Genomic DNA, 288,358 nt, shown 5'->3' on the forward strand with positions numbered 1-288,358 from the left:
AACTGCAGCTCTGTGAGGGCCAGGGTGAGTGTCCCTGTCCCCCTGCCTGTGAACAATTGGTTCATGAGAAACAGTGTTGTTTGAAAAGATGGTGGATGAAGAAACGAAGTACAGTGCCTGGCTTATCTAAGATGTCAAGGCATGATACATATTTCCCAAACTACAAGTACTTAACTGGAATTTCCTCACCCGGTTGCCCCTTAGGTAACAACCCATCCAAGAAAGCTAACAGAGATTTACCTATGTCTGATAAATGCTGAAACAAGTCTGTAGATCCTCCTTCACTGCCCCAATCCTAATGCTAGTTTTGAGGTACAGGGTGCTGAGTGCAAGGGCATTCCAGCCTCATCAGAAAGTCATCTCAGAATCAAGCAACGCTTCAGAGTGGGGCAAAAGGGCTCTCGGGGACAACAGTGGAAGGATGCTGGGCAATTAGAAAAGTTACGGATTGTGGGATAAGGGTGTCTTTACAGTTTAGAGAATTCCTAGTAAGCAAACAATTTTAAGGAGATAACAGAAGATGTTAAAGGTCTCAGTTAGCTGCCCCTAGGGTCAGGCAGGACATCTCAAAGCACCAAGCGTCCACACTCCGGGGAGTCAAGTTCCGGTGGGATGCCTAGGGCTCCTGCCGCCCTACACGCTCCGTGGGAAGCGCTGGGTCTGAGGGAGGAGCTAGGCTTCGAAGGTCTTCCAAGAGCATAGAGCCCGCTCCGGCTCTAGTGTTCGCGCAGCAAAGTGTCTGCAGTGGCTCTGCCAGCGAGGACACGCATCGCACAGACGCTCCGGGTCACCAGAGCCAAACTGAGTTTGGGATTTTGCCTGTCCCGCAACCCGTGATGGTATGGCCGCACCCCGCGCCTCCTACTCACCTACTTCTCTGAGCCACGTCCAATTTCCCCTTTGCTTCTGGCTCCCGAAGGCTTCTGCGTAGCGAACGGGTTCCACGACTCACCAGGAGAGGAGACAAGGTGGTATGGTAGTGGGAGGTGCACTCGCCAGAATCCCCGTCCTGCTTTGGGGGTAGGGTGGAGGTGGAGGGGTGCAGAAGAGCCGATCTGGTCCCCACTAAGCCCCCGGGATCTCTCGGGAACACCGCACGATGGGTGACTGGGAGCAAGGGACATGCAACGTGCAAAACTTTGGGTCCTCCAGCGGCGGCTGCGGGAGAGGCCACCTATACTTCTGCCGGGGGTCGCTCCAGTTGCGGGGTTGCTGGCTGTGCAGGGCGGCGTTGCGCAGCATCCCGGCTCGAGGCGACCCTGCCAGGAGGAACTCGCGCGACTGCTCTTGGCCTCCTCACCGCTCTGCGCTCCGCCAGCCCGACTGCGCGCTCTGCGCCTGGTCCCGCGCACTCTGCGCCTCTCTGGCGCCCCCAGCGGCCGCGCGCCGCACAGCAGGGCCGGGCAGGGCCGAGCGCGCCCCGCCTCCTGCCTCCTCCGCCGCCCTCCTCCCCTTCGCAGAGCACTCAATGTCGGAACGTTCCGAAGATGACGTCGGAGCGTTCTCGAATCCCGTGTCTCTCGGCTGCTGCTGCCGAAGGAACAGGGAAAAAGCAACAAGAAGGAACAGCAATGGCGACACTGCACCGCAAAGTGCCCAGTCCGGAGGCGTTTCTGGGCAAACCCTGGTCCTCCTGGATCGACGCCGCCAAATTACACTGCTCCGACAGTAAGAACCCCACGGCCTGTTCCTCCTTTTATTATCCTGTAACCTTTCCATTCACCTAGAGCCACTGGGAAAAAGTGTGTGTGTGAGAGAGAGTGGCCCCCGGCGTCCTCCATGCTTCTCCCTCTCTCTCTAAATAAATACACACAGACACAGACCATCAGAGCACAGAGAGGCCCAGCTGCCAGCAAGGCTGTCTGTCTGTCTGTGTCCGGCTCCCTGGGGCAGGCAGCCCGCGGGGTGGGCTTTAGCAGCCTCACAGTGGTATCTGTTTAAAAGGCGACTCTGTTGCTGCTTGCTTAGTTTTTTTGGTACCTATCTGGGCCAGGTAGATGGAAACCCGGACTCGGGAGAAAATGTTGCATTGTCAATGTTTGCAAGATTTTCAGATACAGTATTTATATCGATCTGTTTGCCAATAAACATTCTCCCTCCCCCCTTGACTTTGGCTTTCCCCCCCTTTTTTCCTCATTTTCTTTTTTCCTTTTCTTTTTCATCTGCAGATGTAGATTTAGAAGAGGCTGGAAAAGAGGGTGGCAAAAGCAGGGAGGTTATGAGGCTTAATAAAGAAGGTAAGTGGAGCTCTTGGCATTTTAGTGTTAGCTTGTGTGGCAGTCTTCACAGGCTTTGGAATATAATGTGAATTGTTCTGCTGGGTACAGAGTGACTAAGGCTTGTCAAAAACTGAGCACGCCCCGGTGACTACTGCTTCACTGTTAACTTCCTTCGAAGTATAAATACAACTGGGGTGGGGGATGCAGGCTGGGAGGGGGGGTGGAAGGCAGAAGTTTACCGCACTCCTGCTGGAGTCCATGTCTGAGCCCCCTGATGGTATCTGCCATTCTCCTTGGAGCACCATTGGCCAATGGTGGTGGTAGGGTTTGAAATCCCCAAGTGGGGCATGGGGCAACCTTCACTAGCATTCCATCCTCCCTTGTGTGTAAATTCACAAGTTTTGAAGAACCCCACATGGTCAGTCATTCCAGCAACTACTTGCCCACTCTCACTGAAAACCACCCGTGTGGTAAGCCTTGGCTTCAAGTGACATTTTGTGTCTGGTCGCAGATTTTAGGGGCATCAATTATGTGCAGACCCATAGCCTGCACTTTTCCCCCAATCTGTGCTTCCCCAGCATGCAGATATGGCACCTGAAAGGGAACACCGTGAATAGACAGATGATCTGGGACCTGGGCCTGTGAGTGAAGCCCATATTGCCATACCTGGGCATCACATACCCGTGGTTTTACTGGTCAGTTTTGCTGTTCACAAGCCCACCATTTGGCTCTCTGGCCTTTGGCTTCAAATGGAGCTACTCTGGAGGCTGCTTTCTGCTTAAAGAAAGGATAGGTTCGTTTGAATTGTGAAGCCTTCACTTAGGGTCTCATATTCACAACCAGCTGGAGTTGGTGGTGGGAGAAAGGTGCAGGGCCCAGAGGAGATCAGTGAGAGGTGTCAAAAAAGTTCAGACATAACTTGGCTGTAGGAGCATTTGCTCATCCAGGATGAATAGAGAAAATGTCTTTTGACTCTACAGATTAATTCAATGGCGACAGGGGACGTTGCCTGCTTGGAAAGGTGGACCTCACTTTGTGTACTGACACCCAAGATTGTTGGTTTTCAGTGTCCACATCAATTCTTGACTGTCCAGTGAGGGAAATTTGTTCTTCTGGAAAGAGTAAAGCGGAGGTTAGGCTTCAAAGGCAGGCTTCTAGCACCATCCGTGTGTGCTAACTAATTAAGTACATTGGGAACAAGACATTATTCTAAAGATGTTTGTCTCTAAATATCCTAGTGTGGTTTTGACATGTGTGTAAGTGGGCTCCTAACCCTTGTGTAAATGTCCATGTGTGTTGGCATTGGGAAGAGATGATCCCTAATGGTTGTTGCTCTTCAAAGAAAGCTCTTGAGGTCTTGAATACTTACTTAGAAGGTCGAGCTCTCAGACCACTAGCCTTGTTGCCACGGTGAAGGTGCAAAAGCCTGTATGTTAAAGTTGACGAAAGGCTGTGGCATGCATGGGACTGGCACTTGGCAGGCCTGGGTGATGAATTGGGACCACAACTGGAAAAGCTCAGATTCTCCGGCCACTGCCATCTGTTTCAGAATACTCTTGTTCTCTTTGCTGCATGAGAAGCAGATTCTTTTAAGGGGAAATGAAAAGCTCTTCTTCCCTCAGAAGTCACAGATGTTACATCTTGCTTATTATGTCCTCTGTCCTGTAAAGGTACAAAGATTTTGCTTCTAATTGAAGGCACCTTCATGGGGGACACCCACTGTTCAGTGTGCCTTGCAGCTGGCTTATGTAGCCACACATGGACTTCATCTCTTTGTTGTGGACCTGGTGGAGTGGTCTTGGATGAGAAGTTGAGATGTTCTTGAGGTTGTCCTGTTTTAGGAGCACAGCTTTCCTTAGAGAGAGAAAAAGAAAAGGAAAGAATATGTGCAACACATATGTGTTCCATGGTAAGAACTTCCAAAGGTTGGGCTGGGCCTCTGTGTCAGAGTGTTTGGTCACACTGGGCCTTCTTGTTAGCGTCATCAGGTGGGAGGCCTTAGGGTGGGTAGATATTTAGTGTCATTTGCAGGGCATGAAGTGGCCCTTGTGACTCTGGGAATATACATGACTGGAGTGGTTGGCTAGAAGCAGGTCTTGAGATAAAACACAATAATAAAAGAATAAAAGTTTTAGGGTTGAAATTAAAAAAATGGCAGGAATGACTGTTTTGGTGCCAAATATGTAACATAAAATTTACCGTTTAAGCTCCTTTGAGTATATAGCCCAGTGGTATTTACACTACCACCACTCCCCATTTACTCTGTACTAACACATATATACCGGCTTCCCATGTTCCCCTTGCCCTCAGTCCTGGCATCTTCCATTCTCATCCTGTCTCTGTGAAGGTTCCTGCTCTAGATTCCTCGTGTAAGCTGAATCACATGATACTTAACGTTTTGCGTTATCTTTTTTCTCCTGTGTTTTCAGAATTCGTCCATGTTGTATGATATATTAGTACATCCCTTTTCAAGGTAGACTCATTCATGTTCCATTCTATATGTGCCACTCATCCAGTGGCTATGTGGGTCATTTCCACCTTTTGACTATTGTGAATACTGCTTTTCTGAGCACTGGTGTGATGCAGTCGTTTTTAGATTAAAGTCAGAGAGGGGAGTCGGACTGGAAATATGAAATAAGAATCATTTTGCCTTCTGAGCTTTCTCAGCACTGCTGTAGGCACTAGCAGACTTTTTGAATAATCTAGTAGTTGCAGCATCGTCCCTTGTGCATCCCTTGTCCCACTCACCTTCCTCTGCTTCCGTCTGTCACCTGTGTTGAGTAGGAACTGCTAGCTGGATGCTCTGAAGGTTCCATAGCGTTTTTTCATCAGCTTTCTTATTCCCTCTAAAAGTATAGTTACAAAGCATTCAGCAAAGGCATTTGGATTGTACACTGTTGCTAATTCCTTCTTGGCCTGGGCTTTGTGAGGCTGCCTTAGAGCAGCATCCCTGTAAGATGAACCAAGGAGATGTGGGAGCCAGCTTCCCACTTAGGCCCTGGGAGAGCCTCACTCCTCTGGGCTCTAAGATTCTCCAGCTGTAATGTAAGGGGTTTGGTACTAACTGCCCAACACAATCCCTCTGAGACTTCTGTACCCAGGTTTCACTAGTCAATGTCCCTAACTTTAATCATGCTGAACAACCTGCCTCTAAAGAAAAGTTAAAACCAAAAAACCCCAAACACCAACAACAATGGAATACATAAAAAATCCTCACATTAAAAACAAACAAACAAACAAAACAAAAAAAATAACCTTAAATGACTTCAGAAATATTGCAAGTAACTACGTATATTTTCTCAGTTTTTAAAAGTTTATGTCAATGCTGACAAAGAAAAAAAATCACTGTATAGTCTGCTTCCTAGAGACAGTTGTGAATGTTTTGGGGTCTTCAGTGGTTGAGGTAGGACCCCATAGAAGAGAGGCACTGAGTGCAGAACCCAACAGAAGAGAGGGGCTGAGTGCCATAAGCTTTCCTCAGAGGAGGGTCCCAGGAACCTTGCTGACACAATCTTCATGAGAATTGGATTACTGATAGAAGATTCTAAGGAAGGCTGGTTTTCTATGATAACTCTGTATTTCACACCGTTCTCTCCTCCAGCTTGGTAGGTGTCATCTGAAGACTTTGCCCAAGAGAAAATCTCCCTCAGGTTGGGAAGATGTTCTTGTCTTAGCTAGAAGCTCCTCCTCAGCTTCCACTCCTCCAGTTCAGACCCTGTCCCTCAGAAAGCCCACAAAGGGTCAGCTCCACTCCAGGAACTGATCAAGACCCTGCCTACCGGCTGTTTAAGACCTGGTCGTCACCAGACCTGCCAGGTGATCTCTCTCCGGCCTTCCCCAGAGTTACCCAGGAGTGCTTTGCTCTGTTTATTAAACCTGGATTTATTAATTTGTTTTGATTTGACTTATTGCATTGCAGAGGATACATAGTAACCAGGTATCCAATACTGATCAGTTCTCAATACTAAGGGCCTTACCCAACTTTTAAAAAATACCAATTCATAGATGAAGAACAGGGTCCCTGTGTCTCATAAGTGCCCTTAACTATAAAACAGATGTTAGCAGGGAACATGAATGAGATAATAGGAGAGAGTTCAGCATATAGTAGGTGCTGAATACATGTATGCTTTTATTCCTGTTTATCATTACAACCATTGCCATCATTTATTACTGAAGCTAGTTCGGCAAGATGATACTATTTTAATTACTATGAATTTTTAAGTCATCTATGGTAGAACATACTGTGTGAAGAACTTCAATTTTAGAGCAAAGCGCGTTATAATTTTATGAAATGTACTGATTTAAAAACAATTTACTGAGCATAGCAGTTTTCATGGAAGTAGGTTTGGTCAAAAGCAAAAGAAAAATACTTAGGCAGTTCATGGCTTCAGAACATGAGGAGTTGGTTTATTTATTTATTTCTCCTTTCTGGTGGCTTCTGAGGTCTACAAAAAATGCATTTAAAGTGATAAGTAGTTTCATTTATAATGGAGAAAATTAAGTCCGAGTAGAGGACATTTGGAACCCTGTACTTGGGCAGGAGTCTGTGTTTAAGGTGTCCAGCAGTTCATTTGGTGACAGTAAATGTGAAATGCTTCCAGTCGCAAAGTGAGCTGGAACAGAGAAAGTTTCCCGGGGAAAGGCCCTAGTGCTCCTGAGATACAGGAAGGGCAAGGAATGTGGGCCTGGACCCTGACTGGGCTCAGAGGTTAGGGCTGGAAGGGAGCAGCTGAGAGGGGAGAATGACAGCCAGCCTGGGAAGACCCAAGCCAGGGAAGCTAGAGACAAGCCATGGAGATTTATGGGAAACTATCTTCCACTTCTTTATCACTATGCAGACCAGACAGCTCCGTTATCTATGCTAATGGGAGATGGGAAGGCCCAAGTCTGCAGATTACACAGATAAACCTCATTTTCACTATTAATTTCAACTTTGTTCTCTGTTAAACCTGGGAGCAGCAAGGTTTGTTTATGTGTTGGTCATTCATTGGCATCTCTTGCCTTGGGCTTGCACGGAAGGACAGGAGGAAGGGAGAGGCAGGCAGGGCAGCTAAGGTGGTAGAGAGTAGACAAGAAGTGAGGTGTTGGAAGAAACAAGGTTTACCTGGTACCGACCTGACAGAAGGCAGCTAAGCTGAGAAAGGGCATCCACTTGGGGAAATGCAAAGCTTTGGAAATGAGTGTCTCTCCTCTCTTCGTAGTTACAAGATTTTCCATGTGTCCAGATCCCACGTGGAAAATGTGCCTTGGATTTCCTTTCTTTCAGAACAGGAAGTTGGCTCGGAAACTATACAAAATATTACCTTCAAGGCTTAAGTTAGATTGGGCCTTCATTTTCTATAAGAATAATTTTTTTTTTTTTGGTTTATTCTTTAACTCTGAAGATGTCGACCTCAAATTCATCTAAAAGCTACTTAAAAATAATCTCCGAATTACAGAATTCGAAAGTATACACTATGCTGGAAGGTCTCTCACACACCCATTTGTTTCTATATCTTCCCAAAGAGATCCTGGGTGCATGGAAATAATACATAAGTACTTCCATAGCCTCTCCGCTCTGAGTGATAGCTCCCAGCTGTGGCCTAGCAACTTGCCATTTCTCTCTGTCTTGGAGGACTTTAGTATAAGGGTGTAAGGACAGTGTAAGGCCTGGGACTTCTGCTATACCAGTGCATAGGGAGATGCTGTGCCTTTTTAGCTTCCTTCATACATGGAATCCACCCCCAACACCCACCCCCACCATCCACCCATCCCCCACCCTTTGTGCCAGCTCTGGGCTGACTCTGGGACACGGTAGTGGTAGATGAAATGCCCTTCCCTGGGAGTGCTTCCTCCTGGCAGCAACTACAGGCACAAGAAAAAGAAAAAAAAAAAAGCCACAGTGATTGTGAAGGCTGTCTTGACAGAAAGCAGGGGTGCTGTTGGAGAGCATGTTGGAGGGGAGGGTCGGATCTTGGTTAGTCCCGCCAGAAGAAATTACTTCAGCTAAAACCCAAAGGATAAGTGGAAGTTCTCATTGTGTGGACCTGGGAAGATGGAGTTGGAGGATACAGTGTATGTGAAGGCCCAGAGTACAAGAGAATATGGGATGTTCTAGAAAGCAAAAGGTTTTGTTGCTGGAGTTGAAGCTAGCAGAACATTTCCCTACCAGTGACACTGCTGACATTTTGAGCGACAGGGACCATCGGGTGTGTGCTATAAAATGTGTAGCAGTGCCCTCTTCTCACTGGTTTCCGGTAATGGCCCTTCACCCCTCCTAATGTAGACAACCAGAATGTCTCCACATGTGCCAGGGAGGCAGAGCGGCCTGGTAGAGAGTCCCTAGAATAAGGTGGAGCAGGAGAGGTAAGAATACAGGAAAAGAGTGAGAGGGGAATCCGGGTGTTTTTCCTGCATTCCATGTCTTGGGCCCACTGCCCATATATGAGTCAGTTTATCAACCTTCCAACCGGTCTGTGGCTGTCAGAGGTGCTGTGGCCAGCTTGAAGACTCAGAGAGAGAGAGAGAGCTGGGTCTCTCCACGAGCTCCTCCAAAGTCTCCCAGCCCGTGGCTACATCTGAAGTCAGCAGTGGCAACAACGGGGTGCAGGTCCTTGTTTGGACTGGCCTGGCCCTCCCTCACTGTGGGGGCCGAGGGATTCTAGTAATGGTGGTGTTTGGTAGTCAGTGGTCCCTGGTGTCAGAAGCACCCTGGCAAAGCATTCCGATTTCAGTTTATATTGTAGTCAGGCTGGAAGTGTAACTGGCGTTCTCTGCAGTTTGATTACCCATGGGATATGCCTGAAATGGGGATGAGCGTGAAGAGAGCAGAGCAGCTGGCTTCAGGATCTCCGCGCTAAGGATTGGGAAGCGTGGAGGGCAGGGCCAGGCCTGGCTCTTGATGGCTTCTGATGTGCATGTCATGTGCCTGACAGCATCATCTAGGGCTGTGGGGCCATGTTGACCCCTTCAGTTGCCAGCTGGCAGGGGCTTGTTGTCTCTACCGTGGAGCTGATGTGGGAAGGTTAGATAGGCTAGTTTCTCCATGCTTCTCTGTAGGTCACGTTCCTATGCAATGGGCTGACTTTGGTTTGGGATGTTTGGCTTCATCCCTGACATCCTTCTGAGTGGACATGCAATGGTAGCAGCCAACATGGTAAGACCTGGTCCTAACCAAATCCTTTGTATCGGAGGACCCCACACCCCAAGCAATCCAGTGTTCACATCTGGGACAAGTGATCATTCAGCAACTTCGGCAGTCAATGTAGCTGTCATAGAAACAGAGCATCAGCCAATGGCTTGCATCTTTGCTAGATATTGTAGAAAGTGAATGGCAAGGGTGGATTGTATCTCTTTTAAAACTCAGTCTAGGCTCCTGCAATAATTGGTTCCCTGCTGTGTCCTATGTCAGAGCTAAGATTGGCTGCCTCTGTCAAATGGACCTGACTTTGAACCCTAAGACACTGGACCTGATGGGGAGAACTTTGGAAGGCCCTTCTTGCAAGTGGGCTTAGGCTTAGGATCCTAAGCAGTGGAGGCTTAGCTTGGTTCACCAAGTTCCTGCAAAAAAAGCTGGAATATATGTGTGGATTGAGGATTTGTTTTAGTATAGATGCCTTGTCCTTGCCTTCCTGCCCCCGCCCCCCCAATTCCATCTGCTAATTTTAAGGGATTGCGTGCTTGATGAAAAGAAGGAAACTAGGTGCTTGGTAGGGCAGGGCAAACTGGTGCCAGGTCACTGTAATCAGAAGATACATGTGAGTCAGAGACTCTTCGAACATACAAATGGTTATACTGACAGTATGCTGCAAAACAGTTTGTGGATGTTGATGGTACAAGGACACACTCAGCAGGGAGCAGTATGGCCTGGCCCAGTACTTAGGTAGGTCATGGAGTCTGGGCTAGGCAAACAGGTGATGGTGTTGAAGGGGTAGGTGGTTGGGACACCTTCTCTTACCAAGGTGATGTCCAGTTCTTCTAAAAAGTCTGTTGACCAAGATTGGGACTACAGCTCAGTGGTAGAGAATCTGCCTAGCATGCACAGGTTTTAATTCCCAGTCCTTCCCACTGCCTGAAGGAGCTGGCCCCATAAGGACAATGCTGCCCGAGCCCACTTCTGTGAGGTTCCTCGAGAAGTCATGTTTGTGGAGATAGAATGGAATGGTGCATCATGGGGGCTGGGGTTGGAAATGTAGTTTGGACTTAGTGGGTCCAGACTTTAAGGTATAGAGGCTAAAAGGGTTGGAGATGCCTGGTAGTGAGGGTTCTGTGACAGTATGAATGTATTTAAAGCCACCAAACTGTGCACTTAAAAATAGCTACAGTGGTTAATGCTATGCTGTGTATATTTCACTACACACAGAGAGTTCATTGGCATGGCAGCCTTGGGAGTTTCATGCAGCATTATTTAAATTTTGACTCAACCATTTCCCAGCTGTGTGTTAATTTCAGATTTAATTTCCTCATTTTCAGAACGGAATAATAGTTCCTCTCAGAGTTGCTGTAAAAATAAATGAGATACTATCTGGCATCCTATAGGTGCTCAATAATGTAAGCTGTGCCTCTGGTCATTTTTACTGAATACTCAGGTCCTCTTCTTTGTCTTATCCGGGCTGCCATTTACAGGGGACAGATTGTATCAAGGTTGCTTCAGGAGTGGGCCAGGACACTGACTGAGTACGTGACACTGGGTCAGATATGCGTGTGCGTGTTGTCACTGGGTCCTCTCGATCACCTTGTGAAGGAAATCCTGTTCTTAGCAGAATTTTAGAAACTGGGGAGCTGGGATTCAAACCCTGAAGCTGTCTGGTCCCAGAGTCTTTGTTCGGATCAGTGCTACTTTGTCCCACATTCTTGGAACATTGTGAGACTGAGGCCAGGCCAAAGGCCTGAAGACACACTGAAGACACATTTACGAGGTGGTCACATGGGCTTCTGTGGGCACAGAGCAAGGACCTTAAGTGTTGCTCCTGGACACCTGGCTTGTTTCACCCAGCCCAGCCCTATCACGGGGCGGGGGTGGAGGGTGAGGGGGGATTGTGTCCTGTCAGCAGAACAATGCAGAGACTGGCTGTCTATCCCCTTGCTTCTGTGAGATCCATGGCAACCCATCAGGGATGGGCTTTCTCATCCCAAGGCCTCAGCTTTGGGCTTGTGTGGTCAGAGCACTGGCCCCAGGGAAGCACAGGAACAGATGCAAACTGTTCCTTTTTAGAAGAAGGTGTTAGCAAAGGCGGTTGCCAAGCAACTCTAGGGGCATCTATCTACAGTGATGATGTCTCTCTTTTCCCCCCCTTTTGAACATCTTCTAGGCTGCTGTTCAGTTTGCTCTTGGCGTTTGGAATTGTTAGTATTCTCATGAAGGGTGTGCTCCTTTGGATGACTGAGTGCAGATAGCTTTTCAATACCTGCCACATTCAAGGTGTCCTTCTGATGGTGATATGCCTGCTAAGTGGGTGTGAAAGTCCTTTGCCTCCTGCAGCCACAGCATGCCCTAGTGTTGCTAGCTCTGAGGGCTGCGATGAAGGACATTCTTTAGACTGGAGTGGTTGAGAGAGAAACAGAATGTATCTCCCACAGGAGGACAAGGTGAGGTAGCCATGTTCAGCCCTTGTCACTTTGGATTTTAGCAAGGCCACTTGAACATTGTGTATGTGATGCTCTTCCTGGCTCCAGAGATGCTGTCTTCCCCCGACCTGCATTTCAGAAACCAGAGAATCTCTAGCTCGTGATTTTTTTTCTTTAGCACTATTGCCATTCCTGCAGTCCCTCCTCTGTGTGGGACTTCAGTGCCCTGGCCTGCTGCTTGGTGACCTTATTGCTTGTTTTATTTTCCTGATAAAGGCCACAGTATCATGTCTCAGACTACTAGGAGGAAGGGAGTGAGCCATTGGTTACCTCAGGGTAAGGAAAGCCCTGTGTGGCCTGCTTATGAATAAGAGCCCTATAGACCATGTTTCCATCCTTCATCCCTTCCCTGGATGCTTCCCAGATCCCCTGTGTTCTTCCTTACCATCCTCTGCAGAAGCAGGGAGAGATCCCAACAGGACATGTGTGCAGATGAATGCTGCCGCTTCCTGTGGCTGACACAAAAGACTAAGTGGCAAAGACAGACCTGTAATATAAAAAATCAGGCCTGAACAGATTAAGGCTCTCCCCTGTCTCCAAATGGAGTTCCTGGGAACATCTGTAAATCAGATGTGTCTAACCTGTGGCCCATGGCCCGAGTGCCCACGTTAGCAAGGAATCGCTGAACTCATTTGCAGGTGGCAGTGTCACATCACAGTGTTAGAAGGCTGGGTATTGCTGCTGCTTCAAACAGTAGACAGCCCGAGAGCCATGAGAAGCCCGTGTTTCCTTTAGAGGGATTGGCAGCAAGCATGTTTTCTCCTCTTATGTCCATTCCTCATGTGGCTCCTTGCTGTACGTATACCCTGTTGCCTGTTCAACCCTTATCATTCCCTCTGTGGAGGCTTACTTGTGTGTCTGTCACAACCCCAGCTTCTCAGCAGAGGGTTCATTCTCTGTCCATGGAGGGCTGCATCCTCTAGCCCCTCTCAAGTGTTTCTGTTAACCCCTATACTCACATCACTCAACAGCTACAGCAGACGTGTGCTCACTCTGACCCACCATCTTTAGAGAAGCCTCCTGTCTGGTGTTTGCCTCTTATACTGAGAGCAATTCTGGCTGCCACTCCCTCCCTGGTCCTCATCCTGGGCTAACCTGTCCTTTATGAACCAGACTGTTAGACTACCTTAGTGTTCAGTTTTCCTGTCTCCTGCTTCCCTGCAAATCACTTAAAAAAAAATTAATCTCCCCCAAAGTTACATTTATCAGGTGTTCAATCAGTGAATACTCTTTACTTCACTGTTGATGGCCTCGGGTACCTTAGTCCTCCAGGTCCTGTACTGAGTCCCCTGCTATCCCAGCAGGAAGACTGCCCTCACAGGCGTCTTGGATCAGTGTTTCTCCTCTGCCTCTAGAATCTCCCCTTGTGCTCACACCCACCCTCTTGCTGCTGGAACCAGCCTGTGCCTGGAGATATTTTCCCAGCCTCCCAGGCTATAAGGCCTATATATCCCCCTGAACACTGTGCTGCAGGCTGTATCCATCATGCATTTGGGCCCTCAACTCTTATAATTCCTTCCACTTTAACATGGGTGCCAGAAATCAAACTGAGGTCACCAGGCTTATATGGCAAGTGCCTTACCTCCTCATCATCTTCCTAGTGCTGGGAAGTTCCTCTTTAAATACTCAAAGGTAAACCCTACCTTGCATCTTCCAGTTCAATATGAACATTAACATTTCTTATACAGAAAAAGACAGGGTACACACCATGTAGAATAAAACTGGTCTGCATTGTGTCTTGTTTCACTTTAAATTTATTTACATATACATAAAATGTATACATAAGTTTATTTATACATAAAATATATCCATCCACTTCTTGGTAAGGAATATATAAATATTTCTGTAACATTTTAAAATAAGTTGCATACCAAATGACACTTCACCTCTAAGTGTCTGTAACTTTTGCCACATCTTGACTATGTTTTCTTGAGCCAACAAATGTGAGTTTTTCTGAGTTTCTTCTTAGACAAAATAGGCTGTACATTGCAAAGATGGGTTTTCTTTCTGCAGTAAGAATATCATTGTGTGGGGACTGTTCTCACTCTCAGCAAAATCTCTGCTCCATAGCAGGGAATTTTCTGGAACTCCCTTGGCATCTGTCAGTGGTCCTTGCCTGGATTCACTGTCTCTTTACAGAGGAGTAGGATGATCATTGACAGACTGTCTTTCTGACCTACTTTTTCTGGCCAGCATCCTCTATAAAGAAGACCTCATTCTGACAAGCAGGAAGGAACCACTCCTTTAAATTCCCCTTGAAAGACAGAGTAAGGGCTTTCCCTTTAATTACCAACTTTCTGAGGCTGGGGTTGAAGACCATGATTCTTCAGCTGGTGGGGAGGGCAAGGTCAAGGATTGGTGTGTTGGCATTTCATGATGTGTGTTGTAAAGACATAATCACTGCGTGGAAGCTCAGAGACAGGAAGCTCCAGGATGAACAGTTCAAACCAGTCCTGGTTGGTAGAACCTGAGTTTTAAACCATCTAGAAGCATTATCCCCCACACTGAAGGGACTCTCTAATTTGGGGAAGGAAGAAGATAATTACACTTAAAATAATCTGGTTCTCACATTTCAGCTGGAGTGTTTCGCCTGGGTTGGGAAAAGAAGAGACTTCAGTCTGTGCTCAGCAAGACCCTTGACTTAAGGGCAGAGGCTGTTTGGTATGGTTCTGCCTGAAGCACAGTAAAGGGTGTGTTGTAGAGGCCAAGTTGAAGTTGGAAGGAAGGAAGAGAGGGAGGGAGGGAAGAAAAGGAGAGGGGAAGAGAAGGAAAGGAGGGAGGGAGAGAAGGAGAGGAGTGAGGAGGAAGGAAGGGAGGGAGAGAAGGAAGGGAGGGAGGAGGGAAAGAAGGAAGGGAGGAAGGGTAATCACTCCAGATAGACAGCAAACATGGCTAGACCATGAAAATTCTGAGTGTTCCAGGGAAGGGTTGCAAAGGCCTTTGGAGAACTTTGGTTCCCCAGAAAGCAACTCTTGGAAAGGAGGTTATGGTGAAATTCCATCAGGACCAAATGGAAACCACAGCTGAACCACTCCAGACTTCCATAAGTCCGTTATATTTCAAGGAAGTGCTGGGCGGTGGTGTCACACACCTTTAATCCCAGCACTCAGGAGGCAGAGGCAGGAGGATCTCTGTGAGACCAGCCTGGTCTGCAAGAACTAGTTCCAGGACAGCCTCCAAAGCCACAGAGAAACCCTGTCAAAAAACAAAAACAAAACAAAACAAACAAAAAAGATTTCAAGGAAGCAATCTCTCTCTTCCCCTTCCCTCCCTCTCTGTCACACACAAGTACTTTAAAGTTTTTACAATTAACCCACTACTATCAGTGTTATTCTAATGAATATTTAGCAACCTACTCTAAAAAAGTTGCTAGTTACAAATTTTATTGGTAAAATGCTGCTTAGCATACAATTGATCAATATTGAAATATTCTAAACTGTTACAAATTTCACAAATTTCACCCCATCCAGGGCTCTTTTTTGTTTTTGTTTTCTTTTAATTCTGAACCCTGCACCTGCATCTCATGCTCTCAGTGTGGACTCAGGGCTGAGGCTTTTTAACAGGTTCGGGCCTGTTAAAAAGTCCACGGTACCAATACAGTGTGAATAACTTCTTGGGCAATAGTTAGCAATGCAGACCTGCTGGCACTATCCAACTAGCCTCTTTTATAATTTGAATTTTATTGCAGCTCTTTGGATGTACACTGTTGGTAGATTGCTTGCCTAGCATGCTTACAGGCCTAGGTCGAGTCACCTGAAGGGAATAAAACCAGGCATGGTGGTACATGCCTGAGATTGTTGCCCTTAGGAGGCAGAGGCAGGAGGATCATAATTTTAAGGCCAGCCTGGACTACATTATCAAGTTTGAGACCAGCCTGGGCTGCTACATGAGACCATGTGAAGAGAAGAGAGGGGTTACTGGAGTAGACCCACACTTGTTCATTTAGGTACTGTCTGGGGTTGCTTTTGGCTACTATGATTGAGCAAAGTAGTGCTGGCAGGACCTTATAGCCTCAAAGCTGAAACAAGTTAGTGTTAACACTGCCTGTTTCTACAAAGTTACTAAACCCTGCTTAACACATTCATAGTAGTACAGTATACCGGGGTAACGGAGAAATAATAACTTGTGATTTTTTTTTTAAAAAATATATCAAAATGTAAGCTTATATCAGATACCTGTTTAATGTATCAAGTTGTAAGCTTATGTCATTTAACTTTTAATTACTTAGAACGCCACTGCAGTGGGCTGAGGGCCTGAGCTGCGGGCGCCAAAGCTGTCACTACTAGGCAGCTGACAGTACCAGATTGAAGGGAGTGCCACAATAAGAAAGATTTTCATTACTTCAAATTGTGGTCTAATTGTCCATAGAAATCAGAAGAAAGCAATTTTGAGGTTAGTTTTCATAGGATTCGTTTTCCCTCTTAGGGTCTGGGGTTTGCTTTTTCCAAAGGAGTTTTACCCAGAACTAATTTAGAAGCTCAATACAGCACGCTTTTCTTACCTAATTTTGTGAGCATCTGTCTCCAGCCCATTTAGTCCCTGACAGACGCCCAGCCTCTCTCAGAGTTCCCACAGATGTTCTGTGTCCTGAGAAAGGCTCACTTCCTGGGGCTGGCCCAGAGCTGGAGGAGAGGTGGGCCCACCAGTTGCGTTTCTCTGGGGTTTTCCTTGCCGCCATTTCCTGTCGGTTGCCTCTGAATGGATTACAGATGGTCAGAAAAAGACTTCTTGGCACACAGAGAGAGGACCAGTATCCAGCGCTTTGTGGGAGAGGATTTATAACAGGATGGCAGTTTATGCCTACAGAGAATGAGCCTGGCTGCCGCAGGCTTGTGGGAGAATCTGGCTGCCTGGGGTGCTGTGGCTGTGGGCAGAGGATGGCAGGAGGAAGGCCATGGTGACAAGTTCATGTCACCCTTCTTCAGTGGACCCCAGCTCCCTCTGCTTCAGAAGAGATAAGCCTGGGGAATGGCAGTCTGAGGGAACGTTTCCTTGGTGTGGAAATTCAACCCTCCCCCCCCCCACAAGAGAGACTCAGATAATGTTTCAATTTCTCTTTGTTCCACCTCTCTCTCTCTCTCTCTCTCTCTCTCTCTCTCTCTCTCTCTCTCTCTCTCACCACAGTAAGACAGAATTCTCTTACCTTTTAAACTTAAAAAATATACATAGTGAAAAATTTAGCATTCTAGCCATTTTTAAGCATACTGAATACATGTATAGGGTTGTGTGACCCTCACCTCCATCCCTCTCTAGGACTTCTGAGAAGTCCAAAAGAGAAACTGTGACCATGAACCAGCAAACCCCTCCCCCTCCCTCTCCCTCTCTGCACTGCTTTTTGTGTCTGTGAGTTGGTCTGTTCCAGGCCCCTCATGGAAAGGGAATTGTTTGACATTTCTCCTTTTGACTGGCTCATTTCACTTAGCAGACTGTTTTCAAGGTTCACCTGTGTTGAGGAGAATGTTGGAGCTTGAGCACGATTCTGTTGCATATATGTAGTACATTTTGTTCATCCATACATTTGTCTTACTGAAATTTGTGTTTGCCTCCCTGTTTTTAAATTTTACTTTTTGGCTATTGTGCGTGCTGCTCCTTCATGCCCATGCGGTTTATGGGGAGTGATCACATTAGCCCTTTCCAGGCAGCACAGGAACACACTTCCCCCATCAAAGCTGTCAGGAATGGAATGCAGGCCCATGGAAACATTGCATTCGGGCAGGTCTGCTGGGCGTTCAGATAAAGCTCACATTGCACTTGCCAGGCTGTGCAGTCTTGGGTGACAGTGCCTGCCTTCTAATGTGCATGGAGGTCTTTATTGTCCCTCGGAGTCCAGATAGCACGGAGCTCTGAGAGACCATTGGTGCTTTTGCTTTCCGAGGAGGAAAGGTTAGAACCCTGAAATAACTGGGTGAGGATCTTAGACTGGGGTGGTGAGGTAGCTCAGCCCGTGGAGGAGCTTGGCATGCAGGCGTGATGACTTCCAGAACCCATAATCAGGAAGGAATCAACTCCTGAAAGTTGTCTTCTGATCACCACATGTGTGTCATGGAACACACACACACACACACACACACACACACACCATATACATACCCCATGTAATAAAACTCTAAAAGATTCCCAAAGTGGGGTTCCCTCTGCCAGAAAGCATGGTATTAAGATGGCCACGAATCACTTGAGAGGGGCCAGAGGATCTCTATCTCTGGGTTGCATTGAAAGGTCTGCTATAGGAGAGGCTGTTGTGAAGATGCCAGGATCCAGCAAAATTCCTTGAGAGGAGATGGAGACACGGCCAGGCCTCTGGGGACAGGTGTGGATAGTTTGAAGGTGGTAGGACTTCCAGGGAATAAGGTTGGAGATGGCAAATGAAAAGAACTGTGGAAGGGCTTCATGAAATGTGTGATAAAGTGCCTGGCACTGTCCTTTCTGGCCAAAGGTGGTGACAGAAGGAACAGGAGAAAGAAAGTGGTAGTGTTTTATTAATAAAAGTATTAGCGCTTACAGTGTGTTGAGTCCCGCCGTGTACTAAGTGTCAGGGATAGAACAGCCATTCTTGATGAAGTAATTTGTAGAGGTGAGAAGGTGCATGCTGCGTGTACACTATTTCCCAGTGACAGGAGCAGGGCCTTTGCTGGTTACTCCTCTATGGCAAATGACTTCTTTGCACTAAAAAATGTGTGTGTGTGTGTGTGTGTGTGTGTGTGTGTGTGTGTGTGTATGTGTATGTATATGTTTGTCTTTAAAGGAACTTATAGCTTATATACAGGCATGACAAGAGAGGAGAGCCATGTGGAAAAGGGGTTGACAAGCAAGGGTGTATGCTGCTTTAAAAGATGAATTTGAGGGTGGAGTGTAGCTCAGTAGCAGGGTGCTTATAGTTGGTCTTTGTGTCTAGGGTTTGTGATACCTGTGTCATTTAAAGAGGGGTGCGCTGTGGTTTGCGGTGGGAGGCTCTACTAACATGATTAGTGATCAGGTTGCTTGCTTGTTTTAAATTTGTATTTTGTGAGTATGAGGATGTGGGCAGAGACTATAATGCATATGTGAGGTCAGAGGACAGCTTGCACTCTTTTGTCACGTGACATGGACCCAAGGATCGAACTCAAGTTGTCAAGTTAGGCAGGGAGTGCCCTCGCCTCATGAGCCATTTTGCCAGCCGTCATCAGGTTGTTTTTATTTTTATTTTTTTAATTTTCAGACAGACGGATGACACAGGGACAGACAGATAATTCAGCACTCTGCGTGAGGAGTGCCCTTTGAATTTCATTTGTGTGGTTGGTTGGCAGGGGAACAGTATGGCAGTAAAGAAGGCAGGATATAGGCTTTGCTAACATGGCGCTGAGTTCCCTCTGCTGCCTCTGCCCTCTGGGTGACTTGAGGCGAGCATTTTAGTCCGAGGGCAGGTTAAGAAGTCCTGGGGGCTGTGAACACTCACTTTAGTTAAGGGATAAGCAAAGAGTGGGTCAGACTCTGAAACAGGGAGCAGCTGGGACAGTTGCATTGAAATGGGCAACAGAAAGGCTTAAGAGCTGCAGTGAGGGCTGTTGTGGTGGGAGAGGCCTTCTCCTTTGACAGGGACTTTCATCCTTTCTGGGCTGGTCTTTTTCTTGGCGTCAGTTCACCCGGTGCGGTGTCCCTGGTGAGGGCGTCTGTGAATCCGGGGTGCCAGAGGAAGTGGGGTGCCTGAGAGGGACGCTTCTGCAGGAAAATGCATTTCAAACAGTCAGCCTGGTGAGTCTGGAGGTCCCCGTGCGCACAGAAGATGTTGCCTTCTGACAGCAGGCATGAGCCTGCTATGTGCTCATCCTTCACGAGGCACAGGGGTTAGGGCAGGTGGGCACCCTCCAGCCTCTCAGAGCCTCGCTTTTCCCATCTGTAAAATGGAGTCACCACAGGCACCTAACAGTGTTGGTGTGGAGAAGTCGTGCAGGGATTAGTTTCACACAGGCTCCTGGTGCATGCTGGGAAAGCAGTTCTGCCCATTACCATTGAGTCTCCTTCTAGCTGGAGGACACTGGAGAACAAGGCTTCCTGCCTGTCACTGCTGCACAGGCGCACAAAGGCTGGATTGCCTGATGATGACACTGCTTTTCAGGAAGCAATTTAGAAATGGTCTGAGCTTAGAGTTTTGAAGCCTGGCCCAGCTCTGTCAGCATTGGTTCTGGTTCTAGGGAAAAGGTTTATTTCATGTCTTTTATGTTTCATCATTCCTGGTGCCCTAGTCATTATAATAAAACGAAAAAAAAAAAAAAAACAATACTTCCAATTAGTCCATGCTAAGAGTCAGCCCAATTTTTAACAATGTTACATGTGTGAGATGGGAGAGAGTGTAGCTTAGAAATGATCTAGTACAATAAGGTAAAAAAAAAAACAAAAAAACCCAGAGTGGGCCGTAAAGTTGGCAATCATTTTTTTAGAATAAAGCACACAATTTTAGGAAACACCAAAAGCCCTTGGTACGGTGCAGGCTGTGAAGGCTGTGAGCTTGCATCTTCATTGTGGACCTCTCCTTCTTGCACTCTGTTTAAAGAGTGAGGGGGGGGGGGGTGGTGACAGCAGCTGGCCTCCCTGCAAAGCCAGATGGGAAACAAGAGGGAGGAAATAGCTCAGACTTTGGCAGTCCCATTGTCGTCTGGGGCCAGCATGTCCTTGGGAGCCCCATGATCTCAAGGCCACTGGTAGATCCTTAGTGAATTGCATTCTTTTTGCCTTGGAGGCAGGAGGCAGCTGGAAACCAGCCAGCTATACCTTCTAAGGGCAGGAAACCTGAGACTCTGCCCAGTCATGTGATCAGGTCATCGGCAGGTGTGAACCACTCCTAACATGAGGTCTAGAGATTTGAGGGTACAGGTGGCTGGTGTCCTGCCCTGCTCTCAGTGCACCCTCTCTTTGCCATCTGTCTATCACCATGCAGGGATCCTCTGGCAGGTGTGGTGCTGTCAGGAGCTGTCATCATTTATCCTAGTCCATTGAGCTGTACAGTTCCTTCCAGAGGCCCATGTTGCCCCCTAGGCCTCAGTGAGAGAGGGCCTGAGGTGGAGGATGGCCTCCTGGGTGTAGGGCTGCAGCCCTGGAGAGCTGTGATTTATTGGAGCAGTGTTTCTGGGAATGGAAGGAAGGTTGTCACATGGTAGAAGTGTTACCCAGGAGGGGATGGGATGAGGAGATAGCATGTGACCCTGAGAGCTGCAGAAGGCAGGAACCTGGCTGAGGGGACATACTCGGGGCTTCAGGGCAAGGGCTAAGACAGATAGATGGTCATGAGGAAAAATGTGCTCTGCACTGGGCCAACTGAGCCCTAAAGGAAGGTTCCTGCTTCCATGGGTAAAATTTCTCTTTCTCTCTTTCTTTCTTTCTTTCTTTCTTTCTTTCTTTCTTTCTTTCTTTTTTCTTAAGTTAAGTTCATCTTTATTTATGTGTCTGTGTGTGTGCACCTACCGGTACATCTGTATGTGTACCACATGAGTGCAGGGGCTGTGGAGACCACAAGGGCATGTCAGATCTCCTGGGCCTGGAGCTGCAGGTGGTTGTGTGCTTTCTGAAATGGGTACTGATACTATATGAACTGAACCTTCATCATCTCTCAAGGCAGCATGTGCTGCCCCTCATTTCTTTTCTTAATACAAAATAACAGGTAATCATGGTAGAGAACACATTATCAACAAAAGAAATAAAAAGTTAGCATATAGTGCTGCTAGCTTTGGATTCAGCCGGTCACTAGTTACTCTTCTCATCACTGAGAACAAATACCTGACAGAAACAGCTTAATAGAGGAATTATTTTTGTCTCATGATTTGATCCCCGGGCTCTTGAGTAGATTGTGTAATTGTAGGGACATGTGATAGACAGGAAGCAGAGAAAGAGGCAAATAGGTAAGATCATCTTCCTCACTACATACCTCTTCCAACTAGAGCCCACCCCCTGCCTTTCTCCACTTCCTAATGTCACCACCATGTTATGAATCCTCCCAGGGATCGATCTGTTCCTTAGTTTAGAGCCCTCAGGAACTTACCGTCTCTGGGGTCTCCTCGAAGACACATCCAGAAGCTTGTTGCTTTAGTGTCTGGTGATTCTAATGCTGATAATCATGATTACCTGCCACAAACTAGTACTGATCTCTTATAAATGGCTTATAAATGGGATGATTCTATATTGTTTTGTTATGGTGAATACCTTTCCTTTCAAGTTATTAAGTATTTATCAGTTATGCGTTCTGTAATTTAACTAATTCCCTGTTGTTGGATATATTGATTTTCAGTTTTGCATTATTAAAAATAATGTTGGAGTCAAATGAATATTCCTCTAAGTTTTTTTTTCCCTGCACATTCATGTTTCTAGAAGGTATAATCATAGAAGGGAAATACCAAGTCCAGACATGTTATTTTTTGTTTTGCTCATTGCTAAATTGCCTTCTAGAAATATTGTTTGAACTAATACACCCACCAGTAGCTGAGACCAGCAGCTAACCAAAGGTTTTTCAGATATCCTGTGACTCGGTAAGTTCAAACGTTACTTCGTTTTAATCTGCCCTTGTGGTCACTAAGCGGTTTGGCAAGCTCACACACATTCTCTTGTGAATCGTCTTCCCATAGCTTTAGCTTGGTTGTGAATTGGTTCATACAGTCTTTCTTCTTTGACGGCTTTACAAATGTTCTGCAGGGTAATTTACCACAGCTATCACATTCCAATCTTAGTTTTTAAAAATCTTTAACTCTCCAACTAATTTATAGCTACCTGGTCTTGATGGAAGGACCTAAGTAACTAAAAAAAAAAAAAAAGTAGAACTCTGAGTCCTAGGCCAGGCAGGAATCAGTGGATGATAGCAACTGCTCTTGTGCTAATAATTATGCTGTCGAGACAGTGCCAGTGATAAAAGCTGTCATTTACTGAACAGCTATTTTCTCCCAGGTACCTCATATGTATCAGCCTTTTGATCTTCCCACTGTGAACAGCTGCCTAGACAGGGGCAGACAAAACTAATTTGCTAAGATTTCATAGCTGATCTATGGCTCAGCCAAGGTGGAACTTGGGCCTTTCTACTTTGTCAGATTCTATACTCTCCCTTGTTCTCAGGGTTAACAATCGTTGTACAAGTGGGGTCTTCCCCAGTACTCTCCATTTTAGTTCTGTGATCAGCTCTAAGAATGTTACCCTGTCCCTAGTTTTATCTGTCTGTACTGCTTCTCATTGGTTCTTGTCTGGACCTCTTTGTTGCCTAGCATCTCATCTGGAATCACACTTAGATCTCTTCTCTAGACAGCTCATCTAGATCTCTTCTCTCAGTATTGTAACTCACATGGTTTTTCTGTGATCCTAAGTACCTTGTTGGACCATTCTTCTGTGAGAAATCCAGGGAATAATCAGAATGCAGTTTCTCTCTCATATGTGAGAATAAGAAGGCAAAACTCAGACCCATACAATCAGTGATCTAGGGACTATCTCCTGATTCTGTAACCTGTTAAGACAAGTGAAGAGCATGAGATTAGTGGGCCTCAAAGATGCCCTTACAAGAAACATGCCTCCCAGATGGCCCAACCCCACACCATGGGTGTGGGAGAACTGGTCCCTATGGCATGGGCCTAGGAGAGCTGGCTCCATACCTCACCTGGCGGGGGTAGAGGGGGTGAGGGAGGTGGGCGGTCCCAGTGACCAGGTCTGACCAGTTCAGTTACCACCCAGGCCCACACCCTGGGCCTTTGATTGCCCCATCTTAACATGTACCACATCTAGGATCTGCTTTAGTTCTTGAAGGTACTGGTCTTGCAGGATCCCCAACACCTGGGACAAGAGCAGGATATCTGAGAGGAGTTTCAATGAGGGTTTAGTGAAGGTGGTATGTCAGAGGGGTTGAGCAATTTGTGGGTGGGGCTGATTGGACAAAAGGGTATAAACACTCAATGCCACTAACATGAATGAAAGGGTATTGGAAAGATGGAGGAGTGAGTCTTGCTTGTGTGTGTGTGTGTGTGTTTTGCTTTGTTATTAATTGATATTTTGGGGGGGATGTTGCAGGGGTGAGGGGAGGATAGGGAGGGACTGGGATGTGAGTGGGATTGGGGTACATGATGTGAAATTCCCAAGAATCAATAAAGAATTGTGGTTAACAAAACAACAACAACAACAACAAAAAATATGCCTCCCAGTGGCATCTTTCTCCATGACACTTGGCTAATCTTGGGACTCCCTTTTATGTATGTGTGCATTTTAATATTAGCTTTATTGAGATATAATTCATTCACCATAAAATGACCCCTTTAAAGTACTTAATTATGTGTGGGAGCTTTTTTTTTCTTTTTGTATAAACACCAAAATATTCAACTAACACTATTAACTAAGTATAAAACATTTTTATTTTTATTGCCCCCAAAAGAAATCTGGTACCTCTAACCAGAATCTTACCAGTATCTCACTAGGCTCTGGTAGTAGATTGTTTCTGGGCATTGCACAGAAATAGACCTGTATAATTGATGGCCTTTTATGTATGGTTTCTTTCACTTAATAGTTTCAAGGCTCCTCTATGTAATAGTATGGATCAGTACTTTGTTCCTGTTTGTGAGTAAATAGTATTCCTTTGTAGGATATATCATATCCCATTTAGCCACATGCCAGGTGATGAACATTTGACTTATGTCTACCTTTGAATTGTGGTATAAACACATATTGTCTTTAGGGAGGTGTGGACACTATCCAGTGTTTTTCCAAAGCAACTGTCCCACTCTCCATTCCCACTGATGATGAGTTTCCCACACCTTGCCAGCATTTGTTATTGAGCATCTTTTTGTCAGTCATCCTGGTGGTCAATGGGTGGAGTCTTGCTGTGATGTCAGCCTTTCACTGATAACCGTGTTCACCATCTCTCATTGTGCTCACTGGTATGCATTAGCAGCTTTCTTTGAACTTCTTTTTTAAGTTCTTTGTCAGGATAGGCTGGTCCTTTTTATTCATGATTTACTTTATCCCACTCTTGGAGGCACACTGAGGTACATGAGCTTTTCATTCTCATGCCATTTGGTGATCAAACATTTCTCTTGTTGCTGGTGATTTGGGTGTTGTGTTGAATTAACGCCTGTACTTTCCTCTAAAGACTTTATGTCTTCAGCACACACATTTCTGTCTCTGATTCACTTTGAGTTTCTACTGTTTTCGTATGTGGTGTGAGGCTCAGGCCTGAATCTGTTCCTTTTCATGTGTCTGTCCAGTTGTCCAACACTGCTGTCAAAGGTTATTACTTTTCGTCAGTGGCAAGCTTTGCTTCTGTTCTGCTGATCTGTTTGTTGAACTGTCTTGCTACCATGGCTTCACAAAAAGTTTTGAAATTAGGAAATCTATGCTTTACAATATTGTGATCCTTCCAGGTTGCTTTGACTTGAGACAATGCAAGACCCTTGAATCTCCATGTGGATTTCAGGGTCATTTTATAAGTTTCTGAAAAAAAAAAAAAAAAAAAAAAAAAAAAGCATTTCTGAGATTCTCAGAAATGACATGTTGTACCTATGTCAGCTGAGGGACTTATGCCACTATTTTACTGGTCGTTTGTTGCTGTGTTAAAACTACCTGCAGTAGCCAACTTATAAGATGGGTTGATGGCTTCAGAGGGCTCAACTCCTGCTCAGTGCTCAGTTGACCCTGTCTCTTTTGGGTCTGTGAAGAGGCAGTTCATCATGGGGCTTAAGGGGTGATGACTAACCACCTATGGCACTAGAAGAAGGACCTGGGTCCCAATATTTTCTGGTAGGGCATGCCTCTGATAGGGCATCACCTCCCAGGAGTGCCTCATTACACACTGGGCCCTCTGCTGCACATTTGGTATTCAGACTGTAGCCCCTGTCCTGATACTAGAACCTTCTATGCATGTATGAATGAATGCCAGAGGGTTATGTTTCTTCCTTTATTTCTGCCAACTGTGTTTGCAGTTTCCACAGACAAGTCCATACACTGTTGGGGTCAGACTTATTTCTTATTTGTAAGTGTCCTATGTTTACATTGCTATGGTCAATGGAATCTTAATTTCATTTTTTGCTTGCTTATGACCAGGGCATAGAAATGCAGCTGCTTGTGCCATTACTTACTAGACTCAAGAGTTTTCTGTCTGTCCATTTTGTTAGCTGTTCTGCATATAAGATCATTTGTTTACAAATAGAGGTGTTTTAACTTTTCCTTTGCAGTTGTCTTGGTGAGACTCTCTAGCACAACACTATACAGAAGTGGTGAGAACGGGCAGGACAAAGCCTGCCGTCTTTCTCTCGGAAGTCTGATTTGCACTTGTCATAAACACCTTTTCTCATGTGGACATAGCCCATTCTGCTCCCAGTTTGTAGGCGTTTTTATCGGGAAGGTTGCTGGAGTTTTGTCCTGTGCACTTCTGCTTCCATTCATACATTGTGTGGTTTTGTTCTTCATACCATTAATAATTGGATTGATTTTCGTAGCTTGAACCACTCTTGCATTGCCAGGATAGATTCCATTTGTTGGTGGCGTCTGATCTTGACTGAATTTGGTGTGACAGAATTTGGTTGAGGATCTGTATACCTGCATTTTCTTGGCTTATGATGTCTTTGGACCCAGAGTTGGAAAGTGTTCTGTGTAACTTACTCTTGATGAATGGAACAAGACAAAGTGACACCATGTGACATCCGAGGCTGGATCATAGGGGCTCGTTCAACTTCTATATTTCCTGGAACACTTGCTGTTTGATTTCTTTCCTGGAATCTGGCTGCCAGGCTGTAAGAAGCCTAAACCACTTGGGGTGTAGGCATTCTGGTAACAGTTCTAACTGATCCTCTAGTGACAGGCAGTCATACTTGCCAGCTATGTGGATCTCATGTGACCTAAAGGAAAACTGACCAGTGGAGTCTCCTTGGTCCACATGAGAGATCACAAGGAGTTATGGTTCTAAGCCATACACAAAGCATGGGGATATTTATTAACTGTGATAGAGCAAGAATCCAAGTGTGTCAGCCACCCCTTAACCACACCTTCCTTTGAGAACTCTGGGAGTAGGTGGAGGGTTATTTTCCTTCCCTCCTGTCTCCAGCAAAGGTCTAGAACAATTACCAAGTGGCCAGAAGGCAGCAATGCAAAGCGAGAGGAACCTGAGGCCTGGGACACCACACCTGGGTGACCACCTGGGTAGTCATCATTCCATGGCTGTGACCAAATCTCCCAAGGGACCAAGTGAACTTCAGTGGCGGAGTAATTTGTTTGGGGTTTCAGTCCTGAATCTCTGGGCCATTGATCCTAGCATTGTGATGATGCAGAGAAGCAGTGGGGGCTTGGGGCAGGAGCAGTCCACCTTGTGGCAGAGAGAAAGAGCAGAAGCCCCTGGGTTCAGGCATAACGTTCAAAGTGACCTACTTCCTCTAGCTAGGCCCTGCCTCCTAGGATTTACAGCAAGTTCCCAGATGGTACCACCAGCTGGGGACCAAGCATTCAGACATTGCCCTTCACAGTAGTAGCCAGGGTTTGGGATTTTATCTCATGTGTTCCCTGGCTGGACTGGAACTTTCTGTGTAGTGAAAATGACCAGGGGCTTCTGGTCCTCTTGCTTGCACCTCTCAGATTGTAGGTTCCTGCCTCCATGCTCAGTTGATAAGGTGCTGGGGATCAGAGCTTGATGCATGCTTGGCAAGCACTCTACCCACTGAGCCACATCTCCTGCCCTTCCCTGTTTTTAGTTTTTCCTCTTGAGATAGGGTCCCAGGTAGCCCCAGCTGACCTCAGACTAACTGTGCAGCTGGGGATGGCTTTGACAATGGTGGGAAGGTATCTCCTTGAACTGCACCATCGTCCTCTGTATGACTTCAGATGGATTGGCTTCAGCTTGTGTCCAACCATAACACTGGCTGACGCCTGAGTCACCTGCTCCTTCACCCTCCTAGGTGCCTCTGTGGCGGGACAGATATCTGCAGCTCCATCTTCTTAAGCCTATAGTGTTTTATCAGCAGAGCCCCCCTTCACCCCAGTTTCCTGCTGATTCTGTCATATGGGCAAGAGTGGACCACAGAAGGCAGCTGAAAGGCCCTAGAAGAGATAGGGATAACCTGACAGCCAGCATCAGGAGCAGAGTAGGGAGGGGCCTAGACACACGGGAGAGTTTAAAAGGTCTGTGCAGCCTTCCCAAACCCATGCCAACCCAACAGACCACCATTCAAACAAATGTGTCTTTTGAATGTTAGCTTTCCCAGTTGTGATCTATGCATGGGTCAACTTGCTCCTTTAAAGAAAAAAGGGCATGATTCATATGCTGTTATCTCAGTTTCCATAATATTGGGAATATATGTCAAAACTACAATAGCTGTCACTCCATACCTACTAGGATGGATAGATATGAATTTTGTTTTTAAAAGCAAAAGGAAAATCATGTGTTGTAATGCGTGTTCATAGTAGCTCAAGAACAGAAGCTGCCACACGCCCATAAACTAATGCACAGATGAAGAGAAGGTAGTTTGTCCTACAGTGGGATACTAGTCATCCATAGGAGGAAATGAAGTGCTGACATGTGCTATATTGTGGACACACCTTGAAAATATTGTGCCATGATGGGCTTGGTATTGCATGCCTACATTCCAGCACTTGGAAAGCAGAGGCAGGCAGATCTCTGAGTTTAAGGCCAGCCTGGTCTACAGAATGAGTTCCAGGACAGCCAGGTTGTTACGCGGGGGAACCTTGTCTCTAAACAAAACAAAACAAACAAACAAACAAAAACAAAACAAAACAAAAGAACAAAAACCACTGTGCCAAGTAAAAGAAAGAAGCAGCCCACTTACTTTGGATTCTGTTTTTGTTATAAGCTGCCCAGAATAGGGCAGCTTATAGAGACAGAAAAAAGATTCAAGGTTGTCAGGGCCTGGGCAAAGAGAGGAGCTGGGAAGGATGGGACTTGTGTATAGAATGGTGAAAATATCTGGGAGTTGGATAGTGGAGATGCTGGGTAGGATGGGACTTGTGTAGAATGGTGAAAATATCCGGGAGTTAGATAGTGGAGATGCTGGGTAGGATGGGACTTGTGTAGAATGGTGAAAATATGAAAATATCCAGGAGTTAGATAGTGGAGATGCTGGGTAGGATGGGACTTGTGTAGAATGGTGAAAATATCCAGGAGTTAGATAGTGGAGATGCTGGGATGGATGGGCCTTGTGTAGAATGGTGAAAATATCCAGGAGTTAGATAGTGGAGATGTTTGTACACATTGTGAATTGTGTACTTCTGCATGGTTTGAATGATGACTTCTGGCTGTGTGGATCTTACTTCAAAAATTTCCAAGACAAAGTTGCTGTAGGTGACACCCAGCACTGTTTCCCCAGAGAGGTGCTTTCCCAAGGCATGGGGAAGGACTAATGGGAGAGTGGAGAATACTGACATGGCATGAGAAGTCCAGTCTTGAAGTAAAATATTCTGATGCCTCTTGCATTCCAACCGGGCAACCCCAGGCAAGCTCAACCTGTCTGTACTGTTTAAACCCTCTGGAAACTGGGAAGTGTTCTTTAATAAACACTGTAGACTTATTATGTGCTAGGTATCAGTGTTGGTCCCATTTTGAAGCTGGGATGCCAGGGAAACCTGAGGGGTAGGAATACTTGTTCGAGGCCAGTGAGCCAGCCAGCCAGTGGCTGGGCATGGGCCTTGCTCCTGGGCATTCTGGCTTAGCATCTGGGTCCCTGTGCTCTATGCCATGCACACACACACACACCCCTCCCATTTTATTGTGGGGATCCAGTATAGATACCGTGAAGCTTATGAACATGAATGAGATACTGCAATACAAGGCCCAGAGTTCCCCTGCCTCAGATATTAGCAATTAGATTTAGAGCAAAAATACCTGGGATTCTTCTGCCTGAATGAGTCATTTCACCCCATGTTAAATGCCTCCCTTCTGGAGTTCACCAAGGAAATTAGGGTTGAAGAATTCCCGTCCAGACTTTCTATGCAGAAAGATGTCCTCAGGAGGCTCCTGTGGAAGTTCATTCTGGAGTTGTCATCACTCTGTGGGGCCAGGACATGGCAGCAGAAGGGATGGCCTGTGGGGTGCTTGCTATCACTAGGTCAGGTAAGCCTAGAAGGGTGGTCCTATATCTAGGCAGGAAGGCACACACTTTGTGTGTGAAAATGGGCTTATGGATAAGGTTCCATAGCAAATGCATGCTGCTTCCCTTCTGGGGCATCTGCCTTGGAGCTAGAGTAAGCATTAGACAGTGTGTGGAAGCCGTGTAGGGTAAAAATTTTTATCCTGGAGAAGATAGAAAAGGTAGAGCTGAAAGCAGGGCGTTTAGATTTGGAAAAGCTCACTAGAGAGTTAGCGGCTGAACTCCAAAATGGTCAGATCTCATGCCTCTAACCCTGGCAGTTCACAAGCGGACATGCTTCCTGCCACCTGGGTAGTCTGCAGCTCCACCCAAGCTCTTCTGTCTGCAATGATAGCTGTCCACATCTGTCCTATTCTCTGGGACCTTCTCAGCGGCCTTCTGGTTGGTCTCCCTTCTTCGGGGTTCTGCCTCTCTGTTCTGACCTTACTGTCATCAGGGGGCTTTTTTTCCTGTCTTAGGTTGCTCATCACTCTGCCCTACAGATTGTCTTCACAGCTCCCCAGGGTATACTGAATGATATGCCTTCCTGCCACGAAGTGTCTAGCCTCAGCCATGTCACCACCACCCCCCCTTTGTGTGCCCCTGTTCTCTGCACAGACATCTTTATGCTCTTTGCATACTCCTCCATTTCTTCTTGCTTCAACTGTCCCCTTCCTACTCATCCACAAGGGCCCAGTTCAAATGAGGTTTCCCTGGCGCCACCTCCCCCGCAACCCTGTGCTGAGTTCATGGAGTCTCGAGCACATTTCAGGTACTGTTCCTTGTCTTTCCTGTGGGCTCTGGGTTCCTTGGCACAGAACCTGGCACATTTCTACTCCTATTGCCAGACTGGTACATAGTAGGGACTTAGTGGGTGCATTTTCCTGGGGCTGTGCATAGATGCTCACAGTCAAGGAAGTGTGTGCCCCCTAAGGAGCTGAGGCCGCCATCTCCTGTGGAGTATGCCAGTTCTTCCCTGTCCCCTGGAAAGTCTGAGCAGAGATTGGAGGAGAAGGGAAGAGTCTTCTCAGTTTCTTCTATGACTGCTAATAGCTACCATTCTGTTGCCCTGGGTCAACAATGCAGGGTAGATGATGGGACCCTCCAGGCCTACTTGTGCTAATCGGTACCATCTGAAACCCAGTTCAAAGCAGGAGACTTGCTGGCATTTACATTCTTGTGCCTGGGTCGTTGGGAATGAGGGCTGGCAGTGTTCTGGGCTGAGGTATGGAAGTTCCTTGCTAGATTTAAAATGCTTGGGAGGGAAGTCAGACCATCAGGCAATCATCTTCCACCTTCAGGTTTTGATTGTCACGTGCATGAAATCCACAAGGTGCTCCCCACCCCCTTCCGTGCAGCAGCTTCCTAAAAGCTTTCTCTCAGCTGAGCCATTGCCCCTAACAGCCTGTCCTTTGGCCTTTGTAAAAGGAAGCCTCTGTATTTGTATCTAGAACACCCACGTCTGCCTTACATCATGGCGTTGGCTGGCTTTGCATGGGTGGCTTCCCTGAAGTGGAGTGGGCAATTTTGAAAATCTCTGCAGTGCCTTCAAGAGGGATGCTTGCTTTCATCAGAGATGTCCCTTCATGGAGGAACATATTCTTCTGCCTCCCCTTAGGAGTGGCTGAGGTTCCTAAGGGTGCACATATAAGGAACAAAGAAGCAGCGGCTCACTCCAGCCAGCTCTACAGTTGGACAAGTGATTTGACATTGCCTTATACCTGGGTTCTCAGAGACCTGGTTGGGGAGTTGCCCAGGGACCCTGAAGTTCAGGTCAATTCCACATTGCCCCAGGGCCTTGCTTCAGTGCCAGACTGAGAGAGTGGTTACCGAGCAATGGAACGATGGTGGCGAATGCGGCTTGCCAGCCATCCGCCCTTGTTACTGTCTCAGTGTGTTGGGCACAGAGTTCATTCTGGAAGGACTCATCCTGGTAGGACAGAGAGCAGTTTAAGCCCCTGGTTTCCAGACCCTTCTCTCTGCTAGGATTTCACAGGCCTACAGATCTCTCTGTACCATGGGTGATACCCCTTGAGTGCAAATGCCGAATCCTGGGGGCATGGCCTTGTTGCCTCAGTTCCTCTTCAGAACTCCAAGGATAATGTCAAGTGCTCCCAGTGTGTGGCTGAAAGTGATTGAGATGCTTTTTTCCCACAGAACCTCTTCCTTCTGGTATAGGTGTTTTCCTAACAACCCTTCTGCAGAGAAAAGTAGTAAGTGGTAAAATGTCCAGAGTATTGTCTTTTCCTGCAGCAGGCTCTGCTGAAACCTTTTGATTTTCCATCAAAAAGAAAGGAAAGAAAAAAAGAAAAGAAAAGAAACGAAAAGAAAACGGAAGGAAGGCAGACAGACAGCGGCTGCCCTCACTGTGGCACAGCAGACACAGCCAGAAGGCCTGTGCTGGTTTTCATCTGCTTGGAGGGTAGGATTATGTTGCAAACCGGAACCATTTAATGGGCCTTTGGTCACATATTGTTCTTTACTGTCTACCCTGCTAGAAGACGTTATTGATTTGCAAATGGCAGCATTCCTTTGCATCTCTTTTGCTGGAGGCTGGAGGGGAACTATTTTCCAAGGGAGAAGACTTGCTTCAGTCTTTGCAAGACACTGTGTAGCCACAACTCCTGTTTTTAGGAGACTCCCGCAAGAGCAGTCACCCGTGTGTGGTGCCATTCTCTATGGAGGCAGATGACTGGCAAAGGTCCTCAGGGCCTAGTGTCCCTCCCTCTCTCTCCCCTCCCTCTCTTGCTCCTTCTTTCTTTCCCTCTTTTGCTCCTTCCCTCCTTCCTGCAAACCCATGACACCATATTTGATCTAAAGCTATCTGCCAGGTGACCTAAAGTCCTCCCAGATCACAGTCCGTTTTCATATTTCCAACCCCTTCTCAGTGTTCTCCATCATCAAATGCAGACCCTTGGTGTGTGTGTGGGGGGGGGTGTGCCTTTGCCAAGTAACTCTTTTCTCTTCCCTTTTCTTTGGGGATTGGGGTCTGAAGTAGTGTCATTGGCTTAGACATCCATCTGTGATATCCAGTAATAGATAAGTAGCATCATTTTTATACCAGGGTTCAGTGGGCACCTCCAAAGGAGTTCCAGATTACTGTGTCTCAGGACAAGGAAATGGACAGAGACATGTGGCTAGTCCCTGACTTTTAGCTCCTGTCTCAGTAGGTCTTCCTGAATTTCTGAACTTCCATTTCCATTTTGTTTTTGAGGCTAGGAAACATTTGCCTCCTCCATACTCTGCCCAAAGGGTACATTCCTTCCTTCACTCCAGCTCCCCAGGCCCAGAGCACCGGCCTTGGAGTGTCATATCCCTCCTTTTATCTGACTTGGGGCTGAACTGTTAACCAGCTCATTCCCTGGTTCCCCTCTTCTCTCACCAAGGATGAGCAGGTCACCTCCCCTCAGAATGACCTTTTTCTCAACACATTTCCCTAAGACCCTTACCTGTTGCTTTCAGTCAGCCCAAGGGCTTTGTTATTATTCTACTCTCTTAAGGGTTTTTGCTTGTTTTTTTTTTTTTTGTTTTTTTTTTTGTTTTGTTTTTTTAAAGAAATCAGGGTGCTACTTGGTAAATCTTGTGGTGGCTTGAATAAGATTGGTCCCCATAGGCTTGTATATTTGAATACTGTCACCAGGGAATAGATCTGTTTGAAAGAATTAGAAGGATTAGGAAGTGTAGCTTTATTGGAAGAAGTGTCACTGAGGATAGGCTTTGAAGTTTCAGAAGAACATATCAGACCCAGTCTCTCTGTCTAGAGATCAGGTTCTAGCTCTCAGCTACTGCTCAATGCCACACCTGCCCCCATGCTCCCCACCAGGGTAATAATGAATTAAAGCCTGTGAAACTGTAAGCCAGCCTCCAGTTCAATGCTTTCTTTTCTAAGAGTTGCCATGGTCATGGCGCCTCTTCACAGCAATAGAACAATGACTAAGACAGATCTCTAGATTTCTATTTTATTTTTAGAAAAATTATGTCTATTACCAGTTATGTGAATGTCCCCTCAGTACGTATGTCTATTAATGGGTTTTTTGTTCTTTATGAGTATTGGCTTTAATGTGGTTTCATGAAGGATAAGCAAGTTCTTGGTGACCAGAAGAGATACTGCTTCCATTGTGTAAGGAAGTAGATTCCAAGTCCCTCATGGGAACTGGACATATAAGACAGTAGCTTATAGGACCACAGGTGAAGTGGGGACTATTTCTCCCAGTGAATTCTAGAACTGAGATACAGATAAAATGGGATCTAAGTTGTATTAACACATTCAGAATTGACCCATCTACCCAAAGGCCCATGCCTTTGATCACTTTAGGAACTTGTACTGTTTTGTTTGCTTGTTTTATTTATTTATTTATTTATTTATTTATTTATTTATGAGACATAGTCTAACACTATAGCTCAACCCAGTCTTCAATTTAAGATTACTCTGTCTCAGTGATGGAAGTACAAATGTGAGCCTCCATGCTTGCTTCAAATTATAACAGATTGACAAGCACACCCATAGGGTCCAGAGGGGCATGGGGCAGGGAAAGAGAAGCTCCCACTTGGCCTGCATGGGCCTCAGGATGCTTTGTCCCTCATCTGTATCTTGTTCAGCACCTCAGCATCCCCCCTAAGCCTCCTTCTACAAACACTAACTGAATTTGACCTGACCCTTTTCAAGGTCACAAACATGCTCCTTTGTTTCGGAAATCCCTAGAGTCCACTCTGACCCCTAGGAAAACTGTCCCTAGGTTCTCAGTGGCATGGTTGGTAACTGGACGACTTCTGGCTTGTCACCAACCCTTTTCTCCTTACTGTAGCCTCTCTGCATGGCTCCATTATGAAGGGGCAGCCTCAGATTTCCCAAGAGGAAGAGTGCCTGTCACCATTTTCCTCAGTGATATAGCAAGGGTTATTCTTCGTTCCCTCAATATAATTCAGAATGCTGTTCTGAGAACCTGTAGTGTGCTCAGCACTATGGCACTCAGTATCAGGGAAGAAGAAAGCAGTTGTTCTCCTAGAAGAAATGTACAGACTGGCCCCATAATAGGAAAACTTTTAGTGGCTACCATCCAAGAAAGCAGTTGGCCATTTGTACCTATCCCGGTGTTTGTTAGGATATTTGGCTGTAATTGTCCCTCTGGGAATGCAAACTATGGAAATGAATATATGTATGCACACAGACTTGTAGACAAGGATTTTCAGTATTCTACTGTTGATAAAAGTGGAAAAGCTGGGGCTAGAGAGATGGCTCAGCAGTTAAGAACACTGGGAGCTCTTCAAGAGGACACAGGTTCAATTCCTAGCACCTACATGCTGGCTCACAACCATCCATGACTCCAGTTCCAGGGAATCCGATACAGTCTTCTGGTCTCCAAGGGTACCAGACATACACATAGTACACAAATATATATTTGAGCAAAATACCCACACACATAAAATACAAATAAATCCCGTCTCTTCCCTCTCCCAGATAGGAAAAGCCTGCAGACCCAAAGACAGGAGGCTAGTTAAACTAATGTGATACACATATTCAGTGGTATCCTGGCCAGCTGTTTGGAACTTTGTGTTTAAAATGAAATCTGTGGTGGTTGAGCTGTGCCTCTTCCTGTGGAACTGAAGGTGGGTGTATGAAATAGTCAAGTGGAGATGGCTTACGTTTCTTGGTCCAGTTAACAGGGTGGCCTAAATGAGGCAGGGGAACCTGTGTAAACAGCAGGTTACAGGGAGGGAAGAACTTGGGAGGTTTCCTGGAAACGAATTGAGTTGAGCACAAGTAACAAACTTTACCTTCAACCCTAGGCGGTGAAGTCAAGCTGACATCGAGAACAGGAAGGACACAGCTGCTTCAGGGAGATGTACACAGCTTGGGACCAGTTGTGTTTTTAATTCAGTGGGATGTGTCCAGTGTCTGGGTGTTACCTCTACACCATGGCAGAATGTTATGTTTCCAGCTCTGTAGAATTGGGAAGTAACCTCCATTGCTCTGGGTCAGCTGCTATCACACGCTGTGATGTTAAATTAGGCTAAACGCAGGTGTAGAGCTTTACTTTTCTGATCTGTAGGTAATTAGCCATCTCCTTGACGATCTCAGTTTCTTTCCCCAGGTACAAATGCTTTCAAAATACTTGGGATTATTTTTCTGTTTATTTCTATAATTTAAGATAACCATTTCCTACTATTTGTAGGCCTTTTAAAACGTGCATTTTGTAATAAATAACATTCTGTTTCAAAAAATGAAGGGCCCTTTTACTGCCAGCACCTGGCCTTCAGGTAGAGTTCAGTGGTAGTCTCTCCAGCACATTGATCCTGGGACTTGGGGGCTCAGATCAGCCTGTGTCTCTTACCCCCTCCTTCTCTTTTCCCAATGGCATTTATTATGTGTCCACCTATTCTCCAGAAGCATTCAGAATGTGACAACATCAGTTGGGCCTGTTACACTGTTCTGGTAGTTTATGGCTTTTTAACATAGCTTGGATGGTAGTGGTGTATTAGGAGAGACTATGTCATCCTGCCATATTTATTCTCGAATGCCTCCAACATTTTCCATGCTTCCTAGGCCACAGCCCTTGCCACATGAGTGTCAAGAATGATTTTGTTCACTTGTTGCTCAGCTCAGCCCAGAGAATTGGAAATTGGAAATTTGGAAGCAACATTCCACAACAGATTGCTTTCCAGGCATTTATAATCACCCAAGAGTTTTGCAGATCAATTTAGGAGACCTGTAGCTCTTCCTGATGTTTCCCCAGCCTCTCTCCCTAGTGATGAAACCATACAGCACTCCCATTTCTCAGATAGGGTGAAGCAAAATCCTTTATGCAACCAGGGTGGGAAGGGGCAGGCTGGGCTGGATCACAAGAAGCTAAGTGACAAGGCACAGTTTATTCTCTCCCCCTGGGCTGCCACCTCCTTCTTCTTTGAAGGGCAGGGGATAGAGGATTGAGATAAGTCTTACTCTGTTGCTCACGCTAGCCTTGAACTCGATCCTCCTATCTCAGCCTCCCAAGTGCTGGGATTTCAGGCATGAGTCACCGTGCCCATCTTTACTTCATTCTTTACTCAAGTTGTACACAAAGTCCTCAGGACACAGGAGGAAGAACTTCCAAGTGAGTGAAGAGGGTCAGGCAGCCCTCAAGTGGCCACCGAAATTCTTTTGAGGTACCACAGAGCTCCCAAGAGCCCAGCTTTGAGAGGCCTAGGACTGGAAGATGTGTAGGGACTGTCAACAGGACAGCTCTGACCCTTGCCTGTTAACATGTTTACTTCCCTGCAAAGACAAAGCTCAGGTCTCAGTTGTGGCCATGGCATATGAATCCCTTCTGTTTCCAGAGATGCTGGATAAGGTCCTGTCATGACATAAAGGGCACTTGCCACCATGCCATGCTTGGCTTCTCTGTGTGGAGATAGGAATGTGGCCTCCATGCAGCTTAGTGAAGATGGACCTGCTGGTTCATGGCCAAAAGTCTTTGCGTGGGAATCCCCCACAGGCCTGTGAGAATGAAGGAATTTGTTCCCCCAAATTGCTTGCTGTTGACTCACTGTGTTGATCAGGGCTCAGATCTTATTCTTATTGCCAAACCTCACAAATCATGCCAGAGGTATGTCTGCCATTTCCCACACAGTGGCATCTATCCTGTTCCAGCCATTGCTGGCCATACTCCACACTGGGGTGAGGGCAAGGAAGGGGAGCAAGCAGGAGGGAAAACTAAAACTCTCTCTAGAACAAATCAAGACATGCCATAGGTGGGAGGCAGCAGTTTTCAAAGGCGTCATCTTTGTTGTTGATGTTGTTGTCTTCAGTGTAGGACAGCTTTCCAAAGAATAATTTAAGCAAAGGCCCAATTGATAATTGATCAAATGGGTAAACATGGAGCCCCAGTTGAAGGTGAAGAGTACAGCGAGGTGAGCCACAGTTCCTTCTTCCATCTCTGCCAGAGGAGCTCCAGTGAGGGGGTCAGATGTCTGTGTCACTCTGGCCCTACCTCTGATGCTTGGCATCATTTTGGTCAGGGACTGAACCTGCGGTGTTGGGAAAGTTGGGGTAATGCCCACAGCTGCTGGCTTTGGGTAAGACACCATGCCCTTGGTGACAAGGACTTTTTGTGTCTTATGTAGACTGCTCATACTAGAGGAGTCTTGTGGGGTGTGTTTCTCTCCTCACACGACTGAAATAGTGGTCTTGTTTCCATTTATCCCTTACTTTCCAGAGAGGGGCCTTAGGCCACTATACCATCCGGTTTATTAAGTGCATGTTCTTTTGCTTGGAATGCAAACAATGAAATGTGTCTGGCCAGTTCTTAGGGGAAGTTGCTTTGCAATGAAAGATAGTTTTATTTCAATAGAATTGGTTTGATAACTCACTGAGGTCTATGATTTGGGTTAATGTTGAAGATGGGGAAGCTGGCAGAAGTGTGGGTCTTCTCAATGGGTGTGTATTTATGGGTGTTTGTAGCTGTTAATTAAATTAATTAAATTACCATAAAATTACCATCATTTCTTCTCTCTCTTCCATGTTGTGCATAGCTGTCTCTCTGCCTTGCTCTTGCTGTTTGAGGACTAAGCAGGTCAAAGGTATTGATCGCCTTCTCTGAGTCACAGATTGGGGGCTACATATTTATTCACCTTCCCCAGAGAAAAAGCAAATAAGAGAACTTAGCTGATATTTAATTTCGCTTTTCATTTACTCTTGTCAAAGGCATTAACCCCACAAAGGGTTATTATTATTATCATCATCATCATCATCATCATCATTATTATTATTATTATTATTATTATTATTATTATTATTGCCTTATTATTGGCAGTGGCTGTCTGTGTTAAAGCTAGGAACTGCCTTTTGTGTGAAGTGGTTCTCTTGGTGAGCTCTCTAGCTTCTGCACTTCATTCTCTGTCTCCTGCAGCTCTTCATTCCCACTGGGTTCTGCTTCTGATGAGCTCTGATCCCAGAGTTTTGCTTCTGGCTATACATAATAATAGTTCATCCCTTGTCAGAGCTTCATCTGTCACCTGGACACAGTGCAGTCACCTCAGTTGAGGAACTGCCTCCATCAGATGGACCTGTGAGTATTTTCTTGGTTGCTGTCCCAGCCCACTGTTAATAGTGCCATACCTGTGCAGGTGAGCCTGGGGCTGCATAGAAAGGATAGGAAGTAAGCATACCGTAAATACCTGTACAAGTGAGCCTGGGACTGCATAGAAAGGATAGGAAGTAAGCATACCATAAATACTTGTGCAGGTGGGCCTGGGACTGCATAGAAAGGGTAGGAAGTAAGCCTATCACTATACACAGATTTCCTCCACAGTCTTTGCTTTAGTCTAGTGGTCCTCAACCTGTGGGTCGTGACTGTTTGGGTCACATATCAGATACCCTGCATCTCAGATATTTACATTATGATTCCTAACAGTAGCAAAATTACAATGAAGTAGCAATAAAACAATTTTATGGTTGAAGGCCACCACAAAATGAAAGGGTCACCATAACATTAAAGGTTGCAGTATTAGAAGGTTGCGAACCACTGTTTTAGTTCCTGGCACCAGGTGCTTGCCTTGGCTTCCCTCATTGATGGACTGCTAAGCCAAATTAACCCTTTCCTGTCCCAGTTGGTTCTAGTCAGTGATTTATTATAGCAGCAGAAAGCAAACTCAGATAGTTCTTGGAAATACTGGGAATGTGTGTGGGGGGGAGGAATGGTAAGAAAGGAGGGAGGAGAAGCTGTGGTTGGTATGTAAAATATATGAAAAAAATGTTAATTAAATAAGAAAACAAAATATGAGTGTACTATTCAGTATATAACATATAAACAATTATTGTTATTATTACCCATTGATTGGTTGACAGAATCAGACAGGGTCTTGTATAACACAATTTGGCCTTGAATCCACTGTATAGTTAGCCCAGAATAGTTTTAAACTCACTATGTGGTCCAGGCCAGCTTGGATCTGGACATTCTGCCAGCCTCCTGAATGCTGGGATTACAGGCGTGAGCCACCATATTCAACTCATTGTTTTCTTTTATTGGTTCTTCAGTCCATACCTTTGTATTCATCAGCCTCACTGGCCATACTTACCTGGTGCTATGTTCTCTTCATCCCTGCCCTTTCTTTCACACAGCCACCTCCCGAGTGCTCTGGGTGCCCAGCTGTCTGGCTGAGGCTGCCGTAGGTAGCTATAAGCCAGTCTTCTTCCTCCATCTCTTCTTTTGGGGTGGGAAACATTGCTGTCACGTGGCTCTCTGATGTACCAACAGGAGTCGGTTGAGATCAGTACTCAGGTTCTTAGTGATTTGTGCAGTGAAGATGTAATGTGTGGCCAGCACCAAGATGAGACCTCAAACACAAGTCAAACACAAAGAAGGCAGCATGGCGCTACAGTAAGGAACCCAGACTGCCCAGGGTCAGCTCTGGACCCCACCACTGGTAGTTCTGTCTTCTTGGGCAAGTCACATAATTTTGGTGCCTCTAATTCCTTGCGTGTCAAATCAGGATGGCCATTTGGAGCTGTGTTTAAAAAATCCACCCCCCTGCAGTGTTTCCCGGTAGAAATATTGATGTTTTTGGTTATAGAATGCAGTTCTAGACTGCTGGGTTTGATGTACTGTATACTATACACGACACCTCACTGAAATCTGATAAATTTGATTTGGGAAGCCCAGTGGGCCCCAGAGCTTTGGCCAAAGAACGGTAGATCCTTAGAAACTACTTCATAGGGTTGTTGGGAGGATTAAACAAGGTATTTTACAGAAAGCTTTTGGCACAATTGCCAGACTATAAAGCACTCCATAAACACTGCTATTATTATCTTAAAGACATGAAAAAGTGCTGTGTTTAAAAGAACAGTGGCTATTTTACCATAATAAAGATATATATATATATATATATACACACACACATATATATATATATATATATACACATTAATGAATAGCTTAAATGTTTAATGAATGATATAATAATGAATTTTACTATGGGCATGAAGATAGTATGCTGTTTATTTTGGAATGAAGTTCAGAAGCCAACAGAAGGAGTCAAATGTGAGTGCCACTGTGACTTTTGTCCTGTTTCTGTTCTGCACGTAGTAGATGCTGGCTGGAACAAAGACCAAGCTTAGCTTGTGGTTATGCAGTGTGTTTCTGGACCTTCTTTGTGCTGCTGTTCCCTCCTGTCTCTCTATTTCACTCCTTTGTCCTCTCTGGCTCTTTTAGGGCCCATTGTTCCTTCTGTACCCCATACAGGTCAAGTGTTTGTAAATCTCTCTGTAAAAAAATAAGCTTTTATCTTCTCATTTCTCTTCCTCTCCAGACATACCACCTACCATTCAGCTGTGTCGGTGTCATCCAATTTGTCATATGTCTGCTTGATTGTTGCTGCTGAGGCTTACCAGTTGTAGCCAAGCCATCCTTCCACATAGCATTATTGTACAGAGCAGCCACGGCTCACATTCCTATTTGCCTGGCAAACCACAACCTTCTCTCATTGCATGTTTACTTCAAATGCCTCTCTTTGGGGGATATATGCACACTCGACAAGCTGTTACTTTCTTAACACAAGATTAGTTACAGCTCAAACTTCTGAGTTTGGGTGACATTAGCAGCGTTGACAGAGAACTCGGGTGTGCACATTAGAACTTGTAGAGTTGGGAAAGACCCCCAACTCCCAGTTTGGTAGACACAGCAGCTGAGGTGTGGAGATGCATATTGCTCGATAAAAGGCCATTAGGGAGTGATAGGCATTAAAGTTAAATGAGTATTCTTAAGAAAATATTTAGTGAATATGTGTGTGCGCACACATACACACATGTGTACTGAGCACATGTGTGCACATTGCTGTCTTTTGAAAGCATGTCATGCAGTTTACTTACTTATTTGCTGAAAAGTTTTTTTAAAGACCTGGTCTCACTCTGTAACCCTGGCTAGCCTAGAACTCATTGTGTTGCCCAAGTTGGCCTTGGATTTTGATAGTCTCTCTGTTTCAGTGTACCAACTGATGGAATTACTAGTATGTTCCCTACAACCAACAGTACATGCCGTTTAAAACGACACCATGTCCCTTGTCCCTGTCCACACATTTCTACTCCTATCCCCCGAGAACCACCTCTTTTTTGTTACACACACATACACACACACATTGTAGCATTTACCTCTTGTTTCATCCAAATTAATCAATCAGTGGTAGGTAAGAAATGATCTAGAGACCTTGAGCCACAGCTGGAGAGGTTTGTCCTCATCCCAAGCCCACTTTCCTTTCTCTGGCTCTTGCCCAGTGCTGGGTCTCAGTTCTCTATAGGATGTGGTTAACATTAAGCTTTGGTAAGTAGATATCCAAATCAGAAAGTTAAGAGGCTGCACACAACCAATCTTACCTGGTTTTGGGTTTTGAATATGACATGTGAAAAGCACCCACAGTGTCACCTGGCAAAGGATATGGTGGCATGTGGATGGTGTAGACCTGGACCTGCAGCGCTGTCCCGTTTCCTTAAACTAAGTGTATTTACTGCCTTTGTCAGCTCTAGACATTGACTTCACACTTCCTCTTGCATGTATTTTTGCTTATCCTAAAATAGTTGTCTCTTGCTTTTTATTTGCACTGATCTCTATAGACTTACTCTGCAGACTGGGCAGAGGCCAACAGTGTTTCTCTGCAGCTGATCAGACACACCAGGCCACCCATTGCCCAGAGTTAGCTCACAGGTGCACTCAGCCCCGCCCCTACCCATTGCCCAGGGTTAGCTTACAGGTGCATTCAGCCCCACCCTCCCCCATGGAGCCCCTTTCCAGCCTGCTGTGAAGTCTACCTCTGAAGGCCTATCCTTCTACTTCATTCACTGCCTCCTTTGGTGGCACATCTCTTCCATATGCATCTTCTAGAAACCACACAATGTTTGAGCAATTAAAATATGGAAGGTTCTTGGTAGCTATACAATTCTCTTGAGAATTTCAAAGCCATTTGTGTGTTGTCTTTCATCTCTTGTGTTCCCCATCATAGGAGATGCCAGGCCTTGTGTGACCCTTCTCATTCCCTGCAAGCTCTCAGGATGGTCTCTTTATCCATGTGAAATTTCCCAAGAGTCTCTGTGAGGGACTTCTTTCTTTGGGGTTTGAGCATTCTGGTTGTGGGCCCTTTGATTTGGAAATGCAAATTCTCCAATTTTGGGTAACACCCTTTTTATTTTTTAAGTAATTTTTTCCTTCCTGTTTCTATTTCTTGTTTGTCAGTTTTTCTTAAGAATTCTATATTTATTGACACTTTTATTTTTGCCTGCCATAATTCAAAATTTTTAAGAGCTCTTAATCATCCTCAGCCCCATTTCTCACCACACCTTGTTTTTCGGCTTACAGAGGTGAGCAATAGCGTTTCTGTGACTTTTTTCTTTTCATTAGATAGCTTGTGTGATCCTCTATTCATGCCCCCCCCCCTTGCCCTCTTTCTACCTCCCACCTCCCTACTTGAGTTGCTGGGGCTTGAACCCAAGGTCTCACATATACTAGGTAAACACTACTGTCAGATTCAAGTGTCTCTCTTGGCTTCCAGGTTTGGATTTCAAATGTTTTGGGGCTCTTCGGCCATGTGTATTCAGGAATGTTTCGTGGTTCTGAGCTTCCAGGGGATGGCCCAGGGTCGGTCTTTGGGGGAGTGTGTATGTGGGCATATGTGGAGGGGTGCCTGTTCATATGTAGGCAAAAAGGCTGAAATTGGGAATCTCCTTCCTTATTCAATGAGGCAGGGTCTCTCAATCAAACCCAGAGTCACCTGTATTGCTAGTCGTTCTAGCCAGCTTGTTTTGGGAATCCCATCTCTACCTACCCAGGCTGGAATTACAAAAGGACAGACCACCATTCCTAACCTTGTTTTTACATAGGTCCCACAAATCTAAACTCCTAAATTCACATTCCTGAAAGAAACCCTAAGCAATGAGTGATCCCCCAGTCTACTACCATATCTTTTATCCCTTATATGTAAAAATTATCTGGCGCAGGCACCCCAAAGTTGTGCATTTATTTATGAATGATACACATGTACTATTCTACCAATATAATTAAGGATACGATGAAACAGTCTATAGTACTGGAGAGTGGATACCAATTTTAAAAATTAAAAGCTAAATTGAACTAACTAGAATTAGAAGTTGGGAGGCTAGAGGTGTGGCTTGGTGGTAAAATGCTATGCTTGCCCAGCATGTGTGAAGCCCAGGTTTAGTGTTTAGCACTACACAGACATAAAAGTGTTACACCATATTGGGCAAAAACAGTCATTTAGAAACAATTTGTTCACTAAAAGAACATAAAATGGTTTTGGTCCCATGTTACCAGTGGGAAATTGTAGAAGTCACCTGATTGGAAGACTGAGTTTTCTCGTCATCTCTTAAATGATGGTAAAAACAGTAGCTTACCCTGCCTTCTTCTCTAGCTGGTTGTGAAAATGCAATGGGCTAATTTACCTGAGGATCTTATATATTTTTTATTATAATTATTTTATTAACTTTAATGACATTTACTAACTTCATTTGGCTTGTTAACTTTTTTTATTGAAAGTGGTATTTTTTCATACAGTATATTCAGATTACTGTTTCTCCTCCAAGTTCTCCTACACTCTCCCATCTTATCTACATCCTTTCTTTTTCTCTTTCATTAGAAAACAAGCAGACACCTAAAAAATAGTGATAACGGGGGATGGAAAGATGGCCCAAGGGTTCAGAGCACTGGTTATTTCTCTGGAGGATCCAGTTCAATTCCCAGCATCCATATGGCAGCTCACAGCTGTCTGTAACTCCAGTTTGAGTGGATCTGACTCTGTCATACAGGCATACATGAAGGCAAAACACTGACATGGATAAAGGGAATAAATAAACAAATCCTAAAAAAAAATGAAAAAGATAAAACAAAGAAATAGAAATAGGACAAAGCAAATAAACAAAAGAAAAAGGCCAAAGAAAGGGCACAGAGACACACACATTTACTTACAGGAATTCATAAAACAATATAGGCACACACATTCACATGCACACAGGAGTCACATAAAAAACAACACGGAGGCTGGGCAATTAATCCCAGCACCCTGGAGACAGAGGCAGGTAGATCTCTGTGAGTTCAAGGCCAGCCTGGTGTACAGAGTGAGTTCCAGGCCAGGTTCCAAAGCTACACCAAACCAAACCAAACAAATAAACAAAAGACAAAACAAAAAACAACACAGAGACACAGATATGTATACACACACACACACACAGAGAGAGAGAGAGAGAGAGAGAGAGAGAGATCGCATTAGAAAACAACAACAACAACAAGCCCAGAAACATATGTTACAGGAGATCATACATATATACTACACATATACATATCCTCTAAGGTTTATGGGGGAAAATAAAAAGCCCAGACAAAGCATGTGAGACAAAGACTTCCAAAAATGCCATTGAGTTCATTTGTGTTGGCTGTCTGCGGGGCATGCAGCTTACCCTTGTGGGTCTGTATACCCAGTGACACTGTTGGGAAGAAATGTGGAGGAATGTTTTTTTTTTTTTTTTTTTTTTTTTTTTTTGCTAGAAGTTATCAACTGGAGATAGCTTCTGGGTTGGGGATGGGGGCTTGTATCCACTTCCCCTGTCAGCACTAGGACCGCATCTGGCTCAGACCTCTGCATGCTGCCTCAGCCTCTGTGAGGTGTGTTGGCCCTGCTGTATGTAGAGGGCCTTGTTTCCTCCATGCCCTCCAACTCTTCTGGCTCTTACACTCTTTCAGCCTTCCATTCCACAGGTTCCCTGAGCCCTGAGGGGAAGAGTCTGATGGACACATTAATCATTTAGGACTGGTCCAAGGTCTCTCACTCTTTGCCCACTGTCCAGCTGAATTACTTACTGCAGGAGCAAGCTTCTCTGGTGATGGCTGAGCAAGGATCGATCTAAGAGTATAGCAGACTGTCATTAGGAGTCATTTTATTATTACACTCCTTTAGCAGGACAGTAGTATTGGTTTTCTTCTAGCTTAGTCTTACCTTTATCCTCTGGTATTGTACAGAGTCCCTTCTGGTACCGTGAACACTAGTTGGTGGGGGTGAGGGCTCTAGGCACCAGCTTCACTTCTCCAGGTTCAATACATTGTGTAAGTGTTGTCTGGAACAATAGGACCTTATCATCAGTTTGTGGAGAGTAACCAATAGCTGTGGCAAGACCCCGTTAGCCAATAACTCAAATATATGTAAGCCATTTCTGGAACTAGAGGGTTCATTTGGTGATGAGCGATGTCCAGTGGTGCCTCCATCTCTCCCCTATTTGGGCAATTCCATTTAGAGTCCCTAATAGTTATGTATTTTAGGGAGTTTCTCCTGTATTAGGTTTCCATTCCACCCCTGTACTCATTTTTTAAAAAATGCATTGAGTCCAATATGTGTTGCCCATGTACTCCTGTGTGTGTGCTCATCCACTGGACCTTAAAAAAACCGACTCCCTCTCCCATCGAAAAAACCCCCGTCTGGGTGTGGGGTGTGCGCCTTTAATTCCAGCACTGGGGAGGCAGTGGCAGGTGTGTCTCAGGGAGTTCTGGGCCAGCCTGGTCTACAAGTAAGTTCCAGGACAAGCAGGTCTATCTCACAAAACAACCCTGTCTTGAAAATCAACCAACCAACCAACCAAACAAACAAACAAAAACTCAAAACTGACTGCAACACTAACTCAGCCACAAAATTTACAAGATGTGCTGGGGTAAAGGTGATAACAGAAGTTGTGGGAGTGGCCAACCAACAGCTTGGGAGACCATGCCTGACTGCCTGGAGGGCCAGGAACCAGAGGCTGGATAGCTCAGAGACCTGGGATAGAGCCAAACATGACAGGCAAAAAAAAAAAAAGGCAATGATGATTCCTAAAGATACGCTGCTATACTTATAGACTGGAGTCTAGCATAGTCGTTAGCAGAGAGACTTCATCCAGCAACTGATGGAAACAGTTGCAGAGACCCACAGCCAAACATTAGGCAGAGCTAGGGGAATTCTACAGAAGTGCGGTGGGGGGGTGGGTGTAGGAGCCAGAGGGGTCAAGGACACCACAAGAAAACCCACAGAATCAACAAACCTGGTTCATAGGGGCTCACAGAGACTGAAGGGATAATCAGGGAGCCTGCATGGGAACGACCTAGGTCCTCTGCATATATTTGACAGTTGTGTAGCTTGGTGTTCTTGTGAGACTCTAACAGTGGGAGTGGGAGTTGTCTCTCTTGTGACTGTTTTGCGGACCCCTTTTCTCCCACTGGGTTGCCTTGTGCAGCCTTACTATGAGGTGGAGGTGACTACTCTTATTGCAACTTCATATGCCATGTTTGGTTGATATCCCTGGGAAACCTGCTCTTTTCTGAAGGGAAATGGAGGAGGAGTATGTCTGGAGGAGAGGGGAAGTTGGGGGGAGGGACTGGGAGGAGAGGAGGGAGGGAAAACCACAGTTGGAACGTAATATATGATAGCAGAATAAAATTCTAAAAAATGAGTATGGAATATTGTATACAAATTCTATAAAGTAAAAAAATTGTAGGTAAAATTTGGTTTAAAAACAAAATAACAACAAAATAAACAGACTCTATTTCCCAGCGGCTATCAATTGCTGATGGCTTCTCAGCTAGAAAAACCTAGGTGGGACTTTGTGCCATTTCTCCTCTGCCTGATGGGATTTTGTCTGACTTGATATGCAGTGGTGGTGTGTGTGCTCTTAGAGTCCATGTGAGTTTGTATGTGCAACAATCCTGCTGTGTCTGGAAAACGCTCTTACTGTAGTCACCTACAACCTCCAGCTCTTCTGGTTTTTCTACCCTCTCTTGTACAGTGATCTGAGCCTTGGGAGGAAGGGGTGTGATTTAGATGTTTAGGGTTTAATTGTCCAGTCTCTTATTCTCTGCACCTTGACTAGTTGTGCATTTCTGTGTTAATACCCATCTACTGCAAAAAGAAACTCTGATGAGTGTTGAGATGCATTAATTATTAGATACACGGATTCATCATTAGAGTTAGTTTAATACTGCACCTGTTTAAAGAATTATAGTAGTAGGTTCTCCTCTAGGGTCTAGCCAAAGGCTCTTGGCCCTGATATTGGTGCTAAACATAAGTTTAATCCTGTGGGCCAGGCCTTAGATCCAAACAAAAAGTGGCTGGTTATAACAATAACATCGACGCCACTCTTGTACCAGTGGGCATGTCTTGTTCAGACAGTCATTATTATAGCTTGCAGGGTTCACAGCTGAGTAAGATTGGGGATTACATAGCACCTCCCTGTGCTGTGAAAGCTAGCTGGCAGGGATGAAGCTACTACATCGGTACTAGCTTGATTCCTCCATGTTCTAAGACTCTCAGGTATGTAGTGTCTTCAGCCTTAGCATTTCCTATCTAGTTCTGGAGGGTACCCATAGATGAAAATAACTTGTAATGTTAGGAGGCCTATGGGACCTTGATGGCCAACAACTTCAAAAGATGTCACACATTCCACTGGGTTTTTCTTTGAAAGCTTGTGGTGTCTAGTAGAGGTATTGTCAACTTCTTTTAACTGGGAGTTTTTATAAACTGCAGAGCTTGCCACTCTCAACACCAAACCCTACAGCGTGGCCAGTCTACAGCCTCTACGCCCGTCACAGGCTTCTTGGGTTCATCCACCTCCCCAGACACCTTTTCGTATGCTGTTGAGAAGTGATGCTAAAAGAAAGAAAGGAAGAGAAAGAAAGAAAGCCAGAATGTGAAATAGAAAGCCAAAAAAAATCTTGGTTTTGTGCCGGGTGGTGGCACGAGCCTATAATCCCAGACTCAGGAGGCAAAGGTAGGTAGATCTCTGAAGCCAGAGTGAGTCACGGTTAAATAAGGATCAGGAGAAACAAATAGGCCGAATAGATGTTTATTCAGGGAGAAATAACTTATAACCTAGACAGATGAACACCAGGAAATTCAACCCGATCCTCTCCTGTCCGAGTCATGCCAGCAAGAGAGCTTTTCCCGGCTCTCCCTCTGACTTCCTTCCACAGGTCACTTCCGCCCATGGTTCCACCCCCCAATGGGCGTGGTCAGTGCTACAGAAGGACTATCTCACTACAATTCCCCTTTTAGTCTAAAGAAAAGATTTAGGCTTGATACAAAACTATATACAAAACAGTGAATAACAAGTGTGCTCTAAGAAAAGGAAAACCGAGAACAAAATGACCTACAAATCTAGTCCTAGGGTGAAGGTATAATGGAGTTTACAATAGAGTTGTCCTAAGCTGGAAAACGTAAGTCTAGTACCTAATATATCTAACTAGGAAGAGAGAATAATAGTTGTGATAGTTTGATCTTTAACCTCATCAAGACCTGAGAAGGAAAATAACAATACTAGAGTAGACAGGAAGTGCGGATGGACAACTTCCAAAAGGTGCAGCAAGGACAGAAACAGCAAGCCACCTGAACAGTCACCCTAGGTCTCACAGCAACGTTGGTACACCCAGTTTTGGCTAAGGCCAAGAAAACTTGACAGACCACAACAACAGCAGGGAGGTAGAATGGCTGTCTTACCCTTACTTGGCAAGGTCAAGCAGTCTTCTATATTTGTCTCTTGCAAGCACATAGGACTGCATGTCCAAATCAGTGGTCAAGGTGGGGGCAATTCTTTGCCCAACAGGCCATTAGCTGAGGCGAGAATGAACTCCAGCAGGAGCAACAACAGTGTCCAACATATTTTCGGGAAAGTGCACGGTGCTTTCAGGAGCAACAGTGTCTCATGTCAATGGAGTACTAATATTAAAACATTTAAATGACATGTTCTGCATATCTATGAAGTGATTGAAGATTAAGCATCTATATCTGACTAATCTCATAGGTACAGGAAATATGAGTGAAGATAATCTGTAATACTCAGAATTTCAGGACAGCCAGAAACCTTGTCTTGAAACAAAACAAAACAAAAACAAAAAAGAAAGAAAGAGAAGTAATAACGGTGGACAAATAAAACAGGAGCACACAGCGCCACTACCATTCAGACAGGGAAAAATAAAAACCTAAAGGTAGCCAACCCAAATCTACAGCGAGTAGACTGGTAGATAGTGCCTCTCCCTTCCTAGAGAGACATGCTCTCTTAGGGACCCAGTGCTACCATACACTTTTTGCTCTAGAACAGTAGTTCTCAACATTCCTAATGCTGCTACCTGACAGCGAGGATTTTATTATTTCACTAGACTCAAGATAAATGATAAATGGGTGTTTATTGGGGAATAATTACACCGAAGAATACAAAGAACTGCAGGAGCACTTCTCTGCCCTTCCTACCGGATTTTTAAAAATTTATTGTAATATGTTAGAGTTGAAACCCTTCTTTTATTTAGACAGAGAAGAGGAGATGATGGAGGCGATGTCCTTCTGTATATGTTTCTCTTATTGGTTGATTAATAAAACGCTGTTTTTTCCAGTGAGGCAGGAAGATAGACATGTCTAGGAGATGAGGAGAATTCTGGGAAATGTAGGCAGAGTCAGACACCATGTGAGACTGCAAAGGGGTAAGAGATCCGGACCCTTCTCCGGTAATATAACACCATGTGGAAATACATAGATTAATAGAAATGGGTTAATAATTAAGACAGAACTAGCCAAATAAGAAGCCCTAGTCATCGGCCAACAGTATTATAATTAATATAGCATCTGTGTGTTTATTTGGGGCAAGGTGGCTCCAGAACTGGGGAGGAAATTCTGTAACAGCTACCCTTAGTACAGTTCCTCATGTTGTGGTGATCCCCAGCCATAAAATTATTTTGCTGATGCTTCGTAACTGTTATTTTGCTACTGTTGTGAGTCATAATGTGAATGTGTGATGTTCAGGATATCTGATATGGGACCCCTGTGGAAGGGTCGTTTGACCCCCAACGGGGTCGCAACCCACAGGTTGAGAACACAGGCTCTAGGTGTTATGGGTTTTGAAAGAGGGAATGTGCTCAACTGTACTGAGTACTTTAGCCAGCTTGCCCTAGGTATGCCAAGAACAAGCTCATTTAATGCTTGCAGTTTTCTGTCCCCTTTCATGATTAAGGAAAAGGAAACTGAAGACACTGGGTTGAACCATTTGAACACAGATCCTCTGTCTCTCGGAACTCTGGTTGTAAATTCTCTGTTCTTCTGCCTGTAACCTGAGTTCTAACAAGGTCAATAAGGCAGAAGCAGGGAGTATATTATGTTGTTCACTTGTGGCCAAATCTTCCAAGCCCTCCCACTTACTGGTAAGAGAGCGGGAAAGTCTTAGTCTATAATGTCTGCAGCCAGCAAAAGGGAGCTGCAGGGAGGGAGCTGTGTGTCTGATGCTTTTAGTGCTGGGAATGTTCTGTCTCTTCCTCTATAGCTTGGCTTCTTTAAGGAGCCCTGTCCAACATTTGTACCTTCTCCCACTCATAGGGCCCAAAGGGTCTCATGGCCCGCCTCCTGTAGTGTCCTTTGTTTCCTCTAGCAGCTCTGCTCACTGAAGACAATAAACTGTCACTCACTTGTCTCCCTGCATCTGACATTGTACACTTGGTGAGAATTTTCTTAAATACCAATTTGAAAAGCTTCAGTTTCCGTGACCTGCAGTCATCAGATTTGCATGAATAGAGGACATTTGGCTGGGGCATACATTTTTCTTATTGAATGCAAGAGCATTTTGCTTTTCTCTAATTTCAAATCATTTATTTATTTATTTATTTATTTATTTATTTATTTATTTATGTTTAACAGCCAACATATGGCTGGGCAGTGGTGTTGCAGACCTTTAATCCCAGCACTCGGAGACAGAGGCAGGTAGATCTCTGAGTTCAAGGCCAGCCTGGTCTACAGAGCAAGTTCCAGGATGGGCTCCAAAGCTACAGAGAAACTCTGTCTCGAAAAACCACAAAACAAAAACCCTAACATATATAGCCTTTTATTTTATTTTATTAAGTTTACCCAGGGATGAGAGAGATACCTCAGTAGTTAAGAGTACTGCTCTCCCAGGGGATCCCGGTTTGCTCCCAGCCGCCATTTGGTGGCTCATAGCTGTTTGTAGCTTCAGGTCCAGTGGATTGGACACCAGGTTCTGGCTCCCACAGGCACAGGCACAGGCACACATGTAGACAAAACACTCAATGCGCTCAAATAAGATTAGAATAAAAAGTTTAGCTAAATACAGAAAACTTCTTAAAACCAGTGTACACATTCACAAGGCAGGGTTGCCTACAAACTACTTTGAACTTTGCTGGTGATCAGTCTTCTTTCCCCAAAAATAAGGCATCATGAAAATAAAACCCAGTTAAACTCAGTGTAAAGGTGTGAATATTTAGCCCGGCCCCTAAAAAGCATTCCCCAATAAGGGGTGCACCCTTGCAGCCTTTCCTGGCTGCAGTGTTTTGGAGTCCAGATGGTTCGGGCACCCACTTTTTAGTTGGAGTGTTTCCACTCTCTACAATTGCAGTGTTTCTCTGCAGCTTTGTCCCGAGCCTTTGCTGGCCTCCGCACACTGCTCAATGCTAGTGTTTGAAACTTAGTACGATTGGCCCAGTCTTTAAAGACCCCTTTCCTCAGCAGCTGTCAAGTTGGTAAATGGCTAGAAGGTTCATTTATTGTAAACTAATGCTGTTATGTGAACTGGACATTCAGCCTCGAATTTGGACCATGGAGAGTCAAAAAAAAAAAAAAAAAAAAAAAAACCCAAAGAAGTTTTCTTTCACACTGACTGTTGTGAGGCAGTTTTACTGATCCTGAAGTCTGGTTTCCAGCACAAATGCAGGATGTTTGGGAAACGTTTGGGAAATGTCAGACATTTCCTACTAGCTTTATTTGAGGTACCAAGCATTCATACTTTTTTTTAAAACCATTTTTAACGTTTTCTTTAACTAAGAACAGTACATAGAATACCCCATCACCTTTACCCAAATCCATCTGTTATTGGCAAGTTCCATTAGCTTTATTATTTAGTCATAGGAAGGGGAGAGACAGAGGGACAGGAAAATCCAGATCTGGATCTTCAGTAGTCATCAATACTGTTTTTCTGGACCACGTGAGGGCAGGTTACATTCTTCATGGTTCTTTACCGGTTACTTCAGGGTGTTTGTCCTAAGAATAGCCTGTGCTCTTGTATAACCCGGTGTGATTTTCAACCTCCAGAAATATAACACCCAAGCATTTATTTATGCAGTCAGAAAAAGCCTACCAGCAACCATCAGTTTCTTTTCTCTGCATTCTGAGTGATACTCCTGTTTTCATGTCGATTACATAGAGCAATTGAAAGTCCAATTGTTTCAGTATTTTTTTTTTTTTTTTTTTTTTTTTTTTGGTGGTTTTTCAAGACAGGGTTTCTCTGTATAACCTTCCTGGCTGTCCTGGCATCTACTGTGTAGGCCAGGTTGGCCTCAAACTCACAGAGATCCACCTGCCTCTGCCTCCGAAGTTCTCAGACTAAAGATGGATGACACCATGCCTGGCTCAATATTAAACATTTTAATTGCATTTATTTAGCATGTCTATCTCTCTGTGTGTATTTGTATGTGGTGTGTGTGTGTGTGTGTGTGTGTGCGCGCGCACGCACATGCATGGTAGAGGTCAGAGGATAATGTATAGGGATCAGTTGTCCCCTTCTACGATTTGGTTCCTAGGGATCAAACTCAGACCACAAGTGCCTGAGCATTTCATGATTTTTTTTTTTTTTTTTTTTTTTTTTTTTTTTTTCAAGACAGGGTTTCTCTGTGTAGCCCTATCTGTCCTGGAACTCACTCTGTAGACCAAGCTGGCCTGGAATTCAGAGATCCACTTACTTTAGCTTCCCCAGTGCTAGGATTAAAGGCATCTGCCACCATGCCGTTTGTTTGTTTGTTTGTTTGTTTTTTCTACAATGTAATTCTATCTGGCCTCTGGAACTCACTTTGTAGACCAGCTGATCTCTAACTCATAGTGATCTGATGCCTCTGCCTCCCTAAGCTTATCTGAGTTTTGGAATTAAAGATATGCACTACCAAGTCTCTCTTGAGATTATTCTAATTCTTTTTATTATCCACATCTTTGTGAAATTATCTTTTATTGTATCAACAGTAACTACCAGTAGTGAGTGTTTTCAATCAAATGATGCTTATTTTCTGTTCTCATTAGGGTCTCTAAATATATCAGGGAGCTGATCAAAATTAAGAGGCACTCAGGTTCTGGAAATCAAAGTGTTAACATGGGAACCATTTCATGATTTCCCAGGAGGAAGGGACAGTGCCCCTTTATGACTATGGACCTTAAAGGGAAGCTCTTTGCACACTCCTCCAGGGCCCCTCCCCTGCTGACTCTCACTGTGAACTCCCTCACCAGTGTCTCAGGCCCCAACTTGGCAGTGCTTCCTATTTGTGACACCTGTCCTCAGTGCATCTCACCCTGATCTCCAGCATTCCACTCTGCTCCCCCCACACTGTGGTTTTCCTAAAATTCTTGACTTCCCCTCTCCTCATTACGTAGGAATCAAACATTCCAAAACATTACTGCTGGAAGTGGACCAAGTCTCAACACATACTTCCCATTTGAGGCCTCAGCTTGTGCTCGGTTTGAGGGCGACAGTGATGGAAAGTTCTCAGAGGCAAACTGGCCCCCTGAAGGAAGTGATTAGATCAGGCCTCCTCCAAGTGGAGGGCGGGGCTTTGCCAGAGTTCTATGGCAGTGTGTGTGTGTGTGTGTGTGTGTGTGTGTGTTAATTCTTGGTGCTAAAGATTTCATTGGTTTCTTCTTTCCACTTTTGCCTTGATTCCCCCATTTCCCCACTGGAATATCTTTATATTAAAATTTCAAGACAATGCTTTCATTTTTAAACTGCGTTTTATTTTTTATCTGTTTTGTAAGAGCATAGATTAAAAGTCAAATAGCAGTACCTCAGCCCCACTTCCCAGAGGAACCTCTTTGAAGTTTTTTTTTTTTTTTTTTTATCACTGCCCTTGGTCAGATGTCTTGAGTGCTGTCCTGGCCAAACCCTCCCCTCCCCTCCCCTCCCCTCCCCTCCCCTCTCCAGTCTCCCGACAGCTATACCACATGGGGCAGACACTGTGGTTGTGTTTCCAGTCTGAAGATGATTTGAACCTTGTTCACTAGAGAATCAGCTATTGGCCTGAGATGGTGGTTTTTTTTTTTTTTTTTTTTTTTTTGCTTGTACAACTGCTCAATTGTTTTTCTCTGAGTTAATAATTATCTTTAAAAGGCTATTTAGTTTTACTGTCTACCCTTGTTGAGTTCTTCCCCAGTGCTCCAGGAGACCTATGGGGTGCCTGCTGCTGCCACTTACTCATTGTTCTTAGCCTGGCAGTATCTATCCGTTCAGACGGCCCCTCCTCCTGCATCATCCAGCTTCCTCTTCTGGCCTAGATTTGTTCCTCGGGCTTGCTGCTTAGAACTACCTAGGCCTTCCCTATGCTGGCCTATGCCTTAGATCCTTCTTTTCTTGGATCCCAAGTCTTGGTTCTTTGTTATTGGTTGGTTGGTTGGTTTTGTTGTATTGTTTGTTGGTTTATGCCTTTGCTTTGTGTGTATATGGGGGTGGGATCAGCAGGGTGCCTATCTTCTAGTAGCTTCTGGGGAAAGTGCACAGAAGGTGAATTTTCAGAGGCCACATGAAACTAAAAGTGTCTTGGGGGTGGTGATGGTCACAGAATTGTCATTTGAAAAACATAACACCTAAAATTGGGAGGTAGGGCTGGGGAGATGCTTCTGTGATTACACACAGTGATGACTGGAGTTTGGGTCCCATAGAACCCATGGAAATGGCAGCTGGGCATATACATATACACACCTCACCAACATACAAAATGGAAAACCCAATTAAAATAAAATCAAGTCACCACTCTTGCCGTTTTGAGTCCTTAATATGACCTAATTTCTTTCTGGAGATTTATATCACTTATCACTTTTTTTTTTTTTTAAAGCAAAACAACCTCAACATAGAACATTCCAGGAGATCACATGCCTCTGAAATGGGGCAGAAAGTCACCTTGTTGGCCTCATACCTGTTCCTAAGCAGCTAGGGGAAAGGATCCTGGGTCTCTATTTGCTAATTCTCAACTAGTACCTGCTACTTTTCTTCTCTTCACTCCGTAATAACTGGTTTTCCAGACATAAGGAGGCAGCTTGCAGAAAGTGAGAGACACATCTTGATCTGTTAAAAAAAAAAAAAAAAAAAAAAAAAAAAAAAGATGGTTTTCCCCTGAGGAGACAAAAGCTAGTTGGGGACAGAGCACAGGGGGAACATTGTGATTCCCTCCCCTGGAGAGGACCACCCCCATCCACAACCCCCTACCTCCTTTTAGCAGCCACCCTGTTCCTTACATTCCCCAGTAAATGATCTTTTGTAACAGGCCTGTGAACTGATTGTTCCCGATTGGCAATTTCTCTGAAACAGAGTAATAAATTCGAAACCCTAGGAAGAGGCTGTTCAGAACATTTGCTTCTTATTTAAAGAATTTATTTTTTGCATCAAACTTTCTGTATCTTTTCTGACTGTCTAGCCATGAGAAGGTGAGGCAAATTAAAATGTTATCTTTTAAACTATTCAAGGAAGCTGGGTGTAATGCTACACATCTTTAATCCCAGCCCCAGAGGCAGGCAGATCCCCAAGAATTCCAGGCCGATTTGGTCTACATAAATAAATCTGGATTAAATAAATAAAGGAATCTACAGCTCTGCCAACGTCTCTGGCCCTCTCCTTTTCGGTCTTCCATTCTTTTATTGTCCTTTGGAATCTTTCATGTATGTATTTTAAAGAATTTCTCACCTTTGGAGTTAATGAATCACTGAAATACAGGAGGTAAGAAACAGAGAGAAAAAGTAAAGCAAATAAACAACAATAAAAACTGATCTTAAGGTCAAGTCAGAAGGAAGTACCATTAAAAACCTAAAAGCATATGTAGTTATAACTGACTTTATTCTAATGGAACTGGGCAGCTTAGTGTTAATGCCACCAATCAAGAATAAAATCATTACCACAATTCAAAGCCAAATTTGAAGCAAGCTTTAGCTAAATACTGGCCAGGTGGATGGGATCTGGCCAGATCCATCTCTGGCTTTCCAGAAAATGGCTCTGAGTCAAGGTTTGCAGGGGAATAAGAAGGAAAACACATAATTTACTGCATTTCCCATCAGGTCCAGTCAGGGACAAGCACACACCCTGATGTATTTCCTGCCTGTGAACCTGCTGCCCACAGATGATGGAGTACATCTGGTGCTGATGGGTCAAGCAAACTTGTTTAGGGGAGTGAAAACATGTGGCTTGTTAGCTCCCATAAACAACCGCCTCCAGCATTTCTGTCTGTCCTTGGGCAAGGGACTTGTAGATCATCGGCCTTTTACTTCGTGGATCTTTAAGGCAAAGTAATTAAACTTAAAATGTAACTTTTCACTCTCACACTGGTTTTCAGATTTCTCAACTATAGACCCTGAGAGGTGGTGGGGAATCAACCCTAATAGATGGTTTCTCCTCCTTCCAACCCTTTCTTCTTCATTACTCCATTTTCTATTCTTATCACAAAAGGTCTAACATCTTAGTTTCAGGATTTAGAGGTGAAGAGAATGTTTAGACTACACGACTGAAATGACTAGGCAAAAAGTTGGTGCCTAGGAGCCTACTGGGTTTTACCATGAGCTTTTTACACCAGAGAGAGGCTGTTTCCTCTCCTAGAGTCTCTCCTAGCCAGAAACTCAGGGCATGGGATGCAGTCTCTGTTTTAAGCAAGGTATTTTAGCAAAAGCTCATGAAGTCATTGGAAAAAAGGGGCTCCCCGTGCAATCATGCAGGCGGGTGGGTGCGTCATAGGCTGGAAGGTTGCCCCTGGTTCTAGTTTAGGTAGGGCTGTGTGCTTACTAAAAGAAAGGTTTACTTTGACTAGTGGTTTCTGCCCATCGTCACTTGGTTCCTGGAGTGAGGCAGAACATCCTGGTTAGGAAGGGGTAGTAGAACAAATAATGTGTCCTCCTGGTGACAGAGAAGCAGACAGGAAAAAGGAGAGGAAAAGGAGAGCTCCTGGAGACGATCTGCCCTTCAACATAGTGCTCCACCTTCTCATACCGGGCTGTACCTCCTAACGGTTCATTCAGCTATAAATCCATCAGTTGCTTCACTCAGTGATGAGCTTAGCACCCTCATGATCCAATCATTTCTCAATAGTTCCACCAGTTAGGTAGGGCCAGACTGTCAACACATGGGGCCATTTTTATATCCAGATCGTAGCAGACAGATCTTTCTGTGTTCACGCAGAAGTCCCTGACAGCAGAGCAGTGTCAGGCATGTATATGGAATGAAAGGGTGCAAAGCCTAAGGGGCAGCTTTGGGGAATGCTGCAGCAGTCATTCCCGCACCAGCACTTTTAGGGGTTGTATTAGCTGTAACTGATGGTATATTCACACAACTCTGTGACCAACAGCAAAGCTTGCAAACCCGTCTAGATTGACAGAACGGGAGACTCCTAGGCATCTCATTTGCCTAAGTTGTGTAGGTCAAAGTAAAAGTTCACAGGGGGAATATGTAAAACCCAGTTGTTGAGAGTTTAAAATCAATTGAACAAGTACAAGAAAAGACATCACTTCAGAAACCTTGTGGGTTCGTGTGCTTTAGGGTTCAGGTGTGACTGCTAGAAGAGGCTCTGTCAAACCATTCAGTCTCTGGTTCATTAAACTTTGCAAATACTGGTAGGGAGCCTGCCATGTGCCAAGCACTGTGCTCATGGGGGCTTTGCATGCAAACAGGCAGGAAGGTGTGCTGGAGGGGAGCAGGGCTCCTCCTCTGCCTGGGCTGGAACAGCAAACAAGGAGGAAGAGGGAAGCACCAGAAGTGGCACTTTGCCCAGCTACAAGGAGTAAAGGCAGCTGCCAGTGCTGGGCCGAGTGGCCCAGTGAGCTCTAGCTATGGGGTAAACAGGTTAGGGTGCTGGGCAAGGCCATGAGGAAGGCCTTGGCCCCAGGGGCAGTGGGAGCCACACAGGAATGCAGACTCAGGGTTCTGCTGTCTGCCTTTCCTCCCACCTTGCAGCCCAGGGCATCTTAAATCCCATTCCTTCAGTTTCTACTCTGGAGTACCCCAGGCTTGGGCCCTGATTCTCTCCTTTCTCATATTTTCATCTCTTGCTGGCCTCAGCCAGCACCGTAGCTTTAAACCTGCTCTGTTTGCACACAGACCCAAAATGTCTGTCACCAGTCTGGGCTTCTCATCCTGAGCTCAGGACCCATGCCACTGCCTAAATGATAATGCCCGTACTTAGCACATTAAAGCCTCACTTCTGGGCTTCTGCACTGTGTCTGTTGGGGATGACACAGCAAAGTGCCACAAATGGCTGGCTGGAAAATCACAAAATTGTTCTCTCACAGCTCTGGAAGGGAGAAGTTCCAAACCAAGACATTGGCAGGCCTGCTTCCCCTTTGGCTGTAGGAAAGGCTGTGCCCTGTCCGTCACTTAGGTGATGTTGTCAGGAATCCCCTTGTCAGTAGGGGCTTCCCGGCTTCTTCCTCAAATGGGCAGATCTGTCCCTCCTCCTCCTATGAGAACAGCAGTCATGTTAGATTAGAGTCTACAGTGTTAACCGTTTCACTGCGATTACTTCTAGGTAAGATCACATTGGCCCCACGTGGCTGTGCACACCAGTGTTCCCAGCCTGCCCAAATTGGAGGTCGAGGAAGGAAGAATCCTGAATTCAAGGATATTGGCTCCATATTCACAGGGGCAGGGCTAAGATTTTACACAAGTCCCTTCCAGGCCAGCTGATAGCTGTGTCTTTCTCTGAATGAAAGCTACTGCCGTATGCATGCTTCTTAAACTGCCAGTGCACCAAGATACTCTGCTCACCTTACAGGGTCAGAGTCAAAACAAACCCACTTCTCCCAGCTCCATTCCACTGCCCTGGTCCCAGCTACAAAGGACCACTAAACCTCACCATGAGATCATCTCACTGTTTTACATGTGTCCCCCAGTGTCTTCCCATGCCACTCAGTTATTACACGTGTCCTTAGTCCATGCTGCCCATGAGATCGTCTTCATCTTTTATATGTGTCCCCCAGTGTCTTCCCATGCCACTCAGTCATTACACATGTCCTTAGTCCTTGCCATTCTAGCTCCTTTACTCTGGCACCTAGGGCAAATGCCTTTGTTTGTTTGAGTATTTTGAGACAGGGTCTTGCTTTTAGCTCAGGCTGGGTCAAACTCACTCCGTATGTAGCTCAAGGTAGCCTAGAGCTCAAAATCCTCCTGCCTCGACATCTTTATATAATTGTAGGTACGTGCCAGCACTTATGTGCTCTGGTCAGTCACTCTCCCTTATAACTGCTGAACTCTGTCCCTAGAATCTTCCCATTAGCAGAGTAGCCTTGTACCTTACCTGAGCATTGCCACTGTATGTGCTCCGGCCCCATGACTGGCCCCCTCTCTGTCATGTCTCTGCTCACATACCATCTTATTAAATGATAATTAACTAATAATATATGTGTAACCATGCAGACAGGGAGTATCATGAAGTTACTCTAAGAATATAATGCGGTTGGACCTGGAGGCTGTTGTACCAGTGAAATGAGCCTGTCACACAGAAGGATAAACACTGAATCATAATCCATCATTCGATGTCAGAGGTTCCCAAACTCGGGAGCAGGAGGTAGAATGGAGATTCCAGGGGCTGTGAAGGGGATACGAATGTGCCGTACGACGCGTATAGTGTCAATGTGTACAGGAATAGCTCGAGACAGCATGGTGCTTATACTTAAGAACACAGAGCTGTATATTGCTTATTGCTATCTCATAGGGAATTTTAACCTCAATTTTCTTTAAATGAATGTTGTTTACTGGCCCCCTTATTATTTTGAGATTTTTTTTAAGATGAAGGGACTTACCCGGGGCCTTCAGATCTAGTCAGTGTCAGAAGGTGACCTGAAGTAGGCCTTTGGCACCCATATCACTTTGTCCTGTTCAGAGTTCAATATCATATCATTTGTCAAGACCTAGATTATAGGGCAGGCAAGACCACTCAGCAAGTATAGCTACTTGCTGCCAAGTGTAACATCCTACATTTACTCCAGAACCACACTAAGGAAGGGGAGAAGACCTTACAGGGTGTCCTTTGCCCTCAGCAAGCGAAGCATGGCATGTGCACACGGCTTCCCTCCCACATATAAATAATAAAAAATGTGACTAAAAAAGAGAGACACCGGGTGGAGGTGGTGCACACCTTTAATCCAACACTCAGGAGGCAGAGGCAGGTGGATCTGTGAGTGTGAGGTCTCTACAGAGTGAGTTCCAGGACAGCCAGGGCTACACAGAGAAATCCAGTGCGGAAAAACAAACCCAAAACAAAACAAACAAAAAACTCCAAAGCTACTACCACCAAAACCCAGGTCACACAGTACCCAGAGGTGTCCCCACAGCCCCTGGAGGGGTGGGGCAGGTATGTCCTGGGTATTGGTCTCATGAAGATTTTCTGTGACCCACAGGCCGGGCACTGAGGAATAAATCATCCAAACGTCAGTACTCCTGGTGGTGCGTCTCCTACGGCTTCACTAACAGAGACTACACCAAAGAATCTTCTTAATTTCAGGCTTCACTAGAACAAGCAAAGGCTAAAAGTCATTTTTTCACAGTGTTGGACAGCATAGGAAATATGTCCCCACCTTGAAGGTATTGCAGTTTAATAAGGATCAGGATAAACGATTTGGCCAAACAGATGTTTATTCAGGGAGACATAATTCACAACACAGACAGATGAACACCAGCAGGTTCCTGGTCCCAAGGATGCTTCCAGACGTGCTCCTGTCCCTGTGCTGCAAGCCAGAGAGAGCATTCCTCCCCCCTCCCCCCAGACCTAGTTCCACAGGTCACTTCCGCCCCTGGCTCCATCCCCAATGGGCGTGGTCAGTGCCACAGAAGGAGACAAAGTGAATATCCCACTACATGAAGGGGCATTTTATCTGTGAGAGCAGCAAAGATCATTGTCTCCCACCATGTTTGGATAGATACCCCTGGCCTAATTCATTCTTCCTCCCTCCTCCCTGTATAAATATGCTTGGCGAAAGCAACAGCCTAGCAAGCTTTTGTCTTCTGTCCTTTTAACAAGAGCCTTCCTGCCTGGGCTTTTAAAGGGGGTGCTTTTCCTCACATCCTGGAGCTGCACCCAGTTACTTAGCATTGTCTCCTAATGGTTCACCACACAGAAAAGGTTTAGGTTAAAGGAGAGAGGGGATGGTGGCACACTGTCAGTGTGCCATGGACTGGCTTGGATTTCCTGGCCTCTTTGCTGAGGGGTGCTAGCAGTTGCTGAATCGTGTCCTCCAGAGACCTTCTGTGCCCTCTGATGCCTTGATGTCTTTGCAGTGGGCTTCCTAGAAAGCCAGTCTGCTTTCTCCTCAGTGGAAAACCCTTGTGTGGACAGTGTCACTGTAGTGTGTGTGCTACTGTTCCTAAATAACTTGGTGTCCTGGGGAGATAATAGAGACACTCTTGCATGAGCACAGTGACCCTCCAAAGCCAAGACAGTAGATTCTTGGGTGCTTATATTGCTTAGGTTTTTTTTTTTTTTTTTTAATTTCTGTGATAAAATAACATGGCCAACTCATAAGAGAAGGCATTTGATTAGGCTTATGGTTTCAGAGGGCTAAGGTCTATGATAGCATAGCAAAGGCAACAGGAACACCTAAGAGCCCACATCTTGATCCATAAGCAGGAGGCAGAGAGAGTTAACACTGGGAATGGTAAAAAGTTTTTTGAAACCTTAGAGCCGATCCCCAGTGACGCACCTTCTCCAACAAGGCTGGCATATGGTCCTCCCCAATCAGTTCTACAAACTGGGAACCAGGATTGAAACACTGGAGTCTATGGGGGCCATTCTCATTCAGACTACCACAGGTAGACATGGGTGTGGGCCCTGGAGGTCAGTGTTGATTGTCTTCCTCTGTCATTCTTCAACCTGCCTTTTGAAGCAGGGTCTCACTGAACTTGGATGTCACTGAATGGCTAGAATGACTGGCCAGTGAGCCCTGCCCCTGGGATCCACCTGTCTTGCCTCCTGTGCTGATGTGTACCACTACTCTCAGCCTTTTATGTGAGTACAGAGGATTCAAACTCAGGCCTTCATGCTTGTACAGCAAGGACTTTACCCACTGGACCCATCTTCCCAGCACAATCTCCTTCCTTTTCGGAACTAGTTCTCTTCCACTTCCATTTGGTTTATTGTAGTTGTTTTGACTTTTGCTTCCAAATGATTTTAACTGGGGTTACTTATAGGAGCATAGGTAATGGGTTATTTACTTACATGAGTATGGGCATCTTCTTACCAGTGGTTACACTACTATAGAAAATGTTTTTTGTTTTTTTTTTTGTTTTTTTTTTTTTTTTTTTTTTAGCCAGACGGTGGTGGTGCATACCTTTGATTCCAGCACTTGCAAGGCAGAGAATTTGAGACCAGTCTGGTCTATGCAGAGTGAGGTGTAGGACAGCCAGGGCTAACCAGAGACCTTGTCTCAAAAAACCAAGATACAAAAAAAAAAAAAAAAAAAAAAAAAAAAAAAAAAAAAAAGAAGAAAAAAAGAAAAGAAAAGAAAAAAAAGGAAGGAAGGAAGATGTTTCACCAGCATTAATCCTCAGGGATGGATGGATAGGTGCCTTATGAGTGAAGAATACTGTGGTCAAGCCCTGCAATAGGTAGCAGTCTTTATTACTTTATTACTCTACCCCTGCTCATGTGCATTCCTTCTGCCCCCTTGACTACACTGTTCCCTGAATCTTGGAGGCATTCCTCCAAATCTGGATGGCTTCAGACTACAAGCACATGGCTATGAGGGCACATGCCTGTAATCTTAGCACTTAGAAGATGGAGGCAGAGGGATCGGGAGTTCAAAACCAGTGTTTCTTTCCTATTTGGCAAGTTTGAAGCCAGTCTATACTTCAAAAGACTTATCTCAAACAAACAGAAAGGGAACCAACACTTAGCACAACTGTGTGTATTCTCTGGGTGTTCGTTGTGTGTGGACATCTTAAGTCACCTCATTTACATGTCTAGGGTTGAAGACTGGCTGGCCTGGAGAGGCTTGAGAAGCATAGATTCTTCCCTGATCTCTGAGGTCCTTCCACTCTGCTGTGGGCCGGCATGTGCTTATTTCTGTCAAGTGCCAGGCTTCGAAAGAGAGTGAGAGGGCAGCCAACCACTCTCTGCCCATGCACACGAGTTTTCTGTCAGTATCACATTTGCAAAGGATCTGTTGGCCAGTTCAAGTCATGTGACCAAGCTCTGAACCAGTGTGAGACTCTGGAACATGTGCTTCGGAAGAGTAAAATTCAAGGATCATTCCCACAACAGTTGCTCTGGGAAAGCCATGTCTGAGGCAGGTAGGCAAGGTCAGTCAGCATGGGTGGCTAGATCCAGGATGATGCCTTCTGAGGCAGGCAAACAACTCAACATGCTGGGAATGGTACCCACTGTTTACAAAGCAGTGTGAGTCTGATCCTGATTGTTCGCCTGTACACTGGATTAACCAATTAAGGTTCCTCAGCCTACTGATGCTGTAAAGTAGGTTATTTGACATGTGATCTGCATCCCAGTGTTGGCATCATTGTGGAAGCAGCAAGTTACTTGTAAGTAGGAGGCTGGAGAGTGCCACTGCTTGGTGACAGGGTAGTTTTCCACATCCAGGGAGCTTGACTGAGCCCCTCCAGCTCCCAGTCCCTAGAGGCTAGGCAGACTGTGGATAGGAGAAAATCTGCTGGCTTCTTGCCTGCTTAACAGATGAGGCTGACCATTCGTGTTTCCTTGGGGTATAGCCTCATGAGCAACTGACAGTTGACATCTGTACTCTAGTTTCTCCCCAGAAAGTGTTGGCTTCTCACCACCAGGATCGCTGTCTGGGTTACAGCATCCGTCCAGCCTGACTTCTCTGGGCAACTGATGCTGTGCTCCTTTGCTGTTTCTCATGCTTTAGCTTTTCTGGGGCGTCTCCTCACCTGTTGCTGCCTTTCCCCCCTTTTTGTCTCTGCTTTTTGGTGGTCCCCACATCCTGAAACAGTTTTCACAGAGTATCTGCTGCCATTTTTCTCTCTCTGGGACATCTCATATGTATCCTCATAAGATCCTCATCCCCTCTCTGTGGCTCTAGCTTGCCTCCATGAATGACAGATCAGTTGCTCAAGACTCCATAGGTGCAGAGTGACTGTGTCCTCCTTGTGTGTCTTAGTCTGATCTGGCTATAATAACAAATTCCCATGGGCTGTGTGGCTGACCTGATAATGCTATTTCTCACAGTTCTGGGGGCTGGAAGTTGAAGCTCAGGATCTCTCTCTCTCTCTCTCTCTCTCTCTGTGTGTGTGTGTGTGTGTGTGTGTGTGCGTGCACGCGTATGTGTTGGAGGGGGTGTCCTTCCTGACTTACAGACAGCTGCCTTTGTGCTTTGTGTTCATACAGCAAAGAGAGCAGCCTGATGTCTCAATTCCCTTCCTGTTGAAGGGGCATCTCTCACGACTCATCTAAACCTCATCATCTCCCAGAGCTCTTACCTTCTCACACCATCCCTCTGGGACTTGAGCCTCATGCATGCACTGGACGAATCTTGGCATAACCTCCCTTCCTGCTGCATTCATGTCCACCTCCCCTCTTTCCAGTAAACTCAAGTCAGAAAGTGGCATCATTGGCCACAGTAATCACTGCTGAGTCTCCAGGTCCTCGGGCTTCTTTGTCCCTGCAGCCATTGCCTGCCAGTCACTCATCCGCTCACTACTCACAGACACTACAATGGCCCCTCATTTCCTGGCTTGTCTCAACTTGCCCTACATTGCTTTCTGAAGAAATACCCAACTATTGTTCTCTGCTCTCTGTCTCATACACTGGGACATAGTACACCTCACTTCCTCCTCTCTGGGAGGCCTGCCCTTCCCGGTATTTTCTCTACAACACCAATCTTACCACAGAACTTGTCAGAACAAAATGTGTGTCTGTTCTTGTTCTTGCCTCTACTTGGGGCACTCCCCACCCCTGCATATAGCCTCCTTGAGGCCCTCCCCCTCCTCCGTACATGGCCTCCTTGGGGGAACCCCACAACACACATACATGGTCTCCAGGACGCATGCTCATCTTTCAGAACCCAACCCTGGGGCACCATGAAGAGGCCTGACTTGCCCCAAGCATCATGACCTTTCTATGTGCCTTGTTTATTACTAGTGTATTGTGGGCTTCTGTGTCTAGGCCTGCCTCCCCTGTGAGCTCTTTGAGGGCAGGAATCATACATACTCAATGGCAGCAACAGTGAATGTATGTTGAACCAACATGTAGGTGAGTCGAGGAGGGCAGTAGGGCAGGAAGCTCTTTCCCACTCAGCTCTCACACATGCCATCAGCTGTCTGCTCTTGGTACTTCCCACACACATATTCAGGCCCCTTGGGGAGCCTTGGGCATTCCCTCTCCCTCCCCACAGCCCTGGCAAACTCCCTCTGCCCACATGAATGCCCTCGTGAGGAAAGCCCCTCCCTCCTCAGCTTGAGTTCCCATTCTGTCTGCCTGCTCTTCCAACAGCCTGCTGGAGCAGCACAGCCTTTCCTGACACCGTGTGATCTGCTGTCCGCCCTGTTCGTTGCTTTCAGTGACTGTTCGCATAGACAGAGGCCTTGGTGTGTGCTCCATTCCTTTCTTGGTCACTTTTGGTTAATGCTTCTCCATGCTGTGAAATCATAACTGGCCTCAAAGTTGGGTCACTTCTCTGCCTGTCTCCCTTGCTCTGAGCTACAGCCTCTTTGGAAAGACAGAATAGCCTGGTAGTTGTGTGTCACCAGACAGGTTTCAAATGTGGGTTCCACCATTCCAGACCAGGGTCTGGAGAGCAAATAGCTAGATATCTAAGCCTCTGGCTCCTCATCTGTGGGCTGCTGAGAGGGTTAAATGAAATTATCTGTGTAGAGCACACAGCGTAGCCGAGCAGGAAGTGAAGGCTGGCCACCATGATTGATGATGTTTCAATACTATTGTTTAATCAGTATATCTTCCCCTAAGTATCTACCAGCCCAGCCCCTGGCTAACACCAAATGTAGAACACGTGTGGTAGAGATGTCAGGCTAGCATACTCCAAGTTCCAGAGTTGCCCCTGGAGACTTAACTTTCTTTGGGGTGGGGAGAGATGCTGGAGAGGTGTTTTCTGTTTGTCTCCACCATGGCTTGTCTCTTCATGGCACATAGCCAATGCTCTCAATATTGGTTAACATGGGTTGTGTTGGCTCTTTACCTCCACTCACAATGCCTGGGATAACTAGGCACAGTAGCCCCCTTAACCAGTCACTTCTGTAGGCATGACAGCCAGCCCCTTTCTGTCTATTTACTTCAGGGTTAGCGATTTGCTTTTCTTAGTTTGAGAGGGTCATCTGTATCCTGAGAAATCTCTGCCTTCTATCTTCAAGTGAGAATGAGAGGCTAGGCCACATCAGCCTCAGGGGCACAACTGAGCCTATGGCTGCCTGAGTTGTGTGACTAAGGAGTTCCCACTTCTTTCCATCTGACCAGAACTGGCAGGAGTCCTGACTGTTGAAGCATAGGTGTGGGCCTCCTGGTGCCTTGCCTGTAGAGGGTCTCTTCCTGGCTGCTTCTGGTGACTGGCTGATAACTGTTCCCCTGCATCCATCAGAAAGGAGGTGGTGTAGTCAGTTGGCTGGACCAGCAAATCAAATAAGCACTGTGTGCTTCCTCTCCTCATCCTAGTTGATCAAAGGATGAAGACACATACATCTATAGGCTTTTTCTGTGGGAGGAACCATTGGGAAATCCTAGCCAGTGAGAGCCAATGCAGATCCCTGGAGCTCACCTTCACAACTTCCAATTCCCTTAGTCTGGTTGGAGCCCATGAATCTATCCTTAAAGAATCTGGAAAGACAGTGGTACTCAGGTGTGGCACAGTAAGCCTGTTGTGTTCCATGGGAAGCTGTTAGGGAGCCAGGGAGGAGAAGAATGCACATATACACCATCCACCCATGACAGTGATGGGGCAGCTAGGGGGTCAGGCATGAAATGTGTGTGTGGAGTCTCAGTTGAAATTGGCTGGATACTGACCCAAGTAAATGCACCTGATGCAGGGACAGAAAGCTGGGACTAGGTCTAAGGTCACCAGTATGGGCAACTCCCACATCATGGATAGATGGAAGAGCTTTTAACTTCTCACCTGGGCATTTGATCCTTCTCAGCAAGGCCATCCCATGATACATCAGAACCCTCAGCCACCAGCAGTTTGCATGGCGAATCTGCTAGAATAGGGGCACATATACTAGCAAGGTAGTTGTGTTTCTGGGTAACAAACAAAACAAAAATCAAACAAACAAAAAGCAAAAACAAAACAAAAACAAAAAAACAAAACAAGACAAACAAACAAACAGTGCTGAAGTCAGGGAAAGCAAAACGAGTGAGTGCTGGAAAGCCCTGGAAAGGGCAGGCACCACCAGAGTCAGGCTGCTGGAAGGGCCTCCTGCCATCTGCAACTTAGGGTCAGGAGGTACAGTCCCTTTGGCATGCGAACCTAGGCTATTGTTGGTACTATTATAGGAAGGTGGGATCTTTTTTCTCTCTCTCTCTCTCTCTCTCTCTCTCTCTCTCTCTCTCTCTCTCTCTCTCTGTGTGTGTGTGTGTGTGTGTGTGTGTGTGTGTGTGTGTGTGTGTTCAGCAAGAGGCAGTTTCATGGCACTATGAAAAAACTCCAGGCATGCAGACCTTAAGTAAATAAAAGCACAAAAATAGATTTTCAAACCATATCCTTCCAGAGCACAGTAGGATTTACTGAAAAATTGGGTCGAATTGCCTTTGCTCACCTGACTGCTGAGTGGAGAAATTCAGAAGAAGGGTCCATGTTTCTCCAATGGACCCGCTGAAGCAGGACCAACTGCAGGCCTGATTCTAGTGGGTGACCTTCTAAAACTAACTGGGTGTGTGTGGGTGAGCCAGGGTTCCGTGAGCTTCAGGATTGATAATGGGGCTGAAGGTTAGCTGCTCACCCCAGGCCTGAACCCAGAGTAAGACTTGTATAGAAACTCTGCCTGTGCTTTATAGGTCTCACCGGGTTGTTTATCCGGTGGTGATGAAGGTCTGGCCTGAAGCATCTACACTTTGACTTAGTTCTACGTGGACACTGAGGTTGGGACTTGCCAGATAGCCAGCCTAGCACTGGGATTAGTGTCTGGCCACAGAGCACAAAGGAGGTTCTCTCTTGAGTCAAGAAGTGAGTGCAAAAACATCAGGTCATCTCTAGTGTTGTGTTTCAGGTAAATGTTCAGAAACGAGGCTTTCACTAGCTCCAAACCATCCAGGGGCCTATGTAGAATTCTCTGGACCATATTTCAGCCCAGAACATCTCTGTGGGGACAAGCAGAGGTGTGCTAGTCTACTGGTTTTGTAAGGTTAACAGCCCTCATTTGTAGCTCACCATGGCTCTCCATGAATCTCTAAGAGGTGTCTTCGCAGGGCAAAGGTATGTTCCAGGAGTTCCTCACAGATGTCCCTCCATATACAGGACTCTGCCCCTTGTAATTGCATCATAATATTCAGAAGTCTCGTGTTACCAGTCTATACTAGGCAGCCAGTAGATATCCAGTGGCCACTTGTCTCCTTTTTAGTAGCTGTCACGATAAGACAATGATTGGATAATGTTAGATGTTATCACATCCCTCGAAGAATTTGTTAACAATGCATCTAATGGGACTAGAGAGGTGGCTTTTGGTTAATAGTACTTGCTGCCCTTCCAAAGGACCAGACTTTAATCTTCAGCACCACAGGGACAGGCTCATGCACGCGCGCACGCACACACAAATACCCAAAGAATTAATAAACAGATTGTAAAATGAGATAAAATTAAAATGTACCCCATTGGATCCCACCACCCAGGAGATCTGATGCCACATATGGAGTGGCAAGCTATTTGAGGGACGCTTGCCCCACTGTTTACTTACCCAATGGCTTAGATGACTTGAAAACTCAAGGTCTAGTGGTTTTTTAACACAGTGACATTCCTGTCATCATTTATTGTGATGCTGCAGAATAGCAGGACGGTTACTCTTAAAGTCTCACCATGCAAAGTCTGGTTCTAACATGGACAGAGAGTTTCCCATACCCCGGACAGCAGAGGTGCGCTTCCCCAACTTACCCTCAAAGCTCTGTTATTACCAGTCCCATTTTACAGATAAGGAAACAGGAGCCCAGAGCCACCTTCCATGGAGGTGGTATCAGGATCAAAGACAGGCATCTGAATCCATAACCTGTGTTGTGAGCATGGTATGGAATTGCCTCTAAAACAGTGCTCCTCTGAGGGTCTTTCTTTGGCTTATGGTTTGGCTAATTCAGGCCAAAGTTAGGTTCAGTTCTGCAGGAACTTAACTGAGTGTCTGAAAGATGTCGATACTGGCTCAAGGTGTCTCAGTTAATCCAAGCAGCAACCTTGTGGGAAAGGTGTGACTACTGTCTTCCAGAAGAAAAAAGGTAGAGGCAGAGGGGTCAGTCCTGTGCCTTAATATTGCTGCATAGTCAGCTCGGGACAGAGCAGGCATTTGCTGCTCCCTCCTCTGCCCCAGCTACCCAGCTGAATCTCTGCAATGCTCTCTTGGGCTGATGGAAGACAGCTTTTGATTCCTTGCCACTCATTTAAGTTTGAGCTTGTTTCCGACAGTCTTCATTTTGACTATTGAAAGGCTGAGTCTGTAAATAAAACACAAGCTTACACGTGTGGGGCAGGGGAGGACAGATGTATAGTCACCCTCAGACATGACATAGAGTTGTCTGAAGGCAACAATAAGAGGCCAAAGGCTGAGCACATGTGGAGAAAGGGTGAGTTATGTGGGGAATGGAGGGTTCCTGGATAAGGTCAGGCCTTTCAGGATTTGTACAGTTGCAGGGATTGGGATAGGGCACTAGTTGATCAGCCAGGGAGTGATTGGTGGAAACTGAACCTGGGCCCCTGGGCTTAGAACCAGATCCCATGGGCTCACCCATCCTTTTCCCAGGCTCCCTTCTCACCTCTGGCCACAACTAGTCTGATGTTTGATTTGTAATCAAAGACATGATTTTCTCCTCCAGCTGATCAATCATCTTTTTCATCACCTTAAAATGGCTTTTGTAGCCCTCGCTTTCTGCAGCTTTCTCTCCCTGGGCCTTTACAGCACCCTGGAAGGTAGCTGCTGCTATCAGCATGGTTAGAGTAGGTGAGGAGCAGGCTAGAGCAACCCAAGGATGATACTTGGGTATTTGTTTTTGTTTGCTTGAATAAATACAATGTTTCTGAACTTCATGAACTCTGGCATAGTAGTTGGTCCAACTAGAAGGGCTGTGGCTCTTCTTGTGAATACCCATTCTTGTCTTAAGGCTTTGGGATATCCCATGTCTGACTGTCCCAAGATTGCAAGAGTTTTTGCACACTGGTCCAGAGCTGTTAAATCAGTTCCTTTCCATTCACCACTGACTCTGCTGAGTGGACACACTTCTCTTTATGGAGCCACATAGCACCTTTACCTCCTGAGCCCTGGCAGCACCACTGTCATTTTGAAAGTTATTTGGAGGGTTCTGTAGCCTTGACTAATGGCTTTCTGAGGGAGAGTCAGCTCATCAATGTATGGACTCATCAAGAATATCTGGAACTGCTGGGCAGTAGTGGTGCACACCTTTAATCCCAACACTCAGGAGGCAGAGACAGGCAGATCTCTGTGAGTTTGAGGCCAGCCTGGTCTATAGAGTGAGTTCCAAAGGCACAGAGAATCCCTGTCTTGAAAAAAGAAAAACAAACAAACAGACAAACAAAAAAACTACCTGGGACCACCATTGTTCCTGAATTCCAGTTCACAGAGTCTCATATACTATCTCTTCATCATGTTTTCCTCTGTAGACAGATCCCTGAGGTAGCCTTCCATCATAGAGCAAGGGATGATATATCTGAAACAATGGAGAGATTTTTCTGGTTCATACTTTGATTATGTGGGTTACAAGTCTCCATCACATGTTCTGCATGACTTTATTAGTAATAACTTAATAGCCAACCCTGCATCATACAGTGTCACTGGAGAAGGGATCATGATGCCAACTTTCCTGTGTTCATGAGCTATCCACAAGCTTCTGCATGGGCTCTACTTTGAGCATACTCCTGTGACCTGTCATTCAAGAAGTCTTTTTACTTGCATTGCATGTGTGGTGGGTAGATACTGTCTGGATCCTCTGATGGCCATTGGGTGCATTGATCAGTAATGGCAGCAGACCCAAAGAGAATGGCTTCTTTCCAAGTCCTTGTCTTAGCAGGACTGTAGAAGTCCTCAAAATGGTATGAGCTTGACTGTCACAGGCAGCTGGCCATCCATCCCTGACCCCTGCTCTGACCTTTCTATACACCTAGAATAAGAGCCTCTCAGCATTCAAAGGACATGAAGCAAGATGGTGGACCCCAGACAGCCATTTTTTTTTTTCTGTTTTTTGCAAAAAGACCATGTTAGAGAGAAGTCTAGATTTTGTTGCCTTGCAAGGAACTTCCCACAGACTTCCACCTGACACTGAAGGCATGCACAGAACTGTATCATGCTGGAGAAGTAACAGTGTGTATCAGCCCAGCCAGGCTCTCCTGAGCTATACTATAGCCCTTGAAGACCAGCTGGATCCATTTGTTGTTCATTAAGTTTGGCCTTTAAATTTTAATTGAGTGATTATTTTAAAACTGTCTTACTTTTGCCCTGCCCTCCCCCCAACTGTAGCAATAAAACAAGTGGAGAGCGAGTTAAATCCATTTCAGAATCACGGTGCTTAAATCCTTTAGTGCTTCCTTTGGCAGACATAGACCATGGGGTGAGTAGCAGATAGAGAGCGTCGGGACTCCTCAGAGTGAGCCACACTGATTTTATATTCATTTGCTCTTTCTGGAGATTTACTGTGCAGCAGTGAGCATGCCTCTCTCCCCTTCCTCACACACCTTTTCTTGGCACTGTTAGTCCATCCTCCAGTACAGTCAGGAGAGAGTAAAGTGCCCTTTCTGAGACATGAAAGCAGATGTTGGCATTGATTTTCCCCGAATCACTTCACATTCATGTTCGACCCAAGAATCCTCTTTGGCCATGTCTTAGTACATTTTTCTGTTGTTATAATGGAATTATCACAGACTGGCTGATTTATAGAGTAATTTATTTCTTAACAGTTCTAAAGGCTGGAAGGCCAAGGTTGAGGGATCCTTGATCTTGAGGCCCTTCCTGCTGGGTTGTTCATGGTGGAGGACAGAGGACAGAACACATTAAGTCGCACAGGACTGTGGTGGGCAGGGAAGAGGTGGCATCTCTCCCTTTGTCAGGAACTCCTGCTATAACTAGTAACTATCCCACTCTTGTGGTAGCAGTGTTTGTCCTCTGCCCTAGTAACCCACTCAACTCTAAGAAATCCAAGTGTTGTGCTTGGGATTGAGTTTCCAGTATGTATACTTTGGGGAGTGACATTCAAACCACATCGGATCATAACCTGTTTTGTATGGAAAAATCATGGGCACCATTACTTTTTGGTTCCCAAACCCACTGACCTGTTTCTTGAACTATGGTTCCTGCCCCAACCTTACAGAGGTCTCTTCAGAGGCCCTTGGGGGATAGGGACAGGGAAGGTACCACAGGCTATACTGGAAGACCCAACCTGACCTCAAGAAGCACCCCAGTGGGGGAGGGGGGTAGAAATCACCCCAGAATTTGCTGGAAACTGGCCTCATACAAACAAGCTCTTTAAAGTTCTGTGAACATTAGCAATTGGAGTAAGGAACACCACAAACACACACACACACACACACACACAGACACTATACACACACATATACACACACAGACACACACACGGCCTACAGAACAAGAGTTGAGAAAAAAATATCCCAGGAAAGACTTAGAATATTGTGAAAATATGTATCCAAACTGTAGTCCTTAAAGAAAATATAAGTGCCATGTGTCGGTGGTGCACATCTCTAATCCCAGTACTTGGGAGGCAGAGGCAGGCGGATCTCAATGAGTTCAAGGCCAGCCTGGTCTACAGAGCAAGTTCCAGGGCAGCCAGGGCTATACAGAGAAGCTCCATCTCAAAAAAAAAAAAAAAAAAAAAAAACCAAAAAAACATACAGAAAATACTGAGCAGGAACCTTTTGAGCAGAAAGAAGAAAGAGGAGGTCTGGTGATAACCCCTGAAAGTTCATTGACCTCTCTGCTCAGTTCTTAAAGTACCCTCAACAAGCCAGGCAAAAGGACTAAGACCTCACCCCATAAACTGTGTCTTTCTCCTCTCATCAAGTCACAGTGAACTATTCAGCTTTTGACAGGCCCTGGGGTGAACATGCTGTATCTCCTGATCCTCGCCTTCATTCAGATCATGGGCTGTGGGACCTACTTGATAAGGAGGGAAATGAGGCTGTCCTGTCTACACAGTTGACTCTAAACTCCTTGGGCAGGACACCTCAGAAACCTGCCAAAGTGGTTTCCTCTATGCTGAAGGCTGGAACAGAGCCTATCAGGCCAGGAGCTACCAGCATGCCTTGCTAGGATGGTGGATAAAGGTGGTTATGAGTGCACAGGGAGGAGTTCCTGTAACTACTTGCAAGAGCTGGGATGGGTTTTGCATCTGGAAGAATATTTTTAGTGTCAGATTTCTGAGGTATAGGCAAAGGGGGGACCGTTTACAGAATTAATCTCCTAGCTACCAAGGTCATTGCTCCCCAGATGGCCAGTCATATTGTCTTCCAGGTGTTCTGGTTCAGGATCACACAGGTTAGAGCTAGCAGTAAATCATAGAAAGGGTAACAAAAGTCTAGATAGTCCATGACATAGATCACATGTGGCCTTGAAGTAAAGAGCATCTTGAATCAGACAATAAAAAATGGGATGCCCACGCCTACCCCTAATGCCAGCTTTGAGGGGACCCTGCTAAGGCAGGTGACTGTCAGTTCTAGAAGGGTCCAGTCACTTTGTGTGGTGAGATGAACACAAACCACTTCTTCACTAATAGAGCCCGCTTGGAACTTCCTGAGATTCACAAAAAAATAAAAAATGAAATGAATTGGTAAAATTATTGACCTTGTAATGTAGATAACAACATGGATATTAGGGCAGTGGATATCATTTTCTATGTCTCCTTTGAGAGAGAAGATAGAGGAGGGTGGGAAATAAACCATCTTGGGAACTTCATCCTGGTTGATGCATGAGCATTGATTAAGGAGCCTACTGTGTGCCAGGCTGTTTGGCCATTGAAGATATCAAAAGCAATGCATCACAGAGCAGATCCTCCAGAAGACTTCACCACGGTGAGAGTCAGAGGCCTAAGCCAGAAGTGCTGTTCTAACTGCTCAGTGAGGGCATGCTGGAGGGAAGGAAGGACATTTCCCTAGGGAGGGGTCAGGTGAGCTCTAAGAGATAAAAGGACTGTAGAAATCTCTATCGAGTGCCAGCTCTTTCTCAAGCAGCACATTCTATTCCAGAGGCAGAAACACAGCTTTGAGAACGTTATCAGGCCAAATGGTAGAGCTGTAACTTGAGCTCAGGGTGCTAATTCCAGGGTACAGCAGTTGGGCACTGTGTTTTTTAAAGCCCAAGGAAGACTCTGGGGTTTTAGTGAAGTTCCTTGGCCTCCACACACCTTGAGTGACTGTCTCTGAAGGACCTTCTTGTGGCTGTGTTGATCTGCAGTTGGGGAGTTCTACTTCATCTCTGTGTTTCCTAGGACCTGGCTGCCAGGCAGGAAAGGTGTTTCTGCCCAACCTGGGAGGGAGAGTAGAGCAGGACCTAGCTGCTGGTACCTTGTGCTCATGCATGGCCTCCATAGCCTGGACTGCATCCTCTGACTAGGTTCCAGTCCCCCTTTCCAGATCTTGCTGATTCTAAAGCACATAGGCTTTGCTTTTCTGAATTCTGAGAAATGGAAAGGCACTAGCTCTGCCTAGAGGGGAGCTGGACACTGCTGGGGAAAGAAATGTCAGGTCCGTGGTCGTTTGAAGAATCTTGACTGTTTTGTTGTATGGATGTAAAGAGATATTGGAGTTAGCCAACAAAATCACCCTGTCATAGCAAAGTGGAGACAATTTTGTGTACCCCCCACCTCCCAGCTTTCCATGTGTCATCTTTAGTGTTTAAAATGCATAAAATTTTACTAACAAAAAAAAGTATTAATAAAAACCACATAACGAAGTGCATGAAGATTGATAGAAAAAGGAAGGTTCCTAGGACCAGTCATTTGAGTCTGCTTGGAGTCATTCTATTTGTCCTTGAACCACAGTGGCTGCTCCTTTAAATCATTGAGCCCAAGTTCATGCCAGAGGAAGCCCACAAGTTAAAGCTGCCACCAGCAACCAGCTTGTCTTTCTGAGACTTTCCGAGGAAACCCTGTGGCACTGGCCTTCTGACCATCGTGAAGGCAGTTGCTGCCCAGAGTGAGAAGGGAACATTTTAGTCCTGGCTCTCACATCCTTCAGGAAAGAAGCTTAGTGTGCTGAAATTAGAGGGAAACATTTAAATGTTGTACAGTTATCTTTCAATATGCTAGTGTGTGTGTGTGTGTGTGTGTGTGTGTGTGTGTGTGTGTGTGGCTTGTGCCACCTCAGCATTTTATAATTCTTGTTGTGCTAGAGCCTAGAGCCCTTTCACCACCCTGGAAAGATTTTTGGGGGAGGCTAAGGCCATTTCCTAGGACCTTATTCTTTAATGAAACTAAACTTCAAGGTTGCCTGTTTTGTCTTCTTTTTTCCCCACTGTGGTTTTTCCTTTCCTGAACACAGGTAGCATTGGTTGCCCATGAAATGTTCAGCTTCTGTCAAAGCATTCTGTTCCTGGCAGCTTCTTTCCTGTGCATCCTGAACTGTGCACAGGATTCCACTGAGGAAGGGTCCTGCCCTCCTTCCATCCTCACTGAGGCTCTTCATCTCTCCAGCCTTCTCCAGTTGCTGCTTCTTAATGTCAGAGTCCTGAGCTGTGGAAGGGGTCCAGGGGCAAATTCCAAAGTGCATGGCATCTAGTCTGATCTCAAATCCACAAAGCCAGCTGTCTTCCCATCTTGGCAACAAGTGCTATCCAAATAGTGAGCTGGAGATGCTGTTTGCCCTTTCCCTGACTGCAACAATTTCAATAAGAGACTGTTGGCAATAAACTGGTTCACTCACACATACACACACACACACACACACACACACACACACACACACACACACAAAGAGAGAGAGAGAGAGAGAGAGAGAGGAAGAGAGAGAGAAAGAGAGAGAGAACAAAAAAATTCTCCTTAGAAAGCTGTTCATCTCAAACAAAACGCTATCCCCATTCTACTGATTTCTTTTTTTAGTAGCAAGTTATCAACTGCTTGGGGAAAGCAGATTCATTGTTTCGCTTTTGTAGATAACATTTTATTGTCTCAAACTTGGCATTTATTGAGCTATCTGTGCCCCTCCCTCTGCCATCATGGATGGAGGAGTTTCAGGTAAGAGCCTGAGAGCTAGGGAGGAAGTGATGAATGTGCCAACTTGACCCTGTTGTCCAGAAGTAAGTTCTTGGGATAATAATTGAGGTCATAAACATAATCTTATGTTAGTTCACAAAAGTTTGTCCTTATCCCAATATGGTGTGATGAATATAGTGCTCTCCATGTTATATCTGGGGAAATTGAGCCATGGCAGGTTGATGACAAGAGGGATGTGTGTGTGTGTGTGTGTGTGTGTGTGTGTGTGTGTGTGTGTGTGTGTGTGTGTATTACAGCCAGCTATTCAAGGAAAGATGGAGAGTATGGAATGTAGTGAGTGATGACTTCTATATTATAAATACACTAGTCTCCTCTTATCCAGTGGCCTGCTTTCCATGGTTTCAGTTATCTGTGGTTTACAACAGTCCAAAATATGAACTGGAAAGTTCCCGAAATAAATAGTTCATAGGTTTTTAGTTGTTTACCAGTCTGAGAAGTGTGATAAAATGTGCTGTCACACCCAGCATGGGGATCAACTCCATATCCAGAGTATCCACTGTGTATACACTACCCACTCACTAGTCTTAGGAGCCTGTTGGTTATTCACATAACCCTTCTGATTTAGGTCATTACAAAATAAAGTTTATTCTGACTGGAAGTCCTGGGCTAGGCAGCGACATCTGATGAGGGACTTGCATTGAGTCATAATGTAGTACGATGTAGAAGGGTAGACATTGTACATGGGGGAGGGAAAACATGAAGGATGGAATGATGCTCTAATACCTGCTTTTGCTAGATTGACTCTACTACTATGAGAAACACAGTCTTTGCTCTGACCTGTTAAAGATCCCACTGTCTTCCAGCACTGACACAAAATCAATGCAATCTCATGTCAATCTTAGGAAAAATTGTATTCAACCCATTGAGCCTTCCAAACGGACTTTTTCATCTGTAAAATGGGACCCTGCTCTGTTATTAAAGATGTTGCACTTCTCTAAGGAAAAGAACCCTGGCTTTGGAGTCAGTGGCTTGTGAGCTCATCCTGCCTTAGGAGTTCTGGCAAATTGCCTTTACCTTTATTCCCTTGCTTGGAAAGCGAAGCATTGACTTCATAGGTTAATGACGAAGAGTAACTGAGATAATATTTGTACATCACAGACTCCAAGAGGGTATGCATGAGCATGTGCTTGGCAGTTACCATTAGGTGTGGCACACAGAATTTTACCTTTCCCTTTTGCCCATTCAGATTGAGTACTGAGCTGGTAAGTGTTTAACAACAGCTCTTCCAAAAGCAAAGGCCTGAGTCATAATGTTTTGCCTATTTCTGTGATATAGATATTCTCTTGGGGCTGATTTCAAACTAACTCAGTCACAACCCAGAACGTGGAGCTAGGAAGACACTCATGCTCTTAAACGTGGGTACAAACCCACATCAGCACGCCACTGTTTTTAAAACTGTGCTTTCATGTTTTGCTTTAGAGATAAATTAAGAGAGAGACTACTGAATAGCTAGCATTGTGCCTGGCACATTAGTTTTTTACCCTCTCTGTCTTCTCTTTCACATCCTTGGCCCTTATTACTCTAATCAAATAACACACTGACTTGAACACTAGCTATGTGAAGTGTGTTGTGTGTGTGGGGTGGGTCTTCTGGAATCTACCTCAGCCAGGTAGATATCTTACTTAGCAGACCTTGGACAGACTGCACAGGAGCCCTAAGGTTGGCTTGCTGAGACATAAGCAAGTACACATGCAGCTCTCCTCCTTCACAGGAGACATGCTCAGAGTAGAGCAGTACAAAGCTCAAAGAGTTGCAGAGAGAATACAAGAAAATTTCCTATTGATGAAGGGCCTAAGGAGAATATACATTTAGGAGATCATAGCCAGGAACCAGCTAGGAACGGTGCCTGCTGTAGGGCTGAGTCCCTGGCCTCCCCCATGGGGAGTGAAGAATTTTGCTCCCTAACACAGGATAACAGTGCTGGCTCCATGGCCATAGAAGCAATAGGGCTGTCTGGGAAAGGCATGCAGAGCATGCATTTACTGAAAAGCCAGCCTTTGGGCTGTTCATCCTTTGGGTGGTTAGCTGCTTATAGCACGAAGAGCTCAGCCTGTCCTTCTGAAGTAGAATTTGGGGAAACTATCATGTGTCATATGTTGGGGTAGGGGTTCACAGTTAAGATACAGACTGAATCTGGTAACTGGGCTGGAGCATGAGCGATGTATAGCAGAGGCAACCTTCGTGCATGTATTGTCAGAGCCCAGTGACTCACCTGGAGCCAGGCAGTAAAGAGGTTGGCGGTGCAGTCCTCTGGGCCCTCCTGATGCTCCATGGACATGAGAATCGGCCTTTATTGTTTGACTGTTTTATTGAGATGTAATTTGAATACCATATAAATCTCCCATTTAAAGCACGTCAGTCCACATTTTCAGCGTCTTGCAAGTGTTCCCGGTGGCAGTCTTAGGAAATTTCCATTGTCCCCAGTAAGCCCTCCACCTTAAGATTTAGTTATTTGTCTGTGTCGATTTGCCTGTTTTGGACATTTCCCATATGTGGGAACATACAGAGAGAACATGTCTTGCCTCCTTTTTATGTCTGCTTCCTTCTCCTTGGATGTTCTCAGGGTTTGTCCATGTTGTAGTATAGCTCATTCCTGTTTGTAGATGGACAGTATTCTGTATTTCGTTTATCCATCCATCACTTGATGGACATTTGGATTTCTACTTTCAGCTTGTTATGAAGAACACTGCTGTGAGCTCTCGTGTACAAGTTGTATGTAGACAAAGGCATTATGTCTTAGGTGAATGTTCCACACTGATTTCTTTCTTTCTTTCTTTTTTTTTCTTCACAGTAGCTGTCTGATTGCTTTATATGTCTGCTTCAAAACACCCAGTAGCTTCCCTTTGTTCTTAATATCAAGATCAAAATCCTTACCTTGGTTCACACAGCTATAGCTTCTGGGCCCTTGACAGCTTCACTCCAATCCCCTCCTTGTTCTGTCCAAACCAAGAGAACAAGGGCTGCCTCCAATGTCAGAACTTCCATTCTTGGCTTAATGTTTGAACCCCCCCCACACTAGAGGGGTTTCTGCAGCCCCTCATGCTAAGGCCTCAGCTTACACCCTCCTCTTCGGATGGGACTTACCTGTCACTCTTTCTAAGACTTCATACAACTTATTCCAGCAACCATTGTCACCACCACCACCAATGACATCCAGTGTGGCAATCTGTTTTGTGTCCGTCTTTCTGCCACTATAAGACACAAGAGAACAGCAACCTCATCCCCCTCCCTCCCGCCCCCCCCCCCCCCGCTTTCCCTGGCACCTAACACAGTACCAGGCATATTCAGGCACTCAGTAATTATTTATTAAATGAACAGTAATGAACTCAAATAATGATGGTGGTGAACAGGCCACTCATTCAGAAGACCCCATTGCCCTGAGGTTTCTTTCCCCCTGTTGAGGCTAAGTCGGCCACCCCAGCTCTGTTCTCCTCTGCTCATCTGGGGGAACCGCTGTAATACAGAGTAAGTAATGGAGAAACCCCTCAATCCTACAATAAAGGCTGAGCTGTGGCTTTGTCTCTGTCATTCCCCTAGTCTGTGACCAGATTGGTAGGTATCACAGTAGCTTCCAGGAGTGGTTACTGCAGGATGGGTTTCTGAAGGCCTTTGCTTCTCTGCAGGTTGGATAGCTAGCTGTGTAGTGACAAACTGTGCTCTCTGTAGTAAATGGTGGATTTCCTATATGTGTCTTGCAAAAATCTGTCCTTGGAAGAAATTCCAAGAGGAAACTGTACACCTTCTGAGACTTAAATGCTTTGTGTCTCCCCCCCCCCACCCCACAGATATGCACTTGTTTGGCCATTATCCAGCACATGATGACTTCTACCTGGTCGTGTGCAGTGCCTGTAACCAGGTCGTCAAGCCACAGGTCTTCCAGTCACACTGCGGTAAGTGGATCTCCTGCACTGGTGGATGCATGGGCAGCCATTGACCCTGGGCTCCCATCTGGGTGGCCCTGTGTCTGTCTCAGTCCAAGGCTGTGGGCATACTGGCCTGGAGCTGCTGCCTCCGCACACAGAGGAGCTGTTAGGAGCTCAGTCCTTTTGCTCACATGCTCCTTCCTGTCAGCCCAAACAGGAGAAAGTCTAAGCCTTAGCAGATAGGACAAATCTGAACCGGTTGTGTACCTTGGTGGTGGCCTCTGCTAGTGACCAAGAGGATGGTGGCTGGAGGAAGCACTTCACTGCAACCTGCCATCCCCACCCCCAAGGAGGCCCATGGGAGAGACTCCCCAGATTTGTATACACAGGGTAGGGCTGGAGCCACAGGTGGCCATTGTGTATGGCCTTGAATGCTGTTCCCAGGATGTAGATAAAACCTCCCATCCTGCTTGTCCTTTCAAGAATCCCTCTTACTATGTTTTTAAAGTGTGCTTAAGAACTCATTTTCCCTGAGTACCTGAGCATCCTGGCTATGGGGCTATGAGGAATTCCTTGACTCCATCAGCAGCAGTCTGTGTATTCCACTCAATATTGGTGGACACGAGGACGGAGAGAAGTCATGTGGCCGCTCCCAAACACCTCTCTGACCTTAGACAAGAAGTCATCTACTCTCTTTGGGTGCCTATTTCCTTAACTTAGCCAGGAGTTAGAGCAGACAATTTCCACAGCTGTCATGTGCTATGTGAGTCCAGGGCAGTATATTCCAGTCTTATTTAACCATGACCCCTTTGATGAACAGGACCTGAATGCCCCTCTGCTGTTGTTTCCAGAGCATATTCAATATTATACTTGAACAAAAGAAGCAATTATAATGTTGAGTGTGCTTTTGTAAACTATACACATTTCCCCTTCCTCAGTGTACTCTGACTTCCCCTGTCCCTTTTAGTATTACCAGCTGTGATAAGTAGTCATGAAACAAAAGAATTAGATGTGTTTGGGACAGTAGACTAGCCAAGCATTGTTAATATGTGTCTATGATATCTTCATATAGATAAAAGCTGTGTGCCAACCGTAGGTGTGGTTTATGCTTATAATGAGTAGGCAGAGAATCTGTGCTTTGAGGGGCGGGGCACTGTCTTGCATTAGTTCAAGGCTGTGGCTGGGAAGAGAAGGAATTCTATGAAATACTGTACAAAGGCTCTGATGAGAGGTGGGATCCAGCTCTGTATTTCTTTGTCTCTTCCATGAGGAGGTGACTTACGTGTGCACGTACATGTTGCCATGGTCATTTCTGGCACTGTGAGCATAAATGGAGTGAGCATGCATCCAGCACAAGCTGTCCTTGTTCATTGTCCTGTAGCAAATGAACCTCTTCTGGCTGGAAGGAAAATAAGGTCACACCTTTCTGAAAGGAGACTGTGAGAGGCCCAGCAGTGATACTACTAACTAAGGCTACAGGTAAACCATTAAAAGTGTGGCAGTGGCAAGGAGGTCCCACTCAGCCTGTCATTCAGTGAAGATCTGAGGGACATTGTTCTGTGTGTTTGATGAGCATGAGGGCTCCAGCCTGTGCTAATCGCCCAGTCATTCCTAGGGCTGTGCTGCTGCTGGGGGCATTCAGGTGCTGCAAGTGAACACAAGGGCAAGTCCCAGCCTGGGAAGGCTGACAGTTGTAAGCCTGAAACTACAAATGGGGATTTAGCTTGCCAGCAGTCTTTGATGGAAGGACCCTGAAAGGGATGAGGATGTCACTGCCATGCAGATGCTACCTCAGGGAAAGGACTCCTCTCACCAGCAGAGGAGGCGTGGTGTAACTGATACCACAGACTCTGAACCCTTAGGCTTTCGGTGGTGGTTCTGGGACTCAACCCAGGAAGAAAGCCAGTGACATGGTGGCCACCTGTTCCGAACAGAAGCAGAAAATTAGTTTGGAGCTTTGGGGTTACTGACCGAATCACTTGGAGCCCGGGCTGCACTGAGCTTTTTGCTGAATCAGCTGACAAACAGCAATAGGGACAGATCCATAACTCAGCAAATGGAGGCAAAGTGTCACTTATCCTCCAGCTGTGTGTTCCAATAATTCAAAACCAGTATTTCTCAGGGACCAGAGAGAATGCAAGGTGCAGCCCAGAGCTATGGCAAGTCTTTGGCGGTGGGGGAGACCAGTTTTTTTGTTTTGTTTTGTTTTTGCTTTTTGTTTTGTTTTGTTTTTTTCCCTAAGCTCTCAGAATGCCTCCTATTCTTTTGTGATGGTGCTTGTCAGTTCAGGCTGCCATACCAGGCTGGATTGATTATATAAACAACAGAGACTGATTCCTCCCAGTTCTGGAGGTTACTGCCTAAGGTCAGGATGCCAGCATCAGATATTGGTGAGGGCTGTCTCCTACACAGCTGCCAGTCATCTTCTTACTGTATTCTCATGTGGCAGGAAGAGGCAAAGAGCTGCCTGGAGCCTCATTTATAAGGATGAGTCCCATTGTTGAGGTCTCCGCTCTTGTGATGTGACTGACTCCCAAAGGCCCCACCTTCCTGTAACACCATCTTGTATTGGGTGTTCGGAGATGGGGGAGAAGCATTCAGTTGTAACGGTGAACATGGGCTGGAGTTGTAAGTCAGTTGTGAGCACTTCCCTGGCATCTGAGACCAAGTTTGATCTCCAGACTCAACACAGCACATCACTACTTCTTCCTTGCCTTCTGGCTTTACCTTGTGTGATGAGCCCTGCTGTTTTCAGTAAGTTAATAAGAGTGCCATTGTGCTAAATGCTGGGCAGTGTGCCAGGCTCTTTGCATATCTTTGAAAACACAGCCCTTTCAGCAGCCCTGGGGAGTGGGTGTGAATGTTATACCCATTTTGGAGTTCAGGAAGCTGGAGCTTAAGAGGTTGGGTGCTGTGGGCAAGGTCTCAAAGCAAGACAGGAGAAGGCCTGGTTTTGAATGCAGGTGTCTTCTCAGAGCCAGTGTCCTCACAGTCTGTCTACGTGCAGGTCCATGCACGTATGAATATGGGTGGAAAGTGGGTTGTTGGGGGAGAAAGCAGTGCAGGACCTCCAGCCCCACCCACTAGGCCTTCTCTGACTCCCCCCCCCCCCCCCCCCCCCCCCCCGCCGCACTACCAGAGCGCTGTAGTGTCATTTAAATGTGTTCATATATTGGAAATAGCAGGCTTTGGAAACAGGCAAAATGATTGTGCAACTGCTCCTGCTGAGTGTGTGACCTGGGCCACTTCACCTTTCTCTACCTCAGTTGGTTCATCTATACAATGGACACGGCCTACTTTGTGGACCTGTGGGGACAACATGACACATGACTGTGTCACTTGGAGTTCATTTCCTCCTCCCTTTCTACATTGGCCCCAATGGCTGGATTTGTGGGGGAAGTCCTCCTTTCTAATAGCCACAATCCCTGTTCACTTGCCACCTCTTGCCATGCAGTTATCTGGGGTTGGTCTCTGCTGTCAGTGCTAGGAATATTCCTTTGTCCTTCTGCATCCCCAGAACCCTCACAATAAAGCTGTCTTGGATGCATGTGGACATTCATGATCACAGTATACAGGCTACTTAATCTAAATTGAAAAATCCAAAGTGCGTTTGTGTTCTCTGGACATGTGTGGATACATGTTTCTGTATGTGCACACATGGCAGTGGTTGTGGGTACTTGCCTAAAACTGGTAGAGGAAAACTCTCTTACTCAGTAGTTCCCACACCTGATAATATGCTTTCCACACCAAGCACGATTTAATCTGATTCCGACCGTTTCCATCCAATGTAAGCGTAGACCCACAAGTTAAAAGTTCTGCCCATACAAGTGTCTTCTATTTTAGATGACAATCACAGATAATGGTCACAGGGTTACTCATACTTTTGTTTGACTTGGGGATCCCACTTTGCTGTAATGACTCACAGAGTTCAGGGAAGCAGTTTGCTTGTATTTACTCTGTTATTATAACAAACAGACACAGTCTCTATTTTTTTCTGAGACAGGATTTCTCGGTGTAGCCCTTTCTCGGTGTAGCCCTGGCTGTCCTGGAACTAGCTTTGTAGCCCAAGCTGGCCTTGAACTTGTTATTATAACTATTAATGCTATCACAAAGAATGTGACAAATCAGATTAACATGTAGAAATTCGTAGGGTGACGTTAGAGGTCCTGAGCACAGGCACTTTTGTTGTTGTAGAACTGAGACGTACCCTTAGTAAGTGGATGCTCTGATCCTCCCAGATTGTCTCAGCTCTCAGTCTGTAGAGGTGCCATCGCACACCGATTCAAAGCACTGGGCTTGGCTGTGCATTTCAATCTTCGGCTCTGGTTGAGTGGGACTAAAAATTACGATCTTCTGTTCTGATCTTTCTGCTTGTGTCTGGTCCTTCTGAGCACCAGCCCTTATCCCAAAGCTGTCTAGAGTCTTAGTCACCTCATCAGCATGTACACGGATGCTTATTCCAGAAACCCCAGGGGTTCTAGATGTTCCTTATCAAGAAACTGGAGGCTAGAAACAAGCATAACAAAAAATGACCCCCACACCCTGTTTGTCACCTGTCACCAAGGAAGTAACTAATTTAAGCATCTGCCAGGAACTTGAGACAAAGACCAAATGTGTTCATATATATATATATATATATATATATATATATATATATATATATATATATAGTCATTAAGGGAAATCATTTAGTTGTGGAGGTTAAAATCCTGACTCACGCTTACCTGTGAAGCCTTGGGCTAATTACACTGTCTTTCTTTCTGAGCCTGGTTCTCCTCACCTATGAGGTCAGAAAGCCAGTTCCTGCCCTGCGGAGTTACTGCAAGGAAAGGAAAAAGGATGTATGCTGGCATGGAGTAAGGAAATAAAGGTTAGCTTTTATTGTCAATAAAATGTGGCCCTTTTTTATGAAGTTGAAAGTTTCTTATGAAAAATGGCAAAACCACTTTAGCCAAGTGCTTCCTGCCTTTGCTCCCTGCAGTCTCAGGGGATGCCACTCAGGGTCAGCCTGTGGCTTCTGTGATTCACTGCAGCTTCCTACCCTTGGAGACAGCAGTAGTCTGCCTGAATGTGATTACATCTGCTGGGAGCCTCAAGGATTGCACTTAGCAAATATTGGTTTACATTCTCGTTAGGCCCCCGTGTCAGCTCCCTAGAAATGCCGTGAAGCTCTAGTATATCTCTGGGTCCCCTGACAAGAGTCATTGTACCTTACAGCAGTACTGCAGTATTCTTTCCTAGGACTGCCCCCATCTGTGCAGCTAGCTGTGCTCATCAGGTGACTCAGACAGAGACCGTGGGTATGGCCACTGCCCCAGAGGCTCCCATGGTTGGTGTGGAGTTGGTGTCATGATTGCCCGCCCCCCTCAGGGCCTGCTGAATGCTTTCAGTCTGCTACTGTGATTGCAAGAGGTCTAAAGCTGTGCAGAAGGAATAGAAATGTTTTGCTGGGCCTTGGGATTGCCCTCTCGGCAGCCATCTCTGTGCAGGTTGATCAACCAAGGTGTTGCTTGGTGGGACAGGGTACAGATTGAGAGGACCCTTCCTAATGCCAGTTTGTCTGGATTTGTAGTCCAGCTTCACCCCTTCTTAGCTATGTGACCCTGGTGGGTTACTTTGCCTCTCTCTGTACTTTATTCTCTCATTCTTCAGATGGGTTAATAGTTCATCTTATGTAGTCTCCTGGATGACTGAAGGGGGGCTGGGGCGTGCTCACATATGGAAAGCACAGGGTGGAACTAAGTGTGCTCTAAAAGACAGTTTTACTGGCATTGAGATTATTCAGAGAGCTTGCTATTCAAGCATGAGGACCTGAGTTTGATCCCCAGAACCGACATAAAAGAGCCAGCAATGGGAATGTCTGCTCTAGTCCCAGGGCAAATGGGTGGATCGCTGGAGACCACTGGCCAGCCAGCATAGACTGTTCAAAGAGGTCCAAGTCAGTTCAGAGTCCCTGTGTCAAAGCAAAGTGGACAAAACAAGGTAGACAGTCCCTGAGGAAAACCCAAGGTTGGCCTCTGACTTTCACACATGCACATGCACACGCACACACATGCGTGCGCGAGCGCGCACACATACGTGCACACAAATAATAATAACAATAATAAATGATTAAGCTATCATTAAGTGATAAGCCTCGGAGATCTCTAATCAAGTTATTGCCCAAAGGATTTTGGGTTGTGCATTGTAGAGGGGGAGGGAAACCTTGGTGATGTCATTGTTGCGGGGCTGCGGTGGCCCTAACCTCTACCCAGAGAGAGTTCTATGGCCATATCTAAGAAGACACTGGGGTGTGCTCTCTGGAGGTGTGCACAGGTGTGCACTGGAGGGGAAGGCGAGAGGTGCATGGTGCTGTGGCAGAAATACTGTGTTACTGTTTTCTGTAATTGTGCTTTTAACCCATTTTGACTGTTATAATAAAAAAAAAAATAACAGCTAGAGCTGCGTTGGATTTGGGGATTGGGCTGAACATTTATGAAGTTATATGATTTGCCTAAGTGAAGGAATGAGTGTGACATATTCCCAGGCCTTGTCTTCTGTTTGTGGAGTACCCGATATTAGTGTGGCCTGTCCTCAGCAGGGGCTTTTGGAATCAGCTGACCTGTGTGTCCTCTAGGACATTGAGGGTAGAGCTTCCCTGGCTACCACCCACTAGATGTGAAGAGTAGCACAGGTCCTGCCCCTGATCTTGACAGCTGAAGCTTCTCTAGGCATTGCAGTTCATTATGAAACATAATACCCCCATTTGTCAAATACAGTCTGTACTTACTGTGTTTAGATTTCTTGCCATAGTAAAAGGGTGGTGTGTGTACATGTGCACACTAATCCCAAAAATAGCCATTATAGAATCTCAGCCACATGGAAAGTTGACATTTCTGACTGCATAGAGCCACTCAATGAGATAATTTCCCTAGGTACTTGTATGAAAATGTCTTTATGAAAACCAGTACAATATACGTTGATTATTTGCCAATAAATCAAAAGATGTTTACATTACAGAAATAATAAATCTAAAACCAGTGACCAATTATGCATGGATTCAGTAGGTTATAGATGAAATGAATGTTTTTTACATTTTTTATGTATTTATTTATTTATGTATTTATTCTGTGGGTGGCTGGGTATGTGTGTACCACAGTGTCTATGTGGACTTCAGAGGGAAGTGTCTTTCCACCATGTGGACCCCGGTCATGAAGACTGGCAGCAAGTTACTTTTCCAGTTTTGGGCTGCCTTACTGCGTCCAAATAGATGATTTTAAAAACACTTGAAAGAAAAGCTCATTTCTGTGACACAGGTATATGCCAAGTGGAAGACACAGCATCACAGAAAAGAGTAGACCTGCTTACCTGCCCATTTCCAAATTAAAATTAGAACAGAAGGCAGAAGACATCACACACATCCTACAGGCCTTTGCTGCCACCCTCAACACTTGCTCTTTAAGTAGAGAACACACAGCTCCATGCCCTGCCCATCAGACAGAAACAATCCTCCCATGTCTGTGCCTTAAAAACATGGGTTAGAACAGAAGAACCTGGATGTCATTGACTAGACAAGAGAGGCCTCCACTCACCCGCCCCTCTCTCAGAGAGGTTTTATTCCCTTTCTGATTATATGTTTTTGAATGCCCTTCATAGCTGTTTTGCATGTTGATGTGATGCGGTAGAATTTAATGAAGTGTGAGCTACAGCAGAGAGCGGTGAAGTAGATGAGTGTGGGAGCTGGCTCCTGGAGCGAGGCACGGCGTGTCCTGGCTGGCACCCCATTCCTTCTGTGCACATCCAGAAGCCAGCATCGGTTGGGGATAGGCAGCCACCCGCCCTGCGTGCTGCGTGGGGGAGCCTAATTAATGAGGTTCCAAGGCTTCCTGAGATTGTTTTTTTTTTTAAATTCTGTCTCTCTCTAGGTGACCTCGTGTTGAAGAAATGACAAGCCGCATATGCTTCTGAGCCCCAGAGAAAGTCAGCCCCTGTTGATGTCAGTGCCCGGGACTTCCTGGGGCACCAGGGGTATTGGCACCAGTTAATTAGACCCTTCTAGGTCTCCCTTTCTGGTGCTGCCACATCATAGGGGTGTTTTTTGTTTTTTGGTTTTTTGTTTTGTTTTGTTTTGTTTTTTTTAGTTTTGTTTTGCTTTTTAATGTCAATTAAGTTAGATTTGATTTTTGAGGTGATTTTTTTTTTCAATTTTATCGTTAATTGTCATTTGTGAAACTAGTTTTTTCTTCACACCAAGGAAGTATAAAATAGCTACAGGAAGTGGGTCTCATTTGAATATATTCCATGTCAACCTGGCAGCATTAATTAATAGACTTGGCAAAAGTATGTGAAACTGTGCAAACTCCATATTGTTGCGATTAAAGAAAGACTTTAATTTGATTATTGTATTCAAATCCCAGTCAACTCCTGATGTAGATTATTTCCTTCCTGTTCTTATGATCATAAAAATGTCTGCTGTAGTTTCCTTATCCTGTTTTACCTGGGTCCCTGGTAAAGTGCAACCACACCATGTATCTTCAGAAAATCCATGTAGTAAATCTGAAGTAGAGCCCCCCTCTCAGAGACAGAGAGAGAGAGAGAGAGAGAGAGAGAGAGAGAGAGAGAGAAGCTCCAAGGAAAGAAGTGATGGGCTGACTGATTAGCAAACAGTTATACTGTAAGTTAAGCATTGCAGCTGAAAGAATGCACAGCTGAGTGAAACCATTTTCTTCTGCTCTGTAGTTGTCATGTTTGGTTGGACACAATGACTCACAACAGAGATCTCTGTGATTGGGAGGCTGAAGCAGGAGGATTTTGAGCTTAAGGCCAAGTCAGGTTGCAGAGGGAGACACTGTCTGTCTCAAGCAAAACAAACTTGTATTACGGATTCGATGCTGCTCAAGTTAGATTTAATACTCAATCAAGAACAGCATCTCACCTCGTCCCAAACCCTAGCTCTTCTTTTTACATCTAGATGGGTGCAGCAACAAGGAAGTTCAGACCTTTATTGAGCACTGTGCCAAGCATTTTCCGTTCTTATTTAGTTCCTTCCTCACCCTAAGGAACTTTGCTTTTGTTCTTATCTCCTTCTCAAGGATGAGAAGCTGGGAACACTTGAGACATGGGCTCATCAGGCTAGGCAGCAGAACCAGACTCCAGCTGGCCTCCCAACCTAGTCCCCTTCTCACAGCTGCTTTGCTTTCAGACACCCTGCAACAGCACAACTGACCTGTGGTACAAGAGGCCATTTCTGTCCCTCAGCAATGTAGGGAAAGTACAGGTTCCTCATTTCCCATTAGCATCGTTCTAGGCTGTGATGCAGATCATGCTTGTTGGTGTGGGTATGTGAGAAGAGATGGGAAAAACAAATGGGTAATCCTGGATGTGTACAAGGTCTGCTGCAGATTTTGAAGTAGACCTTTAGACATCAGAAAGAAAACAAATGGAGGAAGCTTGCAGAGAGGATGGCATGGGTCCTCTGTGTTGTTCTCTCATCCTTTCTGCTTGCAGGTTCTTGCTGACCTCCTACAATAAGCATGCCCGTGGGACCCACAAACAATAGACAATTCCATAGTCAATGAAATGCCCTTTCGTATATCTCTGTGAGGTTAATAGAACTCTGGCAAATATACTTACAGCAAGTGCAGAGCAATAGGATCTTTGGAACCTCAGACAAATCCTGTTCCACCTTTTTAATTTTTGAGACAGGATTTCTCTGTGTAGATTGTCTTGAAATAAGCTGTCATGAAACTCACACTGTAGATCAGGCTGGTCCCAAACTCACAGAGATCTGCTTGCCTCTGCCTTGCAAGTGCTGGGATTAAAGGCAAGCACCGGCTAGTCTACCTTTAATTGAAGTTATACTCCTGTGTCTGGAAAGATGACTCAGTCAGTAAAGTGCTTGCTGTGTAAGTATATGGACCTGAGTTTCATCATCAGAACCCATGTCAAAAAGTCTGGCATAGAGACCTTCATGTGTATTCCCAGTAGTAGAGAGGTGAAAACAGGTGCGTCGGTAGGCTCACTGGTCAGCAAGACTGGCTAGTTAGTGGACTCCAGGCTAGTAAGACACCCTGTCTCAAATAAAATAAAAAGGTATGTGGTGCCTGAGGAACAACACTCAAGGTTGCCTTTGGCTTCTACATACATGCACGCATACACGTGTGTGCAAACACACACATACTACTGCACAAAAAAGTAAATAAGTAACTACTCGTAATTTCATCCTGGTCTATTTCTTGATCCTGGGACATCCTAGTTTTGAAGCATTTGTGTATGTTTTATTTAACACCAACTATGTGCCAAATGTTGTCCTAGAGCCAAAGGTACAGTGAAACTGAGAAGGTCCTAGACTTGTTCAGTTTATAATCTGGTATGCTGCATAGCGTGATTATACTCAAACCACAAGAGGAGCTGGCACAAGAGGCCCCCTCCCCCCAACAAAAATAGAACTCCAGAAAAGCAAAAGTGGGGGTGAGGGATTCAGAACCTCCAGAACTTTCATGAAGGCCAGAATTGGGAGGCTGTTTTTTGTTTTTGTTTTTCTTCTCTCTGACTGTGGTTGGAAGATCCTGGAGAGTCTGAGCTAGGGAGAGATGTAAATATGAATTATGTTTTTCAGAGATCATTCTTGCCAAGATACTGTGCATCCTGGGTGGCTAGTGAGAGGGGGGGGGTCCCAATGTAACACCTGGATGGAGGTGGAGAGAAAAGGGTGGGTGAACTTGAGATCCAGTTTTGAATTATAGCAATGGCATTTGCTGAAAAATTTGGTTCCCTTGGGTTATGTTGCGTTGGTTTGGATTAGTTTGGATCAAGACTGGGTTAGGAAAGGCAGGAGAGTGAATATTTAGTGTATGATTAAAGAGGGACGGCCAGTGATTTGGCAGGAAAAGCCACAGAGGATGGAGATGTGGAGCCAAGGGAAGAACATGTTTCATAGACTGTGTCCAATGCCAAGAAGTTGAGTAACTGGAGAAAAGAGAGGAGGCCAGGTGAAGTTGTAGTAATCATTTTATTTGTCTTGACATGTTCTCTCCCCCCCACCTCCCCAAGTGCAGGTGACTTCATGTTTCTATCACCCACAGACCTCCTTTTAGATTGGATCTGTGCTTGTGCTGAGCCACCAGCTGTCATCGGGCGCCTCTGCCTCCCGGGCTAGTCCTGTGCCTTAACACCTTTGAGTCCCAGCATGGAGCACATCTGTTGGCTTTTGTAAGATGCTTGCGGGTGTTTGTGATAAGCAGGTAGACAGACAAAAAGAAAGATTTCTCCAATCACAAATGCAAGTGCTCATGGCACCCGCTATTTCACCACTTAATATTTATGATTGCTATTGCAAATACTTAATCTTTCTCCTAACACTGGCTCATATGCATGCACTCACTGCCATATACAAGACTAGGAGTTTTCAGGCACCAGGAACTCTGTCTGTCATGCTCACTATTAGATCCTGTTGAAGCTACAGTATGACTCACTGGGTAAAATTGCATGCCTCCAATCCTAACGACTGAGTTTCATTTCCAGTAACTCACACAGTAGTAGAAAGACTCCAGAAATTGCTCTCTGACCTCCACACATGCTCTGTGGTACACATGTATGCATGCTAAATCAATCAATCATCTAATAAAAAAAATTAAATTCCCTGAGTTAACACAATGAGTGATGGATTTAAAAAGTCAGTGCTCAATAGATTTGTTTTTCAAATGAATCTCAGGAGAAAGAAGGAAAAGCAGCTTGCCCATGCAAGCAAGGACTTTCCGTTAGAAGATCTGCTACTTGAAAGAGAATGCCTGTCTCTGTTCAGACACAGTTGGAAAGGCTGATGTAGGACAGACATCCGTTCTCAGCAAGTGCTGGGAGCCACCACTTTGATCTATGACCACAGCTGATTTCTGGAGGGCTCTGTGCTGTAATGTGACCCCTGGCTTCTGACTCATCCCTGGCACATCCACACTGTGCCAGCTGCTCCCATACACTCCGTTCCTCAGTGCTGAATTAGGGTAACAGTCATTGCTTTATTTAAATCCAAGTAAACGTTGCCAGCACTGCTTCTGCTTCAAAAGGTTGTTTTGGAATTGTCCCCGTCCCCAGCGATGAGCACGGCAGCACTTCCCAGTGTTCCTTTCCTGAAAGACCAAGTCAGTAAACAGAAAGCAAGAGTTTGCTGGACACACATCCTCGGGAAGTGATGCCAGACTTACATCCCAGTGTCACAAAACAGCTGTTAGGATTTTAAAAGTGCCAAAGAAAAGCATGTCCACTTCACACTAGAGTCAGTCATTCTTACTAATGCATCTGTACATACTACCCAGCAATAGTAACAACACATCTTTATCCTAATAATGTGCTCCCAAGTGCAAGTCCCCATCTTCCTCTGCTGATGCAGGGAAGCACAAACTGTTTTTCAACCTGAACAGGGATCTGGTTGTGGGGAGAGTTCTCCATATCCCTGGCCATTTGCCCTGGACTTTGTTAGCAGAAGGCTTTATAATAGTGGTATTAGTTATGCATAGTCATCACCTCACACCTGTGATGTGACCACACCACATATGTGATGTCAGGATCTCATGGCTAATCTGCAACACTCCACAGTCTCTGTTTTCTTCTGGCAAGGTCTCTGACTGCTTCCTCCAGAATCATTACTTACAGCTTCGTGGATATGGCAGAACCTTCCAGGCCTTGTCTGAAGTCCATTTCATATGGTGGGTTTGCCTCTGACCACGCCTCACACACACACCTCAAAGGCTAATGGGGTGTTTCTCAGAGAAGGGACTCTTAGAATTAAGTCGCACCTGAGTTCGTGGTTGTGTGGAACCTTCCTGATGTTCTTTCCCAGGAAGGCACTTCAGAAAGATGAGTGCAAATTGAGGAGTGCTGCATAGGAGACACTTGGGAAATAAATAGGTCCAGGGGGAATTGCAAATGGGGAGAATAACTGTGAGAGAGTAAGTCAGCAATTTCACCGATGAATCCCACTTCCCACAGAATTAATCATAATTTTCATCTAGAGAACGCAGCTATTGTCTTTGTCCTACAGCACAGGAACTACAGATTGTTGTGGAAGATAAGGTTGACTACCCTTGTCATTTATTTGTTTATTGGCATCATAGATACTTAGCTTCCCTAAGTATTATTTCTTCCCGAGCTTTCTGCAGAGGTGCATTTTTCTAAGGCAGCTCTGGAGAGGTTTTTTTCTGCTCTTTTCTGCTCTTCTATTTAATTTACAACCTTCTAAAATGAGTCCTTTCTTACAGAAGGTAAGCTTCCTAACCAGAGGGCGTGCGTGCATCCCAGTTAGCTCGAAGCTTGCACTGACTGAGCCCTAACTCACTGCCCTACTTTGCTGTCAGCTTTAGTGGTATGTAGTGTCATCCTGGTGGTAGCACTATCTCCAAGTCCATTTTATAGAAGCTTGTCAGTGCAAGTGGACAGGAGCTGGAGAGGAGTTCCTCTCCCCCTGCCATGCTCTCAGAACCTGCCATGTTCACCATGTGGGACCCTAGAGTTTGTTGATAAGGATCCTCCAGTCCTTATGCCCAGCCTTTGTTCTTTGAAGGGAGTGATGGGGATGTTGGGAGTGCAGAGAGAGTCTTGAAGACCACCCTCTCTGTCTGTATCCTGTGCATACCCTGGAGAGCTTTGGGTGATCCCTTCTTGTCTTCTTTGTCTACTCATCACCCTTGTACCTCCAGTTGTCCACAGAGCTTACAGGCCTGTGTAATTCTGCATTCATCCTTTTTTAAAGTTTGGATTCTCTCTCTCTCCGCACATGTGTGTGCTGCTGTGAACCCAGTTCTTTGTATTACTGGGTAAGCATGTAACCACTAAGGTTACACCTCCACCTTTTAATATGTGGCTCTCCGTATCTGGCATTAGAATTGCATTGGTGGGCAGTATCTTCTTCGGGAGAAGCCATCCATCTGGTTTGAGTTGCTCACAGTAATTTCATGGGCAAGTACTCTCTTCTGAGGCACGTGGTCCTATGTTTTTTCTGTGTAGACCTATGTAGCTCAGCTGTCTTAGTCACTGTTGTGTCGCTATGAAGAGGCACCATGACCACAGGAACTCTTATAAAGGAAAACATCTAATTGGGTCTGGCTTACAGGATCAGAGGTTTAGTCCATCATCATGGCAGCATGAGGACAGATGTGGTTCTGGAGAAGGAACTGAGAGGTCTACATCCAGATCCTCAGGCATCAGAAAGAGAGAAAGCATTGAGACCAGTGTGGGCTTTTGAAACCTGAAAGCCCACCCACAGTGACACACTTCCTCCAGTGAGCCCACACCCACTCCATCAAGGCCACACCTCCCAATCCCTGTCGAGCAGTGCCACTCCCTGATGACCAAGCATTGGAATCTACAAGCCTATGATGGCCATTCCTATTCAGACCAACACAACTGCCATCCTTATTATTCAGTTTTTAGCTCTGTGAAAAAGCAAATCATACAAACTGTTAAGTTTTAGTATTTTCTTGATGCCTAAGTAGTTGAACAACCCCTTTTTCCAGGTGCCAGACTGGACAAACAGTCTGAACAACCAGCATTGGCAAGACATATTGATTATAATACGTTTAAATGGGACACAGTCTGGAGAATGCCCCAAACACAGCTTGTGCTGTAGGACAAGGTTGTGATTAACTTATGCACATCCCTTCTTTCTTCCTAGGAGTCAGGTACTTCACTCTCCTCTTGGGCCAGAATTTAATTCAAAGTCAAAATAGTAAAACTATAATGACCAGAGAGTTTCCTGTTTCTTGTGATACAGCTGATAAATGCTATGCAAATTAGCCTGGTCCCTTAGCAACTAGAGCACACGGAACAAAATCTCACTGCTGCCAACTGGTAACTTAGGTGTGTGGTTTTAGTTTTCAGTCATTAAATGCAATGGGGAGGGGTGACCTTTGTGTTGTCTCATTTTTGATGTCTAGTTTAACTTGTGAAGGTTCAAGAATATTAACTGTTACCCTATTTTTAACGTACTGTATACTTCCTCAGAGGTTTGCAAGAGCCGGACAGTTTCAGCATCACCTGTGTGACTGGGAAGTTTACACAGTTTTCATTTGGGTGCAGGGTTCAGTATAGTTATTATTTTGTGTGTCCTCACCATGTTTTTGCCTACTCACACTACAGCTTCTGTAAAGAGAATGAGAACTGGTAATCTCCTGTGGGGTTGCAAAATGCCACCTTTTGCTGTAACTCTGATGGCTTTGCTCAACAATTTTGGGGTGTGTGGTTAAGTGCATGAAACCTGGCCAAACCTTTCTCGTGGTTAGTGACTTTGTACTTATTAATTGGCCTTTGGTTCTATTTTACCTGACCAACACTGCTGTCTGGCCCTCCTTTGATTATATATCTCTACCCAGTCTTTTATTTTCAAAATTTTGGATGTTATTTTGTTTTAGCTGTCTCTCCTATAGGCAATATATATCTAGCTTTTAAAAGAGACCCATCTGTTAATGTCTAGTAGGGGAGTTTTATCCATTTACATTTTTGTGGTTGCTTGATATGTTTATAATTTCTTTTAATTTGTGTTTGTTTATCTTGCTTTTCATCTGTCATTTTCTGATGTTCTAGATTTTATTTCAAATTTTATTTACTCAGTGATCATTACATTTTATAATGAATACTGAACTATAGTTTTTTTTTTCTAATAAAAACTAAAGTTACACAGAATCTGTCTTAAATAACACAGAGGCCTTTGCGTGCTCTACCCCTTACAATGAACTGCTAATTACAACCCAAAACACTGGGTGCATTGTATATGTACTTACCTGTGGGATTGGAGAGCCAGTGATGAATGCAAAAGGCCTGAGCTTTTTGCTAATTCGCTGTGTTTTATACCTTGACTTATTTAGGACATTTCTCAAGTTTAGAGTGATACATTCATTCATTCCTGGCTCATAAAAACCCATCTCTCGAGTTCCTTTCAGAATGTGTCCTGAAAGTGGAACTCAGAATCCCATGGTCCACTGCCAAGGGGCTGTTTTCATAATAAGATTTGTTATTCCTCATGATTTCCAGTGGGGCTATCAGAAGATCTTTTCCATCCTGGCACCTGTTTACCTGTACTAGTTTCTCAAACCTGAATGCACATATAGACATACGTGGAATCTTGTTGGGACAGATTCTGACTAAATACCACCCCCTTGCATGATACTGGTGCTGTATTCCACAGACTTCCCTTAAAGGAGCAACAACTGGGAGGATTAACTGTGGTTAGGAATCTTGGGGGTCTGGCTCTAGGCCAGAATTGTCTGTTGCTTCCCAGGTCATCGGATCCCAGAAGAAAATCTTGCAGTAGTTTGGGGTTTGGGGTAATTTTATTTCTGAAGGTTTCTCTTTATGCCTGGTAGAGTCCCCCAGCCCAGGCTCCCCTGGCAGAAAGTGAGTGATCCAATGCAAAGTCCCTGAGTAGTCATTCCACTCCTGCCCCTGCTGAGGTCAAGTCCTGTGTCACATCAGTGGGACCCTAAGCTCAGTGCCCTGAGCAAATGCCTGCTCAGGGCTGGGGCAGGCTGCCTGGTAATTTATGTTTAAGACAAGCTTTTAATAGAGACACACTTTTAAATAGTACCCAGGAAAAGACTCCTCTTGTAACGGGTATCCATTTATAGGACTCAGCTGTTGGAGCTCAAGGATAGCATTAGGCTTAAGTTTAATCTTCTGTATACTGTAATTTACAGCATCGAGGCAAGCGCTGTATGTACAACTGTTTCAGTCATTTGCCATGATAAATAGCAATCTCCGCTCCCCACTTATGATATGAATTGGCCCAGGCAGGCTTATGGTACACAAGTTTAAAGGTGAAATTTTGCGATTGATCATACAGCCTCCTGGCCCCAACTGTCACTTTGCTGCCACCTGCACCAGGTTGCACGTGATCTTGACCCAGGTGGCAGTGCTGTGGTACAGGTAGTGTTTCTGGTGAACATATCACAAAGTTTGTGTGGGGATCCCAAGTGCAAAGCCAGGGTCTGGGAAAGAGATGGTGAAGCCACCGGCAGGGATCAGGGAAATATCCCAGGGTGATAATCCGATGCAGGAAAAGTAAAGGAAGTGTGATTCTGTTGAGTTCCTTAAGGCTAGATGATGTCGGTTATGGAAAGGGAAATGAATGGGAGCAAAAGGGGCTGCGATAAAGGAGATCCACACTCGAGAACCCAGAGCCACATGTGACCTCCATCAAACTCCTTCGTTCAGGTATTTCTTTCTCTGCTGGTGAACAGATGCACCATGCATCAGGTAGGGCACCCAGGAAGAATGACCCTTTCTGCCCAGGTACCTTAGGTCTGCTCAAATGATCACCCTACACTCAGGCTTTCGGAAATTCCCAGTTTCGGCCCCAACCCCTTTCCTAATCTTTCTTCCGCAAAGAAACTGAAGGATATCCTTAGGCTGCGTCCTCGATTGTCTTGTGTTTATGAACACCCACGATTAGCCAGGCATCATGCTGAGTGGAGAGATGAAGACCCCAGAACACATAAGAGCACACATGCTGCCTGCTTTTGATGCTGTCGCATAGACTGCCTCCCATGCATGGCCACACTCCTGCTGCCATCTCTCTGCTCCTCTGAAGACAGCCGTGGGCCGCTTGTGTGTTCCATGCTGCCTTTGGCAGTTGAGCACCCACCTTTAGGAAGCCCTTACATTGCCACAGCAGCTTGCTGTGTGTCCCACAGTTTGTGAATGTGGACTTACAGAAGAACTCGGTGGAATACACCAGGGAGTGGTAACTTTGCAGATTTTGAAGCTCTACGGGAAAAATCAGAGGACTGAGGTCATACTGTTAACAGAGGCAGAACTAGAGCCACAACTCAAACCCCTCCCAACCACCCCCTCTCTCTCACTGTTACCACCTCTTTGCATTTTCCATCAACAAAATGCACAGCAATAGCAAAAGCAGTGTGCTTACTCTAGGAGGCAAGTGCGCCTTTAGGAAAGTTTTCAAATTCAGTTTCTAATGCAACACAGGGACACATTCTCTAGCTTCTGAGCCACTCCCTCGCAGGAAATCTGAGCTCTGTAGTAATTACTAGACCAGTGTCCTGCTGAAGAAAGCTCTAGTCTGCTTTAGAGGTTCCCATCGACCCCCTTCATTTCCTAGCCTGAAGAGTCTATCAGAACCAAAGTTACTGTCATTTCAGCTGACACTACAGGCAGCTGGTTATGTTCTGCCTGAGAATGAATTCAAATGTTCACCATGCTGATTGCTGCAACTGGGTGATGAGCAAAAGACCCAAACGCCACCACTGCCGCCGCCGCCGCCGCCGCCGAGTGAGGGCTTTGTGCATGTAAACCTACTAATGAGAAGGGGGTTGCAGAAAGCTAGGCATCAGCACCCCTGCCAGTAGCGCTTAGGGCTGCTAGTTAGTATTCTGAAGCCACAGCGCAAACACACATACATCTTGGTCTTGACAACGCTCCCATTCCCAGCCCTCACAGGAGTTTGTTAAACAGGAAGTTATGAGGAAACAGTCCAGGGAAGAGAATTGTATGTGACAGACAGACATGGTAGTTGGAGACTTCAAGAGTTTGTTGTGGCCTCCCGCCTCTGTTTGCCCATTTGTGGAATGGGCACTGTGATTCTGCTCCAAGGTTATTATTAGAAATGATAAATCTGAAGTTGCCTTGGCATGTGGCTTGTGCTAAAAATATGCCTCGCTGCCACGTGGAGAATAGGCATCTTTGGATGAAATATATAATGAGGTTAGATGGGAAACATCAGTTGCTGGCTGCAGGAGCATGGCCAGGGGCAGGCAGTGGGAAGTGGGGACCCATTGCCGGGCTGGGGAAGGCGAACAGAGACCATCTATGAAGCTGTCTCTGGCTGCACGGTGGAATGCACAAACCAAACAAACACAAAAGGGCACTCCGCAGTCTGGTGTGAATATGGGAACCGGGCTGAGATGAGTGCCTGTCTCCACACCGCAGTCTCTGTGTGGAGGAGAGGCGGGGGAGGTCCAAGTCAGCTGGTGTTCTTCAGGGTTCCAGCTGCAGCGTGTGAAGGGCATTAGGTTGGTTGGAGAGATGGGCATAGAATTAGGAGAGAGCTTGATTCTCCAGCTACAATGCCTTGGCTTGATTTGGTCGCTGATTCTTCTACTATGTGACTTCTGTCAATCCTCCACAGTCTCTAAGCCTCTGTTTTCCCATCTGCAAAATGGAACTAATATGTTATCTGACTCCTAGAGGTGTTCAAGAAGACAGAGTAAGCACACAGGACTGTAGTATAGAAGAACAGCAGGCATTGTGGCTTATGAACATGGTAAGGTCTTTGCCTGGCCTGATGGGTCCCCACACCTGGTCAAGGTTAACACACGGGTAGTGTGACCAATAGAAACTCATCTCTAGAGGCTTAAGATATGCAAGGTGTTCTACCCAGCTCCTGCAGACTTTAGATTTATATATATATAAGTAAAAGCACCATGTAGTTTCCATACTGGGGAAGGAACAAGGGCTGTATCTAGAATGAATGATAAGCAGTCTCCGATAACCCACCAGCTGCCAAGAGAGGAGAGCTGTAAAAGCTTTTTTGCTCAGATGGACCATACTGACACCCCAATGCATCTCCTTTCCTTCAGGGATATCAGAAGGTTGGGTGTGCATGAGTCCCCAAAAGCAGATTCCAGGGGCCAGTATCCTGGACACTTATTGCTACTTTAACTGACACTATATTTCTCTGAGCCCTGGAATCTTGCAATTAAGTCCTCCTGTATCTCCTTCTTCAGCAGAGAAAACTCCCTGTCATCTAGAACTCTCGCTTCATTCTCTGGTCCTTCCTCTGTAGGGTGGGTCTGCCCTCTGCTGCACACATGGTTAGGAAGTTGGCATTTCAGGCTCACAGAACAAGTATCTTGCCGTCCATTGGTGAAAGGAGACGACAGTCATTTGCTGGAGGGTGTTTGCCAAAATGTGATCATATAATGTGAAGAAATGTTGGCTCCTAGCACAAAATCCAGTCTCCCTTGGCATGCACCCAGCCTGAACAGCTCCTTTAAAACCAGAAGCAATTTGTCATCTTTTGATTCTCTTCCAGCACTGTCCCTGTCACAGGTAGATAAATGAGGTAGCATATGGGTGCCCAAATGCAGGAGCATCTACTCCCAGAAGCCTTCTGTGTAGAGAGCACCGGTGGGGGTGGTCCCTCATTTCACGACTGTAGCCATAAGCAAATTTCTTCATTGCTTGTCCTATTTATATGCAGGCAGGAAATGCTTTCTCAGAATCTCCAGCCTCCAGTACGCCATTGATAGGTATGCTGCTTGTTTCAGAACTCTGGAGTGATTCATCCGCTTGTGAGCTCAACATCTCGTGTCTGTAGTTCCTCAGAATGCTACTAATCAAATCAATGTCTCAGCAAAAGCTAACAAGCATTCCTGAAGTAAAAATAGAGAGGGTTGGACGTTCTGTTTTAAAAATCTTCGATTGTGGCAAGCCGGTGGGTTAGGAGGATTCCCCCCAGTTGCAATCTCTAGGGCAGCTTGAAAGACACCCACAGGTGTTAGATACCTTAGCTATGCAAAAGCAATGGGTTATTCTCAGGGAGATGCCAAGATCTTCCTAGCTAGTTACTGATCTCTGGGAGACCAGTGTGTGACACCCCTATAAGTAAAAGAGGGTTGTGTGGTACAGGCAGGCCTTGCGTCCACACCAAAGGGGCCATGTGCACAGATGTGATCTCTGCATCGGAATTTGCTGGTCCTGCCCCTTGTGCCTCTGTTCTTCATCTGTGGAGCCTATGTTTGCTCTGTCTGCTTGTAAAATGGGGAAATGGTGGCATTAGCAAAGAAGGGCCCTGCCTTAAAAAGCCACCAGTCACCGTGGCTATCAGATTTTAGTTAGACTTGAAGAAAAAGAGGGCAAACTCCTACTTCCCAGATAAGATAGTAGTAGGGGGATAACAGCTGGTTTATTAAAAGAAGAACATATGCCACAGTGGGTTCTTGAAGCAGCCATGTATTTCATGTGTGCTGGAATCACCATGCATGCTCAAATCGTGATCTTTTGTTTTGTTGAGTTTAACAAGCTGAGCCAGCTCTGCAGACACATTCACTGGCTTTAGAAAGGTTTCTTTTGTTGACAGGATGGTCCTAGGGAACAGTTTTGGTGTGCCTCCTGTCCACTGAAAGAATTACCCATGACTCCCAGGCCTTGAATTTGCATCCTTGGACTCCCCCAACCTTGGCAGGATTTGTCCAGTGAAACCTCAAGGAAGGCATTCCTTACTGTCTGCCACTGCCCTGAAGCTCAGTGTCTGACATAGTAGGCACTCTGTCACAGTCTTTTGAATGAATGAATGGTGAGTGAATAATTTAATGTCTATGCTTTCCGTTGGGCCGCTCACCCTTAGTAGTACATCCATCGGAATGCCCAGTTGACCTAGTGAAATTGAATCCCTGGGCCCCTCCTTGAGTTTGCCTTTCCATGGGTCTGGGTCATGAATGTGTGCATGCATCTAGCAAGGTCCCTGCTGACACCTCTGGCCTGAAGACGGTGCTTTGAGGACACTGCTGCCGGGGCATCTCACTGCTCAGGTGCCTTCTTCTCTTTCCCAGGTCCTCCAAGTCTATTCCTGTTGGCATCTGAATTTGCCTCTCAGAACAGAGGTAGATTCTGTAAAAAGAAATTCTGGGGATTTTGCCAAATGGAAAAAATCATCTTGGTTTTTTGTTTGTTTGTTTGTTTTAGGTTTTTTGTGTGTTGGTATTGGTTTTTGTTTCGTTTTGCTTTTTTCTTTTAATCAGAAAAGTGGGCTGGAGATGTGGCTCAGTTAGTAGAGTGCTTGTCTAGTATGCACAAGGCTCTGGGTTCAGTCTGAGCAGTACGTAAACTGTGTGTAGTGGCACATGCCTATTGTTTTAGTACTTAGGAGGTGGAGGCAGGAGGATCATAAGTTCAAGGTCATCTTCAGCTACATTTTATGTTTGAGGTGGCCTAGGATACAAGGAACACACACACACACACCACATGGGGCAGGGGAGTGGCAAACACAAACTGCATTTCCCCCATTGTATACCCTAAGAGGTGGAGGCCCATGTTGCCACTCCTGACAGTCTGCTGGAGTTCAGTGGTACACCTTGCAACATGTAAACCCAGCTACATCTCCATCCAATTTTGGAATCCCCTCCCCATGTCAGATGCATTTAACTGCAAAGTCAAAACAAGATGTGACCTTTTCTTGGACACTGTGAATGAGCAGAAAAGAATACAGAGATGAGCCTGTAATAAAGAAGGGGAACATGGTGTTTTCAAAGCTTTTCATTTGGCTGTGGGCCCAACTGATGTCATTTGGCCCCAGGATTCAGAAACAAGAGGGAGTTTCATGGCTCAAAGAAGGCTGCCCTCTACAGAAAGTCATTCTCCTAATGCCAAATGCACTCAGGATGGCAAGCAAGGAGGTGGGATTCCAAGCTCAAGCCTCAGGGAGCTCTTGCTCTGTCTTCTTTTCTAGCAAGACTGTGGGGGAATATATGGACACACCTGGAGAGGCCAGGGATAGATAGGTCAGTCAAGAGTACTACAAAGATCAGGCTCCCTAAACATAAAGGAGATGACATGGAACCTAAGAAGGAAATCACTGGGGACCTTCCTCTGAGGTACACAATCACAGTGTGTATGAGTAACCTATTGCTGTATAACAAACATTCCCAATATTCAGCAGTGTAGAATGATGAAAACATATGGTCTTAGACACTTCTGTGGGTCAGAAAGTTAGGTGGTTTTGGCTCCAGGTCTCTCATGAGGTCACAGTCAATCTATCAGTTGAAGACATAAAGTTGGGACCTATACCCTTGATGGCTCACTTCCCTGGCTTTGGGCTGGAAGCCTCAATTCGTTGCTCTCAGTGCCTCAAGTCTCTCTACATAACTCAATGGTTGGCCCTCCCTAGAGCAGAGAGAGAAAGCCTCAATATTGACACACTGGCACTTTGTTTTTCTGTGTTTGTTAGAAATGATTCTGCAACTATAGCGGGGGGGGGGGGGGTGAGGCTCTGTGTGATAAGACAAAGAGAATCTACCTAGCAATGAACCTCTTACATCCATATCTTGTCAGGCTCAGAATCTCAGAACAATAGGTAGGGCTTTTGGCATAAAGGTGAAGGGACTGTGGTCCTTGGGACCATGTGGCTTTAACCTAATGAGAAGAAGGGCAGGCCCTGTTCTCCTTCTATCCATGTCTAGAAGGTGATTTGCTTAGAAGGAACTGAAGGGCTTGTGAGTGCCCGAGTTGTCCCTGAGAGGAGAAAAGGAGGTCATGAGAGCCAGCCTTGGGCCTGCCCCTCCAGTGCTCAGGAGGGCAGGAACTCTGCCACCAAGTGTCCTGGAATAAGAGGGCATTCTGGCTTGGGGGGGTCCCATTTAGTAGGGTGACACAGCTGCATAGTGACCTGTATCCTTTGCAACCAAGGTCCCTGGGTCCTTTTGAGAACTGTTCCCATGTTGGGAAGTGAGTCCACCATGGTCACTCTGGCTTCTACACTCGTAGCAGTGCTCTGAGAACACAGAGTCATCAGTGGCCATACTTTTCTGTGTCTTTCTTATCTCCCCATCATCCCTAGGGAATAAGCTCATCAAACTCACTGATGGTTTTACACTGGGAAGGAGATAGCTAATAACTTGGGTGACAAGTATTAGAATACAATGTGATGTGGATAAATTGGGTCCATGTATTAAGAGCTATAAAATGAGATTTCATCACAGCATGAATAATGGGGCCTGTGGAAAGGATTAATCAAATACCCCATTAAAAGGTATAGGAATTCTAGTCAGACCGCCCTATTTAATTACACTCCTGCCCCCTCTCCACCCCACTCCTTTCCCCCTGAAATGGCTTTCTGCTAGGAAAAAAAATATGGAAATGAGCTTAGAGGAAATAATGGGGAATCTAGGACATGCGTTTTGCTAGAACCTGATCATGAAGACAAATGTAAGCGGCCGGTGTTTAATGTGGTGGGGGAAGGCAATTGGCATGAGCAATCATTGACAAATGTAATTTCCAAAGGCGCCCTGTTGATACCATTCAGCAAATGCCAACAAAGCATTTACTTTCCAAAGGGAGAAAGCAAGACAGCAAGAGAAATGCAAGCATCTCCTGGAGTGGAGCAGAGAGCCGCCAAGCCCTAGAGCAGCATCAGGTGTGAGCACGCGCAGTGCAGAAGACACGGACAGCTTCCACAAGACCGTGCATGACTGGCTTTGTCTGCAGAAGGCTTCCTGGAAGAGGAGACTCCAGCAGAGAGCCCTGAATTGTGGACAAGCTTCCATGTACTCCGAATTCGTGAGCACACTCTGGTGACAGGGTCTAGAGAGGAAGTGGGCTTGAGCAGAGCAGGGGGCACCTGTGGGGCTCTTCTCTCCATTTCTACCACCACCACCCAGGGTCCAAGCTGCCATCACGTCTCACCTGGACAACTGCCAACGCCTTCCAGCTGTTTTCCCTGCTTCCACCCTTGCTCCTCTACAGCCCATTCTGCACGCCAAAGCCAAAGTCCAAGTCAGAGTTGATCATGCCATTCTCTTGACTCGTAGCTTTCCATTGCTCTTAAAGTAAAACCATTATCATGACTTCAAGGTCTGTCTGTGTGGTCTGAACCACAGCCTTTGCCAGGCTCCCTTCTATATGCCAGCACACCTGGCCTGAAATTTTCAGCACATTGGGTCTCCCTGCCATAGGGTCTTTGCACATGCTTCTCCCTCCCTAATGATGGTTTTCTTTCCTCTTCTCTTCCCCAAACTCTGACTCATCCTTCGGAATACATCTTAATGATTACTTCCTCTTGGAAACATCCCTAATTTTCACATCCAGACTAGTTTTCCCTCATGTGTTGAAAACAAATATTTATTGTGTGAACATATGTTTTAATGTCTGTTTACCTAACTACAACACAAGTTCTATGAGGGCAGAAACACAGTGTTTATACCCCTTAGAGCCTGTATGTGTTGACTGGATCATGGCATTTAGTTAGTAACAGCAAGACAAATAGAGAAATTATACAGACCAGTTTCACAAGGAGTACTGTTATGAATTTTTAACAGAATGGAAACCTGAATTCCTATCCAGACCCTGACACCTGCTGGCTTTGTTGTTTTAGTGATAGAATCTATGTCCTTGTCTATAAACTTGTGATACTAACAGCCACCTCATATGGTCATTGTGATACCTTCATGAAATAATGTATACAAAAGCACTGTTGACTGTAAAACCAGACATAAATATATGTTGTTGCTCTCTAAATGTCTGTACATTGAGTCCTTCTCAAATATCTATTGGATGAATGGTGGATGGATGAATGGATGAATGGATGATGGTTAAATGTATGGGTAAATGGATGAATCAATCAGTAGGATGATGGATAGATGGCTGGGTAGAGGGATGACTGAATGTATAACTGGGTAGGTGGGTGGATGGGTGGGTGGATGGATGGATGGACAGGTAGATTAATGGACAGATTAATATTAAGGAGCTAGGGCAAGTAAGCAGAAGGAAGCCAAATAGGGGGGAACTAGTGGGCCCTAATCCCATATTCCATGGTTGACCAGACAGGCAGGGAAGATGATGCTGAAAAACCACTTAACCCAGGCAAAAGAAAATCATTGGTCACCTTAGGGTCACTCCTCCTCAGCCTCTTCATGTCTGTATTATCAATGACATGCCTTTATTATCGTTTAATCACTTTACCGATTTTTGTCTTTGGGGGAGCAATCAAATTGATTTGCACATACAGCAAAATTGGTGCAATTCCTCCAGCTGCTGCCAGCAGGTGCTGACAAGTGAAAAAGTGTGTGTCTGAGGCTAAGAAAATGCACTAAACATTCATTTTAATAAGGCCTAGAAACCTTCCTTATTTAATAAATTGCCATGGATAATTGGTTTCAAGAGTGGCTTCATATTTAACTCCCTGTGTTCTGGTAGGATTCAGGCTTGTAGGGACAGACATGGATTTGTGGTTTGAGACCCTGTCATATACATATATGAGGTTTTTGTTTTCTCTTTGTTCACATCCTATTCCCTACGGCTGCCTCTCTCCTGGAGTGAGTCATGTGTATGTGATGGCTGAAGTTCAAGCCCTTTCAATTGGCCACTCTACCTATGCGGAAGCCCAAGCAACTGGTCTACTCAGTGTTTATGAAGGCCTTGAGAATAAGTGGCTGGACATGGGCTCACGTCTGACATCTCATAGATGACTTTGATTAAGAAACACATGACAAATACATGAGATCTTTTGGCTATTTGACTATTCTTCTTCACCCAGGACTCCAAAGATGGTTGGTTATATTAGGTACAGGGGCAGCGAGTGGGGTGGGGGTTAAGAACAGACTAGAGGGAAATGCTTGGCAAATATTTTATTTCCACATAGGAATTGATGGTATAGGATGTGGATAGGTGGCTATCTTCATCTTTTATCTATAGTGGTAACAAATACCTGGGTCTGGGTACCCTGTATAGCTCATAGTTTGGGAGGCTGAACACTCAAGACCAAGTAACCTCAACTGCTTGGTCTCTTGTTAAGGGTTTCTGGGGATGTCACTATTTGATTTAGAAGCAGGGAAGGAAACAGGAACATGCAAAGGGACCAAGCATGTGGGGCGCCCTTGCTTTATAACCCACTCTCTCTTTCTGAATGCAACATTAATCTTCCTAGGGCAGTGACCCATGGCCTAATTGCCTTTCACTGAAGCCAAGCCTGAACAGAAAAGAGGCCGTCTTCAATGAGGCTTTTACATGGTTTGGAGTACCCCCTTTGGTCTGCAGCAAGGATTACTCAAGAGCAAGTGGCTGATTTAAGGGTAGACTTGTGCATGTCTCCATCTTCTTCACATCTCCCAGATTAAGGACTCTCCTTGACAGCCCCTGTTTAAACGATGCTTCTTACAGTGTTTGCCTTTGAACTGATGCCCTTAGACTGACAGGAAAGTGTATTGAGGCCCTGGCCCATCTGTCAACAGCACAGTCCTAGTGTGGCCTAAGCCCAGCAGACCAGGGACTATTGCTGCATGGTGGGGCAGTGGAATTGGGATGTAACCCCTGATGGGTCCTCCTAGTCTACCGAAACACCCATTGTTCAGAAACAGGAGGCAGAAGGAAGTGACCACTCAGATTGCCGGAACCAGGCTTGGAGCTGGGTTCCTAGCTCTCCTCACCTTGGCCAACTCTGGCTCTATTTGAGCTTAAACCTTTTTGTGGATGAAAAATGGGTATCTCATGCTCTTGCAGAGAGGTCACGTGAGGATTAAATGCCTTACTACATGCAGCACACTTAGCCCAGCTGGCCAGGCATGAGAAGTGAACTGATAGAAACCTTAATAGGTTTACTCATCCCCCTGATTCCCTGATTCCCTGCAGCTTCACCACTGGGCTCAGAGACAGGATTGGAGAGGGGTTTAGGAAAGGGCTGGGAAGCGGGCAGGGAGTGGAAAGGGCTCAGAAAATTCTGGAATTCCTGGTGAGCTGGAGGCTACTCCTAGAAGGGAGAGAGAAGAGCTTAGACCTGAAACATCCCAGAAACATCTCCCAGCCCAGCTAGAGGAGGAGGTGCCAAGAAGCGCTTACCACATCTTGCTGAATGGTGAGCTGGGAAGGTAGCTAAGGTGAGGGAGCTTTTGAGTGATAGTCGCCCTTTCAGTGAGTGGGAATTGAGATTAATTTGACTTTGAGAATTTTAAATGCACACATTGTAATCATTGGCTGTACCCTAGAGCATTGTAAAAATCAGGATTGGAAATCTCCTACCATCTACACTCTTAGAGCAGGAACTCAGTCTTGCAAGCAGATTTTAAAACCGCCTGAGCCCAGCAAAGTAATGTCTGCCTGTCAAATTTGCATTTAGTGTCTTCTCTCTCCCTGCACCCCCTGCCCCCACCTTTCTCCACTGTCAGCTGGCAGGAAGCCTCGCAAGCCTGGTTTCTCTTACAAACACTTTCCTTGGGAGAACCAAGGAAAGAAATAAGAACAGAGCGGTAGGCTGTGATCAGTCAGGCCTAGTGCTGGTATTCCTCCCTGGTTGTTTTAGGTTCTCCCTTGCCCATAGCACTAGTCCTGTAATAAACATTTGAGGGTAATTTCAGTAGCCTATTGAATTTGCAAAGCACCTTAACAGTTGCATCTTTTCTGTCAAATTCTTATTTGGAACTCGTTGTCCCCTCTGCAAATCAGAACCCACTACATATATGCTTAATTTTAAATGGTAAAAGCCCCTCCCTCCTAGGAGAACACAACTCACTTACTTTGTCACCGGGTGGATGTCATGACTTTGTAGTAGATAATTTAGGGCCCTGGGTTTATTAGGGGTATCTGGAGGTCACCATTAAGTAGACAGGCTCTTTTGTAAGTCAGTATTTGATAAGACCTTTCAAAAGTGCTGATAATTGTGTTTGTGGGACTGCCTGCTTAGATTAGAGAAAGGGAAAAAAATCTTAATGTTTGCTTCTCTTGTTCCACACCCTAAGTAAATGTCCAGATTTAAACTCCCTTTCACCTATAATTTATATTCTGTACTGTTGGTGAGTATGGTTAGTGGGTTAGCTTCTATAGGTTTCCACTACATCAGCCTCTCCTTATTACATAATCATGCTTGGTGAAACCTAATGTGTACAATCCAGTACCCTGGAGCACTGTGTGAGCATTGTGCTTCCCATTGGAGCAGACTTTACTGAAGACCTTACAGTCTTCCCCTGGCCACTTCTGATTGCAGAAAGTATCACACACACACACACACACACACACACACACACACACACACACACATTCTAATTGCACACATATATTCTAAATGCAGAAAGTGTCACACACAGACACACATCACTAGTGCCGTAGGGAATTCCCCTGACCTTGCTTCCTTCCCTACCTTGTTTTAGCTATTTTGAAGGATCCCTTGACCCACAAAACCATGAGAAAACAATGACCATGGGATGTATCATCCTCAAGAACATGGCTGGGAAACAGGATGGTTTTCAGGAGATATCAGCATTAAAATTGAGTGCACGTGGCCAAATTGGAAACTGTAGGTTAGATGGTACAGTCTTTAATAGTACGGTGTTGTGAGGGAAGAGATAGATGGCCAGGGACAGGCATAGAGAGTGTGGTGTCTCATGCCTTTAGCTCTCCAGAGGCTGAAGGAGAAGCACGGATAAGAATTCCAGGCCAGTGTGAGTTACAGTGGGAGACTGTAGCAAACCAAATGCACTAAGTCAAGGTGTGTAAAAAAGAGAAGAGGGGCCCAGTGTGAAAGGCTCCGCCCCTGGGTGGCCATGCCTGAGGCATGAGGGAGGGGCTGTTAGTGTCTGGACACAGTCTGGCCTAGGGGATGGGCCCCATTCCGTGCCTTCAGTTGGATGGCTCATGGAGGAGGTGTGTGCCCGATGTAGTACCTTTGCTCTGTGTGATTTTTACTGCCTGTACTTTATTTCCCCAAGTTTTTCTCTTATGGAGTCCATCCATCTGGGGATTTCATGGCCTCTCTTTCAAGAATTTTGGCTTTGGGAATGGCATCACGAGAGAAAAATGTAAACTCATCTGGAAGCTCCGCAGTGGACATTGTCAGCTAGTGAAGTCAGGCCTGAGGAGAAAGAAACCTGTGTGTGCGTGGGGCTTCTCTGAGCTGTGGCTGCCATAAATGTCCATGTTCCTCTGGGCTTCTTATGTGCTTATGTTTTTAGCCTTCACTGCCACCTCCCTAAATCTAAACTAGACCCTCACAGGACTTGGTCCTGCTTGCTGCCACACCCCTCTGGACCTTAATACTCCTCCTTTGTGTGAGATTTGCTGGGGTACTCATTCTTGCCAATAGGGCACACTTCCTTTGCCTCTCTTATCCCCCCCAAATGCCAGGCTATCCTAAGGCTGTGGTTTTAGTGTCTTTAGAATTACTGTCTCTTTAGCTTCTGCACAATGCCTCCCAGGCCTTCATCCCCATTAGATGAAGGTCCACCAAGGGATTAGTAAGCTGGGTGGACATTTCAATAGGGAGTCATCTGGTCATTGTAAATGAGACCCTGGAAACCCAAGGTGGGACACAGGGAGGGCCTCAGAGGAGATGGGCAGAAGCTTCGCCCTCTCTTTTACTTCCTATTGTGGTTCATCTGAACCTGTTAATATTTTTCAGTTGAAATCTAGAATCCCACAAAAAATGCAACATGGCGGCACTTCTGCTGAGCTGCCTGGAGGTTGTTCCTTCTTCTGCACACCATGCCTAAGCCCACACCTATTTGGAAATAAATGGGTTAGGTTATGGGGTTATAGGCTTGGTCTGCTTCTGCCATCAGTCAGTTCTCATAGTAGGAGATCAGTAAACACATGTTGGAACCTTTAAACAAGGGACTGGAGTGGCAAACCCTGTGCATTGTCCTGGGGACATTTGATCATCTCATCTCTACCACTGGGTGCTGACCCTTCCACTCTGTGCCTCCCTGTCCCTGACAAGAAAGCTAGTCAATATGCAACACTTGAAGAGAAAGCAACCTTGCATACAGTTTCTGCCCTGCACAGCACTCTGGGGCCTGGAAGTATCTCTCTACACTCTGTCTCGATTATACTGCACATACTCCCATGAACTAGAGGAGGCATTTGAGGCCAAGAATGGGCAAAATGGCATTTGAGGGGCAGAATTTTAAAACCTGGGCCTTGGAGCCCCACATCCAGCACATTTTCTACTAGACCCTGCTGGAGATGCAGATAGAATGAACACTCAGTGCCCACGCCCACACGGCTTCTTGTCTATTTCAGGTAGGATCTACCTACAAATCCATGAAAGACTTTCTGTTGTGACTCTCGCCAGGACTCTTTCTGCAGAAAGAGCATTCAGAATGAGGTGACTCTGCTGTCTGGTGTCTGCTGTAACAGGAAGGAGATGGGGGCATCGGCAGCAGAGAACCCAAGCTCAGCCTTGTGACCCCAGCACTTAGGAGGGCAAGGCCAGAGGATGAGAATGTGAGGCCGGCCTGGGATACATGGTATTGTATCTCAAAAAGTCAAACGAAGAGAAGGGGGGGGGGGTCCCAAAGGTCTTGTTTTAATGTTTATTAGATTTATTTTTATGTGTATGAATGCTTTGTCTGCATGTATGTTTGTGTGCTATATATGTACCTGGTACCTGCAAAAGCCAAGAGAAGGCATCAGATCCCCTGAAACTGGAGTTATAGATGGTTGTGAGCCATGCTTGTGGGTACTGGGACCCAATCTTGAGTCCTTTGCAAGAGCAGCAAGCGCTCTTAACTGCTGAGCCACCTATTCAGCCTGACAAGAGACCTCCTTGGAAATGTCCTCACAGGGCTGGGGAAGTGACTCAGTGAGTAAGGGCACTTGCCTGCAAAGCATGAAGACCAGAGTTTGGACCAGCACCATGTAAATATTAGCTGGCATGGCTTCCCACCGTGTTTCCGCTTCCTTCACTGTTTCCCATCTATTCTCTCAGCTGATGTTGCTGTTAACACAGAGCTGGCTTGAGCCAGGACTGATTGAGGCAGAAGAAGGCTGCATGTCCTGCCCAAGGTCTCAGGACTGACTCCCATCAGCCCGGAACTTGAGTCAGAGCCCTGCCCAGCCCTCCTCTTTCCCACTTCCTGTACTATGATGGCTCCACAATGGCTTCTCTTCCAGCCATCTCGGAAGACTCAGCAGTTGCAGCTCAGCCACCTGCGAGGCTGCAGCACAAACTCTCACCAGCTCTGTTGCTATTTTGCAGCAGTTCAATGTGCGATGACCACTTCGCTGTACATAATCACTTAATTAGTTTGTGCCTACAAGAAAGAGCGGCTCCATTTAGAAGCTTAACAGTGAAAATGCCCGAGTCATTGGCCACAATCTTGATGGCATCAGGATGATTGTAGAATTTTCCACTCTTTGTTTCCTAATCCACTTAGCACAGGGGCACCAGCAGTCAGTCATTCAGGGCACAGGTGCTGGGCAGACGACAACAGAGGAGCTGTGGCTTCATTAGCTATGGGACTCAGGCAAATGGGGGAAGGCAAGACCGTGAGAAACATAACATAAGGGCCTTAGGGAAAAAACACCCCGAAAGGTTGGGATAACTGCAAAGTCCCGGGAGCCACCTGCAGCACCGGAAACGAGGGATGGAGAGACAAGCAGGACATGCTACGCTTCAAAGACCCAGAAGAACTGAGCTTCCAGGGACCCAGCTGAAGTCAGTAGTGAGGCTCACATCCGCTTTTCGGATGACAGGGCTTCTTAATCACCTTGATATGTTGGAGGAGACTGGGAAGCCAAATGCCACCACCTCCTAATGTGGAACCAGCTGAAAACCCAGTGTCCATAGGCCAGACTGATGCATTTCCCAGAATTTCCTGCCCTGCAGGTTGCTAACCTAGATAAGTCACAAAAGAACTTCTCAGGAGAACTGGGAATGGAGAGGAGCTGCAGCCACTTTGCCACATGTATCTTGTCACTTAGCTGTCTACTGTGACGGCAACTGCTCTATCTCCTTCTGGAATTTTCTTCAGCTTCAACCTCTAGGCAGGTTTAGCTTGGTGGAAAAGAGCCGCTACTGCTACAAAATTTCCCTATCAAAGTCAAGGTCAAAGGCCACGGGGATTGATAAGAACTTCAGCCCATTGCGGGGTTCTAGCCAAAGTCTGTGGGTTTCACATTGCTTTTAGTCTCCCCCACTTCATAACCCTTTCTGCTTCCCAGATTTCCTGCCCCATAGATTTCACACAGGTGCACTGGACACACGAACATGAGCTGTCCGAGCCTTTCTGGGGTGCTGGGCATGTTGTATTCTCCTGGCTGTAGTGTGTGGGTCTCTATCTGTGAGAAATCATCATGTGGTATGTTGTAATCAATCTTTCCCTCTGCATGTGTTGTAACTGCATAAGAGATCTGTGCTCCTGCACCTGCCTCCTCGCCACTATCCCACATTCCAATGACGGGTAAGCTTAAAAACTGCAGGAAGCTGAGGGTGACAAACAGGAAGGGGAAGAGCACTGTCATTTGTTTCCAGGAGCAGTGGGCAAACTGTGCAGATTTCAAAGAGTGACGAGTATCATTTTAAGAAGAATGATCATATATATAGAAAACTTTATTACTCATTGTTTGTAGTGCCCGCAGGTTAACAGCAGAAGAGGCCTTGGGTCTGGAAAGAGGAACTTTCTTAGAAGTCACAGCAGACCTCCTAAGGCACCTGTGGTCTGTTCCAAGTGCATTTGGGGAAGGACATAAGGTCCCTCCCTGTGTAGAAGAGCTGGTGGATTCCTGCAGAGCCTAGTGGTATAGGTGCATGAAGACTATTATAGTGCAGAAAGAAAGCCTGTGACGTGGGCCATTTTAAAGGCTACTGTGTCTAGAACTCAGCTAAAATGGCTCTCAGCAGTGGGCTTGGACTCGTGGAGGAGGTGGCAGGTATGCTGGCCCTATCCCAGGCCTGCCACCTCAGAAGCCCAGAAGTGATTGACACTGACTAGCCCTAGTAATGCTTCATCTTGTCCTTATCGCCTGAGGGCTGGGTTTTGCAGCTTTCCTTAGTGGCCCTGTCCTGAATGTAACATCTGTGAACTTCTTTCTTTTCCTCTGCTCTCACACAAGTAACAAGTCCAATGACTAGACCTCCTAAGCTTTCATAATAAAGACAAAATAAGAGCAAGAGCATTGGTTAGGAAAACTGAACTATGGCTGGAGAGATGGTTCAGTGGTTAGGAGCACTTACTACTCTTGTAGCAGGACCCAAGTTCAAATCCTAGCACCCACATCAGGTGGCTCATACCACCTGTAACTCCAGTTCCAGTGGATCCAACACCTTCTGCTGGCCTCCACAGGCATCCACACACACACACACGTGGTATATATTTACAGACATATAGTGTGTATTCACAGACAAACATGTGGATGAAAAGAACAATCTTTATAGACGAAAGAAAAAAAAATCATAGGTGCCATCAAGCTGTCTTTTTAATGTTCCTAAGCCTGGCGGTGGCGACGTTTCAATCCCTGCACTCAGAGGCAGAGTCAGCCAGATCTCTGAGTTCAAAACTAGCCTGGTCTACAGAACAAGTTCCAGGACAGCCAGAGCTACACAGAGAACCCCAGCCCTGAGAGAATGAGAGAGAGGGAGAGAGAGAGAATGAGAATGAGAATGTTCTTCCTTCTTGCCAGGCATTGTGGTGCTCACCTGTGATCCCAGACCTTGGAAGGCTGAGGTAGGTGGATTGCCAGGAGTTAAAGTCCTCCTAGGCTTTGTAGTATATATAAAAACAAGCTCACAGCAAAAGCTCCTCATTCTCCTTTACGTTGTTTGTTTTCTTAAAACAAAACAAAACAAAACAAAACTGGGTGTTGGTGGCCCAGGCCTTTAATCCCACCACTTGGGAGACAGAGGCAGGCAGATCTCTGTGAGTTCGAAGCTAGCATGCTCTACCAAAAAAGTGCATTCATTTATTCATTTATTTTCTGTACACACACACACACACACACACACACACACACACACACACACACACACTCAGAAGACAACTTTAGAGAGTCTTTTCTCTCCTGCCACATGGGATTCCCTGAGTCAAGCGCAGGTCACCAGACTTGATTCTAAGCACCTTTGTGCACCCACTGAGCCATCTCATCTCTCAGTGGCCTTTTACCTTTCTTTCCCTCCAGTAATAATAATGCCACAAGCTCTATTTTCTTAACAATTTATTGATTGGTACATAAAACCACAAAATTATACATATTAATAAGAGAGTGTGTGATGTTTTGATTCAAGAAATCATTGATTATTCAGTGAAAGGGATGAACCCTGAACCCAAGATAAGGAAAAGCAGGGGCAGGCAAGAATGTAGCATTTAGTTTTGACATGTTACATGAGCAGTGCTGGTTAGTGGCCCTGAGCTGGCAGTGGGATACAAGATGTGGACCTCAGGCAGAGGTCAGGTTTACATAGCAGATATGAGAGTAGTTAGCATACAAGTGCTGTAGGGAACCTGAGAGTTGGGGGAGGGGAGCAGCTTCCTTACACTGTCTATATCGTGGCCTCTCTGGAGGGGACAGACGCTGACTGCAAACACCACATGTCTGCCACTCCTTTGCAGCCTGAAGTTTGCACAGCCATATAGTTAGTGTGAGGCAGAGGAAATGGTGCCTTTGATCCAGAGCCAGCTCCAACACTGACTAGGTGGAGCTAACCCATCTGGGCTTGGTGGCATCTTCCAGAAGGGTTCATCTGGCATGAAGAATGGTATGAGACATTCTTTAGGATCCTGATCCATCATTCTCATGAAAAAAAAAATGAGAGGCCAAACACAGGTCAACTGTAGGGCACTTTTCTTCAGGGAACAAGGGCGTTCAAAGTTTTCAGAAAAGTAGCAACAGTAATCCAAACGCCACCTCCCCATATAATGTCCGTACACACATGTGTAGATACATGTAATACATCATTTGTTTATTTTCTCTAAGCTGTTTGAGAGTTTCAGGTATTATATCTATTTACCCCTTAAATATTTGAATATGAATGCCCTAAAATTAAAGGTATCATTTCAAATAACATATCAAAGTTAGCAAAAGCAGGAAACATAATTTTGCCAATTATACATTACAGCAAAGTTAAAAACAAAAACATAATTTAAATACAGTATTATGCCGCATCTAGCTGTCGTGTGGCTTTTGTCTACTTTGCCACTGTGGTCTTTACACTTTGGAAGGTTATGAGCCAGGCATGCTATAAAGAGGTCCTCGATTTTCTCCCTAGTGATGTCTCAGGTTCAGGTTATCCATTTGGGAGCGTGGGAGGCTTTTGAGAGTGAGGTCTGAGGCTGGAAAGGTGGAGTGAACATAACAGAAAAGTGGGCAGTGCCGAGGACGAAAAGAGAGGGAGGGAGGGAGGGAGGGAGGGAGAGAGGGAGAGAAGGGAAGCCTGTTAGGTAGGGACTGGGCAGCAGAGACACTGATCGAGAAAGACAGAGGCTTCCCGTAGTCTGGGTACAGCCTAAGCGAACACTTGGCAAGAGAATGGTCCCTGTCCTGAGTACATTTATTCTTCCAGTCATATCAAGTGTGTCTAATAGACTGTTGCTTCTGCACAGAGCACAGGAGAGCCAGGCTGTTCCCATGTGTCCTTGCATACTATCCCTCAGTGACCTGAGGGATGTGTGTGATTCTCGGTTTAGGAATGGGGAGACTGAGGTCCAGGAACGCAGCCCACTTGTGCAGAGACACCGCTGCAGCTGGGGTCTGCAGCTCCTGCTCTCTATCCCTGCTGTGCCGTTTGAGACCCATTAACCGGCTTCCTTCTCTACCAGCCCTCACTCTGCTCCAAACAAGACTCGATTTTAAAGACGAAGCTCTATTTTCCACTCCTGGCAGTGATTGATACTTGATTAACGTTTCAGATTGTTGTCTTGGAGAACACCATTTTCACAGATGCAAAGACCAGTTTTGCTGTCCCCGAGGTCCCATTTCCTCCATTCCAAGTCATCAAGCTGATTTGGAGGAAGCTGTAACCATCAGGGTGTTCTCAGTGGGTCCTGAAAGGAAACTGAGCCCCCTCGGCACTGTGAGCATTGATGACTGGTGGGTCACAAGTCCCCAGCACCCAACATGGGCACCACCTGGCACATTCTGGCAAAAAAAAAAAAAAAAAAAAAAAAAAAAAAAAAAAAAATCCTTCACCATGTTGTCCTGAGGGTCATGGAGAACCCTAGAGAGCTAATTCTTTGACAGACAGGTGGTGATCAGAACAGCCTGATCTGCCTCCTTCACCCTCCAGGAGCTAGCATTAAGATGTGTTGTTACGACTGCTGAGCAAGACGGCAGCCTCCTGCAATGCCATTCAGTTGCAGCTGCAGCACAAGGAACACGGGGTTCAGACCTGGCTCTGTGCAGCTGTGCTAAGCAACAACAGCAATGCTGAATGCCTTGCCCTGTGTCTAACACAGTGGGCTTTCCTCTCCACTGTTTTTATCCTGCCTTTTTACCGTCTGTTCGTTCATGTGTCTCTGTCTTAGTCAGTGTTCTATTGCTGTGAAGAGACACCATGACCATACTACTTTTATAAAGGAAAACATTTAGTTGGGGCTGGCTTACAGTTTTAGATCTTCAGTCCATTACTGTCATGGTGGAAAGCATGGAAGCACTTAGGCAGACATGGCAGCTGAGAGTTCTACATCTGGACTTGAAGGCAGCAGGAAGAGAGTATGCCATACAGAGCATGGCTTGAGCATCTGAGACCTCAAAGCAACCCCCCCCCCATGACACACTTTCTCCAACATGGCCACATCTCCTAATAGCAGTCTATGAACCACTGGGGCTATTCCTACTCAAACCACCATACCCTCCCACTCGTCCATCGCTTTCTTCAGCTGTGTTGGGGAAATCCTAGTTTTCACTTTATACCAAGATATAAGTTACATGTAGAGTATAAGAGGCTGAATGCCTCAGCTCTTGCCCTGACCAGGAGAGTGAATGACCTTTCAATGCTAATGAGAAAAGCAATGAGCTTTCCCCCCTTGACCTCTGGAGGTTTGGCTGCCCCTGATGAAATATTCTCTTCCTAGTTGGGTCTGGAAGATAAAGACAAGAAATTGGGGTAGGAGGTAAGTAAGGAACTGGTCACTGGACACCAAAGATGCCCATTAAGGGAGGTTGCAGGGTCAGTGACCTATGTGTAGGAGGGACCAGATTGTATGACTGTGTGTATATAGGGAATGAAGATTGGTTATTCAAAATTGAAACAGCTTTCCTGAAGAAGGACCATAGGAAAAAACACTAAGGGCTCAGGACAGTGACTGTGATATGAATGGATCAAGAATGCCAGTGTTTGGGAACAACACCCACCCCTCAACCAGTGTTAGCTCTCTTGGTAAGTAGTAGGCATTTTTTGGTAGCTTTAATGGAATCCAGAGCCAGATCTCCTAGGTTCACATCCCACTACCAAATGTCAAGTTGCATGGCCCTAAGAAAGTGACTTCACCCTTTTGTGTTCTCATCTTCTCCATTTAATGGAACAGACTTGCAATAGATAGATGACAAGGTTACTTTGAAAATTGAGTGGCTCTGACTAAGAAAGTGTCTGCTGGATGTTGACCATTAGGTAAGAGATGTTACCTGCCAAGCAAATGATCAGCTTAGTGCAAAACTCAACTTCTGGGTATCCTGTAGAGAACTTGTTTGAAAAACCATGGATCTCTATCCCAGCCCTGGGAACTCTCGTGCATTTTATCCACCAATTGTATATTTTCTAATTCTCAGCTTTATTATCATTGACCCAATCTGTTGTCTACATTTGATATTGGTCTGTGCCCAAAGTCACATAGCTCATTAGTGGCAGATTTGAAAGTCTCATTCCTCAACATACTATACATCTTTCCATTCCATCAGTCTCTTTGAGAAGATTGTGTTTTGTTTGTATATGAATATGGGTGTAGGAGGATTGCTCAGTCAGTAAAGTACTTGAGGAACCACATGAAAAAGATGGCTATGGTGGCAGCACGTGTCCAAACTGGTGAACTTCAGGCTAATGAGAGACCCTGTCTCAGAGGAGGTGGATGGCCTTCCTCAGTGTGACACCCAAGGTCGTTCTCCGACCTGTACACATTAAAAAGTCAATCCAGTGAAACCAGATTAAATATGAATCCACAATCTATTGCCCAATCCTGTCCAGTTTGAGCCTCTGGAGGAAAGCTTGAAGTTCTAACCTTGAAAATGCTTCTGGGGCTTCAGGCTGTACTCAGCTCTCCTGAGGATTTTGGAAATATAGTCTCACTCTCTGGATCTGGTTAGGACCTGGGACTCTGTATTTCTAACATATTCCATCTTGGTAGTGCTGCTGGCCTAGGGACTATAGTTTGGGGTGCTAGAACTTAAGATGTGGCTTCAGGGTCCTAAAGTTGTGCTAAGTTGACCCCTTTTGCTGGCATCTCCTTAACTGGAATTCTGGATTTGCACTGGATGGCTCTTCCCGTAGTGGCTTCCCCTGGACTGTTTGTCAGAAGCCCACATTTTAAGTATCTCAACAGCAGAGGTCATGGTTGCAAAATCTTCCCTCTCTGGTAAGCCAAAACCACATGGAAATACATAGATTTATAGAAATGGGTTAATAATTAAGGCAGATCTGGCCAATAAGAAGCCCCAGCCATCGGTCAACAGTTTAATAATTAATATGGGGTCTGTGTGCTTATTGGAAGCCAAATGATTGCAGGAATCTCTAGTTAAAAAATGGTGCAAGTTCTGTGGCACAAAGATTTCCACAAAAAAACTGACAAAAAGCTTAAAAAAGATTTTAAAAACAAAATAACAAAGTCAAGCATGCCTTTGTGGAAGCAGCATGTTCTCCAGTGGGCTTTGTTTCCTAGAGACAAGCAGAGGCTTCTGGTTCCTTTAAGAGAGGCTTCCTGACTCAGCATAAGCTGCAAAAACCACACAGCTCTTTTAGCAATGGTATTTAGTAGATAAAAGACTTGTGGCCAGAAAAAGATAAAGAAATACAGTACAGACAGATTCAGATGAAGAAAAACCTCTAAAGGGTTTACAATGTGTTTAAAATATATGTAGGCTTGAGAGAGAAAAGGAAAAGCATAAAGTAGTTAAAAAAGAAGTAGAGTAGCTGGGTGTAGTGGCACATGCCTTTAATTCCAGCACTAGGAGGCAGAAGTAGGCAGATCTCTGTGAGTTCGAGGCCAGCCTGGTCTACAGAGCAAGTTCCAGGACAGCCTCCAAAGCTACACAGAGAAACCCTCTCAAAAAAAAAAAAAAAAAAAGACAGAAAGAAAAAAGAGAATATTAAAAAAGCCACATTAAGATGGAGAATATACAAAGAGTCAGAATACTGTATGTTACTGTGTTGTCTTTAAATTGTTTGATTACTGAGGAAGGAGCAACAGCTGCTAACAGACAATTGATTATAAATGCTGCTGATTAACCCAACTTACATATTTTAAAAATGCTTTGACTTCAAAATTTAAGTCTAAGGACAGGTTACTTTGGAAAAGAGGCTTTGTTTTTGTTTCCACAGAAAATGAAAAGCTGTGGATTCCTTCCAGACTAATATGGTTTGATCAAGCAAGACCCCCTGAAGCAGTGGCCCAGGTGATCCAACATCCAAAACAGTGACACGATGCAGCCTCAAACTACTACAGCCAGGATTTGGCCAGGTTTCTGTGTTTTCTCAGGATCCCCATGGTATGACAGCGACCCCAAAAAGCAGGAAGCAGTTTGGAGTGAACGACGCCCAAATTCCCAAATATTGTTTATAAATGTTTCTTTTCATTTAAATGGGGTTGGTTATAAATGATTAATGATCACAGCCAATCTCTTTTTAAAGGGGGAAAATGGGGAATATGATATAGAAATAAATACTTTGCATTGGTATGGATTTTGGTTTATTGATACAAATTTAAGGTCAATTTTGCTATATGTATTGCTATATGTATACTGCTCCTCTTGTTTAGATATTATGTTTATATAGCTCTTTTAAAAAATGTAATATATAATTAAGTACAGATTGTAGTCACCTATAATAGTCAAAACTCATAGTTAATTTAGTTAGATTTTCTAGATATAAGAGATACATTTCAGATGGATAGTCTTCAAACCTTTCAAAGACCAAAAGAATATGGCATTTAAAATGGCTTAGGGTTTTTCATGACAGCGAGATACAACTGCTCCCAGCAACACCAATTATGTCAGGAAGGAAGATGGGTATCAAAGAAGAAACTTGTTATGGAGTTTGCCTTCAACATGGGAGAAATAGCCATTTGGGCAAGAAACTGCTCTTGCCTGGACTGTTTGACTGTGTGCTGTCCAAACTGGACATCCAGGACCCACAGGAAAGTGACTGCTGAACCTGACAAAACAAGATGGGACAGTCTTGCAGGGTTTTTGCGTCATGCAAGAGTCTGCCAGACATTCTGCAGGACACAGAAAAAATGACTAACAAACTGCCAATACAGGTGGACAGCGTAAAATTTTCTGCTTTCACTGAGAAGTCTGCCAAACACACTATGGCCCATGGGCTGAAGATGGATGCTCCGATGTTACAGAGGAACTTTGGGTGACTATCTAGGCAGTGAGATGTCTCTGTCGGTTCTAGAGTGTATATACTATCCTTCTGTGGTCTTTGATGGAGTTGAAGACAGATAGTTATGGTTATAGTTTTCCTTAGTTATGATAATGGTTAAGTTACATATAGGACTATAGACTCACAAACATTTTGCCAAATGTTAATGGACTAAATATTGTTAACTATAGTTCTTACTTGATAACTGTTTTGTTATATATAATTTTACTATGTTAAAGTTAAAACCCTTCTTTTTATTTAGACAGAAAAGAGGATGGGGGATGTCCTTCTGTATATGTGTTTCTCTTATTGATTGATGAATAAAACAATGTCTGGCCAATGAGGCAGGAAGATAGGTGGGATAGGACAAGGAGAGTTCTGGGGAAGGTAGGCAGAGGGAGCCCAACAAAAACAAACTGCCATGTAGATCACAAAGGAGTAACAGGTCCGGGCATTCTCCAGTAAACCAAGATCACATGGGAATACATAGCTAGCCAATAAGAAGCCCTTGACATCAGTCAACAGTTTAATAATTAATATGACATCTGTGTGCTCCTTTGGGGCCATACGGTTGCGGGAATCTCTAGTTACACTTCCCCCTTGTAATTCCTAATTCTGCCTAGCAAGATGATCTCAAGATTTCTAACAAATATCATAAGCTCTGTGAACAGCTCTACAGCTTTGCCCATTCAGAAAGTAGTTTCAATGTGTCTTAGTGGAGACAGTGGTATGCTAAGCCCACAGCCATTTAGGGAGAAGCTTGCTGTCAGGTAGGGGGCCGTTATAGAAAAGTGCAAAACTCATTAGGTCACATACTGGTCATGGGACTGGGCAAGGGCTGGGGTTAAATTGCCTGAGTTCAAATCCTAGTTCTGCTGCTAAATACCGGCAAATTATTGACTTCAGTTTTCCCAGCACCAAACAAAACAAAACAAAACCATCAAGATGAGAATAATACCTAAGTCACAGGGTTGTTTTGAAGACTGAGCCAGTCACCAAATACAAAGAACCGGCACACGTGGTGCATATAAGTGCTGGCCTGGCTGAGTGATGGATGGGGGAGAGAGCTAAAAGTGCCAGCTTCCTTGGAGCATTCCTTGCATTTAGATGCCTCAGAGGGGAGACATGGCATTCTTGGCAGTGGAAACACCCGTGTTAAGGGTGCAGAGGGAGTCATGCAAAGACGTAAAAACTGGGGAGTTTGGCTTGACTGGCACTGCTGTCACTCCAATGGGAACATTGGCTAGTGACAAAGAAGCAGTTGATGTCAAGTACAGAAACTTCCTGAAGGCCAAATTAAAGAGGCAAGAATGGGTCTTACTGTGGAAGCAGCAGTGTGCCTGCTACAAGAGTTTTACAAATGCAACTGTCATACAAAGTTTGTGCTGTGTGATTGCCATGCATCGATCACAGCTGTTCACCCTCTTTTACGTCATTGTGAGTTTCGTCAGCATCAATTCACATCCACTCTGCGGTTTTTGTAAAGGCCTCTCTCATTGTCTGAGTGACTGTTCAAAGCAATTAAGTGACTAAGTGACCTTGACCAGATCTCCAAAAGGGCCATGTAGCATGAAATCCACCTAGTCATTAGTGCTTGTAGCCTTCAATCTTGAGACCATGCTTTGCCAGTAGAGTCACCTCTGGCCACCAGAACTCTAAATAGAGCACATGGAACCCACTCCTACATTGTTATTATTCCTTTTTGCTTTTAAATTCTTTTCTTTTGAGACTGATGATTGAACCCAGGATCTGCTTCCTCCTATTCAAGCACTCTACCACTGAGCTGTCTCTTCTGTCCTTGGTTTTATTGAAACAGGGTCTCACTATGTGACTTCAAACTTAAGATATTCCTGCCCCAAGTTTTTGAGTTCTGGAATTATGGCACTTGATCCCTAGAATAATATAATCAAGCAATAGGTTGAGTCTTAACTGTTCACTCTTATTCTCTGTCTCATACACAGTGGTTAGCAGGCAAAACCTTAGAGCTGCATGCTGCTGTGTGACCTAAAGGCAGTTAACTCCCCATTCACAACGGAGGCTGGGGGATTCGTCTGTAACGTGAGGCATGAGGTATCTGTGCACCTCCCTGGCTGAATTTGCCTTGAGGAATAAGTGAGTTAGTCCAAGTAAATCAGTTAGAACCATGTGTATAATACACAGTCAGAGATTATTGTTGGCATGGAGGACATTTGTAAAACCCTTGGTCTGCAAGCTCACAAGGAGAAAGGAGATGGCTCACCCAATTGGGAGAGGTGTGTGGGAGTTTATAAAGCATTGCATTAGAAAATTTATAGCAATAATCTAGAGAAAGCCAGTCTCTGGCAAAATGTAAATTCTCATACTTGCCCCCAAAGAAGCAAACTATGTGAATAGAGTAATAACTGTGAACTACATTAGAAAGCTTATTAAAGAGATACTCCTTTTAAAAGGCCTTCATCGTCATATAACTGGGCAGTAGTAGCCTTCAAACTCCAGGTACATCCTTTGTTATTCAAACTATTTGAGACTAGAGGATAAGATGAAAATCTCCCTCAATTCATTTTATAAAGCCAGCATGACCCGAATAGTCAGGTCTAAAAAAGACTGTCTCTTCCATCTCAAAGGCTCTGAGGCAAAAGATGACCCCGACAAAGAAGGCTGAGGAAGGCAGCAAGACAAGACATGTGCACTAACAGCTTCTTTAGAGCTGAGCCCCTCTACCTGGTTGCACTGGGGTGGGGGGTGGGGTGTGTCTCCTGGGAGCCAGGCCACTCCTGAAGCTCCTGGTTGAGTTTATACAGAGGAGAGCCAGGCCCTCAGTATGTTTGCAAGCTTCTATAACCACTGAAAATTACATAAGCCCCAAGCCACATCATCTCAGCTCTTTGACAGTCTTAGGAGTCTTTTTTGCAAAAGTTTGCTATAATCAGAGCTAAGAAGCGAGGCCTTGGCTGCTGATGAGCCAGCTCCCATCAGAACCTGAGGAGAGACCACAGAGCTACAAATGCTCTGCCTCAGAGACCCAGCCACGAAGGAACTGCTTCTATTCTCAAGTCCTGTGAGGAGCCTTGCCTCCTGCAAAGGAAGACCAGGAGAGCCCAGGGAGTTTCCATGAAGGGAATACAGTAAGATTTGGGCAGAACAGTCCATTACTGTGATACAAGGTGATTAAGCACATGTGGTAAGCAAGTCACATAAATAGTTAATGAGCAGTTTGTACTCACAGATAAGCCACATTTCTAGCCTCCTCGTCAGAGCGCTGTGGACAGTCCTGTGACCACTGGACTAACTCACAAGATCTCATTCACCCCTTCACAAAAATCCAACAAAGCTCTACAGAAGAAGGGTGATACCCTGGGTCCCATTTCTTAAGCACTTGGGGTTCACTGATTGGAGACTGTGGAATTCCCTTAGATCTCTCCTACTCCTCAGAGCCTTTCCCTGAAACAACTTGCTTTTCTGTCTTTTGTTAGCTACCAGGAACTGTTGTTACAAAGTGTTGTAAACTGAACCCAGAAAAGTAACCAGTGTTCCCAATCACTGAACCATCTATTCAACCTCTACCCCTTGTTTTTCTGAAAATAAAAACTATAAAGTGACTTGGACAGGTCTTATCATATCAAGAATAATTAAATCAATCAGCCAGTGATAGAGGTTTGATTGTTTTCATATGGAGCCATTCGTGTCCTGTGCCTGTATACTTCCACTCTCTTCCCCTGTAGTAGAGTAATCTAGTAACCTAGCCAGGGTATCCAGAGCCTCTGCATCTTTAAACAGTGAAAGAAAGGGCAAAATGCCAAAAGGCATTGGTCAAATCGGCCCATGTCCATTGTTGGCTTATAGTGTAACCACTGATGGAGTGGGGATCAATGGATCAGGATTAGCAAAGTATCAATTGGTGAAGCTGGGTGGTAAGTATATATGCCTCTGTGTACTGTGCTTTTTGTGTGTGTTTGGAAGCTTTCCTTAAAAAACAAGAAGCTTTGGGAAAGGAAGTTGGGTCTCTTCTATTCCTAGTGCAATGTCCTATTGGCCTCCCTACAATAAAGTCTGCCATGTCATCTTCTAAAAAGAATAATAGAAGCCAGTGTGATGGCTCACATCTATAATCCCAGCACTCAGGAGATTGAGGCAGAAAGATTGCAAGTTTGGGACTAGTCTTAACTAAACAGTGAGGCTGTCTCAAGACAACCACAACAACAACAACAACAACAAAAACTGGAGGAAAGACAAACATGTTGGTAGAGAAGGCTATCTATTAGACTGTAAATAAGAAGGTCCTGGACCCATGGGGACATCCCAAAAGAGGGCCTAGAGTCTCTACAAAAGGCTCTGGTGCTTGCAGCTACAATGTGTTTTCAGTGTTTGGCCCAGAGCACATGCTACAAGTAAATACTATCCATGTTACTGTAAATCTTGTTAACGGTCTAGGACATGCTGGTCCAGAGGAGCAGAATATGTTCCAGGTATTTCATCAGAAACTATTTTAGCCCCTATTAAGTGAACATGCACAGAGAAAGGGTGAGTCTGTCTCCATAGCGACTGCAGCGGCAGTGTCTGTTGGCCTTGCTTTTTCCGTTCATGCTGATGGTATTGTTCATCTCATCAGAAAAAGGGATCCATAAATACACAGGCTGGAGAACTCCAAGGTTCAGGCCTACTTGTGGTAACAGAAAGGGTGTCTGTTCAAATATGGCTCCTCTCATTGATTGCTTTGTTACTTTTTGCTGTACCTTATTTTCATTCTATTTGCACTCCCTCTTTTCCTTTCCCTCTCTCTCTCTCTTCGCCTCCCCCCCCCTTCCTCTCTTCCTCTTTTCCTTTTTTCCCCTCCTTTCCATGCCCATTGATTTTTGACTACTGTTAGAAGATTTACACTATCTTCCTTTTGAGGAGATCCTGGCCTGACCTTGATAAATCACTTTCATTTCTGACCACACTGTATCTTACAAAACCAAAGCCAGCCATGTCGAGGATTTGTTTTTAAAAGAAAGAAAAGAGATTCCAAGGACTGCTGAGGCTTCTGAACAGCATGTAGTGTACAAAGCCAACATGTCCCCATCTGGGGTCCAGGAAAGTGGGAAATGCTGATGATCATTTGACTCAAGTGTTAACCAGAGATTATTGATGGTTGACTTAGTCTGTAGAGGATTACCCTGACAGGCAGTGAACTGCTTGTCCAACTGTGGGATCTTTGAGTGATGGCAGATTGTTCGCACCATGGCGGCAGCTGCCTGGGCTCTGAGGCTCACTGAGAAGTGGTCTGAGTTTGGGTTTGGGTCTGTTTTTGTGGGATTTGGGTTTTGAGAATCTCTTCCATGTATTTGGGACTTCCTAGTAGAGAAAGCACATTTGTGTTTGAATATCTCCATCTCCTTGGGCATTCCCAGCAGCACTGTGAGGTGGAGCAGGAATGAGGTTTTAACCTGCTCTTACCAGTAAAGAAACAAAACACTCAGAATTCAGTGGATTTTTTTCATTCAGAGTCAAAAAGTTAAGTCAGTGGAACATCTACAACTAAAATCTTAAATTCCCTGCATTTGGGAAGATTATCAGTCAGGACAGAGAGACAAGGTGATGTTACAAATACAGTCTTAGACATGCAGTGTCAAGCATTCAATGGGGGCTCAAAAGCATTAGAGAGAGGGACTAGATAGATGGGTGATGGGTGGATGAGAGGATGGATGGACGGATGGATGGACGGATGGATGGATGGATGGATGGATGGAAGGAACACCTGGAAGTCAGAAAGTGGGTCTTGATTGCTTTTGTATCACTTGTGTCCACCAATATTTGTTCAATGAGTAATCTACTTAGTGTACATAAACTTTAACACCAAGTCACAAAGGAATTTTCCAAAAAAGGAATTTTAAAAGAGTCAGGGTCTCAATTAGTCGCTCAGGCTGGTTCCAGCCCTCCTGCCCTAGTCTCCTAAGTAGCCAAGCGTGCACTCCTGCACCAGCTCTGAGCATTATTGAGCAGGAGAGTCCGATATGCACAATGTGATGAATTGTCATCACTTAATAGCACACAGTATTCTCCGTTTGACTGTTTTAAAAGATCATCCAGCTGGGCAGGTGCATCAGTGGGCAAAGTGTATGCCACACAAGTCTGAAGACCTGAGTTCAGTTCCGTGGAACCTAGGTACAGGCAGGTACAGTAGTACCAGTCTGTTCTCCCGCTGCTCCTGTGGTGAAACGGGAGGCTGAGGAAGGAGACACCCCAGAGACTCAGCCCGGCTAACCTAGAGGTAAAAGTGAAACAAAGCTCTTACATTCAAACACAAGGTAGAAGGTAAGGACTGACACCCATGGTAGTCCTTTGACTTCCATATGTTTGCCATGGCCTACACGTAGACACACATAGAGACAGACAGACAGACAGACAGACAGACAGATAGACACACACACATGCACACACACACACACACCTGCTATGCACTAGATTCTATTCCAAGTACTAATAAGACCACAAAAGAACAAGCACAAAGTGCTTACTCTCATGGAAATCATCCTCTACTTGAAGACAACAGACAGTAAGCAGCTAAGCAGACACTACATTAGTACTGAGGGGGGGGGGGAAGGGCAGTGAGACCACTTCAGGGTAAAAGTGAAGCTGGCTAGTTATGAGGTAGTGGTTGCTAGTTTAGCCACTAAGGTCTCTCTGATAGAGTGACACGTGAGTAGAAACTCCTAAGAAGTGGAGTGGATGACTCATGCGTGGGAAGCAAGCAGATACAGAGGCACCTGGGCAGGAGCTTGCTCAGTAGGAATGAGTGATAGCCAAGAATCCATCGAGGCAGAGAGCTACAGAAGGTTACAGGCGGCTGTGGAGATGCCATTTGCTGCTCTCCTAGAGGACCTGTGTCACCAGCACCTATGACAGCTCACAACCATCTGTGACTCCAGTTCCAGGGGATCTGATGCCTTCTTCTGACCTCTATGAGCACTGCACACACAGTGCAAATACACATACAGACAAGCACACTCCTAAAACCAACATAAATAAATAGTTTTTAATGCTAAGCAGAACAGTGAACGAATCCCTCCCTCAGCTACTACCAGCATCTAAACCAGATGCAGTGGATCCAAAGTTCTGACAGTGATCCTGTTTCCCTACCCCCCATATAGATCCCATTTTTCTTGATATTGGTTCACAAATGCTCATTTGTGGGCAACTGTTGAAACCCCAAAACTGCCAAAGTAAGAATAAATAAAAGTGGAGGTGTGTGTAAGCTAACCTATAAGTCTGAAATCTGTACGTAGGTTTTGGCTTTCCTTTTTTGTTTTTTAGTTTTCAGAAGAAACAAAAGATAATGTATGTGAAGGATATACCTTTCAGTTCCAGAGTTATAGACTAAAACACAGTTTCCTGTGTTTACATCTTACCTCACATCATAGGACATGTGCTACCATTGCTGAAACAGCATTGTACTTTAATATGGATGATAGTTAATTCAGAACACCTTAATTTTATCTAAGTCCTTTTTCTGTCCTGGCTCTCCTCTGCCTTACTTTTGGTCAGCATTGTCCCTTAGACTCCCCAGGCCACGCCTGCCTGTTCTTCCCATTTTCCTAACTCTTTTTCACCTTGACATTTGGGACATACTGATTCAGTATATCATAGGATGCTCTCTGTTAAAATTGTGCTGGTGTTTTCCCTCATGACTAGGCTAGGGTTAATTCAGTCTGTGGGGGTAAAGAACACAGATGTACAATGTCCTCACAGATACCAAACTGTAAACATGGCCTTTCTCCACCTGGCTGAAGAAGTTTCCAATGTGGCCTTTGTCAATTTCTCCAAAAAGTGACTCTATGTTTACTGTCCCTACCCTTCCCCTGCTGTGTCCTTTAGAAGTCACTGAGCATAACCCATTCATAAGTGAGAATTGATAGTACCCACCCTTGTTGGTAGAATGCCCTATATGGCACATTTGGGATTTTCCTATGAGGAAAAGTTTTGGTTTCTTCCCCATTTATCTATTTATTTATTCAATCATTTATTTGTTAATATGGACTAATAGTTTTTTTAATTTGCGTCCAGCAAAATGGTTAAATGCACTTGCCATCAAGCTCGACCTGTTTGATCCACAGAAACCACAGGGTGAAAGGGAAGATCCAGCTCCACCAAGTTGCCCTCTGACCTCTACACACACAGTCAATAGATGTAATTTTTAAAATTCAATCTTTATTTTAGACTGTGGGTTGTCATCCAATACTATTTTGTTTTGTTGATCAGGTCAGTCCAGTTTGGGTCATATTCCTATAATTGGAAGCTGTGATTATTTCTTATTAGAATTGTATTACTTTTTCTGCTTTCTGGTGTTCCAAAATGCTCCAGGTGCATCTTGTGTATTTCCTGACCCTGTCTAAGACCCAATCATTTCTCCAAAGAGTCGCAGTTCCTTTCACTGAAGAACAATCTGAGCCAAGATCTAGGGATGAGGAATGTTCTCTGCCTCTGAGTTCTTTAGCTTCTAATTTCTCACTTGACAGAGCAGAGAAATAAGTGTGTGTATCCTAACCCCTGTGTGTGTGTGTGTGTGTGTGTGTGTGTGTGTACACCTACTAATGTTTCTGAAACTCACTACTTGTGTCTGTACTAGTTAAACAGGAATTCATTCCAGTGTCTCCAACTCTAACCCATTCCCATAAGGATCATTTTAGACATTGCCCTTCCCTATCAGTACATTTCTACTGCAATACTAAGAAACCTGGATGCCAACCATGCCGTTTATTTTCTTAATTATTCAGTTCCAGTGTGCGTGGGTTGCAGTATTAAAATCATAACCCAAGGGAAGCAGGTTTTATCAACTACAGCAGTGCTTCAGCACAGGTCGCTTTGTCTTTAATTTTATAGACTGCTGTTTCCAAAGTTACTGAAGTCAGCACCACCCCACACACACACACCATCATCTTTGGTGAGGCGTTTCATACATTTGTAATACAGTTAAGTTCTCTTGTCACAGTCTGCATTCCTTCTAGATCTGAGTGGACACTTCAATTTAACAATGTTTCCAGCTGAATAATAAATTCACAAAGAGCAGCTGCAGTGAGAAGCAAAGTGGAACACATTTCTTGTCGGCTTCCTTGTTTGTTTTTAATAAGCGATTCTTACATCACACAAGTAATTCATTAATGCAGCTAAAATCCTCTTTAGTGCAGCTCCACGTCCAGTCCAGGTCCCAATGTAAACGCTGTCATCAGTTTGGGATTTGTCTCTCTGGATGTTTTACTTTCATATTTATGCCCATAGACATGGACCCACAAAAAATATCCAGTGCTGGTATGTGTCCCTTTTTGCCTTTTAAAGATGGAGTCTTGCTGTATAGCCCAGGCTGGCCTTGAACTCACTGTGTAACTTAGTCTGGTCCTGAGCTCATAGCAATCCTCCTGTGTCAGAGTGCTAGAATTACAGGTATGCACCAGCTCATCTGGCCTTGAAACTGTTATTATAAATGACAGCGTGACAGCTAATCTTCACTGTCATCTTGGCTGGATTTTGATTCCCATAGAATACACACCTCTCAGCATGTCTGGGAGGGTGTTGCCAGGGAGCTTTATGGGAGAAAGGAAATCCCACCCGAGTGTGGGCCACACCAGCTCATAGGGTGAGTGGGGTCCTGAACTGAATAAAAAGGGGGATGGAGAAGCAAACTGAACAGCAGCCTTGGTCTCTCTTTGCATCCCAGCTACCTCACATTCCCTCCACCATGCCCTCCCCTCTGTGATTACTGGAAACTATAAATCAAAATTAACTTTTTTTTTTTCATTAAGTTTCTCCTTTTCTTACAAGAACAAGAAAGCTAACTAATATGGGCAATATGTATAACTTGTGGTACTTTTTTTTTTTTTTCTTTAAGCCATTCCATGAGGATATAGTTCAATTCTGTGCATGACTATTTGCCTTGTGCATAGAGCCCATAAATGTGTGACTTGGTGAGAGTCTCCCCCCCTCCCCCGCCACACTGTTGATAATGGCCGTATTTCTTCAAGAACTGCTAGATTATAGCGATACACATTTTAATTTTAAAAGCTACTGTCAAATTTCCCATCAATATACTTAAACTGAATGGAAAAAATTCTTGGTCTGTATTATGTGTCTGAGTGGGGCAGATTGCTAGTTTTTAATTTGTCTGAATGTTCCTCTCTAGAGAATAGTAGCTGGTGGGGGGGGGGTGGTAAGACTCATTCTTTGTTATTTAAAAGAACCTCATGCTGTGATGATTTCAAGTGCTTTTAAAATGTTAATAGTTAAATTGTTAGAAAAGGGGGGAGGTGTGGTATAACACTCCTTGGTGCTCAGTCAACTGATTCCCAATAGTGGCTGCCACAACTGGGTGAATCTGTGGAGTTATTGCTACCTAGGGACATATGCACCCCAAGCATGGGTAGGCACAGCCAGGAAGCGCTTAGCCCTTAGTGATCCAGCAGTCATGAGTGATCATGCTCTGATGGCAGGGCAGTGGGATCTGCCCAGTCCATCATTCATTGTGTCCCCAGGCATTTCTGGAGTACATTTGCTGAAGAGTTCTTGCAGTTTGTTTGAATGCATGGTGATCACCAGGCATGAAGCCCAGCCTGAGGCGACGTGTGAAGGTAACCCCACATCTGCCCACACCTGGTTCTTATCAGCTTTGGCTTCTTCCTACTGGGGTGCATACAGTAACTTGTGATTCTTGAGGGCTAGGAGCTATGTGAGTGATGCCTTAGAGCTGTACTTGGGCCTAAGAGGTCTGTTCCCAGTTTCAGTCCCAAGGCCAGCTTTGTGCCCCTGGAATTGTTGCTTAGCTGATTGAGAGTTTGGGTGGATGTATGAATGCTGACAGCTTGCTATGCTGCAATTTAATCAAAGCAGGAAATTAAAGTCACTCACGACATCCTTGTTCTGATTAGCCAGAACCAGGTATGTGCTTCACATTCAATGAGTAGCTTTGTACAGACTACTAACTGTGGGAATGCCATCAGATGGGTTCCTGTTGGAAAGTTATATAGAGTACTGTTTATTGTAACACTAGAAACAGGGATTTTTGTCTTCCAATATGCCTATAGTCCCTGCTGGCTACAGGAGTGTCTGGTGGTGATGGCTTCTTTCTGTTATTATTTTGTAGCTTAATTTGGAATAAGAAAAGGTGACTTGCCCCCCCCCCCCGTGTGTGTGTGTGTAACATTTAGATCTTGTAATAAATGTATTGAATTTGCCTTCTGAAGATGTGCCCAAATTATGCTCACTCTCTACCCATGAATATAACCTCATTTGGAAAGATGGCTTTCAAGTATCATTATATAAAGATAAAGTAATATTGGATGGGAGTGGCCTCTAAGTTGGGTGATTGGTTTTATATCTCTGAAATAGACCAGAGAGGAGAGCTGGAAAGATGGCTCAGCAGTTCAGAATACCTGCTGCTCTACCAGAGGACTGGAGTTTGCTCCCAGGTCCCACATTGGATGGCTCACAGAAACCTGTAATTCCAAATCCAAGAGGTTCTGATATGCATACATGCCCACATGTATATGAGACATAGAAGGGTTCAGACATGCATACTTATGTACATGTGCATGAGACTTAGAAGGATTCTGACATGCATACATGTTCACATGTATGAGACATAGAAAGAAGGCCACATGGAGACTCAGGTGGAAACTGTAACCACAAGCCCTGGAATGGCAGGGATTGCCAGTAACACCAAAAGTCAAGAAAGAGGCCTGGGACACATTCCCCCTCAGACCCACTTGTTGCAGAATATTTGCTTAGACTGTGTTAATCACAATGCACTGTGATTGGTTTAATAAGGAGCTGAATGGTCAATAGCTAGGCAGGAAAGAATATGCAGGATTTCCAGGGAGTGAGAGGAAGAGCAGGAGGAATCTAGGTAAAAGCCATGTAGCAGAATGTAGAATAATAGAAGCAAGTAAATTTAAGTTATAAGAGCTAGTTGGGGAAAAGCCTAGGCTAAGGCTAAGGTTTCATAATTAATAATAAGTATCCATGCCATTATTTTGGGGCTGGTATGCAAAGATAGTCTGACATAAAGCTTGCTACACCCACTAGAAGAGCCAGCCCTGCTGACATCTTGGATTAGATTTCTGGCATCTTGAATTATAAGAGAAAAGAACTCTCTTATTTTGAGCCACCCAACCTGTGGTACTTTGTTAGAACAATCCTGGGAAACAGATTTTTCCCCCTTTTTAAAAAATTTAAATTAGAAACAATCTTATTTTGTATATCAATCCCATCCTCCTATGTCTCCCACCCCATCCCTCTTCTGCTCCATAGAAAGGATGATGCCTTCTGTGGGGCATCATCAAAGTCTGTCACATCATTAGGGGCAGGGCCTAGGCCCTCCCCCATGTACCTGGGCTGAGAGAGTATCCCTGTATGGGGAATGGTCGTATATACTAGGGATAAGTGTTGTTCCACTAAGTAGAGATGAAGTCCCTGTCTTCCAGGTCCAAATCCAGCCCTCTCCTCAGGCACTGCTTCTTCATGTCCAACACACTCTGCAGCAGAGTCAAACACACATGGGCGTCTCAGCAGTGCATAAGGATTCCAGCCCGCCAGCTCTAACCCTGGCACCCCATTTACCTGCCCAGTGGGGCAAAGCAGCAGTTTAGACATAGACTGAAATCAGACACAGACAAGCAAAATCAAGAGGGTTCATCTCCACACTCCATGGCATCCATGGTGCCAAAGATACTTGTGCCAACCTAAAACACACAGGGTTTGCCACACAATGCACAATACAGAATCTGGAACTTGGTCTTTCCTTGGCTGATGTTTTCCAAAATATTGGTCGGGACTCTCTTGTCTTCCATAACCTCATCAAACTATGGGATCTTGATGCTGCAAAGACCTGTGTTATGATTCAGCCCAACTTCCAACCCCATTTTATTTACAAAAAATAACATCTGTTTTCTGTTGAATGATAATGCAGACTATTCCAAATATTTATTGAACATATATAGTGTGCCAGGAATGTCTCTATGCACTCTGTGTGTGTTAGCATTTGCAATATTACAGGAGTGCTTTACCGTAGAGACTCTCATTATTCTCAATTTATAGATCAGGAAACTGGGGCACTGAGAAGAAAGGAACTTGGCCAGAGAATCAGTTAAGCAAGAGGCAGAATCAGGATTCCATTCCTGATTGTCTCAACAGAGCCCCTAGCCTTTCTGGTCTGCAAAGACCCAGTGTCAAACTAGAGCATGGGGACCTAGACTGAGATGCCTAGACGCAAACAGTGCTATAAATCCTTAATGTAGACCCAATTTTAAATACGAGGGCACGTATATATGGACATACGTGGGTATGTGTGCTCATGCCGTGTGTGTACACACATGCGCGTGCACACACACGCGCACACACACCCTTACCAGTTTTGTTTTCATAACATCTGAAGGCAGAAGAGGACCTGTGATGGAATTCAAATGTGCTTGGAAGGCATGGTGAAGAGTAGCTACTTCTTGCCACAAGAAGCAGCAAATGTAGTTGAAGCATTTGGGAAAAGGAGAACATAACTAGGAACCTGTGTGTGTGTGCACACATACACACACACACATCCAAAAAGAGGGATCACCAGTCCCTTTTGAGAGAAATGGAGCTCAGGGGTAGTCTGCCAGTTATTACTATGAAAAGTTTCCCAGAAGCCAGCTGGGTCTGTGAAGGGCAGCTGCAGGCAGTACTTGTGAGAAGTCTACAGCCAGCCATGTTGTCCCAATCTGAGAAGGCAGCAGAAGGGAAAGCAGACCCTGTGGGTTGTGTCTGGCTGGCAGAGCTATGAGGCTGGGGCTGCCAACCAGCCCCTGGGATGTCTTCCAAGCTTTCCTCCACTTCTCCCTCTCTGGGCTAGGGTGTACATGGTTTCTTCACAAGAAGATTTCCAAAGGAATACTCCTCATCAATGCCAGTGTATGTCCTATGTCAATTTTTCTTCCACCCCTAGCTTGGGACAAGACCACATTGCCATACAGCAAGGCCTCCAGAGTGCCTGTGGCCAGTGCCCTATATAAGAAAGAGGGAGACTCAGAGGAAGTTCCATGGCTTCATAGTAGTTACTAGTGATGACCTGCTGCAAGGTCCACTGGGCTCAGTGTCCCAGGAATCATTCAGTTCTTCCCATCTACTACTTTTCTCATGGAAAGTGGTGGCCAAGGTCGAGACCAACAGTCAGATATTTAGGGTGGCTTCCATACCTTGATTGTCATGCTGTGGTTCTTGTATGTCCTCTCTTCCTTGGGCCAGCCAACTGCCCATTCAGTGGCTCATGGAAAATGTAGGGAAGGCTCCCAAGCCCACGAAGCCTTACCTGGCTATTCTGTGCCTCCGGCATGTGGTACCTGTTGTTTTTGGCCCCTCCATCCACAATGTCGGAATAGGGAAGGAACTGCTTGCTAGAATTTCTGTGGGTCAGGGGAATACCACAGAAGGCATATGTATGTTTACACACACACACACACACACACACACACACACACACACATAAATGCGTACATATATGGAGCTGAGGAAAGCTGATTAACCTGAGCTCTGAGGAAAATAAAGACAATAGGGAGGAAGTCCAACAGTGACTTGGTCTGAGTGGGGAGAGGCAGGGTTGCCCAGTTCTTCACAGTGTTTGCTTTGGCTGTCAGATAGGCAGAACACCAATGAGTTTTCTACTGATGTCCTACAGACAACTCCTTTGAGGTAGAGAAGTGCTAGACTAACTCCCATGTGGAGGTCTGTCTACTTGGGATTTCATTCTACAGAGATCGATGAATTAACCACTTGCTTTGAGCAAGACTTCTCTGAGAAGGAATCCATGCCCAAGGACTATCCTGTCTACATTTGGGATTCCAGCCTTGGCTGGGGGTGTAGCTTAGTGGGTAGAGTGCTTGCCTGACTTGCACAAAGCCCTAGATTTCATTCCCAGCACCAGATAAAGTAGGTGTGGTGGCTCACGTCTGTAATCCTGGTACTCAGGAAATAGAGGGAGGAGAATCAGAAATTCAAGGTCCTCTGCTGCAAGAGAGTTTAAGGCCAGCCTGGACTTCAGGGGAACCTGTCTGAAAAGAAGAAAATAAAAACAGAACCCTGGTTCCAAGTTCTAGCTGGTGCGCTAAGGTCATTAGAGCTGAAGATGTAATAGAGCTTTGGAAGACACAGAGCAGGAAGGCAGAGATTATGCAGTCACTCCAGGTTTTGAGAGACTCCACAGTCAGCAGAGTGGCTGAACAAGCTGCCTTTCTAGGCACCAGCGGCCATATCGAAATGTAAACATTCTGAGCTGTGCTCATTGAGGTAGGGTTTTCTCAACGTTACCATTGACTGGGAAGTAGAAATCTAACAAGAAGTTTTCCTACTCCGCTACTGATTTTTCTCCAAGTCTGGGCCTTTGTCTCTCTTCTGTGTATGGAGCTGTCAAATCCTAACCATCTGATGCTTTCTCTGCTGCAGGTGCAGGCCCTATTGGATAGGTATCAGATTTGCTGGGAATACAATGCAGTCCTTCCAAGGCCTGCCCCTCTCAGACAGAGCACCTCTACTTCACTTCAGGAGGCAATCTGGGGCACATCGAGCACCATAGGGGTCCTTAGAATGTCACCCAGTGAACCATAGAAACCTTAAAGTATTAAAGTGGTTCTCAACCTTGCCTCATGGGGTGACTCCAACCATAAAATTGTTTTCGTGGTTACTTCACAACTTTTGCTACTGTATGAATCATAATGTAAATATCTGACGTGCAGAGTATCTGAAATGTGACCCCTGTGAAAGGGTTGTTCGTCACGACCACAAATGGATCTCAGGTTGAGAACCACTTGAACAACAATACCTTACAAAGATATCTAGTTTTTAAAAATGGTTTTATTATTGAGAGAGTATTGTGAGTGTCCCATTACCAATCACCCTCAGAGAGGTGGGGCGGGGTCTACCCCATGGGACTCTCACTGCCTGAGTATGGAGGAGGCTGGGTGAGGAGAGATAAACTAGGCCCTATGATTGAGAGAAGCCAGAATGGATGCCAGCAGGCTCAATCAAAACTTCTCCATCCTCTTCCCTGTCCTCTTCATTTCCCTGTACCTATCGACCCCTCAGTCCCCGGTTTAAAAAAGAAAACAGCCACAAAGATTCCACATTAGGCAAAATGTATAAGCCTGGTAACTATTCTAACTAGGTCTGTTTCCTGATCGCCCTCATCTTGGAATGGTGTAACATGGAAACAAGTGGTACCTGATTTCACTCAACACCTGTCTGTGACATCTATGTTCTTGTGCCTAGAGAAGAGGGCCATGACTTCAGAGCCCTCCTGAGACAGATCCTCTCCTCTCGCTCCTGGGTTGCAGCTGCTCTCACTGCTTATTTCTGTGCTTCCTGTTTTAGCTTTGAATAATTACAACTAGCGCCATGGCAGGCAGAGCGCACGTGAAAGGTTGACAACTGACTCGAATGCCAGACAGGTACCTAGTTCCCGGGTTGGCCCTGTTAGAAAGTGGTTCCTGTGTCCTGTTTCACTCCCACCCCTCTACCTGCCCACCCAACCTGGCTGGCCCCACTTTGCACTTGTACAGGTAACAGCAGAAATGCTGAGTGTGAAGACCTTGCCTGGCCTGGGAGGTCTGTGACAATGGCCGCCATTCTGGGGAATGTTCAGGCATCCTCAGACGCGTGGCATCCCTTGCTCCTTTAGTCCCATCCTCCCAGAAGGGGAAACTAATCCTGTCTTCCTGGTTCTATATAATCATGTGGCTCATTCTGGGTGGTGTCCAGGAACTCAAAATTCATACCCCAGATGGCAGTCTCCAGTTCAGACAAGAACTTCTAGAAAATGCTCCTGTGGATACTGGGACTAGATGTTGAACTTTCTGTCCCATCCAGGTGTCCTCTAGTTGGTTAGCCAGGAAGAGAGTTGAGATTACTACCTGAAGTTCAGAAGTTAACCTCCAATGCTGCCTGTCATTTGTTATTGTGTAGTCGCTTTAAAAGGAGATGACAAAGTGAGAAGTCTATGTTTACTCTATGAGAGTTTATAAAAATATGATTTAATGGACCAACCCAGACCCCCTGAATGTGGGTGGGTGTTAGGAGGCCTGGGAAATCTATGGGGCCTCTGGTAGTGGATCAGTATTTATCCCTAGTATATAAATGGACTTTGGGAGCTCATTCCACGTGGAAGGATAATCCCTCAGTCTAGACACACGGGGTGGGGGGGGGGGGAGGCTAAGCCCTACTCCAAATGAGCAGAAAGAGAATGGGATAGGAGGTTTGGGGGGGGGGGTAAGGGGATAGAGAGGGAACTGGGATTGACATCTAAAAAATACTTGTTTCTAATTTAAATTTAAAAATGGAAAACAATCTGATTTAGTTTTTGCTGCCCCCCATCTCCACCACAGTAGTGAGCTGTTTAGTGGTTGACATTAACATTCCATAGGTGTAAGTCTTATTAAGTTGGTTATGGTTTTCATGGTTATGGTATCGTGGTACATGACTTTGATCCCAGCATGCAGGAGGCAGTGACAGGTGGATCTCTGTAAGTTCAAGGCCATCCTGGTCTATATAGTGAGTTCCAGGACCGCCAGAACTATGTAAAGAGACCCTATCTTAAAAAAAAAAGTAATATTATTAATGTTCTACAAAATTTTTCACATTAATGAGGAAAAGTGAATATACTAATTAAAGAGGGGGTAGGAATAGGCAAAATTCAAGTGGCCAATTAACATGAAAAATGTGCAACCACACTGGTAACCAAAAACAAAAATTAAAATAAGCACAGAATGTTTTTAATCTAATTAAGTGACAAATGTGTGTGAACTAATATTACCCAATATTAGCAAAAAGTAATCCAGACTCCCTACCAAACCAGTGGGTATATAGACAGGGATTCCTATCTATTGGGTCTAGGGCATGTAATTTATGTAAGAAAATAAGCAGGAATATGTGTGTGTCAGTTTGTTTCTAGAAGCTGGCTATGATGACAAATGTCTGTCATCTCATCACTTAGGAGGCTGAGGCAGGACTGCCTAAATTTTGAAGTCAGACTGCAAAACAGAGTGAGAATATATATATATATATATTCACTACAGACTCATTCCAGACAGCAAAAGCTTGCAACTAGTCTCAGTGCCAAACACACAATAGGGACTTATTTGTACTAAGTAGTATCTAAAATAATATTTCTTAAAAGTATTAACATTAAAAAATAGTCTGGGTGGGGCAGTGGTTAAGAGTACTGACTGCTCTTTCAGAGGATACAGGTTCATTCCCAGCACTCACGTGGCAACTCACAACTGTCTGTAACTCCGGTTCCAGGGAATCTGACATCCTCACAGATAATGTAGGCAAAGCACCAATGCACATAAAAAACTGTCTGTGATGCAATAGGGGAAAATGGAAGGGGGATATTTGGTATAATTACGTTTATTTTTTATTTTATTTATGTGTGTGCATGTTGTGCCTGCATGTACACATCAAATGTGTGTTTTGTGACTGAGGAGGGACAAGAGATTGGATGCCCTGGAACTGGAGTTACAAGTTACAGATGGTCGTGAGTTACTATGTAATGCTGGGAATCTAACCTAGGTTCTCTGGAAGAGTAACTGGCAATCTTAAGTGCTGAGCCATCTCTCCAGCCCTGAACACACTTTTAAAATTATACACCATGTTTGTAGTTAGAACTCTTTGATTGTTTGGGGCATGAACTAACTCTACGTGGGTCTGTAGTGCATCTTTAGGCATGGTTTGTGTAGCTCATTATACCACTCAGCCAAGCTAGAGCCCCCTTACTCTATTTGCAGGCTAGTTTCTTAGTTTGGCAGACAAAGGAATTCAGGATCACACTATGGCAAGACATGATAGGAAAGGATTTCATGGATTTCAGAAAATGGGGATGCTCTGAGGATCATATGACTGCCTTGTACAGAGTGTTTCCTAGAGCTAGTTTACCACACTGTAGTGCCTCCAAAGACATTGTGCTGTGCAGTAAAATAAATACCTAGGTTACATTTGCACTGTTATATTAGCCAGACTTGGGCTGGAGTGTAGCACAGTGTTAGAGCACCTGTGGTTCCATTGCCCAACTTCACGGAAAAAGAGAAATGAAATACATTTAAACCAGGCATGGCAACTCACCTGTGATGCCAGCACTTGGGAGTACAGGAACATAGGTTCAAGGCCAGCCTGGGCCACATAGAAAATTCCAGGCCATTCTGGATTACAGAGTAAATCCTTATATCAGTATCAGAGAGAGAGAGAGAACTAAAAACAAAAGACCTAGGGATGTGGCTCAATTAGAGTATTAGCTTATCATGCTTCAGGCCTTAGGTTTAATTCCTAGCACTGCATAAACTGGCTGTGGTAGCACACACCCCTATGCTCCCAGCTATAGAGTGAGTTCAAAGCCAGCTGAAAGTGCATGAGACCCTATCTCCAAAATTCTAACCAAAAAAAAAAAAAAAAAACAGAGAAAAACAGGAATTCTCATTAGTGTTGCCCTGATATGTGATATGCACCAGTATACTCTGCCTATGGCAGGATTAGGAATGAGTTTGTAAGGCACAGGATCCTGACCCCTCCCCCCGAGGCTGAGATTCTGATTCAGCAGGTCTGAGGTGAAAGGGACTGCCTGCTTCCTACTGGTGCCCAGACCTCGCTGCAGAGTTTAGGGCTTACGCTGGAATGGCAACCCAGGGGTTGCAATGGAAGATGGAGGCCATGGGCCTGGGTTGCTGTGACCCTGCTGACTAACATGTCCTGTGTGAACCTTTCTGCCTTGCTCCCTCATCTGAGGAGGAAAGATTGACACAACAGCTACTACTGTTGTGGGGATTAGCGGAGCTAAGCCCTGTGAATGACTTAAAATTGATAGCTCTCAACCAGGGTTTGCTTTCCTTAGTTACACCTGGGGTGTAGTGCACTGGTGTTGAGCTCAGACGTACTGAGATCTTGTCTGGGATGCTTCCCTAAGCACTGGGTGTCTTGAGCATGACCATGGCCTTCTTCATTTCGCTCCAGCTAGAAGGGTGGATGGACACTTGAATAGCATCTTGTTGTATGGAACAGTAAATTGCTTGCATTCAAAGGCTTATCCCCTGGGGCCTCCTGACTTGGGTGTCCTGAAGATGCCCTTGGATATCTTGGATTGTGTCTGCTGTAGTTCAGATAGGGAACCAGCAGCAGGGTCCTGTACCAGCCAACTTATCCCTGTTGGGCCCCAAGTCACCTGTATTACCACTGTTTCTGCCAGTTCAAAAACTTCAGGCCCAGCTTCATTTCCACTGTAGCTCTTTGTTTAACTCTCACCTAGTGAATTACATGCAATTCCCTTGCTGGAATGTGAGGCAGAGTGCTGGCAGTTGTCCATAGGACCCCTGGGCAATAATCCCAGCCACCTCACTATGTGAGTCCTGTGAAGACACTGGCTTCTGGCAGAGGTCCAACATGCACACTATGTAGTCATTTCCATCCACCAGCCTAGCACCTTGTTCAGTGGTAGCTCCATAATTAGACACTGCTGTTGAAGAGTGATTCATGGACCAGGCACATTGGTATCATCAGCCCCATTCCTGGATGGTCTGAGTTGTACATTTTGTTATTTATTCAGGAATGGGAAGAATAACACTTAGAAATTTATTCAGGTCAGGAGTTGATAGTCTCATGCATAACAAGACAGTTTGTTATATACATAGTTCCCAAGAGATGGGGCATGCTATGCATGCAGGCTCATATAGGAAGTCAACAGCCCCATTAAGAGGAGGAGAAAAGGAGGACAGAAGCTGTTATTGAAATATCCACCAAAAGGAAGAGGCAGGACAGAAAGAACTGGGTTAGAACTGACTAGTTTGAATTATTACAGCAGGCTTTTAGTGTAGAGACTGCCCCTCATCATCTGAGACCAGACCTTGGAGGTGATCAGGGGAGGGAATAGTGGCCCAGAGTATAAGACAGATGAAGCAAGCAACTGAGGGTTAAGACTGACAAGTAAAGGTTTGCATATGTCAGTCACACTTGCAGGTCAGTTTTAACCTTTCTAGAAATTTATAGTACTGGACAGGGCAGGCCCTAAAATGGCAAAACATTAAAAATAAAGAAAACCAAGCCAATATGATGAGACTGCATAGACCCCCTGTCCCAAGACTACCTTTTAACAAGATCTGTGGGTAAAGTTTGAGAAACCCTGCTTTAGGATACCTGCTGCAATGTTGCGTATTGTGTGTCCTAAGTTACTTTGTACAGTTTAGAACAGTGATTGTGGGTTTGTGAAACTAGGGATATCCCAAAAGGCCTGAACGCTTAACTGGAAAAAGAATGCCCTATGATGTTCCAGTGCCTTCCGCCTCTTGGTTACTGTGAATGGTGAGCATCAGCACTGTGTGTGAGCAAATGATGCTGTTCTCTGTAACAAAATTTATTTAGGAGTGAGGAATTTTACCAGATCATCAGAAACTAAAGATAAAAGCCAATACTTGAATCTCATTTCACAATGGAAAGTTTGGCTAATAAATTATTCAATTATACCCTTATTTCCTTCATCATGAAATGAATAACCCTAAATTCCTCAAATTTTTTTGTGAGAGGCAAAATAGTAATATTAATGATAATGATAAGTTCTCCCCCCCCCTCAACACACACACACACACAGTTGACCAGTGTGACTCACATTTATCATTGCAAACAGATGTTCAGCTAAGGGTCCTGCCTGGTAATTGTGAATGGAAATGACAGTTAGCTGCACTGAACAGGCAGGAAGAGATGCCTTAAATCCCCGTATTTGGGAGTAAGGAAAGATGTGAGATTATTCCATTAACTCTCTTCTGAGATGCTAGTGCAGGGCAGGTCAGGGCAGTAGGATTCAGGACTAAGTATCCCCTAGGGCTCTATGGAGTTTCCTCTCCTCCTGTTTCCTCCCATCTCATCAGAGCCCCTCCTTCCTCTAATATCAGAGCCAAAACCTTGTACCTAGTCTGGCAGTGCTGACACCAGCTTTATTTATTTACTCCGGCCTTGTTGTAAAATGATTTAAGGCTACTTGAAAGTTGCAAACAGCAGAGCTGGATAGAATACATTGCTAGTAACTGAGAAAGAATTGACAAAGGAATACACAGTTTGCAGGAACCTGGCCATTGCCCTTCTGCTCTTCTTCCTGTAAGGTGTCCTACCACTAAGTCAGGGAGATGGGTGTCCATTTTTGTGCTTACATTCCCTCTCCTTCAAGCATCAGCTGATTTTTTTTTTCTTTTTGGACTGGTGTTAGGACATCTTCTCCCCTTGGTGATACAGATTTTGAGAACTTAGGAACTCTCTGGAGGGGGTCGGTCGTATTTGCAAGTTTGACTGGCATAGTGATTGTCACCATAGCAGAGGTGTTGTTATAGCTGTTCGTTTGAAGCCGAGCAAGAAAGCAGAGCTGTGTTTTACGACCGTTAGAACCTTCAAAACTTTAGAAATCCTGAGCAGTTGGCTTTGACTCCCTTGCTGTCCTTTCCTCTTCTTGCACAGTGTGTTTCTCTTTTCATGTAGTGCTAGGAATTCAGCCCAGAGCCTCTCGCATGCTAGGCAAGCTCTCCAACACTGGGCCTTCTTGGCATGCTGGTATCCCTGCAGGCTGTGAAGGGGAGGCTTAGAGGCAGCCAGATTCAGTGCCCAGGCTTTTTCTCTACTGACTGTGCCTCCCTCAATCCTCTGGGTCATTTTGACCTCAAGTGTAACAATTCATGAGCCCAGATTTCTCAGTGCTATGACTTTTCCATTCAAAGACTGAGTTTGTCTTCCCAGCTCTTGGGACCCCTGACTCACCACCGACAGACCTTAGTTCAGCAGCCTGCCACCTTGAGTCTTGATCTCACAGTTAAAGCCCTGGTCTGGGTCCCTTTCCGGTCCCTTCCTGTGTCCCTCTGCTGCAGAAGAATCCAAGCCAACCCAAGCCAGAATGCCAGGATCTGAGATGGCTCTGGCCTAGGAGACATTTTGAAATGTCCCTGGCCATTGATCAGATCCAAGGTGCTAAATACTCTGCAGAGCATGGGATGACAGTTCCTCTCTGGGCAGAATTATCCCACCTAAGTTGCTAGATGCATTCCTGCTGATGAACACTGCCAAGAAGGCAAGAAAACTAAATATTTACAGTTGCACAGTAGCATCAGGACAGTCATCTGCGGTCTCTTGGTTTATGCCCAAGAGTTTACTGGGAGGAAATCACTGAATTATTTTTATCTACACAGTATGGTCAGGGTGAATTACATTCTGCAGGGTCAGGCTCTGCTGGGAATAGTTTATTTCATTAGGCTAGAGTCCCACAGTCTGATCAAGCCTGAGCTCTCCTTGGGTCATTTGTTGGCCTGTATCTGAGTTTCAGTATCTTCTTAGCATAAGTGGACAGCCCAGAGTTAGCAAGGGCTCTGTGAACTGCCAATTGTGGTACACCATGAACACCAGAGGGATGCTGGTGGCTAGCACAGTATCTTTGAGCAGGAACTGGCTGCCTTGGAAACTGAGCTCTCAGAATTAAGTAGTCTGTTGCCTCTCATAGAACACCAACTATGACACTCTTAGGCTAAGGAATCATTTTAACTCCAGTGACTAAGAGAAATAATTGAGGTTAGCTAGCTCTCGAGAGCTCTGGAGACTGGTGCCCCCGCTGACCCTGCTTTTTTTTTTTTTTTTTTCCCTATTCTGTAGACTAGATATTATTTCCTGATTTTTTTTTCATTCATTATCTAACACATTCTGAGTGACTGTTAATGCCAGGACTGAAATAAAGTTCACCATGCAAGCTCTTGATGGTATAGCAAAGGGGACCAAGTCCCTTAGTCAGTCCAGAGCCGCGTGCGAGGCTAAAGTAGAGGTGAACAGTGTGTTCTTTTAAAAAACATGTTTTATCTGGGTGGTAGTGGCACACATCTTTAATCCCAGAACTCAGGAGGCAGAGGCAGGCCGATCTCTGAGTTTGAGGCTAGCCTGGTCTACAGAGTGAGTTCCAGGACAGCTAGGATCACACAGAGAAACCCTGTTTTGAAAATCAAAACAACAGAACACAAAACAAAACAAAACGTTTTAGAAGCCAAGCATGATGGCACACACCATTAATCCTGGCACACAGGAGGCAGAGGTGGAAAGATCTTGGTGAATTTAAGGCCAAATTGCCCTACCTAGTGTATTTCAGCCCAGTCAGGGCTGCATATGTTAAGACCCTTTCTCAAAAACTAAAAAAGAAAAAAGAAAAAAAAAAAACACACAGAAGAAAGGTGTTTAAGTTATTATTGCATGTATTTACTTACTTGTTTTTATGGATGCCATGGCACATAGAAAATGAGAGGACAACTTTGGGGAGTCAGTTCTCCCTTTCTACCATGTAGGTCCCTGGAATCAAACTTAGATCATCAGGCCTGGCAGCAGGCACCTTTACCAGCTGAGCTATCTCACCCACTTCCTGTGAGGCCAAGCAGAGGTGCAGATGGCAGGAATCTGCTAGGTTTCCGAAGTGTATTAGTGTCAGAGCAGGGTCCTGTCAGAACATGGGGTATTAACCAAGGTAAAAAAAAAAAAGACAGGCACTCTGCAGAAAAGCCACCAGTGTAACAAGTCACAGAGCATGGAGCACAGGATTTAGTCATCTAGACTGGCAAGCAGAAAGGCTGCATTCAGGAAGGGTATGCATGCGTACACACATAGATGGAGCTTGAGAGCCTGGTAGGCTGGAGACCCGGAGCAATGTCAGATTCCCAGGGACTGATTTAATACATGCCCCCAAGAGGTCATTAGATATCTCTGACCACATGCCAATCAAAATAATTAAAAGTGAAAGAACTACTAAGTTGGCTCACATATTCCAACATCCATCTAGTTTTTCCTCCCCCAAAATGCTTTTCATAAAATGCACTGAAGTACCAACAAAAGATATGCACCACATAAAGTAAATAAACATGATTGCAAACCCTGGGACTATGTCCTTGTGGGAGAGCATTTGTCTAATATGTGTAAGACCCTGGGTTCATTCCCAGCATGGTGATCAGGGGCATGGAAGAGAGCAGGGTGGCAAAGGAAATGGTATTCAATTTCCGAATGTTTTGTTCTTCTGGTCATTCTGGACAGGGTAGCGTTGGAGACTGTGCTCCAGTTTGGGATATAATGGACCTAGCTTTAGGGGCATAAATCTTAACTCTCTGAATCTTAATAGTGGAGTGGCAATGCCAAACTGCATTATCTAGAGGATGAAGTAGTAGGATTACAGTGATATGATTTTTGGTTTTTGTTGTTGTTGTTCGTTTTGTTTTGTTTTGTTTTGTTTTGTTTTTCTATGTAGTGCTTATTACCTTACTAGTTAATCCAGGGCAAGCAGTAAGGAGTACGGTTTTTTCACCCGCCGCCGCTGGTCTTGTCCCGCCACCACACCAGCCCCAGTTAACACACAGAGACTCTGTATTTGATATAATCCTGTTGGCCTGTTACTAGTTTCTTATCAGCTAGCTCTATCTTAATTATTAACCCATTTCTATGTATTTCCACATGGTCTTACCGAGAGCGGAGGAATGGCAGTTCTGTTCTCTTCAGACTCTCCATCTTGGCTCCTCCTTACTATTTCCTATTTCCTCCTTATCTCCTAGCCCCTCCTATCTTCCTTTCCTATTGGCCAACAGTGCTTTATTCATTAACCAGCATGAGAAACATTTACAGAATGACATCTCCCATCAGATATGAACTGTAAAGAATCTATTGTCACTAAGAGAATGAAGAACAATCACAGATAACAGTTAATTAGAGTGTAGAAGTGACAGAATTCTTATTCATTTAATATATTCAGTAGACAAGCCTGTATTATTCTTTAGGGGGAGGGGCTTACAAACTGCATTATTGAAGAAGATAGAGGCTCAGCATCTGATAGAAAGAAAAGGGTATGGAAGGTACCCTTCCTTGGGTCTGCCTGTTTCATTTCACCTGTTTGTTGTGTCTTGACCTAAGGTGCTCTGGCCAAGAGGAACTCAGAATGTTTCAGTAGAAAACAGTTGCAACATAAAGATTCTAGAAGACTGACATGATGAGGGTTTTAGCTTCTCCCTAACCACCTTACTACCAGGCTTAATAGACATGGAGGTAGGCTATCTTCTGCTACAAACCTGGGAACTTACCAACTAACTATTTCACAAGAACAGACATTTAATTCAACCTGCTTCATAGGCTTAGTAAAGGTCCAGCCCTCCTAGAAATTCCAATCACAGAGGAGCTATGGAAATATCCAAAGGGATGCATTGTTTGCTGCGCTTGCGCACAGCTCTGTAATAGTTCTGACTGAATGGCTGGACTCTGGGCAGCCTCCAGAGCCATTCCAAACCTTGCTAGGTTTGTCCTTATTGCACACTGTTGACGTAAGGGTAGGGAATGGCCATAAGAGCTTCTGGAAAGGCCTTTATCTTGAATGCCTGTAATTTCACCAATAAAACCCCATTTCAAGTGGGCATGGTGGGGCACACATGCAATCCCAGTACTCCGGAGTAAAAACTAGAAGATCAGCTCAACATCTCCAGGTTACAGGAGTGTCTGTCTCAAAAACTAATAAATAAATAACCCATTTCTAGCATTCACTATACTATGAGTTTCACCAGTGACACCATAGAGTTGGACAAAATGAACAAAACCTTAAAGAAGTCACTTCGAAACTATGTCCCATTTTTATTATGTCCAGGTGCCCAGTTCAGACTTTGTCATTCTTGAGGCAGTGGGAACTGATGACCCAAAGATGAAAAGCCTGGCCTAACTTTATTGTGTCCACCCAATAAGTAACAAGCTATAGTAAGCACTTCTCCTTGCTTTTGTCTATGCTTATTTTTATACTCTAATTTTGAAAACCACAATTATAAGAATGGTAGGTACCGCTGTCCCATTTATCTTTGATATTCATAAGATAGGGCTCGTGTGTGTGTGTGTGTGTGTGTGTGTGTGTGTGTGTGTGTCTGTGTCTGTGTGTCTGTGTGTTTAGTTATATCTTACTTGAATATAAGGCTAAATTTCTCTGGGAAAGCCACTGTTTTGACCTGTTACCCTGGGACCTGTCCACTCAGCATCTTTTGCTTTCAAAAGTATCCAGTAAGAACAATACAATTTTATGACTTTCTATTTCTAGAAAGACTTTATAAGGATAGAGAGATGGCTCACTGATTAAGATTCTGTTCTTACAGGGGACTTGGGTTCAAGTTCCAGCATCTACATGGTGTCTCACAACTATCTGTAACTACACGGGGAAACCAACACCCTCTTCTGTCTTCCTTGAGCTCCTGTAGGCACATGGTACACATAAACTCATGTAGGTGCACACAAACCACATAAAGATAATAAATCTTTTTTAATAAAAAAGATTTTAGTGCCACATAATCAAGAGGTCTGTGTCCAATGATCCTCAAAACGTGAGCTTGAGCTAGTTGGCTTTCTTCTCTATAAATAAAACAACCTCACCTGCTGTTGTGCTCACCTCCAGCTGGGTCTGGGTAAGAGATAACACATATCTCATGGCTGCTTATGAAAGTTGAGAAAACAGGACAGGCTAGAGCTATGGATGATTGTTATTATTATTATTATTATTATTATTATTATTACCACCAACCAACATTGTTATAGCCCAGCGTGGAAGTAAATGCCTCACTCCACTACTAAGGAGACTGAGGCAGGAAGATCTCTTTGAATTTAAGACCAACCTGGTGTCTCTAGTGAGTTCCAGGCTAGTCAGAGCTACATAGTGAAACCCAGTCTCAAAAAAAAAAAAAATTATTTGAATTCATTCAGATGTATAAATATAAGAATATAAGAATTAAGAATATAGATATGTGAATCCCTAGACTTTTCTTCTAGTAGAGGACAGTAGCCTGTAGCGTGTATATGGCATGGACGTGACCAACAAAGCCATCAACATGGGATTTAGAAAGCTCCTTAAATCTACCAGAGGAAAGAGCATAGCCAGGGAGGAAAAAGAAAAAAGAAAAAAGAGAGTATAATCTAGTCTTTTGCTTTGTAATGCATTAGTTAAACATTTCTCCGTATATTGAGAGATTTGAGCTCCATAAATTGGAGCTGGCATGTTATAGCTCAGTGACAAAGCACTTGGCTAGCACATGTGAGGTCACGTGTTCAATTCCCAGCACCTCAAAAAAGTTGTTTTTTATTTGTTTATTTGCTTGCTTTTTGTTTGTTTGTATTTGGGGTTTTTTTGAGCTTATACCCCTTTTGTGGTTTTAGAATTGTTTTTTGTTTTTTTGTTTTGTTTTATTGTTTTGTTTTGTTTTTTTTTTTTTGACACAAGATCTCATAATTGTAGCCCAGAGTGGCCTTGATTCAGCCACCCAAGTGCTAGAATGACAGACATGTGCCACTGTGTCTAGCTTCCACTCTGCTTTATGAGTAGAACTCTTTCAAATGCTTAAGAGAATTGAGATAGCATGGGATACAAATGAGAGCAGTGCATAACAACACTTAATTTTCTTTCTAAGGTAAAAATTGCTTTTGCCCTTATTATGAAAGAAAATACCTGCACTGTGTCCATCTTGGATGTATACAATTTTTATTTGCCAATTAAACATTGAAAAATAAAAAGTTTATGGATTTCAGAGTAAGTTTCAGATTACCCTTGGGTTCAGGTTCAGAATTGTTCTGGTAAGATAACTCAGCAGATTAAGAGGCTTGCTGCCAAGTCTGATAGCCTGACAATTGCTAAGGGTCTACATGGTAGAAGAAGAGATCCAACTTCAGCAAGTTGTTCTCAGACACAGACACCACACACACACCACATACAAAATAAATAAACTTTTTAAAATTTAGAAGTTACCAAGAAGATTAAAATTTTTTTTTTAGAAAAAGATTTCACTATGAATCTGCCAAAGTTTTAGAAAAATCTAAAAAGAAAAACTTGTTGGGAATCTTTCCAGCTTTTCCTATGGGTAAGTGTCTGTATTATACATAAATGTCATTTTGCGTATATATTTTTGAGACAGGATCTCACTGTGTATCCCTGAATGTGTGTGTGTTATTTTATATTTTCAAAAGTAAAAATAGAATCCCTTTACAGACATTGCTTTGAGAACTGCTTTTATATTTTCCCCCATGTAGAACTATTGCAAGGGATTGGTATGTAACCCAGTAGTAAAAGGCCTACCTAGCATGTATAAGGCCCAGGGTTCTATCCTCAGTAGTAAAAAATAAAATTATTGTGGGCACATTTCAGAAAATAGAGATGAACACTATCATGTTTATAACTTCCTGGCATTCCATTGAATGCATATGCAAATACTTTGCTTAGCCAGTGTCTGATACTGCTTTATATTTAAGCTCTTTAGGGACACTATATTTACAATTCTTTCTTACTAGTTAAAAATAACAAATTAATAAATCAGTTTACCTACCACACATACAAACTTGATGAATTTTTAAAAAATTATAACCAAAACTTCCACATCCTAACTAGTTTTTATTTTTGTGTTTAGGTGGAAGGATCCATGATGACTGAAGGGTAGACTAGATGGCTGAAGGGTAGACCAGATGGCTGAAGGGTAGACCAGATGGCTGAAGGGTATCTTGGTGACTGAAGGGTAGACTGGATGGCTGAAGGGTAGACTGGATGGCTGAAGGGTAGTCTTGGTGACTGAAGGGTAGACTAGGAGGAGCTAAAAACAGCAGAGGAAAGGACAGCTAGGGAGGACAGCTAATATACAGCAGTGCTGCTGAGGATCTGGGCCACCTCACACACAGCAGACCAGTCCCAGTCCTTCCTAAAGCTCACTGCCTAGAGCCTCTTTTATGTTATAGCTCTAGCAGCCAGAGCCCCAAACCATTCAAAAAAGGAAAGTCATGTGCACCGGAGGTGTTTTCTGATAGCATTTCAGTTATCATGACCAGTGCCACTGAGGAACTCAGTGGAAGCCTAGTCAATACCCTGTGCTGCATGGTGCTGTACTTACGTGCATCTCAGCAACCCCTCAATGGCCATCATTTGGGCACCTGGAGGGCCATTTGCATGCAGCATACTGCCATGCTGATTGTTCTGACTTCCAGTTTGGGGAAGAGAGAGTTCTAAACAGAAGGATATAGAGGCAAGGGAAGTGACAAGATACAGGAAAACAAAAAGGAAGGCAGAAGGTGGGGAAGCTGAGGCTAGTTATGTGTAGGGTGAATAGCTTGGGATGCTTCCTTTATGCTTGCAAACTTCAACACCCATTTTGTAAGTCCTGACCAAAATTTTAAACCATTTAGAAAAAAAAAAAAAAAAAGAAGCAGGAGTTATAGTTTGGGAGTTAAAAGCACTTGTTTTTGAAGCAACACATAAATCAATCTAAAATTAAAAAAAAATTAAGACAAATGAGATGGGAAGGGAAGAGAAAGAAAGGTAGATAAGAAACGCTATTAAAGACACTGAAGACCTTTATTACACTTTTGTATACAAATACACAAATACGCACAGGAAGTTGCAAGTCAAAATTTCTCTCTTAAAGTAGATAAGTGTCAAAACTTTGGAAGCTCTAATTGGAGACCCTGCAGGCAGTTTTACAGTGATAAATGCCTGAACACCACCTTGAAAAAAATGCTTAATTTTAGTCTCCTTCACTTTTCTTGGGGGATTGTTTTCAGGACAGCTACCATCCCTGCGAACAAAATCCCCAGGTGCTCCAGTACAATGTTACAGTAAGGACCCTGGGTAATTCAGAGGTAGAGTGTTTACCCGGTGAGTATAAGGGTCTGAACTTGATCCCTAGCATCTGAAAAATAATAGGAAGTGGTTGGGCTTTTTGCATAGTTCCCATGCATCCTCTCATATGGCCCAGGGCATCTCTGGATTAGCTGCATTATTAAGCACAGTGTCGGTGCTGAAACGGTTGTGCTAATAAGCAGGGCATAGTGCTGTGTGCTTGTTATCTTCCTAATTTGAACCACAACTTAAAAAAAAAAAAAAAAAAACAGTTTGTTTAGGTGCTGGAAAGATGGCTTAGAGGATAAAAGCTCTTGCTATTCTTGCAGAGGTTCAGAGTTCTATTCCTGTATCTGCTCCTGTCCTGTGTCTGGCAGCTCACAATCTTCTGGGATTCCAGCTCCAGGCAATCTGATGGCCTTTTCTAGCTTTCCCAGGGACCGATGTGAACATACTCATACACACACGTGCGCATGCGCGCGAGCGCACACACACACACACACACACACACATACACACACACACCTAATTTGGTCTGGCTCTTGCCTAACATATGGAAAGTCCTGAGTTTGATCCTCTATACTACAAGAGAAAAAGAAAGGAAGGAAGGAAGATAACCAGCCAAATCTGATACACATGTACTGTACTCACTCTCTGTATTTGTGTCATGATTCACATTTAAATTTTATTCATTCAACCTGTATTAAGAAAAAAAAAAAAACAAAACAAAACACTAGCTTCTGAACTGTGGCTAGGCATTAGCTTACAAAGATAGATGAGATTCAGAACTGGCCTGCAAGGACCTTCAGTCCAGTGGTTTAGATTGCAGTCATCCCATATTTATTGACCTTCACTAGAAAGGCATTTTTCAACCTCTAGTGCGGTCCTGGCTAAGTCTGGCAAATTGCCATTCTCCTCAAACACCAGGGCAGTGTTCCCTTATGTGTCAAAGTAACCTATGATGTTGGTTACAGTCACTGGCATATGAGCTAAAAGCTGGTCACAGGTGTTGTCTGGCACACTTAATCTTGCAAATCTAGGAGATGGAGTGTACAGTATTGAGTCAAGTGCAGACACTAGCTGGGAAAGTCTATAGGGCTACCTTAAGCCAACCTTGAAGCCAATGGAGGCCACAGTCACAAACATGAACATACATGTAGGGGGCAATAGAAGTCCTGGGTGAATGTGAACATTGCCGTGGCTGTATCAACAACCCCAATGCCTCAAACCCATAGATGTGGCAAAGCCCTCCCTGAGTAAGCCTCAGAGGGATGAAAAGCCTTCCTCTGATTTGGGTGAAAATGTTGGCAGTGCATGAAAAGAAATTTTCACTGCCAGATGTTTATGGCCTAAAGACCACTCCCTATGGAGACATCTACTGAGATAAGCTAACCCTACCTCCCTGTTCAGCTGAGTACAATAACTCTGCCTCCTTGGTTATCTGTATGCAACAACCCCACTTCCCTGTTCTACTGTGTAAAACAGGATGCTGTGACTTCTCCATTGGAAAGAGAGCCCAGTTACCCTATCCCAGCTTTTCTGTGTCTGTCTGCCCTTCCTTCATTTCCTTGTTTTCCTTATTAGGTCAATTGGTGGAGCCATTCAGGACACAACTATCTTATTTTCTGTCTTCTTACCATGAAGATCTCCAACCTCGGCCTTGCTTTCCTCATAGCAGATGATGTTTAAACGACTGGGTGGGACCTTAAGCAGCCTCCTCTGCACAGTCAGTCTCTCTTCACTCAGTGTAAGGTCATAGCAAGTGCATGAAAGCCTGTGTCATTTCCGCCAGTGCCACTGTTGTCCGGGATCTGATGCGCTGGTCTCACTGGCATTTCCTGAAGCATCTGATGTGCCGGTGGTAGCAGTGGGGGCCAAGGAGCTTTTCTTGATCTGTGGTAAAGATATCTTTGTGAAGAACAGCATTACCAACGCAGTACTGTCTGTCTGTAGTACATGACCCTCTGTCAGCCTACTTCTACTAATTTCTTGTTAGCAGCATGCCTGTCTTTTTTTCTGCACTGATTTGTTTGTTTGAGACAGGGCCTCTCTATGCAGTCCTGCCTGTCCTGGAGCTTTGCTATGTAGGCAAGGCTGGCCTCGAACTCACATCTGCCTCTGCCTCTGCCTCTGCCTCTGCAGTGCTGGGATTAAAGACTTGCACCACCATGTCTAACTCTATCTATCTATCTATCATCTATCTATTTTATGTGTGTGAGGATACATGCATGCCCCTTTACATATAAATGTGTAGCTCCGAGGACAACTTTCAGGAGTCAGTTTTCTCCCTCCAACCTGTGGGCTCTAGGGATGAACCTCAGATATCAGCCTTGACGGCTTCTCTCTGGCCCAGTTCTAATTTTAAATACTTTACCCTGTCTTCCCTAAATCTGACAGTGTTTGTCAAAACAGGTGTCCCACTTTTGAGTTTTATAAAAGTGGACTCTGCTCAGGAGGAGTCACATGTTACCGAGAAATACTCATTTAGTGTCTTGTAAATGAACGCATTTTCCTGCCAGGTTTTCTGATTTACCCAGTGTGCATACTTTTTCAGGCAGAATGGATGCAAATGTCATACTAGTCCCAAACGACCTCAAATAACCCCCTTCTAAATGAGTGTTTAGAAGCCACAAGAGACACCATATCATCATCCCACAACCACAGAGCCTTTCCAGCCAGTGAGGACGTGCAGATTTCCTCATTCTGTGTGATCCATGCCGCTTTGATTACACTCTGTGTGAGTCCAAATTGACAACCAACTTTCCTAGCTTTTACTTCCATGATTTTTTGTTGTGTTTCAAGATAAAGATTCATGAGGAGGTGGCAGAACATTTTAGAATTTCTAATCTTCACTTTTTTTTTCTCCAAGAGAGAATTTATCTGCATAGTTCTGGTTGTTCAGGAACTCACTCTGTAGATCAGGCTAGCCTCAAACTTAGAGCTCTCCTGCCTCTGCCTCTAGAGTGCTAATCTTCGCTTCTTAATCTGTTCCCTCCTGCATATTCTATATTCATTGTCCTCAGTACTGGCCCTAAGTCTTCATTCGGTTCCTGCCAAACATCTTCATTTTTCCTGTTTCAGCACAAAAAAACAACTCTCACCTCAAAGTGGGAAAGGGATCATTTATTCTGGCAGTTAACTATGAATGACCATGGCCTGGGAACACAGATTCAGGATTTCCTAAACACCACATTCCAAAGTGGTAATAGAACACTAACATGGTAAATCCAGATACTTTGCTGGTACATTGGTAGGATCATGAGGTAGGTGAGTCACTGCAAAGTGGGATATCTCAGCCAAGGCATTGGATGCTATCTGAGGACATTCTTAGCCTTTTGGTTCGTGGAAACTAGGGGCGTGTTTACACATTCCAAGAGAGTTACCTACTGGTCACAAGGATGTCAGGTCACATACAGAGGAGGGCAATTAATGGCTGTGATGGGAGCTAAAGATGTCCCAAGATAAGTTGGCTCTAGGCTTGTAGCATCCCATGTTCCTCATGTCACAAAATAGGCCAATCAGTTTTATAGACTTCATTGTGCTTCATTTCTTTCCAGACCAGACCTGCTAGTCATCTATAGTGCTCCATTTCTACTTCCTCTCAGAGAGACAGCCAAACTCTGCAGCAAGCTTGCTTCAGGACACCCTGTGGCATTCCAGTCTTCTCTGCTGCAGCAATGAGTGTATCCACTTAGCATGGAGAGAGAGCCACTATGAAGGGCACCTCTGTATCATTAAATATCTTCAGGGTCCCTACTGAAGAAACAAACACACAAACAAACACGGCAAAGGCCTATCTTCGAACCCCATGTTAAAAGAAAGGTCTGCAAACCCAGAGTCCCCTACTAGCAAAATGGACACACAGGCTTCCTTCCCAATGTGCAGTTTGGCAGGCTTTGGGCTATTCTTCCATGTTCTTGTTAAACCAGGCTTGGGTTAGGAACCAAAGCTAAGAGGTGAATGAACTAGTGGGATCAGAGAAAGACAGGATACAAACTGGGCGCAAGGGTTGTCTTCTGTTGAAACAATAGCTCTGAGGCCCAGATGTATGAAGCTTGCCCTAGCACAGAAAGGAAGCCTTCTGTGTGCTACTGGCAGGCTGCAATTTGCTACAGAAAACTACAATGACAGAGAATACCAAAAAAATTAAGGGAGATCTTACATATTAATGGTCAATTGTTTTAGTTCTAATATTCTGTTTTCTGGAAACATGATAGAGGCAAATAAGGAGGGTTGGGTTGGGCTGGGGATGGAAGGTCTGGTACTAACCAAATCATGTAGCCTTCCTGACTCTCTGGGAAAATGGAAATAACAAAGCATGTTGTTTTTAAGGGCTTTGTGGGGGTATGGCTCAATGTAGAACAAGTGTTTAACATGTGAAAAGCTCTAGATTCAATCCCTAAGCATCAAGAGAGGGGTAAAAGAAAGGACATGGAAAATCAAAAGGCTCACACCTGCAAATCCTCATAGACTGTCCCATGATTAGGGTGGTAGAATCCGTTCCTACTTGCATGATGCTGGGAAAGTCTAAGCCTGTGTTTTCCTGCTTCAGAAAATGAGGTGAGAATAGCAGTTCTTGCCATCCATGTCACAGGGTGTTTCTAAAGACCAAGCCCTATGATTTGCATGACTTGCAAGGATATTTGAAGTCTGTTCAAATCAGATAGACAATGATAGAAGATAGATGGTAGAGATGAGAGATAATAGATAGGTGGATGAATGATAGGTAATACAGAAGGTTTAAGTCTACTACCAAATTAAAATATCTGCATCCATGTCCCAATTATCACTGAATTTATTTTAGCTAAATCTTTAAATAACTCCAAATTTTAATCTGGCTAATTGTGTTGATCTTAGGAGTGGATAGTGCTTGATGCATCCTGGGGAAGAAATGGAAAACCTTGTTCAACAATGGAATTTTTTTTTTTAATCTCATTTTGCAAGGTGTCATTGTCCAACAGTGTAGACTCTATTCTTTGTTAGACAGACTGCTGGTCCCCAGCAACCCTCATTCCAAAGGGAGTCAGTCCTTAAGCAGTCTGCAGAGAGAGGCATGGCTCTCGCCCTTGGGCCAGCCAGGACCATGCTTCTAGTGTGTGGTCTCTATCTCAATACACACAGTAGGTAACTTAGAAGTCTTTTCATTGCACGTAAAAAACATTATCTAATATGTCCCTTTTTTTCCTCCTACGGAATTTACCAACTTCCAGAATCCTAGAAGTCTTCAATGTGCAAGTTCTCTAAGCCAATCATATGGAAGATGCTTGAGGAAACACCCAGTTCCTTCTACTGATAACCACAATGAGTCATGTGACGGCAACTGCCCTGCCCCCACCCACCAATAAAGTAGCTTAATATCGTCCCCTTATCTGCCAACATCTATCTACATTTTCCAGTTGCTGATCTTTTGCTTTTATTATTTAAAGTCTTTTAAATTCTTAATCATTACCCGGTTGCTGCAGGCTCACATAAACAGTTAACCAAACACTCACACGAGGCAGGCAGTCGTTTCAATTTCTGTGCTTGTTGTTCTTGGCACCCAGTCAGTTTTATGAACTTCTGGTGTCCAACTGGTAGGACCTGAAACTCTGTGTTTAACAAGTGCCTGTAGTCAAAACAGTTGGCGTGTGCAAGCGAGGGGAGCTGGTACTGACTGCAGCTGGTCAGCCGTCGGGTCGTTCGTGCACCGTGCAGAATACCGAATCAGGTTGCTCTGTTTTGCAGCTAGGCTTTTGTTGCTGTTTTGTCGTTACGGAATCTCTCTCTCTCTCTCTCTCTCTCTCTCTCTCTCTCTCTCTCTTTCTCTCTCTCTCTCTCTCTCTGGCATCTGTACTAATGTGGATCACTTCAGGTTCCAAAAGTACAACATGTTTACAGTCGTCGTAGCATCAGATTAAGTTGGCAGCCAGAGTCGCTCTGTAAGTGGTTTTAGTTTACATTTCTTCTCCTAGCAGGGTGTTTTGCATAATTTTGCTGATCCTGAGTTATTTATAGACTTTTTTTTTTTTTTTTTAAGAAATGGGGACATATGAGAGTTTCTGCTCCAACTGTAGAAAGTGAGAATTTTCTGTGCTGGCAGAAGTGGCAGTGAATATATGTGCAGCATAGGCCATTATCACTCTTGAAAATGAATTTCTCTGAAAGGTCACCTGGTAGCACTTCCCAGCCAGCATTGGCAGATCCCTGGTGATTGTCATAGGTTGAGTTGTTTTCTTTGAGTTGTCACCAATGGAGTGAAATGAAAGTGATGATGCCATTTCCTCTGGGACTCTCCGAAAGAGTTGGGTATTATTTCAAACCAAAAAAAAGAAAAAAAAAAAAGAAAAAAAAAGAAAGAAAGAAAGAAAGAAAGAAAGAGAAAAGTTTGCTGTGGTTGATTTGTCAAACGCACGGGAGCAGCGTCATATGGTGGCCTGCAGCCTGTCCAGGAGCCAGGTGGGGAGTTCCAGGGTCATGGGGGATGGGATGATGGGATGACAGAGGGATGGCGGAAGGGAAGTTCAGGGGTTGTAAGGTTTGTCCCACTGAAATGACTATAATGCTGAGATGTTGAGAGCATTGTAGAGAATGACTACCAGCCACTGCTGAATGACACATGCCCCCTCACATTGGGGGCTTCCGGGTGGTCTGAATGAGAACTAAAACTGGGTCCTGCTAGAATTAGCACTCTATAAAAAGGGTTTCCCATAATATTTACTAGACCCTTTGGCTAAAAATTGTTCTTCAATGGCTGCAAAATTAAAAAAAAAAAAGCACTTGGTGATGTACCTGGAGTACCTCCTATGTGGTGGGCTGCTACTCCAGAATTTTCACGGGTTAGTATGCTCATCAGCATAATGAGTATAGAGTCCCCTTTTAATGGCCCAGTGAGCGCTATAAATGAGTTTAAACTAAACAACCGAAAAGCAGGGAAGAAGCAATAAACAGCGTTTGTGCCTGCTAGTGGAAGGCACGAACTTTAGAGGAGGCAGGGTGTTTCCATCACACAAGGCGGTTCCACACAGACAGGTTCCAATACCACTGTCACCCCAACTCCAATACGGGAAAGGACAGTTGAAATGGAAATTTCCAAAGTAGTAAACATGATCCTTAAGCCCAAGCTGGACATTATCATAGCTACTTTGGGGCTCTGATTTCTTTTTCTCCTCTGCAGTGTAATTTTTTTGTCTCTTCTAACCTTGCAGAGTGTAATGACAAATCGGGCTTGCTTCAAGTCTTTGACTGTCTGTCTCCTGCTTTCATAGAGCAGCTGAGAGGCGGATGTCAGTCCCAGCCAGCATAGTCATCAAACCTTTGCCTTGCCTGATGCTCCATTTACATTGAGCAAATTGGCTCCAATGTGATGTTAAGAAACTTTGTGCTCCCAGGTGTAGTGATGCATGCTTTTAATTACAGCAGTGGGGTTGGGGGGAGGGGGGTTAGGGGATAGAGGTAGGGGTAGAAGCAGGCAGATTCTATATGAGTCCAAGGCCAGCCTGATCTGCATAGTAAGTTCCAGGCAAGCTAGGACTGCATATTAAAACCTTATCTCAACAAACAAACAGAAATGGAAAATGAGACTTTGTTCTAATTAGATTCGTCAGAGCTCCATCCTTCCGTCTCGATCAGGGCGGCGTGGGTGAGTGAAGCCCATCCTTTGTGGGCTTCTGGTTTGAAGTATATTGTAGACATCTGTAATAATGGAGGGTCCAGGCTCACTGTGCAAATAATCCTATGGCCAACATGGATAAAGAGCTACATGAAGGGACATACATGGCAGTGGTGCTGAGAGCTTCCCAAGTTCTTCTGTTTCAGACTTTTGCATTTCATTCAGCTAGACCTTTGTACCTGCCATAGGTGGATATGTGAAGAGGCCTCTCAACTGGGTCTCCTAGAACATGTCACCCCCCCCCCCCAGGCCCTGTAGACATCTGTCTGCCCATGTAGTCCTTTTTCACTTCAATTCTTTGTCCTAGACACAGCCCAATGACATATCTGCTGTCCTTGCCACTGTGCCTGATCCAAAAATCCACTGAGTTTGCCCCAGGACTGATTCTGCTTACCCCACACTCAGTTTGAAATTTGGGGCCTGGCCAGGTCCAGGAGTGGCACAGGACCTGATCACAGATGGAACCGGAGACTGTGTCAGTTCCCTGTTGGTGGTTGCATTGGACCTGATGGTTAAAGCTGGTTCCTCAGACTAGTGAGAGTGCTGGTGGCTATGGGCCGTGAATCCACTCACAACAAGGTCTTGTGCTTTTCTGGAACAACATTAGTGACATGAGGGTTGGTCAGGACCTTTCAGCTTTCAGGAGAAGATGTAAATCAAGAAAGGAAATTGATTAAAAAGAGTGGGCTAGTTGCAGGCTGGGCTTGAAGTCGCCTGCTGTGTGTCCATGCCTCCAGTGCAGGACTGCCAGAGCAGCAGGTATGCTGGAAACCAGCACCTAACTATACCCACTTTGGCCTCAGTATGCTTTAGAGTGGAGAGGACAATGCAGTTGGACTGTGACTGTGTGGGAAGTGAGGAGTTGTCTACACTCCAATAAGGTAAATGTGAGTGGCTTGGGAGTCTGTCTAGAAGGAAGTTTAAACAACTGAAGCTCATTTGCTCACAGTTCTGGAAACTGAATTCCAAGACCAAGGTGCTGATAGGGTTGGTGCCCCTTGAGGCCTTATACATGACCATACCAAGCTTGGTGCCTTCTCAAGGTGCATCACTTGAGTATTTGTCTTGGAGCCCTGTCATTTTAAAATAAGAACCCCAGTCCTATTGGATTAGGTCCTTTTTCTAATGACTTCTTCAGAGACCTTGTTACACTCTCAGAAAATAGAGAATTGGAGGTTTAACATATGGATGATGGCACACTGTTCTACCCTACCAGACAAGTCTGGTCCTGTCTCAAGTCCAGCATCAGCCTCAGCAACTCTGTGGTGTGGAGTGGGTCTCCTGTGGGTTTGTTCCCATATCCATGGCTAGTCATTAGGAACAACAAAACAGCAATGTGTCTTTTAACATCACAGGAAAAAGCCCATAATGGCTATGAATTATTATTACCTTTCATGCATTCTGATTTGAGAGACTGCATCAGCCTGATGATCTGGGAGATTTACATAGAGGGAGCTCCAGAGATTATCTGGCAGGCTTTCTTGGCCTCTCCCCCAGCACCTTTCTGGTCATACTTCCTAATCTGTTCACAGATGCCTTGCCAACAATTACATACGTGTGTTTGTCTCGTGTTTTTATTTTTTAATCTACCCTTAGGTTCCTTGGACATTGAGAAACCTTAGCCCAACTATTGCCTTCTACTGAACTACTACTCTTTTCTCAAGGACCAGAGGCTGGCTGTACCAGTTCTCCCCTGCTGGAGAGTATCTTTGACAATGATAATGCCATGAGGAGCCAGCAGGTGGCTTCTGACAGCCCTTTGCAAAGTGTGGCTGAGGATTTTTTCTCGTGAAGATGCTAGGAGCACAACAGGCAGTGGATGCCTGGCAATGTCTGAGCCCAGAGCTGCTGTTCTTAGAAACCTCATTTGTAAGATAGAAGCCTAGGGACTTGTGAGGATCATGCCACATGGGAGCTAAACACAACCTAGCCCTTGGTCACCTGCCAGATCATGCTAATTACATAGGTCTTAGCCTCAACAAGGGTGGTTCCTGAAGTTCCTGAAGGCTGAGGGACTCCTTCGAAAGTAGGGAGGAGGAAGCCCAACCCTGTTTAAGCTAGCCTGGGCTCTGGTCTTCATGAGAAAGAAACAGCTCTTCTGGGAAAGGAACCTGGGGATGAGGGATTCCCTTATAGCTGTCTGCCCTGTCCCAGGCAGAAGCTCATGTCTAGATTCTTCCTTGGTTTGACAGATAGGTTGTCAAACACAGGGGAGAAATGGTATTTTTTGTAATTACTAAGTTATTTAGTTGCGATCTTTTAATTGTTTATGTTTGCATAGGCTGATTCAACTCCCTCCTCACCAACCCCCATCCCTGACAGGGTTTTTCTGTGTAGCTCTGGCTGGCCTGGAACTGGTTGTGTAGACCAGGCTGGCCTCAAATTTAGAGATCCACCTATCTCTGCTTCCCGAGGGCTGGAATTAAAGGCTTGTGCCACCACGGCCCAGCATCAACTTTTAAGTGTGTTTTACCTGTCAGTTCCCAACACTTCTCCCTTAGCCCTGAAGAGACAGGTCTGGTTTCATCAGTACATAACTAGGTGCCTGAGTTCCTGCTGTCCATTTCAGCTATATAGTGTATGAGTTGATGGCAGGTTGGCGTCTGGGTGGGAACTAGAAAACCACTTCATTGGTATAATGTGTGTTGTAGTGATAAACACGTTTGATGGCTGTCTGTGTGTAATTCCAGTTTGTGAGGAATACTGGGAGTCAGAGAGAACTGAGGGCCGGCAGGAATGGAAACGAAGTTTTGTGAGAAATAACTTGAAAGGGTATCTGGGAGTGTTCACCCTAGAGAAGGAGCTGGAATAGACCAAAAGGTTCGTGATGCCCAGAAGATGAGAGGTGATGAATGTGCGGTTATCTCAGAAACCCTGGAAGAGGGCGGTTGCTGTCTGCTCTCACCATTGGATCATCACTGCCTTGGAGATTAATTAGCCCCTGAGGGGCCCACAGGAAGTCAGGCCTGCAGCCCTGCTGCTAGGGAGACAGCAGTGTTGGGAGAAGGGTCTTCATACTTGTTTAAAGTGTGATGGTCCCAATTTCAAGCTGTGTAGCTGTGTCCCTGGATAGCAGTGAGCACTTGAATGGGAACAGCAGCTGCGTCAGGGATGCACAAGCCACAGAGGGTTCTTCCATCTCAGAGTCCTACTTGTCAATAGCCGGTGGAACCTGCCTGCAGTGCGTGTGGCTATAATGTCACTGTTGTCATTCGGATCCAAATTTATTTTTATGAAACAAAAACATTAAAATCAGAGCGTTCCCCTAGCAGTAATAAAGTACAGTAACGAGCTGCCATCAGTATGTAATAAAGGGGGCCCTTGTAGAAGCAGAGAGGAGGCATCTTGCTTGAGACAAAGTGACATTTCCTCGTGGACTCAAACTGGTAGTGTTGGGGAGCTGCTGTCTTGGAATGTCTGTTTGCTGTCTCTCGCTGGCTGCCTTAATTACCTTAACTTAAAAAGTATCTTCTTTAAGAGGCTCCAAGCAGGGTTTTGAAGGTAACTCCCAGTTACCTTAAAACAGATTGTTGTTTCCAGCTTGTCCTGGACTTCCATCTTCTGCTGAGATTTTACCATTCTTGTCTCCTAGGTGAAACTCACACAACTATTCTAAGCCGAATAACCCAGTGGCATTTAATACGGTCGTGTTGTACAACCAGTTATATCTAGTTTCGACTTGTTTCTGTACTCCACAATAAGACTTCATACCCTCCCTGCAGTCCCTTTCTCCTTCCCGCCACCTATTGTCCCTACAGCTGCCAGGCAGTCTGTCCTGGGGTCTGTCTCCTCTGGATGTTTCATATAGAGGAAAGCATGTGGTGTATATGGCCTACTGTGCCTGACTTCTCTTATTTTCCACTATGATGTTGAGGTTATTATGGCATGTACCATACTTACTTCCTTTCTACGGTGAAGTTTTTATCATCATATGGCTCTTCTAAAGGTTTTGTTTGTTCATACATCCATCGGTGGGTAATTCTACCTTTGACTACTTTTCTTTAACTTAGGACTATTTACTTTATCTGATATGTTTGAGTATTTTGTCTGTATGTCTAGCTGCTGCCATCAGAGATGAGGACATTGGTTCCCTGTGAGCCACCATGTGGGTGCTAGGAACTGAACCCAGATCCTCTGTAAGAACAAGTTTGCTTTTTGAAGAGGTTTTGTTTTTGTTTGGCTTTTATGTTTGGTTTTTGAGATAGGGTCTTACTATGTAGCCCTAACTAACCTTGAACTCACAAAGTAGACCATGTTGGCCTTGAATTTGAGCTCATAGATATCTGCCTGCTTCTGTCTCCCAAGTTCTGGTATTAAAGGCTCCTGGCCCATCTTAACTAGTTTTAATGTGCAGCTCAAAAGCATTCAGTACTGTATTATTGTTTATAGTCCTTGCTATCAACACCTCTAGAACTTTCCGATTTGCAAAACAGAAACACTATAGCTATTCATAAAATAACAGCAGGTCCCCTCCTCCCCTCCCCAAGCTCCTGGCCACTATCATTCCCTTCTCTGCCTGAATCTGACTGCTCACCTACTTCATATCAAGGGAACACTACAGTATAGCCTTTCTGTGGCTGGCCAGTTTCACTTAGTGTGATGTGTTCAAGGCTCATCCATAGAGTAATGTGTCAAAATTCCTCCCTTGTTAAGGCTGAATGCCACACTGTGATGGTTAGAGGCTTGTCTTGAGTTACTTTAATAGTGCATCTATCTATCTATCTATTTATCTATCTATCTATCATCTGGGTATCTGTTACTTGTGTGTAGGTCAGAGGAAAATTGTAGACATTGTTTTTCTTATTTCACCATGTAGATCCTGGGGATAGAACTCAGAACATCTGGCAAAGCAGCAAGTGCCATCACCAGATGAGACATCTCAGCAGCCCCTGATGTTTAGTGTTGCCAGCTTGACCCAATCTAGGATCGCCTGGGAAGAGTTTCAATAGACAATGGCCAGATGAGATTGTTCCATGAGCAGGTCTGATTGTGTTAGTTGAGGGGGGAGCGTAGCCCACTGTGGGTGGCAGCATTCCCTCTGCAAGGGGTTCTGAGACATAGAGCAGGGAAAGTCGCCAATAAATAAGCATGCATACATTCATTGCTCTTTGTTTCTGTATGGGTGTGATATGATCAGCTCCTTCAAGCTCCTACTGCTGTGACTGACCTAGTCTGTAGGGGAACGCAACATTCAACTGTAAGCCCAGAAACCCGTCATCCCCTCAAGTGCTCTTGTCTGGATACTTTATCAGAGCAACAGGAAACCATCTCATTCTCATGCACGTGCACACACATGCACATAAGCCGTGGGCACAGATGTACGCACGTGCCATGTTTTCTAGTCAGCTGTGAATACCCGGGTTGCTTCCATCTATCAGCTCTTCAGAGTGATGCTGTTTTGGACATGATACACATAAAGGTATATACCCATAAGTAGAACTACTGAATTATAGTGTAATTCTATTTTAATGTTTTGAGGAACTACCCTGCTGTTTTCCATTGCAGCTATAACGTTTTACATTCCTAACAGCAGTGCGCAGGGGCTCCATTTTCTCCTCGTCTTCAGCAGCTTCTGCTCTCTTCCTCTGTTTAAATAGATGTTCTAGTGTGCTGGAGTGCCAGCTCCTTTTCAGGTGTGATTTACCTTCCTCTAATGCCTAATGAGGTAGAGCGTCTCTGCATAGGCTCTCCTTAGGCACTTGTTTATCTGCTCTGCAGAACCGTCCTTGGCACAGTTTTGACTTGGGCTGTCCCTTCCTGTTTTTGTATTTAGAGTTACACTTCCAAACCTGCTGTTTATCAGAAGCTGCAGCAATGTAAAGTTTACATTTTATCACCTTAAGCCACCTGCCTGCTGAGAACATAGGCCACCTACTTACTCTGTGGGCACCTGTGCTGAGGAGAAAGAGTGGTCCAGCCAGGCCAAAAGACAGAGCTAGAGTTCCAGAAAAGCCAGGGTGCACCAGGCAAACTGGCCATGGGAAATATCCCCCGTTGACCTCCAGATCTTCCTGGAGCTCTCAGCAGAGATACCAGGAGAGCTATTCCTATTTAACTCTGGCCAGAGTTGGGCTCCAGGCCACGGGGCCACTTTTTCATCTGCACTGAACTGCTAAGCATTGAGACATCTGGCAGACCTCTTCTTGGTAGTTCCCTGGGTGGGGACATTGTGCTCAAGGAGCTTTTGACCAGCTGACCAAAGCTTGAAGCATAACACTTGGGAGTGGACTATCTCCAGCCAGAGCTGCAAATGATCCAGAAAGGCTAGCCCGCTCCTATCCAGTCATCCACACTGACTCCATTCCAAGAAACAGCAGCAAGACACAGATTAGCTCATCTCTGCCATCAGAAACATTAATCCCCCTAGTTCAGGGAAGAAGTTGTCTCTAAATAATTCTCCCACAGAGACTGCCAGCTCTGGCTTTTATTACACTGTCAAGAGGACTAGTTGCCATGAGATGATCTCTGTAAGGCTTGTCTGGATTGCAGGACCTTGTGTGAAATGATCCCACTTTCCCACAGCCTGGGATCGTCTAGGAAGCTTTTGTTTCTCATGGACTTGCTTTCAACATTCTGTCTTAAAAGGTGGATGCCGCTCACCTGAAAGTGTCTTAGAGTATTAGTCGGGCTTTAAAAGGTTATAGTGAATGAGACCCAAAGGAAGTCCTGATAGCAGAAAAAGAGGTCTCAAATGTCAGGTCTCAGAGAAACCCTGGACAGGGCCACTCAGGACCTGCGGCTCCTCCCAGCACTTCTCACCCCCCTCGCTAAACTATTCCAGCCCAGATGGGGTTCACTTCTTCTCCTATATAAGCCAGACATTTTGGCCAGGTATTCTTTTGACTCTTGGTTCTACTCTTGGCCTCTTGACCCATTTGCCCTCTCGCCCTCAGTCTTTTCTTCCTCTCTTGCCCCTCTCCCCATGGCCGGATGCACTCTGAGAGATGAGCTTCTGTGTAGACCTGTGGGCAGGAGATGGAGCAGGCGGTGAGGACAGCAGCTGCCTCAGAAAGTGCCCAGACACTTGTCACTGTTCTTCCCTCATATTTACAATAAAGCTCTTCTCTTCAGCCATACCCAGGAGTATTCCTTGTCCCCATTTTAATTCATCAAATGCACTGGTTTATTGATTTTCTTTTTTAAAGACAGTCTCATTATGTAGTCTTGGCTGCTCTGGAACTTGCTATGTAGACAAGGCTAGCCCGACAACTCATAAAAGAGCCAGCTGCCTCTGCTCTCTGTCAATAATCTGTACAAATCTTTGTCTTTTAAGTAATATAACCCTTTGTGAAGCATTGGCTCTGTAAAGGGCTGACCCCTCTCCCACAAGCTGGCTGTCCTTTGCCACAGAGAATACTTTTTCTAAGTAACCAGAGCGCCATGAATGCTGGCCACACCTGTATCTGACAATCTGGGATTGGAGATGGGAATATCAGGCTGGCCTGGGTTACATGAAGAATTAACTGGTGGGGGGGGGGGGACAAACCCCTGGAAGTCCAGAATGAATGAAAACTCTGCTGAAATTAATAGTGAAATTGTCCCTTGGGGTTTTCCAATTATAATAATGGTCTTCTCATCAAGACATATAACCCAATGGGCACTGTCCTTCAGGATGGGCATTCTCTATGGGGAAGGAGAGCAGAGAGGCTGTAGGTATCTGCAGGCCACCCAGAACCCAGAAAAGTCAGCAGCAGCTGCAAATGTGGCTACTATAGGAGAACCCCTGCCCTCTACACCTAGAGAGAGCTCTAGTGAGCCTCTGAGAAGCCAGCTGCTTCTGACCACACCTCATGTGTGAGAGTCAGGGAAAGCCACATTCATCTGCTGAATTCAGGATGCACCCCCAGACTGCTTTGGCCTTTTCTTGCTGTCTTTCCTCAATCTCATCTGGGCGTGCTCTCTTAAAGGGGAAGTGAAGCATTATGACTGGCCAGGGCCCACAGCCAGGAAACGTCTACTAGAAGAGGGCCATTGCCCAGCATGTCGTTGGCTCAACCTCTTATCCAAACGGCCAGGCTGCCTCTCTGGGAAGTGTAAGTGTGAACTTGGGGTAAGGTGGCCTGTCCTCCAGGAAGGCGTGGGACTGGACACAGGTCACAGAAGAAAGTCTGCCAAGCAAAGCATGCTGGCAGCCTATTGTGCACTCTGAGAGATGAGCTTCTGTGTAGACCTGTGGGCAGGAGATGGAGCAGGCGGTGGGGACAGCAGCTGCCTCAGAAAGAGGGCAGAAGTGGGAGGCTGGGGACTGGTCTATTTCAAACAGCCATTCTGGAGGCTTAAGCATCTGGTCTGGGGAGGAGAGGAATGGAAAATTTTATGATACATCTTTGAGAACACTGGAAAGCCAGCCATCATGCCCCACTCCGACCTTTTGCCATCCCCATTTTGCAGCATTCACATGCAGCTCAAGGAGCACTTCATGCCTTTATATGCTGGGAGACTGCTTTTCTCTGTTGTTTTCATACGCCATCTCTTTTAAGAAATGTTTCGGGTCTTTTCAAATGGTGCACATGGCTTGAAATTCCTGGCTGTGTCTTCCCTTGTTCCTATTCATAGATGGACCTCCGCCTAGTATGTACACCCTGTGGGCCCCAAGTATATCATGTGGCTAGTCCACTGCCTCCATATTCATTAAAATGGTTAGTAGTGTGTATGACTTGCTTTCAAACTAGAATTTTCTTTTCCTGCATGCCCACAGAGCAGGAAAAGGGCAGTTCATATACTCACAGGCACCTGTTTTCTCACAGAGTTAGTGAGTGATAGAATGTAAGACAGGCCTGTCTACATTGCATGCTCCTTTCTAGCCCAGGTGTTTGTTTGTATGGCACTGATGACCGATCCTAAATAAAGTAATAAACGTAGTTTTCAAGAAACAAAACAAAACAAAACAAAACCTCCTCAGGCTTTTCTCTCCAAAAGAAAGGAGAGAGAGGAGGGAGTAAAGAGGGGGAGGAAAACGTGCGTCTTTGTACGAATATGTTGACAGGATAACCACACCCTGCTTCAAGACAACTTCCTGTTTGCCACTGCCAACTGCCACTCTAAGGAGAGCAGACGTGGTTCCGTTAGTGGCTGCTGGGGGACCATGACAACCTGTTGGGTGAGTGGCTCTGAGTGACACTGGGAGCTCAGCACTGAGTAGAGACTTTGTACCTTCTCTTGGAGGAGAGCAGGGCCCTGCGCTGGTCCAAGTTGGAGGTTGACATGGAAATAAAACAGAGGTCTCTTCTGGTTCTCACCCGTGTCCTCAAACAGTGTGCTGTCAGGACTCATATGAATGGAAAAGTTTCAATTCTAGGATAGGGAGAAGGCTGTGTCTCGTCTACTTAGACAAGCTACTACCTGTGATGCTTTTAAAATCTATCTTTTCATATAGCAGGAAGTTGGTATTAATCTGTCTACTGTGAATTGGCATTGTGGTGGTCTTTACCTGCTATTGACCCTCCCAATATTCTTTATTTACCAGTGTAGGGAGGACTCCGGGTTAGAGGGGGGGAATCTGTGTTAAATGCCACAGGTTAACAAGACTCCTGCTCTCAAGGTGTGCCCATATTTAAGACAGTGAAGCCAGTAGTTACAACATGTGATTGTATACTGGGGACCGGTGGGGGGGGGAAGCTCAATGTGCTTCAGACTTCCTGTTGAGTCGTGATCTCTGATGTGGGTGATGTCTCCCTTACATGTAAGGGAAACTGGGGTTTAGGAGTTAAATTATTAACCCAAGTCACAGGGCTAATGAGTGACAGAGTTGGGATTTGAGCCCAGATCTTTCTGATTTCAGAGACCATAGTGTTTGGTCCATATTCCTGTTAACTCCCAAAGCTGGTAGAGCATGAACATCACCTCAGAATGGTTTTTAAAAGTGCAATTTGGAGGCCCTAGCCTTGCTGTCACAAGACTGAAGAAACTCTTGCCATATCTCTGCACACAGGCCTAGGGCTCGTCTGTGGCCCTTGCCTCTAGGATCTATCTCTGTGAGCTATAGGCTGATCATGCCCATAGCAGACAGGAGCCTTGGTATGCATAGCCCTAGGCCCCTGTTTAGGCTGCTGATAGTGCCTCCAGACAGAGACACCAAATCTAGCTGTTTTGATGTTGGTAATATTAGGAATGCCAGCCAGTTAGAACTTCTAAAGGTACCCAGGCATGTCGCTCCCATTTGCAAACATCTGGCTGCTCCTGTCCCTTCAGTGCACCTTGGTTGAGGATGAGGTCAACACAGTCTTTTTAAGGTGAGTTCAGTGGTTTATCTAAAAGCAGGAAGCTGCCAGAAGTATGGTTACTCCTATCTAGCTCTCAGTGTGTATCTGGTAGTTTTGGAGAAGGGAGATGCCTATGGAGATGGCTAACACAGAACAAGAGGACTCCTTGTCAACTTGCTGCTATCCTGGTTAAGACACAGGAATGCTAAGACAATGGAAAGCCCAATGGTCTTTTGTTGATTTGAATGTTGTTGCTTTGAGACTGGGTAACCTACTCTGGTCCCCAACCTCAATCCTTCTGCCTCAGTCTCCCAAGTGCTGGAAGTACAGGTGTGTGCCTGCAAGAAAGTTGCAGCACTTTTAGGAAGATAGTGTCTGGCTGCAGGTGGATGTCAGCAAGCAGGAAAGGCACTTGCTTTCAGAAAGGCAAGTCTGTTCTCTAGCCACCCAGAGAAGAAATATGATGGTCAGCCTGGGGTCTGGAAAGTTCTATCTCCCACTTTTCAGAAACTCTGCAGTTTCCAAGACTCAGCAAATGACAGTGTCTATGGTTTCACTGTGGTACAGTGCTCACATCCTAAGGCCACAGAGGAGGTGACAAGGGATGCTTTCAAAGGAGAGTAAGTGAGTGAATGGAGCTAGACTTCACTCATTTCTTTTGATTTCCTACCTTCATATCTGCATCTGTTTTTTCACCGTTGTGCTTTCTGTTGAGGATGTTACAATGCTTGGGCTGAATCTGACTGATTTTTATCCTTTTCCACATTCTATGACTTTAACAAAACAAAACCACTACATAGTCTGTCCTGCATCCTTCCTTATCCCCTCTCATCCTTATAGTAATTATTGCGTCATAGTTAATATTTACTCAGTATTGGAGATGCATTCCATTTATTCAGTTTTTCTCAGCTTGAGCTAGCCCTCCCACTGGTCATTTTCAATTGTCTTGTTTGTGTCTTTTTTTGTTATTATTACTGTAAACAACACTATGAGAATGTCTTTGAACACACATACCCTCGCCTCTACCCACCCACTGCACTCCTTTGGAGGATATTTCCTTGAGGTCTCTTTTCAAGCTAACATTGTCAGATTACCAGATCAAAAACCATAAATGCTTTTTATTTCCTGTTATTATCACTGGGGGACCTCCAGAAAAAAAAACCATAATCCCTTAAAAGTACCCCTAGTCATGCTTGTTTCCCCTATAGCCAGGCTGACGAGAGTTTCTCCGAGAGCTGATGGAATTATTTGAGGCCCTGGAAAATCCCTGGGACTCCCCAGATCCTGCCCAGCAGTGGCTGGTGCCAGAAACATGTGACTCAGTATAAATGCTGAGCTGAAGAGCAGGTTGGGGAGAGTGCTTCTAAGGGAGTGAAGATAAGGAGCAGCCCTCGCTAGCAAACTGCACACAGGAACCTGGGGTGGCTCTGAGAGGGGAAATACATTTTCTAGACCCACTCGAGAGGCTGACTTTCTTTTTATAGTGTGGAGGGGAGAGAATGTCCCAGGTAAATGGCTCAGGGAAAGGGACACAAGCTAGACAGGCAAGTCTGAACTCCCAGATCCCAAGGCCTGCATAACCACAGACTCCTTTCATAATCGAGCTAAGCTTCCATTCCCATCTATTGTTTAGAAGCTAACAGTTGTGTGCTGTTCAAGAGAATGTATGTCCTGCTAAATGGGCAGTAGCATGCACCATGACTAATACAGCAGGGGTCAGATCTCTCTCTATACTGTAGGTCCTCCTGGAGGTCAAATGCAGCATCCTTACCTATTGAGCTATCTCACCAACCCATCCAAGTTTCCTTTTGGATGGAGTTCCCTTTGGAACTCAAGAGTGTCCTTTATGAGACCTATCCTCACCTCAGTAGTCAAAGCAGATAGAATTCGGTGATGAGATGGAATGTAGGTAATGGCCTCTCAGTGCCTGCCCTCGGGGGCTGCACCTGAAGGAGACTGCCTGTCAGTCACCAAACTAGCTTCTGCCCGCATATGCTCAAACAGCTATCTGTGGTGTTTCAGGTCCATTAGGATAGGGTTAGTTTCTTAAAAACAGTATTGGAAAATTCCCAACAACTTCTTCCTAAAAGCAGTTTCAGGAGTAGCACTGGATGCCTGGATGCCAACTTAGCTATTCCTGATATATCTTTGGAGAACTAAATGCAGGATACTGATGCTATGAGCACAAAAATATCCCCTACACAGAAAGCATGGAAGGGGGGATTCTAAGCTTTGACTGAAATGGAACTACTGGGTGGGTCCTGTCCCCAGAGAAGAAGGGGAGTGAACTAGAAAGACAGCAGGGCTCTTTTCCATCACTCAGTGGCTGCAAACGGCCTGCCTGCTTGTCCCTAGGATTGCCTTCCCCAGACTTAAATAAACATGGTTATTTAAGGAATATATTTTGGGGTGCAGGGACTGAAGAAGAGCAGCTGCCAAGTGCTTGGCTTCCTGGGGAATAAAAATCAGAAAAGGTAAAACTTTCCTATCTTTGGTCCTAGGGCCTCCAGCTCTAGGACAAGGTCTCAGCTTTCCAACCCCTAGGGGAGTTAGCCACCCTGTGAATTGTCCCTAGGAAGTGAGAGGGAGGCATCTCCACCCCACACAGCTAGTTCTTCAAGGTCAAAGTGGAAGAGAGCTGAATTGAGACATGGACTTAAAGGAATCCTATAAATATAATAGGGTCTTCAGTGAGAGGAAAGGCCACCTGGGAAAGGAGTCCATTCCTGGGAGAACATAGAGAGCTAGACTTAGAGATGAAAAGGATTTAGAAAACAGAGAAGAATTAAGTGCTGAGATGACACAAGGGAAGGGGAGCAGTGTCGGTGAGGTACACAACTGGTGTTAATCATTGTAATGATGAAGCTAGTACTTGGCCTACGTAGCATTCTTCAGGGTTTATTATGTGGTGGTACGTACCTTCCAGGAGCTCTCCCTTCTGCAGTATGCTGAGCATATTTCTGAGTTACAACTCTAGCATCCCTGTCCTTTTGTGTTGTTAATTTTTTGTTAGATTTATTCATTTTATTTCATGTGTTTTGCCTGCATATATGTATGTGGATCACATGCATGCTTGATGCCTTCAGGTCAGAATAGGGCATCAGATTCCCTGGAAATGAAGTTACAGGTGTTTGTGGACTACTTGGGTCTTCTGTAAAAAAAATAATAATAATAATAATAATAATAATAATAATAATAATAAGTGTTCTTAACTGCTTAGCCATCTCTACACCATCACCCCCTATTTTTTTTTAAAGACAAGGGTCTCACTCAATCTTGGTTGGCCTGGAAGTCTATGTAGACCAGGCTAACTCTGAGCTCACGAGGTCTACCTCTAGTGCTAGGATTAAAGGCATGCATCACCACACCAACTTACCCCTGTTTTTAAATAAAAATTAACTTAATCCTTTAGAAAAAAAGAAAGGCTCAGATCCTAAAGATAGCCCTGGATCTAATGTACATTGCCTGGCTTTATGACTTCTGTCTAGTTACTTTTCTATTATGATAAAACCCAAGGCAACATAAAAAGAAAACATTTAATTTGGACCTACAGTTTCCGTGGGTTAAGTCCATGATGGCAGAGCAAAAACAGCTGAGAGCTAGCATCTTCATCTGTAAGAGGAAGGGAGGGAGGGAAAGAGAGAGACTGGGAATGACATGAGTCCTTTTAAAAATCTTAACTCCCACCCCCAGTGACACAACTCCTTCAACAAGGCCACGCCTCCTAGTCCTTCCCCAACAGTTCCACCAACTGAAGACCAAATATTCAAACATAGGACCCTATGGGGCCCATTCTCATCCACACCACCACACCTTGGGCAACTCACTACATTTCTGAGCCTCAGTTTCCTCAACTACAGACTGGAAATACTGATAGGTTATTTAAGAAGTTGTAAAGCTAAGTGCTAGAAAGGAAATCAGGCATGTAGTAGAGTTCTGAGCACACAGGAAAAATTCCTTAATATAAACTTGATAATAAATATAATAAAGTAAATTAATAAATAAGTGGCCAAAGGACAGAAGTAGTGGGACCTGAAGTTCATCCAGGATTGTGTTAAGGTTTTTATTAATAAGGTCTCATATGGCAATTCTGATTTCTCGGGTAGGGGAATAGTAGGTACTTAGAGCATGATAGCCTATGGTCTAGAAGTAAGTGTGTAGCAGGAGATGTAAACTGATGCAAGCTCCCACATTGAGAATGTTATGTTACCTCAAGAAAAAGTCCTACATCACTTTAAGTGTTAGTTTTTAGAATGCCAGACAGGAAGAGAGTAGCTAAATATTCTGCAACATGTTAATGACTAAATGTGGCAAGCACATGGGAATTAGATACGCATATATACATAAAACAATGTTAGTTGAAAAATAGTCAAAAATATTAGTTGATTACAATTTTGTTAATACAGCTGTGTACATTTGCAAAGACAGAAATTTTGAGGGAAAGGATCCTTCTTTCTAACATTGCTTAAGTCTGTTAAATATTTCCATAGTGAATGAAGAACATAATGTCCTGTCAACCCTTCCCAAAGGGTTAGTTGGAACTAGAATCAAGATAGACCCTTACCTAAGGCAGGCACTTGACCGAAACGTACTGGAAGCTTTGCCCATGGAAGGTTCCTGTGCGTCAATGCGGTTTTTTTTTTTTTTTTTTTTTTTTTCCTAAGACCTTGCTGTCTTTGATCACTATCCCCACCTCTCTACCCAAAGACACAGCTATGTCAGTTTTTCATAGGCAGTCTTCCCAAGCTAGAGAACCTTGGTTGATGCCAATGAGGGTCTTCCTGTTCAGTGTGCTCTTTCTGCCCTTCCAGAAACAATTGCCCTTCCTTTCCCTAACACAATGAAGTCCCAGGTTGTGCCATTTCAAACTCTTGTGTAGCTTTTCTGGCCTGCCCCAGTAGGGGTCAGGCTTGTTCCTACAACTCAGAGGAATGAAATGCTGACTTCTCAAGGGCTACGACCTTTAAGAGTGAAATTGTTCTTTTGCCTACTTCAGTATAAAATTACATGTTAAACAAATCACAAAACTTGATCACGGGTCTTGACAAATATCTCTTATATGCAACTTGTTCTTTCAAATGGATATTTAACAAGGATTGGGGGTGCTGGAGATGTGGCTTGCCTAGCAGGTACAAAGTCCTGGGTTTGTCCCCAGCACCTCGTAAGCTAGGGCTGTAATTTCAGCACTGGGGAGGCTGAGGTGGAAGATCAGAGTTCAAGGTCACCACAGCCACAAGTAACTAGTGAATCAAGGCCAGCTATGAGACATTGTCTCAACAAGCCAGAAAGGGGGAGGGATCACTTGTATAGAAAAAATAAAAAATAAATAAATAAAAGCAAGAAAAATCATTGATGTAATGTTTATGCCAGTTTGACAGTATAATATATGGACCAAGAACATGACCACAACTTCCCTATGAAGGTGATTTCAGAATTGCCAGTGTCCCCACCCCCTCCACACTCTTGTACATTAATGACAATTTCGTGTGGTTCATCTCTGCTCACTTCTATTAATTTTTTAGGTCACAGAGTGTAACGGGTAGCATTTTTCATGCATGTATGTAGGTTGTTTGTTTGTTTGTTTATTAGGCAAGATTTCTTTGTGTAGCCCTGTAGAGCAGGCTGGCCTCAAACTCACAGAGATCCGCCTGCTTCTGCCTCCCAAATACTGGGGTCAGAGGTATTGGCCACCACCACTGGCTACATGTGTTTCTTTATAAGTTGTTCCCAAATCATTCCCCTACCTACTACTTCAGGAGTTTTTAGCCATTAATTTAGAAAGATAAGGATTTTTGTTACTCAGTTATCAAAGGCTAATCAAATGATATTTCTGTATACTCCAGTCCCCACCAGCTTTGAACGAGTTAGTGGGTGAATGAAGGGTTAGAGGAAAATATGAAAGAGCTGTGATAGAAATATAAATCTTATTTTAGAGTCAAAATCCTATGGAGTAAGAGAGAGAGAGAGAGAGAGAGAGAGAGAGAGAGAGAGAGAGAGAGAGAGAACCAAGAATCATCTAGGGACCCACTTTATTATAGATGAAGACATGGATGCCAAGAGCCAGCATAGCACCGAAGGCACCTAAACCTACCACAAGGGTATTAGGACCAGGGCATGTTGGCTCCCAGCCCTGCATTCTCTCTAGAGCATCAAAACATATCTCAGTCTTCAAAGCCTTCAGTGATGGCTTCTGGAACAAGGCAGTGAAGGACAATGGCCCCACCAAGTTATTCTATAGAGATAGAGTGTGAATGCTTTCAGATAAAAATACCAGACAATCAGATGATCCTCAAAATGCAGTCCCTAATCCCAAATGGTCAACTTTGAGGGACCCTGAGATGGTAGAGGTGGTAGAGGAACCCCAAACTGCTCTCAAAGAGCACTCTGGCTTTCTTGGGTCTAGTCGGCTCCTACCACAGCAGTCAGAAAGGCTTCACCCAGAAGAAAACCTGAGCTAGGTCTCGGCTGGAGGGAGGGAAAATTGGCCATATTTCCATGCTTTTCACCTTTATTTCCACTGTCAAGGCAGACTAAATTTGTGATCTCCAGTTCTTCCCATCAAGACTTTCATTGTCAATTCATTTATTTCTTTAGTGAGCATCAATCCACTAATTACTTGAAGGCACAGGAGAGCCAGAGGGGTCTTAGATTTCAGGAACGTCTTGTAAGGGTTTGAAGTTTCTTTCCCAGAACTGTATACAAAGCTTTTGGGCATGTGGAAATGTACTTTTCTAAAGTTGGTAACATTAATCAAACCCGTGACTTTAAAAACCATTAACAACCACCGTACGGGTATGTCTCAGAACCTAGCTTCTTGCATCAGTCCTGCTCAGGGTCTGCTTCCTACCTGTTGGTCCGAGAAGATGGAAGCTGACAGGATGTGAACAAGTGAGGTATCTAGATGCCCAGACATCTAGAATTTCCCGTAGAACCACAGGAATCTGTATCTGCCCTCCCAAATCCACTACTTCTGTGGGTTCTGCTTCAGGCAATTACATCCTTCTATATGTTGTGTTCTTGAACTTCTGTGAGCTTAAAAAGGCTACAACTGGGTTGTGTTAGCAGGCTACAGTCTCAGGAAGGGGCCAGTTCTGAGTCAGTCAGTCCTGGCCTTTAAAGGCTCTCAAAGATCTGCACCTCCAACCCTCCCCCCATCACCAACAACTTTCATGTTGCTCCTGTGCTGGAGAATTCATTCTAACAGTCTGTACAGTCCTCCCCCTGGGAGATCTGAGTCCTCCCCCTGGGAGATCTGAGTCCTCCCCCTGGGAGATCCGAGTTGTTGTCTGGGAATCACACTGGCTTTGTGGTTGATCCACCGTGTCAGGTGACACCTGCTACTCCCGTGGAAGTGGTTTTGCAGAAGGATAAGTAAGCTGAGCATGCCATATGACCCAGGAGTCCCGACTGTAGTCATCATTAGTTGGCATTGGAGCCAACAGCAGAACGAACGTGAGAGAGGCTGTGGAGCTGCTGACCCTGCCAGGGTTCACGAGTGTGTGAACATGGGACCCACTGGCCACAGACACACTGCTGAATTCTGTTCTTTTTCCCCCCTGTAGAGAGAAGACACAGTTCAATGTGCAGGCCTTCTCCCTCTCCAGCATCTCCAGCCTCCAATTCCAGGACATCACTAGCACAGGCAAAGACAAAAGCCTGTCTCAGCGGCCATAACGCTGTCAGCAGCACCTCAAAGCCATTTAAAACGCCCAAAGACAATCTACTTACCTCCAGCAGCAAACAGCACACGGTCTTCTCTACAAAGGGGCCAAGGGAAAAACCATGGTGAGTCCGGGTGCTGGGTGCTGAGACGGTCTGCCTCCACACTCTGGCTTTGACCCAGGGTGTCATGTTCACAAAACTGGGGGTCTGAGGAAGGAACCCAGAATGATGGCATGAGGAAGCTAACTACTAAACCCTAGTAACTAGAGGAAGCATGGGACCTTGTGTGCCTGAACAGAAGAATGTTTGTACACTCGAGAACTGAGCTGTGTGGTGTCTAAGGAAAAGGAAACAGGGGAAGATTCCTCGGCTATAGGGCTGCCTCAGTTTTCTGTCCCAGTGAAGAGAAACGCTGGTATAAACAATCGTTGCACAGACTCTGATGGAGGAAGAAGAGGAGGAAGGCAGTGATGGTGCCCCAGCCCAGGAAGCAGCCTCCCTTCCCCAGGGCCTCTGCTCCCAGTCCCCTGAGGACACTGAGTGGAGTAGACCTAACTGAAGGGAGGAGTGGGGGAAAGGAGCAGTAAAAGGAAAGTCACCCTTCTGATGGGGAGTCTTTCCCCAAAACACAAAAGGTTCCCTATGGACTAGACAAACTAGGAACCATCCTGAAAATGTGAAGGGTGGACACCGAGCACTCAGGACTGGCTTGTCACAGCACCTTTTGCTTTATCTTCCAGGCCTCCTGAAGACAGAGAAGGGACAAGTGTGGAGTGTGTCTAATTTAAATATTTAAAGAGAAATGGTGCTCCTTAATTCTAATGGTAGCTGATGGCACTTACCGTCCTACCCAGCAAAGCTGTGGAATACAATTATCCGTCAATGGGGGTGGTTGCTGTGCACTGGAAATTATGATGGCTTGTAAAGAGCTCATTATGCCAGATCAATGAGAGAGCCTCAGGTGATGAGGCAGAGGTTGGAAGAGGGGCGTGGCTGAACTAGCTGTGTTCTCTGAGAGCTTCCTGTGTGAGGGTACAGTTGCTTAGGAGAAACCTGATCTAAGGGTGATGGTGGGTGACCTCTGATCAGTTTGTGACAGTGTCCACCTCTCAGACCCTCTTCTCCATGCCCCCCAGAGAGCAGAGGGCTTGTCTGCTGAGGAATGAATGCCTGGAAACAGGTGTCTTTGCAGACTGACATTGAGCAGCTCTTTGATCTTTCTGTGCCTCGGTTTCCTATACAATGAGTCCAGCCATGGACTAGCTGTGTCCCATGGGGTACTGTGAGGATCCAGTGAGCTTCTTTATACACAGCAACATGCACAGTACCTGGGTCAGAGTACATGCTAAGTACATGCTTTAGGATAATTACCATCAGCATTATCCTACCATGTGTGCCCAAATCTTATTACCTGTGATTAAGATTGAGGAGTTCACCCAGCTGGAAAATCAGAGAAACAGCTCTTCAGAGAGAGGCATGGGGGTACATGCTCAGGATCCCAGCATTTAGTGGGTAGAGAACTATTGGGGATGTTCAAGGGCTATCCTAATTATATGGTGAGATCCTATGTAAAAAATAAAAAGATACAGATTCAGCGGAAACGTGAATATGATAAAATAGTTTATTCAGGCCGAGGGGGTGTTGCTTGGTTGTAAAGCATTTCCTAGCGTGAATAGGGTCCCCAGCACCACAGAAGCAAAGAACGAAGAAAAGGGTCTGAGTCTGGAAATGACCTACAGACCAACGTAAGGAAGGCAAGGATCCCCTGAGTGAGATAGTTGAGCTCACCTTTTGAAGGGGCACTGAGGGGTTGTGTGTCCCCATAGCACTCCACAGCGTTCTCCCACCAGGCCACTGTCAGGGAGACTGCAGAGTTAGATCAGTTTCCCCACTCAGCACAGCCGACCCTCTCAACTCTCTAAGACCTGCCATGGGCAAGGCTCCTTCAGCTAGGGGCAGAAAGTGCTGTGAAGAAATGTGAAGCCACTGGCCAAATGCGTTAGTCAAGGGGGCAGAACTGACAGCAAGAATATGTACCGCGGAGTTATTAGACTGGCTGACGTAGCGTGAGCTGTGTGGTTCAGTAATGGCCATCCTACACACTGCAGATCTATAAGGCAGGAGGCCTAGGCAGTCCCAGTCTTGCACCGGAGGCATGGAGAGGTCATGGAGAGCTGTTGGTCTTCAGTCCACATTGGAAGGCAGAAGACACTGGGTTCCCATGTTGATGGAAGATGACACAATGACAGCAACAAAGTAGGTACACTCGCCAGCAGGGAGCAAAGGTGGGCAGGTGGAAAGCAACAGTTAATGAGTGGCCTTGCCAGGCAGGGTACATCGTGGAAGGAACCCAACACTGGACTACAGGCAAGAAAAGTGAATTCAAAGCTAGGCTCTGCTATGGAGTTTCTGTGTGTCCTGGGGACAGTCACTTAGTATCTCTGTGCTTCATTTTAAGCCTGAATTCTAAATCACAACCCTCTCAAGTTCCCCATTGCCTTCTAGATATGAGTGAGATCAAAGGAGGCAGTTTACTCACCCGAGGCATCTCCCAGCCCCCTAAGTAGATATATTCAGTTTGTGTTGGGACTGGAGAGATGGCTCAGCAGTTAAAAGCACTGGCTGCTTCCCAAAGGACACAGGTTTAATTCCCAGCACCCATGTTTCAGATAGCAACCGTCTGTAACTCCAGTTCCAGCAAATCTGATGCCATCTGCTGGCTTCTGAGGGTGCCAGGCCCACATGTGCTACACAAACATACATGCAGGCAAAACACCGCCCACATAATTTAAAATTTAAAAGCAAATTTAAAAATGCATGCTGGCTTTCAAAACTATCTACTTACATAGCAAACTGAAAAATTGCTTTACTCCATGATGAGAAGAGGAATAGCGGAAGCGTGACCTCACCTGGTAGACCTCTGTTAAGTCCTCAGCCTGTGTTGGCAGCCCTTCTCCTGTGCCCTTATCCTATTCACATTTAATTTTGGATTCCCACAGCTACAGCATACAATTGTACCAGTTATGCACGGCACCAGGATGACTATTGGGTATGTGGACTGCAGGCATTTTTTTTCTAACTACACAAAGCTCTATATGTAGCCTTAGTGGGCCTTGTGCACCCCAGCACTTGTTATAGTGGGCACATAATTATTTTTTAGGTGACAATTAAGTATTTAGTAAAGATAGAGGCATGTTCTAGTACCAGGGGAAGAGAGCAGGGAGAGCCGGTGTAGTAGGTAGTAATGGGTCATCAGATTGAAGTAGGGGATTTGGGGTCAGCTTACAGAGGGTCTTTATGTTGGTGGGGCTCTGTCTTTTTATATATATATATATAGTTCTTTTTTTATTTAATTTATTATTTCACATGTCGATCCCAGTTCCCTCTCCCTCCCTCCCTTTTACCCTTTCTGTCCTCTCACATGCACCCTAACCACCCTTCCCTCCCACCCCCCCACCCTAATTCCATATGTAGGGGAATGCCATCCAGTTGGGGTTATGTAGATCTAACAGGTCATGTGAAGTAGGGACTAGGGCTTCTCTCCTGTCTCTAGGTTAAGGCAGTTATCCCTCCATGGGGGATATGTTTGCAAAGTCCTTTTGTGCACTAGGGATACATCCTGGCTCCACTGTCTGAGGTCCCCTAGACTGCTCAGTCCTTCTGGCTGAGACCCATATTCAGGGGGGCCTGAGTCAGTCCCATGCTGGTTTCCCAGCTATCAGTCTGGGGGCCCGTTAGCTCCTCCTTGTTCAGGTAAGCTGTCTCTATGTGTTTCTGCCGCCTGGTCTTGTCCTCTCCATCTGCATCTGGGTTCTAGTTCAACTCAGTATTTAGGTATGGGTGTTTGCTCCTGTTTCCAACGGGTATTAGATGAGGGCTCCATGGATAAGTTAGTTGTTGATCTCACTATCCGGGAAGGGCATTTATGGTAGCCTTTCCACGGATGCTCAAATTGTTAGTTGGCCGCAGTCTTGTAGTTCTCTAGACCTTTCTTTGTGTTCAATTTTATCTTCAAACCAATATTGGCTCCCTCTTTTATGTTCTCTCTCTCTCTCTCTCTCTCTCTCTCTCTCTTTCTCTTTCTCTCTCTCTCTCTCTTCTGTCTTCTATTCCTAACTGGGCGCAATCTTCCTAGTCGCACATGTTTTCCTTTCTTCCCCCTCACTTTCTCCTACTTCTCTCTCCATTCGCTGCCGCCCCACTTCCCCTGTGCTCTGGGGGACTTGCCCCTTCCCAGTTCTGTGAGGGACTTTATATGAATCTCTTAGAATATACCTCGTATCCTAGTTCCTCTGGTGGTGTGAATTATAGGCTGATTATCCTTTGCTCTAGGTCTAAAATCCATATATGAGTGAGTACATACTATGTTCCTCTTTTTGTGACTGGGTTACCTCATTCAGGATGGTTTCTTCAAGTGCCATCCATTTGCCTGCGAATTTCAAGATACCATTATTTTTTCCTGCAGAGTAGTTTTCCATTGTGTAGATGTGTCACATCTTCATTATTCATTCTTCAATTGAAGGGCATCTAGGTTGCTTCCAGGTTCTTGCTATTACAAATAGTGCTGCTATGAACATAGTTGAACAGATGTCTTTGTTGCATTGATGTGGATCATTTGGGTATATGCCTAAGAGAGGAATTGCCGGGTCCTGTGGTAAACTAATTCCCATTTTCCTGAGGAACCGCCATACTGATCTCCAAAATGGATGTATGAGTTTGCACTTCCACCAGCAGTGGAGGAGTGTTCCCCTTTCTCCACATCCTCTCCAGCATGAGTCATTATTGGTGTTTCTAATTTTAACCATTCTGGCAGGAATAAGATGGTATCTCAAAGTTGTTTTGATTTGCATTTCCCTGATAGCTAAGGATGTTGAGCACTTTCTTAAGTGTCTTTCAGTCTTTTTGATTTCCTCTATTGAGAATTCTTTCTTCAGTTCTGTACCCCATTTATAATAGGGTTATTTGGTGTTTTGTTGACCAGTTTCTTGAGTTCTTTGTATATTTTGGAGATCAGCCCTTTGTCGGATATAGGATTGGTGAAAATCTTTTCCCAGTCTGTGGGCTGCTGTTTGGTCTTGTCCACTGTGTCCTTTGCCTTACAGAAGCTTCTAAGTTTGAAGAGGACCCATTTATTAATTGTTTCTCTCAGTGTCTGTGCCCCTGGAGTTATGTTCAAGAAGCGGTCTCCTATACCAATTTGTTCAAGGGTACCTCCTACTTTCTCTTCTAAGAGGTTCAATGTGGCTGGATTGATGTTGAGGTCTTTGATCCATTTGGACTTGAGTTTTGTGCATGGTGACAGACATGGGTCTATCTGCAGTCTTCTACACACCCTCATCCAATTGTGCCAGCACCATTTGTTGAAGATTCTGTTCTCGTGTGGGGCTCTGTCTTAATTTAGTAGGCAATAAGGAAACTGAGAAATTCTGAGAGGGGCGTGGTTTAGAATTAGAAACTATTTAGCCTTGAAAATGAGATCATACATGTTAAAAGTCGCACACAAAATCCATGTGGAGCCTGGCTTTGAACTTCTTCTCTTGTCTCTAGTTCAACAAACACTCATAGAGACCTAAATTCCGATTCCCAGCATCCACATAAAAAAAGGGGTGTGGGGGGCAGGGATGTGACTCTGTAGGTGAAAGACCTGTCTCAACAGCTCAAGGACCTGAGTTCACATCCCCAGAATCCATATAAAGTTTGTGTACAGCAATGTGTATCCAGTGATGGGGGGAAGGGGAAGACAGATCTCTAAAACACATTGGCCTAAAACTCATTGGCCAGTCAGTCTAGCTGAAATAGTGAGCCTCTTATTTGATGAGAAGCCCATCTTAAAAGCTAAGATGGAAGGCAGCTAAGGAAGAAACAACACCAAGCTCTAGCTTCTATATGCACCCTCGAATACAAGTACATATTCATACAAACACATAAATATACCATACATATTTAAAAAAAAATAACCACCTCAGACCATGTAGATCAGCTTAATTTGGGCAAAATCTCTTAAAAGTAGAGTCTGCTTTGTATTTGGTCAGTGGTGGATCCAACTAGTTGCAGCAGCCCAATGCCATGGTTCAGAACCATTAAGAGAATAGGGTTGCCACATATGGGTAGCCTGAGAACAGCTCAAAATTCAAAGTTTAACTTCTGGGCTGGTGGTGCAGCTCGATGCTTCCCATGCACGGGGGCCTGGGTTGAGCCCCCAGTACCACAAAACTAAAGAAAATGCAGTTACCACTGAGTACTTGTCATAAAGTCATAAATCCCAAGTTAAATCATAAGCCAGAGATGTCTGTAGTAAGGACCTAGACATAGAGAATGGAGTCTAAGTGGTAAACTTTATGCCACGTCCGTTGTGTCTCAATTCAAACATTGTTTTTAAGCAAGTGGGAAGGATGTTGTAGGCAAAGGGCTCAGGATGGTCAGAAGCATTTGCCCATGAGGAGAAGTGGGCTGTGAGTCCAAGGAAGCAGAGGGCAGCAAATTTGGGACCATACAGAGATGGCCTACAGAAGTAAAAGACCAGTTTTCAGTTGTAAAGCCTCCCTGGCAGCAGTATCCAGGAAGGCTAGAGGAACATTCTGGAAGCACTGAGAAGAGTGAGGATATTTTTGCATAGTCCAAGTGAGGTATGGTGAGAGCCTAGACTCAAGGAAGGCATGGTGGCACATGGAGGAGGTAGTGTGAACACGGAACAGTACATCACACAGCTGAGAGGTCGCTGTGCACAGTGCTGAACTACAGGGAAGGATGAGAGCAGGGTTTCAGACTCGGGTGGCTAGGCTAGGCTCCTACCACTTCCTCAAGCGAAGGAAAAAGAGGGCAGGCTCCATTAGAGTCTGTGCATCTGCAGGGGGCTGGGAAAAAACTGCAAAGAGGTACCTGGTGGACACTGAACGTTTGGTCCTCTGGGTCAGGAAAGATGTAGGGGCGGGACAGAAGATGAGGTTCGCCCCTGTGGGCAGGACATTGACACCATGGGTGTAGATCAGATCTCCCAAAAAGGAATGTAGCATGAAGAGAACAAAGGAAAAAGGCAGGGAGGGCCCTTGAGAATGGGAAAGGAGGAGCCCTGGACGCAGGGTGTCCTTTCTGCTGCATCCTATCCCTGTCTTCCTGCTCCTAATCATCACCATTCTTATGTCCCATTCCGTTGGTCAGTTTGTTCCCGGTCCTTTCTCATTCACTTCCCCCTGACCAACAACCTGATACACTGCCATTCTGCTCTCAGCATATTGTCTTTGCCCGTGATGCCCTCTCCCCATGATGCTCTCTGTGTATGGTCCACCATACATTTCACTTCCTTTGTCCCACCTGCTCAGGGGTGACATGGTGTCCCCGGCATTGTGGCCTGTTGACAGTTGTGCAATCCAGGAGCTGCTGTCACTAACACTAACACTTGTTGAGTTGAATGTGGAACAGAGCCAAACAGGTCAGTTGAAGGGACCTTGTGATTCCCTGGAGGCATGGCCTTCTGTCTAAAAGTGTTTGGAGTAGCAGTGTCCAGTGGAAATTCGATGTGCATCCCCACATCCGATTCTAAACCAACAGCCACCTTGAAAAAAGTGAAGAGCGGTATGAAATTAACTTTCAGCAATGGATTTCCTTTAACATACTGCAGCCACAGTGTTATCATTCCGACACACAATTGGTAAGCTAGTCCACGTTCTCTTCATTCTGTTCCTGTCCCTATGCCCCACCTCCTCCCATCCCTAGTCATGGTCGTCCTTTTATGGCACATCTAAGTTTATGGGAATGTTTAACCCATTGTCAGATACTATTAAAAACTAGAAACTGTCTAATAGAGTCACATACTCAAGTGGTCCCAAACATACTTAGACTCGCAGTCGTAACTGAATCCACTTTCTCTTTTTAAGTTGTTGTGGATTTAAACTTTTCGAATTCCATTCCTGAGTCAGAGAGCAGCTGCCACACTGCAGTAGCTAAGTAGTCACCAATGGCTGCCATGAGAGAGAGAAAGAGAGAGGGAGAGAGAGAGAGGGAGAGAGAGCCCAGACATTGATGTGTTTCTTAGTTACCCTGAATGGAGGCCTCTGGGTCTTGAATTTGCAAGTGTTGATTGGTCTCTTGTTCCTTTATTGTGTTAGCCTGGTGTTCTGAGCCTGTAGTGGAAGAGAAGGGAGACAGGTAGAGATGTCCAATCAGAGTGTGTTGCCAATTGACCCTTCAGGCCACAGAAGCACACAGCATTGCCTGCGTATGGGGCTGGCAGCCTCAACATGGAATTAGACAGCAGGTATGGGGATATCCTTTTGCAAGTAGCTCAGATTTGAATGCGTGGCTATAAACAGTGCCTCCATGTCAGGCTGATCCCTTGGTATTTTCATGCAAAGTTGAACAAATCTTCAGTTGTATGATTTTTGCCCCCCCCCTTTTTTTTTTCCCTGTGGCTTAGAGAGGAGAAAAATGCACTTTAAATAAGAAGAAAAGGGAGGTTGGGCATGGTAGCTCATGCGTTTAGTCCCAGTGCTTCAGAGGCAAACAGATCTCTGTGTTCCAGTCTATTTGTATCTATATAGTGAGTCTCAGGGCTGCATAGTGAGACCCTGCCTCAAAAATAAGTAAGTAATCAAACAAACATAAAATTTTAAAAGAAAGGGGAAGGCTGGTGAGATGGCCTAGCAGGTAAAGTAACTTGATTTCTTCCTCAGAGCCAGCTCCACAGGGTTGTCCTCTGAGACACCATTACAAACGTTTTGCCATGCGTGTGCCCCCCGGCATGCACTATAAGAAAGGGAGGGAGGGGAAGGGAGAGGAGCCAGGCTGGTAGTACAGGCCTGTAAGCTCTGATACCTGGGAGTCTGGGGCAGGGGGATTAAAAGGTCAAGGCCTGCCTATGCTCCAGAATGAGTTCAAAGCCAGATTGGACAATTTAGCAAGACTATGTCCACAGAGGGTTAGGGGTGTGGCTCAGTGCTAAGGTGCTTGCCTAAGTACACAAGTGTTCTGTCACCAGCATGCTAAAAAGAAAGAGGAGGAGAAAGAGGAAGATACAGTCACGTGTTACTAAATCTGTCTGTCCCCTTCGAACTGCCTGAGAATTCACATAGTAGTCCCTTGATCTTTCACCCAAAGCTCTCTGAGCCTTCTCCTCTAGTTTACCTGCTTGTTATCAATCACCCTTGAGGTAGTCAGCAGCTACAGAATGCCTGACTAGTGTCCCTGTGGTCCTTAGTGACAGAGGGAGGTGGACAAGATGATTTAGTTCCTAGGTAAAAGTCACTGGGAATACATCCACAGTATCAGCTGAGATGGGCGAGTACATGGGCCCAAGCAAGACCTCATCTCAGGAAAGAAAGGAAACTGTGGCTATTTGGTCTTTGGAGTCACAAAGAGCATTTCATCCCTCATTATGAGTCCCAGCTCAGCCAGGTCCCAGGTCCTGGCAGACTGATCCCCAGCCAGCCAGACTTTCCTAGCTGCAGTCTCTTCCCACCACAGCCAGTCCTGGCATGGAGAGATGTTAGCTGATGTGGGCAAGAGGCAGGGAGGAGTTGGGAAGAGGGTTTCCTGCCCTGGATGGCTTGTTGCCTTCTCCTTGAGCCTTATCAACTCGCACGTGTGTGCTGAATGCTAAATATGCTCCACTATTAAAAATGCAGGAGATGAGCCTGCTGTTCCAGAAGGAAAACGAGCCAAAGCAGAAGAAAAATCAGCAGGCTCCTGGCCTCCCTGTGCACACCCTACAGCATGGTGGGGGAGGGGCTCCCTCTTTTCAGCTGACTCCTCCCAAACATATTTTTTTTTTTTTTAAATGGGAGGTGAGCCTTCTGGGAGAGAGGGGGCATGTGGGAGTTCATGTGTCCTTCGTGGTGCTGGCATGAATGGGGGGCAGGACCACAGCTCAGGATGGATGATTCCCAGAAGCTACAGGGAGTCATATCAGGGTTTCCGTGCAGGCTGTGAAATCTTCCCCTTTCCAGTACAGGCCCTCCTCCACACACACACACACACTCCTGCACACACACTCCTGCACACACACTCCTGCACACACACTGCCAGAGAAAGAGGTGTGTCCCTGCTCTGCTCAGAACTCACCAGTAACTTTGCGTTGTTTGCCTTGAGTGAAAATCAAACCCACTTGTGCTGAACTGCAGAAGGAGGTAGCAGAGGCAGGCAGATGAGAGAAGATAGGACAGAATATTCAAACTCCAGGCAGGAAAATAAAGCCCTTTCCTGGACTCGAGGCACCACAAATTGAAACATGAACCCCTCATGCTAGTTTCCAGATGAGTAGGGACAATGGACAGCTCCTCGAAAACAAAACTCCCAGTGGCAACCAGGGAAAAACACAGAACAGGCCAGAGAGGGGACAAAAGTTGTAGTGGAAAGAAATATGAGCCTTGAAGATTGGTGGTCATGTCCTTTGTGGTTACACAGCATGTTACAATTTTAGGGTGCTTTCACAGCTCCAGTCACAACTGAGCTTCAACGACCACTTTTTTGGTGAGACTGAGACACAGAGATATAATGATTGGCTGAGTCACCAAGCACAGCTGGACAGTAGCAGAGCTGGTCTCTGATTTCGAGTGCTGGGATTTCAAGGACCACGCTTAAGGAGGCCTGGAGTTAAGCCTCATTCGCTTTCCTGAATGAGCTGGCGAAGCATCTCTGCGCTTGTGAGCCTGCTAAGTGCTCAGTGTATGCCACCGTGAGCCCCTCGGAATAATGGCAGGGGGCTGTCACTCGAGAAAGAGGCAGCAGTGAAGGATTTAGCTCAGGGGCATACTTGCTTAGCAAGTATGAGGTCTTGTGTTTAGTCCCTGGTATTGGGGTGGGAGTCTGGGAAGTACAGGAAGAAATAGGGAGGGTGTCCCAGCAGAACAACCCAGCCCACAGAAAAGTCAGAGCCTTGACTATATTATGATCACATAGGAGAAACCCAGCAGCGCTGTGGGAGAAAGTTCCTGGGGCCACGGGCCACTGGGGCCAGAGGGGTAGGGTAGGTACTTCGTTAGGCTGTGTATTCTGCAATAGAGAACTCCCCAAAATGTTTAATGGTCAGATTAGTAATGAGAATCTCTCTCTCTCTCTCTCTCTCTCTCTCTCTCTCTCTCTCTCTCTCTCTCTCTCTCTCTCTCTGTGTGTGTGTGTGTGTGTGCATGTGCAGCATGTACACCGAAGCTATTATCAGGGCACTCTGGCACCTGTCATCCAGGTTCCATGAGTGATGCCAAGGCCTGCACTAATTGTGTAAAAGGTGCCTGTTGTTTAAGGTACACAGTATGATCAAACTGGAATGTCAGGAAATAACCAAGGTCTCTAAGTGTCGAGTGATGTGGTAAAAGTAGATTTGTTAGTGCATGACATAGCTTCCTGTGTGTCAGAGTAAAGGCTAAATTCTTGGAAGGTTTTTACTATGGGCTCTGGTTTCTGGATAGAGGTGGTTTAGGAATAAAACCTCCTGCCCAGGATTGGGCTGCAATACAGAATATGGAGAATAAGAATGAGTAAAAGCAGTTGAGTGTTGGTAGCACAGGCCTTTGATCCCAGCTCTCAGGAGGCAGAGGCAGGTGAGTCTCTGTGAGTTTGAGGACAGCCTGGTCTACAGAGCTAGTTCCAGGATAGACTCCAAAGCAATACAGAGAAACCCTGTCTCAAAAAACAAACAAACAAACAAAATTAATGAGTAAAAGCTGGGCATGGTAGTACACACCTGTAATCCAAACACTCGGGAAGCTTGATGCAGGAGGATCACTGTGAGTTTGAGCCATGCCTAAGCTATAGAGCAAGACCCTGTCTTAAAACAACAACAAAGCCAGAAGATGACTCAGTAAATAAACTGCTTGCCACGCAAATATGAAAATATGAGGCTTGAAGCTTAGATCCGCAGAAACCATGTAGAGCTGAGTGTCATAGTATGCACCTGCAGCCCCAGGACAACGACAGTCACATGGGAAGTTGGGAAGCCCCCTAGCACGGGGCTACGCAGCAGTAAAAGAGAGACACTGCTTCAAATAAGATGGAAGGTGAGATACGCACATGAGTGCACGCACGCGCGCATACACACAGTATACAGAATGCATACACACACACACTACACACAATACACATATACACATGATAGAAAAAAAAAACAACCAAAGGCAACTGTGATGTCTCACACCTATAATACTGGCAGACACAGGATGAGCTGCATTTTCAAAGCCAGTCTGGTCTACATAGTGAGTTTCATGCCATCTATAAATAAATGAGGCCACCAGAGACAGACTGACAGACAGACAGACACACACAGAGAGAGAGAGAGAGAGAAACTATGAAGGAAAATGGATGAAGGAGAATGTCCCTGTTGCTGTTCTCTAAAGTAAAAGGGAGCAGCAGGTTTCAGAGCCCCTAGTCATTTCCTTGTTGTGTTCAGGGTGACTCCTTAAAGGGAGAGGCTGGGGCTGGGGCCCCAGGGTCAGCACAAGTGTCCGCTCCCACTCCCATCCCTCCTCTGCATCAGCATTGGCACCAGGGCTCCAAGAGACCTTAGTGCCCTGGCCCTGGCACACAGGTAGCAGGCTCTCTGTTAGGCCTACTTACAGCTCCAATAGTGGGAGACAATGACCTCTGGTGGTCACACAGAGAAGTGTTCCCACCTGCTGTTCCATAGCCAGGAACTCTTCCAGAATCAACTAGCTAAGCTGCAGTCCCTAGTCTGCCCTTGGTGGCCCTCATGCTGTTTCTGCAATAACGTGAGTCTTGATGAGCAGTCGCCTGAACTGTGTGTCTGTGGTTCTTAGTTAGGGGGCAATGCACTGAGTACTTGGTGGGGTCTGGAGCTGTCCTTGAAACCGTCTGTAGTTCGTAGCCCAAGGCCCATTGCACACACAGCTGGCCCCAAAGACAGCCTGCATGGCAACAGATGCCCTGCTACATTAGACTTTTTAGTTCCATTCTACTCTCCAGTGTGCTGATTCTTCCTCAGCCATAGGGTCTAGGCTCTCCAGGAACACTTAGCTGTCCTTGGTCCCCAGTCTCAACTGGGGACCTCTTTCAGAGCACCACACCCCAGGAAGCCCAGAATAACAGACTAACAAGGAGGCTGGGCTGGTGCTAGGGCCTGCTTTATCCTCTGGAACAGCCTAGAGGGGTAAACACAGCCTCTCCAGAAAATGGAAGGTGTCCATTTCCTGGACACCATTTCCTGGACTGCAGGAATTGTCTTAGGCTGGGCTTCCTGCTTACTCTGCTTCCAGAAAGCTCTACTGAGATACAAGCTCTAGTGACTAGCCCAGGGGATGCCTAGGGCTTGAGAAGCAGAGTGAAGAACCCCAGACAAGGGGTATGGAACGAACTGTTCAGCCCTTCTGTTTTCCCCACTGTGCTCCCAGAATTGCTCTACTAGGGGGTGAGTTTGGAAGCCACCTGCTCTCACATGCCTGCTGCCTCCTGCCACTCTGTCCATCCCTCCCTCTCCCCAAAAGACAAAAGAGACAAAGGGTTCCTGGTGTTGACCATGACTTGAACCCCAGAAAGGGCTCGTGTAGAGAGAGAATGGTGTGGCTTTCCTTTTAATTTCACCTCAACCTATTGAGGCTGTGCTTTGCGCCTAACTTGCCCATCCTGTCTACTTCCTCAATGAATCTTTTCAGATGCCATTGTCTCCTTTTTACTGACAAGAAAACTGAGGCAGAGCCTCGGGGCTGAGATATGTAGGCAGGTCTGCCCCACCATGAGAGGAGGGAAGAGCTGAAACCCGGACTCATTCACTGGCCGCACCATCATCTTTTTGTCCATTCACAAGGACAGAGACCTTTCGAGATTGCTGAGACCTTCGAGCGAGAGAACCATGCATTGTGCCCTCACCAGCAAGCATGTAGCCATAGGACATGCAGGAGTCCAGGGCCGGGTATCTCCAAAGTCAGCGAATTTTCCAGAATATTGACAAAGCATGGACCTTCAGTTCAGCCCCAGTTTTCTTCCCCAACTGTTATGTTATTTGCTTCTGATCAGTGTGTGTGTGTGTGTGTGTGTGTGTGTGTGTGTGTGTGTGTGTGTTCAGGCGACTTCTTCTTTTTTTTTCTGAGACAGGTGTCATTGGTCTGAGGCTCACCCACCGAGCAGGCTAGGCTATCTGCCCTTGAGCCTCCTGTTCCCAATTCGTCAGCACTAGGCTCATAGGCTTGCTCCCCAATACCCAGCCTTTTCTATGGCATGCTGGGTAGCAAACTGAGGTGCTCATGCTAGCACAGCAAGCACTTTCCCCTGCTTCTGACCCTTCTCTACAACTCATCAAAGTCAGACTGTTCAAATAGCCATGTCCACCCATACACTTGTCTCAGGGGAAAATCCCATATCAGGTAAGGAACTAAGCCTTGTGCCCATGCTCCATTACTAGTGAAGATGTTGTAACCTTCTTGACCAATAGCTAGCTTTTGATGAGATCTCCATATATTCTGAGTCTTGCCGACCAGTTTAGGAAAAAAAAAAAAGCTACTGCCAAGACTACTCATCCCCAGAAGCTGTGTGGTCTGACCACATTTCCCAGTTTACTGAGGGTGTGCTGTGTAGGAAAGAGTCCAAACCATGGAGTGACTGCACACGGTGCTCTCTCTTTTTACCACGCCACCATACATAATATTAGGTTAGCCCTATAGGTTTTCTTTACAAGCCCTGTGGTTGAATATCTTCTCTTTTGTTTGCTAAAGGTATTTACAAAGTGTTCACAGATACCTCAGAAGCAGGGTAAGGGGGGGAGTTGTTCATCAGGATTTTTGTGGTTCCTACTACATCTGCTGTGGCAAGGCAGTATTCTATGACTGTTCTTTACACTGACTCTTGGTGGGACCACCTGAATCCCAAACCTTTCAGACTGTCCCTAGTATTTCCTCAGCTTAAAGAATTCCAATTAGAAATAATTTCTCAGTGACAGCCTTCCCCCAACCCCTCAATGCATCTACAAGTGCCAAGTAGAATTCCTACCCCAGGAATATGTTCAAAGGAGTTGGGTTTCTTTTTGTTGGTATGATTTGATGCTGCTACCACTTGGAAGGCAGAAGGCTGGGTGAAATGGCCTATCAAGGTTCTGCCAATAAGTCAGAGACCCAAACTTCTGCCTGGGTACTCACACAGGCATGTGGGTCTTTGTCGAATGAAGTGTTGGAAGAAATCAGACAGCCGCGAATTCACATCAGATACATAACCCACAGCACAAATACCATATGTCCTCACACTCCTGCCTGTCAAATCCATCTTTACCCCACTCTGTTAAGTGGAGAAAGGCTGGTGATGATTTTTTGCAAACCTAAAGACTTTCCGAGCATAAGGAAGGCATATCTGTTGATAACAGAAAAATAAACCATGATCACCTTGAAGTCGTGGCTGGCAGGGGGCAGCTGGCCCTGAAACCCAATGATGATTCTCATAATGACACCACCATGATTCTCCACCTCTGCTCTTTTGCAGACATCACTGGGCAGGGAGGGGAATCTGCTTGATGTCAAGAGAACCATTTTTCTTAAGGCCAGAAGACCTGCCCTGGTCTAGAAAGATCAATTCAGACAGGCCAAGCACACAGGAGGAAGACATGGGGAGCCCAGGCAGCACAAGAGAACAGAAGGTAGACACTTCTGGTGGTGCCGGGGGTTGAGGGAGGGCCCCACACTGGAAGCCTTCCCAGGACGAGGCACAGAGCTGCATGTGCTCTCAGCGTATTAGATGCACCCCACATGAGCTGCAGCCCTGGGCTCCTTGAAAGAGTTTGTGCCAAGCCCACCAAACAGGCATTGTGAAAGCAGCAGGGGCTTAGTGGGGGCTCCTGTCTTCTTTTCAAACACATCATCTCAGGAGGAAGACCGTAGAGACTTGATAAATGCAATGAATGATGAGAATGGAGGAAGTATGTAAAGGCATCCCTTGAGATGGAAGGGGGAAAGGAGTTTGGGGCTTTTGGCTCCCTTACCAGGCTTGTGTATCACCTTCACACAGAGAGAAATTCCTTGCTTAGTCAGTGTTCTGGATGCTGCCACTTAACCAGCTCCTTCCCACACATGGACGTGTTTTACTTGGTATGGTGGCATGCAGAGATGATGGGAGATGGCAACCCTGTAAAGGCAGGGTCAGAATATTTGGATTCTTTCCAAATCAAGGGGGAAAAAAATTAAACCTGTACTTGAGGGCTCACTGTCATCTGAAGGAGCCCCATTGCCCCCACCCCGCATCACGTGCCCAAGGCTGACACATCACTAGCTTGGGAAGTGATGGCAGAGGGAGTTCAGGGAGCTAGAAGGGAGAAGGGCAGTGGGCAGTTCTGAGCTGGTGGCTTGCTGTGGCTGCACTAACCCAGTCCTGGGATATAGACAGGTTCAGGTGGCTGCATGTGTGGGGGGGGGGAGGGGGAGGTGGACACAGATCTCTCTTCTCTAAAGAAGACAGTGCTTGGGGTCCATTGCTGTGTGGCGCCATCTTGTGCCCATTCGTGTCCTTTGTTCATCACTTTAGGGTCTTGGGCCAGCCAGTATTAATGAAGAAAGAAAGAGGTCTGTTTAGAATTTGTGCCAGGTGGCGGTAAGGATGGCAACATTGTGACTCTCTTGTCCCTTTCTGGGGACATTTCTGATCCTTTTCGATAGCTCACTGTCACAGAGCTGCCTCCATTTCTGCCTTTCTTCCCCTCGCCTTCTCAGCCCCACCCAAAGGCAGGTGACCTGAGACAGGTCCACATCCTTTACTGCAGAGAACTGCCTGCGACCCAGGAAAAAGTACCAGGGACAGCTCCCACGTGCAAAATACTGCTTTCTTTAGCTGGCAAATCCCTTTTGGATTCCTGCTGGAGAGATTTTTACCCTTTCTCTTCTGCTGACACAAGGGCCTGCTCCCCTAACATCCAGGATATCTGCTTAATGGCTAGCTCCTTTCTAAGCTCAGGAGGGCCTTAGAATTCTCCATCAGGTCCTCTGGACCAGCATTTGCCATTCTTTGGCCCACAGGAATGCCCATCGCTTTCTTTCCTATTTCTGGTGGATTCCATCTCTACATCTTGCCTGTGGGTCCCGGGTACTAAATGTGGGTACCAAAGACCAGCTGAAGTTGTAGAAGAATTGCTGGTGCAGACAATAATGGGCAGTAGAGGAAATTACACACGAGATCGAACAAGAGGCCAGTAGGTAGTCTGACTCAAGTGCAGTTATACAGTTAGGAAGCTTCGGCCAGGAGCTAGCTGCCATGAAGGCTGTGCCAACATCCCAGTGTACCCGTGTGCATGTGGCTTCCTTGCAGAATACATTTGACAGCAATTGATGACTCTGAAATATAGACTGCACTGTGAGCATAAGAGATGCCAGACAATTGCTCTGGATTATTCCATCCCAGACATCATTTTGCTGAAGTCAAGGACACTTTCCACAGAAACTAGAGGCCTTCTATGTACTAAACCCTGCTTTTTCAACAAGAATCAGATCTGCATCTTGAAAGTCTTCATTTCCTTCTGTGAAGTAACATGACATTGTATATGTGTATTATATATACATCTATAGATCTGTAGCTCCATAGATATAAAATGTATGTGTGTGTGTATATATATATATACACACACACACACACACACATGCATACACATAGACTTGCTGAAGTATAATTTAGGTTGAATGAATTTTGTGATTTATAGGATAGGGTTATTACTTGGTGCTTTTTTAAAATGGTGGTAAAATGTATATATAACACAAAAGTTGCCATCTTCTAGCATTCTTTTTTTTTAACTTTATTTTGTGTGCATTGGTGTTATTGCCATGTTATAGACAGTTGTGAGCTGCCATGTGGGTGCTAGGAATTGAACTCAGGTCCTCTGGAAGAGCAGCCAGTGCTCTTAACCTCTGAGCCATCTCTCCAGCCCCTCTGGCATTCTTTTCATCTTGCAAAACTGCAATTCTACACCAAGCCCATCATGGCTCTCCCCTTCCCCCGCCACCGTCCTGCTTTCTGTCTGCATGACTACAGCTACTGTAGGTACCTCATGTGCGTGTGGTCATTTGCTTGTCTTTTTGCCACTGGCTTGTTTTATTTAGTATGATATCCTCAAGATCTAGCTATGTGTCAGAATTTTCCTTCCTATGGAAAGCTAAATACCAAACGCCCATGTGTCGTATTAATAGCCATTTGGCTTCCATTCTGTGGTTATCCCTGCCATGGATAAGAATGTAAATACAATCCTTCAAGGCCTTCATTTCTAAACCAGGAGGGGGTGGGTGTAAAACACCTGTAATTCCAGCACTTGGGAAGTGAGGCAGGACAATCAGGAATTCAAGGCCAGTCTTGACTACATAGCAAATTCAAGGCCAGCCTGGGCTACTTGAGACAATATCTCAAAGGGAGAAAAAGAAAAGCCCCTGCTTATTGTAACCTGTGCTTTAAAAAAAAAAAACTGAATGAAGAAATGAGTTGAGAAGAATTATATTTCATATCATCATATAGTTCGCCTTTTTTGTCATCGTGTCTTTTTATATTCCTAGTCTGTTTTCTGATTCTATGATAAGAATACCCCAAACTGGGTGACTTACAGTGAAAAGAACTTTATATCACACAGTGAGAAGGCTAGGAGGTCCAATATCAACCTGATGCCATCTGTTGAGAATCTTCTTTCTGAGGCACAGTGTGGCAGAGCTCATCACTTGATGAGGGCCAGGAAGACCGATAGCTTAGATCTCTCTTCCTTTTATTATAAAGCCACTAGCCCCATGGTAGAGCTTCACCCATGTGATTTCAATTCTAATTACTTCTCATACCCACCACTACCACCATGAGCTCGAGCTTCCAAACACTATGAGCATATCGTCTGGAGGTTGAAGTTTCTACCACAGGAATGCTGAGGGATGCCAATTTCACCAGAGAGTGTCTATATGGCTTCTCAGCAAGTACCCACCCAAGAGTTTCTTCAGCAGTTAGCATACGGGTGCTTAGAGAATCACACGAAATAGAGTAACTAAATAGAATAACAGGTCAGCCCCCATCTCAATGACTACAACACTGATCACGGGCATTGTGCATTATTACTAAAACCACTATTCCCATCTCCCTACTCATAGGCTTGAAGTTCCAAGCCCTTCTGCAGGCCGAGAAGACACATGGCCCAAGGGGGGAAGTCTAAAATATCCAGCCCCAATCTGTTCCACGGCTGTGTGCCCAATGGCAAAGACCTACAACTAACATCTGTGGTCCTGTTTCAAAACCAGAATGGTGGCAGGGGATGACAGAGTTGCTAAAATAATTTCATGAACAACTTGATCAAAGAAATGATCTGTGAGCACATCTTAGAGAAGTGAGAGCCAGCCATGTGGACAGATAGGATTCCTCCCTGCCAAAAACAGCTTCTCTTTCATGCCCTACATTGTCTGCAGGCATGTGAGAGCCATATTCCCCATCATTTGGCATTCAAACAGCTAAGCAGCTCCACTCTCTCTGCTCAAAGATGATTGGGGAACTGGAGTGTTAGCTGTCTACCCTCCTGCCAGGAGAAAAGGGAATCTGGTTCAGAGACCAAAGCAAAACTTATTCATCTCATCTTTCAAGACCCTGAGATGCATTCCCCCACAGCCCCCCAGACACAGGGTCTTCCCGCATTAAAGAGCAGCTGAAATCAAATGCACATCCGTTACTGGAGAACTAGCAGGGGAGTGGGGCAAGGTGACAGGTTCTGAAGAGCGAATGCACACCTTTGTGCTCTTGCCTTCTTAAAATTCATTCTCTCACCTGCCAGTCTGGAGAATTGCCTATTTACATAACTAGCTGCCTAAAAAGGAATATTGGATAATGGTACATGGTGGCTCACTCAATTTGAGCCATCCTCAGGATGTGAGCATGATCCAGAAGCCCTCTGACAGCATGGCATACCCCCACACTGACCTGCAGCCATGCTTCATGTGGTGTGAGCCTGGCAGCTAAACAGATGTCAGGCCTGGATGGAGCCTGGGTGGGAGACTCTTCCAAGCAGGAGAATGGGGGAGGGGACCTGATTCCATGGTGGCAGGCTGTCTGCAGGGTGGCAGCCTGTCCTCCTGGGCTTCACAGTCAAGGCCTTGTTTTGCCCAAGGTACTGTGTCAGAAAGGGCCACATGTAGGGCCCGAGAAGTGGGGAGATCAGAGGATCCATGGGGGTAGTCGGCCTGGGGGGGGGTTAATCAGTGTGCTGCCATCCTGGGCACTGTGCCAGCCTCACCCCCCCCCCCCCGTTGGTCCTTTCCACAACACAAATCTCCCTCCCATTAAAACGGGAATCATGCTGCTCCCTTACAGGAGGAGTATAAATAAGTGATAAGGAGGTGTTCTGATAGCAACAGTTGGGTGTAGCTCCTCGGTGGACCAGATGTATCAAAGACGGCAGCTGTGCATGTGTGTTCCTTTATTTTTCAGCGTTCCAGTTCCTGTAGTCAGTTTAGAGAAAATTCCTAACCTAGTGAAGGCAGATGGTGCCAATGTCAAAATGAGCTCTACAACCACTACCACAACCACTTCCTCCTCCTCTGCTGTCTCCACCCCACCTTTAATTAAGCCCACCTTGATGTCCAAGTCAGTGCCACCTTCACCAGAGAAGATCTTAAATGGCAAGGGGATTCTTTCGGCCACCATAGACAAGAAGCACCAAAATGGCACCAAAAACAGCAACAAGCCTTACCGGAGACTTTCAGGTACGTGTGTGTCATCGTGGTTAGAGTCCGGCTCATGATAAGACTAAGACTGTAACCCATCTGTAACCCATGATGTGTTTGCAGAGTCAAAGAACTGTTTCATTTAAGGCTGATGAGAAGTGTATCTGGACCAGCATCTGAAAGCACCAGGGAGGACTAGTGCTCTCATTGCCCAGTGCAGAGATGATCACTGGCCAAGTTTCAAATTTGGCTAAAGTTATACTAGAAGTCCAGGAAGTGGGAGGCTCTGCATCAACCAAGAGTTGTAGACTCTGAGGGTTGTGTTAGCCTAGTGTCCCAGTACATGCACACCACACTGGCATGGCTCACCCTGAAGCTTCACTGCTGTGAAGCTGGGCTGTCAGTGGGACGCCTCATAGCCCATGACATGTTGGGTGGGACAACCCAATCAGCTACTGTGCGGCAGAGGAGAATTGTAACCTCAGCTCTTTGGTCTCCTGGTTTCTGGGTTGACTCTGCAGTTGGGGCTGTAGCTGCCTTCTCCACCCATAGTCAGGCTGGAATTCCCACTGGGAGCTCGCTTAGGTCATGACTCAGCCCCTTGAGCAGATGCATAGCCTCTCAGAGGTGACAGTTGCCACTTTAAAGGATGGTGTTTGCTTTGGATCTGCTACAGAACTAAATCAGTCTTGTTCTGCTGTCTCCAGATGACTGGCTTAAGCTATGTACCTCACAGTTTTGCACATATCATGGGCTCTCTCTAATGTATCTAGGAAAAACAACATGCAGGGAAAGCTACCCTTGAGGATGTGTCACATGCAGGCATGGTTTTTAAGCAACCAAGCAGGTGTGATTTTAAAATTCTACTTCATATTTAATTGTATTTTCTATCTTATATTGTATTTAAAAATTGTGTTTTGAAAGTTCTTGGGCCTACCCCCAAAACATTCAAATGAAACAACTCTGCACCCCTCTCCATATTCTGTTTATCCACAGCCAAGATGAAGGGAGAGCATCATAGGGCTTCATTGTATAGACTGAGTCCTCCGTTGCTAGCTCTCTTCTCAAATGGGACATGCCAGCTAATTTGGCAGAGGTGGATGGCAAGATCCCTGTGTGTGTGTGTGTGTGTGTGTGTGTGTGTGTGTGTGTGTGTGTGTGTGTGTGTGTGTCGCACAATGTCCAAAGGCTATGGGTCCCTCATTGCTGCAATAACACTACCTTGGTTTCTTCCAGCCTGTGTCTCTCTCTGAAGTGGGGAGAATTTTGTGTTTTGTGGGTTGTCTTGTCTCAGTGGGTCTTTGCTTGTTTCTTTCCTTTCTCACACATTCAACTCCTATCACTTGCCAAAACCCTGTTCAGTTCCAACATGAGGTGCTGTTGTGAGTTGGGCACAGGCCTGACTCTGGCAGACCAAAGTGAAAGACCTCCACAGTAGGCACCCGCTCAGCTCAATCACTGCCTGCTGGACAGAGCTCTCTGTGTAGAAAGGGAGGGAGACATTTTGAGGGCCCTGGGGGCGGGGGTGAGAAGAGTTTGTGCACAGCATCAGAGCCCCTGATTGCAGCACCCTCTTAACCCCCAAACCTTTGAAAATAGAACATCCATTTATTATGCTCCAAGTTTTTGCCAGCAATTTGGGACAGTTTCTGGCTACGGAACTCTCTTGAGTTTGCAGCCATCAAGGCCCTCACAGACACCTCACATTTCTAGAGAACTGACACCCCCTTAACCACCCCTTCTCCCACCAGTGATCTGCTACTTACCACCCTTCACACCCAGAGAGCTGTGGCATTCCTGCTCTGTAGTTTGCTGGTGCCTTCCAGAAACACCACAGATTCTCCTAAAGCCTGAGGGTCCTGGAAAGATTGCCACACATCCCCACATTTTGCAGATGTGGCAAGCCTTTTTGTAATTCCCAAGGAGATAAAGGATCACAAGAGGCATCAAAAGAACAGTTAGCAGTACCTTCCATGGAAGCCATCAACAGTCTTGACAGAAAGGAGAACATGGGGGAGGTGCCCCCCCTCACAGTCACCCTTCATCCCTCAGGCCAGTCAGTGTGTCCTGTCTTATCCTCCTGTGTAGTGCCTGGGCCAGGGCTACAGGCAGTGTGAGCTCTGAGAATAGCAGACCTACTTTCCTTGTGCCTTCACGTTCAGCCTCACAGAGGTACACTGCCACACTTTCTCCTGCCCCTGTCAGTGGCGCTGCCTGAACGCGCCTGGTTTAGGAAAACGACTTTCCTGATCTATGAGGCCATGTGGAAAGTCTTCACCAAGGGCTTTGTAAAGCACATGGGAGACCATTTTGACATGTCAGTGAACAAGCTTCCACTGAAGTGGATAAACCAGAGAGAGGCAGAGGTGAGGATGGCGGTACCCAAGGGGTTCTCCAGAAGAGAAGGAAGGGGCATCTTTAGGTTCCAGGTGGGTCTCCCTGTTCTGCAACCACTCTGCCCAAAGTGTCAAGGACCTGTGGGACTATTTTAAGTAAAGTATTTGCAATCAGCCCCCACCCTGTTCTCCGTCCTGCTCCGTACTGGACTGTCCTGGTTCATAGTGGAGCACAGTTTCCCAGGGTGGTTCTTGAAACACTTTAGCAGCTGGTTGGGGTGGGGGGATCAAAACAGGTTGCCTGACAATGACAATGACTCACTTGTTGGTGCAAATGTGCATTTTTTTTTTTTAATGTAGTCTTAATGCCAAATCCTATTTAGTCTCCTTTTTTTCTTATATTTTTTGTTTGTTTCTTAAACCAGAGAGAGAATTTGACCCAAATAAACACTGTGGAGTATTGGATCCCGAGACAAAGAAACCTTGCACAAGATCCCTCACCTGCAAGGTATTTCTCTTTCCATAAAAAAAAAAGAAAAAAAAAAAAAAGAAAAGAAAAAAGAAAGAAAGAAAGAAAATACTTCCTGCTCTTGCTGGGGCCTTTGTCAAAATGTTTGCATGCCACTCTCTGCACACCGCAGGGTGTGGAACCTCGACATGACCTCCAGCTGTTCTTTGTAAGGGAAATGCTTTCTTCTCTGTCCACGGTAGCATAGTGTTTGCCTCAAGCTGGCTGGCTTTTTAAGGGGAAGAAGGAGGGGGAGAAAGGAAAAAGGAAAAAAAAAAAAAAAAAAAAAAAAAAAAAAAACCACCCTAGGCTTCCAGTGTTACTTGGGAGGCCAGACAGTAAATTGTATTTATAGGCACTCACAGGCGGTTCTAAAGCCTGCTACGTTTTAATGTATGCAAGAACGGCGGTGGCGGCGTCAGCGCCCAGAAAGGCAGCCCGGAGGGGAGGATGCGGTGCTGCGCCCTGATCTAGCCCCTCTCGGGGTGGCCAGGGGACAGGCGGACTCTAGGCCTCCGCTACTGGGTAGCCTCAAGCCTCAGATTTCCTCTTGTCCTTCCAGTGCCTCTTGGGATCCAGGCTACGGCCCTGTTTGCCTGGGCCTCTGGAGCCTCCCACCCGCACCTGGTTGATTCTAGCTTGCCCTCGCGGGTGCCTTTCATCTGAGGTTGTCCTGGGTTCTGCGCAAGAGCTGTCATCTCATGGCATTTGTCTGGAGGAAGCTTTGGCTTCTTAACACCTGGAGTGTAGGGCATGGTTGCGTTCCGTTCGAGCGGTGTCTGCCTCTCCCGAGCCACAGAACAGGAGCTGTTGCCTTGAAGTTGACTTTTTCAAGCACCTTCAGTTGCCTATGGTTGCAATTTTGGAAATGCAGGCCATGGGGAAGCAGGTGTATGTGCTGATCAAAGAGGCTGTGCTTTCTCATCTCTCTTCTCCGTAGACACACTCGCTGAGCCATCGCAGAGCAGTCCCGGGTAGGAAAAAGCAATTTGACCTCCTCTTGGCGGAACACAAAGCCAAGTCGCGGGAGAAAGAAGTGAAAGAACACCTCCTGACTTCCGCTAGGGAAATACTTCCGAACCCACCCGGACCGGTGCCTGATGCTCTGCAAGGATCTTCCGGGAGCACGGTGGCAGAGCCGAAAGTACCATCCCCACCAAAACCCAGGCCACTCAACTCTGTACTTCCCAGGTAAGTCGGCATGGGCATCGAAGCAGCCCCAGCCCTCACTCAGTCAAGGCACTGCACTGTGCCAGGGGTTTGTATGTGGCCCGCGGGTGCTTTAATGAGAGCTTTTAGTCCAACCTCCCAAGGCTGGGTGAAGTTTAAATAAGATCCTGCGCCAAAGGGGCTCAGCCCGGTGCCTGCCACACAGCACTCAACAGATTTTACTGCTGTAGTCACTCTTGCCAGCCTTCCTAGCAGACCTTACCCAGACAGTGTGTGTTTACAGAGCAAGAGTGAGCTGGAAATAAACACCCACCGGAGACTGGCACTTCAGCCACCTGGCAGCTTCCTGTCTGCTTGGGTTTTATGGGGGAAGCCTGGGTAGAGAAGTAGTTAGAACAACTTATAAGCTTCCAGGACCACTCTTGCCCACTTGTCACAATTTCTTATGACTTATTTTCACAACTCCCCCGAGGTCTGGATGAAGGAAGGGGGAGGTCGGTGGTGTTGAGGGCCAGCCACCTGTTTCAGTTTCATTTGGTTGCACTGAATGGAAAGGAAAGATCAGGAAACAGAATCACGATCCGTTTGGATTAAAAGCAGTTTAAGATCTGTTTGTTTTGATGGGCAGGAGACCAATTGTCAGGTAACAGGGACCAGAACTAACTACATGTATTGAAAAGTGTTTATGGAGGACTCCATCCTCAGGCAAAGTGCTGTCGGACTAGGGGGAAAAATGCAACCAGACCCTGCTTTCCAAAAGCATAGAGTTCGGAAAGCAAGACTCAAATGTTCATGCTCGGTATAAAAAGGAAATAATACTATTCACCAAGCATACAAATAGTGGTAATCTGATTCTTTTTTTTTTTTTTTTTTTTTTCTTTTTTAATGCATGAATCCCAAAGGGTCATTGTTCAACCAGCAAGTAAGCTTTCAAAGAACATCATTAGAAAAGAGCAGGGAGTTAGTTGGCTTTTAAAGCAAAATTCTCACGCCTTTAATCCCAGCATGCAGGAGGCAGAGACAGACCCATTTCTGTGAGCTGGAGACTAGTCTGGTCTATAGAGTAAGTTCCGAGACAGCCAGGGCTACACAGAAAAAAAACCTGTTTCTTTGGTAGCAGCTGCTCATGATCTTCTACCTGTTGCTGTTTGAGAGAAAATGGAATCACTCTCACAACAGTCCCTCTGTAGTGTGGTTAAGCCTGGCCCCAGGCAGCCTTAACAGTTAACTTAAGCTCCCAAAATAGCTGCTACCACTTCAGTTTCCATCACTGTAGATGCTCTTATTGACGAAACCCCTTCCTATGCATGATCGTTTTATAATTACTTCTCACTGTGATGCCAGGTATCGGTCAAAGGTGTTACCCTTGTTTTAGAGTGGAGAAGACAATTCCATTCCAAAATCACGGGCTTCAACTGTGTAAGCAGCAGGTCCCCTTTCGCCACCACCCCTTGTAGATGCTTGGAACTTCAGATAAAAACCAAACTCTGTATATTCTATGTTTCTTTCTATACATGTATTCCTATGATAAAATTTAATTTGTAAATTGGACACTTAATAACAAAACAAAATAGGATGATTATAAAAATATATTGTAATAAAATTATCAGCATTACCAATCTTGCCCTTTGGAACCATGGTTAAATAAAGCAAAGGTTACTTGAATTCATATACTGCCATCCTGTTGCAGTTGGCCCGAAAATGACTAATGGGAGCAACATATAAAGCATGGATATGTTAACAACTGATGACTCATACCCTGGATGGGACAGAGTGGGGCCACCCAAAATTTCCCTGTACTCCTCAGAAAACTACCTGTGCTAGGAACTTAGGAACTACTTATGCATACAATTTTCTATTTAATATTTTAGACCTCATTTGACCATGAGTGTCTGAGACTGGAAAAGTGAAATCATGAAATCATGGGTAAGGGCAGACTATGTAGACTGACTTTGTAGCTCTTGAACATTTTTTTTTTCTTCAATAAAACTCACCCTTCCACAATACCTGATACTGGCAGATTGACCTCTATCTGAAACCACCCAGAGCCATTATTCCCCAGAGGAATCATGGTGGATCCTCCAAGGATTCCCCAAGCAAAACCAGTTTGATAGCTCTTAGTGTGTGTGTGTGTGTGTGTGTGTGTGTGTGTGTGTGTCGGGGGTGAGGGGCTGAGATGGGGGTCTCATGTAGCTCAGGCTGACTTCAAAATCTCTACAGAGACAACAAGGCTAACCATAAACTCCTTATGGTCCTGCTTTAGCCTTCTGAGTGCTGATCACAGGCAGATGTCCTTTGAAGTCTGACTTAGTCGACTCTTTCATTAAACATTTCTCCAACAATTTCTAGCTGATGTAGGCTCTGCTTTACCAGTGTTTCTGAGTTAACAGAGAAGTAAGAGATGGCTGCTAAAAATAGCACAGGCAGGGAAGCCCCAAAAGTCTTCTCAGTTTTGTTCCTTGTGCTGTGAGTTTTAGGAGAATGTCCACTTGCAGGAAACAGCAGGTGCTTATGTTTTCTTTGGGAAGCAGGAGACCTGGATAAGCTTCATTCTGAAACAAATGTCTTACAAAGAAAAGAAGCACAACTTCAGGACAAGTCTTAGTAGAATTCTGTAGCGTCATTCTGTAGAATTTAACATCACAATCACACAAAACCTCCAAGAGCACTCATTTACTCCTATTAATGGCACACTGTGTGTGTGTATGTATGTGTGTGCAATAGATATTCTATCAGTAATAACAAGTAAAGATAAAGATAGATACCACACATAAATGGATTTTTTTTTTTTTTGAGACAGGGTTTCTCTGTGTAATAAACCTGGCTGTCCTGGAACTCACTTTTGTAGACCACACTGGCTTTGTACTCACGGAGTTCTCTGTCTCCTGGGTGTTGGGATTAAAGATGAACACAATCATTGCCAGGCTTGAATGAAAATTTTATAATTGTTTCCAATCACAGACAATGGTAACACATATGACTTCTTATACATCTTTTTGATGACCTTAACTGCAACCCATTCTTGTGAAGGATTGGTGGGTCTAGACTTTGAAAATCATAAATTAAGTTGGGGTTGACGGTGTACACCTGTAGTCTCAGTAATCAAAAGGATATCACAAACTTAACACCAGCCTGGACTACATTGTGAATTACAGCTTAAATTAGATAACAAGAGTTGCAACAGGATTGACGCAGAACCCTCACCTCCATGCTTTCTGACTAGATAAGTTTAGCCATGGCTCCAATTCCCTCCAGCCTCAGACTGCCCAGCTATAAAATGGAGCCAATACAAATTTAGTGATGGGACCCAAGAGATGACTCGGTGGCGAAGGGCACCTACTGCTGTTCTTTTTGTTTGTTTGTTTGTTTGTTTTGAGACAAGGTACTGCATACTTTCTATGTAGTTCTGGCTGTCCTAGAACTCATTCTGTAGTCCAGGTTGGCCTTGAACTCACAGAGCTCTACCTGCCACTGTCTCCTGATTACTGGGATGAAAGGCCAGTGCCACCACATCTAGTGGCACTTAGTGCTCTTGCAGAGGACCAGGATTCAGTTTTCAGCACCCACCTGGCAGCATACAGCCACTGTGACTCTGATTTCTGATTCCAGGGGATCTGCTGCCCTCTCCTGGCCCCTAAGAATACCAGTCACACATGTGGTGTACATAAGCAAATACTCCCCAGCTGTGGTCATTTTGTGTTGCTGTTTAAAAAAAAAAAAAAAAAAAATCACCTGACTCTGGGCAATGTGTAAAGGCTATAAAGGAAAGAGGTTTATCTGGCTCACAGTTCTGGTGGCTAGGAAGTCCAAGCGGCATGGCACCAGCCTCTCATAGCGCCTCTCTGCTGAATTATACATGAAGGAGCATCAGAAAGGAAAACACATGTGTGAGCGAAGGAATGAAACCAGAGAGCAGTCAGACTCCCTCTTGTATATGAAGGTTGGTGCCTTTGTCACCTAGTTACCTCCCTTTTACTACAACTTGAAGGGCCCACCACTACAACACCACTACCTTGGGAGCCAAGGTGGCAGGATGTGAGCCTTTGGGAAAAGTCCTTATCCCAATTATAACACACAATCATTGACTCCTTTTCTTTGTCCTTTACTGTAAGGGAACACAGAGAGCCAAGGTTATAGGTCCCAGCCCAGCCAAATGCATCCAAACTCTATAGGACAGGACAGGGAAGGGAGGGGAGGGGAGGAGAGGAGAGGAAAGGAGAGGAGAGGGGAGGGGAGGGGAGGGGAGGGGAGGGGAGAGGAGAGGAGAGGAGAGGACAGTCTACCTGGGTTGTGATGGGTCAGGTTACATCTCCAAGTGGGAGATAGGTTGTGGAAACCAGAGCCAATGAAGCGTGGGTATTGCCCTGGATATATTGCACGCATCCAGACTAAAGCTTAAACTGGCCAATGCCCATGGGTCTTACAATGCCAAAGGTGATGTGGAAACAGGAAGAAGGTCCTAGATGCTGAGTGAGGCTAGGGATATGTCTGGAGTTACACTGGGAGAGCCTTTTTGGCACATTGCACACATTTGTTGTCCTTGACTTCTGTATCCGTGACTTCTCATTCTGGAGGTTTGAAGCCAACAGACTGATGCAGGTGGTCTCATTCCCTCCTTTTGTTTTTGCTTGTTGTAGTTTTTAAAGATTTGTTTTTTACCTATTTTTTTTGTTGTTGTTGTTTATTAGGGTGTGTGTGTGTGTGTGTGTATGCGTGTGTGTGCGCGCGCGCACGTGAAATACTGGTCCTGGGACTTGAATTCAGGTTCTCTGAAAGATCAAGTGCTGTTAATTGTAAGCCATCTCACCAGTTCCATTTGCTTTTGTTTTGGGGGAAGGAAACAGGAGCTTGCTATATGGCCCAGGTTAGCCTCAAATTTACTATGTACTCTAGGCCTCAAATTTTTAAGTCTTAGGCAGAGGCAGGTGTATTGCGGTTTAATAAGGATCAGGATAAACAATCAGGCCAAACAGATGTTTATTCAGGGAGAAATAACTCACAACATAGACAGGTAAACACCAGCAGGTTCCTGCTTCCAAGAATGCCTCCGGAAGTCTTCCTGTCCCTGGGCGGCTTGCAAGACAGCATCTCCCCCCCTCCCCCCAGACCTAGTTCCACAGGTCACTTCCCCCCTGGCTCCACCCCAATGGGCGTGGTCAGTGCCACAGAAGGAGACAAAATGAATATCCCACTATACAGGTTCAAGGCCAGCCTGGTGTACAGAGCTAGTTCCAGGACAGCCTCCAAAGCCACAGAGAAACCCTGTTTCAGGAAAAAAAAAAAAAAATTGTAATGCTTGGTAGGGTATGGTGACACATTCCTTTCATCCCAGCACTTGGTAGGTATAAGCAGGTGAATCTCTGAGGTCCAGGCCAGCCTGATCTATTTAGTGGGCAAGCAGGCATGCGTATATAGAGAGACCTTGTCTCAAAAAAAAAGTGTGAACTATACCTGGCTTAGGCAGTCTCCTTATTATCGTCTTTGTCACCTGAGTCCTTTAGACCTTGGTTTCCCTCACTTGGAGCAGTGTGTGGCCAGGATAAGAATGTATGTGATGTTCCGCTTCCTCAGAATGACTGGGTTTAAGATCACTCTCACACACTGAATACTCAGATGGTTGCCATGCTTCTGCAGAGAGGCGGGTCGGGAGTTCATGTATAGAGTGCCACAGGTTGGAGAACTGTCATCACAGAGTTTGTCTTTCAGCCAGAGTGTCAGGTGGAGAGGCCCAGGTGATGAGGTGTTGAGAGCAAAGCGTGAACAGCAAGTAAACAATCTCGAATGCACGGTGACCTCTAGTCACTAGACTCTGGTGACTTCTCTTGCCACCACTCCTCGCCCAAGCCTTGTTTCTTCTGAGACACAGCTGCTTCCAGTAAACACCTTCCTCCAGGTACCGCCTGGAGTTTTGTCCTCTTAGAAGGCTGGAATAACATCCCTGCCCCTCATCTCCAGGAGGCTGCAGACAGACATACGGAGGGGTGTTGTCCGTGCTTCTGTGTGTGTGCTCGCCCACACACCACCTCCACACCATCATCTTTCTGTGCTCAGAGCCTGTCTGGCAAGTTCTGGGTCTTGTTCATCTCTTCTTAGGAATTTCCTCTGTCTACCTCCTTCCCTCTTTTATCTGGCAACTGGGACTTAGCTATTGAGTATTTCAGCCATCTTTTCTTTAATTTAACTTCATTTTTATTAAAGTTATATATTATTATATTATATAATATATATTATATATAATATTATATTATATATATTAAAGTTATATGGGTTCACCAAATAGTGCCAGAGGCTTAGAAGAAACACCAGCGGCCCCGGCCAGGGGGCTGCATCACAGCTGTGCTGTTTCCTGGCTGCGGCCACCTTCCCATCGGCCTTGCTTGTCCACTTCAGTGGAGTAGTTCCTTCAGTGGCTGCCTGTGAAGAGGTGCATGGGAGATCAGGTTTAGAGTCCTTACCCAGCAAGCGCACTTTCATTTTGCATTAACACCGAATTGATGATCTCCGAGAGTACATAACTGGATTGGAAATCATTTCCCTGCACAACTTTGAAGACATTTTCCCATCGACGGCCGGCACAGGGACACAGAGTCTAACACCCCAACTCCTGTTTCTTTGTCCTGACAAGCTTACACCTCCAAAGTCTGGGGTACTGAAAGTTTTCAGGACATCTCTAATGCACTTAATTGTCATTATTTATTTTCCCTTTTTGGAAAGTGAGCCTCACTGGACAGCCCAAGCTGGCTGTGAACTTGAGATCCTCCTGCCTCTACCTTAAGAGCACCATCATACCTCTGGCAGTAGACATCTTTCTTGCTATAGAGCTCTTTTTCAGTTGCTTGAAGCTGGTACTTGATAGATTCATGCAGTATGGAAATACCTGTCCTCTTAGACACATTTCTACCCGCTATTGTCTGTATTTTCATTTTTTGTTTGTTTGTTTGTTTTTGTCTTCTTCTTAGTTGAATATTGGGCTTCTTTTTCCTGATCATTTAATTTCCCCTTTTTCTTTAGATTCCTTATTGTGCTTTGTAATAGGTTGTCTTTTATTTTAGTCATTTCTAATTGCTTGCTTGACTGGTTGATTGTGTATATAAAGGGGCACATATGTGTGAGTGTGTGTGGTGCATGTGTGTGTGTGTGTGTGTGTGTGTGCGCGTGCGCGCGCGCGCACTGAATACTTCCCTCCCTCCCTCATTGGTTCTTTTTACTTCCTTCCTTCCTTCCTATCTTTCTTTGGATTACACTAGATAGCCCAGGCTGGCCTTGAACTCCTGATCCTCCTGCCATAAACAGGAGGTTTTGCAGCCCTCAGTAGGTGCAGATACCAGGCTTCCTAGAAACTGCACAGGAAGTCAGCTCCTCTCCTGGTACTCGGTGCTTCTCCAGCCACTTGGTTTTATAAATCTATGGGAAAATCTGCTCAGACTTGTATCAGTTCAGGTTCTTTGGGTACAGACAGCAGAGCCTTGAACTAACTATTGATGCTTCAGTCATTAGGATTTTGCCCCAGTTTGACAAGCAATCCACAGGTGAGGGTACAAATCCCCAGAGATTGGTCTCTCCCTTTCTCTCTCCCTCTCTTCTCTCTGTGTGTTTGCTATGTTGGGGCCGTATGTGATACCTCATATGTGGAGTTAAGAGGGCAGCCCTTTCCATCCACCTTTATGTGACTTGAGGACATTAAACTCAGGTCCGCAACAGCAAGTGCTTTTGACCACTTCTATCTCAACGGCCCTCTTTCCCCCCCACCACATCCCCAAAATATTTCTTATCTTATCCTCTTTAGTCCCTAGGGCTTTATCCTTCAAAACTTGCAGCAAGATGGCCACAACCATCTCAGGTACATCCAGCTGCAAGGGTCCAGATGAAGCTGAGACCACTTTACAGATGTATTCTTCACACATTCTTTTAAATACCCTGTATATTTAAAGCAGTTTTAGGTTGATAGGAAGATTGAGTTGACAAGACAGACATTTCCTATGTTCCTCCTGCCCTTCCACACACATTTGACAAAATTTCTTTGTTCCTCCATCATTTCAGCGCACATGCACACACACACACACACACACACACACACACACACACACACACACACACACAATAAATGTTCTTTGATTTCCTGTGCCCCCCTTTAAGCCAATCCTTAGCAGACACAATTAAAAATAGCCCACATGGATTCAGGATAGCTACCACCATCTTTCTGCTATTTGGTGTTCTTTGGCTTTCTTGCCTTTTTAAAAAGCCCTTAAATATCCTGGTTGTGGAATCTGGGGAGGGAAGTTGGTGAATGACTGTGATTCCTATACTTCATTTAATGGAAGCTCTTTACACTCTGGTATTATTGCATAATCATTCACTATAGCCAAGAAAGGAAAGCAAGCTAAGTGTCTGCTTATGGAAAACTGTAGGTTCAAGGCCCTAAAAAAGAGGGCTAGAGTTATAGCTTAGTGGTAGGAAGGACACTTTGCTAGCTTGCATAAAACCCTGGTTCAATCCCTCGTAGACTGTGGGAGGGGCTAACTCTAAGAAATGATAGGTATGTTAATTTTTTAACTAGCTCGATTGAAATAATTTCACAAGATATACATGTAGTGGGGTGTGGTGGGCCATGCCTGTCCTCCCATCACTTGCTGGGTAGCAAAAGGACAATCAGGGTCATCCTCTACTTCACAGCAAGTTCAAGGCCAGCCTGGGTTACATGAGACCCTGCTACCTTAATATACCTTTATAAAACTGGGAATAAAAGAAAACAGGATATCCTCAGTCCCTTTCTTACTTATATAGCATCACAGCTGGCTCTCGTTTTGTTTCTGTTTTCAATTTTTTTAATGAAAATTCCCCTGCATGCTGGAAAGTAGCGATACATTGATGAATACTTACCTAACCTCATTTTTACAATTACTACATTGATGTTTTCCAAATTTATTGTAATGCATTTTTATTGGTGTCTTTTGAATTACATAGACCATGATGTTTCACTTTAACTACTTCTTTCAAAAGTGAAAATAGCCAGTAGGACATGCTGAAGAGGCAGAGGCAGCAGGGTTATGATAAAGCGTGAGGGGAACGTTGTGTGGTTTCCATGGCAGGCAAGGGTGACCGAGGTGGAGGGACGAACATGCCAGGCAGACAGAGCTTAGTGAGAAGTCTTATTAGAAAGGGGAAGGGAGGGGGAAGGAAAGAGAAAAGAGGTAAACACACACACACACACACACACACACACACACAGAGAGAGAGAGAGAGAGAGACAGAGACAGAGAGGACAGAAGAGAAGAGGGAGACAGAAAAAGTCCTGTCTGCCCCAGGGAAACAACAGGAAAAAGAGTGGGAAAGAGAGTTTAAGTGGGCGGGGTCTTTCTTTTAAGGAGTCCTTTGCACCTGGGCTGACCAAGGTGCTGTCTGAGTGCATTCTGCCAGGTAACTGGGGCAGGCCAAGATAATGCCTGAATCCATACAAGTAGGATCATGAGTTCAAGGCCACCTTATGTTACACATTTTGCCAGGTATGGTGATATATGTCTTTAATCCCAGCACTCGAGAAGAATAGGCAAGCAGACCTGTGAGTATGGGGCCTACGTAGTCTACTTAGAGAGGTCTAGGCTAACCAGGGCTATATAGAAACCCTATCTCTAAACAAACAAACAAAGCTATTTTCCCGTATAACCAAGATGCAACTAAAAACATAAACCCAGGTCCTGTAGGACAAGGTCCTGCCATGAGAGCTGAACTACTACCCAAGAGCCATTCAGAACATTTAGAAAAAAATGTTTAGGATTAGCTTCATAAATTGTGGTATGTCCATATTGAATGTTACTTGAGGATATTTAAAAATAATGATACCTAAAAGGATTCCTTCATCATTAAGTTTTAAAAAAATGTGTTAAGGTTGGAGAGATGGCTTAGTGGTTAAAAGCATTGGCTGTTCTTCCAGAGGACCCGTGTTCAATGTTCAACACCCACATGATGGGAGATATCATTCTGTAAATATGTTTATCTCATTGGTTAATGAACAAAGCACTGTTGGCAAATAGGAAGGCTAGATAGGTGGGACTAGGAGACAAGGAGGATTCAAGGAGATGTAGTGGAGAGTCAAGATGTAGGGACTTGAGAAGGTCCGGCCCCTCTCTCCAGTAAGATAAGACCACATGGAAACACTTAGATTAATAGAAATGGGTTAATATTTAAGACAGAGATAGCCAATAAGAAATACTAGTAACAGGCCAATAGCTTTATATCTAATGCAGGGTCTCTGTGTGTTATTTGGGGTTGACGTGGCTGCAGGTCCAGGCTGGCAGGAAAACTGCTCATGACACTACATGGCAGTTTACAGCCATCTGTAACTCAAGTTCTAGAAGATTCAACTTTCTCTTCTTGCCTCCTCAGACACCAAACCACACAAGTGACAAAGAGACATACATGCAGACAAAATTCCCATACATGTAAAATAAAACAGTTTTTAAAATAAATGTCTTGAGGGCTGGGGGTAGGGTGTAGCTCAGTTGGAATGCTTGCCTAACATGCAGGAAGCCCCGACTTTGGTCTCTAGCACTGTATCAACCGGGTATGGTGGCACATGGTTTATGTCCCCAGTGCTCAGGAGGTAAAGACACGAGGTTCACAAGTTCAAGGTCATCCTTGACTACATAATGAGCTCAAGGCCTGTCATCATGACGAGATCCTGTCTCAAATCTTGTTCTTATTTAAAAATGGCTCATGCTTTTTTTCAAAAGAATTATGTATATATACTAAGGGAGTCTGGAAGAACATAAGCCAAAATGCTGGTAGCACTTGGTCTTGGGTAAGTATTCATAGCTGAGCTCACAGGAGACAGGTTCACATGTCACGGTCCCTCTGCTTGCACTTGGGGTTTTTCCCTTGGGCTTGTATTGTACCCCAGAGGCAGCAAGCCAGAGAGTGATCACCTCACTCTAACTCTAGTGGGCCATTGTAGAGAAGTATCAAACATTCCAGCTTAAGCTTTCCTTTTTAGAAAGTTGCTATTGGCCCACCCTTCTTGACATCATGGTAGGGCTGCTTTTTGACGGCACAAGATAGGTGGATCTGATTTCCTCAAGAAAACGTACATGTGTTCTCCCCTCTCACCCTCAGACCATCATCTGCAAACAGCATAAGCAGCAGTACATCTTCAAATCACAGTGGCTACACTCCAGAGCCCCCTCTGCCCCTGGCTGGAGGTGACCTTGCCAGCCGACTGTCCAGCGATGAAGGGGAGATGGACGGAGCCGACGAATCTGAGAAGTTAGACTGTCAGTTCTCCACACACCACCCCAGACCTCTTGCGGTAGGCCTCTGTCCCTTCCCTGTTGTGTCCCCAGTGCTTTAGAGGCAACTTGGTAATGGCAGCAGAGGCCTGTATTCCTAAGGAAAGGGCTCCAGAGTTGAGTTGTCACCAGAACCCAAAGGCTGAATGGCGTTAGAGATGCCCTTGACCATGGAAGGAGAGGGCTGCAATCCTTTAAGAATGCTTGAAAGATGGTGTCTATCTATGTAAGTAAGTGTCCTTGGTAACCAACCTGATGTTGCACATCTGAAAACAGAGCCTCTGGTCGAGAGTGAGCCAGATGCACTTGCTCTAGAAGCTGTCTTAGCAGCAACTCGGGCTCAGCTTTGGTCACCCTCCCTGATAGCTCTGTGTTTGACTGTATGTATAGTTAGTAAGTATGGCAGCAGAGCTGGTAGAGGGGCACTGTTTCACAATGGTGCCATTACTCATTAACAAAAGCCGTTTGAAGGAGCACACTCTAACAGTTCGGGTGGTCATCGATGTCAGCAGGGGAAGTCAAGGCACCAGTTAGAAGTTTATTCACGTTTGCCTTACAACCCTCTGAGAAAGGAAGTGTCTGGTGTGACAACCATAGATCATGGTGCTGGGGCCCTAGGAATATGGTCTCCATGGTGCTTTATTCTGGTGCTTGCTTGAGCCTGAAGGATTAGATCTGATTGACTCTAATCTCAGAGGGCTTTATAAGTAAAATCAGTCCCACTGGAAGATAAGGCTGGTTCCTTCTCCGAGTTTGCCATTTCCCTCTCTGGATGGTGATGGTGCCAATAGTGAGGACCAGTTATAATGATTTTGCCCAGTGCCTCCATATTCACACAAGGGACATTTCATTATCTCACGACAAGAAGTCCAGAGGTAGGTGCGCTTCCAGCCTTTCTGTAACCTCTCTCCCATGTCTGTAAATATCATTGCTGTTCACGTGTTAATACATCCGCCAGTGTGAGCCCCAGTGTCTCGCCTGCACCTAGTGACACTCTGAAGAAAAGGGACTCAGAAAAAGGGGTCTTCCTAGATGCCGTGTTTTCTTCTTCTACAAAACAAGAGCTTTCCATGAAACCCCAGCAGACATTTCTGTGTACTCAGTAGTAACCCTGCCACACGTCTACACTGGCAGGTGGCAGAGAAGGAACGGACTGTGGTGATTCAGCTGTGCCTCCTTCCAAGGTCTGGGAGAAGTTGCATCTTTGCTGTTACTGCTGTAAATAAGATAGCAAGTCATAAGTGTGGCTGTGTTAGCAGGAAGACAGCGCCGCATGAGGCAGGGCACTGCAGATGAGGACAGCAGCAGCAAGGTCTGGCACAGGGAAGAGCGATAGCTCTGCTGAAGGCACGCAATGCCAACTTCCCTCGCTATCCTGCCTTCCATCTAAGCGCCATGAAATACACTGGTAGCCAAAACCAAAGCAGCCCCCAACTTCCAAGTCTGAAAGAGATACTGGTCCCTCCCAAAAGGCCAGGCTCCATGGAGACGTCTGTCCACGGGGCAAGCTGCTATAGAAGATTAACCACATTCACAGTGAATTCATAGGCCTTTAAAATGTGGGTTTGTTTCTTTGCTCTGTCTTTTTTTTTTTTTTTTTTTTTTTTTTTTGCAATTTTGCAATACACCCTTGCTCACTGTGTCCTTAGCAATTGGGATGAAAGGAGAAGCAATGGCTACACAGAGAGGTGGAGGCCACCTTCTGTGCTAAAGAGTTGCCATATATGTTTTTTTCTGCTTGGTCAGTAAAAACTTGCTGTAGTAATTTGCAGTATGGGATTTTGTGGGTAGCAGGGTTTTAATGCCCCCCCCCACACACACACGTGTGTACACACCAGCTCAAGCAGAAACAACAAAGGGAAATCCTTACAGTTCCTCCAGAGAACGGTGCCAAAGGCTGGTTCCAGGATGTGTTTGTGGAGTGGGTGCCAATCCAGCACTGAATCTGGGCTTGCATCCAGGGAGCCGATAGAGGCCTGGGGGATGGAGAAGGTGCCACTTGAATTATAGAGTCATTTGCAGGCTTCCCTGAGCTTCTAGACCTAGCAAATGTCACCTTTCCAGAGGCTGCTTCTTGCATTTCTATCTACTTGTCTTCAGTTGTCCTACTTTATAATCAGTGCTTACCAAATCCCTCGTATTTCAGTCATAAGGTTTCAATGCAGTGGTTTATTTTATTCCTGATCTCAGTGAACCTTATACTGAGGAGGAAGAGAACTAGGTCCCCACACTTTAAACATTGATAGCCATCACATACGTAATTATATTTAAGATATAATGGGTCTAAGTGAGATGTGATATAATGCACAGAAGATGTGTCATCAGTGTTCACAGTGGCAGCATCATCAGTCAGATGAGGCCATTAATGAGAATTATAAATTGGGCATCAAAGGCTAGGATCATAATTGCCGAAAAAGGGAAACGGCAGTCAGAGGGGACTGGGTAAGAGCTCAGAGGAATGAGAGCAGATAAAGAGTGTAGCTGTGGCAGAGGCAGGCAGACCTCTGTGAGTTAGAGGCCAGCCTGGCCTACATAGTGAGTTCCAGGACAGCCAGAGCTACGCGTAGTTAGTTAGACCCTGTCTCAAAAAAAAATTTTTTTTAAAAAAGCGTTTTAGCAGCTGAGAGGTGGCTCAGCAGTTACAATCATTGGCTGCTCTCCCAGAGAACCTGGGTTCAGTTCCCAGCACCGACATGGCAACTCACACTGTCTGCAACTCCAAGATCTGATACCCTCACACAGACATACATGCAGGCCAAACACCAAAGCACATAAAATAAATGAAATAGTGTAGATGCGGTTGGTCTGGCATGGGAAGGCAACTCCTGGAGGAAGGATCAGTTCTATGACATCATATGGGAAGAGCCATCCCTTCTCATTTCCAGAATGGAGGCAAGGAACCCCAGGTTCCTAGAGATAATAGGTGGTGTGATGAATCAATGGAGCTACAAAGTCCTTCTGGATGTAGTTGTTCTGTTGTTTTCTATCCTAAAATTCTGGTTCCATCTCAGAAGTTAAAGAGTGTGGCACTCCATGCCACAAAAAAATTGAATCATGCAATCACTGGGTTAAATGTGAGGTTCTGCCGAGAACCCAGGGCTCAAGCTGCAGCATCACAGAAATATTTTTGGCTTTGTTCAGTACCAGTTGCTTATTTTATTTTGAGTAAAATTGTACCCCTGTGTGTTTTTATGCAAATGTTATTTTTCTCTGTGTGCTTTATATTAGCATATTAACCTGTAATCAAAATTAAAATGGTTTTTCCCTCCTAGTTCTGTTCGTTTGGGAGCCGCCTCATGGGACGAGGGTACTATGTGTTTGATAGAAGATGGGATCGTTTTCGGTTCGCACTAAACTCCATGGTAGAAAAACACTTGAATTCACAGATGTGGAAGTAAGTGAGCAGTTTCTTTGCACTATAAGTTGAGAGTTACTCTACCATTCACCTGAGCCCTAGTCCTGTAGACAAGCCTTGGTACTTGGCTTGCCATAGACCAAAAAGACTCTGAAGCGGGATTCCTGGTTGATTCTGAATGTCAGTTCTAATTAATAGCCTTTTAGAATACCTATAATGTGCTATTTGCTTTGCCTTCTTGGGAGATGGTTGTATTAGTAACCTTCTCAACCAAATGAAAGGATCTTAGGTAAGATGTGCTTTCCATAGGGTCACCGCACAAATTGTCTTAAGATGTTGAGTGTGTTTCTGTTTGTGATGCCAATGCTTCGGGAGCAACAGTAAGATTTTCATGATGGTTACAAACCAATTTCTAGCTAGTTGCTGTCCTCATTAAAAAACTATGTGCAGTTGCCCAAAGGGCAGATCTGAACAGTGTTGTGAAGTTGGTTAAGTTTGTCTTTGGCCCTTCCCGTCTCCCTAGGGCCCTCTCCTTCTCTTTCTCTAGCCTCCAGCTCCTTATCCCTTGTTTACTCTATACCGTTTCCAATGCACTTACACTTTACAGGGTACGTACAGAAAGGGGAGAAACTGAGAATGCTCCTCAGAAGGATCAGTAGGCCTGGACCCTCTCAACTATGGCATTTTGACCATTTAACCAACCACTGAGTGTCCCTACCCGATGTTTCTCCTAAGGAGCTTAGGTGTATACACCAACAAAAGGATGGGTCATGCCAGACTAGGGACCCATAACAGTTGAGACCCCGAGCTTGCCCAGTGAGGCCCAGGAGAGGTCACAGGGCATCCAGAGAAAGAGGAATCCGAATCCACAGCAGCTCCGTCACCTTAGCCCCTTTGCACGCATAGACCTGAGCCCCATCTCTGCCCCCCCTCCTCTCACAGAAGACTCACAGGGGACTTAGGATAGAGGTTGCTATATCAACTAGGAAAGGGCCACAAGAGAAGCTTATTATATCTTCCCATGTGAGTGACTGCCCTGCTTGCCTACGGGGCATCATTAGTTTCTGTTTGTATGCATTTTAAATCACAGAAAGTTCTGCATAGGAATTATGTAGCTCTTGGTTATTTGATGACCTGGCCTTCTGCTTTAGCTTCCAAACATGGCAGCCAGCCCCGGTAATCCTCCCAGCTCTCTGGTCTCCTGTGTTATAGAAGTGTGAATCCCTGGCACGTGGAAGGAATGTGTTGGTCTGTATTTCACTCGCTGGTATACTGTCAGCTCAAGCTCCATATTCCTTTCCTCCTCAGGCACAGAAGCCCGAGCCACAGGGCATCAGGTCCCTCCCCTCTGTTCAGGACTTGCCTAACCAATCTGCTGTCACTGAGCAACATTGGGGCTGCCTGGGTGTCAACTCTGGAGAGCGTAGCACCCCGCTGCCCTCTCAACCTCGCTGCCCAAACTCCAGGCCCTGACGGGCCCGAACCTGGAGGGATGGCAGCCGATGGGGGCATGGAAGACATTAGGAAGAAAAGGAACGGCCAAGACTCTTTTTTCTTTAACAAGCATTTAAGTCTGCATCAGGAGACGCCAACACAGTATTCTCTTTCAGCCAGGTCAGCATCTGGATCTCCACGGCAGCTGGCAGGGGAGGATGGGAGCGATCAGGATGGGACTTCCTTTAGGCCAGTGTGCAGTCAGGCAACCCAGCAAAGGGGAAAGGCTTGCAGGGACAGCCCCACCTCCCACTTCTCTACCACTGAGGGTTGGAGAGGAGAGGAAAGAAAGGTCTAGAAAACATACCAGAAGTAGCAGTCATTCCAATCTCGAGCAAGGGCCAGGTAAGATTCAGGATTTCAATTCTGCCTGTCTGCACAACTTGACATGTGTGTACTGTTTAATGAGAAAAAAAAATATATATATATATAAATATATATATATATATATATATATATATATATATATATATATAAACTGGGACATTAAGATGTATCTCATTCAAGGTCCCAAAGTGAAGCCCCACCCACTTAAGTAAATTAACTATCTGGCACTCAGTAATTCACCCTTGTTACAACTGAGGGTCAAACATCCAGCCCATGTCTGTTTCTGTGAATTTAGCTGGTGAGAACATAGTGGTGGGAGTACCTGCAGTACCACAGGAGGGTACCGGAGACAGCAAGAAAGTTGCCAGTGCCTCCGAGAATGTGTCCTCGCCCTGTTAGGAAAGGGTTATGCAGGGCCAGACAGTTCTAAGGATGTGCGCAGACCTCCATGGTCTGCCTCCATGGGAATCCCTGCCCCGCATGCATAGCCCCTGACAATACAGTTGTGTTTGCTGCTGAATCACCTGCTTTCCCATTCGCCACCCTTTCATCCATTTGTTCACACATTCATTCATCACAGAAAGTGTCTGTCTGTGCAGCATCTTGTTCAGGGCCGGCAGTAGCTCTGATGTCCCACGGACTTCAGAGGAAGGAAATTCCCAGACGCCATCATGGCTGATGGAGGTTTGGCGACACTTTCCTATCTGATCTCCTTGGTCTGACAGTTTCAAGGACACTGTTTCTGTACTCAAGGATGCCACTGGACTCCACCCTCGAGATGGAAGCCACAGGCTCTACTGCAAGTGGCAGACAAGTGATCTTCAGAGGGGAATGTCAGCAGAGGGTGACTTCTCAGCTGGAGGTGGCCTGCAGAGGAGAAGGGATGGTGCAAGGTCCGTCTGTCCTGTGTGAGGGAGATTATCTCAGAGAAGGAAAGCTCCTGGAAACTAGGGAACAAGCAGAGAGCTCTGCAAAAAGAAAAGAAAAGAAAAAAAAAAAAAGCCAAGGAAACATTCTCTGGCTCCTAACACCACTTATTTCTTTCAAAATCAGCAGCAGGCTCTGTGATCCCATTAGCTGCTGTACCCCCAGTCTCCTGGTTCCAAGAGTAGCAGCAGAACGGACCTAAGCCATAAGACCATAAGACGGAAATAGAGCCATTTACAAGACAAGTCAAAAGGCAGAGGGCTTTATGGCTAAGTGCTTTCACATACCTATCCTATAATCCCACACTTAGAAGGCTGAGGAAGGAAGACCACAAATTCAAGACCAATTAGGGCTACATAGTGAGACTCTATCTAAAAAAAAAAAAAAGTATGTGGAGGTCTTAAGAATGACACCCTGCCTAATGCTGGCATTAGTCTATGGACTTTGCCCTCAGGAACCATCCCCATCAGTTCCAAGAAAGCCAGTGGCTCTCTGAACCCCTTCTCACGTGCTGGTCTTCTGCCCACATTCTGCACCTACATCCATGGTCCTCTCAGGACACACAGGTCCAGGATTCTCACCTTTTCTCTGCTCGGGAACAGGAGGACTTGTTGAAGGGCAGCTCTGTGCCAACCCCACTGAAAGAGTGAGGGAGAGAGGCATGAACGACTTGATGTTATCATTTTCCAAGCTCCTGATTCTCCATGGCCACCACAATCCAGTGGCCTTGAGCTACAGTGGAAATGCCTCTATACGGAGTAGCCAGAGGCATTGGATAGCACACACAAGAGGATGCTGACAAGTGGGAAGATGGCTTTTTTCCCCCAGAATATCTCCAGCCAAAAGTAGCGTGGGAAAGAAGGATGGAAGAGGTTGCAGTAAGCAAAGGGGTGTATGTCCAGGTGGCCAAGGCCTTTTCCCCTCATTGAAAAACCACTTTCATCACAGCTAACTGTGTGTGAGGTGGGGGAGACTACTCAGGATATTTATAGTCTTAATAGCATTTGCCTTTTACTCATGAACCAGATCAGCCAGTCTTCAGTCGCTAAACATAGAGAACAGGCTCTCAAGGGTGAAAATAGATGCTGATGTTGTGATGTCGCTTTAGTGGGCAGCATAGGAAAGGGCCATCCTTCAGATCCCACCATCCTTCAAAGGCTTCATTCTCCATAGTCTGGTCCTCTCGGGTGTCCTCTGTAAGCCTGCTGATCAAAGCTCACCTGGCCTCCCAAGCGATGCCAACCCAATGTCTCACTGTTTCTCTTTGGCTCTTCTCTCGTGTTTAGGAAGATCCCTCCTGCGGCAGATAGCCCCATGCCCTCGCCAGCAGCCCACATCACCACCCCTGTTCCAGCATCCGTTTTGCAGCCTTTCAGCAACCCCAGTGCTGTGTATCTTCCTTCAGCTCCCATCAGCTCGAGACTCACCTCTTCTTACATAATGACATCAGCCATGCTCTCAGACGCAGCTTTTGTGGCATCGCCGGACCCACGTGTCCTCATGTCCCACACCACAGCTTTCCCCCATGTGGCTGCAACCCTCAGCATCATGGACTCAACCTTCAAGGCCCCCTCTGCTGTGTCCCCAATACCAGCTGTCATTCCTCCCTCATCCCACAAGCCATCCAAAACCAAAACCAGCAAATCCTCAAAAGTCAAAGACCCGTCTGCTCGTAGCGACGAACCTCCAAGTAACAAAAAGAGGAAGCCGCAGCCTCCGACTTCCTCCTCCTTATCCTTGCAGGCTTCCTTCTCATCTCCATTGTCAGGGCCCCACAAAAAGAACTGTGTTCTGAATGCCAGTTCCTCCCTGAACTCCTATCAGGCATCTCCTCCTTATAACAGTCTGTCTGTGCACAACTCAAATAACGGGGTGAGCCCACTCAGTGCCAAGCTGGAACCCTCAGGACGGACCTCGCTGCCCAGCAGCCCCATGGACATAGTGAGACAGGTGGGCGCTGTGGGTGGCAGCAGCGGCTCCTGTCCCCTGTCCGTGCCCTCCCTTGCACTCCATGCGGGGGACCTCTCTCTGGCCTCACACAATGCTGTGTCTTCTCTGCCCCTCTCTTTGGACAAATCAGAAGGAAAAAAGCGTAAGAGCTCAAGCCCCAGTAGCAAAGCCTGTAAGATCACTAAAATGCCTGGTATGAATAGTGTCCACAAAAAGAACCCACCCAGCCTTCTTGCACCGGTGCCCGATCCCGTTAACAGCACCTCCTCTCGGCAGGTAAGGGAACTCCTGGTACTGCCTTCATCGGCTCTGGGGGGGGGGGCTGCAGGGGGAGCTGGGCAGTGCCCCTGCTTAGCCAGACGGCTCAGGCAGGCAACACAAACGTGGCTCTATTCCCAGGTTCCCCATAGGCCATGTTCCCCCTCCGCTCTTAGAGTGTTGGTAAGACCCTCACTTCGCCGCTAGTCCCGGTGCTAAGCTAAGCACTTTACAGGATCATTTCCTGTAGTCCTCACACCAACCCAGCACAGGGGGTACAAAGCAGTCATCAGGACAGGGGCACAGAGAGGCTCTGTCCCTTTTGCCTATTCTGAGGACTCCTTCATTAAAGAGTTTTGTTGCTAAGGAGTCTGATTTGATCCGTTGGAGCCCCCTCAGAATAAGCCTGAGGTCCCACCTGGAGAGCGACAGCCTGAGCACCCTGCTCCCAGGTGATTGCCCGCACCTCATCAAGCTGCCTCGACCCTCTCCCTTCCGGAAGCAAAACTGCCCCTTGCCCCCATAGCAAAAGAAGCACTCAGTGCCAGGTTACTCACAAGAGTGTGCACTGTAAGGAACCTGGGAGGTGTGGATGGCCAAAGAATAGCTGTATCTTTTCTGGGAGTTTGTGTCCATTCCCCAAATCTAGGCTGTCTCTTCAGTCTGGGAGAGCGACTGATGACAGCCCTCTACTACTCTGGGCCCACCAGATGGGAGCTCAGAGCTGGAGGGAAGGACCCCAGGTTCCTCAGCCTTCTCCGAGTGGGCTGAGAGCTGCCCTTCTGGAAGGGTAGCACAGGTTTATCACCAGGGAACTAACAGATCCGACACATTTAGGGGTGTGGACTTGGGAGAGATAGGAGGTACATTATTGCAGTGATTCTCTACCTTCCTGCCCTTTGATGCAGTTCCTCGCGTTGTGGTGACCCCCAGCTATAACATTATTTTTGTTTCTACTTCATAACTAATTTTGCTACTTTCATGACTCGAAATGTAAATATCTGATAAGCCCCAGTGAAAGGGTTGTTCAGCTCCCATAAGGGGGTCTCGACCCACAGGTTGAGAACCGCTGCTTTAATATTTTGTGTTGACACTTGCAGAACCCCAAGAAGAGGACCTCCTGGGGGCGATTCACAAGCACACACCTGAGCAAGGGCCAGGCAGCTGCAGCCTTGGCCAAGGTGAAACACGGGTCCTCTAATGTCACATCTAGTCGGCACCCTGCAAATCCTACACAGAGACTAGGTTGCTAACTAGTATCTGTCCATAGACTTAGAAGGAGGCACACACAGCTTCTTATACTGGACTGTATACCTACAGATACACTGGGGGTCTTGTGAAAAGGCAAACGGAGGGTGAGCAGGCTGGGAGAAAACCACCCAGTCCTTGTTTCCACCAGGCAGCTCAGCAGGGCCACTCCACCGGCTTTTGACCCCACCCCTCATCCCCCACCCCCCACCCCCACTGCTGCAGCAAAGTCATTGCTTTCCTCATTTGAGAAACAGTTCTACTGGCTGACTGCATGTAACTGATGGTCCGTGTCCCCAGACACTTGAGGTCTGAGAACTGAATACCTAACCTGTTACTGACCCATTTTATACACAGGCAAACAAGGTGTAAGAAGGTTAGATGAGTTTCCCAAAGTCACGGAGCAGGTGAACAGTGGGGAGGGATTGAAACCCAGGAGCTGACGGGGCTCTCAGCCTTTCCTCTCAAGTCTGGAGGGCCTGTGTTTTGAGTGCTGGCCTGTTGGCTCCCAGACTGAAATGCTTACCATGGTGAATCAGCAGATCTAGCAACCGAGAGCCCCCTGGAGTGTAAGCCAGTAGAGTCTTGACAGCTGCCTGCAGGCCAGGCTGCACCCAGCCCCCAACCAAGTGATACATGGTTCAGTGCTTGTCACCAGACCACTAAGAAAAGGCTTTGGCTGGAATCCTCACAGGAAAGGCCTTTGGCAACTGTGTTGGTTCTGTTAGAACACAGAGAGGAAAGCTCAAGAAACCTAAGATGAGATCCAGGTCTGGCAGCCCATGTGTAATCCCAGTACTGGGAAGATGGGGGACAGAAAGTTCAGAAGTTCAAGGCCATCCTCAGCTACATAGTGAATTCCAGGCCAGCCATGGCTACATGAGGTCCTGTTTCAAAAGAAATCCAAAATGAAACCTTGCCTTACCGAGAACTTGCAGGTTCTCATAATTGTACCTGGGAAGCAAGAAGCCAAAACCTTTCCACCAAGGAAAATTAAGCTGGACACAAAGCAGTGCTGTGAATGAAAGGCATGAGCCTATATGCATCTGGGGAACAGAGATAGTGGTGGAGATGTCTGGAGGCTGGCTGGGGGCAAGAGCTGCCCTTACAAATTAGTTGGGACCATGGGGCTGAATCCTGGCATCAGCTTTCCTCAGAGCCCACCCCACCAGCGGCCAAGGGCAGTCCCACAGAGAAGCCATATATATCCCCAGGCCTGAAGTCCCAGGGGTAGAGTACCCCACCCCCTCCTTCCTGCACATGCTAAGGCAGCCCAGCATGATAACTGGTTTTCTGAAGAAGAGATTGAATGCTGGATCTCTTAGCCAGACAGACCTGCTAGTTTATCTGCAGCAACCTGAGGATCCAGGGCTAGAAACAAGGTGGGCCTGCACCTGTCAGAGGTGTGGCAGGCTCCACCTCCTGCAGTGTGCACATCTGAAGAACTCCCACCATTGTTTTTCTCTCTGGGAGAAGGACATCCTCAGATCCCCATAAGCTGTTGTTCTTTTCCTGCCATTTAAGTTGGGAGCATCCACAATGAGTAATTAAGGGAGTAAAGCATGTAGTACTGCCCTAGCCCTCTGCCCTGGCAACATACAGCATCAGGGGGTCTTTCCCAAGCTGCCTCAATGTCTGAATGGGGGCTTCATGGTGTCTTTCAGGTTGGAAAAAATAGCAGCCTAGCTTTGTCACAATCCAGTCCTTCAAGCATATCCAGCCCAGGACACAGTCGACAGGTAAGTTTCCACATAGAGCCAACATCAAGCCAGTAAGAATGCACTGGGGTTGGAGCCTAGTTCGAGTCTCCCCTCCAGCGGAGCCGGAAATGTGGCTTCCAAACGTGGACTTCCAAGTTATTAGCTGTGGGTACTTGAGCAATTTCTTTCTCCCCCTCCTCCACCTCTTTCTCTTTATAAAATGGGGATCACCACGGTCCCTAGGGTCCTATGGCCTATGTGAGGATTAAATTAGTGTATTCATATAAAGTCTCTGAAAAATAGCAGAGTCAAGTGTTGGCTGTAATGATTGTTATTACCACCTCTGTAATGTCCACACATTACTTCTTTAGGTGTCCGTTTTTTGATTTGTTAGCTGGCACACTGATACTACCTCGTAAGGGCGTCATGAAAGTGAAATAAGTAAGCAGAGGGGCATTGCTAGTGTCAGCCACTGCCTTCTCCAAGACCACAGGTGAGCTGTGACTCCCACTCAGGGTATGCTTTCACAGTGGGGCCGTTCAGAACGACTTTCAGTGGTCTTGATTCCCTTGGAGGAGTAAGAGTAACCAATGTGTAAGCCCAGAGGTCAGTGACTTTCTCCAAAGGAGTACGTACACATGCCTGGGCAAAAGGCAGGGAGGCGGTTATGCCTCTTAGAGGCAAACAGCAGGTAGCAACTCTGTGAGGGACAAAGTTGTACTCAGCTGAGCGAAAATGGCCTCAGCCAGAAGATTAGTCATGTGCACCCCAAATCCCCAAACCTCTTGGTTAGGTAACTAACTGTGTCACTTATGTTATGTAGGGGAAAAACTGAACCAATAGAAATGAAGATACAAAGAAAACATGCAGTCTTCCCAGCCCTCTATCCAGGAAAGATCCCGTGAAGCCCCCTGTTTCCCTGTAGCCTTGGACTCCTTCATAGCTCTCCCTTTAGTTACAAAGAATCACTGCTCTTAGCAGTCCGTGTAGTGTTTCTTTTTCTTTCTGGGACAGACAAGAAAATGGAGATTCCCTCCTGGATTCTCATGAATCACCTTAAATGAGACGAGTTTTTCTCTTCTTTCCTAGAAGAACACAAGCAGAATGGGCAGGATAAGGACTCTTCCCTAACAAGATGGTGAAGCCACTTCAAACCAGTCCCGGTTGGGCATCCTCCCCAGGAGACTAAGTCAGGGGAAGGGAGGGCGCTGGCCTGTGTGGGGAGTGTTTCCTGAATGCTGCTTGTGGTTCTGGCCTTTCTGCTTTTTTTCACATGGAATGTTTAGGTTTTTGTTTGTTTGTTTTGTTTTGTTTTGTTTTGTTTTTTAAAAAAAGGCAAAAGAACCTGAATTTGAGATTTACAGAAGCCAGTGTTTGCTCTGTTTTAATTTGTCATGTCTTACACATTCTTCCACGTGTGGAGCTACTCCCCTTGCTCCTGATGCTGCTAGTGCTCCTGAGGACAGAGGCTGCAGACTGCCGGTTCAGCCCCTCCCAGGTTCTGGTTCCAGGGTGGCACCCGCAGAAGCTCTTGAACGTTAGTACTTGCAGAGCTCATTCTCTCCTTTCCCACCCTGCCCTTCCATCCACCTGTCAGTCACTGTGCTCCAGTGGCTGTCAGAAGCTGCTGCCTCCCGCCTGCAGCCCTGGACCACATGCTGGGAATTGCATCGTGGGGTGCAGGTGGACCTTCAACTGGCTTCTGCAGTTCTCCTTGTCCAGAGCCAAATGCCAGCCACTGAAGTGAGGACAGTGGCCCTTTAACGATGTGGTTTACTCAGCGATGTGCAGAAAAGATAACACTGGTCAGGTACAAGGGCAGAAGGGACCTGAGAGGAAGGGAAGATGATGGGAACCCCATGACTGTGATGGTCAGAGCCTGTTTGGAATATACTCTGAAGAGTACTTCCCTGGTCACCCTGCACGGTTTCCTAAATCTGGGTCAGCCAGAGACAGAAAACCCATAGGACTTAGGAGAGCCACTTCATGAGGTTACACAGTGACCATAGCTCCTGAAAGTTCTGTAGATATCGGGAAGGTTCTGAGGCCAGGAAGGGTCCTCCAGAGAAAAGTCTGCAAGGAGGTTTTTTTTTTTTTTTTTTTGTGCCAAACCCCTTGAGGGAATAAGAAACATCACTGATTGCACAACTATACCTTAGATAAGCTTGCACTCCACCATCAGGTGCCCCAACTCAGACAGCCCAGATCACTGGTAAAGACAAGCATCGAGAAGAGGCGTGGGCAGAGAGGCACTGGAATGCCAAGGCTAGTAAGCTGTTCACATTGGAGTTTGAAAGAAACAGCAGTACCATATGGGAAATCAGAAAGAGAATTCACAGCCCGCAACATGTGTCTGTGCTTTGATCAGCCAGACACCCTGCGCCGTCCCGAGATCAGGAGTGAATGCTAGCTTTGCAGCTGGGCACACCCCCTCTCCCTCCCCAAAGATCTTCTTCCCATCCCTTTTCTCCCAACCCAAAGATGAGACTACTGCTAAGTTTCACCACAGAATTGAGTCTGCAAAGACGGGAGGCAAAAGGAGTTATTTCCGTCGATGGAATTGCACTGACAGTGTTACTTACAGGATTCTTAAACTTTGAAATATGAAAATGAAGATTTTTTTCTTTTTAAAATCAGAAGTTGATGTTAGACACCAGGACATTGGTTGGGTTATTTCGTTTTTCTTTCTCCAGTGTTAAAAGTGCACTTATATGCTGGTTAATTTATGTCTGGGGGTAGGGAGGACTGCAAATTTAAGGGGTGATTGTTACTTTTTTGTTTAGGGGTTTTTTTTTAAGGTTAAGGCAGATTTTAAAACTTATAAATGTTTAAGAAATTATAAATAAGGTTAGAGCCTTTGAAAAAAAGTTTAGAAGATATTCTTAAAGTAAATTTTTATAGTGTTAATTTTGTAATAATTTATGTTTTACTATATTACAGAGCTAACTGACCAGAATAGTTTCAGAAACAATATGAAACTTAGGAAAGTTTAAGCAATGTTTATATTTTTAAAATGTTCTTTGAATTATGTTTTTATTGTACATTTCTTCAGACTCAAAAGTGTGTACATATCTTTGTTATTTTTGCACAATTTTTGTCTTGTTCGGTTTTAGATGTCTGTTGGTTTTTATACATATATATATAAAAATATAAATACATAATTTATTTTGAGTTGTAAAACTTGCAGGATTAAAACAAAACAAGTCTCAGCAACAAAATAAGCCTCTGGCCTGTAAACTCTTCAACTCAAAGAGGGAAAACAAAGGTCGAGAGGTGAACCGGCTGCTTCTGAGAATTAGCGGCTTCATAGAGACAGAGGGAGCAAGCCGGCTTCAGGTCGGTCCGATCTGTGTCATGCATCCAAAGCTGGATAAAGAGACTCTCCACCCAAGGCTGCTTACTCTCTTAAGAGACTGCTTTGACCAAAAGGTGAGGACAGTCCCAGAAAACTGAGCAAAAAGGGAAAGCCCACGGTATTTCTTCCTTCACAGTCATCCCCGGGTTTACTTTCTGATGTTCTGATGTATTAAACTCTTGTAGCTAGGGAAAAAAAAAAAAAAAAAAAAAAAAAAAAGAACAGTGGAATGCAAAGAAAAGATTCCCTTTGTGTTTGTTCTCATGGAATTCAACTGGACCAACCCCTAAAGCCCAGGGAGAGTAGCATCTCCGGGTCTTTCTGTTCCCCACACCCCACTCAACCTTCTGTCTTGGCCCCTTGGCTGCTCACACCCTGTCTGCCTGAGGAGCTCCTGACTGGTCTCAGCCTCAGCGGCGCTGGATGTTAGGCATAACGCAATGCATAGACCTGTCAGCCATATAAAATTTAAAAATCACAAAATCGAGTTGGATAACTTGTATGCCTTCTTTTGTATCCATGTACCAACTGTAAATAATGCTGATGACCTTGACCTTTGTAGAAAATAGTTTATACAGCGTATTATTCTATTATTGCTGATTCTCAGTGAACTCTTGTTTAAGAAAAAAAAAAGGAAATTTTCTATTTACACCTTATATTTTGTTATGCTGTCCGCCCATGGCACTTTAACAAGACTCTGTGGGTTTTATGTAGCCGGTCAGTCATGGGGTAAATTAAATAACTGTTGTTGCACAGACAAGAATTTGCACCTGTTCATTTGTCCTTTCCTACTAACCAATTTTAGAAGCTTTTCCAGAAGAATTTTGAAGAGCGCATGTCCAATCATACTCAACAAAGGCCACACTCGTAGAGTGGGTTTCTTTTCTATGATCCACATTTTGTAACACTAAGTATTTTCCTCCTTTGTCCCGCACCTTTATGAATTAGCACTATCGGATAGAATTCATTCCATGCCTGTGATGATGTAAGCAAATAAATGTCTGAAGTAGGTGTAAATAGTAAACTCTATGGCTTACAGTTTTTAAATGAAAGAACGAAAATGTATCAGTTGATACTGCTGTGGTCAGCACCAGGTCTGGAAGTATTTATTCTCCACTGAACGATTGTATTTTTTTTTTTTTTTGTAACATGGCTTTGTAAATAAAATAATTTATATGTTTGTAAAAACAAAGTCTTCTGGCTTTTGTAAACTTTATGGTGTTATGTTTTGTTTTCCTTGTGAATGGAGGTATTCTCACTAAAACAGCCCTTCCGGGAGGACATTCATGACAAGAGATAATGGAGTAGAAGATGTCAAGTCCACTGAACAAGTATTTACAGAACCATCTCTGTGCATGTCCCTGAGCTATACCCTTTTTTTCTCCAACAAGAAATAGACAGAAGCCCAGCTATTTTCTAGAGGCAGCTCAGTTGGAGAGGGAGCAAATAACAAATGATCCGGTGTGTAATTACAGATTGTAGCAAGTGCTATGGTGGAAAGGGCTGAGCTATGTGGGAGAGACAATGACTCCAGAAGCTGGTATAACATGTAGGAGTTCTTCATGTTGGGAGTTCTCTATGAAGAAAAGGTAGAAGGCAGAAGTTACCTGTGCAGGAAAAGCTTCATAAGGCTACTTGGCCCAAGCGAGTCTCTGATTGGTGGATCAGAGGCAGAGAGAGAGAGAGAGAAAGAGAGAGAGAGAAAGAGAGAGGGGGGAGAAAAGTCTTGGTCATACAAAAGCTCGCACAACTGTGCTTTAAAGGGCTTTGGGTAGGGATGTGGAGGCATCTGCCCCACTAAGGTAGTGCAGTAGCTGCTGTCTATAGCATCCTGTGGAAGCCACAGTAAGAGACCAAAAGAGAAGCCAGACCTATTGGCACATGCCTTTAATCCCAGCCCTCAGGAGGTAGAAGCAAGAGGCTCTTGGTGAGTTCCAGGACAGCCTGAGCTACACAGACCCTGTCTCAGGTATGAGGGGTGGCCTTGAGGTCCCAAAATAATGATAGTAACTATTAAGAGAAACGATGGGTTAGGGATTGCTTAGCTAAAGAAGGCTTTAACAGAGAAAGTGTGTTGTGTACAAACACCATTTCTTCAGAGGTAAAACCCCCGAGGCAGAAAGGGCTTTGTTACACCTCCTGACCATCAGAAGTCAGAACTTCTTCCTGCTCTCCACATAAGGAGCCTGAGGTACTCTCTGAAAGTGTGTCAGTGTTTACCCAGTGCTGAAGACCACATGCAAATAAGAGGCTCAAATCTCCATATTCAGTTCAATACATCCTGGAAACTACCCAGGCCATCCAGGGTATGCCTTCCCAGGAAGCTGCTAACTGTGCAAAAGACAGCACTTTACAGAAATGTTCCATGGCTACCACCATGGAGTCAGTAGGTAATGGCAGGACCCCATAGAATGCACTGAGGATTGTCTTTTCAGGGTGGGGGTTAAGACATGGTTTCATGTGGCCCAGGTTAGCCTCAAACAATGGAACACCTTGAACTCTTGGCTCTGCTGCCTCTAACTACGAGCATGCATTGCCATGGCCCCTGAAGTGCTGAAGATTGTGCTGCCCATATTTGAAAGGACTCAAAGGTTTACACATGAGCCTAGGATGCAGTTTTTTTTTTTTTTTAATACACTCTTGGTTACTACAAAACAGAGATCTTGAATTTATGTCACCCTTTTAGAAAGGAAGGCTGAGAGACATAAGTGATGTCTGTGCAGTGGTCAAGGGAAAGACATTCATAAGTTCACTACCACTTTGGCAGGGTGAAGGGCGAGTCTACTGAGCAGATGAACAGAAGACTGAAGATAGGTATGGCTGGCAGCACTCCTGCCCTGATTAACCCAAGTGATTCCTTACACAGCAGGATGCTGCCCACTAAAAAAGAACATTTTGTCCCAGAATCAGAGGAAGAGGGTATAGGGGAGGTAAAGATGTCACCAACAAAACCAAAGAATACTGGGAATAAATACAGTGGAAATAATGCAAATAAAACTTTTTTAAAAGTTCTGTTTTGTACATGTGCATTTACTTATATGACATGTATAAGGTCTAAGCATCAGAGGGCATGGAGAGGACCGGAAGACGGTTCGGTGAGGAAAGTGATTGTCACACAAGTATAAAGACTGGAAGCTCATCTCCTACACCCACATAAGTAGCCATGATCAGTGGTGCATGCTGGGAGACAGAGGCAGGAAGATCCCTGAGGCTTGCAGGCCAGTAACTCTAGCCAAACAGTGAGCTCCAGATTAAGTAAGAGACTATCTCAAAAAAGAATGAAGGAGCAATCGGAAAAGACACCCAGTGTCAGCCACTGGCCTACACACACACACAGACACACACACACACACACACACACACACACACACACACACACCATGCCTCCTCCCCACACACACAGCATGAAATCCACACAACCAAGGCTCTTGGCCCAGCTAAGTGGAAGCACTGACTTGAGAGGTGAGAGTTATTTAGCATCACAGGTGTGATTATGATGGCTTCAGTGACAAAAGTGGACACTGGGGAGTGAGTAGAATCTCAAACCCGGGAAGGACTTGATGATGTGACACAGAAAAAACAGATCCAATAGAGATGGGGAGCCTGGATGCCAGGACTTGGCATGTTTTTGTTTTTGTTATGTTTTGACTTTGAGACAGGGTTTCTCTGTGCAGCCTTGGCTGTCCTGGCACTTGCTCTGTAGACCAGGCTGGCCTGGAACTCGGGTCAGCCTGCCTCTGCGTCCTGAGTGCTGAGATGTGCACTCCTTGTTAGGGATGTTGTGATGGACAAACACTGCTGTACAGTGAATGAGAAACGCTGAAGGCTAGAACAGTGGTGTTTGTGACCTTCCTAGGGCTGCCACAACCTTGTTGGCTTTAAAAGCTCAGAAGTATTCTCTCAGACAGCTTTGCTCTTAGGCTTTGCTTTGTTTAGCTTCTCTGTGTGGCTGCTTTGCTTTGCAGTGCTAGCGATTAAACTCTGTCTTTTTACATTTACTGTTGTTTAGGAGGGACATACCACAGCAAGTGTTTGGAGGCCAGAGAACAACCTGCAAGAGTTTGTTCTCAGCTTCACCACTTGGATTCTGGGCAGTGAGCTCAGGTCACTGCATTTGGCAGCAGATTCCCTTCCCCACTGAGCCCTAAACCCAGAGCTATGTAAATGCTGGCCAAACTATGCAGGCTCTATTGTGTCATCTGTAGTTCTGAAGACATTTCTAAGGGAGATAAAGACTCTGCTAGGAGCCCTCCCTTACGTCTTCAGCCAGTGACTGCCAGAATCCCTTGGCTCAGAGATGCATCACTTCAGCGTGTCTCTACCTTTACATGACCCTCTCTCACTGCCCTTTTCTCACAAAGACACCTGCCACTGGATTTAAGGCTTCTCCTACATCTTAGATGATTTCTGGCAACCATATGTTTAATTACATGGCAACTCTCCTCTTACTAAATAATGTCATACTACTAGGTTCTTGAGATTAGAATTTAGAGATATTTTTGGCAAGTTCCCATCCATCCATTGCAGCAATCTTAACAGAGCAAGAGTGATAGAGTTTGAGGAGGTTTGTTGACAAAGACAGCTTGGAGACCTTTAAAGGATTCATGAGAACGAAGCAAGGTGGTTCTTTTTTTTTTTTTTTTTTTCCTTCCAAGGCAAGGTTCTCCTTGTAGCCCTGGCTGTTCTGGAACTCTGTAGACCAGGCTGGCCTGGAACTCACAGATCTCTGCCTGCCTTTGCCTCCCTAGTGCTAGGATTAAAGGCATGTGCCACCACCACCTGGCTCCAAGCAAGGGTATTTTGTTGTTGTTTTGGTTTGGTTTGGGTTTTTTGTTTTGTTTTTTTTTACGAGACAGGGCTTCTCTGTGGCTTTGGAGGCTGTAGACCAGGCTGGTTTGGATCCTCCTGCCTCTCTGCCTCCCTAGTGCTGGGATTAAAGGTGCATGCATGCCACCATGGCCAAGGGTATTCTCTACAAGTGCAAATATACTAATGAGGTTAGAAGGCACAAAGGGAACTTGAGGCTGGGAGTGTTTGTTTCTTAGGATAAAGAAGCCAGTAGAATCCTAAGCTGATCAGACAGTGGATAACGGGAGAGAGTGTGGTGTTGACAAAGCAAGAGAAAATGGCCCTACTTTGTCAGCCATGCAGGCCACCATGACCACTGGTGAGCAGCTGGAGGGGATACGGTGCCAGGTGGGCACACAGGCAAGGCTAACATGAGCACAGAGAAAAGTCAACGTGAAACTGGTGCTTAGAAAAAGGGGGCAGTGGGCACCTAGACTGTGTATTCACTTGTGAGGTAAATATGATTGCCATGGAGACAAGCATTTTGACATGGACACAACTGTTTTTTGTTTTGTTGTTTGTTTGTTTGTTTGTTTTTTGTATGCTAGAAAAGAATGAAGTTTGAGTATAGCTGATAATGGGAAAAGCTCAGACAGACTTCGAGTTAGATACCGCACATTGGTTCTCCACAGTGGCCTAGGAAGAAAAGCAAGACGAGAAAATTGAGAGCTGCCACATCAGTGGTGGACTGTGTCCTGAGCAGGGTCACTTAGGAAAGAGCTGGGAGTGGTGAGGTGAGGGGTGGAGGGTGGAGGGTGGAGGGGTGGACTCAGCAGAATCAAGACTTCCAGGAGCTGGGGGGAGGGGAGATCCGAGGCTCAGCAGTTACAAGCACTGGCTGCTCTTCCAGAGGACCCACATGGCAGCTCACAGCTGTCTGTAACTCTAGTCCTGGGGGATCTGATGCCTCTTCTCACCTCTGTGGACTCTGGTCTCACATGTACACAGACATGTACACAGGCAAAACAACCATACACATAAAATGAAGCAGATAACTTCCATGGTCACCTTGGACGGGAATCAGCTACAAGAATGAGTAAGCTCAGTTTAATGAGCAAATAACAAATATTAACGCTGCTGCTTCTGCTGGGTTTTTGTTTTTCATTAGAGTGTTCAATTATCTTTATCACAAACATTTTACACACAAGCATTTCAAAGTGTGGGTTTAATTAGTACTGTCTCTTTGGTTACTAATTAAATGCTTTTCTGAGGCAGAGAGAGTGAAATAGCGAGATCCCTGTAAAGCAAGAGTGGTTACTGGCCTTCTTCAGAAGCGGAGACTTCTTCAGGAGCAACCGGGAACAGCGCTTGGAATAGGAAGCCAAGAGAACGCCTGTCTGATGGCTTCCATGTCTGCAGTGACCATGAGGAGCATGCACGAAAGGCTTAGAGAAGTCTGAAGAAACGAAACAAAGAATGAAATAGTTGCTGAAGAATATGTTTGGGAGCACCTTTGCCATCTGCAAAAGATCCTAACTCAGAGAAGATAGCCCTGCATATGGGTTTGAGTAACCAAGAGCAGAAAAAGACCACTTAATTAGCCAAAGCACTCTGGGGCAAACCCAGGCAAGTCTCTAGTCATTTCACCACAGGCCCAAGCAGATATGTTCACTGTGGAACAAAGACCATGAGAAGTTCATTTGAAGCTTAGCATGCAAGAGGACAATGAGTAAATATAAACTGGTAAGTTGGTTTTTGTTTTTGTTTTTTGTCTTTTGTTTGTTTTTTGTCAACTTAACATAAGCTAGAGTCATCTGAGGAGAGGAAACTTAGTTAAGAAAATCCCTTCATTAGATTGGCTGGTAGGCATTGGTCTGGGAGGCCTCTTCTTGGTTGATGATTGATGAAGGAGGGCCTAGTCCACTATAAATAGTGAGATGGTCCTGTGATGTAATAGAAAGCAAGCAGAGCAAGCCAGGAAATAGCACTCCTCCATGGCCTCCTGCCTCCAGGTTCCTGTTTGAGTTCCTGCCCTGATCTCCTCCCTTCATGGTGGATTTCAACTGCAAGCTGAGCTCAGCCTTTTCTTCCCAGGTTGCTTTAGAGCAGGGTGTGTGTCACTGCAATAGAAGGCACCCTACACGACTGGGCTCACTGTACCCACAGAACATGAGCAAGGTACCTTTGTGACCTGTCAGTCTCCATTGCACTAGCGTGGTGACTTCTCACTCCTCAGCAAACCTATCCACCTTGGCCTTCCCACATGAAATCCTGTTACTCAGTTGGCTGTGTGTGTGTGTGTGTGTGTGTGTGTGTGTGTGTGTGTGTGTGTGTGTGTGAGAGAGAGAGAGAGAGAGAGAGAGAGAGAGAGAGAGAGAGAGAGAGACGGGCTCCCATGTTTCCCAGGCTGGTCTATGAGTCTCTGTAGCTGTGATCAAGTGCTGGGATTAATGGTGTGCACAACCAGCAAGCAGGTTTACTCAATGCTGGGGACAATCCAGGGCTTTGTGTATGTGAGACAAGCACTCTAGAAGCACACATCTCCAGCTCAAATGACTTACTGTTTCTACATTTTAAAAAATGTATTACATTTATTTATCCATTGACTGATTCGTTGATTGATTCGTAGGTCAAAGGATAACTTGTAGAAATTAGTTTTCTTTCTCCACCATGTGAGTTGTGAGGATCAAATTCAGGCTGCCAGTCTTGATGTACTCTTACCCTGCCTCACAAGCCCAGGTAAAGTTTGCTTCAGAATGGTCCCACTGAATAGAGGAGGGAGGTTAAGTGGAGCACTCTGAGCCTGCAGCTGGCCGCTGACAGCCCCACATACTTTTCCTGGAGTTCGGTGTTCTTGACACTGCACTTCCTGGAGAAATCATCTCTTTCTACATGGTCTTCCCGAAGCCACTCTGTTCCTACCAGCGTGGTGTTTTAAAGCTCAATGCATCATTGGGCCCGGCGTGCTGCCAGAAGTTCATCCTGCTCTTAAGCCTTCCCTTATGCTCCCTAGGGAAGGAGCACCGTTGTCTCTGAGAAACAAATTCCTGTATGAAGCAGAAATAGGAAGAAGCTGGAGAGAATGTGAAGAACAGTCCTGTCCCAAGGAGAACACTGAAGATGATTCAGCCTTCTGAGGCTGGATCTTTTGTTGGCACCAAAAATAAGTCGCCAAAAGGCTTGTCCAAAAGGAAGCATTGGAACGACCAGTTAACATCTAAGATTTCAAGCTCTGGTCCAGAAGCTAGTGGGAATAAAGACGTTGGAGATATCACCCAGGAAGAATTTGATCCTATGATTAAAGAAAACCCATCTTCTCAGTATTGGAAAGAAGTGGCATTAAAAACAAAACAAACAAGCAAGCAAGCAAACAAAAAAACAAAAACAAACAAACAAAAAAAAACAGAGAAAAGCTCTTTATGAAGCACTCAAAGAAACTGAAACCTCATGAAAAAAATTGAACTAAAGAACAGTGAAATGGCCCGCCTGAAAAAAGAGACTAAAGAGTTGGCAGAAGCAGCAGAACACATACAATACATGGCAGAGGTAATTGAGAGGCTGAGTCGTGAATCCCTGGATTCCTTTGAATCACCGGAGAGTCAGGAATTTTATTCCAAATTGGAAACTGTTGAGGATTCTGAAGTGGAAGACCCAGAGAAACTGGCACATGCACTGAAGAAACTGTGTCTCCCTCCATGGATGACAAACCATGTACATGAAGTGTAAGGTACACTGACTGCCAACTTTGCCCTTCAGTGTAGCTCCTGGTAAATTAACTACCACATTAAAATACAGATAGTATGTATTTTTAATGTTTTTTGTAGGCAGCATTTTTGTTTTCTCAGTGTCAGATGTGACTTGTATATATTAAATGAACTTCAATTTCCTGTTGAAAAAAGTTTGATGCATCACATGGTTGCTTTCCTCAGGTTTCTGTGATTCGTTTTGCTAAAATATGGTTTTCTTTTCTGGCATTCCACATTAGGCAATAGCTGCTTACTTAATAGATTATTTCTCGCTTTCTGCTCTGGTTGGGGTTAGTCTAGAGCAGCAGCAGGCTTGCTGGGATCTGTGTTTTGGAGCAAAGAACACAGGACTTTGATGTCTATTTTCTATTCATTGAGCCGCTACAATCCATTCAACTAGAAAAGCCAATGAGAGATGTAAAGGAGATGAATGTCCAAAACCAAATTAGTCTCATGCAAGTGTGGATCTTTGCAAAATCACCATGGGACATTTGCCAGCAGCTTGGAGATGCCCAGGTTACCGAGACAATTCAAAAGGCAAATCTGAGTGGAGGTCATTAACGATGGGAAGGCACTCTCAATTTAAAACAACCATGGAACTCTCTGAGTTTCTCCTTTCCCCCTTAAATATTTTAGTGCATTTTAAGTTAAACACTATCATCACAAAAGCACTTACTTCCTCTGTAACCTGAGGAAGAATTATAGCGACTATTATAAGAGCTCAGACAGTTGGAGTCAGATTTCATTTTCTCTCAGCCCATTTCCCATCAATCTTATCATTAAATCCACCCCATTCCCCATATAGTCTAGGTTCCTGAATAATCCAGATGGGAAGAGAGGGTAACAATTCTTGCACATTCTTCAACTAGGACAAAGCAAAGCATAGCTTCATGGGGAAGAAAACAGTGGGGACTTGTGAATCTTCTTTTATTTGTGGAGCTGGGAATGAAACCCAGGGACTTGTGCATGCTAGGCAAGTATTCTGCCTCTGAGCTCCATCTCTAGTCCAAATAAGGCTTTTCTACTGGAAAGAATAAGATATGCGTTTTTTTCCAATTTTACAAGACAAAAAAGGGTTTTGACCAGCTTGATACTCTGAGACCAATTTGTATAACCCTGGAATATGGCAGGAATATGGCATTGAGCAGGGGACTGACTGGCTGTTGCAGGGTCCCAGATCACCTTCAAGGATGCGTCTGTCAGGCCCATGCTGAGCCAAACATTGTTTAACATTTTAACTAAGGAGTTGGAATTCAAAGCAACCTTGGTGAATTAAGGCCATGAATACAAACACACTGACTTGCCCAGCATTGATGGCAAATGCCTTTAATCTCAGCTCTCGGGAGGCAGAAGCAGGCAGATCTCTGTGTGTTTGAGGCCAGCCTGTCTACAGAGCTAGTTCCAGGACAGGTTCCAAAACAAAACAGAGAAACCCTGTCTCAAAAAAACAAAAACAAAAGAATAATGGCTGCAACCTTTGGGGGGTGCCCAGCGGAGATGTCTGGAGAGCTGGAAGATTCTCTGTAGCTTGGCCCGAATGCTTGTTAAAGGGATCTATTCATTAGTAAAATATTTATCAGGGTACAGATTTAAGATCGCTTCATTTTCCTGGGCACCCTTAAATTTAAAGTTTTACAGACAGCAGCAGCAACAGCAACTTTGGAGTGATAACTGACTTAACAGAAAGAAGAAAGCTGTAGTGTGGTTAGAGGAGAATACTGGCCACATGCCCATATTCTCCCGTAGTCTCCCTGAGCTGGGAGGTGCAACAAAGGAGGGCATGAAAGAGGGTTGAAGGTTGCCTATGAGATGGTTAGACCTGTCACGCCCCCCCCCACTCCATTTCCCACACGCTAAGTGGTTACCTCTCCCTGCCCAGGACCCTAAGCACACTAGAGGGTTTGATTTTGGAGAAAATGAAGTGGGGCTCTGAGAGTTTTAATACCAGGCCCAGCAGAGAGAGTTACCTTGGGTTGGAGGTAAAATGTTTGGTGACACAAGGTTGTCTCTTTTCAACAGAAATTTATCTGTAGAATTGTGCTGATGCAGATCTGGAGTCCCAGTACTTAGGGAGCAGAGGCAGGCAGATCAGGGTTTGGCTGCAGAGTAAGTTGATGCAAACCTGAGCTACTTGATAGCCCATTGTCAGATTCCAAAATAAATAAAAATAAATAAATATCAGTTTATTACAATTAACATGAATTGCTTGGATTTATTCTGACTTGGGTAAGTGTAATAATATCTATATGCCTCATCATAATGACATATCTAGGCGTTAGAACTGGCCACATGGCTCAGTAATAGAACATCTGTGTGGCACATCCAAGGCTTCAGTGCAGAGAGGGTGGGGCACTAATTTTACTTTTCTGCTTCTCAAAGTACAATGCCTGATTCAGCTTTGAAGGACTGAATAGAGCCTCCGTGAAAGAATGTCTGCCTATTATGTACAAGGTCCTTGATTTAATTACCAGCATTCCAAAAGATAATATTTTAAAAGGGACCTGATTAGATGATACATGTGTTAAAGTCGTGCTTCCAAATCAAAAAACCTAACCCTGCGACCTCCATTTGTGTGCTGAGGCATGCACATACATGCATACAAGTAAATGTAATACAAGTAATAATTTACATCCACATGTATGCATCAGTAATTGCAATCACCAATCACAGGAAAACACACACACACACACACACACACACACACACACACACACAGAGAGAGAGAGAGAGAGAGAGAGAGAGAGAGAGAGAGAGAGAGAGAGAGAGAATGTGCCAGACTGCTTCAAATGTGATCTTTCTTGGGAAGTTTTCCAGCGGTATTGTGAAATTGGTGGGATTATCATGTGTTCCTTGACATTCTGAGGCTTTCCCCAAAAACCATGTGCATTACAATGTACTGGAACTCCTAATTTGTATTTGGGATTCACTTTAAAATTGTAAAAAGGCAGGACTTGGGTGTAGTTGCTATTTTCTTGGGGCCACCAATCAGCTCCTAAATAAAGATGCAGAGGCTTGATACTAAATGCTTTGCCTTAGGCTTGTTCCACTAGTTTTTATAACTTGATTTAAACGGTTTCTATTCATCTACACTTTGCCTTGAGGCTTTTTTACCATTTTTTTGTTCTGTATGTCCTGCTTTTCTGCTTCCTCCCTGTCTGTCTGTCTGGCCCCTGGCTTCTCCCTGATGTCTTTCTGGCATCTCTTTTCTTTTTTCCCCCCAAGCCTAAACCACTCTTCCTACTTACTGTCCCTTCCCAGAATCCCACCTGTACCTTTTCCCTCTCTATTGGCCCTTCAGCTTTGTATTTTAGACCAGTTAAGTGCCTTAGGCTGGCAGGATAAAGCAACAACACACCTTTGCATAGTTAAACAACTATTGGGCAACACCCAGGCCATCCTGTTCATTGCTGCTTAGTTACTAAATAATGTTAGCTGTGCAGTTGGTGTCTAACAAATGTTTGAATTTAAAAATGAAGGAGTCGGTGGTGCATAAATAAATGTGGAACCATAGGCAGTGGAAACAAGGAGGAAAGCGTTTGCTCTTCTCATGCCCTCACAGGGCCAACGTCAAGGGTACAGTGCAACCTCACCTAAAGGAGTGGACTCGTCTACTAAGGCTATCAGTTGACTACAGCACACTGCTTACACATGCTTTCAGGGCAGGAAAGGCAGACACATTAAAGGGGACACTGGAAGAGAAAGGAGCCTTTCACCATGGAGTCAGGTTGGTGTCTCTTTCCCATAGGCAAACGTTGAAGAAGACAAGGCAAGAGCATCATGAGTTTAAGGCCATTCCGGTTATACCCGGGACTGTCATAATGAGGCCTTGGCTTTCAGTCCCCAGCACAGAGTAAACTGAGCATGACAGAACATGTCTGCCAATCCTAGTACTGGGAAGTAGAGGCTCAGAAGTTGCAACTACTTAATGAATTGGAAAGAGTTTGGCCATCCATATACATACCTTTTTAAAAGTGCAAATCATTCTCTGTCTTTCTTATATATGGACTGGAGCCTAACCTAGTCTCTCACTGAAAGATAGTATCTGGGGGGGGACTGTGCTACAGGACAGCCTCCAAAAGCTCATGACCCCTTGATGAAACAGAAGTCTAACGTCAATGCCTTAGCTGTAAGGATTCAGGCCTTGTGCTGGCCTGCCCGTTTCAACTGGCAGAATGCACTCAGGCAGTACGCTGGTCATTCCAGGGTTCCATGAATACTAGACTGCAGGCAGGTATCAGATCCCTGCCCACTTATGCTCTCTTTTGCTCTCTCTCTCTCTCTCTCTCTCTCTCTCTCTCTCTCCTGCTTTCGGTTGGCCACCAGCTACTTCCCTCTTCTCCCCCCACCTCCTCTTCTGTTCCTGGTGCCTCTATGTCTCTTCCTTTCTCCCTCACTCTCCTTTCTAAATAAACTCCTCACTTAAGCTCTAACTGCCTGGCCTGTTATTCCTTCCACCTCACCGCCTCAGTCACCCTCACCTGCTATGGAACCTGTTGCGTTTTCCCACATGGTCCCTTACCTTAGGACCCCACTTACCTGGGACCCTCACTCGGGATCACCACCCCCACCCCTTCTCCAGCTTTTATTCTTCTAACTGTAACGAAAGAACAACATAGCAGTACTTGGGTAATGCATTCTCTGTCTTAGCAAGGGAAACAAGATTGTATGCCCCCCCCTCGCACACTGTCCTAGCCATGTGAAAGTGCCCCCTTCCAATGTGCCATCTGCCATCTGCCAGGAGACACCTGACAGCTGCCTCAAGAGTAGGTGCCATGCCACACCACTCCTGTACTTCTCTGGCTTCAGGAAATGGATAAAAAGACAGGGGTTCCCATGGGATGGCAGTGTTGGTGCTGGCATTAATTGGCACTTATAGATAATGTACCAGGCTTGGTATCACACACTCATAACCCCAGAGCCTCAAAGGCAGAGAGAGGGTAGGAGGGCAGCTCTGAGCTCTTTTCCTTTTCTTTTCTTCTGGGGTGGGAATATATCCCAGGTGTATAGGCAAGTTCTCTACCACCGAGACACATCCCCAATACCTTTTTCTACTTTTAAAAAGGTTTATTTTTATTTTATGTGTAGGAATGATTTGCCTGCATGCGAGTGCCCTTTGTGTGTGCCAATTAATGGCAGAAGCCAGAAGAGGTTCCCTGGATCTCCTGGAACTGAAGTTAAAAAGGTTGAACCACCATGGTTGTGAGAAACAAACCTAGATAATTTGCAAGAGTAAGGAGTACTCAACTGATGAGCCATCTCTCCAGCCCATGCCTTTTCCATTTTAATAACCAAACTCCAAATGGTGGCATCTCTGATTTGTTCCTGGTTGAAACAAAACCAGAAGACATGCATGGCCCACAATCCACTCCGATGCACTCTGTGTCTCGCTCTCCTTTTCATATCTCCACACACAGGAGATTGACAGTCAGCCTCAGGCCACAGCCCATGCTCTCCTGGTGAGCAGAGCTCTAATAAAGGGAGCAGTGGTCCAGCTTGCCTGACCTCTACTGTAGCTCAGTGCCGAGAAGTTCTTGAAAGCATCAGAATGGTTGGTCAGTTAGCTCTAGAATCATCTAGAGAATGGTTAATAAACTGGGCTCCATACACGGTTCTGTGTTCATGAACCCAACACAACTTTATCAGACTTCTGGGGGGAAACGGGCAGGGATGTTTACAGAAGTCTGCCCAGTAACTCAGTGTGTGTGATGGGTAGAGACCCACAGCATCACCACACCCAGCAGGAGCAACATACTCCTGAGCTCTTGTGGATTCCCGACCTCCTTTCACCTCACTCACACACAATGAAGATTGGTCCTGGCTGTCCACTTGAATAATCTGTGAAAGCATTTAGTGCTTTTAGATTAAGAATGTAAATATCCTTTTTTTGTTTTGCATTCTGCATAATTTTTGAGACAGAGTCTCATGTAGACTCAAATTCACTGAGTAGCTCAGAATAATTATACACCCTGATCTTCCTCTAGTGCTGCACTTGGTACCTTCTTTTTGGAAAGCACTTTGGTGTTCTCTCTCTCCTTCTCTCTTTTTCTCTCCCCCCCCCCGCTGTCCTTACCTCCCTCTATCTCCTTCCTCCTCTTTTTCTTTTATTGCTATTTTTTATTTTCAAGTGTGTATGTGTATGTACAGGGACCTGGGGAGCCCAGCTGTAGGAGATCCAACTGGAGCTGGAGTTAATAGGCAGTTGTAAGGCCCGACTATGAGTGTTGGGACTCCCAACTTGGATTCTCAGCAAGAGCATATTATTAACTACTGAGCTATCTCTCCCATGTCCAACAGGGTGCCTCTTATTCCATTCCTAAGTATTTACTCCTCAAAAACTAAGTGATGCATTCACACAAAGATCTGTAAGCTGACATTCCTAGCAGCTTTATTTGTGACGTCCCTAAAGTGAGACAACCCAAATACCCTTCTGCAGATGAGCGATGGAGTCCTACTCAGCAATAAAGAGGATGAATGGCACATGCAACGAGTCATAAACATATCTGTACACACTGAGTGGAAAAAGCCACCCACCCACATGCTATATGGTCCCATTTACATAAACTTTTACCCAATGAAAGCAAGTCTTCAGGCACAAGTAGTAGTTGCTATGGGCTAGGCAGGGTCAGTGATTGGTATGTTCACTGCTGTGCTATGGTGATTTTGCTGTCTATTCACATTCATCTAAATCTTTCAGAAGTTACACTTTTAAAATGTATAGCACATTAAATATTAGTGATACCTCAGTAAAGCTGTTAAAACGACAGCAACAACAAAGCAAAAACCCAGTCGGTGTTCAGACCGCACCCACAGGGACTTGGTTTCACAGGCTCTTTATAGTTGCCCGTCCATCAGTACTTTGTTTTGTTTCTTGAGTCACAGTCACTGGCCCAGGTTGGCCTCTGTCTCATGCTGCTCCTCTTTCTTTCTCCCAAGGGCTAGGATGACAGTCCTATGTTGCCACTCTGAGCCAGCATCAGTAGAACTTTGTTCAGGACCCCAAGCGGCATCCTGGCACACCTTCTGCCCAGACCCACTCTCCAAGCATTAGCGGATTAGGACTCATGGGAAGAGGAACTCCCCCCCCCCACACACACACACCCCAGAACGCTACCCAGGAAGTGCTCTGAGGATTCTGCAGAAGACAGGAAGCCTGGTCCAGCCTGGAGACAGCAGTAACAGCTCACTCCACTAGGTGGCATCTGGACACTTCCCTGAACATGGCCTTCCAGGCCAGCTTGAGGAGTAAGGCAAAGACACAGAGAGCCATGGAGACTTGTTGGAACAGACAATAAGAACCAGGGAAGGTGTCAGCAGGCCCATGTTGCAATAATCTAGGTTCCAGAGGACAGAAAATGGCTATTTACTAGGGGCACACCTTCTCCAAGAGAGTAAATTAATGAATTTCACAGCAACAAGAGATGTCCTTAGCTGTGGTCATGAGCACATCCTGGGACCAAACAGTCATTTCTTCCCCCATTAAGGACTGGTCCTTGTCTTTTTGAATATTTTTAAATATTTATTTTAATATTTTATTTATGTATATGTGGGTGTTCTAGAGTTCCCATGCATCACAATATAGAACTGACTGTGGAAGCCAGAAGAGAGGATCAGATCCTCTGGAACCCAGCTCCTCTGCAAGAACACTGAGGGTTCCTTAATTACAGAGCCATCTCTCCAGCCCTTGTTATTTTAATTTTGAGACCAGGACTTGCTATGTAGCCTGGATGGTATCATTGTATATGTAAAGGTAGCTTTAAATTTGAGACAATCTCCCTGTCATAGCAATGTCTCCTGAAAAACCCTATGTAAGTCCTCTCTGGTGAAGGGCCCAGACCCTCACCCGGCCCCCTGCTTTGGCAGCCATGACAGGCTGCAGAAAAGACCCAGCACGATGTAGGCCCCTGACTCAGCAGAATGTGCTGAACCTGCACCCCCTTTTGCCAGACTTACTAATTACTGGGAAGAAACTGCTGGATATCCTCCATGTGGTAAGGAACCAATCAGAAGTTAGCTGGTGGGCTTTGGATGTGCCTTACTGCTAATAGTGGAATGCAATACGTAGCAAAGCCCTCGGATGGCCTCCAGTCATAGCAACCTTTCTGCAGCTGCAGCTGACCAATCAGCTCAGGACAGGTTCCCCCATCCCGGAGTTGTGCCAATCCTGAGACTGTTGCTATGCAACTAGCAGACTCCCAGACACCCAACCTTGCTCCACCCCAATATATGCTCTGCCCCACTGCTGCTTGGGGCCCCTCCTACTCCACCCGTTGTGTCGGACTATCGGAGGACTGGAGTTAATTTGTAATTAAAACAACTCTTTACTTTTGCATCGGATCTGGTCTCTTGGTGGTTTTTGGGTCTATACTTTGGGCACAACACTGGGAACGACATTCTTACTGCCCAGAAGCACCGTGTTCTTGGTGCATTGCTCTCTTTATGGTACCTTCAGCTGGACTTTGGATTTCTATTTTGCCTGAAAATTGGACACTAGATTCATCTAGAGACTGGCATTGGTTCAGTTTTGGTTTTGGTTTGGGCACAGACAGTTCATCGGTGTAGCCCCCACCTCACATTCCATCATACCTGGAGCTGCGAAATGTCTCTGGGTGTCTCAGACTTAGTGATACTGGGGTTAGACCAGGTTCTGTATGTGTATCCCTGTGTCTAAGTGTGTGTCCAAGTATGTGTGAGAATGTATGTGCACATGAAGGCCAGAGGACAACCTTAGGTGCTATTCCTCAGATGCTATTCATTTTGGGTTTTATGTTTTTTTTTTTTTATTAGGTTTTTATTTATGTTGCACAAGAATGGTGTATACACCACAGGACTCAATGGAAGTCATAAGTAGTTCTCAAAGTTGATTCTTCCCTCTGGCATGTGGGTTTCAGAGATTAAACACAGGGCAGAGAACACATTTTACCCTCGGAGTCACCTTATCAGCCTTCATCTTTTTCATAAAAAATGTGTTTATATGTGTGCATTTTCTTGTTCTTGTGTGTATACATGTATACATGCAGGTTACTACAGAGACAGAAAAGGCCATCAGATCCCCTGGAGCTGGAATTACAGGCTGTTGACTTAGGTAATAGAACCAAATTCAGCTCCTCTGGAAGAGCATCACGCTCTCTTAACTGCTGAGACATGTTTCTAGCCCTTTTCATCTCGTTTTTAAAGACAAGATTGTTTAGTGTCTTGGAATTCACCAAATAACTAGGTTGGCTGGCCAACCAGCTTCTTCAGCCCTGGGATTACAAACCAGCAACAGTATGCTGGCAGGGATTTAAAAACAAAAAACAAAACAAAACAAAAAAACCCACAAAACCAAAACAACATGGATTCTGGGGACTAGGGTCCTCACACTTGCAAAGTAAGTAGTTTACCAGATGATCCATTGTAAATCACTATTGAACTTGCCTCTGGAAGCATATTTACAAGAGTTGGTATAGACATGGAATTTTTGAGTCTGAATGGAGTGTGTTTGATTTACTGAAATAATTCTAAACTATTTCCACCATGGACATTCCATTCTACATTTCTTTTTTCTTTCTTTGTTTGTTTTTGATTTGTCTTTTTGTTTTTTTATTTTTGTTTTGAGACAGGGTTTCTCTGTATTGCTTTAGAGCCTGTCCTGGAACTAGCTCTATAGACCAGGCTGGCCTCGAACTCATAGAGATCTGCCTGCCTCTGCCTACTGAGTGCTGGGATTAAAGATGTGTGCCACCAACGCCCAGCTTCCATGCCACATTTCTATGACTACTGATGGTCTTTGTACAATATTTCTGATGGAATTTGGTACTCTCTAATTACTTAGTTGTGATTGTTCAAGTAATTTTAATTTACTAACATTGCTAAAAGGGCTGAGAATATTTCATATATTTATTGGCCAGCTGTCTGCTTTGTTGTTGCTGTTGCTCTAGATACTAAATCCAGTACTTTGCACATTTAGCACTCCGATGCTGAGTTATATGTATAAATTAAATTAGACTTTCTTTTAATTTAATATTTAAAAGATGTGTTTTATACTATTTTTACCCTCCCCGTGTGTGTGTGTGTGTGTGTGTGTGTGTGTGTGTACCTGCAGAGGGCATCAGAGGGATCAGATCCCCTGAGCTTGAGTTCCAGACAGCGGTGAGCCACTTCCTTTCATTGAAGTGTTTGTTCTAGGCCAAGTCTTTGGGGAAGGTGAGTGCTGGAGACCAACCTTGGGACCTTTCCAACATTTGCTTTAATTGCTGAGCCATCTCTCCAGCACCTTCCTTTCGTTGAAGTGTTTGTTCTAGGCCAAGTCTTTGGGGAAGGATAAGGGCACAGGTTTCAGATGTTACCCAAGAACAGAGTCCCAGGCTAGAGTTCAGTTTCTTTAATATACCAGTGAATACACTGGTATATTAATATTATACCACTGTGAATACACAGTGGTTCTCCTGGCCATCCATATTTCATCATACTCAGTAACCCTCTGTCAAAATGACTGGCAGAAAGAGCTGGTTCAGCATTGAAGAGCACTGGCTGCTCCTCAAGAAAACCTGCATTTGAGTACCAAATGGTGCCTCACAACTGTCTGAAACTCCAGTTTCTGTATCCATGCTGGTCACCATGAGCACTGCATGCACATGGTGTATTTACATGTAGGCAAAACACCCACACACTAAATAAATAATATTTTAATAACTGTCAGGTCACAGCTACCCCAATCTGGAGACTGAGTCACGGTTACATAATAGAATGTGGAGATCTCAAAACATTTGGCAGCATTAGTTTCTCAGCATACAACAGCCAAAAACTTAAAACTCAAACACATATTGAATGAATCTAAACTGTTTCTGGCAGCGTCAAATAATCTGTCTTTATTGAAGGCTTGGTTCTGAACTCACATGGCATACTTTGAACTGCCCATGTGTAACATCTTTTATTCCCATTTTTAAAAATTAATGTATTTTTTATATTCCAATCCCAGTTCCCCCTTCCTCCTCTCCTCCCACATCTTTCACTCTCCTGCTCCCCCCACCTGCTCCATAGAGAGATTAAGGCCTCCCCTAGAGGCTTACTAAGTTTGTCCCATCATCTCACTGAGGCAGGACCAAGGCACCTCTCTACCCCACACCCCTGTGTCTAGGCTTGGCATGGTATCTCTCCATATAGAATGGGCTCCACTAAGTCAGTCTGTGCATTAGTGTTAGATCTTGGACCCACTGCAGTGGCCTCATATATTGTCCCAGTCACATCATTGTCACCCATATTAAGGGAGTCTAGTTGGGTTCCCCTTTTGTCAGACCTGAGTCAGAGATCTCTCACTAGCTTGGGTCAGCTGGTTCTGTGGTTTCCCCATCATGGTCTTCATTCCTTTGTTCATATTATTGTACTTCCCTCACTTTGATTGTACTCCAGGAGCTTGGCACATGGGTTAGTTGTGGATTTCTGCATCTGCTTCCATCTGTTTCTGGAAGAGGGTTCAAATTTCTCTGGGGTTATGGATTGTAAGCTGGGTATCTTTTGCTTTATGTCTGGCACATACTATATTTGTTTTTCTGGATTTGGGTTATCTCACTCAGGATGGTTTTTTCCAGTTCTGTCCATTTGCCTGCACATTTTAGGATGGCATTGTTTCTTAGCAATGAGCAGTACACCACTGTGTAAATATACTACATTTTCTTCATCCATTCTTCAGTTAAGGGGCATCTAGGCTGTTTCCAAGATCTGGCTATTACAAATAATGTTGCTATGAACATAGTTGAGCAAATGTCCTTGTGGTATGAATGTGCCTCCTTTGGGTATATGCGTAACAGTGGTATTGCAGGTTCTTGAGGTAGGTTGATCACTAGTTTTCTGAGAAATCACCACACTGATTTCCATAGTGGCTGTACAAGTTTTGCACTCCCACCAGCAATGGAGGAGTGTTCCTCTTCCTCCACATCCTTTCTACCATAAGCTGTCACTGGTGTTTTTGATTTTAGTCATTCTGATTGGTGTAAGATAGAATCTCAGAGTAGTTTTGATTTGTATTCCCCTGGTGACTAAGAATGCTGAGCACTTCTTTAGTGTCTTTCTGCCATTTGAGAATGTTCTGTTCAGAATTCTCTGTTTAGATCTGTACCCCACTTTTTAATTGGATTATTTGGTAGTTTGATTTCTAGTTTCCTGAGTTCTTTGTACATTTTGGAGATGAGCCTTCTGTCAGACGTAGGGTTGCTGAAGATCTTTTCACATTCTCTAGGGAGCCATTTTGTCTTGTTGACTGTGTCCTTGCTTTACAGAAGTTTCTCAGTTGTAGAAGGTCCCATCTATTAATTGTTGCTCTCAGAGTCTGTGCTACTGGTGTTCTGTTTAGGAAGTGGTTTCCTGTGCCTATGTGTTCAAATGTATTTCCCACTATCTCTTCTATGGGGTTCAGTGTGGATGGATTTATATCGAGGTCTTTGATCCAAGGGCTTGAGTTTTGTGTATGGCAATAAATATGGATGTATTTACATTCTTCTATATGTTGACAGCCAGTTATACCAGCACCATTTGTTGAATGTATTCTTTTTTCCATTTTATATTTTTAGCTTCTTTGTCAAAAATTAGGTGTTCATACGTGTGGGTTGATATCCTGGTTTGTAGGGAGCCATCCCTGCATTCTCCATTACAAGATGGCGCCTGCATCCGGCAGGCACCGAATGGTAAACAAGCTAGTGCTCAGGCGCTGGGTAACTTTCCATCCCTTGGGCTCTGCCTCTCCCGTGGCGTCATATGGGCCGATGGGCTGCAGCCAATCAGGAGGTGACACGTCCAAGGCGAAGGTTGTAAACCTATATAAGGGTTGGGTTTTGGATGTTTGGCATCTCCACTCTGTAAGCTTATGCTCTCCCTCTCAAGATGCATTAAAGCTTTACTGCAGAAGGATCCTGAGTGTGCCGCGTCGTTCTTGCTGGCGAGAAGGTAGCGCGGGACACTGGTCTTCAATTCGAATCCATTGTTTTGCCTGTCTGTTTTTGTGCCAATACCAAGCTGTTTTCATTACTGTAGCTCTAGGGTAGAGCTTAAAGTCCAGGATGGTGATGTCCTCAGATGATCCTTTATTGTACAGGGTGGTTGTGGATATCCTGTTTTATGTATATATATATATATATATATATATATATATATATATATATATATATATATTCCCATATGAAATTGAGTATTGCTCTTTCTTTTTTTATTATTTATTTTTATTTTTTAATTTTATATAACCAAGTCCATTTAAATGAAAACAAACATTTATAGACAATATTTGGGAATTTGGGCGTCGTTCTTCCCAAACTACTTCCTGCTGGTAAGGGCGCTGTCATGGGGGATTTGAAGAAGATTCAGAAATCCTGGCTGTAGTCTGTAAGGCTGCTTTGTCCAGCAGTTTTGAATGTAGGATCACCTGGTACTCTGTTTCAGGTGGTCTTGCTTGATCAAACCACATTAGTCTGGAAGGAATCCACATTTTTTCATTTTCTGTGGAAACAAAAATAGAACTCCTTTTCCCCAGTAACTTGTCCTTCAACTTAAATTTTGGAGTCAAAGCATTTTTTTTTTAAATTTAATTTATTATTTTACATGTCGGTCTCAGTTCCCTCTCCCTTCCTCCCTCCCTCCCTCCCTCCTTCCCTCCCTCCCTTCCTCGCTCCCTCCTTCCATCCCTTTTACCCTCTCTGCCCTCTCACATGCACTCTAACCACCCCCCCCTCCCATCCCCCCACCCCAATTCCATATGTAGGGGAATGCCATCCAGTTGGGGTCATGTAGATCTGACAGGTCATGTGAAGTAGGGACTAGGGCTTCTCTCCTGTCTCTAGATTAAGGCAGTTATCCCTCCATGGGGGATATGTTCGCAAAGTCCTTTTGTGCTCCAGGGATACATCCTGGCTCCACTGTCTGAGGTCCCCTAGACTGCTCAGTTCTTCTGGCTGAGACCCATATTCAGGGGGGCCTGAGTCAGTCCCATGCTGGCTTCCCAGCTATCAGTCTGGTGGACCGTTAGCTCCTCCTTGTTCAGGTAAGCTGTCTATATGTGTTTCTGCCTCCTGATCTTGTTCTCTCCATCTGCATCTGGGTTCTACTTCGACTCAGTGTTTATGTATGGGTGTTTGCTCCTGTTTCCAACAAGCATTAGTTGAGGGCTCCATGGATAAGTTAGTTGTTGATCTCACTCTCCAGGAAGGGCATTTATGATAGCCTTTCCACGGAAGCTGAGATTGTTAGTTGGAAGCAGTCTTGTTCTCTAGACCTTTCTTTGTGTTCAATTTTATCTTCAAACCAATAATGGCTCTCTCTTTTATGTTCTCTCTCTCTCTCTCTCTCTCTCTCTCTCTCTCTCTCTCTCTCTCTGTTTTCTGTCTTCTATTCCTAACCAGGCTCAATCTTCCTGGTCGCACATGTTTTCCTTTCCTCCCCCTCGTTTTCTCCTACTTCTCTCTCCATTCACTGCCCCCCCCAACTTCCCCTGAGCTCTGGGGGACTTGTCCCTTCCCGGTTCTGTAAGGGACTTTATATGAATCTCTTAGAATACACTTTGTATCCTAGTTCCTCTGGTGGTGTGAATTATAGGCTGGTGATCCTTTGATCTAGGTCTAAAATCCATATATGAGTGAGTACATACTGTGTTCCTCTTTTTGTGACTGGGTTACCTCATTAAGGATGGTTTCTTCAAGTGCCATCCACTTGCCTGCGAATTTCAAGATACCATTATTTTCTTCTGCAGAGTAGTATTCCATTGTGTAGATGTGCCACATCTTCATTAACCATTCTTCAATTAAGGGGCATCTAGGTTGCTTCCAGGTTCTTGCAATGACAAATAGTGCTGCTATGAACATAGTTGAACAGATGTCTTTGTTGTATGGCTGTGGATCATTTGGGTATATGCCTAAGAGGGGAATTGCCGGGTCCTGTGGTAAAGTAATTCCCATTTTCCTGAGGAACCGCCATACTGATCTCCAAAGTGGCTGTACGAGTTTGCACTCCCACCAGCAGTGGAGGAGTGTTCCCCTTTCTCCACATCCTCTCCAACATGAGTCATCAACGGTGTTTCTAATTTTAGCCATTCTGGCAGGAGTAAGATGGTATCTCAAAGTTGTTTTGATTTGCATTTCTCTGATAACTAAGGATGTGGAGCATTTTCTTAAGTGTCTTTCATCCTTTTTGATATCCTCTATTGAGAATTCTTTCTTCAGTTCTGTACCCCATTTTTAATAGGGTTATTTGGTGTTTTGTTGACTAGTTTCTTGAGTTCTTTGTATATTTTGGAGATCAGCCCTTTGTCAGATATAGGATTGGTGAAAATCTTTTTCCAGTCTGTGGGTTGCTGTTTGGTCTTGTCCACTGTGTCCTTTGCCTTACAGAAGCTTCTAAGTTTGAAGAGGTCCCATTTATTAATTGTTTCTCTCAGTGTCTGTGCCCCTGGAGTTATGTTCAGGAAGCAGTCTCCTATACCAATTTGTTCAAGGGTAACTCCTACTTTCTCTTCTAAGAGGTTCAATGTGGCTGGATTGAAGTTGAGGTCTTTGATCCATTTGGACTTGAGTTTTGTGCATGGCGACAGACATGGGTCTATCTGCAGTCTTCTCCACACCCTCATCCAATTGTGCCAGCACCATTTGTTGAAGATGCTGTCTTTGCCCCATTGTATAATTTTAGCTATTTTGTTGAAAATCAGGTGTTCATAGGTGTGTGGGTTAATATTAGGATTTTCAATTAGATTCCATTGGTCTACCTGTCTATTTTTATGCCAATACCAGGCTGTTTTCAGAACTATAGCCCAGTAGTAGAGCTTAAAGTCAGGAATGGTGATGCCTCCTGATGTTCTTTTATTGTATAGGGTTGTTTTTGGCTATCCTGGATCTTTTGTTTTTCCATATAAAGTTGATTATTATCCTTTCAAGGTCAATGAAGAATTGTGGTGGGATTTTAATGGGGATTGCATTGAATCTGTAGATTGCTTTTGGCAAGATTGCCATTTTTACTATATTTATCCTACCTATCCAAGAGCATGGGAGATCTTTCCATTTTCTGGTATCTTCTTTAATTTCTTTCTTTAGAGCCACATACTATATAGTTCTTTTGCTTGTTTGGTAAGTGTTACACCAAGATACTTTATGTTGCTTGTGACTATTGTAAAGGGCGATGTTTCTCTGATTTCTTTCTCTGTCTCTTTGTCGTCTGAAAAAAGTAGGGCTACAAATTTTTTTGAGTTTATCTTGTATCTTGCTAGTTTGCTGAAGGTGTTTATCAGCTGTAGGAGTTCCCTGGTAGAGTTTATTGGGTCGCTTATGTAAACTATCATATCATCTGCAAATAGAGAGTTTGACTTCTTCCTTTCCAATTTGGATCCCCTTGATCTCCTTTTGTTGTCTTATAGCATTAGCTAGAACTTCTAGTATGATATTGAAAAGATACGGAGAGAGAGGGCAGCCTTGTCTTGTTCCTGATTTTAGAGGAATTGTCTTAAGTTTCTCTCCATTCAGTTTGATGTTGGCAGTTGGTTTGCTGTATATTGCTCTTATTATGTTTAGGTATGTTCCTGTTATCCCTGACCTCTCCAAGACCTTTATCATGAAAGGGTGTTGAATTTTGTCGAAGGCCTTTTCAGCATCTAGGGAGATAATCATATGGTTTTTCTTTTTCTGTTTGTTTATATGGTGGATCATGTTGATAGATTTTTGTATGTTAAACCATCCCTGCATTCCAGGGATGAAGCCTACTTGATCATGGTGGATGATTTCTCTGATGTATTCTTGAATTCGGTTTGCCAGTATTTTATTGAGTATTTTTGCATCGATGTTCATCAGGGATATTGGTCTGTAGTTTTCTTTCTTAGTTGTGTCTTTGTGAGGCTTGGGTACCAAAGTTATTGTGGCCTCATAAAAAGAGTTTGGCAATGAACCTTCTGTTTCTATCTTGTGGAACAGTTTGAGGAGTAGTGGTATTAGTTCTTCCTTGAATGTCTGGTAGAATTCTGCATTGAATCCATCTGGCCCTGGACTTTTTTTGGTTGGAAGGCTTTCGATGACTGCTTCTATTTCATTGTGGGTTATAGGTCTATTTAAGTTGTTTGTCTGTTCTTGATTATTTAATTTTGGTAAGTGATAGTTATGCAGAACCTTGTCCATTTCCTTTTAATTTTCAATTTTTGTGGAATACAGATTTTCAAAGTATGACCTGAAAATTGTCTGGATTTCCTCTGTGTCCCTTGTTATGTTCCCCTTTTCGTTTCTGATTTTGTTAATTTGCATGTTCTCTCTCTGCTTTTTCGTTAATTTGGATAAAGGTTTGTCTATCTTGTTGATTTTCTCAAAAAACCAACTCTTTGTTGCATTGATTTTTTGTATTGTTTTCCTGGTTTCTATTTTGTTGATTTCAGCCCTCAAGTTAATTATTTCCTGGCATCTACTCCTATGGGATGAGTTTGCTTCTTTCTGTTCTAAGGCTTTCAGTTGCACTGTTAATTCTCTTATGTGACTATCCTCTGTTTTCTTCATATGGGCACTTAGTGCAATGAATTTCCCTCGTAGCACTGCTTTCAAGGTGTCCCATAAGTTCGGGTATGTTGTATCCTCATTCTCGTTGAATATTAGAAAGTCTTTAATTTCTTTCTTTATTTCTTCTTTGACCCAGGAGTGGTGCAATTGCACATTGTTCAGTTTCCATGAGTTTGCAGCTTTTCTGCTGTTTGTATTGTTGTTGAATTCCAATTTTAATGCATGGTGGTCTGATAAGATACAGGGGACTATTCCTATTCTCTTGTATCTGTTGAGGTTTGTTATGCTACCTAGTATATGGTCCATTTTAGAGAAGGTTCCATGTGGAGCAGAGAAGAAGGTATATTCTTTTGACTTTGGATGGAATGTTCTATAGATGTCTGTTAACCCCAGTTGAGACATAACCCCAGTTGAGTTTCTGATTTGTGGTCCTGCCTAGTGTTGAGAGTGGTGTATTGAAGTCTCCCACTATAAGTGTGTGAGGTTTTATATGAGCTTTGAGTTTTAGTAGTGTTTCTTTTACGAATGTGGGTGACTTTGTATTAGGGGCATAGATGTTCAGAACTAAGACTTTGTGTTGATGGATTTCTCCTGCGATGAATATGAAATGACCGTCTTCATCTCTTTTGATTAATTTTGGTTTGAAGTCTAACTTGTTAGATATTAGGATAGCTATGCCTGCTTGCTTCTTATTTCCATTTGATTGGAAAATCTTTTCCCAACCCTTTACCCTGAGGTAATGTCTATCTTTGAAGCTTAGATGTGTTTCTTGTATGCAGCAGAAGGATGGATTCTGTCTTCTTATCCATTCTGTTAGCCTGTGTCTTTTTATAGGTGAGTTAAGAGTAAGGACCATTGATTGTTGATGCTTGTTTGATTTAGGTTTGTTGTTGGCAGGGGTATTGTGTATATATTAGTTCTTCTTTACCCTTGGTTTCTGGTGTAGTTGGATTATCTGTTGCCTACATTTTTGTGGGCGTAGTTACCTTCCTTGGGTTGGAGTTTTCCTTCCAATAATTTCTGTAGGGCTGGATTTGTAGATATGTATTGGGAAAATCTGGTTTTTCCATTAAATATCTTGTTTTCTCCATCTATAGTGATTGAGAGTGTTGTTGGATATAGTAGCCTAGGCTGGCATCCGTGTTCTCTTAATACTTTTAGAATATCTATCCAGGACCTCTGGCCTTGAGGGTTTCCATGGAGAAGTCAGGTGTAATTTTGATAGGTCTGCCTTTATATGTTACCTGTCCTTTTTCCTTCGTTGCTCTTAGTATTCTTTCTTTATTCTGTATGCTAGGTGTTTTGATTATTATATGTCGAGGGGTCTTTTGTCTTTGGTCCAGCCTATTTGGTGTTCGGTATGCTTCTTGTACTTTCATGGGCATGTCCTTTTTCAGATTTGGAAAATTTTTTCTCGATGATTTTATTGAATATGTTTTTGGCACCTTTGAGCTGGGCTTCCTCACCTTCCTCTATGCCTATTATTCTTAGGTTTGGCCTTTTCATGGTGTCCCACATTTCCTGGATAGTTTGTGTTAAGGATTTGTTGGATTTATGATTTTCTTTGGTCGATGAATCTAGTTCTTCCAGTTTATCTTCTGCGCCTGAGATTCTCTCTTCCATCTCTTGAATTCTATTGGTTATGCTTGTGTCCGTAGTTGCCGATTTTTTGCCCAGCTTTTCAATTTCCAGCGTTCCTTCCATTTGTGTTGCCTTTATTTTCTCAATTTCAGTTTTCAAGTCTTGAACTGTTTCCTTCACCTGCTTAATTATTTTTTCTTGGCTTTCTGTACTTTCCTTAAGGAATTTGTTCATTTCTTCCACTTTTTTGTTTGTTTTTTCCTCCATTTCTTTAAGGGATTTTCTCACATCTTCTTTGAGGGCCTCTATCATTTTATGATGGTAATTTTGAAGTTGTTCCCTTTGCTTCCTCTGCTTTGTTGTTGTGTTCCATTCTAGTTGGTGTAGATTCCCTAGATTCTGGTGGTGTCATGCTTGCCTTTCTGTTGTTAGGTGTTTTCTTGTATTGCCTTCTTCCCATAGCTTCTTCCAGTAGGTGTTGGTCTCCCCTTCTCTCTATGGTACTTCCCCGGTGGGCTTATGTGGGTCAGAGATTCAATATCTGTAGCTCTGTGTGGTCTAAGCTCTCTAGGTCTCTCTGCAGAAAGGGACCCAAGGATGGGGTCAGGGCTGAGGATCCAGTAGAAGATGCCACAATCCAATGGCTCTAGCCAATGGCTGGCAGAAGAAGACAAAGGCTGAGCTGAAACTTGGGAAGGTTTTGCAGGATAGTTGGATCTCACTGGAAACTTCTACATTGTCCTGGAAGTTATCTTGAGTAACTGTGTGGCATGATTGTGATATGCTCCCTGAGAGACTTGCACACCCTATTCATGAGCGTTAAGTTTTCATGAAGCTCTGGGTAGAAACAGGTGCTGCTGAATATGTCTGCCAAATGTTACTATCTCGAGTATTGCTCTTTCAAGGTCTGTGAAGAACTGTGGTGTTATTTTGATGGGAATTGCATTGAATCTGTAGATACCTTTGGTAGGATTGCCATTTTGACTATGTTGATCCTACCTATCCAAGAGCATGGAGATCTATTTTATGATATCTTCTTTAATTTCTTTCTTTAAAGACTTGAAGTTCTTTTCATATAGGTGTTTCACTTGCTTGTTTAGAGTTACCCTAAGATATTTTTATATTATTTGTGGCTATTGTGAAGGGTGATGTTTCTCTGATTTCCTTCTCAGCCTGTTTGTCATCTGTATATAAGAGGGCTACTGATTTTTTATTTTGAGTTAATCTTGTATCCTGCTACATTACTGAAGGTGTTTATTAGTTGTAGGAGTTCTCTGGCAGAATTTTTTGCATCTCTTATGTATACCATCATATCATCAGCAAATAGTGACAGTTTGACTTCTTTTCTAATTTGGATTCCTTTGATTTCCTTTTGTTGTCTTATTGCTATAGCTAGAACTTCAAGTACTATACTGAATAGATATGGAGAGAGTGGACAGCCTTGTCTTGTTCCTGTTTTCAGTGGGATTGTTTTGAGTTTCCATTTCGTTTAATGTTGGCTGTTGTGTTACTGTATATTGCCTTTATTATGTTTAGATGTGTTGCTTGTACCCTTATTCTCTCTAAGACCTTTATCATGAAGTGGTGTTGAATTTTGTCAAAGGCTTTTTCAGCACCTAGTGAGATGATCATGTGGTTTGTTTTTTTCTTTCAGTTTGTTTATATGGTGGATTACATTGACAGATTTCCATATGTTGAACCATCCCTGCATTTCTGAGATGAATTCTACTTGGTCATGATTCTACTTGGTTGATTTTTCTGATGTGTTCTTGTATTCAGTTTACTAGTATTTTATTCAGTATTTTTGTATCTATGTGTCTATGTTCATGAGGAAAATTAATCTGTAATTCTTTCTTAGTTGTGTCTTTGTGTGGTTTGGATATTGGTGCAATTGTAGCCTTGTAAAAGTGTTTCTATTGTGTGGAATAATTTGAGGAGTATTAGTATTAGTATTAGTATTATCTCTCCTTTGAATTTCTGGTAGAATTTTACACTGAATCCATCTGGACCTGGGCTTTCCTCCCCCCACCCCATTTGGGAGACTATTGATAACTTAAGTTGTTTCTCTGTTATTGATTTAATTTTGGTATGTGGTACTTATCTAGAAAATTGTCCATCTCATTAAAGTTTTCCAATTTTGTGGAGTACAGGTTTTTTGAAGTATTACCTGATGATTCTCTGGATTTCCTCAGTGTCTGTGGTTATGTCCCTTTCATTTCTGATTTTGTAAATTTGGCTATTCTCACTCTGCCTTATGATTAGTTTGGATAAAGGTTTGTCTATTTTGTTGAATTCCTCAACCAACTTTTTGTCTCATTGACTCTTTTGTTTTCTTTGTTTCTGTTTTATTGATTTCAGCCCTCAATTTGACTATTCCTTGCTATCTACTCCTTCTGGGTGAGTTTGCTTTTTATTGTTCTAGAGCTTTCCGTTGTTCTGTTAATTCACTGGTATGTTATTTTCCCACCTTCTTTATGTAGACATTTAGTGCTATGAACTTTCCTCACAGAAATGCTTTCATCATGTCCCATAAGATTGGGTATGTTGTGCAGTCATTGCCACTAACTTTTAGGAAGTCTTTTATTTCTTCCTTGACCCAATGGTGGTTCAGTTGATCATTGTTCAATTCCATGTGTTTGTGAGCTTTCTGAAATTAATGTTGCTGTTGAGTTCTAACTTTAAGCTGTGGTGATCAGATAGGATACAGGGGTTTATTCTAATTGTTTTGTTATCTGTTGAGGTTTGCTTTGTTACCCAGTATGTGGTTGATTTTTTGAGAATGTTCCATGAAGTGCTGACAAGAAAGTATATTCTTTGTGTTTGGGTGAAATGTTCTACAGATATCTGTTAAATCCATTTGAGTCATAACTTCTGATAGTTCCCTTATTTCTCTGTTAAGCTTCTGTCTGGCAGATCTGTCTACTAGTGAGAGTGGGGCATTGAAGTCTCCCACTATTAGTGTGTGGGGCTTGATTTTTGATTTAAGCTTTAGTAATGTTTCTTTTACAAATGCAGGAGTCCTTGTGTTTGGGGCATAGATGTTCAGAATTGAGATTTTTCTCTAGATGGATTTTTCCTGTGATGAATATGAAATGTCTTTCTTTATCTTTTGTTGTTGTTGTTGTTTTTGATTGATTTTAATTTGAAGTCTATTTTGTTAGATATTAGGATATCTACACCAGCTTGTTTCTTAGGTCCATTTGATTGAAAAAAAATTTCCCAACCCTTCACTCTGAGGTAACATCTGTCTGTGAGTTTGAGGTGTGTTTCTTGCAGTAGAAGGATGGATTCTGTTTTCATATCCAATCTGTTAGCCTGTGTCTTTTATAGGTGAATTGAGACCATTTATGTTAATGGATATTAATGACCAATGATTGCTAGTTCCTGTTATTTTTGTTTTTGTTGGTGGTGATGGCATCTTTGGGGTTTGCTGCTGTAAACTCATTTATTTCCTATGTTCTTGTGGGCATAGGTGATCTCCTTGTGTTGGTGTTTTCCTTCTAGCACTTCCTGTATGGCTGGATTTGTGGACAGGTATTGTCTAAATTTGGTTTTTATCATGGAATATCTTGTTTTCTCCATCTATGGTTGTTGAAAGCTTTGCTGGGCAAAGTAGTCTGGGCTTGCATCCATGGTCCTCTAGTGTCTGCATAATCTCTTACCAGGACCTTCTGGCTTTCATTGATTCTGTTGAGAAGTCAGGTGTCATTCTGATAGGTCTGCCTTTATATGTTACTTGGCCTTTCTCCTTTGCAGCTCTTAATATTCTTTCTTTATTCTGTATGTTTATTGTTTTGATTATTATGTGGCAAGGGGCCTTTTTTTCCTTTTTTTGTCCAGTCTATTTGGTGGTCTGTAAGCCTCTTGTTAAGGATTTGTTGGGTTTAAATTTTTCTTTGATTAATGAATCTATTTCCTCCAAGTTATCTTCAATGCCTGAAATTCACTCTTCCATCTCTTGTATTCTGTTGTTTATGCCAGCATTTGTGGTTCTTGACTGTTTACCCAGATTTTCCATTTTCCAGAATTCCCTTGGTTTGTGTTTTCTTTATTATCTCTAGTTCAGATTTCATGTCTTGAATTGTTTCCTTCACTTGTTTGATTTCTTTTTCTTGGTTTTCTTTAAGGGATTTGTTGGTATCTTCTAATTTTTTGTTTGTTTTTTCCTTCATTTTTTTAAAGAGAATTTTTCATTTTCTCTTTAAGGACCTCAATTATCCTCATAAAGTTACTTTTTGAGTCATTTTCTGCTACTTCATCTGTGTTGGAATGTTCAAGTCTTGCTGTTGTAGCAACTCTAGTGGTGCCTTATTGCTCTTTATATTGTTGAGTGTGTTCTTACCTTTGTTGTCTAAGCATCTCTTTCTCTAATCAGTATAGGAGGAGCTACAGGGGGGTCTCCTCTTTCTTCAGTTGGTATAGTTGGGGGCTGTGGCTCCATTGACGGCTCCTTCAGGTACAAGTAGAGCAGATCTTCCTGTGAACGCTCCTCCTGGTGGATGTGGGCCCAGTGCTCAGGTGGTCACTCCTTGAAGTGCAGGTGGGACTACAGCTCAGATGGACACTCCACCTGTTGGAGGTGTACATGGGGCTGAGTGGATGTATTAGTGGGGCATCTCTCACCAAGAAATGGCAGTGGATGCTGGCTAAGACACAGATGCTCTTTCCCAGAGGAAATTTTTGCAATAGTTTCTGGAAACTAATGTTAGAAACTGCTGCTGTTGCTTTACCCAGTGATCCCTCCTTACTCCGGAGGCTGAGGCTGGGGCCTCCCTCTGACACTGCTCCTGATTCTGAGGCTCATGGCTTCCTTGATGCTGCTTCTGGGCTGGGATTTGGGCCACTCACTAGTGCTGCTCAAGGCCTGTGGCTTGAACCCACCTCTGATGCTGCTCCTGAGTCCATCCAAGGCTGGGGCCTCCCTCTGATACCCCTCCCAGTTCTCCCATATGTCCCATCCTAAAGTGCCAGCAAACCCTGCCTAAGCTCAGATTTAAGACTGTTTTATGAAATAAATTTCAGTGTTTTATTGTACATGTAAATTTCCTTCTAGTATAGAAATATAAAGCCTTAATTACATAAGACAATCACTCTTAAAATTTTCCTACTGGCATTCCTCAACACATGTCAGATTTAAGTATTAGGCTGTATTCAATGGATTAATTAATTTATCCATTCATTTATTTATTTTACTGATCTGCCTGCACCCTCACAATGCTGGAGTTACAGATATATACCTTTACAGCCTGCTGTAAATTATGAGTTTATGTTTTCTTTGTTGGTGCTAGGATTAAATCTAGAGTTGCCCTCACACTGGACTAGTGCTCAGCCTTTTTTAGCGGGGTCTTTTGGATTTGTTTGTTTGGAATTTTTGGATACTGTTGCTGGTTAGTGTTGGGGATCTAGCCTCCTGTCTTGACATGCTAGAAAATTGCTATACCACTGAGGTATAGCTTAGTCCCAAATATTTGACTCGTTGCCTTGAATTTAATAGAATAAAATAAAACCATTACATGAATTTTTGACTTGAGGGAAAAAGAATTGTCAACAAATCACTGGAACGGCCCTAAAGATACTTCAGTGATTTTGTATTTCTGTGAAGTAGTATTCTCAGCTTTGACAATTACAAAATCAAAATACCAGTCAACTCTGAAAACCTTTGCAGATGCTCTGCGTCTTGCAGTAGCCAGTATTCAGCTGACATTTAGTTCCTCAAATAAAACCAAGCACACACATGTGTGTCAGTACACAATTGCTTTCATTGCTAAGGAACAGAAAAAGATTTGGTTTTGGTTTGGTTTAGTTTGCTTTGGTTTCCAGAGGCCGGGTGGTTGCACTTCGGGTTGGCCTTGACCTTCCTATATAGCCAAAGATAGCAGTGAACTCCTAATCCCCCTGCCTCCACCCACAAGTGCTGGGTATATAGGCACCAGCACACCTGACTTCAAAGAACTGTTTTAAAATTAATTTCTTCTGACCAACAGTAAATGCAGGCTTATATACCTACACACCAAGTCCCACTTGAAAAGTGTTAAAAGGGGAAAAAGTTTAAGTGGCCAACACTCTGAAGCTCAGGATCCATCAGCTGAGACCTCCTGCCAGTAGCCAGAGCATCCCTGCAGGACACTCATCCCGAAAATGCTATTTTGGGCTCTCAGAACTGCAAGCTTCCTCCTGCCTCCCCTACCCCGTGTTCCTATCACTTACAGCCCTCATCATCAGATAAACAGGTATAGAACCGGGTGGCAGGCGGCAGGGACAGGTACCAATCCCAGCCTTGATCTATGAAAGGGTTGACACCCATCCCACAAGCGCGTGTCCTCCTGCTGGCCACACCTACACTTCAGCAGGGAAGAATGTTGTTCTGGAATGGGAGGGCGTTGATAGTGTTGAAGAATGTCACGTGACTGAATGCGGCTGAGGGGGTGGGGCTTGAGGTGCCAGGACGCTGCTTGGTCGCCTAGCAACGGCTTGGCAGGGAAACATGAACACTGAGGATAACCGGGAGCTTCAAGCCAAGGAATATTTAGAAAAACATCAGATAATGGAGCTGCTGAGCCAACTCACTAGCTTCCTCCTCTTTGTCCGACCAAGTAAGGATCTTGCCTCCATTGACTTTCGGCCTACCTCTGCCCAGGGCAAGAGTCCCCAGGCCGCCTCTTTGCTTCCCATACCCTGTTCTTCCCACTCACTCCATTCCCTGCCTTCAGATAGTGGAACCCTGCTCTTGTCATTGACTCTGTGACCCCCTCCCCCCCCCCAGCCAAACACGATAAAAGGCCTCTTGCCGCTAGCTAGGAGATGGCTCAGCGGGTGGCAGAATCTGGGTCCAGGTCCACCCTTTAGTTGTGAGCAATTGGGAAAAGACAGAACCTGAGTCTCTTCCACTGGAAAATGGAGATAATAGTACCGATCTTATAAGGGGGGGGGGGGGGAGTTAAATGAATTACAGTTAAACCAGCCTCGGCCGGCCAAGCAACAGATCTTTTCAATTCCATGGTGTCTCTAATTAGTAAGGAAACTAAATAATTGATGCATGAGCTGCCAGGCTCCTCCTGGGAAGCCAGTTTTTTTCCCTGTCATTTTTATGCATTAGATCCTTTCAAAATTTGGGTTACTTCATAAGTTTTGGTGGTATACAGTAAGAAGTTATGTTGAGGTGAAAATGGCATGGCATCCTCCCAGAGTGATTGGAGCCCACCAGCCTTCAAAATGAGTGTATAAAAACCCAAAATGTCCATTACTTCCATGGAAAGAAGCAGAAATACCACCCCAACTTGGAAAAGATGAAAACTAGTATGACCTCCTAGGGGTTGAGAAAAGTCTTTCAGAATATTTTATTTTTAAAATGTATGTTTTAAACATGTATAGGTGTTTTGCCTGCATATATGCCTGTGTGTCTGGTACTGGAGGAGACCAGGAGAGAGTCTGGAGTTACCTGTGGCTGTGATCTGGGTGCTGGTACCTGAACCAGATCCTCTTCAAGGACAAGTGCCTTTAACCACCGACCTAACTCTTCTTGCCAATAAATTTAAAACACAAATTTAGCCAAACAGTGCTGGTTCAGGCCTTTAATCCCAGCACTCAGGAGGCAGAGGCAGGTAGATCTCTGTGAGTTCGAGGCCAGCCTGGTCTACAGCGCTAGTTCCAGGACAGTCAGAGCTGTTACACAGAGAAACCTGTCTCGAAAAACTAAACCGAAAAGAAAAAGAAAAAGCAGCTTGTGTGTGTGTGTGTGTGTGTGTAATATGCTTGGATTACATTTCATTTGTTTTTTTTTCTCTGAAGTTAATAATACTACATTTTTAATGTTTTCTCAGTCTTCTGTGTATCACTAATTCCTCCACATATATCTCTGTCTGTATATATGGATATCTCCACATGTACATCTCCACGTAGATCTGCTTATACATACCTCTCTCTCTCTCTCTCTCTCTCTCTATATATATATATATATATATATATACACATGTATATGTGAATATGTGAATATTGCCCAATGTATAGTTCCCCCACATATCTCTCTGTGTGTATATATATCCATATCCATATATCTATATACATATATATATTTACATATGGATATTCCACTGTACAGTTCCTCTCATCAGGTAACTGTCATCTCTAATAACTGTGATCCTATCTCTCAGTCTTCCTGCCCTAATGTGGTCCATTACTAACTCACGTGTTGCCAGGGGTCTCAGTCTACACTTGTGTATCCAGGGTGTTCATTTTGTTCGAAGTACTGATGGAGCACACAGAACAGGAAGGAGCTCAGGATTTTATTCAGAGGCAAACAGAATACAGGCCAGAGAGACCACAGAGAGCATTGGCTGTGAGCAAGGGCCACTCAAGAGCCTCTGGTTGCTTCCTAAGGATTCTTTTCCAGTTTCGAACGGAAGGAGAGCTGTTCACTGAGGGTAAACACGAGTGTTAGTGGTTTGGGGTTCTCTCTTCTTTTATTTTAAAATCGTGTACATGTATGCACATGTGTGAATGTCAGAGGACAGCTTTAGGAGTTTGTTCTCTCCTTCTGCTATGGAGTCCTAGGTTCGATTCAGGCCATCCTTGTCAGTGGCAGGTGCTGAGCCAGCTGCCAGGGCTGTTTGTTTGGAACGAAAAGCTTGGCTATATAAGCCCTTATTTACTGTATGTGTCCTATATGGTGCATCTAATTTCAATCATACACACTTGCAATTATGCATAAGTGAAAGATTGTAAATAGGGGTTTTCTGCAAGTTCACTTTGAGGACACATTTGCCTAGCTACTCATTCACCCAAGCCTAGATGGATAAACCCACTACAACTAATTTTAGGATGCATTTGGCCACAAAAGAAGAGTTACCAAGGCTTACAATGGAACTTATAGTTCAGAGTGACCCAACTGCTTTTGTCTAGACAGAGGTGTATACACAGCTCAATGCAAAGTGCATTTTTTGTTTGTAAAGGCGTGTGTGTGTGCATGTGCGTGTGCACACACACGCAGATAATGACAGAATTATCTATAGTAAAGATTAAGCAAGGCATGATAGTACATGCCTGTGATCCCAGCATGCAAGAAGCTTAGGTAAGAGGATCTTGAGTTTGAGGTCAGCCTGGGATACATGGCGAACAACTATAAGTCAGCCAAGGATGCATAACAAGACCTTATCTCAAAACACACACACACACACACACACACACACACACACACACACACACACACACACACACACACGGGGGCTGGGAATGTAGCTTAGTTAGTAGAGTGCTTGCCCAGCATGCATGAGGCCCTGGGTTTGATCTCCAGCACCATGTAAACCATGCAGGATAACACCTTACTCCCAACTCCACATGGGGGGCAGGAAGACTAGGAGTTCAGAGCCAAAATAGGAAAATAAATAAATTCTTGTGGTGATCCTTGAAACATTTGTCTTAGTTTGGGTTACTGGTGCCGTGATGATATACCAAAATAATTTGGGAAGGAAAAAGTTCATCACTGAGGGAAGTCTGGACAGGAACTCAAGTAGAGCAGAAAACTGGAGGCAGGAGCTGCTACAGAGGTTCTGGAGAACTGCAGCCTCCTGGCTTGCTCCCCGTGGCTTGCCCAGCCTGCTTTCTTATAGAACCTAGGCCCCCCAGCCTGATCTTATAGAGGCATTTTCAGTTGAGGTTGCCTCCACTCAGATAACTCTAGCTTGCACACATCTTTGGTTGGTTTGTTTTTAGAGACATGGTTTTATATCCCAAGGTGCCTTAGGACTTCCTAAGTGGCTTAGTCTGGCCTTGAACTCTGCTACTTCCCCACTGCTGGCATACACCTAACCTTAAATGCGATTCAGAATACCATTTATAGACAACTAGAAACTTGAATATTACCAACCTAAATAAAGATACTAAACACAATTTTTGGAAGTGTGAAGTGTATTGTGGCCACAATATTGTTGTAATATGAAAAATGCAAAGAGTCCTTATGGTGGTTAGTTCCAGTCACCTTGGAGGTCTAGAATCATCCAGGAGATGGGTCTCTGGCATGTCTATTGTGGCTGTCTTGATTAGGCTTATTGGAATGGAAAACCCTGTCCAGCACGTGACATGATTCCCAGAGTTAGGGTCTTGGACCCACAAAAAAAGGAAAAGTGAGCTGAGCAGAAGCCCTCACGTCTGCTTCCTGCCAGTGGACACACAGTGACCATCTCCTGCCATCTTATGTCTTACTTCTGCAGTGATTGTCACATAACTGCTTCTGTCTTAGACATAAACATGCTGCCTCCCCAGGAGACCAAGTTTGTCTAAGACTCTGTTTCGGTCCTCTGTGTTCTCTGCATCATACCATCCCCCCTGTCTTCCTGGCTTCCATCCCCATCTGCAAATCAGATCATCCAGAAAGCTTTTTAAAAAAATCCCAGGTGCAGTCTCTGGACTGTGACACTCAGCCCTTAGAGTTAGAGTACTTCTGAGTTCAGCTACACAAATGTTCTCTGCTGTAGGGTAGGTTTCATGGAAGCAAGGCCTGCACTCTTCATCCCTGGACTATTTCTACTTGTAACAGTTTAATGTCATATAAGAATGAGTTTCAACTGTTTATTTGCAGAAAAACCAAGAGAATATTTAATCTCTCTTCTGGAACAGCTGAGAATTGCCAAGTTAACAGGCATAGGATTCCCTTTCTTCATGGAAAACTCTAACATTGTGTCGATGTTTGAGATGATGGACTCCTCTGGTAGAGGCTGCATATCATTTGTGCAGTATAAGGAAGGTCAGTGTGCCCTACACCAAGTAAAGCCATTCCGTAACTCTCTCTAGGTGAAAGTAATTCCATTGTGTACATTTTATTTTCTCCTCATTCTTGCTTTTACAGCCCTAAAAAACTTGGGTCTGTATACTGCAGATGAAGTTTTAAACGATGACGGACATATAATAACTTTGGATAAATTCAGAGATGAAGTGTAAGTTTATTTTTTAGTATTTTAATAAGATGGTATGACTTTAAGTATTAATACTATTGCCTATAGAGCACCACTACCCTTTCTTGTTTAGTGTGGGTAAGTGTGTATGGGTGTACACGTGTTTGTGTGTATGTTATGCGTGCATGCATGGCCATGGCACACATGTGGGTATCAGAGCAATCTCAGAGTTCTGGTCTCACCTCCCACCTTGCCTCTCTGTTGTTTGCTGCTGCACTGTGTATCCCAGGCTACCTAGCCCACAACCTTACGGGTTTCTCAGACTCTACCTCTCATCTTCCTGTAGAAGTGGAACTCACCCTACTATGCCCAGCTTTACGTGGGTTCTGAGGATTCAAACCGAGGCCCTCACACTTAGACAGCAAGCACCTTACCTACTAAGCCATCTCTCCACTCACCACCCACTACTTTTGAGTGAAAAATTCATTCCCTTTAATTTTCAGTAATTATGAAGTGAAAGCAGGGAAAACTCACCCCAGGGAAGGAGAGGGATAATGATAGATAGAGAGGAAGTCCTAGAGGCAGCCTCGTTCTTTTCTCATTAGTAGACATCATCACTGCAGGGCATGCCTTTAATCCCAGCAGTCAGAAAGCAGACACAGGAAGATCTCTGTGAGTTCGGGAACAACTGATCTATACAGTGAGTTCCATGATAGGCAGTGCTATATAGAGAGACACTGTCTAACTTTAAAAAAAAAAAAAAAAGGAAATCTCATCAATTCTCAAATATGAGGTGAGTAGGCCCAGTCTGCTAGAATTACTAAGGCTCTCGGTTCCACACAATAGTTGGAAAGTCTATGTATATAACATAGAGTAGGGCCAGTGAGGAAGCTGACTGGGTGAGAGCATGTCATGTGCAAACCTGGCAACAAGACTCACATAAAGGTGGAAAGGGAGAGCTGATGGCATAACATTGTCCTCTGATGTCTACATGCATGATGACACTCCCCTACACACATCATACATGCACATACAATCATAATTATAGATTTATATGACTTTAAATAGATAGAGCAGGCATGGTGACGCATGCTTGGAATCCCAGGATGTTGGGGTGGGGGTGGGGTCGCAGGAGAATCGTAAGATCAATGCCAGCCTGAGGTATAAAGCAAGCCAATCTCAGCCTCACTCTCTGAAAAAACTAGAACAGAATGTGCCTTAAAGTATTTCTATCAGAATTACTTTTTGCAAAGGAAAGATCAACAATGTAGGCTATGTGCAAGCCTGACAATTAAAATTTTTGAGATATTATTTTTGTGTTATGTGTCTGAGGGTTTGTCTAAGTGTGTTTGTGCACCACTGCATGGTGCCCGCCGAGGACAGGCGAGTGGGATGTATCCCAGGAGACCGGAGTCACAGCCTGTTGTGAGTGACCACATGTGTGCTGGGCATTGAACCTAGGTCCTCTGGAAGAACAGCCTCTTAGCAGCTGAGCCATCTCTCCAGCCCTTAGCCTAACAATTTCAGACTGAGGCGTTACAGAATTGATATCACCAAATTACTGCCATGTCAGAAAAAAAAATAGAATAAAATTTTATAGGTGCAGAAATCTTCTGGCTAGTTAAGCTTATTCTCTGAGGATTATTAATCAAGAGATCATTGCTTGGGCTGGGGATGTTGATGGAGCTCTTGCCTTGAATGAGCAAGGCTCTGAGTTTGATCTCTAATACCACACACACAAAACCTATTACTTTACGTAGTCCAAGACCAAAGGAATGTTAGAAGGAAAAAGAAAGCTTAAGATTTTTGTCTCAGGTCAAGGAGATGGCTCAGCTGGCAAAAGGTTTGTTTCGTAACTAGGAGAACCTGATATCAAATTCCCAGCTCTCACAAAACGTTGGGCACAGTTGTATATGTCTATAACCCAAGCACTGGGAAAAACAGGTGGGCCAGACAGTCTAGCTGAATCAGTGAGCTCCAGGTTCATTGAGACCTTATCTGAAAAAAAAAAAAAGGTAGGATGCAATTGAGGAAGACACTCAACATCAACTCTGGCCTCCACTTGCACAGACCCAAATACACACATAGATGCACACACACACACACACACACACACACACACACACACTCACATACACACACATCTGCACATGAATGCATACACAAATACAGTATGTTTACATAAACATACTAAAATCCCATACAGGAACCTCGTGTATCAACATAGTACTAAATTACGGATGTATGTTGTGTTCAGCTTTCTACAAAAGCTCCCCTTGATTAGCAGAGTGAAGGTCAGCAAAGACTGATCTTTGTTCTCACACTGTCTTCAGATGTCTGACTCTTATTTATAATCCCTAATTCCTGCTCATAGCTGAGTTTTCTGTTGTTTGTTTTCTTAGGAACAGGAGGATGGAGAAAATATGGTTACTGTTTTAGTGACATCGCAACTCAAGATAATAAATGATTCTACTAAAGTTTTCATTTGTTCAGTTTCATTAATCTAGAACTTTATCAGACAACTTCAATTATCCCTTTCTCAAAAAGGCACCATTTTTGGTGTTATGCCAGTTTGTCCTCCACTTGAGCAGAACCTCAACATGTTGCTGAGCCAGTCTGTAAATTTCAACATCATTTAAGGCTGTGGCCAGAAGGTGCTCGGAAACTGACTGCAGGACATCTTTCAGCAATGATGAAGAATGGATGTTCAATGGTGCAGGCTTCTTTTACACTGTTTAAGAAAACAAGAAAAAAGGGGAGGAGAGATCCCTGTACACAATGCAAATTTTAAATCAACAAATACTTCATTTGCATTGTTTTATGACTAGATCTTGCTGTGTAGTTCAGACTGGTCTCCTATTAGTAGTCCTGGGTAATTTCAACATCATGGGCACTCTGCCTCAGCCTCCCAAATGCTCGGTTTATAGTGTTTACCATAGTACTATGTAGGCTTAGCTGGCCAGGAACTCTGTGCTGATGAAGATAGCTTTGAAGGTGTAGCAACCCAGTGAGTGCCCCATTGCTCAGATGGCAGGAGTGTGCCTCCCCTGTCAGTTTCTTTTTCTCTCTGCAGGGTCCTTTTTATTTGTGATCTTGTGTTTCCGGCTGGTGAGCACACTCCTTTAAGTATCCAGTGTTTCTAGATATTGACCGAAGGTTGTCATAAACCTGCAATTATGACAGTCAGAGAACTAAAATGTCACTTTTGCAGCAGTGATCCTAGAGCTACCTATGGCCGTATGTTCAGGAACTTCCTGAGAATGAAACTAGAAATGAACTGTGGAGCAGGCATGCCTAATCTGCTCATTTACTCCAATGCCAGTTGAAATTGGATTTCTGTCACCCGAGACTGAAAAAAGTTCTGAATGGTTGGCTATTTCAGGTGTGGCATGACACAGCAACAGACAATCAGAAATGGACAGAAGACGAGCCACTGTTGTTTTCTTCTACTGCTCACAGATTATACAGCAAAGAATGTTAATGCTTTTTACTTAAAGTATACACAGTCTCAAGCATTACAAGGGTGATTGAAAAACTTTAGAAACCATTTTATATTTTCTTCTCTCATATATTAATCCCCACTGCAGTTTTCTTTCCCTCCTTCCCTTCCAGTCCCTACCCACACCTCCCCTCTCCTCACAATCCATTCCTCTCTGTTTCCCTTAAGAAAAGGGCAGGCCTCCCAGGGATTTCACCCAAACACGGCATAGGACATTACAGTAAGACTAGGCACCTCACAGCAATCTAATAAGAAGGGTTCCAGAAGCAGGCAAAAGAGTCAGAGACAGTCCCTGTTCCCACTATTAGGAGTGCCATAGGAAGACAAAGCTACACAGCCATAACATATTTGCAGAGGGCCTAGGTTAGACCCATGTCATTTTGGTCTCTATAAACCACTATGAGCCCAGGTTAGTTGATTCTTTGAGTTTTCTTGTGGTGTCCTTGACCCCCCTGTCTTATAATGCTTCCTCCCTCTCTGACTCAGACTCCCAGAACTCTGCCTAAAGTTTGGCTGAGGGTCTTTGCATCTGTGTCCCTCAATTTCTGGATGAGGTCACTTCCGTGATGATATTATACTAGGTCTATGAATACAGCAGAATATCATTAGGAATCGTTTTGCTGACTTTTTTCTTTCTTTTGCCAGTTGTATTTGGTTCTATCCAAGGTCTCTGGGCTGTCCAGCCTCTGGTTCCTGGCCCTCCAGGCACTGTCAGGAGTGGGCTCCCTCCTGTGGCATGGGTCTCAAGACGGACCAGTCATTGATTGGCCGCTCCCACAATCTCTGTTCCACCTTTACCTCAGCACACGTTACAGGCAGGACAAATTGTAGGTCAAAGGTTTTGTGCCTGTGTTGGGGTCTCAATCCCATCACTGCCAAGTCTTGCCTGGTTACAGGAGATGACTGGTTCCGGTTCTGTGACCCCCATTACTAGGAGTCTCAGATAGGGTCACCATGGTAGATTCCTAGGAATTTCCATTGCACTAAGTCTCTATCTTATCCCTGAGATGCTCCCCAATTCCAGTTGTCTCTCCTAGTACTGTCTCCCTCCATCCCCCCTGCAACTAATCCATGCTGTTCCCGTCTGCACCTGCTCTCACTCAGTCTACCCATGAAACCTATTCTATTTCCATTAATAAGGGAGATCAAAATGTTCCCCATGAGCTCTCCTTGTTGCTTAGCCTCTCTGGATCTGTGGATTGTAGCTTTTAAAGCTAATACCTACTTATAAGTCAGGCATACCGTGTTTGTCTCTATGGGTCTGAGTTACCTCACTCAGGATGATATTTTCTAGTTCCATCCTTTTGCCTGAAAATTTCATGATATTATTTTTTTAACAGCGGAGTAATACTCCATTGAGTAAATGTACTGCATTTAAAAAATAACGCATTCTTTGGTTGAGGGACATCTAGGTTTCCAAGTTCTGGCTATTACAAATAATCTGCTATGAATGTAGTTGAGCAAGTGTCCTTGTGGTATGGTAGAGCAATCTTTGGGTATATGCCCAGGAGTGGTTGGTATGATCTTGAGGCAGATGGATCCCCAATTTTCCTAGGAACCACCATATTGACTTCTAAATTGACTGTGCGGGTTTGCTCCCCCACTAGCAGTGGAGGCATATTCCCCTTGCCCCACATCTTCCCAACTATGAGCTGTTACTTGTGTTATTGATCTTAGTCATTCTGGCATGTGTAAAATGGAATCTCAGAGTCGTTTTGATTTGCATTTCCCTGATGACTAAGGATGTTGAATATTTCTTTAAGTGCTTCCTGGTCCTTTGAGATTCCTCTGTTGAAAATTCTCTGAATAGATCTGTACCTCAGTTTTTTTTAAAAGTTGGATTATTTGATTTGCTGATGTCTAATTTCTTGAGTTCTTTATATATTTTTGAAATTAGCTCCCTATCAGGTGGGGAATTGGTGAAAATCTTTTCTCATTCTGAACACCACCAGTTTGTGCTATTGATGGTGTTTTTTGCCTTACAGAAGCTTTTCCATTTCATGATGTCCCATTTACTGATTGATGATCTTAGTGCCTGCACTATTGGCGTTCTCTTCAGGAAGTTGTCTCCTGTGCCAATGCATTCAAGGCTACCTCCCACCTTCTCTTCTATGAGGTTCAGTGTATCTTCTTTTATGTTGAGGTCGTTGGTCCATGTGGACTTGAGTTTTGTGCAGATTGATAGATATGGATCTATTTGCGTTCTTCTACATACTGACCTCCAATTAAACCAGCACCATTTGTTGAAGATGCTTTATTTTCTCCCCATTGTATACTTTTGGCTTCTTTATCAAAAAATGAGAAATTCATAGGTATGTGGATTTATGTTAAGGTCTTTGATTCAATTCCATCAATTCAGCTGTCTATTTTTATGCCAGTACCATTCAGGTTTTTATTACTACAGCTCTGTAGTATAGTTTGAAATCAGGGAAGGTGATATTTCTGGAACTTCTACTGAACAGAAGAACTTTAACTATCCTGGGGATTTTTTGTTTTGTTTTGTTTTTGTTTTTCCATATGAAATTGGGTATTGATCTTTCAAGATCTCTAAAGAATTGTGCTTCGATTTTATTATCTTAAATGTTCTATTCATTTTACATACCAATCACAGTTCCCTCTCCCTCCCCTACTCCAGTCCCCCCTCGCTCCCATTCACTCCTCAGGAGGGTAATGCCTCCCATGGGCAGTCAACTAAGCCTGGCATATCAAGATGAGGCAGGACCAAGAACCTCACCCCCTGAGCAAGGTATCCCACCATAGGGAATAGATACCAAAAAGCCAGTTCATACATCAGGGATAAATCCTGATCCAACTGCCAGGGTCCCCACAAATAGACCAAGCCTTGTCTTTGAATTTTGATGTGGATTACATTGAATCTATAGATTGCTTTTGGTAAGATGGCCATTTTTACTATGCTAATCCTACCAACCCAGGAGCATGTAAGATTTTATCTTCTTATATTATCTTTAAAGACTTGAAGTTCTTGTCATATATGTCATTTACTTGCATGTTTATAGGCACACTAACATATTTCATATTTGTGGCTATTGTGAAGCTTTTTTTTTGTTTCCCTAATTTCTTTCTTGGCATGTTTATCATTTGTATGTAGGAGGTTTACTGATTTTTTTTTTTTTAGTTAATCATGTATCCAGCCACTTTGCTGAAGGTGTTAATAAGTAGTTCCTAGGTAGAATTTTTGAGGTTGCTTATTTATACTCTCATATCATCTGTGAACAGCCATACTTTGGTTTCTTCTTTTCCAATTTGTATCCCCTTGATCTCCTTCAGTTGTCTTATTGCTTCAAGTACTATATTGAGTAGATATAGAGAGAGTGGACAGCCTTGTCTTCTTCCTGATTTTAGTGGAATTGCTTTGAATTTCACTCACTTGCTGTATATTGCTTTTATTATGTTTAGGTATGTTCCTTGTATTCATGATCTCTTCAAAATCTTTATCATGAAGGGATGTTGGATCTTGTCAAAAAAGGCTTTTTTTTTTATCATGTAGTGAGATGATCATGTGTTTTTTTTTTTCCAGTTTCTTTATATGGTGGATTACATTAACAGATTTTCATATGTTGAACCATTCTGGGATCAAGCCTATTTGGTCAAGGTGGATGATGTTTTTTTAATGTGTTCTTGGATTTTGCTGAGTATTTTTGCATCAATATTCATGAGTGAGATTGGTCTGTAATTCTTTTTTTGTTGTATCTTTGTGTGTTTTGGGTATCAGAGTATATTGTGTGGAACAATTTCAATATTATCCAGAATCTGAGTAAAACAGCTTTGGGGATCCCTGATAAGCTCTGTGGAGCCTTCAAGATCAGCAAGGTTCTTCCTTCACACTCCTCTCTACCTCTGACTGTTTGTGCTATCCTCTCAGTGACTTGTGACAAACCTTGGCTGTAAAGAGATACCATGAGCACAGCAACTCTTGTAAGGAAAACATTTAATTGAGGTGGCCTGCTTATTGTTTAGAGGTTCAGTCCATTATCATCACGGCAGGGAGCATGGTGATGTGTAGGCGGACATGATGCGGTAGCTATATCTCAGAGACCTGCTCCTTCCAGGCAATAGGAAGTCAACTGAGACATTGGTTGGTAACCTGAGCATAAGAACCCTCAAAACCTCCCCCCCACAGTGACACACTTTCTCCAACAAGGCCATATTCACTCAAACAATGCCATACTTCCTAATACTGGCACTTCCTATGAGATTATGGGGGCCAGTTACATTTAAATTACCAAAATCTTCAAGGAGATGGGGGGAAAGTTGGCAGAATTTTTGAAGGAAAAAAGATTTGTAACAGCCTAGATACCTCTCAACTGAAGAATGGTTAAAGAAAATGTGATATATTTATACATTGGAGTACTATTAAGCGCTAAGAAACAATGCTATCCTAACATTTGCAGGCAAATGTACAGAACTAGAAAGAAACCATCCTAAGTGAGACAACTTCAAACCAGAAAGACAAATATACTATGTACTCACTCATAAGTGAATACCAGACATAAAGCAAGAGATACCCAGCCTACAATCCATAACCCCAGAGAAGCTTGAAACCTCTTCCAGAAACAAATGGAAGCAGATGCAGAAATCTACAACTAACCAGTGGGCCAAGCTCCTGGAGTACAATCAAAGTGAGGGAGGAGAAATAATATGAACAAAGGAGTCAAGACCATGATGGGGAAACCACAGAATCAGATGACTTGAACTAGTGAGAGATCACTGACTCAGGTCCAACAAATGGGGAACCTGCATAAAACCCAACTAGACTCCCTTAATATAGGTGACAGTGGTGTGACTGGGACAATATATGAGGCCACTGGCAGCGGGTCTAAGATCTAACTCTAATGCACAAACTGACTTAGTGGAATCCATTCGATGTGGAAAGATACCTTGCCCAGCCTAGAAAGATTGTGTGGGGTTGGAGATGTGCCTTGGTCCTGCCTCAACCAGATGATGGGACAGACTTAGTAGACTTCCCAGGGGAGGCCTTACCCTCTCCATGGAGCAGATGAGAGGGGGGAAGTTGGAGGAGTGGGAGGAGACAGGGAATAGGGTTTGAAATGTAAAAAATAAATTAATTTTAACAAAGATTTGTAGTGCTTACTAGACACAAGTTTGGATTTTAGATTATTATTTTTATTTATTCTGATAAGGCAGCATGGCCTAGAACTCATGACAACTCCTTGCCTCAGCTCCTTGAGTGCTGTGGTTACAGTTGTGTACTAGTGATCCCAGTTACACTTAGTTTAAAATACACTTTCCAGTAGGAGAAGTTACTTCTTTGCAATGTAATTGTGGTGGGTCAGGATCAGAGTTAGGGTTAAGGTCACTCAGGGTCAGGGTTAGGGTTACTCAGGGTCAGGGTCAGGGTTAGGGTCAGGATCAAGGTTAGGATTAAAACTACTCAGGGTTAAGGTTAGGTTTGAGGATAGAGTTTGGGTTAGGATTAGAGTTAAGAACAAGAAAGAAATATTACATCCCAGCAGAAAAATCCACAAGTTTAACAGCACACAGTGTCAACATTAGAAACCACACACGCTAGTGAAAACAAAACAAAATGAAGCAAAACACTGATTTATTTGTAAAAGTCATTGTACTTCTACTGCAGAAAAAGTGAATCCTGTTAAGGACATAGTAGTGATGGTATTTGCTCATACAGCTCTAAGGTTTTTTTTTTTTTTTTTTTTTTTAAACCAGAATAGCCGTACATAAATTACTAGGTAAAGCAGGTTGTTACAAATAGAATGAAAACAGCAGTACTTACTCAGAGCAAGAACTCTGTTATAGTGGGGCCCCTTACAGCGAATCTCTGTACAAGCAGTGGTGACTGTTTCCGCAAGGAAGAGTAGCACACAGATTTATTTTAGCATTTCACAAGGGCATCGTGACAGTGTTAAGTTCATGTTAGATTCAGGATCAAGAACAGGAAAGAAAAGTCAAGTTTAGAAACCACACCCACAAGTGACTAAAACACCACCTAGCGGTATATTAGCAAATACCGTTGTATTTCCACTGCAGGGAAAACTGAATCCTAGTTACAATGAGGTGGAGAACAGCAGTGCGCATGAGCCCGGGTAAAACACGGACATCGAAAACACAGTGAAAGTGCAGTACTTTTCGAGAGCAAGGGCTTTGTTTTATCAGTGCACCTCACAGCAAAGCATTGTGAGAGACGTGGTGATTGTTTTCCAGTAAAGCAGAACACGTTTTTTGTTGTGGCACTGCACAGGACGTTAGGGGCAGGGTGACTGTTAGGATTAAGAACAAGAAAGGAGTAAGAGATCCAAGCACAAAGATATAGGTCTTAAATTTGTATGTTCTTAACTTTTCTTTTCATCGAGCATACCTGATATTTACTGTCTTTGTATATAGCTTTGTATCAAGCCTAAATCTTTTCTTTAGACTAAAAGGGGAATTGCAGTGAGATACCTACCCCGCCCACACCTGTTGCACTGACTACGCCCATTGGGGTGTGGGAACAGGTGCAGGTATGAGGGAGGGGTGTAACTAGGTCCGGGGTCCTGGACCTCAGCACTCTCTCTTGCTTCCTGGTGGGAGACAGAGAGCACCTGGGGGCATCCGTTTTTCTAGTCCACTTGTAAATACTGGAGTGCAAAGGGCCTCTAAGTCTGGAGAGCTGGGAAAGTGGAAAAGAAATAAAGGAATACATTTAATCACTGTGATGATTTTACATCTCTCCAAAAACTGTGGCCTGGATTTATGATATATTTTTTGCTGTTTAGCATAGGTCCATATTCTTAATTGTTGCTAAATTACTTAGTAAAACTCAGTTTAGTTATTTAATAAAAGATAACATTGTTATTGAAAATAAGGAATTTGTTGTACTCTTTTTAAGGCAGGGTAAATACACAATGACAAAAAATAATACAGCATTCCCGAGTCCGTATTTGGACTGTCGAATTTAAGGAGTGCAGGAACAGATTTAAATGTCCTTTGTTTGAAGCAAAGCAGAAACAGCAGCCAATGGTGTCCATCTGTAGATCTGGGACCAAAGTTGTGACACATAAAGAGGTGGTAATGACATGGATTTGGTTTTGAAACATTTCAGAAATGAAAATGTTCACAATGAAACCTGCAATGTAAACCTAGTTGTACTCCAGACAAAATGTCCACGGGTGAACGGCAATCACCTCAAAGACTAAGGCATTGGGCCACATTAATGCACATTATTTTCAGACACACATTTATCCCATGAAGCAGACACTTTCACTGTTGGGCTCTGGCTGCATCTCACTGTTCCCCATTTGTCCTTTGTTTTCAGACCCTGTTATCATGAAGCTTTTAGTACTCTACTACTCTGCAGCTCTCTCTCAACCAAATGAGCTAAGTACCCTACGTACTAAGTGCTATACATTTTTTGATTTAGAAAAATGAATGCAAAAGATTCCCTAGCAAATAAATTCTCAAAGTGCAGTGGCTTTTACACTAAACTCCTCTCAAATCTAATTCATACTACTTAAATGTTTAACACTTGAACACTTTATCCTTATTCCTTGTGTACTGACTTGTAGGCCATGTAAATATTCACTATATATGAAGTAATTATTGCACTAGAATCCTTTTGTTCTACATATAATAGCAAGGAAAAAATTCATTCAGTATACTGATTTTAGGCAGAATTAATATGGATATATCATTCAGTTGGTCCTTTTATATACTCTTTTGACAGTAAATATCAATTTGATTATAACAATAATTTTAGATTAAAAAGAATAATAGGGTTAGAAGGATAAGAATACCATCTCAAAGTCACAAGAAATATTTTTAAAAAAATAATTGAAGACAACTTTCCCAACCTAAAGAAGGACATGCCTAAGAAGATACAAGAAGCTTACAGAACACCAAATAAGATGTACCAAAAAATGTTCCCACACCACATAATAATTAAAACAATAAACATATAGAATAAAAAATATTAAAGCTGCAAAAGAAAAAGACGAAATATAAAGGCAGACCTATCAGAATAACACCCGACTTCTCAATGGAGACTCTGAAAGCCTTAAGGTCCTGGACAGGGATTTTGCATACACTGGGAGTCCACAGATACCAGCCTAGACTATTATTCCCAGCAAAACTTTTAAACACCATATACAGAGAAAACAAGATAGTCCATGTGAAGATGAGATTTAAATAATATCTATTCCCAAATCCACCTCCACAGAAAGTACTGGAAGAAAAACTCCAACCCAAGGAAGTTAACTGCAACCATGAAAACACAAGTAATAGATAATACCATACCAACAAATCTCAAAGGGAAACACACACACACACACACACACACACACACACACACACACCATCACCAACAAAATCAAAATAGGAATTAATAACATTGATTATTATATTTCTTAATATCAATGAACTCAGTTCTCCTATAAAAAGATACAGACTAACAGAATTGATATGAAAATAGAATCCATCCTTTTGCTGCATACAAGAAACACACCTCAACTTCAAAAGTAGACATTATCTCAGAATAAAGTGTTGGATAAATACTTTAAAATCAAAAGGACTCAAGAAGCAAGCTGGTGTGGCTATCATAATATATAACAAAATAAACTTCAAACTAGAATTAAATAAAAGAAATGGAGCAACCATCACAGGACAAGTCCATCAAGATGAAGTTTTATGCTCAATTCTGAACATTTCTGCCCCAAATACAAAGGCATCCACATTTGTAAAAGAAACATTACTAAAGCTTAAATCACACAACAAACCCCTTACACTAATAGTGGGAAACTTCAACACCCACTCTCACCAATGGACAAAAAAAATTAAAGGAGAAATAAGAGAACTAACAAATGTTATGATTCAAATGAATTTATTAAACGTCTACAGAACATTTCACCCAAGCACAAAAGAATATATATTCTCAGCACCTCCTGGAACCATCTCTAAAACTGACCACACACTCAGCCACAAAGCAAATCACAACACATACAAAAAAAATTTGAATAATCCCTTGTTTCTTAATGGATCACTGCAGCTTAAAGTTGTAATTCAACAATACAAACTACAGAAAGCTTATAAACTCATGGAAACTGAACAATGTTCAACTGAATCACCACAAGGTCAAGAAAGAAGTAAGAAAGAAATTAAAGACTTCCTAGAATTCACTGAAAATGTATTCACATGCCCAAACTTATGGGGCACTATGGAAGCAGTGCTAAGAAGAAAGTTTATAGCACTAAATGCCTACATAAAAAATTTGGAGAACTCTCACACTAGTTACTTAACAGCACACCTAAAAGTTCAAGAACAAAAAGAAGCAAACCCACCCAGGAAGAGTAGACAGTAGGAAAAGATCAAACTGAGGGCTGAAATCAATAAAGTAGAAACAAAGAATAATACAAAGAATCAATGAACAAAGAGTTGTTTCTTTGATAAAATCATCAAGATAGGGAAACCTTTATCCAAACTAACCAAAAGGCAGAGAGTAAATACCAAAATGAATAAAATCAGAAATAAAAGGGGATACATAAAAACAGACACTGAGGAAATACAGAGAATCAGTAGGTCATACTTCAAAAACCTGTATTCCGCATAATTGGAAAATCTAAAAGAAATAGACAATTTTCTTTATAGTACCAAATACTAAAGTTAAATCAAGACCAGATAAACAATGTAAACGTCTAAGGAAATAGAAAGTCATTAAAGATCTCCCAACTAAAAAAGATCCCAGGGCAAGATGGTTTCAGTGCAGAATTGTACCAGAATTTCAAAGAAGAGCTAATGCCAACACTCCTCAAATTATTCCACACAACAGAAACTGAAGGAACATTGCCAAACTCTTTTTATGAGGCTACAGTTACCCTGACACCAAACCACACAAAGATGCAACAAAAAAGAGAATTACAGACCAGTCTCCCTCAAGAATATTAATGCAAAATTACTCAATAAAATACTAGTAAATGGAATCCAAAAATACATTAAAGAAATCATCCATCATGATCCAGTAGGCTACATCCCAGAGATGCAGGTATGGTCCAACATATGAAAACCTGTCAATGTAATCCATCATAGAAACAACTGAAAGAGCCAGTTGTGGTAGTGCACTCTGGTTGGATTTGCTAAAGGAGGCAGAGGCAGGAGGATTACAAGTTCGAGGCCAGCCTGGGCTACACATTAAAAAAAAATGATCATTTCATTAGATGCTGAAAAAAAAACCTGACAAAATCCAACATTTCTTCATGATGAATGTCTTGGAGAGATCAGGGACACAAGGAACATACCTAAACACAGTAAAAGCAATATTTAGCAAGATGATAGCCAACATCAAACTAAATGGAGAGAAACTAAGTGATTCCACTAAAATCAGAAACCAGACAAGGCTGTCCATTCTCTCCATATCTACTCAATATAGTACTTGAATTTCTGGCTAGAGCAAGAAGACAACAAAAGGAGATTAAGGGGAAACAAATTGGAAAGGGGGATGTCAAACTTTCACTATTTGCAGATGATATGCTAGTATATATTAGTGACATTAAAATTCTACCAGGGAACTCTTAGAGCTGATAAACACCTTCAGTAATGTTGTGGGATTAAAAAAAAAATCAGTGGCCCTTCTATGTACAAATGATACATGGGCTGAGAAAGAAGTCAGAGAAATAATACCCTTTACCATAGTACATATAATATAAAATACCTTAGAGTAAATCTAACCAAAAAGTGAAAGACCTGTATGACAAGAACTTTAAGTCTTTGAAGAAATAAATTGAAGAAGAGATCAGAAAATGGAAAGCTCTCCCATGGTCATAGATAAGTACTATTAACATAAAAAAATGGCTACTTCACCAAAAGCAATCTACAGATTCAATGCAATCCCCATTAAAATGCAATCCCCATTAAAATCTCAAAATAATTTTTCCCACACCTCAAAAGTACAACTTTCAACTTCATATGGAGAAACAAACAAACAAGCAAAAACCTCAGGAAAACTAAAAACAATGCTGTATAATAAAGGAACTTTCCGAGGCATCACCATCCTGGACTTCAAGCTCTACTATAGAGCTATAGCAATAAAAAGTTTAGCATTAGAAAAAAAAAAAAACAGACATGTGGATCAATGAAATCCAATCAAAGACTCTGACATAAACCTACACACCTATGAACACCTGAATTTTGACAAAGAAGCCAAATTATGTAATGGGAAAAAAAGAAAGCATCTTCAATAAGTCATGCTGTCATATGACATCAACATGTAGAAGAATGCAAATTGATCCATATCTATCCCCATGCAGAAAACTCAAGTCCAAGTGCATCAAAGACCTCAATATAAATCCAGTTACACAGACCCTCATAGAAGAGAAAGTGGGAAATAGCCTGGAATGCATTGGCACAGGAGACAACTTCTTAAATAAGCACCAGTAGCACAGACACTGAGATTGACAATAAATGGGACCTCCTGAAACTGAGAAGCTTCAGTAAAGAAAAGGACATGGTCAATAAGACAAAACAGCAGCCTACAAAATGGGAAAAGATCTTTACCAACCCACATCTGATAGAGGGCTGATCTGCAAAATATATAAATAACTCAAGAAATACACATCAGAATGCCAAATAATCCAATTAAAAATGGGGTACAGATGTAAACATAGAATTTTAACAAAAATCTCAAATGGCTGGAAGACATTTAAGGAATTGTTCAACATCCTAGGTCATCAGGGAAATACAAATCAAAACAACACTGAGATTCCATCTTACTCATCAGACTGGCTAAGATCATAATCACCAATGACAGCTTATGCTGGAAAAGATGAGGAGAAAGGGGAACACTCTTCCACTGCTGGTGGGAGTGCAAACTTGTACAGCCACTGTGGAAATCAGTATGGTAGTTTCTTAGAAAACTGGGAATCAGTCTACCTAAAGACACAGTGATACCACTCTTGAATATATACCCAAAGGATGCTCAATCATACCACAAGGACACTTGCTCAACCATGTTCATAGAAGCATTATTCATAATAGCCAGAACCTGTAAACAACTTAGATGCCCCTCAACTGAAGAATGGATAAAGAAAATGTGATACATTTACACAATGTAGTATTACTCAGTGGGGGGGAAAACTGATCTTTAAATTTGCAGGCAAATGGACAGAACTAGAAAAAAATCATCTTGCATGAGGTAACACAGACCCAGAAGGATAAACATGGTATGTAAGTATTCACTCATAAGTGGATATTAGATGTAAAGCCAAGTGTAACCAGGCTACAATCTACATTCACAGAGAATCTAGGTAACAAGGAAGATCCTATTAGGAATACATCCACTGCCCTGGGAAGAGAAAATAGATAAGATCTCCTGGGTCAACTGGGGTGGGGGAAGAAAGGAGAGAATGGGGGATAGGAACATGAGATATCATATTGGCTGAGTTGGGGGAGAGATGTAGGGTGATAGTAATTAAAGAGATATCATGATAAAGGGGACCATTACAGCGGTAGAGAGAAACCTGGTGCCAGGGAAACTCCCAGGAATCCACAAGGATGACCCCAGCTAAGACTTCTAGCAATATTTGAGAGTATGACGCAACTGCCCTCCTATAATCAGATTGATGAGTATCATAATTGTCCACATAGAACCTTCATCCAGTAATTGCTTGATAGAAGCAAATGCAGAGATCCATAGCTAAGTACTGGGCTGAGCTCTGGGAGTCCAATTGAAGGGAGTGGTGGGGCTATATGAGCTAAAGGAATCTAGGTTACGATGGAGAAACCCACAGATACAGCTTACCTGAGCTTGTGGGAACTCAAGGATCTAGACCTAAGCCCTCTGCATGAGAGTGACAGTTGTATCACTCGGTCTGTTTGTAGGGACTGTAACATGAGCTGGTGCACTATCTGGCTTTTTAGAACCTATCCTCTTCCACAGAAAATGAAAAGATGTGGATTCCTCCAGACTAATGTGTTTTGATCAAGCCAGACCACCTGAAACAGAGTACCAGGTGATTCTACATTCAAAACAGCTGGACAAAGCAGCCTGACAGACTACAGCCAGGATTTCTGAATCTTCTTCGAATCCCCCATGACAGCGCCCCTTACCAGCAGGAAGTAGTTTGGAAAGAACAATGCCCAAATTCACAAATATTGTCTATAAATGTTTGTTTTCATTTAAATGGACTTGGTTATATAAAATAAAATAAAAAAAGAAAACATTAAAAAAAAAAAAAAAAGAACCTATGATGGAATGCCTTGCTCATCCTAGATGCACTGGGGAAGAGCTTGGCTCTGCCTCAACTTGATATGCCATGATTTATTGACTCTTATGGGCACCCTTAACTTTTCTGAGGAATGGATGGGGGACAGAAAGAAGGTAGGGATGGAAATGTGAAGAGAGGAGGGAGGGGAAACACACACACACACACACACAGAGAGAGAGAGAGAGAGAGAGAGAGAGATGAACAAAATATTTTAAATTAAACTATATGTACAATAAAAAGGAAGCCAGGCAGGCCGGTGTGGAAGTGCACGCCTTTTATCCCAGTCTGTGAACTAGAGGCAGGTCTGGTGGACGTCATGATTTCAAGGGCTATGTACAGAGATGTTCCCCAGCCCACCCCTTCCCCCATCTCAATAAAATAAATGAATAGAAACATAAAGTGTGGCAGTGGAGGCGTTGGAAGTGCATGCTTTTGATCCCAGCACTCACAAGGCAGAGTGAGTTGAGTTGCAGGACAGCCAAGGCTACACAGAAAAACTCTTTCTCCAAACAAGGATGAGGAAGATGCGGAGGAGGAGAAGGAGGAGGAGAACTTGGAATAAAACAAAGGAACAAGGGAAGACGGTGCTTGGGGTGTCTGATTTATAGGGGAGGAGTTTGATGGGATGAAAAGGAAAGCCTCATCCTCACTTTGCGTATTTTGCTTTCATGAGCTCCTCTTGCCTCCTGCTGCCCAGATGGACCTCTTCCTCTTCCCAAGGATCAGCAAGCCATTAGACACACCTGAGCTAGAAAATTGGGTACCTCCTGGAGAGTCTCAAGTGAGGAGAGCCTAGCTCTTGTTGAAAAGCAGAAAGGTGTATGGTCCAGTCCCAGTTGTGGGGACAGAGGGGCTGGGATGACCACAGTGGTGGGAGTGTACCTAACCTGTCTGCCCTTACAGAACATTAGTTCCCATCTTGGGGCATGCTAGGGGTCAGTAAACCCGATGTACATGTGCAGGAGAGCAGCAAACAAGAGGAGAGATCCTGAACTGTCTCTGAGAGCCCAGAAGATTTGGGCAACGGAGTTTATAGCCTGTGAGACTGCAAGGGTGTTCTGGGGGAAGGGCTCTGGTTTCCTCTGCTCATTGCCCTGCAGAGATTTGGGGTTCTTGGGCTCCTGAGTTCAAAACCACTATAATGGTGCCATTGACCCATCATAAAGGATGAGTGCACAATGTACACATTGTGTGTGTGGTGACCACACACATACATATGTCTGCATGCCTGCCTGCCCACCTGCCTGGCGGTGAACCCTTTGAGTGCCTGGTACCTTCGGAAGTCAGAAGAAGGGGTGGGGTCTGCTGAAATTAGAGTTATGGATGGCTGTCAACTGCTTGTTGGCTGCCATGTAGGTGGTGGAACGTGAACCCACAAAAGATGAGAGAAGCAATAGACAGGAGAGAACAGAAACGGGCTACATTCCATGTTAGCGTTTCAGAGTTATGTCAGAGGAACCTCCCACTTACATGAAACAAAAACAAAGCCTTTCAAAGTCCAGATGTCCTCTGAGGGGGGAAAGGGGAAAAAAAGAGGTTCTTAAGAGAGGCATACATGTATCCCCCCACACACACATACACCCAAGAAGTGGAAAGGGACAAGATCTCCTGCGTAAATTGGGAGCACCTGGAGGTGGTAGGGCGGAAGGAGATAGAGGAGGAGAGAAGAGGAGGTAGGAGGAGAACATGAGGGATCAGGAAGGTCAAGTTACTGGAAGAACAGAGAAGGAGAGTAAGGAAAGAGATACATTAATAGAGGGAGCCATTATAGATCTAAAGAAATATCTGGCACTAGGGAAAGGTCCAGGGATCTACAAGGATGACCCCACCTAAGAATCTAAGCAACAGTGGAGAAGCCACCTTAAATGCCCTTCCCCTATAATGAGACTGATGACAACATTAAATGCCATCCTAGAGCTTTCATCCAGTAGCTGATAGAAGCAGAAGCAGACACCCACAGCTAACCACTGAGCCAAACTCTTGAAATCCAGTTGTAGAGAGGGAGGAGCGATTAGCAAAGGGGTCAAGACCAGGATGGGAAAACTCACAGAAACAGCTGACCTACACAACATGTATTTTAAGGACCCCAGTCTGATAGCTGGGGAACCAGCATAAGACTGAACCAGGTCCCCTGAACATGGGTGTCATTTAGGAGGCCTAGGGCAGTCTATGGGGCTTCTGGCAGTGGAACCGGTGTTTATACCTAGTGCATGAATGGGCATTGGGAGCCCATTCCCTATGGAGGGATACTCTCTCAGCCTAGATATACTGGGTAAGGGGGGGGGATGAGGAGGTGGGGGGCAGAGTGTTGGGATAAAACCTAAGTCCTGCCAAAAATGATGTGACAGACTTTGATGATCTCCCATAGGAGGCCTCACACTCCCTGAGGAGTGGATGGGGGGTGGGGATGGGGGTTGGTGGGAGGAATAGAAGGATGATGGATGGGAGGGAGAGGGAATTGGGATCGGTACATAAAATAAGGGATCGTATATAAAATAAGATTGCTTTTTATTGAAATAAAAATTAATTTAAAAAATAACTAGGTTTTTTGGTGTTGTAAAGTCCTCAGGGACAGACACTCAGGCACAATTTATACTTAGATGGTCCTGGAGAACAGGAAGGATACACTGGGAACCTGTCTGTCTGCTGCTGAATTGCTTCAAGTTTTTCTCAATTTTAATGTTGGCTCTAAGAGTCTCATCTTTTATGATGATTTGAGATTCTAGCTTTTATTCTGCAGACACATGTTCCCTGTAGTCCTGCTGAATGTACAACTTTTATCACGAAGGCATGTTGGATTTCATCACAGAATTCCTCTGCTTTTATATTTCAGTTTCGATGGTTATTAAATGCCATCGTGTTGGTTCGGATTTGATGTCTTTATACTGTTCCTAATTCTTCCCCATCCCCCCACCCCCTCTCCCCAGGCAGGGTTTCTCTGGCTGGCTGTCCTGGAATTCTCTTGATAGACCAGGCTGGCCTCCAACTTGCTGAGATCCTCCTGCTTCTGCCTCCCAATTGATGGGATTAAAGGAGTGCCCTGCAGATGGACATTTCTGTTCTGCCGCATGCACTGGTGGTTTGTCGGTCATTTTTCTCTGTGTTCTTCGGAATGTCTGGAAGACTCTTCCATGAAGCGGGAACCTTGCTGCAGGACCATGATAAGACCATGTGGAAACACTTAGATTGATAGAAATGGGCTAATATTTAAGACAGAGCTAGCCATTAAGAAATGCCAACAGCTTTGCATCTAATACAGCATCTCTGTGTGTTATTTGGGGCTGATGGGACTGTGGGACTAGGCTGGTGGGAAAACTGTTCATTACAAAATGGTGCCTACAACCTGGGACCCTTTCACTTAAAACTTAACAAAAGCTTAAAAGGGGGTTTTAGAAACAAAAGATCAGAGACAAGCAAGGCTTCTTAGTATATTTTTCTCGGTTGGGACTCTGTTTTGCTAGAGACATGCAGAGATTTGTAGGGCTCCTTTAAGGGAGGTTTCCTGACTCAACATAAAAACAGCTTCAGATAAAGAAAAACCTCTAAAGGTTTACAGTGTGTTAAAAAATATAGGTAGGCTTGGGTGAGAAAAAGAAACAGGATAAAATGGTTTTAAAAAAATAAAAAAGAGAGTAGCTGAGTGTGGTAGCACTGGCCTTTAATTCTAGCACTCGGGAGGCAGAGACAAGCAAATCTCTGTGATTTCAAAGTGAACCTAGTATACAAAGTGAATTCCAGGGCGGCCAAAGTTACACGGAGAAACCCTGTCTCAATAAATGAAAAAATAAAAGTAGAAGAAATAGAGTAATGAAAAAGCCACATGAAGATGGAAAGCACGCATGGAGTCTGGATACTCTATGCTATTGTGTTGTCTTTCAATTGTTTGACTGCTGAGGAAATAGCAACAACTGTTAAAAGAAATGTTTGTTTTCATTTAAATGGGGTTGGTTATAAATGGTTAATGATCACAACCAATCTCTTTTTAAAGGTAAAAAGGAGATTATGGAATAAAAATGAATACTTTGTTTTGGGATGGATTTTCATTTATTGATACAAATTTAAGGTCAATTTTGTAATATGTATATTTCTCCTCTTGTTTAGGGATTGCAATTATATAGCTCATTTGAAAATGTAATGTATAAACTAGTACAGATTATAGATAGTTACCTATATAGTCAAAACTTAGGTGAGTTAGGTTTTCTAGATATATAGAGATATATTTCAAATGGATAGGCATTCTTGAAACCTTTCAAAGACCTACAGAATATGGCATTTAAAATGGTTTAGGATTTTTCTTAACAGTGAGGCACAACTGCTCCTGGCAACATCACCTATATCATAAAGGAAGATGGACATCAAAGAAACTCTTTATGGAGTTACTTCCAATACAGCAAGACTAGCTGTTGTTGGCTAGTCTTGTTTGGACTGTTTGACTTTA

At 44.6% G+C, this 288,358-nt stretch overlaps 2 protein-coding genes and 1 pseudogene across 10 annotated transcripts; all 3 read left to right on the forward strand.

Annotated features, from left to right (window-relative positions):
* The first annotated feature begins 1,426 nt into the window (after positions 1-1,426).
* Atxn7l1 (ataxin 7 like 1) lies at positions 1,427-228,905 on the forward strand. 9 transcript variants are annotated; one of them, XM_051175136.1, is made up of 13 exons: positions 1,429-1,668; positions 2,169-2,237; positions 81,051-81,155; positions 178,120-178,342; positions 198,566-198,840; positions 201,563-201,645; positions 202,586-202,836; positions 213,925-214,117; positions 217,370-217,491; positions 218,761-219,066; positions 221,487-222,426; positions 225,321-225,395; positions 226,446-228,900. In XM_051175136.1, exons 1-13 carry the CDS (start codon positions 1,488-1,490, stop codon positions 226,485-226,487), a joined length of 2,865 nt encoding a protein of 954 aa, XP_051031093.1. In that variant the 5' UTR covers positions 1,429-1,487; the 3' UTR covers positions 226,488-228,900. The 9 variants fall into 9 exon arrangements, with proteins under 9 accessions (XP_051031096.1, XP_051031093.1, XP_051031094.1 ...); XM_051175137.1 differs by having other exon boundaries at positions 226,449-228,900; XM_051175138.1 differs by lacking the exon at positions 226,446-228,900 and adding an exon at positions 225,728-226,070.
* Positions 228,906-236,550: 7,645 nt separating this feature from the next.
* On the forward strand, positions 236,551-237,218 carry LOC127214964 (geminin-like; annotated as a pseudogene).
* A 25,555-nt stretch (positions 237,219-262,773) lies between these two features.
* Efcab10 (EF-hand calcium binding domain 10) lies at positions 262,774-269,675 on the forward strand. The gene is made up of 4 exons (XM_051175294.1): positions 262,774-262,902; positions 266,883-267,047; positions 267,150-267,237; positions 269,598-269,675. The coding sequence occupies exons 1-4, from the start codon at positions 262,794-262,796 to the stop codon at positions 269,632-269,634; spliced, it is 399 nt and encodes a 132-aa protein (XP_051031251.1). The 5' UTR covers positions 262,774-262,793; the 3' UTR covers positions 269,635-269,675.
* Positions 269,676-288,358: the final 18,683 nt, after the last annotated feature.

Source organism: Phodopus roborovskii, unplaced genomic scaffold, assembly GCF_943737965.1.
Source record: "Phodopus roborovskii unplaced genomic scaffold, PHOROB, whole genome shotgun sequence".
NCBI classification, from domain to species: domain Eukaryota; kingdom Metazoa; phylum Chordata; class Mammalia; order Rodentia; family Cricetidae; genus Phodopus; species Phodopus roborovskii.

What these genes read in the sequence shown, in the direction of transcription:
- Efcab10 (XM_051175294.1), top strand. Translation starts at nt 262,794, where the DNA reads ATGAACACTGAGGATAACCGGGAGCTTCAAGCCAAGGAATATTTAGAA. An exon ending in ATTTGTGCAGTATAAGGAAG is followed by an intron (nt 267,048 to 267,149) that starts GTCAGTGTGCCC and finishes TTGCTTTTACAG; the next exon opens with CCCTAAAAAACTTGGGTCTG. An exon ending in GATAAATTCAGAGATGAAGT is followed by an intron (nt 267,238 to 269,597) that starts GTAAGTTTATTT and finishes TTGTTTTCTTAG; the next exon opens with GAACAGGAGGATGGAGAAAA.
- Atxn7l1 (XM_051175136.1), top strand. Translation starts at nt 1,488, where the DNA reads ATGACGTCGGAGCGTTCTCGAATCCCGTGTCTCTCGGCTGCTGCTGCC. An exon ending in GGTCTTCCAGTCACACTGCG is followed by an intron (nt 81,156 to 178,119) that starts GTAAGTGGATCT and finishes TCCCCCCTGTAG; the next exon opens with AGAGAAGACACAGTTCAATG. An exon ending in GCCTTACCGGAGACTTTCAG is followed by an intron (nt 198,841 to 201,562) that starts GTACGTGTGTGT and finishes TTCTTAAACCAG; the next exon opens with AGAGAGAATTTGACCCAAAT.